Raw genomic sequence first — 283,160 nt, 5'->3', positions numbered from 1 at the left:
CAAAAAGCAACTAGGGTGTTTATTTCTTTCATTTCTACTGCAGTAAATTTTGACACAGTATAATACAATTTTAAGAAAAACACATTCTAGCATTGTATGCAATGGTACGTACACAAATGAGTAGGCAAAGTACAGAAACTGACTGTTACTGTAGGTACACCTGCCGGGATATTAGAAGCGTGCATTATTTGAACTCGAGACGGGGCGAGATGCGCCTTGCTGTATATGCAACCACCATTGCACACGAGTGGAATGTGTAATCTAAAATGCCTGAATTTACTCCAGTTCTTTTGACAGGTAGGTGTACTTTTCTTATTAAAAGCCTTTATCTAACCACCTAATCAATACACAATTTTTCATTGAATAGTACTAGTTTTGGCGCCAGTCTGAGTGGCTCAGACGGTTGAGGAGTTGGCCTTCTGACCCCAACTTGGCAGGCTCAATCCTGGCTCAGCCCGGTGATATTTGAAGGTGCTCAAATACATCAGCCGCATGTCTGTATATTTACTGGCACATAAAAGAACTGCTGCGGGACAAAATTCTGGCACTTTGGCATCTCCGACAACCTTAAAAGTAGTTGGTGAGACGTAAAGTGAATAACATTATTATCATTACTAGTTTCAGCCGATATGACAGCCATCCTCAGATACTCACAACAATTAGATAAGGATATAGTAACATTACAAATGTCTTAACAAAAACAAGTCGAATGGGGTTAAGTCCCAAGAAGCTAGGCCCATAGGTGATCGCAAATCCACATATGCACATTCAAAATGTTCATTACAGTCTGTATCTAATACTTAACACTTGACGAGGTAAGTTAGGGACTATAATAATTTTAAAAAAATAAATACTTATATAAACAGTTCTTTTTTAATATTCCATGTAGTCTGTATCCAACACCTAAAGCTTAATCAGATAAAAGGTGACATTATGACATTAATACCATTATCTGTTGATACTACTCTAAAAGGAGTGAGTTGTGAGAGCATGCATATTAGGAACTACACTGCTTTTTTTTTTTTTAATACATTTCTCATGAACATTAAAATGTTTTTGTTAAAAAAAATCACAATATTGAACTTTGATAGGTATTCTGATCGTTAAAACGCATGAAAACATGCCTGTTATACTGTATATATGCTTGAAAAGGTGGATCGATCTTTAAGTTATAAATGCTGTCATATTGGTTGAGTGATATCTCGATGTTTAAGAAAAACAAGTTGCATCCATCCGTAAGGTTGATAGTGCAGGATAACTTCAAGAAGGGAAAAGAAAGGAGGACTTAGATGGATCACTATAAATTTGTTCATGAGGTTGAAAATAGAAAAACGGGAAAAGAATCTTACACCTTGAGGTTCCAGTGATGCACCTTATGTAGCTGTTGGTGATGTGACAGTAGTAGCTGGCTACGGCATGGTGGAGAGGGGAATAGGGGAAGAAGAGAGAGAAAGGAGGGGAACTGTTTGGAGGATCATTCGTGTGACATATGTTAAATTTTCTGTCATAATATTTGAATACTGTAGGAATTATTGACTACAAGAGCATTAGTGTTTCCAGAAATATAATTGATATTCAAAGCAGAATTAGTTAACTGATCGAGGGAGATAAAACACTACTAAGATGTTTAGAAGAGGACCGATGTGACTATAAAGAATATCTAAATCCTGTTGAATGTTAAACTAATGGTGATTGAACTCCTTAACGTGTGGTCTGATAGCATTCATAATCTCCAGATATCGTATATTGAAGCTTCTTCCGGTTTGACCTACAGGTGTTGAACACCAATCAGGGCATTTCAGTCTGTATACACCTGAACATGTACATATGTTAATGGGATTTAACAAGCCAGAGTTATAAAGTTGATGGGAATTGTTATTTGATCAATGAACATTCAAGATAAACTTAAATATTATTTATTTGAGGTTGTGAATGCTACTCAATTATTTTTTTGAAGGTATTAGTATTGTGATGAATGCTATTACTGTTGGAGGTGACTTGTGCTGTGGTTTTAGTTCTGTGGTTAAATTTGATTTACGTTTATACATGATCTTGTTTATAAGTCTGTTTATAAATTGAACGCTAAAAACATTTAATTCTTTATGATCAGTCTGAGACATAGGGATATTAAAAGCTCTATTTATCATACTGTGGTATGAAGCTTCTTTGTGGAAGTTTGGGTGTGCAGAGTCTGCCTCGATGGTGTTGAAAGTTTGAGTAGGTTCTCTGAAGATTTTAAATCAATCGCTACTGATCTGCATTTGGGACAGTCGCCCAAATGTCAGATTCCCTGTCGTTATTTTTCTAGCCTTTTCTTAAATGATTGCAAATAAATTGGAAATTTATTGAACATCTCCCTTGGTAAGTTATTCCAATCCCTAACTCCCCTGCCTATAAATGAATATTTGTCCACTTGAATTCCAACTTTATCATCATACTAGCTTATGTACCCGCGCTTCGCTACAGAATTCTAGGTTAGGTAGTGTACATGTTGTGAGCAAGATTGTATTAAATTACGTAGATGTTAACGTTACCCTAGAAACGCGATGGGGAAGTCGCCGTAGAATGTAACAAAGGTGAAGAGTAGAAAGCTTTTCTTAAGAAATGGCTCTTTTCAGGGTTCAATTTTGAGTTATTTAGTGAATTGTGCTGTAATTTGGAATAGGCCTAAATTGTAATTCTAGACCAGGTCATACTACCACTAATATTAAGTGAACCTCTGCCTTAAGTGTACACATTGCTCATTTAAAACCGCATCAGGGTAAGGATCGAATAGCTGGAATACTATGTTGAACCAGTATGTTACGTATCAGCAGTATCAGAAAATGTATGAACCAGAGGAATGGCGTGCTAAAGAAGAAAGTTTTCTAACTCCCCAGCTATTTCACGCCAATATTCGGTCAGGCTGTTATACCCAGTACGCAGCAGTAATCCCATCTATCGGAGTTGATACAAGAGCGTAATCTGTACCCTCTTACTAAAGTTCACATAGAAATGAAACATTCTGGAGAAAAAAATGACTTATTCCGTACTTCTAAGGAAACTAAGTTTCCAAATAATACTGTGAAGTGCACTGATACATTAATCTCTTAAGAAACAAAGAGTTCCTTTTCGTATGCCGGACTTGCGGCGAAATTCAACATACAGTATACTACGTAACTTCTATCGTTGATATATCGATCGCTAGTCCATTAAAGGTTTTTTCATTAGTGATGGGCAACGCTCTCGCCCGAGACTGACGTCGCAGATCTCGAGACCGATTCTCATGTAGTACAAGCTGTGCGACGTACCAGTAACTAAGACTGTAAACTTGATAGTATATCATTGGCAGTTATTGCGTGAAATAACGTTCCCATATGAAAACGTGTGAGCCAATAGATTTCGTCAAAAGCCTGGAAAAGTACTGCATGTTAAACTATGAACCCCTTAATATAACTAACGAAAGTGAAAACAGGCTGTCTGTATCTTTAACTATTCACGGCTTATTTGGGATGGACATCTTAGCTGAGTGACCATGCATAATTTGTGAATAACTGTAGATAGGATGTACACCTACTTGGATACTATACTGAGAGTCAACTCAAGACAATAGCGGTCCCTTCGATGTTAGTCATACTTCTGGCCGGGGAAAAGGCTTCCCTAGGTTTGTTACTTGTTCTGAAGTCAGGAGAGTTCTTCAGTTTGGTTAGATAATCTTCTGAACTGACTTGACGAATTAAAATTTGTTGTCCTGTATAAATATGGAAAATATACCGCAGGTTCTATGTTATTGGGGTTCGTTACCAACGTTTATATTTCATACGTTGATGGCTATGAATAGTTATTGTTTTCAGTGGTGTATGTAGCCAAATAATTATTTAATATGATATTGCTATCTTATTGCGCTATGTACTTAGTAAGCTTTGTTCGAGTTCATTCCATTGTTAGTTAGCATAATATGCGCGACTTTGAAGATGGATCCAAGAAAACTGTTGGCAATTCTGGTTGCAACAGCATGTTCAGTACTCATAATGGCTGCCAGCTGTGAGCAAGACGTGTGTGATGCTGTTACGCTTGAGTCCCTTGTAAAATACTTTAAAGCTAACAAAAGTGGAGAAAAATTATGTAGGAAATATAAACCAAATTGTTTTAAACGTTTACAGTACCTAGCCTACGAGATTAGAATTGCTGTGGACTGTAGAAGACGTGAAAAAGACCGCGCAGCTGAGCGGCGTTTCTGTGTACAGTGTTTACGCCGCTCGCTTGAATTTAAACTCCAGCGAAAGGTCGATGTGTCAGCTCAATTTAAACTATGCACTCGCCGTAAATAAAACAGGAAGGGCCGTAACACGGTATGGGAATATGATCCTTGGCGTATTCGATAATAATGATGATAATAATAATTTGTACTTTATATTCGTAACCGCCCTCTACCTGCAGAAATGTTGCCATGAGGGGATTATGAGTTCGTTTTTACCTTCCGAATGACAAGACTACAATATTTACAACATTCCTGGAAACGTATTTTGCAATCCCACTCACGGGTGGGTTTTTCAGCTTTTTGAACTGTGAGAAACTGCCACTGACAGTCGTTGCACGAGAGTGGAATGATATGCTTATGTTGTAAGTCTCCATGTGCCTCACACAAATTGCATTATGAAATAAAAATAAACCTTGCTTCTCTTGCCTCAGTATTCGTCAGTAATCTGTAGGTTTTACATGGTCAATAAAGGAATAAATAGCTATGCCACGTAATCAAAGTACATCTGTGTGAAAAGATGTGATTTCGTTTGATGCTTCGCTATTTCAGAATGAAGTATTATACGCACACTTTATCTTGGTGCATTTACACCCTAGTGCTGAATCGGTCGACCTCGGCGTTCTTCGAGATTCGTACTGGCAACCTTTGAAACACAAACTATGAATCGCTTAAGCATCGTTGTGCGACATCTGGCGTACACTTTACGCACTAGTACTGATGTTGTTTACACAACAAAGCCAAAGTATAGAATTCATGCTAGGAACAAGATGCGCATCGAGAAATGTTTTATAATGTTATATAATGTGTATGTGACATAGTTGTTGGCTTAAGATGATAACGGTTTAGAAATTTCATATCGATCGATAATATTCTCGATTCAATTCAGATTTCATTTTCATTCAGTTGGCAGCACTATCGATACCGGGACAGCTCCCTTCTTACTCCTCACAACCATTCACAAATGCACCAAGATAAAGTGTGCGGATAATACTTGCCAGATAGACGCAAGGCGTTAATGATAAGCTGGTTGTGGCGGAGACGGGAAGGAGGAACAGGGGACGTGCTCACATGCGAGCTGTGCGACGTGACGTCCCAGTAACTACGAATGTAAGCTTCATAGGTATCAGCAGTTCTCATATGGAAATGTGTGTAAAGATAAATTTTGTCAAAAGCCTAGGAAAGCACTGCATGTTGAACTAGATACCATTATCGAAAGTGAAGACAGAATGCCAGTATTTTCAACTGTTCACGAGTTATGTCAGGTAGACTTCTGATGTGAATAACCCGTATAATTTGTTAATAACATTTATTGGGTTTTAAACCTACCTAGATGCCTCACAATCATTATCGGCAGGGTAGCTTATTAAGATTTAATGTGTTTTTAAGTGTCGAATCATCCCAAAAGTATTTCTGCCGACGTATTTTACTTCTTTTGAATAAGCAACACAGCGAGCTGTGCTATGTGACATATCTTCAAAATAACCGACATCTACGACTTACGTTGCGTTTCGGACATCGTCTGCAACTTGTCGCGTACAACTAGATACAATTTCACATTGCACCGTCGTATATCGATGTACCTAATTATGACGTGAATACTCTATAACATTGTAAGGAATTATTTCCTTCGTCGCCAAAATATCGGTAAACACAAGCAGTGGTCATATATTATTGAATGTGGGGTCTAATAACGATATACACCTACCTGTTGATAAACTTAACCATGATAGGTTAATATGATTGTTTGATCCGTATTGACTAGTCTGATAAAGGGAATGAATGACTTCCCGAAACATGTATCGTATAATAAGGCGGATGCAAGTAAAACTATTTTAAATAGTTCTGTAATAGGTACACCTACCTGTCGAAAGAATTAGAACAAACTGAAGTATTTTAGATTACACATTCCACTCATGCGTAATGGTGGTTGCATATGTAGCAAGGCGCATATTGCCTCGTCTCGAGTTCGAATAATGCACGCCTGTAATATCCAGGTACGTGTGCCTACAGTAGCCGTCAGGTTACGTACTTAAACCGCTCATTCGTGTACCTACCAGTGCATACAATGCCAGAATGCGTATCCTTTATGTTATACTGCGTCAAAAAATACCTCGGTAGAAATGAACGCCCCTAGTCGCTTGTTGACACGTATTTACGAAATTCAGGAGGCCCGTGGTTGGTTATTCGCATACTCAGCACAAACGACGTTCAGCTCTGACAACCTGTAGGCCTACGACACGCTGCTCGCCGCACAATGCGGGGACAACGCTCTTGAGATCTCTCGAAATTTCTCGCGGGAAATAGTACCTGCGCTAGTCTCGAGGAATCTCGAGACCTCGTCTGAGACTTCCCATCACTAGTTTTCATTATCGTGGCAGACCAACTTGCGTACTCTACGTCACAATCGATTTGGGAAGTTTTCATTACAATGGCAGGCCCCCTTTACTACCTTCAGTCACATTCCAGTTGGGGAGTTTTCATTATAATAGCAGACCCCTTCCCTACTGCCAGTCAAAATTGAGTAGTGGTGTTTTCATTATAATGGCGAGCTCCCTTGCCTAACCAGTCACAATTGAGTTGGCGAATTTGTATTATAATGGCAGGCCTCCTTCTCAGTGCCAGTCACAGTTGAGATACGGAGTTCCGATTATAATAGCAGGTTACCTTGCGTACTGACAGTCACAATCAATTTAGGGGAAATTTCTTTACAATGACAGGCCCCCTTTCCTGCTTCGAATCACATTCCAGTTGGGGAGTTTTGATTATAATTGCAAGCTCCTTCCCAGCTGCCAGTCAAAATCGAGTTGGGGAGTTTTGATTATAATGGCAAGTCTCCTTTGATCAAATGCCACTCAGAGTTGAGTTGGAAGTTTTCATTATAATGGCAGGCCCCCTTGCTTACTGCCATTCAAATCGAGATGGGAAGTTTTGATTATAATGGCAAGCCACATTACCTACTGCCAGTCACAATCGAGTGGTGGTGTTCCCCTTGCGTACTGCAAGTTACAATCGAATTGGGATATCTCCATTATAATGAGTCAAAACAGAGTTCAGAGTTTTCATTATAAAGGAAGCCCCCTTTCCTACTGCCAATCACAGTCGAGTTAGAAAGTTTTTGTTATAATGGCTGGCCTCTGTTTGCTACTGCCAGTCCTAAAGTAGTTGGGAATTTTCACTATAATGGAAGACTCCCTTGCCTACTGCTGGTCTCAATTGCATTAGTGTTTTCATTATCATGGCAGGCCCCCTTGCCTAATTCCAGTCACAATCAACTTGGGGAGATTTTATTATAGTGCCAGTGACTGTTGAGTTGGTAACCTTTCATTAAAATGGCAGCCCCCCTTTTCTACTGCCAGTTAAGTCAAGTTGGGGATACTTCATTACATTCGTAGGCCTCCTTTCCTACTCCCAATCGCAGTTTAAGGATATTAATGAATGGAACTTGATGTGAAGCAATCTGTACAAAAGTATAAAAATGAAAAGAGACATGAATTACTGAGGCTCTACCAGGAATCCTACAAACTTCAAACTTGGTACCATTTTCATTATAATGGTTGCCGCCTTTCCCACCGCCTGGAAGTACCTCGTCAATTCATGTCTATTTTCATTTTGATACTTTTGCACAGATCGCTTGACACAACACTAACAGCTACATAAGGTGCAACTCGGGAACCTCGAGGGGTACGCTTCTATTTCCGTCCTCGTAACAAATTTATTATGATCCGTAGTACCAACAAACAGTGGTATTAATGTATCTTTATCTAATTAAGTGTTAAGTTTCGGATACATACTACACAGAATACTTTTAAATGTTTATATAAGTTATGATCATAAAAAACACACATCATTTATAGTCCCCAACTCCATTAGACTATCATTTTATTAAGATACAGCAAGACACCCGTGCTTCGCTACGGTATTATACTGAAATTTAGAATTGAATGCGTATTGTTTTATATATAATCCACCGAAATTCGCGATCTGACTCGTTTTCTGAGGGAATCCGCCAAAATTCGCGATATGACTCGGTTTCTAATAGATTACGGCACGTTTCCTCCCAGTTTTCAATCATTCTTTCCAGCAATCGATTTCGTACTTTCTGGGCTAAGTCCCTATATCTTTGCCAACTTTTCCTATAAGTATTTTTAATATGGATCAAATCCTTCAGGAGATCCAGCGTGGTGTCGTCTTGGGTGCCTTGGCGATACTAAACCCGCGGCCGGACTGCATTCTTAGTCATTACCCCGCGAGGACCAGTCTCCTGCGCGGTCCGCACATTAGACGACGGTCCAGAACGTTATTATTATTATTATTATTATTATTATTATTATTATTATTATTATTATTATTATTACTATAGATGTTCTGGACCCCACAGCAAGATGCAAGACCGCTACTTGGCAGTAAATGACATCTGCTGCCATTGTCATTGTAGAGAATGTGACCAGCACCATTGTCGCGCGTAGGCAACTGTGCGGGATTTTTGCGATACGAATGACATACTTCCGTGCATTATTGACCTTATTATAGAGGTGAGCAATTGGACGGTCAATCTCATTCCTATCGTTTATTTCAAATATGTTTAATTTTTTTATTTATATGCCAGGAGAATCTACTGTAATCTAAGAACGTTCTCCGAAGGAAAAGATGGCTCTTGAAAACGAACCCAGAAAAGATTAAACATGATCGGTTTATGATCAGAATAAGTACATCGAAAATCTACAGCCTGTTTCCAGTCATTCGACAGGGTCAGGAATGACATGAATAAATCCCCCATCTAGCGGCGACAATAGGAATTGTGCCGGCTGCCGAAACCTGTCGCACTCCTCTGGGCAATGATTAATGAATGGCAAATGAAATGAAATTATATTGGACAGTGTTGCTGGAATGAATGATGACAGGGAAAACCGGAGTATCCGGAGAAAAACCTGTCCCGCCTCCGTTTTGTCGAGCACGAATGTCACATGGGGAGACCGGGATTTGAACTACGGAACCCAGCTGTGAGAGGCTGGCGCGCTGCCGCCTGAGCAACAGAGGCTCCTTATAAATATATTATGAACAGTAAAATCAATTGATCTCACCTCCTTTTACACACCACCGCCGTTAAGTTTATTTACCCCCCCCCCCAAGAAAACTAAAAGAAGGCGTGTTTCTTTATGTTTAAAGGAGATTCCAAATACCAATGTTCACGTTTATTACCATCAGTTTTGAGATAAAAATAATTCTCTTTTTCACTTTCACACTCCTCCCACCCCCCCCCCCCCTCCTCTAAGTGAATATTCCAGCAAAAAATACTTGTTTCTTTAATAGTAAAGGATCTTCTAAATACCAATTACCACTACTCTAACTTCTTCAGTTTTTGATTTATGTGTCCTCATGAAAGGAATTCAACTCCTTTTCACTCCTGCCCCCCAAGATGATTTCCCCCGCCTAAACGGGTTTTTCTTTGTTTTTAAAGGAGATCCAAATACCAATTTTCACGTCTGTAGGCCCTAACAACTTTAGTTTTTATTAGATGTAAATATTATCATACAATTAAGTCAATTAATTTTTCAATTCTTCCACCTCCTCCCCCCCCCCCATTCATTGGATTTCCCGAGAATACGTATTTCTTTACTTTTAAAGCAGATTCTAAATATCAAATTTCACTTCTGTAATATTTTCATTTTTGAGATAACAGTAGCCTAATTTAAAGAATTCAACACCATTTTCAGTCACTTTAACCCCCCATCCCCCACCCAAGTGGTATTTCCGAGAACTAAAAATACATGTTTCTTTATTTTTAACCGAGATAAAAAATACCATTTTTCACTTCTGTAGCATGTTAAGTTTTTTTAGATATACTGTGTAAATTCTCATTGTAGAATTTCACCCCCTTTTTAGTTCCCCTTAAGAGGACTTTCCAAAAACAAATCACCTATGTTTCTTTACATTTACAGGAGATTCCAAATGCCACTTTTTACGTCTGTAACATTCTACGTTTCTCAGATATTCTGTAGATAGAGTCTTTCAAAAAATTCATCCCAATTTGTCACTACTGTTTAACCGCCATTAATTGGATTTTCCAAAAACAAAAAAAATCGTGTTTCTTTATTTCTAAAGGAGACACCATACACAAATTTTTAATTCTGTAATATCTTCTGTTTCTGAGATACATGTATCCTCATTAAAGGCATTCAACCCATTATTCACCTTTTTACATCCCTCCTATTGGGATTAACAGAAAAAAAATATGTGTTCCTTTATTTTTAAAGGATATTCTAAATATCAATTTTTACATGCTCAAACGTTTAAAGTTTGAGATATAGATGCATTCATTTTTAAAATCCACCCCCTTTTCACCCCCTCCCACTATTTGAATTTTCCAAAAGCAAAAAAAAACTTTATTTTTAAAGGAGATCCCAAATACCAATTTTCAGGTCTGTAATATCTTCAGTTTCTGAGATTTAAGTATCCTCATCAAAGGCATTCAACCCCTTTTTCATCCCTCCTATTGGGATTTTCCGAAAACAAAAAATACATGTTTCTTTATTTTTAAAGGAGATTCTAAGTACCAATTTTTACACCTGTAAACTTTTAAAGTTTTAAGATGTAGATACACTCACTTTAAAAATTCACCCCCTTTTCACCCTCACATTAATTGGATTTTCCAAAAACAAAAAAGTGCGTGTTTCTTTATTTTTAAAATAGATCAAAAGTGCAAATTTTCAGGTCTGTAATATCTTCATTTTCTGAGATAAAAGTACCGGTATCCTGATTAAAGGCATTCAACCCCTATTTCACCCCTTTTCACCCCTCCTATTGGGATTTTCTGAAAGCAAAAAAAAAAAAAAGATGCGTGTTTCCTTATTTTTAAAGAAGATTATAAATACCAATTTTTACATATGTAAACTTTTAAAGTTTTGAGATATAGATACACTCATTTTAAAATTTCACCCCCCTTAGCGACGGAATATCCAAAAATCCCCTCTTAGCGAGCACCTATATCTTAATATGAATGCATCCCCCCAAAATTTCATTTCTTTATGTCCAGTAGTTTTGGCTCGGCGATGTAGAATCAGTCAGTCAGTTAATCAGTCAGTCAGTCAGTCAGTCAGGACAAGTTATTTTATATATATATATAGATTACGGAGCAGAAACTTGGACTATGATAAAGAAGGAGGAGAGTCGGATACAGGCATCCGAAATTAAGTTCTTGAGGAGTATGATACAGAAGAGTAGGGCGTCTCCGAAGACCTTAAAAAGTAGTTGGTGGGACGTAAAACAAATAACATTATTATTATTATTACAGAAGAGTAGAAGAGAAAACAAGAAAATCCGGGAAGATATTGGAGTGGAGAAAATTAATGATAGAATAGAGAAGAGCCTACTAAGGTGGTTTGGGCACATAAAGCGAATGAGTGATGAAAGAATGCCAAAAAAAGGTGATGGAAATGCAAGGAGGGAGAGGCCGCAGACGACCACGATTGAGATGAAAGGACCCAATCCAACGAAGTATTAGAGAAAGAAACCTGGACTGCGACACAATGTTGGAGGAGTGGTGGAAAGAGGAACGAAAGTGGAGAGGAACCATATTTTCCCCTACCCGGCTTCAGCTTGATAATGGGAAATGATGATGATGATGATGATGATGATGATGATAATTTGGAATTTTACTATGCCCTTACTTAACAATGTTTTGTTGTAAATAGCTGAGTATGGCCGTCATATCAGGTAAAACTAGTACTATTCAATGAAAAATTGTGTACGGTATTGATTAGGTGGTTAAATAAAGGCTTTTAGTAAGAAATGTAAGTCATATCCATCAATTCGGGCTTGGTAATGAAGTTCATTGCTTTACATGTAGGTTTACATCTTTATCAGAGCCCACATTCAATATCATATGACCACTTCTTGTGTTTACCGATATTTCTCGGATCAACACTGTGGACACTTGGTCTGCTTTGAGACGGAAAAGGTAATTACATCCGGCCATCGAGCTGTAGAATTCACTCTATCCTTACCGCGAGTTATGGGCCCCGTACCGCAGAGGAAGTTTATGTTGGCATGGACTAAGGCCGATTTTCCTCAAATGAGAGATCTCCTTTCGTTGTGTCCCTGGAATTTAATCGAGGACTCCCCCTCCGTCGATGAGGCGTTAACCCTTTTCTACGACTTCCTTCGCGCTGTAATAAGACACTGTACCGTCCCGGATAGTTACCACGCGGAAGTACCCATGCTGGTACGACTCGGAGGTAATAAATAAATTAAAAGAAAAGGAGAGGGCAAGAAGGAAGTTTAAAAACGGGCCATAGGAGTGATTATGTGCAATTTTCGATCATACACGGTGAATTTAAGCGTCTTCAGCTCAAAAAATACAAAAATTATATCACTTCGATGGAATTGAAATTAGCTGCCAACCCGAAGTGTTTCTGGAATTTTGTAAACAACAAACTGAGGTCATCTCGCCTGCCATCTACTATGCTTCAGGACGGGAAAGAATTACAGGACAAGAGGAGCATCTTGGACAGTTTTGCATATACCTTTGAAAAGTATCACTCCTGCCGCACAGTGTAATCTATCTACTTCGCCCTGTGTGATATAGGCCTAACTTCAATAGTGACCTCTCCAGCAGAGGTCTTCAATTCTTGCATCTTTGGATACCTCCAAATCATGTGGTCCATATGACGTACCCGCAATAGTATTGAAAGAATGTGCATCTGAGCAAGGTAGGCCACTTAGGGTGGCGTGCACCATCTTGGAGTAAATGACTATGGAACTAGCGTTTACTAAAGAAGTCCATACTACAGAAGTAAATTACTACGGGAGTTATTTACTCCGGAAGTAACGCCGGAGAGTTGAAGTACAATTTACTCTTTTAGTTACTACTATAGAAGTAGCGTTCGTTACTCGCGGAGTAGTGTTGTGTTTGTGTATCTTCTTTAAAGAAATCTAAATGGATAAGGTTATGTGCGATAGGAAACGGGGAAAAAACGTAAGCGAAAAAGATAAATGCTTGTTAATAGAGATAATGACGATCTATGCAAAGGATATAGGGTGTAAGAAACACAACATAAAGATGCTGGATAAGAAAAGAAATTCATGGCAAGTCGTGACAGAAGAATTCAATGTTTCGAGTGACGGAAAACGCAGTGAAGAACAAGTTAAGATTCTGAAGGACTTAAAAGCGAAGGTGGAAGCAAAGCAGAAAGTCATGGACACGCGGGAAAAATTAAAACTGATGGTGGTTTCTTCATACAGATCGCCTGCATCCACAGCGAAATTTTCCCATTGTTGCCATAAGACCTATCTGTGCCGGTGCGACGTTAAGCAAATTGAAAAAAAGATAAATACCTCTTCCGATTTCTGAAAAGTTCACCGTTGTCACCGAGAGGGCCAAAAATGAGAATATGCGTGCAGTCACAGTCAATTGCACCCCACGATGTGTGGAAACCTGCCAATGTGAAGAATATCCTTTTATTTTACGAACAATCATCATCATTTGCAGGCGTACCTCCCTCTTAGCCTCAACTAGTGCTTTAACCACGCGATGAATGATACAGTAAACGTTAATTAGATCACCAGCAACTGTACTGAAATGCTCCGGTACGAAATACTCATAGGGCACACAGCAACTGTAATTTGAGATACACAACAAAATTAAGACAAGAATTCAGCTGTAAGTGATCTCCAAGTAGATTTAGAAGGAAAGTAAAGGATTTCTTCCTAAGCCCAAAAACGTTCCTGAAACTATCCGTGTGCACATTATACCGCTCTCGCCTTTCACGCACCGTAGGCCTACGCACTATTACATTTCCCATCGTTTTCTGCGTCGAGATTGTCAATATAATCTAAATAATCCATAAACACGTTTGAAACGTCTTTCCTCTCATATACGGCACGATATTATCATTAGTCAACAAGTCTAAACCTAGGTTACTCCATGCACGACGTGAGAGTAAATTCTAACCTATACTCGTACGTTATTTACTTCTTTAGTAATATACTACAACATGGTGCTCTTCAACATTTTACTCTTGTAGTACTTTAGTCCAGGAGTATCTGAAAGGACGAAAATACTTCGGAAGTAACTTACTCTCGTATGAAAGTCGCCGAATGCTGACTTCAAGAGTACTTTACTACGGAAGTAGAACTTACTCTTGGTTGGTGCACGCCACCCTTAGTATCATAATAAATATGTCATTCTCGTCAGGGTATTTTCCGTGTGAGTGGAAGAAAGTTTACGTCATACCAGTGTTCAAGAAAGGAGACAAAATAGCGTTTGATAACTATAGGCCTGTTGTGTTATTGTCCCTGATTTCAAAGGTGGCAGAGAAGATCATGCATAAGAGGTTGTACAGTTCGGTTTCATTGTATATTAATATAGCACAGCATGGTTTTGTACAGAAACGCTCTACCGTGTCCAATATGGCGGTGTATATCAATTTCATTTCAGAATCTTTGGACAGGAGGCAACAAAATGATGTTGTTTACACGGACTTCTCCAAAGCCTTTGATTCAGTTCAACATGATGCTCTACTCATCAAATTGTCAGCATATGGGATAGGAGGAAGTGCTTTGGAGTGGATCAGAAGCTATCTCACTAATAGGGTTTGCATAGTAAAAGCTGATGGTATTATATCATAGCCGTACCACCCTACTTCAGGTGTCCCCCAAGGCTCTTTACTGGGTCCTATTTTCTTTGTTATATTTATAAATGATATAACATCAGTTATACAACATAGTAATTGCCTTCTCTATGCTGACGATCTTTAAAGTGGTCAATAGTGAGTTGGACTGTAAGTTGCTACAGTCTGACTTAAACCTCCTAAGTAACTGGTGTAAAAAGTGGCACCTTGGTTTGAATACTACAAAATTCAACGGAATTATATTTTCACGTAAGCTGGAACCAGTAAATTAGCCTTACCATTTATGCAATTTCCAAATAGCTTGTGTGAATGAAACAAATGATCTTTGTGTGACACTTTCAAACTGCTATGGTCTTTCCTTCGAGAAACATTTAGACAAGATTTCTAGGAAAGGGTTTAAATTACTTGGCTTTCTGAAAAGAAACTGTGCCGAATTTGTTTCTCCTAGAACTCTAATATCTTTGTTTTGCACTCTAATCAGGCTATCGTTAGAATACTGTTGTGAGGTGTGGCTACCTTCTCAGCAGTGTTTAATACAAACCTTGGAAAGAGTCCAAATTAGGTTCATGAAATGGATCGGCTACAAGTGTTTGGGTATTTTTGTCTCTTCGTCCGATCACGAGTCTTTTTGTGAGACTATGAGCATGAGGACATTGCACTCACGCCGCAGATGTGCTAATGCCCTCTTTCTTTATAAGTGTCTGACGAATAGAGTGGATTGCTCAACATTATTGGAGCTGATGTTCCTCGTCGCAATACGAGGTAAAGGTATATTTTTCACCTGCCTAAAGTGAGAACTGTGGCTCGGGCTAACTCATGGCTTGTGAGGGCACTAACATCACTGAATGAGATGGGTGAATCAGTGGACCTTTTCCACTCACCCCCGTCTAAAATCAGACGTGCCCTAATGACCTCATGAATGTAAGGCCCTATCTGTAAGATATGTAAATGTTACTTGATGCAGTTTAATAATGTCAATTATTTTAGGAGATTTAGTTTTAATTTTTATTTAAGGTGTTGAAAATATGCATATAGAAAGGTCTCTAGATTTAGTTTTAACTTGGTTATTGTTTTAGGAAATTAGTGTTATTTATTTAAGATGTATTTGTTGTATTTTATGTTTTATTGAATCATCTTTAATTGGGAAAATAACCTGTTGATGATAAATAAATCTATGCTATTGTATCTATGAAGGAAATAACTCTTTACAATGTTACAGAGTATTCGCGTCATAATTAGTTACTTCAGTATATGACGGTGCAATGTGTGATTGGGTCTAATTGTACACGAAATCTTTAAGACTATGTCCGTAGCGCAGCGTTAAGTCATGGATGTACGTTATTTTGAAGAGATGCCATATAGCATAGTCCACTGTGTTGTTTATTCAAAAGGAGTAAATTACGTCAGCAGAAATGCTTCTGGGATGATCCGGCACTTAAAAACGCATAATATCGGGGAATTGTCACAGAAAACACCTCCGGCCTGGCCTGCATTGCAAGAAGCTATTCTGTCGACAACAACTGTAAGGTATCCAGGTAGGTATACATCCTATCTACAGTTACTCACAAATTATGCAGCGTTATTCAACTAAGATGTCTTCCTCAAATAAGTCTTGAACAGTTTAAGATACTGATATTCTGTTTTCACTTTTGTAAATGATATTAAGGGGTTCATAGTTGAACATGCAGTATTTTTCTGGCTTTTGACAACATTTATCAGCACACACATTTCCATATGAGAACATTATTTCATGCAATAACTGCTGGTATACTATCAAGCTTTCACTCGTAGTTACTAGAATCTCACACAGATAGCAGCAGAGGAGAATCGGTCTTCAGAGTCTCGAGATCTGTGGCGTCAGTCTCAAACAAGAGCGTTGCCCATCACTTTTTTCAAGTTATATGTAGGAAAACACAAACGCTACTAGTATAAACATAAGGACAGGTAGTGGGTGTGATTTCTGTTTTAAGAGGAAGTACTGTACAACTATGCTGTTGCTGGCGAGACCTAGTGTTCCCAGTGCACTGTGTCTTCTGGCATGGGCTAGAGCAATTTTGTTACTTTCATTATTCTTGGCTTTGGCAATATGATAGTGACTGAGGTATAAACGCTGCTAGGAATGCCATTCCTTATGCAGCCAGTCCCTGCTATGAATGGTGTGAAAATGTTGCTCATAGGGTCAGTTGGTGAGTGCATTTCAGTGGGCTTGGCAGACTGATGTGTATTAGCTACTTCTGGCTCAGTGGGAAAAGCAACGGGAAACTTCCTCATTTCCCTAGTACGCCTCTTCAGTGATGCCTAAGCCATCTATGACAGCTAATGGCAGGGTGATTTTTGATTCAGCCAGCCTTTGGTCTGAGGACTGAACATACATACTGTACAGCTAGTCAACCATCCTCTCTTAGCAAACTAAGTGTAACAAAACAGAAAATAAATTTAAAATGTTCATATAGTGAACAAATTATAAAATGAAGTAAAAACAACATTTTAAGCCGAAATGGACTTGAATTAATCCACTCTCACACATAAAACAAATAAGATCAACAGTGTTCTCGTCATCAGCTAGTTTGAGTGTTTCTTGAACACTGAGGTTCCATCTTAGGCCAGAGAGGTCAATGCAATCTGTGAGGATGTGCACCATGGTTAATGTGGCACCACTCGATCATACTGCATGGGGAAAGGGGAGTCTTCCCTCTTTAGGAGGTAAGATTGCTGAGATCGTCCATGACCCATCCTCAGCCTACGCAGAACTGTGGCCTCTCTCTGTGAAGGTTGATGTGAGTTCGGATAGCTAGCCATTCTGATGATTTACACGGCATAAGTTTGTTCGTTGTAGCTGAGAACAGGTATGTTTATAGGTCTACATGGTAGAAGTACCTCCTTTTTCGCAACTTGATCCATAAATTCAGTGCCCACAATTCTCAATTGGCATGGAAGCCACATGAAGGTGATTCTGGTGCCAGCATCACATAGCCTGGCTAGAAGGTCATGAATCTGTTGCACCAGCAGGTGTCATGGGAAACATGCATCAACAGACTGTAGAGAACGTTACAAATCAGTACACATGGGAAACTGGCCTTGTTTGTGCCTCAGCACAAACTGCAGAGTTTCTAAGGTGCCAAAGAGCTTTACAGTAGCCTATATACGTTGGACACCACTGTTGTGAAAAAAGAAGTATAGACACCCGAGTTTATACGTTAATAAAAAGTTTATCCTTTGTCCCACATAGTAACAAGCTCACACAAAAATGTATCTTATTTTGTTCTACGTTTAATTATGTGTAGTAGTAATTTTTATCATACCCAATTAATTTTAACGCCGGTTGAATAAAAAACTACCGGTACTTTTTCCATTTCCAACGGAGCGCTCACTTTGAAAATTCATAACTTTAAAATGCCGTGAAGCAACTTATTTTTTATCTGTATACCAAGTTTTTATTTCATCTGGTATTTGTGAAAAAAGTTGTAAATTTCGTGAAACAAAAGTTTCTCATTACTGGGTGATCATAGCGGTAAACAATTCAGCTTGTTGTGAAGCTCATGAGAATGTCAGGCTGAAACTGAAACTGTTTTTGCCTGCATGCAATTGTTGATTTTATACAGATTTATATTTAATTGGGTGGTTGCGTGAAAAGAAAGCAATCTACCGGCTGGCGAGAATAATGCACTTCCCCCTGGAATCCCTAGCGATGTTGCTGGTTTGAACATACTGGGAGTTCCCTGCTGTACAATAAGTAGATGTTTGTTGTTTCGTCAGTTCTTTAAAACTAGTCATGGGCAGTCTGAGACGAGGTCTCGAGATTTCCCGGGATTTCTCGAGACTAGCGCAGGTACTATTTCCCGCGAGAAATTTCGAGAGATCTCGAGAGCGTTGTCCCCGCATTGTGCGGCGAGCAGCGTGTCGTAGGCCTACAGGTTGTCAGAGCTGAACGTTGTTTGTGCCGAGTATGCGAATAACCAACCACGGGCCTCCTGAATTTCGTAAATACGTGTCAACAAGCGACTAGGGGCGTTCATTTCTACCGAGGTATTTTTGACGCAGTATAACATAATTATAAAGTATACGCATTCTGGCATTGTATGCACAGGTAGGTACACGAATGAGAGGTTTAAGTACGTAACCTGACGACTACTGTAGGCACACGTACCCGGATACTACAGGCGTGCATTATCGAACTCGAGACGAGGCAATATGCGCCTTGCTTCATATGCAACCACCATTACGCATGAGTGGAATGTGTAATCTAAAATACTTCAGTTTGCTTCAAGTCTTTCGACTGGTAGGTGCACCTATTACAGAACTACTTAAAATAGCTTTACTTGAATCCGCCTTATTTTACCATACATGTTTCGGGAAGTCATCCATTACCTTCATCAGACTAGTCAATACGGATCAAACAACCATATTAACCTATCATGGTTAAGTTTATCAACAGGTAGGTGTACATCGTTATTAGATCCCACATTCAATAATATATGACCACTGCTTGTGTTTACCGATGTTTTGGCAACAAAGGAAATAATTCCTTACAATGTTATAGAGTATTCGCGTCATAAGTATGTACTTCGATATATAACGGTGCAATGTGAAATTGTGTCTAGTTGTACGCGACAAGTTGCAGACGATGTCCGAAACGCAACGTAAGTCGTAGATGTCGGTTATTTTGAAGATATATCACATAGCACAGCCCGCTGTGTTGCTTATTCAGAAGAAGTAAAATACGTCAGCAGAAATACTTCTGGGATGATCCGACACTTCAAAACACATAATATAAATGCAGAGGAATAGTTACACTCACAGAACACCTTCGGCCCGGTCTAAATCTCAAGAAGCTACCCTGACGACAACGATTTTGAGGCATCCAGGTAGGTTTACAACCTAATAAATGTTATTAACAAATTATACGGGTTATTCAGCTCAGAAGTCCACGTGACATAACTTGTGAACAGTTGAAGATACTGGCATTTTGTCTTCACTTTCGTTAATGGTATCAAGGAGATCACAGTTCAACATGCAGTGCTTTCCTAGGCTTTTGACAAAATTTATCTTTACACACATTTCCATATGAGAACTGCTGATGATAACTATCAAGCATACACTCGTAGTTACTGGGACGTCGCGTCGCACAGCTCGCAGCACACGATAATCGGTCTCGAGAGCGTTGCTCATCACCCCTGCTGAAATTGGAGCAAAGACGGCCATTTTAGATTACACGTTCCACTCATGTGTAATGGGGGTTGCATATGTAGCAAAGCACATCTTCCCCCTCTCAGGTTCGAATAATGCACGCCTCTAGTATCCAAGTAGGTGTACATCCTATCTACAGTTATTCATAAATTATGCATGGTTATTCAGCTAAGATGTCCACCCCAAATAAGCCATGAATAGTTTAAGATACTGACAGTCTGTTTTCACTTTCGTTAATTATATTATGGGGTTCATAGTTGAACATGCAGTACTTTTCCAGGCTTTTTTTTTTTTTTGCTAGGGGGTTTACGTCGCACCGACACAGATAGGTCTTATGGCGACGATGGGACAGGAAAGGCCTAGGAGTTGGAAGGAAGCGGCCGTGGCCTTAATTAAGGTACAGCCCCAGCATTTGCCTAGTGTGAAAATGGGAAACCACGGAAAACCATTTTCAGGGCTGCCGATAGTGGGATTCGAACCTACTATCTCCCGAATGCAAGCTCACAGCCGCGTGCCTCTACGCGCACGGCCAACTCGCCCGGTTTTCCAGGCTTTTGAAAACATCTATTGGCTCACACGTTTTCATATGGGAACGTTATTTCACGCAATAACTGCCAATGATATACTATCAAGTTTACAGTCGTAGTTACTGGTACATCGCACGGCTTGCACTACAGGAGAATCGGGCTCGAGATTCTCGCGAGAGTCTCGAAATTTGCGAAGTCAGTCTCAAGCGAGAGCGTTGCCCATCACTATTGAAAAAACCTTTATTGGACTAGCGCTCGATATATCAATGATAGAATTACGTAGTATACTGTATGTTGAATTTCGCCGTAAGTTCCGGCCTATGAAAAGGACCTCTTCGTTTCATTAGTGATTAATGCATCAGTGCACTTCACAGTATTATTTGGAGACTTAGTTTCCTTAGAAGTGCCATGTGCCATGTCCTCGCAGAATGTTGGCGATCAGTAGCATGATCTGTTGTTTGTTCATAGCTGTTCTGAACAGAGTAAGCTTTGTCACCCCAAACCACTGGCTCAAGTTGCCGAGCCATGATGTCCTACTTCTCCCCGGATCACGTTTACCATTAAATTTCCCTTGGAGTATTACTTACAGAAGGTGGTATTTACAGTTCCGCATCATATGACCAAAGTATTTTAGCTTCCTTCTTTTGATGGTAGTGAGAATTTCTTGTTCCTTGTTCATACGGTGCAAAACGTCTATATTGGTCATTTTAGCTGTCCAAGGTATTTTCAGCATCCTTCGGTACGTCTACATTTCAAATGCTTGCAACTTCTTGCACGTGGTCTCAGTTAGTGTCCATGCCTCAACGCCGTATAACAGAGTGCTGAAAACGTAGCACCGGAGTAGTCGTATCCGTAGTGAAATGGAAATGTCACGGCTTGTAAAATGTTTTCTAAGTCTCTGAAAAGAAGTTCTGGCCTGCTCAACTCTGCATCGGATCTCGTGAGTAAGGTCCAAGTCATCACTGATGTGACATCCCACGTATTTAAATGTTGCCACTCTCGCGATCTGTTCCTTTGCTGTTGTGAGATTACCTCGAATGCCATCTTCTTTCCTACTTATAACCATTCACTTCGTCTTCTTTACATTAAGCTTCAAGCCCATTGGACATTTAATATTGCATAACATGACCTTTATTCTGACTCTGGCGCATATATAATATTAACTTGCATGAAAATGCCTTTTATGAATGTTGGTATGCAGAATTTGGGACGATTTTTCCACGTTATACCGTTGTCTATTAATGAGAGACGGAGACGATGTATTCCTGGCACCCTATGTTACAACCAAAGTCAGTACATACGGGGGCCCTATAATCCAACTAACGTAGCACTTTCTTATCTGTTGCTTGAGTAAACATTGACGTAAGCCGTAAGTCCCCACATCGATGTCCGTAACTCTTAGGAATAAGGGATCCCAATTATACATTGCTATAAATTGAACCTTAAATTGTGCATTGACGACTCATTTGTTCGTTTATGTTAGACGAACAAGTATCACACTTCTGCGACGCAGGCTTACAAACCTTGGTTTTGCACTGAACCCTCTTCCGTTGTTATCCTGGAATTTCCTACCCGGAACTCCCACTCGTCACGTCTTTGTTATCGCAGCAGGCAATCGTTACCAGTTATTGAGGACATTCAAAAGTGTCTACAATCATCCCACGGAAAAGTAGCTGCGGCAGCTAAAGATAGGTCGAATAAAGTGATCCGTTCACATCCTGACTATGAATTCGTCAAACTTATATAAGACGACATTTTGACCTCATTTTGTTCCAAATGTCTTCATTTAAGGATGCATCATCCACTTCTTGGGACGTAGAAAGATCATTTTCGTGTTTAAGAATATGCTGACAGTTAAACGGATAAACTTAAATCAAGACAATTTGGAGAAATTATGGTAGTCACTGTACAGTGTTTCAACAGGAACTGAATTTTGATAGTGCATATTTTCCAGTTTATTCTGCATGTTTTGCCATGCATATGAATGCATGCATATTTTGAGATTTGTATATCACTGTTGTTTAAAGATATAAATTTTGTATTGGAGTTACTTCCCAATAAACCCATAGGCTACAACAACGTTTCGTCCGTGGAATAGTGAAACATTACTTTTAAGGACGTAATATTTATTATGAAGTATGTCTGGAACGTACAAAATGGGAATTGCTTAATAGGTATTTCTGGCACAGAAGTCACCAAATCAAATGTCTGCTCTGCACTCGCTCGAACAGAATCACACTACGTCCAGTGTATTGAAATTATACATTTTACAGATTTATACATATATCTATATAGTGGGTAAGATTAACACTGAATCGTACAATTATGTTGGCTTGAACAAGCAGGCCATGTGATCTTGCTATTTTTTTTGCTATTGGCTTTACGTCGCACCGACCCAGTAGGTCTTATGGCGAAGATGGGACAGGAAAGGGCTAGGAGTGGGAAGGAAGCGGCCGAGGCCTTAATTAAGGTACAGCCCCAGCATTTGCCTGGTGTGAAAATGGGAAACCGCGGAAAACCATCTTCAGGGCAGCCGACAGTGAGGTTCGAACTCACTATCTCCCGAATACTAGATACTGGCCGCACTTAAGCGACTGCAGCTATCGAGCTTGGTGATCTTGCTATCACTGAATTCTGAGGTATCATGTAAATGACTACTGGACTCAAGTGTTTGTCCTTTTCCATAAACTTGTTAGATTGTTAATAATGTAATTCTAAATACATGATGTAATAAAAATATCATAAACTTACACTTTTTAAACACTTTGTCTTGAAAATATGAATTGCTTGATATACATACAAAATGTAAACACTTCCAATGTTGGCACTTCTTTTAACTAGCATGACTTTGACACTGGTCATTAACACGATACTACAGTTTTGCCAGAAAGTTTAGGGACACACTATAATTTGAACACAGGGGACCCTGTCACTATTGTTTGGTTAAATAACAATGTTTTAGCTGTTAACTAACAATGGGAGAAGTCTTGTTATGCCCAAACAAGGCATTTCCATGACGATGGGTACTACCTCTAGAAAATTTCATCGATTTTTAACCCACGAGGGGTCGCGTGCTCGGTGTAATGGCCGGAGTCGCGTACAGTCGCTTCGACCGGAAAAATCAATAAAACACCAAACGCTTACCTAATACACTATTTATTGTTACAATTGTTACCGTGTTTTTGTGGTAGTTATGCGTGAAAGAAGGTGCGGGGTGGTGAACAGGTCTCAAGCTATGAAAGTAAAATTAATTTAAAATTTAACAAGGTTATATTTTCTTTTCAAAATAAAGAAATAACAAACATGGCAGGTACAGAGTAGCAATTCAAAAGGGTAGTTACAATATTTACAGAATTTGGGCTTCGAGCCCTGACTTCACAATGCTTGGGCAATCAGCCCAACCTTACTTCAAAATAAGTATTAACAGAGGGGCAGAAAACCCCATTCATGCTCAGGAGCACTTGCTCCAAATTACACCGAAAAGCCTCCACGAGGCATACAACACTCAATTTTCGAAAAAGAGCCACTCGCTCTCAACTTTAAGCCTCTCAAAGGCCACACCAAACTCCACCTTCAAGTTGTCCTCACTGGACATAGACACAGGGGTAAAATACCCAACCTACTGAGGTCTATTAAAGAAAAGGGGTAATTACATGACCTCCAAAATAACAATTTGAGAGGAGGCGATCTGCACTCCTAATACACTTTGTTTTTAAAACCTAATCTGGCTCTAGGCCACTAATGCAAGGGCTAATCCCATACTACAGAGGTGACTTTAGAAAAGAACAATTTGTTTTACGTTAACTAAGAATAGGTTGAGAAAAATAAGTTCACCTCAAAACAATATGATTGGGAGCTCGAGAGGGTTAAGCACACTCTATCCCGATATGCAGTTTAAAAGATGGAATAGATACAAGTTCCTTTACATTTTAGGGAAGGTTACATAATGGAAAAACTTCGGACCCGCCCCGAGAGTTAAACTGCTGAGCAAGCAAGAAAAGAGGTAATTAATCGGCCATTACCTGGTTGTTGACTGTCGCCGAAGAAAGAGGCGCTTCCCGCCCCCTGCTATGTACTTTACACACTGAAAGATGGAAGAGAAGTGGCCCGGAGACCCTAAAATCAGCAGTTTATATCCTCTCGCGGAAGGTTCGAGGCGTTAGGGGAATGAAAACACCCTCCCACAAACTCTTTATTGGGTAGGATACAGCAACATATTCAAGTTGGGGGAAGATACCTCTGATTGGTCAGAAATTAATAAAAGAAATTCGGGATTGGCTAAATACAAAACAAGGGGAAAGAGAGGGGTATACAGCCAACTTAAACAATAACAGAAAGAAATTTAACAAGAAACAAACTTTTGAAATAAAAATTTCTCCAAAAAAAATAGTTCTTTCACTCCGCACTAGGGTGCACTATTGTTGATCTTCAGTAGTGTCCTCTAGAAGAGAAAGTTCACACTTCTTTCTACAAGCAAAACAAAAATATGTCGAAAATGACACAGTTCAAAAACTCTAAAATTTCCAGGTAGTGACATCTTCTGAGAAACTTGAAAATTAATACCGTCAATAAAGTTCAGACTTCCTCCAGCAGAGGAGTTTCAACTGGCGCACATTTTAAATTAGCGGCGTGGAGGTGTACCGCCCGGTACAGACCTCCCCCCCCCCCAAAAAGTTCCTCCAGGGGTGACACATGAAATCTGTTTGAGACAAGGTCCAAGTTATGATGTGGATATGAAGATTGATTGCAGAAGCCTTTATAAGATTTTCTTAATTTGGTTTGATTCAGTTTCAAAATTTTTTGTAGTAACAGCGGAAGTACTGTTTTAATGTTTGTAGAAGGTTGAATTGAGAAGGAAAACTTTAGTTTTAAAGTCGAGGAAAAATTTTCTAAGTCCACCAGATTTTGTTGTTGAATTCCCAAGTGTAGTCATTGCTTATAGTAACTGTCCATGTAGTTGATGTTGATTAAGTTGGATGGCCAGACCGGCCGTTGCAGCTTGCGTCCAAAGGAGGCCGCTCGGACCCCTCAAGTACCCTGAGATACCGCTCGCCCGCACTATGAGGGGAGCAGTGGTGTTGAAGCACGCCGCGCCCGCGGTGAAGATATACAGGCTGCGGGCAAGTAGCAGGTCGTGCGCCGCACATCAGCCTTGGCCGGGAGGAGAGCTCCGGCTCGCCGTGCACATGTCGTCCTCGCTGGTGTCGAGGGGGCCCTTCCTCTAGCCCAGTCGCGGCACGGCGCCACGCGGCTGCGGGGGCACTGAAACGGTGCGGGGAGGGTTTACAAAAATACTTACATATGAAACTAAATTTTATAGAAGGGGCAGAAAGCCTTAAAAGTGAAACTCAAAAAAAAATGTAACCTTCATATTCCTTTCAAATTATATGAAGCAAGTTGACACAAAATTTACACTGGTTTCACCTGTGACAGGTGAACCCTAAATATCCTCTCGGTGGCTGGATTACTTAATAACAACGTAACCGGCGTAAGAAAATCGAGAATGATACAAGGCCCATGAAATCTGGGGGCAAGCTTGCCCGCGGGAACAAAGTTCTTGACCATAACTTGGTCACCTACATTCAAAGGGGTGGGTCTCCGTCCACGATCGTACCTTTCCCTAACCTTTTCATGAGACACTTTAAGATTGGCTTTAGCCTTCTTCCAAAGATCTTTAATGTTGTCCGGATCTATTGTCTCGGGTAGAATGTCACTCAGAGACCAGAGGTTAGAGAGCGGCGTGTTGGGAACAAACTTGAACATCAAAGAGGCTGGAGTAAATTTATGTGATTCATGAACCGCCGAATTCAAAGCAAAAGCTAACCAATGCAGGGACGTATCCCACCTGGAATGATCTTCATGATGATAGGCAATAAGCGCGGACCTGAGATTACGGTTAACCCGTTCAGCCAGAGATGGTTGAGGGTAATAAGCAGAAGTAGTTACATGAGAGATGGACAAGTCGAAACAGAATTTACGAAAAAGATTTGATGTGAACGCCTTAGCATTATCAGACACAATATATTGGCACGGACCAAAAGAGGCAAAAATAGAATTTAAGCAAGTAATGGTAGACTGAGCGGTAGCCAGCTTAGTCGGAAATAACCAGGAAAATCTAGTAAAGCCATCTACGCATACAAAGATAAACTTGTTAGCATTTCCCTTAGACTGGGGGAAGGGTCCTACATAATCAATATACAGGCGTTCCATGGGGCGCGACGCTTGATGAGAAGACAAAAGGCCTACCTTGGTGGACATGGTTGGTTTACTAAGCAAACAGGGTTTGCAAGCCTTCACTAGTTCACGGATTTCACCGTCCATACCTTTCCAGATGAACATTTCACGAATCTTCTCACGAGTTTTAAAGATACCAAGATGCCCTCCTAATGGGGTCTCATGATAATACTTGAAGATCATAGGTACAAGAACAGCTGGAACGACATCTTTCATCATCTTATCATGCCTCGAAGGGCAACATAGAACACCATTCCTCAGAACATAAGGGACGACATGTTCCCCAGAAGAAAGGGTTTCCATTATCGGAGCCAGCGTCGGATCTTCACGTTGGTATTTCTCGATATCCCTAAAGAGCATGGGAGCATCTGTTAAGATGGCATTAACATCAGATAGTATGGACTCGGAAGGTGATGAACTGCCGACCGGTTCATGGGTCTCGATGTCGTTAGAAAACATACGGCTGAGTCCATCAGCAACAACATTTTCGGTACCTCTGATATGCCTGACATCGAATTGGAAGGCAGAAATACGGATGGCCCAACGGGCTATACGACCAGTACGACGCGGCCTACCTAAGACCCAGCTTAAGGCTTGATTATCTGTTTCCAGGTCGAATTTGACATGTTCCAGATAGAGACGGAACTTCTCTAAGGCAAATAAGACTGCCAACCCTTCGAGCTCATAGATAGAATACTTGGCTTCTTGAGCCGATAGAGTCCTAGATGCATAGGCGATGGGTCGCCTCCCTAGTTCAGTCTCTTGAAGAAGGACTGCAGCTACTGCTGACGACGACGCGTCGGTTTGGACGATGAATTTCTTCGAGAAATCAGGCATAGCAAGTACAGGGGCATTACATAGAGCTAATTTAAGATCTTCAAAAGCGGCTTGTTGAGAAGGTCCCCACTCGAATTTGATGCCTTTCCTACGAAGAAGGTTCAAGGGCGCCGCTCTATTAGCGAAGTTAGGAATAAACTTCCTGAAGAAATTCACCATACCAATGAACCTGGCGATACCTTTAATGTCATTGGGAGGTTTAAAATCACGGATGGCCTGTGTTCTAGAATGATCGACTGCTACACCATCAGGTGACACAATATGCCCTAGGAATGACATAGAGGGCTTAGCAAAGGCAACCTTGGACAACTTGACAGTTAACCCAGCCTTACGAAGGCGATCGAGGACTTCTCGCAGATGATCTAGATGTTCTTCAAAAGTCTCTGAAAATACGACGACATCATCCAAGTAGTGATATAAGTACTCAAATTTGATGTCGGAGAAGACCCTATCTAGCAGCCTAGTGAGTACAGCTGCTCCCGTGGGGAGCCCGAAAGGCACGCGGTTGTATTCGTATAAGTTCCAGTCCGTGGCAAACGCTGTGAGGTGTTTAGACTCTTCGGCAAGGGGAATTTGATTATAGGCCTGATTCAAGTCCAAGATAGTAAAGAACTTGGCCTTACGAAACCATGAAAAACAAGAATGAAGGTTAGAAAGGGGCACAGATTGTAACACCACCTTCCGATTGAGAGCCCTATAATCAATGACAGGCCTGAAGCCTCCTTGGTGTTTCGGGACTAGAAAAATAGGCGAAGAATACGCCGACTTAGAGGGCCTAATAATACCATCCTTCAACATTTGATCGATGATTTCTTTCAATGCCTTCATTTTAGGTGGAGATAGCCTATATGGTGGAAAACGGACAGGAATCGAATCCGTGACCTCAATTTTGTATTCAATAAGGTCAGTAACACCAAGAGTATCAGAGAACACCTCTGGAAATGACTGACATAATTTACGAATACTATCAGCCTGCTCCTCAGGTAGATGTCTAAGGTCTAACAACATCTCATCCTGGGTAGGCGAAATAGATGAACATGATACAGAATTACACTTTAACAAGGGAATTTTACAATTGGACGCAAACTTGAATGTGCCCGACTTACTCTGGAGATCGAGCACAAGACCAGTGTGAGAAATGAAGTCCGCTCCCAGTATGATGGGGCAAGACAAGTGCTTTAGCCACAAACAGTTTGATTTTCCATGTAAATTTAAAAATACGAATTTTGGCATTTACAGAACCTAGAATTTCTAATGGGGATGAATTAGCCGAAACATATTGAACAGGAGATGAATCATAGTCAGGTAATTTACAAACAGACTTCAATTTTGAATACCATTGGTCCGAAATAATTGAACAAACACTGCCTGAATCTAATAGAGCGGTTATAGGCTCGTTATTTAACTCAATCTTAAGAAAAGGAACAGGTGCGGGGGTATCCGCCGCAATTGTAAGACATTCTTTAGGGCATTCAAAAGATGAATTTGAAGACTGATCGTTCCCTGAATTCACGACCTTTTTGCCAGGGGCTGAGCCTTGGGAAGCAGAATTAGTCGACTCAGCCGAAGCCGCTAGTCACATTTTATTATTGGCATTGGTGGAATTTGCACCAGAAGTTGAGCAGGAGGGGGTGCTATTTGAGTTTGGGCAATTCTTGGCGATATGTGAGAAAGCCCCACATTTAAAACAGCCTTGTGATGAACCAGCCCCATTCCTTGTCCCGCTCGACTTGATCAGTGGACACTTATTGCGAAGATGGTCAGGCGACCCGCAAGCATAACATTTACGGGAATTGACAGGTCGGCGAGGTGGAGGCCGAGGATTACTAAAAGAAGGAGGGGGTTCTTTCGCGACACGCAAAGAATCGGCGTATCTAACTCCTTCCGCTCAGACGGCCAATGCTTCAAGTTCAGAGAAAGTTTGCGGGCACGCCGCGAAACACAAATATGACCTATAGGATGGTGAGATACCTTCCACAATGGCTTGTACAATCTGATCCTCAGGGAAGTGAGGAGCAAACACCCTAGTATAAAACTTAATGTCCTGTATGAAATCAGCCAAGTTTTCATCCAAGCGTTGTACACGGTAATAGTACTTCTGAATCAGAGATGACCTCGCGCGGGCGGGAATAAAATTTGCAAGCAAGTGTGCATGAAAATCTTCAATAGATGACTGTTCAGCTATGGCTCTTACTATTTTGTCAGAGAGAATACCAATTGCATAAGGATAGATAATTTGCAAAATTTGACATGGAGAAAGAGAAAACACAAGGGCATGATCCTGAAATTCAACTAGAAATCTTAAAAATGAAATTACGTCACTGGTGGTATTAACGGAAAACTTAGAGATACCTCTGAGCAACACTGCCAATGGATGAGGCAAGCTGCTAAACCCGGGTGACATAGTAGGTAAAGGTTTCAATGGCAAGGAAGTTAATTCAGAACGTACATTATTTAATGAGTTACGGCGTTCAGACTCGTCCAATGGGGCAGAGGTTGTTTGAGCAGCAATGGTTTTCCTATTTGCTTCTCCCTTAGGAGGCTCTTCCTCACTACCTACATTCACTGTGGTGGGTAGATCGCTTTTGGGAGGAACCTCCCCCGTTAACAATTGAGTGACCTTGCTAGACAATTCAGAAATATTTTCAAGCAGCGTACTAGCTTCCTTCCTCTGAACGTCATTCAACTTCAGAGACAATAGATCGTTAACTCTATTTGGAAAGTGATGTAGCCTGGCTTGCACAAGCTTAATTTGATTAGGAGAAGGATCATTTTCATCAAAAAACTAACTACAGAAGCTAGCCCAGTAATATTCTCGACGATCGTGGAAAGAGAGTCGTCAACTTCTTTCTCTCCCAAGGTGGGGATGGAAATGGGCAAATCAAGAGACTCTCTAAGCTTATTTGTGTCTACTGCAACCGTGCCTCCAGATTGCACATTTCTAATAGTTAATTCGTAGATTAACTCCTCCTTGCGCAAATAGTTAAGATGGAGAACATCGCGAGGGCCGGGCATGATGACAGAACAATTTTGAAAAAATCAAAAAATTCCAGCAACTGAGAAAATTGTTAGAGTTCGGAACAAAACAATGTTTAGCCGTCAAAAGGGGCTAAATTGAGACCCATTCAACCACGCTCTGCTACCACTTGTTACCGTGTTTTTGTGGTAGTTATGCGTGAAAGAAGGTGCGGGGTGGTGAACAGGTCTCAAGCTATGAAAGTAAAATTAATTTAAAATTTAACAAGGTTATATTTTCTTTTCAAAATAAAGAAATAACAAACATGGCAGGTACAGAGTAGCAATTCAAAAGGGTAGTTACAATATTTACAGAATTTGGGCTTCGAGCCCTGACTTCACAATGCTTGGGCAATCAGCCCAACCTTACTTCAAAATAAGTATTAACAGAGGGGCAGAAAACCCCATTCATGCTCAGGAGCACTTGCTCCAAATTACACCGAAAAGCCTCCACGAGGCATACAACACTCAATTTTCGAAAAAGAGCCACGCGCTCTCAACTTTAAGCCTCTCAAAGGCCACACCAAACTCCACCTTCAAGTTGTCCTCACTGGACATAGACACAGGGGTAAAATACCCAACCTACTGAGGTCTATTAAATGAAAAGGGGTAATTACATGACCTCCAAAATAACAATTTGAGAGGAGGCGATCTGCACTCCTAATACACTTTGTTTTTAAAACCTAATCTGGCTCTAGGCCACTAATGCAAGGGCTAATCCCATACTACAGAGGTGACTTTAGAAAAGAACAATTTGTTTTACGTTAACTAAGAATAGGTTGAGAAAAATAAGTTCACCTCAAAACAATATGATTGGGAGCTCGAGAGGGTTAAGCACACTCTATCCCGATATGCAGTTTAAAAGATGGAATAGATACAAGTTCCTTTACATTTTAGGGAAGGTTACATAATGGAAAAACTTCGGACCCGCACCGAGAGTTAAACTGCTGAGCAAGCAAGAAAAGAAGTAATTAATCGGCCATTACCTGGTTGTTGACTGTCGCCGAAGAAAGAGGCGCTTCCCGCCCCCTGCTATGTACTTTACACACTGAAAGATGGAAGAGAAGTGGCCCGGAGACCCTAAAATCAGCAGTTTATATCCTCTCGCGGAAGGTTCGAGGCGTTAGGGGAATGAAAACACCCTCCCACAAACTCTTTATTGGGTAGGATACAGCAACATATTCAAGTTGGGGGAAGATACCTCTGATTGGTCAGAAATTAATAAAAGAAATTCGGGATTGGCTAAATACAAAACAAGGGGAAAGAGAGGGGTATACAGCCAACTTAAACAATAACAGAAAGAAATTTAACAAGAAACAAACTTTTGAAATAAAAATTTCTCCAAAAAAATAGTTCTTTCACTCCGCACTAGGGTGCACTATTGTTGATCTTCAGTAGTGTCCTCTAGAAGAGAAAGTTCACACTTCTTTCTACAAGCAAAACAAAAATATGTCGAAAATGACACAGTTCAAAAACTCTAAAATTTCCAGGTAGTGACATCTTCTGAGAAACTTGAAAATTAATACCGTCAATAAAGTTCAGACTTCCTCCAGCAGAGGAGTTTCAACTGGCGCACATTTTAAATTAGCGGCGTGGAGGTGTACCGCCCGGTGCAACAATAATATATGATAATATTATTTTAACACAGACAACCATTTTATTTTATTATTTTTACAAATGAACCACTCAAGTAGATTTGGTAATTGATGATCTGACTACAGAATCAACATTTTCCAGTTCCTGTTTCACAACTGAAATTGAAATGATTAGCAGTGATGGAACTGACAATTCTATGAATATTAATGCAAGAAAGAGTCTGGATGATGAGCATACTCCAGATACTAAGAATTTAGAGCCTAATTTATTTTTTCAAATTTTACACATAGTTCATCCCAGATTTGAATGTCAATTGTGTATCTGTACATTTGTTTTTATGCCAATTGTGTGTTTGTACATTTTTTTAGTTATTAGATGTAATTCAATAAGGCTGAAGATGGGCAGTCAAGGCCAAAACTAGTCCTTAGTTTAGTAATGTAATTCAAAAATATTGCATATTATAGTATTGAAAAGGTGGACCATTACGACATTAATTTATTATTATTGTGATCACAATTCAATACGGATCAAAACCATGAAGTTTATATCCTATGAAGGATGCCTTGAAATTTTATTTCGCAAATGGCTGAGCATTTTCTGAGCTTTGTTTCTTCTAGACAAGGTTGGGGGAAATTATGGTATAAGTTGTTTGATATAACTTTCGAATAGAAGCACCTAGCACATGCAGAATATGTCTCTCCTACAGAGTGGATCCCAAGGAATGCTGCTGTGCAAATCACAGTGTGCTAGATGATTTCATTCAAATGTTATATCAAACAACATATACCATGATTTCCCTCACCCTTGTCTAGAAAAAAGAAAACTCAGAAAAGGATTGGCCATTTGCAAAATAATTTTTCAAGGCATATTTTATCCATTCAGCAATAAATCAAAATTACATCACAATTAGTTATTCAGTAATTTTGCATTTTACTGTTAAAGAAGGAGAAAATTTTTCGCTTGCTTACAATTCTATAAAATTTCCTAGAAGGAGTAACCATTGGCATGGAAACGTCTTGTTTGGGCGAAACAAATACTCATGTCCCATTGTTAGTTAACACCTAAAAACATTGTCATTTAATATAATATAGCTACAGGGTCCCCTATGTTCAAATTATAGTTTGTCCCTAAACTTTCCGGCAAAACCGTAAATATCGAGATGAGAAATGTAAGCGCATATCTTGAGAATTGCATGAACTTCTGAATGCTTGATGTATACAGTATTTAAAAAGTTCTTTCATCCCTGAAAAAGTGTATCCTACTGTTGTAAGTAGTCATGTCTGTACTAGCAGCCTGTTGGGACAAGGTAGAATAGCCACTATCCGATACCTGAGGTGGTGGTGATGGTGATTTTTGTTTTAAGAGGAAGTACAACGAGGTAATCATCATCTCTGAACAAATAAGTGGAAAAAAATTAAAAAATAAAAATTATTCATTCAACAAAGGAATTTGGAAACGCAGTACAAAATAAAACAAAAAACAATTACAGAATTAGGCCGAAAGGATTGCTAACGTATCAAAAGGGAACGTACGTTCCCTGAGTAATAGTACACTTGTAATTTATATACCCTTGATAAGTCAACTGCCGCACGTAAAGCGGATGACGAGATCAGCAGTAGTCGCGTCATCGGCTAGTATGCGTTCGAGTGTTTCCTGCAGGCCGAGGCTCCGTCTTAGGCCAGAGAGATCGGCGCAATCTGTGAGGATGTGGGTCACGGTGAAGTCGGCACCGCAAGGACACACTATAGGGTCTTCCCTCTTTAGGAGATAAGAGTGCGTGGATCGTAAATGACCTATCCTCAGCCTGCACAGTTCTATGGCCTCTCTCCGTGAAGGCGGAAAGAGGACCACCACACGGTAGTTGTCTTCTTAATTGCTCTCAGCTTGTTGGGAGTTCGGATATATAGCCACTCCGATTCCTAGGACGCCAAGATGGTTCGACGTAGCTAAGAACAAATATTCTTAGCAGGTACATAGACTTGTCTTGGAGGTAAAAGTACAGCTTCCCTTGCAGCTTCATCCGCAAGTTCGTTTCCCGCAATCCCAACGTGGCTTGGAAGCCACGCGAAAGTGATTCTGGTGCTAGCATCCCTTAACCTGACTAGAAGGTCATGTATCTGCTGCACCAGTGGGTGTTGCGAGAAATAGGTTTCAATAGACTGCAGAGAGCTTAACGAATCGGTACACATAAGAAAGTGGCTTCTTTCGTCACGCAGTGCAAACTGCAGAGCCTCAAAGATGGCGTAAAGCTCTGCAGTATACACGCTACATACTTTAGGGAGTGAGATCTTCGTGCTCATATCATCAATGACGAAAGAGCAACCAACATTATCTCCGATTTTAGAACCATCCGTGAAGATAACCTCGCAGCCGGATATTGGTGAAGTCCTGGAAATACCTCCGATAAACGGAGGAATCCGTGTTCACCTTGGGTCCATGGAGCAGATCTAGACGTATATCCGGTCGCGGAACCAACCACGGAGGTACCTCGCTAAGAGTTCGTTCAAGACAACCGCCGATATCAATATTGAAAACATGACACAAGCTATCAATCCGAAACCCGACCGGCCGTGTGGCATTCGGCCGGTCTTGGCACTGCTGGTGATATTGGGTACGATAGATGCATTGATAGCTTGGATGTAGCGGCATTTCACGTATTTAGGCAGCGTACGTGAGGAGTAACTGCTGCCTCCTTATCCGTAAAGGTGGAACTCCCGCTTCAGCGAGTAGGCTGGGAATGGGGCTAGTACGGAAAGCACCCGTTGCCAGCCTTACTCCACTATGGTGGATAATGTCTAAAAGGCTCAGCGTAGATTTTGATGCTGAGCCATAAGCCGCACTTCCATAGTCAATCCGGAAGAGGACTGTAGCCACGTAAAATCGTAGCAGCACAGCACGGTCAGCTCCCCACGAAGTGCCGCTGAGAAACTTAAGCAACTGACGGATGTGGGGCTGCCACGTAAGTCTCTTATCAAAATGGAGACCCAGGAATCTGCAGGTGTCAACCACTGGTAAGACACTGTTTCGCAAGCGGAGCTCTGGTTCGGGATGCACAGGCCGACGTCGACAGAAGTGTACAAAAGAGGTTTTTGCTGCTGAAAATCGAAAACCGTGTTGCAGGGCCCATCTGTCGACTCGGTTAATAGCTTGCTGTAGCTGTCTCTCAGTAAACGCCACCCTTTCGGAGCTGTAATATAGAGCTAAGTCGTCTACATACAGCGAAGGAACGACTGCGGGCCCAGCAGCGGCAACTATTCCGTTGGTGGCGATTGCGAACACCGTGACACTCAGTACCGATCCCTGAGTTACTCCATTTTCCTGAACGTAATATTGAGAAAATGCTTTCCCTACTCGGACTCGAAAGAGACGGAGGGACATGAAGTTCTCAATAAACGCTGGCAAATTTCCCCGAAATTCCCACTGGTGTAGTGTGGAGAGAATCCCATATCGCCAGATAGTGTCGTAATCTTTCTCCAGGTCAAAAACACGGCGACTAGGTGTTCCTTCCGGAGAAAGGCCTCCTGAATGGTGCTCTCCAGTCTGACCAGATGATCAGTGGCAGACCGATGAGAGCGAAAACCACACTGGTAGTTGGACAAGAGACCCTCCTTTTCCATGGCCCACACAAGACGCCGGTTAACCATCCTTTCAAATAGCTTATAGAGGCCATTTATACGGCATATTGGCCTATAACTATCCAGAAGTTTTGGATCTTTACCTGCCTTGGGAATTGGTATCACAATTCCCTCACGCCATTGAGATGGAAACACTCCCTCACTCCATATTCTGTTGAATAGGGTTAGGATATCCTTAAGACATCTGTCTCTCAAATGCTTAAGCACTCAAATGCTTAAGCATTTGATTATGGATTTTGTCCGGTCCAGGAGCCGTATCTCTGCATAGCGCGAGTGCACTCCGCAACTCCCACTCCGTGAAGGGCACGTTGTAGGGATGCGAAGCACCAGAGGCAAAAGAGAGATGGTGTGCCTCTGCTTCGCGCTTAATTGGAAGAAATGCAGGGTCGTATCTCCTAGAGCTGGACGTATCTGCGAAATGTGACGCGATGTGGTCTGCAATGGCTGAAGGAATAGTAACTATATCTCCATTAATGGAAATTCCGGGTACTGAGGGCACATTCTGTACTCCGATAATACGGCGGAGTTTTGTCCACACTTGTGATGACGGAGTATGTGCCGTGATGGATGACACATACTTTTCCCACGTAGATTTCTTACTTTCTCGAATCAAAAAACGGGCCTTCGCACGCAGACGCTTAAATGTGATATGATTCGCCATCGTAGGATTCCGACGATAATGCTTAAAAGCCCGTCGGCGATCATGTATGGCCGCTGCAATTTTGTCCGTCCACCATAGGACCTGTTTCCGGCGAGAAAGGAATTGTTTCCTCTGCAGCAGCCAAAATTGCAGTAGTAATGGAAGAAACGTGGTCGTCAACAGACACCAGCGTATCATCAGCCATCACTGCGTGTCTGGAAAATTCTGGCCAATTTGCCCGCCGAAGTAACCAGCGCTTGGGTACTTCGGACTGTCTTTGATTCAAGAGAGGCAGAATTATCGGGAAGTGGTCACTATCACAGAGGTGGTCGCGTACTTGCCACCGTAGCAGGGGAACTAGCGCACGGCTGCACAGAGTGACATCCAGGTGTGAGAATGTGCCATGTTCGCTGCTGAAATGTGTCGGTTCCCCTGTATTAAGCACGCAAAGATCAAACAGGTTGATCATTCGCTCGAGCACCCTCCCCACTGCAATAGTGCCATTGTGTGGATCGGCAAGACTTCGAATTACGATCAATTTCTTGCCCTTCGTTCGGTCCATTACCTGCCAGGTTCCGCCGTCTTTATCGGTATCATTTTTTTCACAATCACCATCCACGACAATGAGTGGTTCAGTCTCCATTGTCTCCTCAGAAGAAGGAGGCGCGGTGACTGGACCCTCCGCGGACGGTGATCTCATTGATCGGTTACAGTGGGCCTTCTTCCTGGGAGAACTAGGTTCTCCAGAAAGTGATCGGACAAGAGGGCGTCGGGGCCTCTCGCTCTTGCCCACCGTTTCTCTCTTTTTTGGAGGAGAGCCGGCAGATGGAGTACCGGATTGCTTCGGGGATCCTGTGACCCCCGATTGAGTTGGAGAAGGCTTCTTCTCCAATTTCTTAAGGGAGCTCTGTGGCTTCCCTTTCTCCTCCTTTGTAATCTGGGCATTGGAAGGAGGGCTGGACTTTCCAGCCCTATTTGGGGAAGTCTTTCCCCCCGCCCTGTTGGGGGAGGACTTCCCAACCGAGCGTTCCTGGAAACAGCCTTCCCAGGCAACGTCGGCAATAACGCACTTTTCAATTCTTGAGCTGTTAAAACTCCAGTTTCCTTAGCGATTATCTTTTGTTACTGGCTTTGACTTATTGATGAGTTTTCAATACTGCTGTTCTGTATAAAACTCTGTGGAGTGATCCGCACGTTTGCGACCTTTTCAGCAAAGGAGATGGAGAACTCCGGAGCAGCCATGGATTTGAACTTCCTCCGGGAGTCTTGATAGGATAGCTTATCCAGCGTTTTTATCTCCTAGATCTTCTCCTGCTTGAATGTGGGGCACTCCTTGGAGACTGGAGCATGCGCACGCGGGCAGTTGACGCACACAGGTGGTGGTGTGCAGTCAACCCCAGCACGCTCGCACTTCCCACACATTTTGCAGGTCGTCGTACCTGTACATCGCAGTGAGGTGTGGCCAAACTTTTGACCGTTATAACACCTCATTGGTGCAGGAATGTACGGACGAACAGTCAGATGATACATTGCTACCTTTATTCGTTCAGGTACGGTCTCAGCGTCGAAGGCAAGGATGAAAGCACCCGTATCGAGTAGCTTATCACCCACACGCCTCTTCAACCTCTTCACGTCGGTTACACCCCGACGTGCTAGGTACCGGATCATTGTATCATCGAAAGACTTAACCAAATCCCTGTGGAATATAACTCCCTTGCAGGACTTAAGGGTTTGGTGCTTCTCGATTTTCACCTCTTATTACCGAATAACTTGGCTTTAAGTAGCCGTCTGGACTGTTCGGCCGTAGATGTCTTGATAAATACGGATCCATCTCGGAGCTTGCGCATCTCGTCGACTTCACCAGCAACAATTTCTTCAATTGAATTGCTTATCATAAAAGGACATTCGTCAAGGAAACTTTTACCATCGACCCTGAAAGCAACCAGGAATCGAGGAAGACGTTCGTCACTTATGTAGTCTACAGGAACTGGAGTATACCGCTTACGCTTTTTACCAAATTTTTGAAGGGTGCCACCCTTTGAAAAAGAAGGAAGAGAAAGAGGTTCCGTCTTTGGTCCCACGAGTACTCAGGAAATATGAGGTCGACCTTCGGCAGAGCCAAGGAAATGTACCGAAAGCAAGGCTATATACTCCAGAGTGCGCCCGGTATCTGGAGAGGGTCGCTAGGAACTACTCTCCCAGTAGCCATGCATCACGTCGCCACGACCCGAAATTTGTGATTGGGGGAGGATTAAACCTCCGTATAACCTAATCTACCCGAGGCAGAGAGGGTGGCCAGACAGGAAGAGGAATGAAATTTAAGATAGTGAGAATAGAAGGGTAGAAATAGTGATGAAGAATAAAGAGCACAGACACCTCTCAAGCAACTCGGGGGACACCTTGTTCGTCTGGCCCTACACAGAGAGCAATCCAGAATGGGTAACCCTGAGCTGGCACAGCCCTTGGGATCAACAAGCACACAAGCACCCACACCAACGTCAAGGTCATGGTGTCCCTAGAGGGAGACCGATACCTGACTGCCTTCAAATATTTCATGGCTTCTCAAATGGTAAATCATGCCCATTGTAATAAAAGTACTGTATTGCATTTACGCCAGTCAAATGTTTAAGCTTAAATAAATTGACGGCTTTTTCCTCGTGGGTTGAGTGTGATGTTGCAAACCTTCTTCTGGCTTGTTTGTGTGTTATTCGCTGCGAACAGAAAGCCAAACTCCCGTTTATGACAGCCTGTTGTACCATAGGGCAAAAAGTCAAAGCCTGTTGTTCTTAGAGTGCTGCATCACCATGACGTAAGAAGCATGCTTATGTTCCTGAGAGTCTCATGAGGCATGCTTTTGTGAGAAAAGCATCGAGACGTTCTCATCATTCTCGAGACATGCGCTCTCATTTCCCATCCTTAACCCATACACAATGGACAGGTTTAGGATGACACTGATAGACCATCAGAAGGGAGAACTGTTTATCAGACTAGCATAGACAGATACAATGGCTTCCTTATCCACCATCCGGTGACAAGTCTCAACTTCACTAGGAAACCTTACCCATACCAGAAGTATATCACAACACCTAGGATAGGCAAACAACAATCTTGACTTCCTTTATATTTTCTTCCATTAACATCTCAACATAATCACCTTTATTTTGAGTAATCATCAGAGAGCAACATGAAAATGATATGGGACTTGTGATGTATTGTTTTTAGAAATGGATCACACTTTTCTTTGCGACTGGATGAGTTTCGTATGTTCGAGTTCCGTGAAGGGTTGCGAGTCAACTAAAAATCTTGATTCCTGTAGGGACAGCAATAATTATAGTGGCAGAAGTAAAATCGGCCCATGTGTCTACCTGGCTTCCTTTTTCCTGTTTTCTTGACTAACGAGTGAAACCATCCCAAATCCTGGGAGAATTAAAATATACACCTCTGGATGTCCAAAAAATCAGAAAAGGTGTTGGTAGAGAATAGGATCCCCACCTTCAGCAGGGTCAAAGAATTAGGTTATACATAGGGCTAGAGTAAACATTATTAATATACTGTAGAAGTAAATACAGTCTTTTTTTGTTTAGTTTAAAGGTAGATTTGAAAGGCAGAATTTTGAATATATGAAGGCTTGATAATAATAGTATGAAGCTTTGAAATTTAAATTATAAACTAGGGTTAGATACCCTATTATTTTAAATGTAAAATTTTTTACCTGATTAGTAATAGTTAAAATTCTCGAAACTCAAAGAATTTGGCAGGTGCATACGTTAGTGCAGTTCGTACACACAGCTTCATCCAATGAATTCCTGACTTCCTTTTACTGCCTCATAGCAGGTAACCCCTCTGATTATTTTGACTCGTCTGTAACAGCAATCATTCTCACTACCTCCAGCCAATCTACACAATTCCTTACATATACCACTCAACTACATTAACCTGCAAACACTGATGTATGGGTAATTTCACAGGTGAACGTTCTTCTTTCTTGCAGAATATCGGTCTCGATGGCAAGCTCACCACATTAGTTTTGCAAGCACCTAGATTTCTTTTCTTCCTCTGTACTATTATGCTGGCAGAATACCGTACCCTTCTTGAAAAACCTCAAATTATCCATGTATTCCAACTATGATTTCCTATCTCCATTAAGTCTACTTGCCAAGTCAGCTGGTAAGTGCCATGGCATCATATTTGTCTGTTGTTGAATAGAACAGTTACATCTGCTAGTTTCCTTGTTTTTATAACACCCTATTTTTTCTTAATTTTCAACTTCAAAAACAGAAAAAGGAACATTAGTGTTTTTTAAAATCCAGACACAAAGTAGTTATTTAGTTTATACTTCATTTATGCAAAAAGTAATACTGTATTTGCATATGTAAACAGTTTGAAACAAACTCTTCTTGTGCTAAATGAAGTGTGCATCAGGTTGGGTTGGAGGAAGTTCTCTTGTTCATTACAGAATGTGGACCTTGATAGTAGACAGAGCACTATGGATAGTCAACACAGAACTGGATGTATTGGATATCACTAGCAAAAGCTGTTTTAAACTTTGTATGTTTGATAAAGTATAGCTTTTCAAATAATGAACAATCACATTCTACACTCTGCTCTTCACTGCCCGTTAAGGGCACCTTGTAATCTCATAGTTCCTTATCTAGTGGGCCATTCAATCACATCACACTGACGTTCGAACTTACACTCTTATTAAATCGGAAGCAGGAAGATATTCCAAGACAGGCACGGCACATTATGTTTGGAACTCCTTTTAATTACCTAGCTTTTTCATCCTTTTACCCACTTAAATTGTTTAAAATGTGCCATGTTCTTAACATGACTAAATTTACCACATATTTGTAGTGTTTTAGTCTTTTGTGTATTGAAAAGGTGGACCCACAAACACATATTCTTTAAGAATTAATATTCAAGGAAAAAGGTAATATAAGGTTAGTGACCATGACGAAGTTCATCATCATCATCTGCAGTTTCCAGCTGTTGGCCGGGTCTGCTTGGAACATAAGCCTCTCCATCTCCTCTTGTCTTCCCACCACTTCTCCCTAGTCACTCTTGCCCAGTCCTCACCTCTTATCTGTACACACTCTTCCACTCCTTTTATCCACCTGTCTCTTGGTCTTCCTCTTGGCTGTTTACCTGTTATCTCCATTTCGTGCATCCTCCTCTGTATCCTTTCCTCCGTCATTCTCTTCATGTGTCCATACCACCTAAGTCTAGATGCCTCTATCTTATTCTGTAGTGGCTCTTCTTTTACTATATCTCGAACCTTCTCATTTTTCATCTTATCCCATCTTGTCACTCCTATCCTGCTTCTCAGAAGTTTCATTTCACTTGCCTGTATTCTATTCACGACTCTCTGCCTCATACGTCATAATAGGTATATAGTACGTCCTGTATATCGCCGTTTTGCTTCTCTGAGGGACATCCTTGCTCCAAACCAGGCTTCTGACACTTTTCAGGAATGCTCCTGCTTGTCTTCCATGCTCGATTATTTCCTTATCATTTCTTCCACTTTCCTTTATGATACTTCCTAAGTAAATGAAACTCTCTACCTTCCTAAGATGCTCCCCTCCTGCATTATCCCTCTCGTAGGTCTCTCTTTTCTAGTTATGATCACTATCTCGCTCTTTTGGGTATTAAATTTCATTCCATATTGTTCCACGACATCTACCCAAGCACCTAACTGTTCATGAATATCCTTTTCCTTTTCTTCCCAGACTAACAGGTCATCTGCAAACATCATCACTTTCATTTTTCCTTCTCCAATTTTCCTTGCCACTTTTGTCATTATCTCGTCCATTGTTACTACGAAGAGCAAAGGTGACAAAGCACTTCCTTGTTTTAATCCACCTTTTTGCTCAAACCAGCCTGTTCTCTCTCCTCCTATTTTCACACAACAGACACTCCCATTGTACATCTAATGGTTGCATTAGGGTTAAAGTATATTATATTTGAGTTGTAATTAGTCTGGTTGGAGGTGTATTAGTAAGATTAATATGTTTATTTCAAACGGATTTGAAGGCCTTAATTGCCTATTCTTCGGTTTCTTTCTTCTCTCTTTCTATGGTCTGTTCCTCGACACAGTTTCTCTGTAAGGCTTCCCCATACCTTGTTTCTACACACACGGTCATAAGCTTTCTCAAAGTCCATGAAGTATATCACAAGATCCTTACCCCATTCATAATGACTCTTGTAGTTGCCTTACTGCAAATATAAGGTCTACTGTGGACCTTCCTGATCTGAAACCATACTGCTCTTCTCTTAACTTTCCTTCCACCCTCTTTCTGATTCTATTCTCCATAATCTTTTCAAACACATTTGCACAGTGGCATATCAATGTGACTCCCCTACAGTTCTTAAACTCTTTTCTATTCCTCTTCTTGAAAATGGGTATGATTACCCCTTTCTTCCAATCTTCAGGGGTCTTCCTTTCATACTACTTTCAACACACGATAAAGCCACTGTTTCCCTATTTCTCCTGCTGCGTTCATCGTCTCAATACTCACTTCATCTAACCCTGGGGCTTTCCCTCCTTTCATCTTGTCCAGTGCTAGCTCCACTTCTGCCCATGTTAAGTCTTTTTCTTCTTACATATTCCTTACTTCCTCCCTGCTTCTACTTTCCTCCTCAGGGCATCCTTGTGGGTTTAGTAAATCTTCAAAATACTCCTTCCACATTCCTTTGAGTTTCTCCATTTCCTGCACTTCATTTTCATTTCTGTCTATCATTAAACCATCTTCCCTCTTACTCTTGTCCATTCCATACAGTATTTTTTTATTTCCTTTGCTATCCTCTTCCATCATGTTTGTCCACTTTTCCATCAATTCTTTCTTCTCTGTTACGTTTTTAGCTTCTTCCTTTTTCGTCTTATATTCTTGTCTTGCCTCCGTTGTCACCACACTCTGAAAGCTTTATTCTTCTCCCTGACTGCTGCTTTGACTCTGTTGTTCCACCATGGGGGGTCCTTGCATGTTTTCCTGGCACTAGTTCTCCCACAAACTTCCTCTGCAGTTTTTACTAGTGTTCTCTTGAAACTTTCCCATTCCTCCTCTCCTGTTTTTGTATCATCTGTTGGTACTTCAATCTTACTTTTTCCTGATATTCTTCCTTGGTTTCCTTTTCCTTCAGTTTCCATATTTTTATGCGTCTTTCTTGCTTCTCTGTTCTCTTCCTTTCCGTCATTGTTCTCAGTTTTATTACCAGTAGTCTGTGGTCAATATCTATAACATTTCTATTCATTTCCCAGTCGTAGATCATGTAATCTACAATGGATTTCCTAGACCAATCACTGCTATACCACGTTATCTTATGGCTTTCTCTCTTTTTGAACCACGAGTTCCTGATCATCATCCCATTTCTTTTGCACATTTCCTTATTCCCATTTCCCCATCCTTCCGCTCCAAGCATGTTCTCATAACCCTTCCTTTCCATGCCTACATGGGCATTCAAGTCCCCCATTACCACGTTATTTTGTCCATTCAATTGTCTCTCCAATTCTTCCTCAACGTCATCTTTATCTTGTTGCATGCATCCTGCTTGTGGAGCATACACTTGTACAATTTGCCATGACAAAGTTATTGTTCCTATTTTGCACTTCCCTTATTGTGGATGCTGAACCACTATTGGAGGTTCCCTATCCAAGATAAAGTTTGTGCGGAGTGCCTCCTTGTTGGTGATGTGATCTACCCATGGGATTTTCAACATTCTGTATTTCTCTCCTTCCTCCTACATCCCTTCCACACTTGTGTCCCAGAACTATAGCTTGATTAGCCCACAATGTCATTATCTATTAGCTTCATTTCCGTGTTGATTGCTACTACAACATAAAAAAAATTTAGAAGCCTCCACATTATCAATACAATATTTATTTACTATAATGCAGTAAATTCAGTACCGGTTTCGACCCCTATGGGGTCATCCTCAAATGACACACATTAAATTGGTTTCAAAAACATCACATGTAAGACATTACACCTTCATACAACTGACCCAATTAAACCAAACATTAAAAAGTTGCTTATTAAAATAGTAAATGGATCTTTTTCTTTGGCTTAAAAAGTACTTGTTATGTGAGGCATATCACCTCATTGTACATAATCTACTAAACATCAAATGAAGTTTACACTTGTTTACACTAGTGTTTGTAAAATTGTTACATATTTACAGCATTTATCGTCTTTAAGAATATGTATAACTAAGTTTTAGACCCGATGTAACAGGCTGGTTAAAAATGGATGAAATGGTAAAAACAAATAAATGGGTCCAATTTTTTGTTCTAATTTGTACTGTTTGTTGTTGCTGCACTGTACTTGTAAATTGGTAAGTACATCGTGTATATATGCTAAAGTTGAAGCTTATAATTGTTTTTCATTCGTTCCAATTTTCCTTGACTACTGCTAGTATGCAGGTGATGAAGTTATCTTGATATACAGATGTTATTGTGAAGAATTGCGTGTGCCATTATTAAGTTAAATAGTGCTTATTATGAACTGAATTTCATTTGATATGCCGTACATCTTGAAGTAAAGTTTAAATTATGTTGATGTTAGCCAATGTACATTTGTTCTGGTGATAAGGTGAGGGCTTCTTTTATGTTGTAGAATATGATATCTTTAAGTAGAAATAATTTGTATAAGAAAAGGCGTGTAATAGGCTGTGAAAATTGAGTTGTGTGTTAAAGTACTTACGTTGAGTGTTGGCACTGTGTGCGCTGCACGGCTGCACGTCGAGATCAGTTACGTGTTATTCTGGGGCTGTAGTTCGCGGCTGTGGAGGGCTGGGTGGAGCGCCTGTGGAGGGAGCGGGACTAGAGTAGGGAAAGTCTTTAGGCGGTTCATTTGTATGTGTGAGTTGTTGTTTCTTAATTCTTTTCAAATAATAATTTTTTAGAAGGGGAATGACTGTATAGAAAAGAATGTTGGTTTTTTCTGTGATTTCATTTAAGTTGAAATTTGGGTTGACGTACTGGTCTAAGTTTATGTAGAATTCTCCCAATATACTGAGCAAGGGGCTCTTAGGGTTCGTGTTCAGAATTTGCATGTCATTGTTAATATTTGTGAATCTATGTTTTTGGTCATTAATATGTTGTCCCATGGCTGAAAAATGTCTATGTTTAACTGCATTGTGTGTTCGTTATATCGTATCTGAAAGTTTCTCCCGGTATGCCTTATGTAGCTGGCCTCGCAGTCATTACATTTCAGGTGGTAGACACCTGAGTGGTTGTATTGATTTATGTTGTTGACTGATTTGGAATTGTGTAAGATGTTAGTATTGCTACGTGTGGTTTTGTAGGCTATTTTCAGGCCTTGTTTTTTAAAAAATGTTAGTTATGGAATGTAGTTCTAGTTAGCTTGGTTTTAGATTGGTTTTTTTATTTTGTTAATGATCTTGTTGATCATTTCTTTTTTATATCCGTTCTGTCTTCTGTCTTTCCCTACTCTAGTCCCGCTCCCTCCACAGGCGCTCCACCCAGCCCTCCACAGCCGCGAACTACAGCCCCAGAATAACACGTAACAGATCTCGACGTGCAGCCGTGCAGCGCACACAGTGCCAACACTCAACGTAAGTACTTTAACACACAACTCACTTTTCACAGCCTATTACACACCGTTTCTTATACAAATTATTTCTACTTACAGATATCATATTCTACAACATAAAAGAAGCCCTCAACTTATCACCAGAACAAATGTACATTGGCTAACATCAACATAATTTAAACTTTACTTCAAGATGTACGGCATATCAAATGAAATTCAGTTCATAATAGGCACTATTTAACTTAATAATGGCACACGCAATTCTTCACAATAACATCTGTATATCAAGATAACTTCATCACCTGCATACTAGCAGTAATCAAGGAAAATTGGAACGAATGAAAAACAATTATAAGCTTCAACTTTAGCATATATACACGATGTACTTACCAATTTACAAGTACAGTGCAGCAACAAAAAACAGTACAAATTAGAACAAAAAATTGGACCCATTTATTTGTTTTTACCATTTCATCCATTTTTAACCAGCCTGTTACATCGGGTCTAAAACTTAGTTATACATATTCTTAAAGACGATAAATGCTGTAAATATGTAACAATTTTACAAACACTAGTGTAAACAAGTGTAAACTTCATTTGATGTTTAGTAGATTATGTACAATGAGGTGATATGCCTCACATAACAAGTACTTTTTAAGCCAAAGAAAAAGATCCATTTACTATTTTAATAAGCATCTTTTTAATGTTTGGTTTAATTGGGTCAGTTGTATGAAGGTGTAATGTCTTACATGTGATGTTTTTGAAACCAATTTAATGTGTGTCAGCTGAGGATGACCCCATAGGGGTCGAAACTGGTACTGAATTTACTGCATTATAGTAAATAACTATTGTATTGATGAGGTGGAGGCTTCTAAATTATTTTTATGTAGCCCACAATGTTACGTTAGTCCTATTTACTTATGAAGTTCAGTGTGGCAAGACATCAAATTGATAACTACTTCAGATCTTCACTGTTAAGTATTACTTTCAGAACTTTCTTTCCCACAAAAAGTTCTGTTTTAAAAAAACTCAGCCCAGATATTTGAAATGATTAATATTAAGAAATATATATTGTATTAAATTTCAAGCTTTATTTGTACACTTACAAATATTTATAAGTACTAATGTGGTAACATTTAAATGTTTAAACTGTGAAACTTAACTTCTTCTTCAACAAAGTTATAATTAAGAAGTACACTCTGGAAAGGAAAGGTAAAAATCACAGTAGTACATTTTTACAAAAACATAAACCATTTATTTAAATCACTTTTAATTTAATATTAATGGGATCAACAGCCAGTATTACATGAGATATTAAAAATGGAAATAATTCAATTACATTATGATGCACTTACTGATTTACAAATGTAGTTTTGAGTAAGTACATGAACTGAAATGAAACACTCATTTCCAATTCATGATAAAACAAGCACTCTTATCTAGTAGATACGTGTACATCTTATCATGTCCTACAAATGCTGTTGTATTGGGATTTTAAAAGATAACGTGGTTCATTAGTACCACCAATTTGTATTTGTTTCCTGATGTGCAGCACTGTCAAATCTTTAAAAAATAATAATAATAATCGAATGACCTCAGTGTTTAATAACAACCGTGCCTAGTGTTGAAGACCATTTAACAGGTGCATATTCAATGATAAATGGCTATGTATTAAATTAGGGTATACATTGGAAGAATAATCTTATAGAAATATGAAACTTAAAACATTTGTTAATTACAATACATTAGCAACCTGCTGTTTGAGCTAAAATCAAAATATTCTAATAAATTTGTACAAGTGATAGTTGCATGTGTTGGGGAAAAAAGAATAGCAAGGAAGCTTAAGTAGGACAGTCTTTCATTTCTTTTTTCTTTCCACCTGATCCAACTGACATTCACAGATTTAAATGTTAAATCAAGGACAGGGAGGAAGAGGAAGACATACTTGTTTGAACCAATACATTATAATACTCTATAGATAATAAAATATTATAATAACATATCCAGCATAAACTTATTGTAAATTAAATGAACACTAAATTTGAAATTCAGTTCTAAACTTCATGAATAGGAACCACTGACCAAATTATGGAAAGAAAAAAAAAGTAATATTTTTGAAATCAGAGTTCATGAAGTACAATATGTTGCAGTTAACTTCTGATTTCCACTGTAAAATTTTACAGTATTATCACCATTCCATAGTCACATGGCCACAATAATCTGTATCTATTCTCACTGCCTGTTACACTTACAACAATATTAAATATTATTGTCAGCAAAACCATAGTATATAATAAAGGGACTGCAGATAGAATTATCTGAGAAAGCAAATTTTAATTAGAATTATGTCTACAATGCTAACAGATCCTCAATATTGGAACTTAAAAATACCTCTTACAACATTCCATACTAAGTTTTATCAAAGACTATAGATATATGAGGGAGAACTGTTTTTAAGAAGGCCATTTACAAATATTAAATAATGATATATAACAGGGGAATTTTGAAACATGACTAATCATGAGATCCAACAGTATCTAGATAACAGATACAATAGACTCCCAGGAAACACAGTTTTGAGGAATATTTCTGTTAAATGCACTAATACATTAAGTAATGTTCAAACAAAATAGTACAGAAAACACTGTGACTGAGCTCACAAACACTGATCTAAACATTGCTAATTAGCGCACAAAAAGATTATTTAATATAACATTAACATTACCACTAAAAAAAAAAAGAGACTAAATATTAAAATGTAGTTTGGCATGCATGGATAGAACACATGAATATGAAAACACAGGCAAGATAACATAAAACAAACTCTGCAGATTATATAAGCTTCAATATTTCAAGACATACCTTTCATTGGCATTTTTATATCTTGACGAATTTCAATTTCTTTTCATTAAGAAAACAAATCTGCCAACTTGTCTCAGTTACTTCTGAGCTTGCTGGTGTTACCCTGAGGCTTTAAGACCAGATTCCCTCTGTGATGTCTCACAATTTTTTACACTGCAGTAACCAAGGATTTGAGCTGCCGAGGCAGCCATTGAGTTATCATGCTTATTCCTAATTCATCAATATGAAAAAAATCAGGCAGAAATTCATACAAATCTTAGGAAGAGAGGACAGTAGGAAGAGAGAAAATATAGGAACTCACCTGACAGAACACAGCAATAAGAAAATCACAAGCACATTTCACCCTTCAAATGATTTACACCCACCTTTCAGGTGTATATTTTCTAAAATATATACTTCCTCCAACACTAATTCACACACTGCAATATATTCAGGAAATAAAAGCTAAAAGTACTACAGAATGTAATACTCTTCCTCATGCATTTCATATAGTTTTACAATTCAAAACTTCTTTACATTCTTAGCACTAATGGGTAAATAGATCTTTCAACAGCCAGTAACAGCTAGAGAATTATGAAATTGTTCCAGACAACTCCCTGCAGTTAAAGATTATTCCTCATCCATCAATGCTGAGCACAAATGTGCAGATTTTATTAGGTAATCTGAAGTGCTTCCTAATGATCCAATATCTCCTGAAGTGGAATCTTCCAGTGCTCTTATACTGAGAAAGCCATATCTACTGTATATAGAATTATAAATGAAAATTCAAATAAATTGTTGAATTTGTGGAAAGAGAGAGAGAGAGCTTTTTTCCCAAAATTACAGAATGGAAGTGCTTGACAGAAGAATGATATGCCCCATTCCAGGATACTTCATAAAGGAAATAAATCCAGGTTATCTTTAACTATATGCCCTATGATGATAAGTTCAATACAAGTTGTAAGTTTCCAGAAACTTAATAATGAAAATACCTTAAGGATTAGGGATCTAAAATGAGGTAACCAATAAACCTTGAAATAATACTACAGACATGTTTTCTCATCTCTTGAAAACTGATGTTCACAAATGAGGTGGATTGTTTGAAAGAAATTATATATATACACGAGTTAACTCTACAAAAGGTAACTCATTCTTATTTTTAAAAAAAAGGCTACTTGTTTTTTGAGAAGAAGAAATAGAAGCCTTTTGCAGAGCTAATGACAAAATGACCTCCCCGACAAGAAAGCCAATACTAATCAACAAATTCCAATGTTCAGTGGAGAAAACTGATCATTAAAACGCAATAATAAAGGCAAAAGTGAGTTGTTGCACAACTGATGCTTACCATGATCTATATGACAAGCAGTGTTCATAGAAAATACACCAAGCCAAGTGATGCAAGTAAGGTAACCAACAAAATATAATGGTCAAGCTTTTGAAGCTTTCAAAATAAATATATATATATATAATTATACATTATCATGTCAAAACATTTTAGTTACAAAGATATTACAGATAGAATATTGAAGTCCATGAAGGACTATTTTCATAAATTATTTTTATAAAGAGAAAAATGTTGTTTCTGTGTACAAAGAGAAATACAAGGAATATTGTGGAAGACTTCAACAGCCCCAAAACAATGCATGCACATGTTCTGATTCACTGAAAATCATTATAAGCACAACTTCTTGAGCATGAAATGTATCACAGGAAAGCTCTGTGACCAAAAATTGCACGGTCATTTTCTTGTGGATGTATTTGCTCTCAATAAATAGATTTCATTTCATTAATCACGTTTCCTCAAGATTATTATGTAATATTTTGTTCAAATTGAGAGTAATATACAAAAATACGATCAGAACATTTAGACTACATCATTAGAAGTGGAGAGCTGAGAAAGGTTGAAAACAAGCAGATTAATGAAAACCATTGATTTTCTTTTTTAAATGGGTGCTCTTCTAGGATACATCAGCAGGAAAAAGAGGGAGAGATAAACGAAAAGAATCTATCCAATCAATTGCTAGAAGTGATTCTATTCTTGTTCAGTACCAAGCAATCTTCAGTAGAGGGTTTGTCAAGATAAGCAATCTGTATAAAAGAGATGTTTTGTGCTGTATGGGAAAGTTCTCTCCTCACTATGGATCATTTTATCAACAATTAATGACTGATGAAGATAACTCACATACCCTAGTAAATATGCATCCTAGTATGAATGTGAATAAGGTATTGATTTATAAAAACAATAATATAACCTAATATTGATGTTGCAATGATCCAAGATATTTTCCACAAGAAAAGTTTATTAAAAAGCAATCTGATTTGTGATTAGGTGTGGACATTTTAAGATATTAGTTGGGGTTTTCCTTCCAAATATGTTAACTTTGTTATATTACCTTGTAATCCTTTATAGTTGGGATAAAAAGACTGACATTTTTTCTTGAATGTCGACATCATGGGAAATTTTACTCCCAAATCTTTCAATTTCATAGTATCTATTTAATTAAACACATTTCCAGTTATTTGGTAATATTATGAAACTTTAGTTCACTTCCTATTGTCTGGATGCGGTAATATTATACTGTGGAGTATATAAGAGCATTTTCTTGACTCTGTTAAAAAAATAACCGCTGTCTTGAATGCTCATCACTGGATTAGATTTAAAGGGGCGCAATGTATTCAATATTCTACAATCACTGAAGAGTAATAACATTTTAAATATATCCTTTTTCTTCTAAAAACCAAATGATTTAATCCTATTTCTCTCAAGGAAATGAAGTCATTAAAACATTTATGAACCAAATCCATCATAGACCGACATTCATTGATAATCTTGCAGCCAAACTCATGATTAAAGCTGACCAAAATATGAAGAGCTTTCCAAAATTTAAAAAGGTAACAGGGTCAGTAAAAATATCTGTAAAATTATACGGATACAAAATTACAACATAGATTTTCATACAATATTTCAGTTTGTTCATTCCTATCTTCCATCTGAAATTCCACCAAAACTGAACAGTTGCCTAGAAATAATTATGTAATGTGGATTTTTGCATCATGAAAAAGGTATTAAAAAAGATGGTATTAATGAGATTATTTTGCAATGAAGTGCGCTGGCACAGACATTCAAAATGTTATATTTTCATCTTTAACATATTTACTTTTCTCCCAGTCAAAAAATTACAATCTCACTTATTCGGAAAACTGTGTTGAGAAGATTAACTTGGTTGGCTTAAGATTCAAGAAAACCAACACAAGGATGTATGTACACATCAATCAGGCAAACAAAGCAATGTATGTTAGCTCAATCATACACCCAGCCACACACACCAGACCATTTGAGCATTACCTACTAACTACATTACATATAAAACTTACTCCATAGCAAATAATTTTTCAACAAAAGATTTCTGAGACAGCATCTGCTTAATGCCCAACAGTTTAAAAGGCAAATAAATCCATTTCCTTGTTGTGGACTACTAACAAAACCAGACGTGATGGTAAAATTATGTTGGATTTTGTTTTTGTAGCTGGCTATTCTTATACACGCACACACTTTCTCATTCATTATCAAAGAGTTCAAGTTTGTCTCACAGCTTCAAAAAAAATGTCTACTGTTGTTAACACATCATGTTGGCATCACCATCCTGAGTCTGCTGCACAGAATCCTGAGAACAAAACAAAATACATACCCTACATAAATAGAACCAATTTAATTTCTCAACAATGAAGACATTACATTCAGGGCTTGAGACATATAAGGTAGAAAAAATAATAATTCATCAATTATCAATCACATTTTACCAAAATTAGTGGCATTTGAGAGGTGCAGTTGTATTAATTGATTTTAGGAGCTAGGGAAATGTTTGGATATCAGTTTCAAGTAAGCAAAATGCATTGCGGTGGTGTCAATTATTTTGACCTAAAATCGAATTGTGGGCTTTGATATTTGAAATATATTAAGCTGAAAACATATTCAGTAATAATTATGCAATGTGGATTTGCATCACAAAAAATGTATTTAAAAATTGTATGAATGAGATTATTAAGCAATGAAGTGCTCTGGCACAGACATCAAAATGTTATATTTTCATCTTTAGCTTATTACGTATTTACATTTCTTCCAGTTGAAAATTTACAATCTCACTCATTCGAAAAATGTGTTGAGATGATTATCTTGGTTGATTTAAGATTGAAGAACACCAACACAAGGATACAAATACGCATCAATCAGGCAGTGAGGAAAACAGACCATCTGGTATATCGCCACTGAATGCCCAAGAAGATTATACTTGAGGCCACGGGAAGATTTTGTGTGGGGTACAAATCAGACTGTTCAGTCGTTAGAAAAATTAGATTAAAATTCAATCTCCAAGAGTTTATTTGATTGTTTAGTGTTAATGTTTTCTAATTTTTTTTTCAATTACTCCATTATTTCTTTCCTATTTGTATGTAACTTATAACACTGTGTACTAGTAACAAACAAACAAAACAAATAAATAAATAAATAAATAAATAAATAAATAAATAAATAAATAAAGAAGTGGGTTAAGTCAGCCAGCAGACAGATTAAAAACAAGATGAGAATAAAACAAATCCAGGAAGCAAATTTAGGTACTGTAACAAAGATAGCGTATTACTAAAAACAAGCTTGTAGTTTTAATGCGTTAAAAACTCCCACGTACACTGCACAAGATTTGAAACACAGTTGCCCATGTGATAAGGCAGAGATATCACTCAGCTATTGTTGTAAACAGGATAAGGTTTACAAGAACACAACTTATTTATTTGCTTCACATAGAAATTTACAGGAATAAACATAAAATTGTCTTGAAGCAAAGTAGATAATTAAGCTTGAGAGAGTTTCTGTTTCTATACACTATGTACACTTTGAATGTATTTACACTTGTGGCTATCTTGAAAAGACAGTTCGTAGGAATGTTAAAGTTCGTGATAGTTGAAAACTATCAGTTTCACTAGCATAGATTAGCTAAGAGAGTTCCTTCTAACTTGCAGTGTGAGTTCATGAGCTTGCACTGAATGACAGCTATGTTCACAATTAGAGAATCTAATGTGTGTGTCGGAGCCTGAGTGAGATTGGGGATGTGTAGAGTACAGCATCGGGGCTCGACTGGAATGAAGGAACGGAAAATTGGAGCAGTGACCTGAGGTGAAACCTCATACTACCAGAATTCCGTCCACCTGGTCGAGACACATTTTTAAGAGTAGCCGCCTCCGTGTTCGACGTACAGTGTATTCTGGAGCAGGACACTGGGGAGAATCCTGGTGAGTGACAGACAGGGAGCTCCTTTTATACTGCCTCGACGAAACAGACACGCGCACTGAAGACTGCGCGTCGAGTCTCGAACTATCCACGCTTGCGTGCGTGCGGCTGGCTGGCGCTGAGCGGAGGACATACAACAGCTATGACGTCCAGTGATAGTGTATTACTAATGTTGGTAGTTAGAAATTAAAAATTCATATAAAGATGTCAATGCTGCAATCCCAGAACAATACTATACTGCTTTTACTTGACATCGCATATTAATTCTGATTATCTATATATATAAAATATCTAAACACTGACTGACAGATTCATCATCGCCAAACCAAAACTACTGGCCAGAAAGAAATGAAATTTTGGAGATACATTTACATTAAAGTGTAGGTGCTCACTAAGGAAGGATTTTTAGATATTCCATCGCTAACGGGGTGAAAAGGGGTGAATTGTTTAAATGAGTATTCTATAACTGCCTACAACCCCAGAAACACTGACATGATTTGATAAACTTCCACGGGATCTGGTTTTCTCTTAAGTTTTCTCTCCAAGAATCCAAAGTTCTGCTTGGCATTAGCTAACAAATCTCCAAGTTCCTGAGGATCTCAATGTAGTGGTGCTTTTACTTTAAATCTACCTGTCTTGTCTCATGTAAAGGAATTCTTAAAATGTTCTCCACACAGATGTTTCTTCTTCGAATGGTGATTAGCTGTGATTTCTTCCTGGTGCTAGAAACATTCAACTTGTGTATGCAGACCGACTATGGCTGTGAACAATGAAGTCAGTGCCTGTCCTCGTTGAATAAAGTGAGAAGGTTACAGCATCCACCCCAAGTTCCATGATTTGGACAGTTCAATGTCTCTTTTTAGATAGTTGTTTCTGGTCTCAATACTTTGAAAAATACTGTTGCCCCTAGCAGCAAATCTATTCACCTAGGCTGATAGAAGTCGGGATCCGCTAGAGTATTGTAATGTCATTAGGAAGTTGCAAATCCTTCAGTCTATTCCTGATCATGAGATGCAATCTGAACTTGACAGAAGTGACAAGATACTGCTGCCTTTGTATTACTGACTCCATTAACTGGAATACAACGGCAATTTAATTTGATACCCAACTTGTTCTCTAAATCATGAGAGATGAAATTAATCTGCAACCCACTATCTACAAAATACATGAGACTAGTGTGCTTTGTCATTTACATTCTTGTCATTTACAATGGCCGTAGACAACAAAACTTCAGCTTAAAGAAATGTAGCCTTAACTGAACAGTATGAATGTACCGACAGACTAGGAGGTAGTGCAGTCAACAATTTGTTTTGTGTGTAACGGTATGATGCCTTTTACTACAATGTTTACTACTTAGTCAACTTAAAAATTGATGATGATGATGATGATGATGATAATGATGAAGTTTGTTGTTTAACTTGTTGACGAGTGCATGTAACGATAGTCAATGGGTGCGCACGACATTTTGTTGTTTGGTCCCACATGAGGGAGCACGGCATTTGTCGTCTTAGACTAGTACTAAGAACTGAATTGCTTACTGACGTAATACGACATCTGGCAGTGTTTTTTGGAAATTTTTCAGTTATTTGAATAGTGTCGCTGTACAAATCCTAGTTCTGTATGGTGGTGGTCTCTGACGGAAATGCGTATACTCCCTAAAGTGTAAGAGTTTGGCACGCTGTTAGCCTACAGGTTACAGCAGTGTTATGAATGCCGCCAATATGGATAACTGTTTGTGCTCTTCGTAGCTATAAATATTTTTTGTTCTCGTAAATATAACTCTGAATGTTTCTTCTTTTGTAAATTACAAGTGATGCTATGGAGTATCTGGACACAAATGATAATATTATAGATGAACTAAATAGAGATATTAGTGAAGGTGATATATTAAAAAAGTTTTGAAATGACAGTGTTTTCTCGATCCAAAGTGTCTTTTCATGTGTCTCAAAGTCTCAGAAAGTTGTAATAAATAAGTCTATTATAATTTTTTTAAACAAATTTCTTACTCCCCAGAGGTTGTTTACCGTCCAAAAACATACTCGGATGCGGCCGACATTATTGCACGGCATATGCCTTGCGCACTCGTCAAAAGGTTAACGGGGCCTAACAGATAGGTCATCGGCCCCAACTCAAGAAATTACATCTAATTTCTGAAATTGAGAACATCTGTGTAGGAGGTGGTGGGAGTTTCAAAGCAGGCAAGAAGTAGACATGGTGATGAAAAATCAATGTGTTCCCCTTGAAAATGAACCCGGTGTTATTAGTAGTTCTAGCAGATGCCACAATGTTAAGGGTTTGACAGTTACTCTCTTAGAACTGAATTAAATTTTTCAATTTGGGTTGCACTTCACTGGACATATTATTTTCCTATTGTTTTCTTAACCCTTACCACTCGTCTGTCGGGTGAGGCTCAACATTACGATATTCCCGTTCCGGTCGCATGTCAGGGGAGACCCGACATGACATTTTATCGCCCACTGCTCGTCTGCCGTCTCTTAGCCGTCAAAATACACGATGATACACTGTACTGCCATCTTTTAGTTCCGCGTGGAACTTTGTAGAATCCAGATACTATTTGACAGTCAGTCAAAAATCTATTATTTAGATGGCAGTGTAGCCGTCAGCTGTCCACTCACGCACACAAAAGCCCGAGCGATAGTAAAGGAACATTGTCGCCATGTGCTCTTCTAGTCATATATATATATATATATGTCAGGCAACACATGAAACCACAGTATTTTCGCACCTCTGCTCCTAATGAATATATCTAATAGCATTTCACAATGCCTAAAAGCGAACTGACGATGGTCAGTTTCTGTACTGTAACCCAACATGTACCCGATGCTGACGGCTGGCACAATTATAAATCAACAGATCCAGATTTCAAGAAATCACCATTTATAGTGGCTTCATTATTATTTATAAGTTTCATATTCCGTATTGATTGGATTCAATGTAATAGACAAGAAAGATGTTCCACTGATCAATACTATTTATTGTGAGTGAATTATTGCACTAGTACCGGTTTCGGCCCTTCTTGGCCATCATCAGCTAGCACACAACATTTACAGTCATTAGACAAAATTACAAAGATGTTACGTTAGAGCATCTGGATGTCTAATGAAAAATGGAAGTAAAATATATTGCAATATGTTGCGTTAAAATATCTCTGATCAAAAGTGGTGATGGTTATAATAAACTAAAACCTATTGAGTGAGCATGGACATGAGTACATAAACACATTAAAATATATAGGCCACATCATAAGACACTAAAAAATATAGCACATTAAACACATTAAAACAGGGTATATTTTAAAAACGTCTATTAAAATTTGAGTTCATGTTGCGTAGCATTCATTCTTCAATCCTCTTGTAGTTCTTATGTTGATTAAGTTGTATTAGGTGATCAACGAGAATGTTCTATGGCTGATATACTTTGTATTGTATGTTATAAGAATTCTTGTCATTAAAATTTGAAAACTGAGTGCTGTGCAATTCAACTGTTGATGTACTCCAGTAAGATTTATATATACAGCGAGACAGGGTTTGATTTTAGAGCAGTTGGTGGCGACACCTCTCTCGTCTATGCACGTTATATGGTTGTTATCTGTAAAGAAAAGCTAATATGAGTATAGCGCGTGTATGAAGGAATGCCTGGATGTATGTGTGAAATGAAAAGAGTACTTACTATTGTTGCTGTGGAGGTTGTGTACCGATATGTTTGGAGATTAGTTGTGTTCTGCTACGAGTACGTCTGGGGCTCATGTTAGCTGTGTGGAGGGATGTTGGTGGAGGGGAAGGAGGAGTGGCTATTGTGGAGGTAGGGGCGGGGTTAGGTTTGTGATTCGTCGGTTTGTTATGACGTGTGTTTACTAATTTGAGATAGTCATTCTTTATTGCAGGAATGGCTTTGTCAAAGATGATACTGGTTTTCTCTGTAATGTCGTTAATGTTATGATTGGGGTTAGCGTATTGATCCAGAGAAATATAGAAATCTTCGGTTATGTTGAGCAGGGGGCCCTTAGAGTTTATGTTTAATATCATCATGTCATTATTGATGTCTGTGAAACTGTACTTAGATTCTTATACATGTTGGCCTACTGATGAGAAATGGTTGTGCTTTACTGCATTTATGTGTTCATTATAACGGTGAAGTTTCTGCCTGTACGTCCAATGTAGCTTGTGTCACAGTTGTTACATTTGATACGGTAGACACCTGATTGGTTGTATTTGTTATTGTTATTGACTGTTTTGGTGTTGTGTATAGTATTGGTGCTGTTGTGTGTGGTTTTGAATGCTATTTTCAGGTTGTGCTTCTTAAAGATATTAGTTATAGTATATATATTGGTGTTGTTGAAGGTAAATAGGACATAATCTTTTTTGGGTTTGGCTGTTTTGATTAATTTAGTTTTAGGTTGGGATTTTATTATGTGAATGATTTTGTTGACCATTTCTTTGCTGTATCCATTGTATTTGGCTATATCGTGGATTAATTTTAATTATTTCGATCTTCTATTGTCATTGGGATATTGAAAGCTCTATGTATCATACTATAATAGGCTGCTCTTTTATGTGTGTTAGGATGAACGGAGTCATTTTTTATGGTATTTAAAGTGTGTGTGGGTTTCCTATAGATCTTGCAAGATAAGTGGGTGTTGTGCCTGGTTATTGTCAAGTCCAAGTAATTTAAGGTACGGTTATTTTCAGTTTCTTTAGTGAATTTAATTTGGGGGTCTAAACCGTTAAGTTTGTCTAGTATAGTATCTGCATCAGTGAATCTATTATCTATAATTACGAAGATATCGTCGACAAATCTACACCAAAAATATATATTATCTATTATATTAATTGACGTGTGTTCTAGGTAGTCGATATATATTTCTGCTAATATTCCGGAAGCAGGAGATCCCATAGGTAATCCTTGTTGCTGATATATGGTATCATGAAATCTGAAGTAGTTATTGTTTAAGGCGAATTTAAGCAGAATCACAAATTCTTCTATTTCTAAGGTGCTCAAGTTGCTATGGTTTTTTAGGTTAGATTCTATTATTTTGACTGTTTGTTTAATAGGAATGTTAGGATACATGTTTGTTATATCAAATGAAGTAAGGGTATGATGTTTCTCGATCCTTAGTTCTTTGGTTCTGTTGCAAAAATCTATTGAGTTTTGTATTGTTTTGTTTGCTAAAAATGAATAATGCTTTTTCAAAATTTTTTGAATGAATTGTGATAACTTATAAGTTGGACTGGCTTTATAGCTTATAATCGGTCTCATGGGTACATTTTCTTTGTGTATTTTAGGGTAGGCCCTTGCGGATGGTAATTGGGGGTTCATAGTTATAAGTTTAGCAGATTCTGTTTCGGTGAGAATAAAGTGTGTTCTTGAGTAGATTTTTTAAATTCCTTTGTATATTATTGCTTGGATCTTGGCGTTTAATTGAAAAAGTGTTGTCCTGGAAACATTCTTTAGTCTTTGTTATGTATTCATTCCTATCCATAATGACCGTAGTGTTGCCTTTGTCGGCTTTTGTTATTAGTAGATTGTTCTGTTTTATTTTGTTTTTGAGTTTGTTTAGGTTCGATTTATTAGTGATATTCATGTTTAGGTTATTATTGAGAACGTTATTGATATATTGCGGGATCTTTCTACTGATTTCGTGTCTAACTTCATCACGTATATCGTACGGAATTTTCTGTAAAGCGAATTCTGTTTCGGATTGAAGAATGAATGCTACGCAACATGAACTCAAATTTTAATAGACGTTTTTAAAATATACCATGTTTTAATGTGTTTAATGTGCTATATTTTTTAGTGTCTTATGATGTGGCCTAAATATTTTAATGTGTTTATGTACTTATGTCCATGCTCACTCAATAGGTTTTAGTTTATTATAACCATCACCACTTTTAATCAGAGATATTTTAACGCAATATATTGCAATATATTTTACTTCCATTTTTCATTAGACATCCAGATGCTCTAACGTAACATCTTTGTAATTTTGTCTAATGACTGTAAATATTGTGTGCTAGCTGATGATGGCCAAGAAGGGCCGAAACCGGTACTAGTGCAATAATTCACTCACAATAAATAGTATTGATCGGTGGAACATCTTTCTTGTCTATTACATAAAGTGGTTTCAGCCTACAAACTACCGCGAGGTATGAAACCAGAGACTGAATCGAGTTTTTCAATTGCTTTTTAGCGATAATTTGTACACTGAAATTATTAATGAAACCAATCGGTATGCGATAACAACAACAACAACAACAACAACAACAATAATAATAAAAATAATAATAAAAATGCAAAATAATTTGTCTTAAATTCCACATATTGCTTTTATTTGCTCCAGTATACCTTGCTGTAAATGTGTATAGCCTAACTACATCATTTAAAAGCAAGTGCTATCTCCAAAATCATGAAAGATGAATACAGCTCATATAAGATAAAAATTTACATTTAAAATACGAGTAGTAGAGACAACACAGAGAACTTTAATTTGAGGGGTAAGGGTTAAATTTAGGCTTATGTGCTCCAGTACTAAATGAGATATCATAAACTCATGCCAAGGGGTCTCAATTTTTTAAGCTTCAAGTGCATTTAAATTACCGCAAAAGCTGACCGACTAGCAATCACAGCTCCTTACGCAATTCACACTTCACAGTTGGTAACGTTAAAAACTCTCTGATGTGCAAATATGCAAATCGCAGATTGTGCCATTTCACTGTTCCCAAGCAGGTCTAATTGGAACAAAAATGGAGTTTGAGCCATGAGAATGTCATTGGTAAAGCATCAGAATATTCCAACGTGTCAAAGGAGTACAGTTTTCATCAAGTACTTGATGAGAAAGGAGCATAGAAGGCGGTGGTAAAGAAAGACGCAAGAAGATTGTTGAAATTTATTATTGGAATATAACATTCGATTCGCACTAAAGGTACAGAAGGAGAACCTCATCCAGAACTACTCAAGGGGAAGAACAATATCGTCTAGACAAAGTTTAAGACATTAGATAGATAAGGGTTACTGTCCACGAACTATTTTGCGAGATATCGGCGCTGAATAATATTTCACTTCAAAAATTGAAACTGTCCCTACAGAGTAAAAAGACTTCCGTACTACTACATCACGATATCTTTACAAAACAACATGTTAGCCGTATAATTGACTTTGAGAGGCCACATAGCAGTGATATCAGCATAGCGAAAGAGAAAAAAAAAAAGTTTACTACCAGAGCTCAATTGAGATATTCGTAGATACATTACAAGTCTTAGAATAACCCAAAGATCATTTTTAAGAAGTGGTATTCCCATATGATATATAGATTATAGGAGGCTATATGTGTAAGATGACAAAATTAACCATGCTGACGTATTGTTCTGTTTGGATTGCGCAAGAGACCAAGAACATCATGCACTAAGGAAGAGGAAGCGCAGCTATCTAGATTATGGCGGCACGAGATGACTGATCCAACCCATGATGACCGGTAACCGACTGAGACTGTTCCAGGAATTCCCAAATAGATGAGGGAAATGCCGTGAACCAAGCCTGCATGTCTAACCACCGAGACATGTGATGACAACGAGGGAATACAGAGAAAGATAAGTCATTGGAGTTATTGTAACTGAAATTCATTTTTTTGAAAGTGCTATCTTAATTAATATTGTAGGAGTAATAACATATGAGAAGACGACTTTTATAAATAGGTTACAGGTTGGTAGGTAATCATCTGACAAAGCCGTCAAATCCATATATAGGAGGCAGTTAACCAGTGATAATTAGGTATTCCATTCGTAATGCTGTCAATATTAAGTGAAAAGAGGTTAAGTTTCTCCTTTACGTGAATGATATGCAACGTTGTGGTAGTCACTAGGTTTGTAGAAGAACATGTGACATGAAACTGAGTGAAAATGAGATCGTATATAAGATTTTGAGGGCTTAATAGTAAAATGCAGTGATATTTATAAATTTATTTAAGACTGAGAATACAATGGAGTAATCAGGTGAATGGTCAATGATGGCATAATAATATACGTCAGGTTGAAATGAATTGACGTGTTTAAGGTAATGTAGAATGTTATACGAGATGAATAATGTGAAGTGATGGTTTTATATGGTAAGAGATTATGATGAATAATGTTGGTGATATTCATTGTTTTATCGCAAGTGAAGTTTTAGTTTATTTTAGCGATGATATTGTTTCAATTTGCGTATTTTTGAGATGATGGATGATTACAATTTGTTTTCAATCGACCGTTGATACTTGAATAAGCCACATATAGAGTAGAATACGATCTCAGTAACGTTCTTATGTTGGTATTCAGTCGGTAGATCATCGAATAATTCCTAATAAGAGGGATAACATAGAAATAGCCTATTTTCATGCGTTTCTTCTAACCACAAGAATTCTTACTCAGGTTAGCAAAGCTAGGAAGCTTATTTTTCTGCATTACCCAATATAACTGGTAATTTTTCTTCACAATTGAAGATTGTTAATAATCGATAGAATCTTCGTAGAAGCTAGATCAGTTAAGTAGATAAATTTCATAATTCATCCGTATTGAACCAAGATTACAATCTATTAAAATTCGTATCCACCTTATTCAATACATTAAAATGTTGTTAAGATGAAATCACAACATTTTATAAGAACTAGTTTCAACACCTTATTTCGTGTCATCATCAGCTGAAATACATTCTAGGAATATTTGGCAAACATATAAGTTTATCTACGTCACATAAAACAAATTTTAAAAACATGCTGTAATTAAACTATTTCCAAGTCCATATTATCTAAGACTTGCAAGTATTAAACTTTGAATTGATAAAATCCGATGTCAGATAGTTTATATTATCGTGGGTTTAACAAAAACAACCACTGAAAACACAATCTTCTTAAAAAACATTAGCTCTGTTTGACACTTTATAAATTTTTTTTGTAGAACCGTATTAAAACTAATTCAATAACATCTTCAAGCTGTTATATTGTAGCAATCGTAGTAATTTCATCTTAACAACATTTTAATGTATTGAATAAGGTGGATACGAATTTTAATAAATTTTAAGCTAGATCACATGAAAACAGCATGATCTGGTTGAATGACTGTCAGATATAGATAATAGTACCATATTATGACATAGATAAGCACTTAAATTAATTAAGACTTACAACTAAGAGAACAATGAGTAACTTTTAAGCATTATATCTGATCATATTTTTCTGAAGAATATAATAACTAAATGGATTATCTTTCTCTATAAAGAAGAAAGCGCTAAGAATCTTGAAAGAATGTTAGAAAAGTGTAATACATGTTCAATATTTTTATGGTTTCTGAAAACATTTTCTCATGAATAACCTGTTGTCCGTAATTGAACATGAACAGTTACAATCAAGCAAAATCGTTGCACTGTGAAGGAATTAGCAAGTGTTTGATGAAGACGAGATAGATTGTAGGAACATTTCGCACAAGAGTTAATAAGATGAAAGATGTGATTCTAATTTTTGTTTGTAATTCAGTCGTAAAAATCTGCGTCCAATGCATTTGATAACTCTCAATTGACGACGTTGTAAATAATGTAATCTGATATATTTCCTTTCATTCAATTAGATGCATCTAATATTTTCAATCTAATATTTCCAAGACATTTCTGAGATATTATATATGTTTTTTTGTTTAATTTATATGACATCAAGTCAGTTATTTCTTATCTACTTTCTCGAAGAAGAATTCAACATTTAATTATTCTGCTAAAGTTTTATTTTCATTTTCAAATAAATATTGTATTGTAAAACCTAAGCACTCTTTCAATGACTTCTTAGAATATGTATTAGATGTAAGTGATGATTATTTTATATTTTCATGAGCCAAATGTGGAAACTAATCAAATTACGGGTAGGAGACGTCCACTACATAGATTAGGTCTTTCCTGCAAGCATAAGCCGGCAATCTCTTCTCGAATGCGGAACCCATAGGTCATGAATTTTGAGAAACGAGAAATTAAGATATATTCGAGCTAGCCTGGATCTCATGCGACTCGACCTGGATGTGGGAACGGAGCAATATAAGCTTCGGATTATGATAATGACAGAATCAATTCCCAAGCAATTTTGAAGTTGTACTGTGAGACAAAATATTTCTATGGGGTGGTGTGGCTCACCTGAATTGGTAAGTGAATTTCTATTAATGATAAGAGCATCAAAAGTATTGTAATAATACATTAAATCACGCAGAGCACCACTTAATCTAGGCAATGAAATAGTTGGCAATTTCAATGCACCGTTGTTACTACTAGTAACATTATTTTATTAACGGACAAAGGTTACGAATGGCCTCCTCTACATAATAAGGTCCCTTTGGGCTTGATTTCTAAGCACAATTCTTCAAGAGCTTCTTGACCCAAATCATGGGAACTAGCTTCAAGATTATCTATTTCTAACATTGTTATAAATATCCATGCTGCTCGACAGTAATTTTTTCCTGACCTTTATATCATTAGAATTAGCACTGGACTGAAATGAATTTACAAATAAATGAATGAATACGAGTCACTCACGATTTGATGGTTGCTCGTTTCTTTATCAACGCACGTTTCTGTAATGTATCCATTTTACAATGGAATTTATGATTATGATGAGGTAGGAAAAAGTTTAATGAAACCAGACTGTCCTTACAAGTGCCCTAAGTAGGCTATACAAATCCACTGCCAACGCAGTCGATCAACTGCTATGATGCACGGAAGTACATAATGTCAAACTCTTGTGGTGATTATCTGAAATGCTTCGATACTTATCACTAAGCGATATGCTGATTGCGAACTGTAATCAGCCACATAGTTGGAAGGCTGTTTATTTTCACTATATCCAGCCCAAGAGGACAAAAAATGTTGTGTAGTGTACCTCTCTAGTAATCAGAAATAAAATCATATAAAGGTGACAATGCTATGATCCCAGAACAATATTATACTGCTTTAATATCTGATCATATCGAATGCTAGCGCTGTACCGCGTACAGTGAGCCACCTGGTGACGAATGAATGTACCACTTCCACTTCTATCATTAACGTCTAAATTCAAACTTCATTCTTGGAGAAGTCTTCCTTGTGAACAGTAGAGATTTTCTTCTGAAGACGCAGAGCAAATTTCTGTGCAAAACGTAAAGAATTTCACCTTATTTTCTTGACACGGCATAGGCCCAAAAGCCTATATTATGTCTGTAAGTACGAGCTATGAAAGCATCAAGAACATGTTTTTGTTGCTTGCTTGTTATTTAAAGGGGCTTAACATCTAAGGTCATTGGCCCCCATGTTTTTGTAACAAACACGTAAATAACATACTCAATAGCAGTTAACTCGTTAGAAATAAAGGCTAAGTAAACAACTGTTTAATTTTTAACTCTCTACACTGATATTAAGTAAAAATGTGATACACCTCAAGGTATGGCAGCTTGAGAAAAATTAGTAAAATTCATGTGCAACAAAATCTAACAAGTTTCGACTTACCCCGGCTTACATGAAAACTTCATGGTCTGTATTGCACTTTAACAGATTCACAACTAAGTATTTTTAATTTTCCACCTTGTTGATACATTTGTTGCTTATGGCAACTTACAGGTTAAAAGTGGTACATGTTTCGTATATTATTAACATCTTCAGCTAAATAACACTGTTTAGATGAAAAATTCATACATAGACAAAGTATCAGTGCTTTGAGAGAAAGTGTCCATAAGCTACAAATGTATCGACAAGGTGGAAAATAAAACAATACTTAGTTGTGAATACCCCGGCTTGACGAAAATAATAATTCTTCTGGGCTACAAATTACAATAATTCATATTTTAAATATGATACTTAAATGAAATCATATCTACTTACATCATAGGCCAATGATTTTTAGATGAACATAACAATCAAAAAGAAATCCATGTTAAACAGCAGCAGGCATGGTTAATATTAGTTTGGAGCATACATGACAGGATTTCCTTGATAAATTGAGTAGATATGCGATTGGGCTTTACACAATAAAACTTGTTTAACGTAACACAGGCTAGAAATAATATATACACACTGCAAATCACACGCTAGTTCGACTTTAAAATCACAGTTGTGACCTTTTTAGCTTCCTGCAAAAAGTCTTGAGAAAATGATTTGTCATCATAGGAACCAGAACTCCTGGTCTCAAAATAGAAATAGACTCCAGATATTCAGACATGCATGATCTGAACTCTGTTTTATTTTTCTTCACAAGGCTGAAAACATGTTCACATTCTGCATTGCTATGGGGTAAGGTGAGAATAGAGCATTACCCCAGAAATTCGGTTATACTTAAGAAGTCCATCAGCTCCACGAATTCTTGATATTTGTGCCCAACTGGAACCACTTGCAGCATCTTGATTTGCAGCTGAAGTGTCATCTACCTGAAGAGCTGTGGACTGCCTCTGAAGCTCATTCATCACCTCATCTGTAGTTTCATTCTCTTCTTTGCATAACATGATAGGAAACTTTTCCAAGAAAAAATTAATGGAAGAAAACTGTGCATCTTCAATGTTGTCTAACCTAGCAACTTGAGCATGCTTTAACATAATCATCCTTGAGTGGAAACTTGTTGTTGATGCAGTCACAGGTAGTGCAAAAGTAGTTTCTCACTGATGAAAAGAAAAGGGATTTATCCGTATCCTGGAGATCATTCACTATGTTCGAAGTCTGAATGCCAGTAACTAACTCATCACTTAAATCGTTTCTTCCACCATGTGCAATATTAACCCCTTAAGCGGGGAGCTCAGTACACACTGGCTCACTCCCAGATGGGGAACAATTTTGCTGATTGAAGAAAGTATTTAATTACTTGATTTAAAACAATCTTAGAATAAAATGAACTATTGAAGGACCCTAAGGGAAATATTTACTTGAATATAATGTATTGTTGAAAAATTCTTGTATTTTAATTTTTCAATACTTTGTGCAAAAACATACTAAGTGCTTTCACACTGTGATATCGAGATTGCTTCTTCCTAATAGCGAAGCTCTGGTTTTTGTTTATACAGTAACTTTTACCTGAATATTTTAGGCAGTTTACTATCAATCTATGCCTGGAAATAAATGTTTCCATATATGTAATTTGTAGATTTACAGAGTTTACATGTACATACAAGATTTACAATGGAATAAATTATAATACTCATGAAATTTTCTGTTATGTTGGTCAGTGCTTTTGAGGGATCAAGTTTATACAGCCTACCTACAATTCATAAGTGACACACACACACGGACTATATTACACTACAATACAGGTAATATTTACAGTCTTCACAGTGTTATGTCTTTTACAGATGTTCATTATGATACACATGGAGGCAGATCATGTTATATAACCTGTCTCAGCTTCGCATAATTTATGTGATTCCATTCCAAAACGCGATTGTTTTCTTGGTATGTAAACTTTCCACCCTAGCCACCCTTTCCATAGCAAGAGGTACTCATCAACTGACACTTGGCCATCAGAGGTATAAGCTTCCAAAAATTTTGCTAGCAGGTGGTCAAATACTGGGATTTATCTTTTATATTTCAGGAGGAAGTTGTCCATTCTTCACCTCATTGTCAGAGATATGCAAAAAGCTGTGGAGAAAAATCTAATAATAATAATAATAATAATAATAATAATAATAATAATAATAATAATAATAATAATAAAAAAGCTATTTTACAAGTAATAACTCTCATTATTGTTCCGTATTGAAGATGACGTTAGGCATAGATATCAAGGATAATTTAATAAAAAAACCACCTACCGTATTTACTCGCGTATTAGACCCCTTTTTTTTCCACTTTTACAGTCAAAAAATGCGAAGGGGGGTCCAATATGCGATAACGTCAAATTTCGTGCAGTGAACACATGACTTCTAGGCTATAAATTGTACACGTAAACATTCTACACTATTCTTTAATAAACTTATGAATGTATTCTGCGTTTTACTGGCTATTTTCGTTCGAAATTTATAAATTTAAAAAGACAATGGTGAACATGACTTTTAGGCCTACATATATTTTAAATATAATCAATCACTTTTATTTACCGTATTAAGCAATGTTAACACAAAATAATGAAAAAGAACTTAATGGCCAGTCATTTGTCACTGTCAGTTGTATTTGATAGTTCAGGAAACACGCGAGCATCGTCGTACCTACGTTACCAACGCTCAACTGATGCAATACGACCGCGGCGCACAGCCCGCATAAAATGTAATACTGTACTCCAAAAGATAATTATTCATGAGGTAAAATAAATTCACAAAATATACACTTACTAACAACATCCGGCACTAAAATGAGAATACAAGAATAAAAGAGAGTGAGGAAATAACAAATTATGGTACTTACAGTTAAGGGAGGTTATGGTGTACAAAAGAAACACTCCACTGATCCGAGACTCAAGTAACTTTCTTGCCACGTGTATTTCCCGGAATAAACGAGACATGGTACACACAGAACTAGATACACTAACCAACACACAAATATCAATAAAACTACAGCTACAATAAACTATTAAACGCATAAAAAACTACGTTATTGCACTAATGCTGTGAACTACGCTATCCTAGAGAGATGAAAACTAGAAGTAATATAACAATTTAAAAAACACAAATTACTGATGAAAATGTTCAAGATCGCAAACCGTATCGGCAGCTAATAGTGCTAAAGCTACGAAAATAGACATCTCTTAACTATAAGACAGACGTATCACACGATTTTGGTGAGAGCTTGAATCGGGCGGGTCGGACGGACGAACCTTGAGCTGCGGTGAGTGGAGAGTTTCACTTCCGCCTCCCTTCCTGCAGGGAGGCCAACCAGCCGGCAATGGAACCAACAGTAACAAAGTTCGTCATATTGACATATATAAGGTTAAGAATTCAAAACATATTTTCATAAACCGCCATTTGCGTCACAAGTACTGATTATATCAGCTTTTACGGGACATTTTAAGTCTCAATTCATTCACTGATGGCCGATTGCGAGTCTACGGAGGAATACTCGCCACCGTATTTTCTGACATGTTGGCAATTTTCCAAGACACAGACACACGTACTGTGATAGTCTGTAGTTGGAAAGTCGAGAATAAAAAAGTAGTAGGCCTATTTCTCCGTTTACGCTAATCCACCTACGAACTCGGACAATATTCTGTGATGCTTGTACCGTACTGCTGTAGTGGCTGTCGCAGATAAAGCTGTCAGCTCCGATTGTGCCGATCTGGCAAAAGGCAGCTGAGGGCTCAAGAAAATGTGCGCCAACTTGTACACACATTTGCACGACGTCATCAGAGCTGCAGTACAGCTTGTAGTACCCGCTACGAAGTGGAATCGTTTATTAGTCTCAGCTGAATTTCGTTACGGGGTCTAATATGCAAGATTTATTTTTTTCCATTCTCTTGGTCTCAAAAAGCCGGGGGGGTCTAATAGGCGAGAGGGTCTAATACACGAGTAAATACGGTATTCAATACTTTCAATACAGGCTGAAGATGCCCAAAATAATGGGTGAAACATGTATACTTATATCTGGAAAGTATTGAATAGGTGGTTTTTTATTAAATTATCCTTGATATCTATGCCTAATAATAAAGCTTCAGAAAATTTTGCTAACAGGTGGTCAAATACTGGATTTATCTTGTATATTTTGGAAGGAAGTTGTCCATTATTCACCTCATTGTCAGAGATATGTAAAAAGCTGTGGAGGAAAATATAATAATAATAATAATAATAATAATAATAATAATAATAATAATAATAATAATAATAATAATAATAATACCTGCCAACTTTTAGAAACCAAAAATAAGAAGACTTTTTAAATTCTTGTATTTCATCACATATATTCCACCATGGTCTAGGTGAAAAAAGGTCAGGATAAAAGGCATACATAATCCTATATTCTACAGTTGCAATGTGAACTGACCATTAAATTTAAAATCGTAAACTAAAAAACATAAAAATGGTTACAAGAAAATGTACCTAATCAATCTCATTCATGACACTTACATACGAATAATAATATTTGTCACACCGACACACACAACAAAATGCATAATACCGTATTTTCTTGCGTAATTAACGCACTTTTTGGACGAAAATACAGGCGAAAACTTCGAATGCGTAAATTATTCAAGGAATGCATATATTTACAAATTATTAATAATTTATTTATATTTAAAAAATACATAAAATATGGGCATCGAAGGATGGACCCTGCTACATTACCCCAAACCGTTCGTATACAATCTTGTACGAATGACGTGTCCATCCACCCTTTTTCTTGAATACGAACGTGGATCACTCGTGGAAATTTTGCTTTAGGCATTGTTTTTCGTTTTAGAACAATGTAAGGTGTAAGATTTCTGCCATCAGCTGTTACAGCAAGCATTGCAGTACATCATTGTTTTGCTTCCGGTAGCACGTACGATAACACTATGTTCCTTTCTTATCGATTGTTCGATTTTGTGGCACATGGAAACTGACTGGCGTCTGACCTGCGGTTCCTATACGGGAGATCAAATATTCCTTCACTTTACGCTTCTCAATCACAAAGCGATGAAAATGGTTAAAAACATTCGTCATTTTTTGGCACAATGTTGTTCTTCGTCGAAGAAAAATCCATTTCTCCTCATAAAATTAATCAAGCCTTGGCTAACCTTCATATCAGACACTGATTCCATGTGCAGCGGCTATCTCTCATTCTTTAAAATACAGCATTACGTGAGAAACGGCTTATCCAACGTCACGTAACAAAATCATTGCACTTCTGTTACTGCGGTAATGCACGTTTCATTTGGACACTGAATACTCGCTGCCCTATTCCCGTATGTTTTGGCTTAACTGATCACCGCGAGTTTGTATGATGCAGTATTACTCGAATACTGTGGACTGACAAACAATTTTGAGATCACAGAATGTCCCGTACCCGAAACACTCGTAAAACTAATGCAGTGGGATTCCCTGTTGGCTAATAACAGCACGTTGCCCTGTATTTGGAATGCCCGCTTTCACAATAGGAAGCCTGCTACTCAAGTAGTTGACATCTTTATTTCGAAAAGCATCCGTAGCTGCGTGATGGATGTCCGAAGTTGTGGGTGCGTCAAATAAATGACCATTTCTTTTTCCCCACTTTGGACACAAAAATATTGGTATAAGTAAATTATGCAAGGGCATTAATTACGTGAGAAAATATGGTAGTTTCCTTTATCAGACGTAACACAAACGGAAATTCATAGGTATTTCTGAATACTTGGAAATAACTTATATTTTTTACCAAAACGAGAAAAGAAAATAACAGAAACTGTCACCGACACAACCCCCTTAAAAAATTCAACTCATTAAAAGTATGCACTTAAATATGCTAAACTACCACATACAAAACAATTCAATATGTCCCATACAGTATTAACATACAACTTTGACAGGGGGGGAAAGCATAGAAATGCAAGAAAAAACACGTGGCCTACAACTCCGACGAAACTACGCACAGAAACGAAGTTAAGAGCGTGCGAACAACACAATAACATACTCTTTCTTTCGTCCTGATTAACCCTAGAATGGTAGACAATCACCCACCTATTATTACTAGACATACGTGAAAATGACGTGTCAAAGGAATTTTTGGTAAATGAGCAAGTAAATCCATGTGTAAGTTATCTATATTTACAAAAACAAATAATTTCACTTGTCACAGAACGGTGCCCAAAACGTACAGAAACTGTTAAATGTTCCGTTGAAAACGAATAACACATAAGAAATGAATTACAAAGTTCTTGTTTTGCCTCAACAATGGGGTAGCATGAACACACTTAAGACGTACAATATGCCAAACGATAGGGCATGGCTTGAAGAGTATCAGATACTTAGGTTGTCATCAAGTGGAACATTCAGGACATTTCTTCTTTTGATGTTCGCCGCATATGGGCCTGTTGCAGGAGCAGTTTGTAGTCGTCATTCTGTTGATGCTCGAGGGGCAAAAAGCACAGTACTTCCTCTGTCCCTTGTAATCTGAAGCTGACGTTGGATTTGGCCCATCTTCTTGTCCGAGCAAGTTCTTTATGAATGTCTTCACCTTCGTTTGCATGGTGGGGAGCTGCTAGCTGCTTGTGGAGTTCTTCATATAGTCCAACCTTGAAAGTGCCTTTTTTCTCCACGATGGAGCCTGCACAGATTGTGAGAATATATAATGAATTAATTTATCATATTAAAGAAAAAGCACAGTGGCCACCGTCCACAGTCCATGTTTGAACACATCTGGTCAAATACATCAACTCCACATTTGCTTTGGTTATAACAAGGGATCATTTCTGGCTTGTCATTCACACTGATTGATGCATCATCGTGCATTGTTGAGATGACTGTCACAGTTTGTTTTTCTTCAGCATATAGGACACTGCTGTCATTTCGTGAAAAATGAACAAACTGGATCCAACTTTCCTTTGCATAAACTTGGGGTCCTTTAACTCAGAAGGTAGTTCGGGTTTGTCCTTTCGAATAGTTCCAAGAGCAGTAACACCTTGTGCCAACAGGGATTCAATTAGGGGTACACTTGTGAACCATCTATCCATTGTAATATTCCGGTTAGTTCCTTGTATGTTAGCAGAGAGTTTCTCCACAAAATACTGAGCTGCCGGCACGTTTGCAGGTGTCGTACTTCTTCCTAGGTAAGGGATGGCATCCTGCATGTAATATGTTCCTGCATCACACATTATGATTATTTTAGCCCATATTTGCTAAGTTTTGTGGGCATGTACACACGAAATATGCATTTTCCACGAAACCGAAACAACCTCTCATCAACTGTCATGTAAGAACCTGGAGTGTAATTTCCTCGGCAATTCTTCAATAACATTTCCCAAATGTCAGAAATAGGAGCAAGTCTATTTGCATTTCTCCTCTCCTCAAGGGTACTTTTGTCGTCAAATCTCACGCAATTTGTGATGAAGTTGAATCTTCTTTCTGACATAGTAGCCCGATAACATTCACCACATAAAGTAGCATCAAACAATTTAGATGTCGCCAGATGGTTCTTCTTCAGAGCTGCAGCTATTATAACCAAAGAAAGATAACTGAGAAGTTCGTCCATAGTTATACTACTTATAGTAGGGTCCTTCCTTTGTTTTTCGTTATAGTTGCTTCTTTGGCGATCCAATTCCTCATTCGTATATTTGAGAATTGTTTAGAGTATATCCATAGTAAAGAAGGAACGGAAGCAAGCACTAGGTTCAGAATAGCTCGAAACATTCGGATTTACCCGTTGACAATTATGTACATTCCTTTGTGGAGTTTTCCCTTCATTTTTCCTTTTCTTTGTTCTCCACTGAAATCCATTTTGTCCAGTCATTATGAGTTTACCACTCTGAACTAGAGGGTTAGAAACACTTCCACTGGGAGCTCCACGTTGAGTAGATATTCTGGAGGTTTCCTTCTGCCGTTTCTTGCTGCTCTTTCCTCTATTCTGTAATATTTTCTTCCTTTTACCTTCACTTGAGACTAGATCCTTCTTTCCAGAGTTGCTATGTTCCTCCACCTCTACGTCACATATTACTTCACTCAATTCTTCATATATATATATCATTTTCAATTGGCACATAGTCTTCATCAGTGTCAGAATTATATTCCTTAGAATCAGAGCACACTTCCACATTGTCTTCTTCACCTTCCGACTCATCTGACAGCTCTCCTAAAAGCGCAACTATCGCCTCGTCATTATCCAGATACTTCGCCATTCTGCAATTAGAAATAGTTATTATTAATTACTTATTGTACATAAATGTGTGTGTGTGTGTACTGTTATATTAAATGTGTTAATTATATATATCATATACGTAGTGTAGGTGAAAATAAGATCCATTATTGGTAGACATACGTCAAACAGACGTGCAGAATTTTACGTGTATTGGTAGAGTACGTCATACTTACGTGTAGAGTTTCAATGGGCAAAAGCTATAGATAAACTTTTGGGAGCATGAGTGCCATTTGTGGCCATTTCTGTTTAACAACTGATTAGCGGATGCACTTCCGGCCGGACAAGTGAAAACGTTGAGTGAGGGAAAGGAGGGATGCGCCCGCTCATGACAGACGCATCGTTTTTACGTGGTCTACCATTCTAGGGTTAAATGAGTCGCCAGAGTGTGCTAGCCTCTCCTGCTTGCAGGATGATTGCCGCCCTGAATTCCCAGTTGTATTAAGTCCACACGCCGCTGTGGTGAGCGGGAAACATGATGCACGAAGGCGACGGAAGAAACACTCACATAATAAAGTATCAAATAAATACGCTTAAAAATGAGGTTTCGTAAATTAAACAAGCACATAAGAATTTATCTTTTATCCTAGGGGAAGAAAGAGTATTGGCAGTACTAGAGGTTATATTGGTCAAAAATAGGAAGAAGTGAAAATAAATCGGAAAATCGGAAGAAGAGTTAAAAACCGGAAAGTTTCCGGGTAAATCGGAAGGGTTGGCAGGTATGTAATAATGTTATTGGCTTTACGTTCCACTGACTACTTGTACGGTTTTCGGAGACACTGAGGTGCCGGAATTTAGTCCCACAGGAGTTCTTTTGTATGCCAATAAATCTGCTGAAAAGAGGCCGACGTATTTGACCACCTTCAAATACCACCGGTTGGAGCTAGAATTGAACCTGCCAAGTTGGGGTCAAAAGGCCGGCCAGCTCCTCAACCGTCTAGGCCACTCAGTCTTCTGTGTCATCAGCTCATAGAAAATAGGCGTAGTGAACAAGCGACTGCGAGAAATAGTGTGTCCTAATTTAGGTTTCTGCACAATCCCCTGCGGCAACAGTATGGCCATTAAAAGCTTTATTTCGTCCTTATTTGTTCGGACATGGTCTTGATCTGGATTCCTTCATTTCATCTTACTAAATGTGTTTTATGTGTGATTTCCTGCTCGGCATCTTTTGTCTGTTCAGCTATGTTCTGGCATATCTCGTCATAAAAAAGTAATTAAAATATTTTGTTCAGTTTTGTTTTCCCTAAAAACTCTCCCTTTACATCACCTTGGAATTTTGGATCAAAGCAGGACATTTTTTGTCCATTTTTCAGTATAAATTGACGAACCCGCAATGGTTGGATTGTAATCAGTATTATCGCCACAACTGCCACTGTCATGATCGATACTTGAACTGGAATTGAACAAGTGTTGTCTCTTTTGCTATTGCTGAACATTTGCATCAGCTACACCCGAACCCTGCATATTCGAGCCTGCAGTACTTACTCCAGGTAAGTTCCTGTCACTTACGAATTCATTTTGGCAGAACTTACTTCACTAATATCACTATTCTCTCCACTAAATTCCAACATTTTGTTTATCATGACCCGCAAATCACCTTCCTCTAATGGCGGGGGCCGGTAATTTGTTATAGATATTTTAGCGCAAAAAATTTAAGAAAAAGGATCGAATAGAACCCTGGTATCTGCAGTTTGGACGGAAATCATGAATTGAGCCTGTATTACGGATGCGTACGATAATAAATGTTGTGTAACACGCGGTAAGCACACACTCCAGCCATGAAGGAAGAACTCAAGACTGGGGATAATAAATCAGGTCACAGTTCTAAAATGTCATTAGAGAGGTCTGTTCAGTATCATAATCTCTAGAAATCCCTTTTACAGCAATATTATTACATACAAGGGACGATTAGGCAATGAGCTAAAGCTTCAGCACGATGCTATTAGGCCTAAGGTCGTTCTTGCCCGTAAGCTGCGTTCTTTATGATGCAACTCGTGGATGACACGGTGTTGGGAGAACATAGTAACATAAATTCACATCAGAGGGCAGACTCAACCAGAATACGCTGTTGAAAAGGAAATAAACCTCTGCAGGCAGGAAACTGAGAAAAAAAAAAAAAGAAATTGAATCGGCGGATATATCTGCGTTCCCCGCCGAGCAAGTGACTTGTAGCCGCGGATCTCTCTGCATCGGCCACCGAACGGGTTAATATCACACCCACATACCGTGTAAATGACAAATCTTTCTCCCTTTCTTGATTTTAGTATGCATGGAAAATCAACAGAATATGATTCTTTAAATGTCTGGAAGTACTGTACCTTATTGGATTTATTCATAATAATCTACAATAGGAATGTAGCGTATGAAAATGTCCAAGAACAAATGTCTCGACATGTACTGGAAATTGAAATGAACCTGGATCACTGAACGTCACATAAAATTATAACAAACACTAAAGGCAGTCAACCACTTTATTAAAATATGTCAAAGCACACAAAGTCTTAAACCACTAAATGAACACAACAAGAACCTCGTGAACAAAGAATATGCACATGGTAAAAAGCATGCACACATGTGGAACGAATCTAATTCTTCTTCTTATCCTTCTTTATAATTTAATGGGCTTCGCTAATAGCGGTATACCCAGTCACTGGAACGAATGTAATTAGTCCAACGAATACAGGAAAACTGCGAAGCATGAAGTTATAACACAAAAACTTGAACACTCCATTAAAATATGTCATAACCTTAAAAGGCCAGAATTTTCAAGGAACGCCAACTTCGTGAACAAAGAACAACACTCATATGGTCAAAGGATATAGGTTAAATCACAAGAGAACGGAGCGGAACAAATAATTTTCGGAGCAGAGCCTGTCGACACCTAAGATTCACACCAAAGAGGATTCACACAGAAGAACTGTTATCCCGGCTTTAAATTTAATTCCAATAATGACAAAAACATCACACGTTTAAAAATATCAATCATGTAAATGAGTTATCGACTATTGTGGACTTGCCTTCGATCAAGACCAAGCGTGTTTCGACCCACGCAAACAATCAATTGTACAGAAGTGGAGCGACTTTCGAATGTTAATGTTTCAAATTTTTATCTGCGAAGTCATAAAATAACACCGTCCATCCGTAAAACCGTTAAAAGTTGCAATTTCCATAAATTTTACGGATAAACCGTAAAATTTGACAGGTATGCATCACTGATTTCTGAGGTTAGATTATACTTTCTCATGTCTGGTTAAATTTTAGTACGGCTATTCCCATCTAAATTCATAGAGAGAAGGTTATTACTTTTCCACTGGTGCTTGATATATGTTTTCATGATACATACATGGTTAATGAATACTGAATTTTCACGACTGCATTACACGGTTAAGTTCGGTGACGCTGTCTGAATAAGAAAACTGAAACATTTGCTTTAAAATGTGACCGATCATCTTCGGTACCGTATCGTTTTCTCGCTATGTACACAAGTGAGCGCTCTCCTCGACATTCGAAGGCGATGTCGGAGTCTATTAGTAATGCCGTCGACTGCTGTTCTCTAAAAGAAACTTCAAAATGAAAGAGGATAACAAGTTTTCGTAATAAATGCGTAAATAACATGGACAATAGCAGTTGTTGACTCGTTAGAAATAAAAGCTGAATTAAGTGGTCGCTTAATTTTTAATGTTTTATATTGAAATTAAGTAAGAATGTGTTGCACCTCAAGATGTGGCAGAGTACATCACTGATTCAGAGGATAGTTTACATTTTCTCACATCTAGTTAAATTTTGGAAAGGCTGTTCCCATGTAAATTTGTAGTGAAGAGGTTATCATTTCTCTACGTGCGCTTCAAATACTTTTTCATGATACATATATGGTTAGGTTAGGTGACGCTGTTTGAAGAAGAAAACTGGAACGTTTGCCACAAAGGCCTCTGGAGTGATACTATAACTTTTTCAGAATGAAATTCACTTTCACTTAGTATCAGATTTCAAAAAATAACAAATGAGGAAGCCGTAGTGTAGATATCATCTGCGAAAATGCAAGTTTTGAACAAACCAATTGCCATTTCATACCAATTTTAATGTGTATAGGGTCTTTCCTGACTTTTACGAAAAACCGGATATAACGACAATCCGTTATAGCGAGTAAATTTTTTGCTGTTACGAATTAACGCTATAACAGACTTTTACTGTACGTAAACTCTCTTTCATGTAAACTAAATACATGTAATGCTTGGAAAGATCTTGGTCACTGGGTATTTTGGAAGGTCAGCAGCAACAGACTGAACCGAATGTTCCTCCTGACAAGCTTATTACATATTTTTCAGAAGACAGAATACCCAATTAACCAGCTAGACATAAATACGTACCAATCATCACCTAATCGCTCACGTTTTACTTCCCAAGCTGTCTTTGGCAACCAAATTAAGAAAGTACTTTATTTAATTAAACCTTATGGGTGGCATCCTCCCTATTGGAGACACATTTTCAGCAACTATCTTAAAACTGGTATCTTTCCATCTCTCTGGAAAAACGCATATGTTATTCCAGTACCGAAGAAACCTGATCTTTAACTACCTTCTGATTATCACCCCATCCCTATCCTCCTGGCTCTTTCAAAGGCTATGGAACGACTTGTGTACCAACACGTATTGCAATATTTATACGACCATTCTCTTCTTGACCGCTTAGTCAGGCTTTAGGAAGGGATACAGTACTGCAACTGCTCTCCTTAAAGTGACAGAAGAAATCAGATTCCCTATGGAACGTCAAAAGACTGCTCTAACACTGTTCAGTGGTGCTTTTAAAACAATAGACTTACAACAATTAGGGAAATGGAATCTTACTGGTTACACTCATTAACACTCAAGTTCTTTACATCTTATTTGAATGATTGCTGGCAGCGAGTAACAGCTCATAACTGCACTTCAGAATGGCGAGCTATGACAGCAGGCACCCTGCAGGGTAGCGTTTTGGTGCCACTATTTTTTTTTTTGGACGCAAATCAATGACATCTCATCTACACTAAAATCATGCAGTTACCACTTCTATGCAGATAACCTTCAAGTATATAGCCACTGCAAAATACGTGAATTATCAGATGCAGTGGAAACATATGTGCTGACTTTAAACAACTTTGCAAATACGCACGATCAAATAGGCTTCTCCTAAACCCTTCAAAAGCACAAGCAGTCATTATCAGTTCTTGAAAGCTACTAGACGTGATCAACAGTGCTCATACTCCACCTTTGCTAATAAATGATAAAATCATTCCTTACAGTACAACAGTGAGAAACCTTGGCATTACTATGACAAACTCTAAATTGGATGGAACATACCAAAAATGTATTTCAGAAGGTTTCTGCTTTGCTTCATCCAATGGAAAGAAACAAAGACGTCTTACCACCAGACACGCAACAAAGACTAGCGCAGACTTAATTCTTCCTATCTTCGATTACCATAACGCAATCCTTACTGACGCAACTAACGAACAAATTATGACACTGCAGCGGCTTTGAACTGCTGCCTCAGATTCAGTTTTACCTTGAGATATGATGTGCATGTAACTCCTTACTATCAAGAACTTCACTGGCTAAAACCCGACAAAAGACGTAAATATCACACACTTGTACTAATACATACTGTAAACTCCTACATAGCAACTTGCCTTAGTACATTTCCTCTAAATTTCACGTTCTCTCCTCATTTCATAATTGTAATACTCGCACTGATTGCAATTCCTCTTCACCATTCACCTATGTATAACAATTCTTTTACTGTGACCAGTCCAGACATTGGAATTCCTTACCAGTCAGTGTCAGGGACAGTGATTCAACAGATCAATTAAAGAGATGTTGCCGAGATTACCGGTCGAGAGCTACCGAATGATGTGTGCACTGTACAGCTGAGTGTGTGAATGGCAATAGACTGTGTTTCTCTGGTACAGTGGAATCCCATCAGTATGTTCCTTAGTAACACGTTTTCCTGGTAATCATGTCAAATTATAGAAGTCCTGGTGCCAAAGCACTAAATTTTAAGTAAAATATTGCTTTAGCATGTTTTTTGCATTCCCACTTGCTACGTTGAAATGTTCGACGTACTTCATTCAATATTTTGGCCAGTCCTTGCGCATTTGTCTGTCCAGCTGGACATGTAGCACTGACATGTGCGGATGTTAGTGATGCGATGTGTGTTAAGGTGAGAGAATGCTTAACACGCGAGAGGTCGCCTCCGTGGCAATTTGCCGCACTTTTTAAATATTTATTAATAATTTCGTTCCCTCTCTTCTGCCTGACGTTGATTATCGTCAGTGTATTGCCTGCTGCATTCCGGGGTAGTTTTAAGTTTTCTTTCACTCTCGTATCTGCCGCGGCAAATTGCCTTCAAGCGACCCCTCGTGTACTGTATTCTTATATGACTGCATTTCCAAGAAAGTTTCTTAAGTAAAGTTCATGAGGTTTATGGTGGCTTTCAATGAAGTGTGGTGCTGTAGTTTTATCTTGAAATGTGACCAAATCATTCATTGAATTGTACAAATGCAAACGTTGAGGCAATTTGCTCACGCGCGACCTCTTGTGCTCTTTAAGAACTCACGTAATTTTACCAGATTTTGCAAAAACATTTCATTAATTTTTTACACTGAGAAAATATTGTTACTGGGTAATTATGTTAGTACTAGTTGAAAGGCAGTTAAACAGGGTACATATTTATATTTTTATCAGAGCATTCACTGCAAAAAAAAAAAAAAAAAAAAAAAAAAAAAAAAAAAAAAAGCTGCAAAAGGAAAATAGCAGCTCATTAGAATATTAAGCGTGAGCAATTTGTCTTTGCGCGACCTCTCGCGTTCTAAAACGGGTGCGACCTCTCGCGTGTTAATTATCCTTACAGACAACTGGTGCCATGCACTTTGTTTTAAATATTTGAACATGCCCTGGAGCATTGACAGACTCCTTTCATGACGTCACACATGTTCAGTTTTCTCTGCTAAAATTTGGAAACGAGCCGAGAGGACAGTGACCTACTTTATAGATGTGTGCAAGGCGAAGCTGCTGCCCTGGAGAATGACACTACACTGCGAAAAACTATTGATACATGGAAAACTATGCTTCCTGCAATTTTGAAAGACTACACTCCTACACAATATTTTTAATGCAGATGAAATGGCTGTTCTTTCATCTTCTTCCAGATAAAACCCTGGATTTTAATGGCGCGAAATGTCATGTTGGCAAACTTAACAAGGAAAGGCATACAGTTCTCCTGTGCTGTAATGAACGCGGAACCGAGAAGTTTGTACCACTCGTTATTGAAAATGCACGCAATCTGCAATGTTTCAAGAATGCGCTATTTTTCCACGAAAGTACACTTCTAACACAAAAGCGTGGATAACTTCCGTAGTATTTGAACATTTCCTAGGGCATGGGATGCAAGGCTTGGTGTATGGAACAGGAAAATTGCACTCCTCACTGATCAGTGCCCTGCTCATCCCCCAAATATTTCTAATTTGAGAAACAAAGATCATTTTCCTTCCAGCAAACTGCATGAGTAAGCTACAACTGTTAGACCCAGGCATAATATGGTGCATGAAACAGAAGTATCGTAAGAAGCTGGTGCAGAGAAGATTGGCTGCAGTGGAATCGACGAAGAGAAAAATCACCGTCTTAGATGCTATCAATTTCATTTCACCCTTTGGGGTTAAATGTCGAACTCAGTCCGACATCATTAATTTTCAGTTCCGGTCCTATGTTAGACCTAGTCCAACACAACTTTAAGGTTATATATTTCATATGCTGGAGCAGAAATGGCACCTAGCTTTACGCAGTATACAGCCTTGGCATTTCTCTGTTACCTACTGCCATCAGTTGTTCATTCCTTTAAGCTGAATTGTGTTTTCTTTGGAGATAGTTTCTCACTGTCACTGCTGTGTTCACTTTTTTTATCAACCTGGTGTCCACCAGCCGCGGCATGTAGCCTGATGATATTTATGAACAGTTATGTGACAGTGGTGATATTGACGATGATTGTTGATGGCATTTGAAGGAGACATTAGTATTTCTGAATCTAAGAATGATATTCCCAGCCACAGGGGGAGGAATCCAGCTCAACTCTGTGCCGGACCCAAACCCGGGAAAATGGTGAGGGTGAATGGCTGGTTATTGAGTCCCAGTGGAGGTGCCTGTGTCAGGCAGGTGCCTCGGGAAAATACTGGGAAATGCTCCAGTTGGCAAGTTTACCTGCCTACGCAACCAGCAAATCCTAACCCGTATGGGGATGGGTGAAGGCGAATGCCCGGCACCTTAAAACGGGGCCTTTTTGGCTAAGGTATGGTAACACTAAGAGAAGGTTCCCTGGTCCTCCAGGTTGAGGGTTGGGCGTAGGGTTAACAGCCCCACCCCATAGAAAAGAAATTGTTACGAATCTTCAACAAAGAAAAGCCGGACGGATTGAATATAGATGACCCTACAAGGATAAATGGCTACGATTTGGAACATGGAATGTACGATCATTGTACAGAACTGGTGCCCTCCAAAATCTTGTATGGCACCAGAAGAGTGGGACGACCCCCACTAAGAATGCTAGATGAAGTGGAGAAGGATCTAAGAGGAGCTGGAGTCAGAGGATGGAGGACGAAAGCAGAGGATCGGGACACCTGGAGGCATGTTGTTGAGGTGGTCAAGGCTGGAGCCTGGCTGTAGAACCAAATAATAATAATAATAATAATAATAATAATAATAATAATAATAATAATAATAATAATAATAATAATAATAATAATAGTAGTAATAATAATAATAATAACAATAATAATAACAACAACAACAACAACATTTCAAGTGAGGAGGAAATTGAGGTGGAAGGTAGCGGTGAAAGTGGTGATGTAGGTGGGGGGGGATGAATGGAAAGTTTATGAAGAAGGTGACCGTGTTTTTTCCAAGTATTCTCACAACGGTGTTATATGGAATACGTGCCTCCTACTACAGGAAAGAAGCTGGTAACTCCTTTGGATATCCTTTTGTTGCTGTTCCCGGTTTCACTGTTCTCCGAAATATGTAAGGAGACTAACAGGTATGTAAGAGAATGTATTATCAAACGTATGCCGTTGCAGCAATATTCCATAGAGTGGGACTGGGTCAATGTTAATGTCGCTGAAATGATGGCATTTCACGGTGTTCTCCTGAATATGGCATGTACAAAAAGGAAAACTCTAGAACATTTTTCAGATTTCTAGCTCTATTAATCGACCTTCTGTAAAGACATTTTTTTTTTTCAGAAACGATTTTTCAGACATTCTGGGGCTTTCATGTTTCTCCCCCTCCACAATCAAGTGCATCAACAATGGTTACAAGAATGAGTAAGGTTCGAAGTGTCTTAGAATGTGTAGAAAAGTCATTCTTGGAATTTTATAGGCCAAGTCAGTATCTGTCAGTTGATGAATTGACTGTAAGCTTCAAGGGGCGTGTCCTTTCCAAATATACAATCCACAAAAGCCAACAAAGTGGGGGATTAGGATATATGATATTGCTGATGCATTGAATGGGTACGTTTTGTCCACGATTCCTTACTTTGGCTCGCTTACTACGCTAAATTTACTTTTCCCTGGTTTGACATTAGACAGTAGAATAGTTTTACAGCTGGTAACAGATGTACTTCAAGTTACTCAAGCTGTAGGTTATTTGTTTACTGACCGATTTTATACCAGTATGGAACTGGCAAGAGAACTGTTGAAAAGGAAAATTCACCTGACTACTGGGACTGTGCTATTGAATCGGAAGGGACTACCACCTCAGCTGAAAGATAGGAGGCTAAATATGAAGAAGCATGAAATCCGTGCTCTGTGGAAGGAAGAAAAGTTTGTGGTATTTTTTGGAAAGACAAGCACACTGTGTCAGTTCTTAGTACATGGCACAACCCAGCAATGGTTGGAGGTAGTCAGACACAACCAGAATGGGCAAGGAGAAGAAAGAATTTTGAAGCCTGATGCCACTGTAGATTACACAGCCAAAATAGGAGGGGTATATTGTGCTGATCAATACTGCTCATCTTACGGTTTTGTAGTGAAAAGCCTGAAGTGGTGGAGGGATTTGTACTTCTGGGTGTTGGAGGTAGCTTTGGTGAACAGTTTTCACCTATATAATTTGCAACAAAAGGCAGAAAATAAGCCCGAGGTAAATCACAAGACTTTCAGGGACAGAGTTATTATGGGGCTTGTTGGGGACGTTAGGAACAAAAATGACTGTAGCCTAAGTGTGGCCAACGGAACAGCTGTGATGAAGAATTTCGACTGAACGGGAAGCTACACATCATAGATGCTCATGAGGACAAAAAAAAAAAAAAAGGACTGTGCCGTGTGTTCTGACAGGAAAGCAAAAGGAGACATCATTTTTTTGTGTGACCTGTCCAGGTAATGCAGGACTACATCCAAACAAATGCTTCTGGAAGTACCATACTTTGAAAAAAATTTCCTGATAATGTGGTTAACTTGACTGATAACAAATAAATTTGCACTTTATATTATTAATGTAAAAATTCAGTTTTTTACTTATGTATTTCCTTCCCATAAGTGCCTAATGTCAAAATGGACCTGTGCAGGATGCAGGTAGGAAATCAATTGGACCCTAAAGGGTTAAGGCTGCCTGTGATTCTGTGGAGCAAAACATTATTCGGAACTGCTTCAATGCAGCCGGCTTTTGTCGTGTTAGTGCTGATGACATCACATTAGATGATTTTTCTAAGAGTGAAAACTGACACCGGGCCGATGACCTTCGTTGTTAGGCCCCTTAAAACAACAAGCAAGCAAAACTGACACCGAATAGCAGGAGAGGTCACTTTCAAAACGTACAGTAAGAAGTCTGCTATAGTGAGTACGGGATATAATGAGAGCCCCGTTATATCAGTGATATTTTTCTATCCCTTAAAAATTCCTAAACTGTGTATTATCCTTCGGTTACAGCGCAAGCCCAACCACTGATGCACCCATTATTACGAGCAATTAAGAGTGCACACAATTTTTTTCTGTTACCGATATTTATGCACCCAGCCATTATACTGCATGCGATCGATCAACTTCGGTATCATTTCCTCGCTATATCCACTAGCAAGCTCTCTCGTCGACATTCGAAGGCAATGTCGGAGTCGATTAGCAAAAACCCATCAAGTGCTGTTCCATTTAAAAAAAAAGGAATATGTTTTTGTAATAATTGTGTAAATACGTATCCGATAGCTGTTGTTAACTTGTTAAAGATAAAGGCTGAAGTAAATGATCGCTTCATTTTAATGTCAAATACTACAATTAAGTAAGAATGGGATACACCTCAAGATATGGCAGAGTGCATCATTTATTTCAGAGGTTAGTTTATATTTTCTTGTGTCAGGTTACAAGTTGGAAAGGCTATTATCATGTAAATTTATAGCAAAAAGGTTATCGTTTCTCTACTGGTGCTTGAAATATGTTTTTGTGATACATATACCTGTAGTACGCTTTACAAAGGAAAAATTAAAAGTATCCTCGTAATTCAATACAAAACATAATTCCAACATAAGATGGAGCAATAAAATTCAAACATGTTTTGTATTAAATTAGGAAGATACTTTTAATTTTCCCTTTGTAAAGTGAAAACCGTCAATAAGGAATGATTCTAATATCTTGTAACATATAGTATGGTTAAGTTAGGTTCAGTGCTGCTGTTTTGAATAAGAAAACTGAAACGATTGCCACAAAATGCGAAGAATCATCTACGGAACGGTATCATTTTCTCACTACGTGCACTTGTGAGCTCTCTCACCGATCTTCGAAGGCAATGTTGGAGTTGATTAGTAATACCTGTTAACTGCCATTCCATAAAGACAATAAAAAATGAAAGAGGAAAACATGTTTTCGTAATAAATACGTACATAATGTGGTAGATAGCAGTTGTTAACTCGTTAGAAATAAAGGCTAAGTAAAAGATCACATCATTTTAATACTCTACACTGAAAATAAGTAAGAATGCGATACACCTCAAGATATAGCAGAGCGCATCACCGATTTCTGAATTAGATTATATTTTCTCGCGTCCGGTTATATTTCAGTACGGTTATTTCTATGTAAATTTATTTCGAGAAGGTTATCACTTTTCTACTGGCGCTTGATATATGTTTTCATGGTACATTTGCAGTTAAGTTAGGGTAGGTGACACTGCTTGAATAAGAAAACTGAAGCGTTTGCCATAAAATGCGACCTTCAGCATAATTTTCTTGCTATGGGCACTTGCGATCTTTCTTAACAACATTCGAATACGATGTTGAAGGAGTCGATTAGTAATACGTTGACTGCTGTTCCATAAAGAAAATTGGAAATGAAGGAGGAGAACATGTTTTCGTAACAAATACGTAAATAACATGGTCAAAAGCAGTTTCTAACTCGTTAGAAATAAAGGCTAAGTAAGAGATTGCTTAATTTTAATACTCTACACTGAAATTAAGTAAGAATGCGATACACCTCAAGATATAGGGGAGCACATCACTAATTTCAGAGGTTAGTTTATATTTTCTCGTATCTGGTTAAATTTCGGAGAGGCTATTCCCATGTAAATTTACAGGGAGAATGTTATCATTTCTCTACATGCGCTTGAAATATGTTTTCATGATACATATACGGTTAGGTTAGGTGATGCTGTTTGAAGAAGAAAACTGAAATGTTTGCCACAGAGGCCTCTAGAGTGATAATATAAAATTTTTCAGAATTAAATTAAACCCAAACCTTCACGTAGTACCAGATTTCAAAAAATAACAAACGAGTAAGCTGCAGTGTGGATATTATCTGCAAAAACACAAGTTTTAAATAAAATGATTGCCGTATCATACTGATTTTAATGTGTATGGAGTTTTCCCTAACTGTTACGAAAAATCGGATATAACAACAATTCACTATAACAAATAACTTTTTCACCGTTATGAATTCCTGCTATAACGGACTTCTACCATACATTATCGATGATGATGATGTTCCAGTATGTGACTCTATGACAGCAGATGAAATACTTAAACAACAGAAGATGGACAAAGCGTCGGTGAAGGATGAAAGTGATGATGAGCCAGATCCTGAGCCAGTTTCCTCGGTGATATGTGTGTAGTTGCGAAGTTGTTTACGAAGTAATGATTTTATAAAACAGAATGTACAGTGCAATTTTAAAATTAAAACCCAGAAAGCAATCAATCATACAAATGTATGGTTTTTTTAGTGTTTGACTGTGGGGCAACATTTATTATTACAATTAAAGTTCATATACTGTCATTCATTTTTACGTTGTGATTTATTCCCCCAGTAAGTTACTAACAAACCTATGTTTATGTTATGACTTTAGTAGGGCATGTAACTAATACTTAAGGTCGGCAATTTCACACGTATGTCTATGACGTGCTTTTTAAAATTATTTTTACACGTTGTGAATACAGTACAGCGTTTTTGGTAGTACGTTTTCCCGCTTTTGATGTCCAATTTTTTCAGTCCCTTCGAAAACGTGCTAACGAAGTTCCACTATATATGTAGACTTATTTGATAGCTGTGTAATATGTGCAGTTATTTTGTATGTGTTTGAGCAATACTATTTCATATTGGTTAATGCACAGTATACTATTTCAGTTCCTTTATAAATGTGAGTCAGAGCGTGTATGTTAGTATAAAGTAACTCTCATAAATTTTAAGGTAATATATATGCAGAAAAGTATTGTAAATGTGGTTAAGTGTAAGAGAGGGTCAGGCACCCTAACTTTGCCACTTGAAAGAAGACATAATAAATTTTAAAAATTGCTTATCCCATAGAAATTTAGAAAATTCACATTTTTCACATTACAGTTAAATTTTGGACAAGATAAAACTCACCCAATACATTTTAAAAACTTCTAGTACCTAAACTGGCAATAAACCGCTTCTTTCCAAACCTGGAACTTCAATGGTGAAATTACTGAGAGGATAAATATTCAGTTAAATTTCTCACCAACATTAAGTACCCAAGCAAGCTGGCAGTTTTACGCGACTTTAAAGCCAGTACATCATAGTAATTGCAACAGCAGTACAGATCAGCACTTACCTGAAAAAGTGTTTGACTAGATGACCTGTGAGCAGGTCCAAAAGGGTTGATGCTAGTCTCGTCTGGTCGTGGAGGTGCACCCAATTCACTGAGGCGGGATAACTGTTGGGTAAGGGCCATTGTGCCACCTTCTGCGACGGTCAAAATAACCCAGATAACATCTGCAAATATTAAACATAAATTACCTGCATAAACCATTAATGAAAAATGGTTATGTTACAGCTGAAAAATCTTAAGACAGGCCAGTGAACTGTTACTGCATGTAGAATAAAACAAGTTCTGGAATTAATTTTACTGTTCACAGGTATCATATACCCTACAAAAATTTGACCTCAGTTCTTTATAAGAACTGAGGCATGAATGGGATACATTTCTCTTTTGATTTCAATTGGGCACTAACATAGCAAGTTTCTAATTATTATGTTCTTGAGAAGCTGTACTCAACATTACATATTAACACTACAAAGACGGAATGAGTCGCACTACCTAGAAAGACGGAAGGGTCAAAAATGACCCTCGAGTTGTGAATACAGATGTGGGGATATATTTTCTACAATGTAAATAAATATCAATGATCTTCTTGATTGAAAAGTATATTAAATATTATGTTCTAAACCATACAGTCATATCAAAATTTCAGTTATAAATGGATGTAAAATCAACTAAAAATCAAAATCAGATATTACATGGATACAAAATTTAAGTCTCTTGCCTGGTTAGTTTTCTATTTTCATGAACCTTTGTATCCATATTAAGCACATCCTTTGGGGGTCTGAAGGGCACGTGACGAAGTATGTCTGTGAATGAGTGTATCGTCAACCTCAAAACTGAGACACTCTACACAGGTGACTATTTTCTCTTTTCCAATACATATCTTGCAGACAACCTTTCTGCATGCTTTACAAACTTGCCCACCTTTCACGCCCTCCTTGCACTTGGCATTTTCTTTTTTTTGTGGCCAGATTAATGTTCTGTGTCACTATCATCATTGTCTGCAGTATCGGTCCTTTTATTTGTACTCTGGGTGTTTGCAGTAAGTTCCTCAGTGAGTTGTACGAGAAAGTTTCTTCGAGAGATCTTGATATTTGCAACCTATCTGTACAACACCCAATTGTTTATTCCTGCTAAGTTGGGAACATTAATGAATATGTGTAATGGCCACCTAGATGCAGCTAGGCTGATAGTATACTTTCTGGCCATTTGGTCCACAACGTCGACTCAATACCTAGCTTTGTTGTAACTTGTTATGGTGTCGGGTTTCTTCTTTCTGTCCATCCCCAGCTGGCTGTCTGGATGAAGCAATCCGAGCACATGTACATTCTTAGTGACCTTCCCTTGATAAATAATCAAAAGTTATGTTGTTCCTTTTTAGAACTTGTGCTCGGGAAGTTTTCACCCCCGGCGGAACCTCCCATCATATACAATTTATTGTACCACGAAGACTGGTTCCCTGGAATTTCAGCTTTTCAGCTAGCTCCAGTGATGCAACAAAACTGTCACAAGTGATACTCCTACCCTTGTTTATGAAAGGGGCCATTAACTTCTCGACAACGTAATCACCCAAAAGCACATTTTCAGGGTGCTGTTCATCCCTTCCTAGATAAGGAAAATACATTCAAGACGTATTCTGATTCTTTATCCATGGCCATCCAGAATTTCTGGCCGTATTTGTTGGGCTTAGATGCCATAAATTGTTACAGGATATAAACTTCATGATGATTGATCCATATTGAACTGTGTTTACATTAATAGTTAAATATTTTATTCACAAGGTCCAACTATTCAATACGATGTTGTACAATGTGCTACATTACATCTTTGATTTTAGTTTGGGACTAGTTTCGACCTAAAAACTAGGCCATCATCAGCCATAACACAAATTATACAATTACATCAAATAATCCAAAACAATGTACAAACACAATGGCATTAAAATGAACTGTCTGAAAAAAATATTGGAATTAAAATAAGACTGGAATTACAATAAGACAGGATTCTTAATGTGTTGCATTCCGTTAAAAAGTTTAAATGATCTGAAGATCACAATGACACAATACGTTGGCATTAAAGCAAGGCACTTGGATGCAATGTACTCCGTTAAAAAAAGTTGGTGCTTCCATTTAAATGTTCTTAAATGCCGATGAAGATTGTTGCACATGAAGGTCTAATTAAATTGGCAGTTTCTAAAGTGCAGATGGTAAGGTTTTGCAATTCAATGCGGAGCATGAATGAATAATAGCCAAAATTGGTGAGAGACATGCTGAAGGGAAAAGGACCAATTAAATGGCATAAGTTATATGTGACTCACCTTGCGCTGCGACGTGTGGAGCGTGGCTTTTTGTGTGCCTTACTGACACAGAGGAGTGGAGTGTGAGGTTCGGCGGAAGCATTGAAGGGGAAGTGCGGGGCAGGAAGGGAGAGGGAAAGGAAGGGGTTTTAAGGCGGAGCTGAGGGATGTGGAAATACATGTAGTTGCTGTGCTGTGAATAGAACGAAAAATCGAATTATGATTTTTTGATTTGACGTTTCTAAAAATATTAATAAGAAGGTAAAATAAAATATTTGGCTTTTCAGAAATGTCATTAAGATTGTAATTTGGATTAAAATATTGATCCAAATATATGAAGCATCTTTCTGTTCTATTCAAGAGGGGTTCTTTATTCATAACCTTGAGGATTTCCATATCCTGTTCTATGTCTGTAATTTTGTGATTACAATCATGCATACGTTGTCCTACTGCTGAAAATTTATTATATTTCAGGGCATTAACGTATTATGTATGTTAAAGCTCGTCCCAGTCTGTCCAACGTAAGAAAAATTACAACTGTTACATTTGATCCTGTATACTCCTGATTTTGAAAAACTATTAACCTTGTTTACTGATGTAGAATTATGAAAAATTTCTGCATTTCTATTATTAGTTTTGAAGGCTATTTTTACATTATGTTTTTTAAAGATGTTATGATTTTATAAATTTCTTTATTGAACGTGAAGGTAGAAAATAAGGGAGCATTGCATTTTTCTTTTTTTAACGTGGTTAAGGGGCGATGTTTGTATCTATTGATTAGTCTTTCAATGAAGAAACTGTTGTATCCATTTTGCGATCATGCAAATAGTGTTCAACTAATTTTGAGGTCTCTTTTTGACATTGAAACATTGAAGGCTCGGTATACCACGCTGTTGTATGCTGCTTGTTTATGAATTTGAGGATGTGAAGATTCTTGACGGATTGTAGAGGCTGTTTGAGTGGGTTTTCTAAAAATCTTATGTTTTAATGAGCCTGAGTGTCTGATGATAGTTAAGTCTAAAAACAATTTCTGTTCATTTTCAGACTCAAGTGTGAATTTTATGAGTAGATCAATGTTATTAAGATTAGAAAGAGTGGTAGCAATGCCTGTTATGTTCTCATACATAATTACTATGGTGTCATCTTCATATCTTGCCCAAAAAAGAATGCTGTCGAAGATATTATTATTATTAACAATTTTATTATGCTCTAAAAAATCTAAGTAAATCTCAGCTAAGATGCCCGAGGCCGGCGATCTCATACCCAAACCTTCTTGCTGATAAATGACGTTATCAAAAGTGAAAAAGTTATTGTTTATAACCAATATTAGGATAGACATAAATTTCTGTATTTCTAATATATTTAGACAACTGTATTTATTTAAATCGTTTCTTGATGACGGGGTATAATTTAGAATTAGAATTTAGAACACTGGCAACCCGGAATGAGTTAGCTGGAAAATTTATCATGGCCAATAACGGATCATTTATATTGGTATTATAAATTTACTCGCTCGGGACAAATATTTCTGGTTCCCTTGAGGACTTAACATCTTTATCATCTGGTGGCCAGGCAGGCATCAATTTTTGAACACGAGAAAAAGTCCCTCATAGTGCAAATTGGCACTGCTGGTGGCTCCAAGTAGCCTACGCGGTGGCCTCCACAGTATGCACTAGCCATGTGTCTTGGTAGGTGTGCTATTTACCAACTGGTAAGCCCAACTTAGCACACTGGGGCGAAACGCTGGCAACCAGGAATGAGTTAGCTGGAAAATTTATAATGTCCAATAATGGACCATTTATATTGGTGTTATAAATTTACTCATTCGGGACAAATATTTCTGGTTCCCTATGCGAATCAATATCTTTATCATCTGATGGCCAGGCAAGCAACAATTTTTGAAAATGAGACAATGTCTCTCATTGTGCATTGGCACTGCCGGTGGCTCCAAGTAGCCTACGCAGTGGCCTCCATGGTATGCACTAGCCATGTGTCTAGGTACGTGTGCCATTTACCAACTGATGAGCCCAACTTAGCACAATGGGGAGAAACGCTGGCAACCAGGAATGAGTTAGCTGGAAGATTTATAATGTCCAATAACAGACCATTTATATGGGTATTACAGATAGCTCCTACGGCGACGATGGAACAGAAAAGGGCTAGGAGTAGGATGGTTGTGACCGTGGCATTAAGTAAGGTATAGCCTGGAGTGAAAATGGGAAACCACGGAAAATGAGCTTCAGGACTGCCGACAGTGGGATTCAAACCCATTATCTCCTGAATACTGGCTGCACTTAAGTGACTGCAACCATCAACCTCGGTTGACAGACATAAAGCCTTGGCACTCGTCACAGGATTTACATCTTGGTTTTTTACATGAAAAGTTCAGGTTCTTGTTTCTTTCTACACAATGGACACTCTCCTTGTGTTTTTTTTTTTTTCCTTTTTCGTTTGCACATGTTTGAGTATATCACAAATCCCACCATGTGCAACTGAAAAATCACACCTACATATAGTACAGAATGTGAACATTGGTGCCTTCCTGGATTCACTGAAACATGGAAATTATTCCCTATAAGGGCTTTTAAACACTGCATATTATTTCTTTTTATAACATTTTGGCCAAAACAAATATAAAGACATGCAACCAAGAAGCACTACTACGTGACGTAACACAAGCACTTATGCAGGTCCTGCCCCGGGTAGACTTCTATGGCGTGCCACTTCTGAAGTTAGGTTATTCGCTTGCGACTTCCATTTCCTATGATTAAGCTATTTGAGTATTTGACTGTATTATAACCAAAGAGGAGCACATGGCTGGCCACCGTGCCCTGTACTGCCATGCAGATGTGATTATTAGAACTACTATTACAAGTTATAAATCTCATCGTGGGTCCGTATTAAGCAACATATATCTTTCTAAAAGAATGCTTTTTTCGAGAGTTCACCTTTTCAATACATTATGTTTTTTAATTGATTTACATAAACATTTTTACATTATTGTTATGCCTTAAGCGGGGCATATTTCGCCTATTTTGTAGGCATCTTCAGCTACTGTTGCTACTACCTAAGATCAAACTAGCCAGGATCCTGGGTTTTGTTTAATAATAAAATACTGAATGAATTATTCATGAATTATTTTAACTAAACGATATTTTTATGTGTTTTATATATTCTGTAGTAGAAACATCGGGCTGATGTGAATTGTTATGACTAGTGACTTGTGTTTACATCTCCTGTATAAAAAAACATTTAGCTTGCATACAATTGCTCTGTCTAAAAAAGGCTAAGTTTACAATTATTGTACATTTGATATAAACATAATTGATATGCTTTAAAAACTTGTGATGACATTGGTTGGTTTGGGTTACTTAGTAACCAATGTGCGTGCTCTCACAGAAATCTTCATGGATTTGAGTGTCACCTTGGGAATAAAACTGGAAAGCGTTTTCGTAAGATACTGTATGATCTGCTGTCTGAATGTTGCTTTATGGTGATTAAAACTATGTAAAAATCTTGCCGCCTGTCGCTGTGTGGGTTTGAAGAGGGGACTTCTCAAGGTCGTTTAACGTATCCACACAGACGCACACGAGATGCTGTCAGTTAGTACAATTAATTTTTTATTTACATATCCATATACACATAACCTTAATCACCTTATCACAAAACAAAAACATTCACATCACAAACTGCCATTTAATGACAATGGTTGCACATCGAGATGTAACACTGAAAAACAGTTGACTGCTTAAAAGCACATCCACGTGGTCACAAGTATATTCTTGCTACACCATAACTCGTCAACCAATCGTCCTCGGCTGCAACTCGATCCTCTCTCCGAAGACCGTAAAAGTAGTTAGTGGGACGTAAAGCAAATAACAGCAACTCGATCTGAGTATATATAACTTCTTCGTGCATACACTGAACAATTCAACTCAGTTTATGGATGTGTTTACAATGACTAAACAGATCAATCCTGGCATAAAACATACACCCACACAAATCACACTGAATGGATAGAGGAGGGCGGGATTGTAACTGACGGAGTTTTCTTGCTTGTCGCTTGGCCTCTTGATGTCTGCGGCGTTCTCTTTCAAACAAGTTGACAGCGGTGGATGTAGTGTTCTGCCACAGTGAGCGGTCCACAGCACATTCTTCCCATGTCTGTATAACTATACCAGTTGTCTTTATGATGTGTTTCAGCTGGTCCTTAAAACGCTTAAGAGGGGCTCCATAAGGTCTACTGCTGGAGCAAAGTTCACCATAAAGAATTTGGCGGGAAAGCCTGGTATCACCCATGCGGTGAACATGGCCTAACCATCTCAGCTGATGAGCAATGACTGTTGCCTCAATGCTATTGATTCCGTACCAAGATCTACTATGTGGAAAGTATTGAGACATTTTGGATGTCCTGAACATTAAGTGGAATTGGTTCAAGCACTTCATGATGGCATGCCTGGACAGGTTCTTCATAGTAACTCAGTATCAGATTCGTTCCCAATCACTCACGGATTGAAACAAGGCTGTGTGCTTGCTCCTACACTCTTTTCACTGTACATGGCTGCCATGTTGCATGAATCATCTGCAAACAACTTAGGCATGGAGATTACGAAAGGCTGACATTAGCGTTTCTTTCATCTAAGAATTTAAACACTCCTGCAGAGAATCTGAAAAAGGAGATGGATAGGCTAAAGTTAGATGTAGTTGGTATAAGTGAAGTACGTTGGCAGGAAGAACAAGATTTTTGGTCAGGCCACTACCGAATTATCAACAAAAAATCAAACAGGGGAAATGCAGGAGTTGGTTTAATAATGAATAAGAAAATAGGGCAGCGGGTAAGCTACTACGACCAGCATAGTGAAAGAATTATTGTCGTCAAGATAGACACCAAACCAATGCCCACCACAATAGTGCAGGTCTATATGCCTACTAGTTCAGCGGATGATGAAGAAATCAAAAGAATATATGAGAAGATAGAAGATTTAATACAATATGTAAAAGGTGACGAGAATCTAATTGTGATGGGAGACTGGAATGCAGTGGTAGGCCAAGGAAGACAAGGTAATACAGTAGGAGAATTTGGATTGGGACAAAGGAATGAAAGCGGAAGTCGGCTGGTTGAATTTTGCACTGATCATAATTTAGTCCTTGCCAATACTTGGTTCAAACACCACAAACAATGGCTGTATACGTGGACGAGACCTGGAGACACTGGAAGGTATCAAATAGACTTCATTATGATTAGGCAGAGATTCAGAAACCAGGTGTTGGATTGCAAAACTTTCCCAGGAGCAGCCGTGGACTCTGACCACAACTTGTTGGTCATGAAATGCCATCTGAAGCTGAAGAAATTGAAGAAAGGAAAGAATGCAAAAAGATGGGATCTAGACAAGTTGAAAGAAAAGATTGTGAGGGATTGTTTCAAGGAGCATGTTGCAAAAGGACTAAATGAAAAGGCTGAAGGAAACACAATAGAGGAACAGTGGACAGTAATGAAAAATGAAGTCAGTAGGGCTGCTGAAGAAATGTTAGGAAGGAAGAAAAGATCAACTAAGAATCAGTGGATAACTCAGGAGATACTAGACATGATTGATGAACGACGAAAATACAAGAATGCTAGAAATGAAGAGGGCAGAAAAGAATACAGGCGATTAAAAAATCAAGTGGATAGAAAGTGCAAGGTAGCTAAGGAAGAATGGCTGAAGGAGAAGTGCAAGGATGTCGAAGGCTGTATGGTCCTGAGAAAGGTAGATGCTGCTGCATACAGGAAAATCAATGAAACCTTTGGAGAAAGGAAATCTAGGTGTATGAATATGAAGATCTCAGATGGAAAGCCACTTCTAGGGAAAGAAGACAAAGCAGAAAGATGGCAGGAGCATATCCTACAGCAGTTGTATCAAGGTAAAGATGTAGATAATTTGGTTCTGGAACATGAAGAGGCTGCTGATGCTGATGAAATGGGAGACCCAATTTTGAGGTCAGAGTTTGACAGAGCTGTGAGTGACCTAAATAGGAACAAGGCACCTGGAATTGATGACATTCCCTCTGAATTACTGACTGCCTTAGGAGAAACCAGCATGGCAAGGTTATTTCATTTAGTGTGCAAGATGTATGAGACAGGAGAAGTCCCATCCGATTTTCGGCAGAATGTTGTTATACCTATTCCCAAGAAAGCTGGTGCTGACAGGTGTGAAAACTACCGCACCATTAGTTTAGTATCACATGCCTGCAAAATTTTAACACGTATTATTTACAGAAGAATGGAAAAACAAGTTGAAGCTGAGTTGGGAGAAGATCAATTTGGCTTCAGAAGAAATGTAGGGACACGTGAAGCAATCCTGACTTTACGTCTGATCTTAGAGGATCGAATCAAGAAGGACAAGCCCACGTACATGGCATTCGTAGATCTAGAAAAGGCATTCGGTAATGTTGATTGGACCAAGGTATTTATGATTCTGAAAATGATAGGGATCAGATACCGAGAACGAAGAATTATCTACAATCTGTATAAAAATCAGTCTGCAGTGATAAGAATCGAGGGCTTTGAAAAAGAAGCAGCAATCCAGAAAGGAGTGAGGCAAGGCTGCAGTTTGTCCCCCCTCTGTTTCAATGTTTACATAGAACAGGCAGTAAAGGAAATCAAAGAGAAATTTGAAAAGGGAATCACAGTCCAAAGAGAGGAAATCAAAACCTTGAGATTTGCCGATGATATTGTTATTTTATCTGAGACTGCAGAAGATCTCGAGAAGTTGCTGAATGGTATGGATGAAGTCTTGGGTAAGGAGTACCAGATGAAAATACATAAGTCCAAAACAAAAGTAATGGAGTGCAGTCGAACGAAGGCAGGTGATGTAGGAAACATTAGATTAGGAAATGAAGTCTTAAAGGAAGTAGATGAATATTGTTACTTGGATAGTAAAATAACTAACGATGGCAGAAGTAAGAAGGACATAAAATGCAGACTAGCACAAGCAAGGAAGAGCTTTCTTAAGAAAAGAAATTTGCTCACTTCAAACATTGATATCGGAATTAGAAAGATATTTTTGAGTGTGGCATTGTATGGGAGTGAAACATGGACGATAATTAGCTCAGAAAGAAAGAGAATAGAAGCTTTTGAAATGTGGTGTTACAGAAGAATGCTGAAGGTGAGATGGATAGATCGAATCACGAATGAAGAGATACTGAATCGAATTGGTGAGAGGAGATCGATTTGGCTAAATTTGACGAGAAGAAGAGATAGAATGATAGGACACATCTTAAGACACCCAGGACTTGTTCAGTTGGTTTTTGAAGGAAGTGTAGGTGGTAAGAACGGTAGGGGTAGACCAAGGTATGAATATGACAAGCAGATTAGAGCAGATGTAGGATGCAATAGTTACGTAGAAATGAAAAGGTTAGCACAGGGTAAAGTGGCATGGAGAGCTGCATCAAACCAGTCTATGGACTGATGACTCGAACACAACGTTTTTATAGCTTACAAATTTTTCTTTCACCAGACTGAACACTCCCCCTCCTAACATTCCTATCCTATCTCTATGATATACACTCCAGTTCCATGAGAAAATTTCTGCGTCCATTATAATATCATTTCTCAGCCATAATGCAACTCCTATTATAATATCTAGTAAGTATATATCTATTAAATTACTTACTTCTTTTCCTTTCTTTACAATACTTCTACATTTCAACACTAACATGTTTATGTCATCACTACTTTACTTCCAGATCCCTGTACCCTTATCATCACTCTCTAGACCACCGTTTCCATGAATGTACCTTCCTATAACCCTTCTAAACAAATTTCCTAACTTACACGTAACACAGTAGTTTACGTGAAGGCCATCTAAGCGCAGATCCCTATCTCCTACCCACCTATTAGGATCTAGAAATTTCACTCCCAGTTTCCCATATACCCACTCCATAGTCTCATTTAAATCCCCAATCACCTTCTAGTCAGCATCCCTCCAGTATTCCACTGATAATAATCTCCGCTTCCTTAAACTTCACCCGTGGTGCATTTACCAGATCCTACACATCCCCAACTATGCTGGTGCTTGCCTTAAGTTTGCTGGTACCAACGTGAAACACTACCACCTTCCTTCCTCTTCCACTTTCCTCAACATCTGCCTTAACCTAATTCCTGGATAACATTCTAATCCTGGTTCCCTTTCCTCCACACACTTTCCCCATATGTCTAACAATGGAATCTCCCATGACCAGAGCATTCTCTACCCACCTCATTTGATCCCCTCCCCGCCTGGTCAGCCCTATCATTCCTGACGGCTGCAGAAGCTACTTCCTCCTCCCTTTCCTCCCTGTCATGACCCTGTTCCACTTGCCTTTTCCAATCCTCTACTCTACATTTCCCTTTTCTACCTTTTCCTTTCCTTCTACTTCCACACTTCTCAGCAACAGTTCCCTGTTCATCTTTCCTCTGTTGTTCTACCTGCAGTGACTTGTGTCAATTTCTCACAGACAACTGTCCTGAATTCTGAACCTGAACGGAGCCGTTAGCCTGCAATTTCCTTCCCCTTAAAAATTTGGACGATCTGTCTTGTAAAATTTCCCTTTTCCTTCCATTCCTCTTTTTACACCTACTGTATCTTATACATTGATTGATGGAGGTCTACTTTCCTTCCTGTTCTCTAAGATAATCCTAATTATCTCCCTTAATCTCTCCAACTCCTCGTCCATACTCCTTAACCTTTTGCACTCCTATGTCGAGCGCGGTTCGACATTAAAATATTAGACTTGCGCTCAGATGTCAAGCTCCGCTCGACATGACAATTTATCGTACTTTCAGTGCTCGTATGACGACTGTGCCGTGTTCTGGTATTGTAGAGCTATCTAACGGTCTCTGAGAGAACAAGTTTTCCTATTGACAATAGTTTGCGGGAATTGTGGTAACATTTTTTAAGTTCTGTTATTCTCAAATGTTTATGTAAGCTCACAGATGTTGTCGTTTGAATGTAAACATGGCTTCTGCTTCGTCTTCACTCACGGAACTGGATATTTTAGAACAGTTAGTGGACAGTGATAGTGACAATGATGAACTAACAACTGACATGGATGATTTATTAGTGAATAATGTAAGTAAAAGTGAACAAAGTGATAGTGATACCAGAGGTGGTGATCCTCCTCCATAACCATGGCGCGAGTGGAAAACTGGCGATCCTGATTTACCTGCATTCTCATTCAATGAAACAATTTGTAGATACAAAGCATCAGGTAGGAACAACCCCTTAACACCTTACGGATTTTTTCAACTTATTTTTAGTGATGAGTTATTCAAGCAAATTGCCGACGAGACCAACAGATATGCTAAAGTCAAAATTCAGAAAGTGAGAAAGCCCGGTCTCCACCCAGAAAACTGTTTTGAAAAGTACCACACAGAGAAAACATACAAGGATTAATGTACTTTGTGTGCCTAATTGTAAATATATTCATGTAACACACTTATATTTTGTGTTAGATTCTTTTGCATTATTCACATCCTACAGCTGTTCATAGTGCACAAATTAATTAGGAGTGGAGCAGGAAGCATACGCTAAGGGAAATGGAGTTCAAAAGGTTAATGCCTGACCACACCCACAGTTCCAACACTTGCACTCCTTAACCATTATTTACAAAACAATGAAAATAAAATATTTAAAATAACTTATTCTGTGCACAAAAAAAAATGAAAGTAAAGAAATATTGTCTAGGTTAGGACAAGCATACACAAATGTAAACATAAAAGGATAATCTCTAAATCATCTTGCACTACTCATCTTTAAACAAATTGACTCTCTCTCCATCAAACTCAATACTTCTACATCAATTCCTTCTCAGAGTAGAACTACACAATACAGCAGCAGCAGACTCCCATGCTCAATGCTCCTTTGTTGCTAGTGGATTACTTAGTTGCTTACACTATTATCAGTCACGATACAAACTGCTGAAGAGATGTATCTCAATGACACACTACTGGTCTAGACCAACTTGACTAATAGTGACACACCACTGATCTAAATCCTCAGGGATGCATGGTAAAGAGCAACTAAGAGGGAGGTGGGTAAATGCAACTTCATTTTAAGAAGTACCTCCGCTAATATATTTCTTGCAGTTGGCTATCATCTAACTGTACTGAGGATGGAAACTATCACATGATTTATATTTGGTTATGTGAATGATGTTGATCCACGAAATATCACTGTAATATTTGTCACAAATGGAAGATAATCATTGATTTTACTCAAAGTCTCAAATCGGAGGTTGATTAAGAAATACCGTCGTAACTAGCAAGAAATATGTACAGTAAAACCTGTCTTAACAGACACCTCTCACCGGCGGACACCCCTCATTGGCGGACGATTTTCTAGGTCCGTAATTAAATGCCATGTTGTGTATGAGTAATTTACCCCTCTTATACGGACACCCTTTATTACGGATGCGGACACACCATAGCCACGAGAAACTCCAATTAAACCTCTCCTAACGGACACTTTCTTTTTTAAAAAATAGTGTATTTATGACCTGTACAGTATGAATTCGCTTACTTTTTGCACAGGCAGTACTTCCAAGAATCACAGACACCGTAACTTTTGATCCACACTGTACACATTCTTGGAAGGCAACAGTAAGCTACGCTATCACTTCCGGAAGTTGTGTGATGTGACATGCTCGACAGTGCTGGAATTAGTGCCTTCACTGTCAGGTTACTTTTCATTGACTCGTGGGCTTTTGATGTGTTCAGTTTTACGTTAGTAAGTTGGTGTAAACATAGCTCCGAGGAAGTTTTTAACTTTAAAAGAAAAGGTAGGCATAATAGACTATCATAAACGTGAAAAGTGTGGTGTGCGTAAACTGTCCAAAGGCAGCTGAAATTGTGAAAAAGCAAGGGGAACTAGTGAAAGAATGGCATTTAAATGGCAACGAACAGCGCATTAAACTGTTTCAAAGTAGTAGTGGAGTTCTCATTGATAAGGCAACGCTAGAGTGGTTTGCTAAAATAACAAGTCAGAATGTCTATGTGTCAGGACCAATGATACAAGCAAAGCGTTAGAATTCGCGACAGAATTAGGTATTGGAGATTTCAAAGCCTCGAATGGCTGGCTAGAAACATTCAGAAAGCGACATGGTATCAAGTTCAGAGTGATTTGCGGAGAATTATCCCGTGTTAACATGGAGATTGTTGAAACTGGCATGAAAAATACTTTCAATCATAGACGAGTATGCTCCGGAAAATATTTTGAATGCCGATGAAACTGGATTATTTTTCCGTGCTTTACCCAACAAAACTTTGTGTTTCAAAGGAAATTATTGTACTGGTGGAAAAGTTGCAAAAGAACATCTTGCGGTCTTGTTATGTGCAAGTGTGAGTGGAGAATGGGAGGAGCCCCTTGTAATAGGAACAGCTGCAAAACAAAGGTGTTTTAAGAATATGGACGTTACGAAGTTTGGCGTTGAATGGAAAGCGAATAGGAAAGCATGGATGACCAGAGAAATAATGACGGAGTGGCTAGGACAATTGGGCAGAAAAATGATACGCCAGAAGTGAAAAGTGTTATTATTCCTCAATAATGCAGCATCGCATCCGGATACAATTAAGTTGCAAAATGTGAAGATCGTCTTTTTCCCACCAAATGTAACATCAGTTTCTCAACCGCTTGACCAAGGAGTGATCCAGAACTTCAAGGTTATGTACAGACAGTTAGTGATGAAGCACATAGTATCAGAACTTAACGGGAATGAAGTAACCCTTCAAACACTGACAAAGGGACTGAATGTTCTCCAAGCAATTTCATGGATAACCAATGCATGGAAAAACGTTACAGCCTCAACAATTCGTAACTGCTTTCTGAAAGCTGGGTTTCCCGCTAGTGGTGGACACCCCAAAACAGAATCGGATAGCCTTCCTGTCAGCATGGAAACCACACAACAGTTGATTAATGCAGCAGGTTACAGTGTACAAGTGAACACCTATATCGAAATTGATCCAGATATTCCAACAGAGTGTGAGAGTGGAGACATGAAAACGATTCTTCAGTCAATCCAAGGGAGGAAGGACAAAAATGAAGATTCTGACGAAAGCGGGAGTGAAGGTGATGCTAATGACGACTTTGAAGAAAATATGGAAATGAATGTGCTGCCAATAACCTCGTACAGTGAGGCTCTCTGCGTTGTTAAGCGACTGGAAGAATTCTATTATAAACAAAGCGATGAAAAGGGTGTAAATTTGATCCAGGATTTAATTGCACATAGTGAAAACATCATTGCTAAACCGAAATGGATAAAACAAACGAACATTAAGGATTTTTTTCAAGAGCTAATGTTTTACTGTACTGTGCTAAAGACTGCTACATCTACATACTGATTTAAAGTTTCAAAAACTTATATGTTGTTCTTAATTTTAATGGTGAACGGTAATAGTGTACAGTGTGCTCAATAGAGGTTTCCATAGAAGTGTTTTTGTCTCTTTAATACAGTGCATCACAGCTGCAGCAGACCATCTACAACTTTCTCATGTGAGTACAGTGCAGTATATTGTACAATACTGTATACAGTATATAATTGAAGGTACATTTGCGAGAATTGTTAACACATACTATACATGGGTTATTGTGTTCCAACTTATGTTCAATGGTACCGGTTTCATAACCTCTCTCGGGAGGACACCCCTTCATAACGGACTTTTTTTTTTTTGGTCCCGAAGGTGTCTGCTATAGATAAGTTGTACTGTATGTGTGTTTACTGGCTGTAAACAGGACTCCATTATGATGCATTCCGCTGCTCGCGCCGTATTTTGTTTTTTTCTTGAGGCCCAGGGCTGGCACCGATGAATGGGAGTGCTATGTCTGTGAATTCTCATTATCTTTGTCCATATGTCTTGCATTCCGCTGCTCTTTTGTTTTTTCTTGAGGTTCAGGGCTGGCACCGATGAATGGGAGTGCGGGTATTTTGTTGAAAGAAAAATAGCATGATCCCTGGACCAATAAATCGTTTAATAAGAATTTTATTGCAGCCAATGGCCATATAAGAAATAAATAAGATATCTTTCGACTTATTGTTACCAAGTATGTTTGCACTTTTAATTGTCATGTCCATTATTCATTAGCAAGCTGGGTGATCGTTTGTTGCCTACGCTTGCACTGTAAAGCATGATACTCCTCACAGTGTTGGTCACAGAGTCTGCACACGCAATCCGGGCCTGCTTCATGGTAATTCAAGGTCTGGCATACTTTATAACGAAACCCATGTATGGCAAACCTCGTAACTGTATGCCATAAGTCATATCCTGTGTGTGTCCATTCACGGTTGATCATGGCGTCTGTCCTGTAGAAATCCATCCCAATATCTCCTCTTTTTTCTTTCATTCTTGTAAGAGTTCCCGATAACTTGTGGATAGTAGCAGTAGGTGAAGTCTTACATCCTCCATTAAAAACGTTTACCTCGCCAATACATAGACTAGTTCAGATGGAGTGTATTTCGAGACGCTTAGAACTCGCTTAAGGAACCTCGCTTTCAGACTTTCCAGTTCTTGCAGTTGTTTCTTCGAGAGGAACTCCCATATTAACTTCCAGACCATATGTGGCTACAGGCATAACGTTGATTACGAAAAGTCGCATGGCTGTCTCCAGGGACAGGCGTGGTAGTTGCTTGATGTCGATGTTCCCAATTGCTGCGGCTATTCTTTCCTTCAGGTGCATCGAGAAAGACGTTCCAATTACTTGAATTGTGATTCCGAGGTATTTGTAGGCGTTGCTATTCTTGAGCCTCTGTCCTTTGCACTGTATAAAGTCCTGTTTTGCTAATTTACCACCTTTCCTGAATACTACTAACCCAGTTTTGTTTATATTTAGCGCCATTTCATTCTCATCTACCCATTCTGTGATGAGATCCATCGTAGTCTGCAATTCATCTCTATTCTCTGAGGCCAATGCCATGTCATCGGCATATATGTATGCGTTTAAACTCTTAGTGCAGCGCTTGATCTTGGCTGTCACATCATGCGTTAGGACATTGAATAGTAATGGACTCAGTCAGATTTCTGGCCACAAGGGGTAACGGTCAGAAGATTCAATCTAAATTTTCGTCGCCAGAGGAACACGGACGTGGAACTCTAGGATCCCAATCACAAGAAACGCACTTGAAACCAAATTATCCGAACCAGGCAATAAACGACCCATAAATAACAAGGTTAGTGTACTCCTATGGAATGTGGAAGGTCTAAGAGGTGTGATAAATAATTCCCCAAAAGATTTATTTAGAGATTTTGATATATGCCTTTTGACAGACATTTAGTACTCCAGAAAACAGAACCGATGTCCCGGGATACTATAACATACATGCTTTAGGAAAGAAAGATATCAGAGGAAGACCATCTGAGGGGGGGGGGGGGCTGTCTGATTAAACCAAATCTGGCCCCATTCCAAGTATTGATGACAGAAGAAGACTTATTAGTGGTCCGTGCAAATATTGGTATAATCATATGTGTATATTCCCGCCCTGACTGCAGTCCAATAGACGTACTCGACAGCCTGCAAAGTGCCTTCAACATAACCTTGCAGGAGATCTAAACTGCCCAATTGATAGAGCGAGTAGGAAAACAGAATTAATACTGAACTACCTAAATGAAGATGGTATGACCCTTGTGAATGACCAAAATATGCAGGCATACCTATGTCACAATGGTGGAAGTGCAATTGATTTAGTGCTAATATGAGGATTTGAAGCAAAGGCACAAAACTTACTAATGTATACAGACGGCTCAGTAATGCAGAAACATATACCAGTGATTACAGAATTAAGATGTAAAAAAGACGATACAGAATGAACAAAAAGGGGCTAAGAGAACAATAGACACCAATATCTTGGAGGATAATATAGGAGTAATACAAGAAATACTGAGGGAAATCAGAGAAGGAGAAATAGATGCGGCATTATCCCTAATAGAGAACTACATCAAAGGAGCGAAAGTGAATGCAACAATCACAGGTAGTGCGAAAAAATGGTTTGACAGAGATTGCTACCAAACAAGACAGCTAACTTTGGAGAAACTAAGAAAAGCAAGGCAGACTAAGGAGATAACTGCTCTAGCAGACTATCAGAATGCTAGCAAGGAATATAAATTTCGAATAAAACAAAAAAAAGTTGAATATGAGGAAAGGCAAAATCTTGAACTAATAAAGCAAATTGAAGAAGATCCGTATAAAGCTCTCCGCACAAGACAATCGTGCTTTCCAACGGACATACCGATGGAGGTTTGGGAAGCACACTTGGAACAACGCAGCATTATAGAAACGAACCTGAACTGGGACACAGTGTTGGAGGAGGAGTGGTGGAAAGACCGAAGAAAGTGGAGAGGAACCATATTTGCCCCTACCCGGCTACAGCTGGATAAAGGGAAATGATGATGATGATGATGATGATGACTTGGAACAAACACTATGCTACAATAACACAACACCTACAACCATTACAGATGATGAAATAGAGCAATGCATGCCCTTCTCAACAGCTGAAGTAAAGAAGGTTATTGAGGCCATGAGGAACCATAGAGCTGCAGATCCGGATGGAATTTTTAATGAAAATCTGAAAGCCTCAGCACCATACCTATTGCTAGTATGGACAGAGCTGCTGAACATCCTGGAGGAAGTCAACCATAAAGATGTTCTATAAAGGAAAAGGAGAGGTGAATAGACCTGAGTCCTACAGAGGAATTGCACTAGAACAAGTAGGTTTCAAACTGCTTACAAGATTGCTGACCCAACGCATAGGCACAACAGTAGATCCGCTTTTACCGGAAGAACAGATAAGGCAGATCAACTTTGATGGCAGCTGGAAATCTACTTCAAGACATCCACCGAGCAATTGCTGAACAACGAGAGAAGATGTATGTAGTATTCATTGACTATACCAAGGCCTTTGACAGAGTAAACAGGACAAAGATGCTGAAGAAGCTGTAAGCTTTAATTGGAAGAACATGGCTGACAAGACTATCAATAAATCATTTAATGAATCAGTTAGGGTACATGAAGTGACACCCCAACAAATTACATTGAATGAGAAAAATCAATAAAACGACACCAAAGAACTTCAGTGAGCAAAGACATCACACACGACAAACAAAACACTTACGGAAGCGCTGCAACGTAGCAGAAATAGTAGTTGTAAAGCAGTAAAGTATGTATTCTCTAAAATAAAATATTTCGTATTATTTCTTAATCAACCTCCGATTTGAGACTTTATTTGAGTAAAAGCAATTACTATCTTCCATTTGTAACAAATGAAAAGAAAAAGATTTGTAACAAATATTACAGTGATATTTCATGGATCAACATCATTCACGTGACCTTTATATTTTCCTAAAACAGTAAATATATTTCTAAGGGTGAGTTGGTGGGTCCCTAAACCTTGCAATTAACACATCACTCACCTACAAGTAATACGAGGTAAGGTTTATATGATTCATCTATCAAAATAACGTAAACTATGCTGAGGTGCATATTGCATAGTTTTACCCTTCTCAGTCTCTGAAATTAATCAAATATCATTTTAATGTTTTATTTGTGCATTCACGTGTACAAGATGCCATCATAGTAGGATATATAGAATTTTGACCATGTAATTTAAACTTCAAATTAATTACATGACAGAGAAAAACATATGGCTTTGGAATCAGCTAACTGTGTGGATCAGTGGTGGAATGTTGGCCCCTAGATCATATGATCATGGCTTCAAACCCGGCAGAGGTAGTCAGATCTTTGAAGGACGGTAAAGAATTCGCTTAACACTCCACGTTATACAATTCTAGCATGTAAAGTATCTCTTGTGATATATTTGGTGTTTACCAAATAAAATTAATCAAAACTCTGGCATGGACCGCCCAAAAGAGACCTGGATTAAAATAATAATAATAATAATAATAATAATAATAATAATAATAATAATCTATGGCCTCAGCTACCATATGCAAGAATTTCAATTAGACGCCACCTGGCTGCTTGCTCGTCAATTTCTATGTTCTGATGTAGGCCTGCTAGATGCCAGAGTAAATCGAATCTCTCTTGGGTGTCTATGGTTCAGTTTGTAATTAATTTCATCGGGTAAACACCAAATGTGTCACCAGAGATCTTTTACATGCCGACGTCGAATGACATGGACAGCTGAATGGACTTTTTTCCGCCCTTCAAAATTCCGACTTCTTCTGCCGCGTTTGAACCCACTATCTTGGGATCTGGAGGCTGACACTCTACCACTGATCCACAGAGAGAGCTGGAATAAAATAACATCAAAATTAACACTAAGGCAGCCAAGACCATATATATATATATTTTTTTTTGCAAGTTGCTGTACGTCGCATCAACAGATAGCTCTTATGGCGACAATGGGACAGGAAAAGGCTAGGAATGGGAAGAAAGCGGTCGTGGCTTTAATTAACGTACACCCCCAGCATTTGCCTGGTGTGAAAATGGGAAACCACAGAACACCAACTTCAGGGCTGCTGACAGTGGGGTTCGAACTCACTATCTCCCGAATACTGGATACTGGCCACACTTAAGCGACTGCAGCTATCGAGCTCAATATTATTATTATTTCAAAACACCTCAAGATATAGAAAGGGATGCATAACAAGTTTGTCATTATCTTATTCCTTCTGCTCAGTATCTTATTCCTAGCTAAGGTATTTATTCTTTTACCCATGAGACTATCAGTATAATATGTATATAATATATATCTTTCCAACTACAAATATATGGGTCCAATACATTTCATTGTCTGAACTACAGACCTGCCAGCAATTTTGCAAATCAGTAAGTTAAATACTCAGCTCAAAATATTCTACATTCTTACTAATGTTTAAGAAGCTGGTTCGTCAAAATATCCTTTCAAATGACTAAAAGGGAATAGTAAATTATTGTTCTTAAGACGTAAGTGCAATAAACGCATGTAACTTGAAAACAATATTCGCTCACCCATGGGAAAATAATGCAAGTATCGAGCTCGAATTATTATTATTGTTATTATTTTACTATTATGGTTAATGTTATTATTATGACTTGTGATGTACATCCATTTAATATTATAATTATTTACGTAGTCGAATGACCGTATTGCGTGTGAGGTTATGTCATGAAACATGTACTGTATACAGACATTTATATGTTAGTTAATATAAGAACCTATAATTAATTTGTTCTTACCTGTATATATAATTTTGTAGTCCATTACCGAATTGTGTAACACACTGTAACAACCAGAATGGTAATAGGTAGACGAGAATGATGGAGAATATTCTGTACACATCTATGTATTAAGCACTCTAGAATTTACGAGAAGGCATTTTGTGACGAATCCTTCTGGAAGCCTGACCAAGCACCTATATAAACAGGTGGTCTTGACGGTAGGACGAGTTACTGCCTAGTTGGAGTTATTGTTAGCAGAGTTATTACTCAATAGAGTTATGAGTTAACAGGTTATACTTGTGACCACGTGCTGTGACATGCTTTTAAGCAGGCATCTGTTTCAACTGCGCTTTAAGGTTGCCATCTCCATGTGCAGTGATAGGCAATTGTCAAAATGGCAGTTTGTGATGCGTTTTGCTTGTGAAAGCAGTGATTAAGGTTATGTGTGTGTTTAATTTGTAAATAGATGTGAATAAATAACTGAACCAACTGACAGCATTTCGCATGCGTCTTTGTGGATATGTTACTTATACTCATTGTTTACTTAAAAATGGCAAGGGCGAGCTGGCCTTGCAATTACGGGCGCGCAGCTGTGAGCTTACATCCAGGGTTCGAACCCCATTGTTGACAGCCCTGAAAATGGTTTTCTGTGGTTTCCCCATTTTCACACCAGGCAAATGGTACCTTAATTAAGGCCACAACCATTTCCTTCCCACTCCTAGACCTTTCCTATCACATCGCTCCCATATCAGTGCGACGTAAAGCAAATTTAAAAATAGGTAGCTTGATTAATGCACTGGTTTAGCTGCCCTCCCTCACCAATGACTGAGGTTTGAATCCTGACAAGACCCAGGTTGGATTTTCACCTGAAAAATCATGTAGTATTATAGTATTTTTCTACTCTGATGGCGGGCAGCCTACATGCTGTCAGGGGGAAGTGGGGTGTGGGCAGTATGTCACTGCCCAATCAGACAAAAGATCGCCTAGCATTGGCGCTGAGAACTATTCAGTCGCCCGGAGACTTTGCCGCGTTCACTTCGCTCCACGAACTGCTGTGTTGCCGAGTAGTCTTACAGTGTGCGTTGGGTATTACAAAGAGCTTGTTTGACGATTTTGTTTTATGAGTAATTCTTGCCGCGTCCTTTACTGCATTCTTCGATTAACGTTTTCATGGCATGTGATGTGACGTTAGTTTTTTCTATTGTTTCTATTTGTGTTGCTCTGTGTTGTTTTTTTTAGATATATATACATATATCGTACAATGGCGAGGAGGAAGGAGATAAGGAGCCAGGGTAGAAAACTGATCAGCAATGTTCATGAATATTTTCAAAAGGAAGCAGAAAATAATGGCCCTTTAGTGAGTGTGTATAAAGTGCAGCAGAGAGTGTCGGAAGCTTGTCAAGTTAGTACGCGAACCGTTCAGCGTATAGTAAAGGAAGGTAAAGACAGTACCCAGTCATCTGGTTCCATCTCATTTCAATCACCGCGCAAACGAATCAAAAGGAACTGCATAACAAAGGCAATCGACAGATTCAATAAAGATGTAATTAGAAGAACTCTCCTCAGTTATTACGTAAAGGGTGAATATCTGACACTGAACAAATTACGTGGTGATTTAGAAAGAGATATAAAATTTAAATGGGGAGTTACTTCATTGTGGAGGATACTGAAGTCTATGGGGTTCAAGTATAAAAAAAGCAATGACGGGAGAAGAGTTTTAATGGAGAGAGTTGATATAGTAACAGCCAGAGTAACGTTTTTGAGAAAAATGCATCTCCTGAGGAATAAGGACCCATCGCGCCATATATTTTATTTATATGAGACTTACATTCATCAGAATTACGCTCCAACGAAAATGTGGCAAGATAAAGAGGGTACAGGGGGTTTAAAAGTTCCTGTAGGGAAAGGTGGACGAATTATTATTTGTCACGCAGGTTCCAGTCGCACTGGTTTTCTACAGGAATGTAAATTGGTTTTCAGGCCAAAGGTGAAATCGACCAGTGATGACTACCACACTGATATGAACGCTATGGTTTCTAAAGAGTGGTTTTTGAAGTCTTTAGACGCTCTTGACGAAAGGAACATCAAAGACGCAGTGATTGTAATGGACAATGCCAGCTACCATTCAGTACAGCTAGAACGAATTCCTACAACGAACACACGAAAAGCTGATATTATATCGTGGTTATCTGCTAGGAATATTCCTCATGACAGCAATCACACCAGACTCGAACTGTTGTCTCTTGTGAAACAATTCAAGCCAAAGGCAAAAATGTACGAAATTGATACACTTGCTGACAGAAAGGGTCATACCGTTGTTCGCCTGCCACCCTATCACTGTCAATATAACCCCATAGAGCTGGTTTGGGGAAACGTTAAAAATGCTGTAGGGAAAAGGAACAAAACGTTCAAACTAACTGACGTCCAATCTTTAATGGAAGAGGAGCTGGATAAAGTAACCGAACAGGAGTGGAAGGCTTGTGTGTCACATGCTGAAAAAATTTCAAGAGGACGATTACAAAAGGGACGTGGTATTGGACACAGTCATGGACGATATCATCATAAATCTGTAAGACGACAGCCACAGTGAGGAGTCGAGTGACGAGGATATTTCCGGTGACAGCTCTGGTGATGATGGCGAGTGTCGGGGTGCTGTAACACGGATCCTTCAGCTGGAATAAGGTAAGACAAAGTAAGAAAATGTGTTGTGTAACTCTGTACTTTTGAACGAATTGTTTTTCGGTCTGTTGTCGATGCACTTGTTATATGCATTACTAACTTAACTCGTATCATACTACATCGAAGATATAAGAAAATAATAGAAATAAATACATAAATAAAAATAATAAAACTCATCCACGGACCATAATCGAACTGCAACATACGAAGCTCTGTATTTCATTGTTATGTGGATTTCAACACAATTTTAACGCGCGCGGGCGCTCCTGGCAACGTTGTAGTAGTGGCCTCTGTCTTTCTCCCTTAACGGCCTCTCGCGTCGTGCTGGATTGGTCGGCCCCATGCTCCCCGCTTCCCCCGACAGCATGTAGGCCGCCCGCCATCAGAGTAGAAAAATACTTTAGCAAGAGCATCCAGCCTTGAACACCTAGCCAGAATCAGAATGGGCTAGGGTGTCTCTAGCAATTCCAGAAATTACTGGAATAAGCTGACGAAAGTTATGGTGTAGATACTTAAGAATACAAACTAGTTAATTACTCAAATTATAATTTTCATCAAGTTCCAAATGAACAGGATTAGGTCTAAATTCATACTGCTAAATATATATATTTAAAAAAAAAAATCAATACCACAGTCCGCATTCACCAATTATTAGTACCTCGACTCTGCGCAGAGTGACTGCCTTTAGAGCTTACTTCTTGCTGCTTTCTCACAGAGGATGTGGTTGGGGCAGTGTACAAGGTTAACAACCTCTCTAGTTAAGAACTAAAACAAAGGGGGACTGAAGGCATAAGCCCCCAGGTTAGAGCTACCGCAAAGTGGCATTAGGCCTCTATTTCCTGTATAAATCATTGGTGTGGATTGGTTAGAGTAGAGGAGGACAAGACCAGTTAATAGGCAACAAGCAAAGGGGATCTGGGGGCATAGGCCTCTACTTCCCTGGTCAAGAGCTCCTTCTGCCTGGAACACAGAGTGCATGAAATCCTTATCGCTGCTGCAGCGCTGTACCCTCCTCTGCATTAAGGTAACTTTGATTTTAAATCATTCCCATCCTGTATATCCTGTATTCTGCATTGTTTCCTTTATATATACTGTTTCTTTGTTTTTATTTTACCGGGATTGATAATACAGTCTAGATATTATGATTGATGTTAATGACGTCACATGAGACTTTACACTGGCCAATAGGAATGCAAGTTTGTAGTTTAGCAATGGACAATAGCAATTGTTTCTCTTCTTTAGGTTATTATAACCTAAAGTAAATGTAATTTTTGGGGCAGGATAGTGGGTTCCCGGACATCGTAATGAACACATCTCTCCTCTGAAAGGAATTCCAAGTACGATTTGCTTAAATTCTACTTCCCAATAATGCTACTAAGATCAGTGAGGTTGGGCAGTATTTCTACCTACAGGTTATGTAGACGAAAGGTACCCATGAAATGTCACTGTGATATTTGAACCAAATGGAATATAATAATTCATATTACTCAAATAAAGTGTAAAATCTGAAGTAAATTAAGAAATAGTACAAAATAATAATATAGAATAATATGGATACATACTTTACTACCTTTCAACTATTTTTTCTGCTAAGTATGTGTTTTGTTTGTCTAACACTTTTGTGTGTGATGTCTTTGCTCACTGAATTTGTTTGAATTAATTAGGTGTCGTTTTCTTCATGTCGCTCATTCGTTTTGTGCCCTAACTCATTCATTGTCCGGCTCCATGGCTAAATGGTTAGCGTGCTGGCCTTTGGTCACAGGGGTCCTGGGTTCGATTCCTGGCAGGGTCGGGAATTGTAACCATAATTAGTTAATTTCCCTGGCACGGGGACTGGGTGTCGTCTTCATCATCATTTCATCCTCATCAAGACACGCAGGTCGCCTACAGGAGTCAAATCGAAAGACCTGCACCTGGCGAGCCGAACATGTCCTCGGACACTCCCAGCACTAAAAGCCATACGTCGTCATCATCATCATCATTCATTAAATTATATATTTATTGGTCCAGGGATCGTGCTATTCTCTCTTCTTTTTTTTTTTTTTGCTAGTGGCTTTACGTCGCACCGACACAGATAGGTCTTATGGCGACGATCGACGATGGGATAGGAAAGGGCTAGGAGTTGGAAGGAAGCGTCCATGGCCTTAATTAAGGTACAGCCCCAGCATCTGCCTAGTGTGAAAATGGGAAACCACAGAAAACCATCTTCAGGGCTGCTGACAGTGGGATTCGAACCCACTATCTCCCGGATGCAAGCTTACAGCTGCGCGCCCCTAACCACATGGCTAACTCGGCTGGTGCTATTTCCCTTTCAACAAACAAGTAATATATTTATTGGTCCAGGGATCATGCTATTTTGCTGTTTGAACTGCCCACGGTAGTCATATGTACAAAGACAATGACAATTCTCAGACATAGCACTCCCATTCGTCGGTGCAAGCCCTGGACCTCAAGAAAGAAACAAAAGACGGCACAAGCAGCGGAATACAACATAAAGGAGTCCTGTCTACGGCCCGTAAGTACATATACATATTTCTCTAGTAACGGCGGTATTTCTTAATTTACCGCGGATTTTTCACTTTATTGGTGTAAAAGCAATTATTATGTTCCATTTGGGACAAATTTTACAGTGACTCTTCACGGATACCTTTGGCCTACATAACCCTACCTATAAAAAGGTTCCTGAGAAAGCTCCACTTAAGAAAATACAAAACACAACCAAAACAAATTGCTCCTTAGCACCCATATCAATTATCTTGCATATCATACTGTGTTCAAAAGGCTACACACCAGTCAATATGTCCCTACTGAATGGCCACTTATCAGTCCTAACCCATTAGATTTGTCCTTTACAACAATTAACACTACCATTAACATCAAGTTTGTCATATGATACAAAAGAAATGAAGAAGATTAGAATGACCAAATGATTCACATAGCCTATATTGATTTTTAAATAATTTTCTAATCCTTTTACACCAACCTCCGAAGTAGGAACCAGATGATGTCGACATCCGCCATTTACTCTCATAGATGCCTGGTTGTTGAGGACTAACCATTTCAACGGTTAGATCTGTCGTACAACCGGGTCCAACAGGCAATACAGGCAGTCTTTCAGCTGCACACAATCTGTCTCCTCCACTGAAGCGTAAGCAACAACCAGGAGGCCACACCTCATCTCCCACATTTTGAACTCTCCATGTCTTTGTAAACCTTTCAATAGACATAATAAAATAAACTGCAAGGTAATTTAAATTTTCTCATCATACTCAATAACAAGAAGTATGAATGCATACAAGGAACACTTACTTGGTAGATGGAGGTATACTCTCACCTTCTCCAACTGTTACATCTCTCAGTAAAGACATAGAAGGCAATTTGTACGGAGATTCGAAGTCGAAATATGAGCACACAGCACCCTGAAGATTCCTGGAACAAAATATGTACCTGGTATCGTAGCTGAAATGTCAAACTTACGAAACTTCGTTATCAAATATACTCGAACTGTCATAATACACAATTCAGATTCATATAGGCCTATAAATACTGTTTGAAAGAGAGTATTACGGGTGTAGGTAATATGAAGGAACTAAGTGATAGTAATAACTGCTACCTACTGCAGATGTGTACACTGTATACAAACACTGCATCACGGAGCAATTAAAAACCTAAACAAACATAACCTTATATTTGACAGTTACCTAACAGGCATATTATTTACGTACCAATTATTCATGTCCAAAAAGAAAGATGCAGCTGCTTCATTCAAATTATTTCCAACCAATATTTGTAATTGCTTTACTAACTCGTCCCTATCAGTGGTCCCCATACAGCTGAACTGCTGTAGAAGCGTTTGATCTACCTCATTGTCGACGTCCATGGTTATGCTTCATGAATTACAAATGCGACTGCGAGGTACTAATCAAGTATTGTACTTGATTTCTAACAAAATACAACTAATTTCAATACTTTGTATGTATGCATTTGTTGCACAATGAATTTGCAACTTCACCTTCACTTATTCCCTGCGCAGTCTCGAAACCAAAATGCGCTTGTTGACGTCACGTCACGTGATACGAGCCGTCGACGAGTTGCATTTCATACACGATCGCAGAATGTCATCTGCCACTAATCGAAGCGGGTTGGTATGAAAGTTCAGGGAGACGAGTCCGCATTACGTAGGTACGAAAATTTTTTTGCGGGGATTATAGATATTCGTAGCATAGATAATCCAAAATTTAGGAGTAGTGTAATAAATTTCGAGCGTTTATAGAGCGTATTCATTTTGTAGTACAAACTGTGTTACCGATATCTTGATTTAATTCTTCATGTGTTGTTTTAAATAGCACCAAATATTACTTTTTTGTGATATATTGCCATTGTTAATAAGATTTCCATGTATAATTTCAGGATAATGAAATATGATAGGCCCGACGACGGATAACACCAGTACCGATGAGAAGTTGTGCAACAATAAAACTGGCCCTCGGAATACGACTGTGCAAACTAGAGCTAGGGCAGTAAAGCGAAAACTTCTAGCTGATACAAAGAACAGAGAACGAAAGTGCTACTTGCGTGGAAATAAGAGTGTTAATAGTAATCATTCGTCAAATCTAGAGGTAGTAGTAGTAAATGGGAAATGGAATATTAATAACCATAGTCTATCTGAGTGTGGAGAAATGCACAATACCAGTCTGCATATTTCTGAAAATGCGAATAACAGTGCAACTTGGAGTGATACTAGTGGATCAAACTTTAATGATGGGGAAAAAAATGGGAATAGGCAATTTTTTTCTGACTATTCGGAAATCGACAGTGGAGTGGGGGCTGCAAATGTGAACGTTTCGTCCTCACCAGTCCTTGAAAATTCTGGACATCAGCAAGTTAGTGACTATGATAACGAAGCTTCGAATTTGTCATGGCTATTAAATTTCAAAGTGGATTCCTTGTTTAATTCGAATGGTTTTGTCCATGACCATAACTATCAAGGTAGCGAAGAAGAAGATGAGAGTAGAGATGGTAAGTTTTTAAGCACTGAATTGCCGACAATGATCGTACATTACATATGGAAGTTTGTACGGTACTTAGTGTGTTGTTATTATCTTTGATCGCAGGTACAACAGAAGCTAGAATTAAGTCCGCAGTGAACAGAAGCTACCTCTCAGACTCCAACGACAATGTGGAGAAGTTTCAAGCACAAATGAAAATTTATAAAGCATCACCTTACACTTCAAAGAAACCGCCCTTCACGTACACAGAGCTTATAGAGCAGGCACTCCATGAAAGAGGAGAACTGACCGTCTCGGGCATCTACAGCTGGATTTCGTAAGTAGTATTGTTTATGCACTTCCTTAGCCTTATCTTCAACTCTTCATTGATTGAATACCTTTGTAGATATGCACGTGGCTGATGCATGCTGTAGTTTTGGGATTGGGTGTACGTAAACCAAATATAAATTTGGCAGTCCCTTGGGATTGGCACGGTTAGAGTTGCTTCCAGCGACCCTGGTCACTTTGTTCTTTGCTCGCACACGGCTGACAAGGCAGGCCTACATTTCTGTTATGTCAACTGTCATGCTTAATAGACTGTCCATATGAAGCACATTCTAGTGTCTTAAACTACAAGACAAATGTTAGTAATTTCTATTGCTATATTATAACACCACTGTGTCGTTCTTTCGTGGACGTCATTCGTTATGGTATTAATCAAGACCAAGCTCTTTTTTTTTTTTTTTTTGCTACTTGTTTTACGTCGCACCGACACAGATATGTCTTATGGCGACGATGGGATAGGAAAGGCCTAGGAAGTGGAAGAAAGCGGCCGTGGCCTTAATTAAGGTACAGCCCCAGCATTTGCCTGGTGTGAAAATGGGAAACAACGGAAAACCATCTTCAGGGCTGCCGACAGTGGGGCTCGAACCCACTATCTCCCGATTACTGGATACTGGTCGCACTTAAGCGACTGCAGCTATCGAGCTCGGTACCAAGCTCTTTGTCTTGGTTAAAAAGGCTGCCTCTATATCAGGATGAAATTTATCAGAGAAAAAAAAAAAATCATTCAAAAATTCACCAGTCCAAACTGACCTTTATTGTACGAGTCACGTAATTGAAGCATATATGGGACGTAATGGTAGTACCTGCATTTATTTAGGCCTTAACTTACTGTGTAGAATAAAGCTATTTTTTTAAGTACCGGTACCGGCATTCTATTTACCTTAGGCGAGGAAAATAAAGTTGTAAATTATGTATATAATTCAGACTGTAGGTGATACTTTATTACTGTTCCAGGTCAATGATTACAATGTAAGACCCCATAAAACAGAAATTGAAATAATCACAACCACCATCATCAATGCCACTCCTACCACCATCTTTATTTGATAGCTCTGTTGACTTCGTTGCTAGTGTTTTAAGGGTCAATGGCTGCGGCACTGTTAAACAGTTAACATCAATAGTCCTATGATTTGCATCACCCATGAAACACTTCAACGGATAGGGGCTAGTCCCCACCGTCGGCTGTTCTGGTAATGGTTTTCCGAGGTTTTCCATTCTCCTCCACTAAGGCGAATCCCGGGACAGTTCCTAGTATAGGCCACGGCCGCCAACCCTTTCACCTCCGCACATCACCTCCAATACAAGTCTCCTGGCCTGAGAGACGTCACCGTCTAGGAGGCTCGCCTCCCCCTTCAGGTAGAAATGAAAACATTTACCGTAGTAGGCCTAGTAGTAGTAGTAGTAGTAGTAGTAGTAGTAGTAGTCAGTAGCGGCGATTAGTGTAGGGTGAAGGTGGGGGGGGGGGGCACTTTGTGGAGAAAACATTACCGTACATTTGTATTCCATTTCAGCTGGCTGAAACAACGAATAATAGGAATTATTAAAACAAGCAATTTGTACAAACCTTGTTGTCTTATCAGCTAATTATTTCGTTTATAATATTTAATTATTAACACAATTATTTGAGGAAATACGCATAAAAATGTCGTTCGTCGTGGTTAACCTATTTGTATAACGCCACAGCAAGTATATAGTGGACACAGCATCTTCTGTGAGGAAGGTTAACAGGGTATATTTTTTGCCAAGGTCATGGGACACTGAGGTACAATCCCCTTGTCGCGCGCATTCGTCAGTCTGGCAGTTTCTTCAAGTATCTGTTAGTTTCATGGTGTGTAGTCAAATACTAAATAATTTTCATTGTAGAATCACGGCGGACTTCTATTTAATTGTAATACACGTGTAATATCGCTCCTTTGGCGAAAATTTTATTGTATAGCATTGAATCTAAATCTTTAAAAAAATTAAAAAATACTATTAGCACAGTTAAGTTGATAGGCTGTCAACCTTTACCTTTCCGTCGAAATTCGCTCAGAAAGCATAGTTTACAAATTTGCAGCTTCCCTTTCAATTTTGATGTATATAACACGCCCCCCCCCCCTCTCCCTCCCGCCGCCGCCATCCCACATACCCGGGTGCTTTGTTGTCTGTAATTTTTTGCTTCCCTCCCTACTTTTAACTCCCAATCGCCGCTACTGGTAGTAGTAGTAGTAGTAGCAGAAACACTTTAAATCGTGTGGCTCGTACCTGTTTGATTTATAGTGACTTAAATGACGTACTACCTGGACCGCATGCGAGTTTCATTCCACACCTGGATGTCAGTGTATTTCTTATATACGAAGTCGTAATAGTGCTATTGTTTTTAGATTTTTAATAATGAGTGAAAATTAACATATTTTGGTGTCAAATAGCCTAATTACTGTCTTCAGATTAAAAAAAAAACAAAGTTAATTCCAATGTACCCGTACTGTAAGTACAAATTCGAACTTATGCCACTATACCACTAGGAAAATAAATTATGCAGATAAGCTGAGAAATCGTACGAGATCATTAATCCCGAATTCATTACCATGAAACAGACGAAATACTGTAGATTCTAGCATTGGAGACTAGTATAAACTTGCTGCATAAAATGCTTCTTTATGTGTTACTTTTATCCAAACCGGGCGAGTTGGTCGTGCGGTTAGGGGTGAGTTGGCCCGTGCGGTTAGGGACGCGCAGCTGTGAGCTTGCATCCGGGAGATAGTGGGTTCGAACCCCACTGTCGGCAGCCCTGAAGATGGTTTTTCATTTTCACACCAAGCAAATGCGGGGCTGTACCTTAATTAAGGCCACGGCCGCTTCCTTCCCATTTCCAAGCCTTTCCTATCTGTGTCGGTGTGACGTAAAGCAAATAGCAATCAAAACTTTTATCCAAAGTACGGCGTGTGGAAATGGATTATAGGGAGTGTTTTTTTTTTTTCAAGACTATCAAAGTTTGCTTACGTCTTTTCCAACTTCCAAGCACAAAGATCAATTTCACGGACGTTGAGCGCTTTAATGAAAACTGTGTGGTTGAGGTGACTGATTAAAATGCAAATGTAAAATATAAATCGATTTTTGGACGATAGGAAACACGTTCATGGACCAAAAATGTATCTTGCCGTTAGTCCCATGGTACCGGTACTCGGTGGACAGAAATGATGAGTATGGAGTGCCTGTAAAGAAACGAGAGACTGATTTTGGGAGAGGTGAGTGATTTTGGGGTTCAGTCGGCCTACAGCAGAAACACCTTCACTTCCTGCTCTTTCAGAGACCTCTATAACCTGTAAGAAATGAATTTTCTTCTCAAAAATTAACTTATAGACGTGATTGAGTGTGTCGTTTTCTCTATCTCTCTCTCAAAACTAAGTTTCAGCTGATCGCATGGAACGAAAATTAATATCGAAGGGTCTGTTAATAAAAAACCCAGCTCTTTTGTTGGTGATGGAGATATAAAACAATCTATGGAGTGTTCCTCTGTCAGTTCTTGGGTTATGAAGTAACTTAATGTTGGTCATACGGTTGATAGACTCTACCTATCTATGGACTCTATTAGGATCTTCTGTCTCGTTACACCATGTTGCTGGATGCCGCACAAGTTAACCTCCTCACTCATTCATCCCAAGGTTAGCTACTTGTCGCCTTAAGATAATGGAAAACAACAGATGTCCTTTCCATATTTAATTTCAACGTTATGTAACAAGTGGTTTGTTTTCTGTTTAAATTAGAATAACTTGGTTTTGTCGCCCGGTAGTCGTGATCATTAAGGCTTCAAGTCCAAATGAAAAAATAACAATAATGTTATTGGCTTTACGTCCCACTAATTACTTTTACAGTTTTCGGAGACGCCGGGGTGTCGGAATATAGTCCCTCGAGTGTTCTTTTACGTGCCAGTAAATCTACCATGGGGCTGACGTATTTGAGCACCTTCAAATACCACCGGACTGAGCCAGGATTGAATCTACCAAGTTGGAGTCAGAAGGCCGTCGCTCAACCGTCTGAGCCTCTTAGCATGGCAAAAGTCCAAATGGTCTGACATCGTGGTTAGCCGGTTCGAGTCCCGTTCGTGGTAAAAAAAAAATATCAGAATGTTGGCCGGCATGGTAGTAGAGGTGGTGGTATACAATTTCTAGTCATTAGATTGCGTGCCAAAAGTCTGGATTCAATACCAAACCTTTCTGCAGTGCTCATAAGGAGTGAGGGCATATGACGCTGGTGATGGTGTTTCGTCCGTCGGTTGGGGACGTTAAGCCTTGAGCAGACCCCCTTGGTGCTATCCAACAGGAGTAGACTACGTGCCGGCACTGCGCTTTACCATCTCCCTTCCTACTTCAATATAATGCCAATCATTTCATCTCGTTAACTCCTGTGATGAGGTTGGCGTCAGGAAGGGTATCCGGTCGTAAATACTCGCTACAAAGATTCATCTCACTTCATACCCGACCCCGGAGAAACGAACAAGGGTTGTACATACATACAATAATTTGGAGGGCCGATGACCTAGATGTTAGGGCCCTTTAAACAACAAGCATTATTATCGATAACTTAGCAATGTGAAATCGAGTGAAACTTGAGTGTTAAAGATCGACCAGTCGGATTTTCTAAAATGAACCATCTTTTACTGCTCCTCCTAATTTAAAATAACAGAGTACTCCTTCGATCTTGGTGTGCTTAACACAGGGGAACCGACTCATTTCAGCAGCGCATATGGCACATTCTCACACATGGATGTCAGTATGTGCAGCCATGCGCTAGTTCCCCTGTTATGGTGGCAAGTACACGATACTTCTAACTCTCATAGATTAAAAAAAAAAATTCTAAGTATCCAAGCGCTGGTTACTTCGGCGGGCAAATTGGCCAGAATTTTCCAGACACGCAGTGATGGCCGATGACATGCTGGAGTCTGTTAACGGCCACGTTTCTTCCATTACTACTGGAATTCTAGCTGCTGCAGAGGAAACAATTCCTTCCTCGTCCGGTATTCTTCGCCGGAAACAGGTCCCGTGGTGGACCAACGAAATTGCAGCAGCCATACGTGATCGCCGACGGGCTTTTAAGCATTGTCGTCGGAATCCTACGATAGCCAATCATATAACATTTAAGCGTCTGCGCGCCAAGGCCCGTTGTTTGATTCGAGAAAGTAAGAAAGCTACGTGGGAAAAGTATGTGTCTTCCATGACGGCACATGCTCCGTCATCACAAGTGTGGACAAAACTCCGCCGTACTGTCGGAGTACAGTATGTGCCCTCATTCCCCGGAATCTCCATTAACGGAGATATAGTTACGATTCCTTCAGTCATTGCAGACCACATCGCGTCACTTTCCGCAGATACTTCCAATTTTGGGAGATACGACTCTGCACTTATACCAATTAAGCGCGAAGCAGAGGCACACAATCTCTCTTTCGCCTCTAGTGATTCGCATCCCTATAACCTGCCTTTCATGGAATGCAAGTTGCGGAGTGCACTCGCGCTATGCAGAGACACGGCTCCTGGACCGGACAAAATCCGCACGTCTCAAGGATATCGTCACCCTATTCAACAGAATATGGAGTGAGGGAGTGTTTCCATCTCATTGGCGTGAGGGAATTTTGATATCAATTCCCAAGCAAGGCAACGATCCAAAACTCCTGGATAGTTATAGGTAAATGTGCCTTACAAAATAATGGCCTTTGTAAGCTATTTGAAAGGATGGTTAACTGGCGTCTTGTGTGGGCCATGGAATAGGAAGATCTCTTGTCTAACTACCAGCGTAGTTTCCGCTCTCATCGATCTGCCACTGATCATCTGGTCAGACTGGAGAGCGCCATTCAGCAGGCCTTTCTCCTGAAGGAACATCTAGTCGCCGCTTGCGGTATTACCTGGCGATATGGAATTCGCTCCACACTACACCATTGGGGATTTCGGGGAAAGTTGCCAACGTTTATTGAGAACTTCATGTCTTTCAGGCTCTTTCAAGTCCGAGTAGGGAATGCATTTTCTCAATATTACATTCAGGAAAATGGGGTACCTCAGGGATCAGTACTGAGTGTCACCCTGTTCGCAATCGCCATCAACGGCATAGTTGCCGCAGCTGGGCCTGCAGTCGTTCCATCGCTGTATGTAGACGATTTAGCTCTGCATTACAGCTCCGGAAAGGTGGCGTTTGCTGAGAGACAGCTACAGCAAGCTATTAACCGAGTCGACAGATGGGCCCTGCAACATAGTTTTCGATTTTCAGCAACGGAAACCTCAGCTGTACACTTCTGTCGACGTCGGCTTGTGCATCATGAACCAGAGCTCCGCTTGCGAAACAGCGTCTTACCAGTGGTAGACACTTGCTGATTCCTGGGTCTCCATTTTGATAAGAGACTAACGTGGCGGTCCCACATCCGTGAAGTGACTTAACATGCTTAAGTTTCTCAGCGGCACTTCGTGGGGGCTGGCCGTGCGGTGCTGCTACTTTTTTACTCGGCAACGGTCCTCTCCCGAATTGACTACGGAAGCGTGGTTTATGGCCCAGCATCAAAATCTACGCCTTTTAGACAGTATTCACCATAGTAGAGTTAGGCTGGCAATAACGGGAGTTTTCCGTACTAGCCCCATTTCCAGCCTACTCGTTGAAGCGGGAGTTCCACCTTTACGGAAAAGGAGGCAGCAGTTACTCCACGTACGCTGCCAAAATTCGTGAAATGCCGCTCCTTTAGTACCCAATACCACCAGAGGTACTAAGACAGGCCGATTGTCACACGGCCGGTTGGGTTTCGAATTGATAGTCTGTGTCGTGATTTAAATATAGATATCGGTGATTGTCTTGAACATACTTTTAGCGAGGTACCTCCGCGGTTAGTTCCGCGACCGGAAATACGCCTAGATCTACTCCGTGGACCCAAAGTGAACAGGTGAACACGGATTCCTCCGTTTATCGGAGGTATTTCCAGGACTTCGTTCACCAATATCCGGCCGCGAGACATATTCTCACGGATGGTTCTAAAATCTGTGAAAATGTTGGTTGTTATTTCGTCACCGATAATATGAGCACGAAGATATCGCTTCCTAGTGTATGTAGCGTGTATACTGCGGAGCTTTACGCCATCTTAGAAGCTCTGAAGTTTGTACTGGGTGACGAAAGAAGCCACATTCTTATGTGTACTGACTCGTTAAGCTCTCTACAGTCTATTGAAACCTGTTTCTCGCAACACCCACTGGTGCAGCAGATTCATGACCTTCTAGCCAGGTTAAGTGATGCTGGCACTAGAATCACTTTCACATGGCTTCGAAGCCACGTTGGGATTGCGAGAAACGAACTTGTGGATAAAGCTGCAAAGGAAGCGGTACTTTTACCTCCAAGATCTATTGATGTACCTGCTAATGTTACTTGTTCTCATCTACGTCGAACCATCTTGGCGCCCTGAGAATCGGAGTGGATAGCTATCCGAACTCCCAACAAGCTGAGAGCAATTAAGAAGACAATCTCCGTGTGACGGTCCTCTTTACGGCCTTCACGGAGAGAGGTCATAATATTTTGTAGGCTGAGGATAGGTCGTGGACTATCTAGGCACTCTTATCTCCTTAAGAGGGAAGGTCGCTCAGTGTGTTCTTGTGGTGCCGACTTCACTGTGGCCCACATCCTCACAGAGTGCGCCGATCTCTCTGGCCTAGGATGGAACTCGGCCTGCAGAAAACACTCGAACCCATGCTGATCTCGTCATCTGCTTTATGTGCGACGGTGGATTAATGAAGGTTATGTAAATTACAAGTGTACTGTTACTCAGGGAGTGCACGTTCCCATTTGATTCGTTAGTAATTTTTCGGCCTAATTCAATAATTTTTTTAATTTGTACTGCGTTTCCAAATTCCTTCGTTAAATAAATGTTATTTTATTTTAAAGTTATTTTCCACTAATTTGTTCAGAGTGGATGATTACATTCTTGTACTTCCTCTTAAAACAAAAATCACCACCACAACTTCTACTTTTCGTGTACATTTTCCGTACACTGCTTTGAGACACCTGCTGCAGGCATCGCTAGATTTGTTGTCTTTACACAGACCAACTTGGCACTTCTTCCGCTTTTTAGATGGACACAGTCCTACAGCCTCCTCCCTGTTCTTGTTGTTGTTGTTGTTGTTGTTGTTGTTGTCGTTTGCTCATCCCGCCTTGTTATTTCAGTTAAGGATGAACTTCTTCCGCTTTATCTTCCTACCCATTACTTGTTTTTAAAAGACCCAAGCATTGACAGCTGGTAGGTCTAGGATATTGTAAAAGACATGCATTGGCTATCTCCTGCATGCAGCCTTGATGGTATATTCACGAGACATTTGGTCGACCACATCTCCTCGGTCCAGTCCGTGTTCTTGAGTTCTTTCTGAGAGTTTGATTCTGTGTCGTTTCGTTAGACGAAGCATCGATTCATCAAAGAGGAGATGAAAGGCAATAATGACAGAGTCGTCAACTCTGCGGTGAGCATATGTGGTAGGACCTCTCCGCTCTTTCAGGACGTTCATTGCAGCCCGCCTTCCAGATGAAGAGTTCGAACCCATGACCTCCAACTCGGATCCGTCTCGGGCGACCATCTTTGCTGATGAAACGCCTAACTGAGACAGACATTCGCGGCGAATTCGGAGGCAGATTAGCACTTTCGATTCCTCCGGCGGATAATTCGCCCTCTGCCTCGTTATGACCTTCGTTCTCACTAATCGCGCTTGTGTCAAGCAAGAAATCACCAACTAAATTGGATAGTTCACTTTCAGACTCAACATCTGAATATTCTATCATACGAGGTACTTCGTCAGTAGAAAGAAGATCGTAGCCCGATATGTCTGTAAGAAGAACACTTTCTAAATGTTGAGATGAATACAATAATCCGGCTAAATGGAACACTCATCTGACAATAAGAGCTCAACAATACTAATACTCCAGACTGGGTACACACTGTTGTTGTTGTTGTCTGACAGTGCAAAGTGCTGCGTTGTAATAAGGAATTGTACAGGTGTAAAAATGACCCCTACCGCTGTCTAGGGTAAGTATAATCAAAAATCTATGAAAATGCAAACATTTTTCTGGGTGCGATAACATTATCGTAAACGGGACGAAAAACGATTAAAATTCAAAGTGTTTGAAGAGAAATGATACAAGAATGCGCACATTATTAAAGAGAAATTGAAGGTGAGTGTCATTTCGACCCCTTCTGCTGTTTTAGTGTTAAACGTTTTAACCGCAAGAAAACCGACCTTTCAGTCATCAATGATCTGCATTATTTAGTACGACTGCCCAGGTGGTAGATTCCCTATCAATTGTTTACCTCATATTACATTTTTTACCTAGCTTTATTTCGGTTTGATTTATATTGCGCTCGATGTAAACAGTCAACTTTATTTTCTTACATTTATACATTCAAAGAAAACTGACTCGTAATAATTTTTGTTACAATTTACAAAGGTACAAGGTTTAAGCGTGCAAGCTATTTACAATTCCTTTTTTGAAAAAGAAAACTTCCTTTTATTCATTCAGCAAAAAGTAATATCTATATAAATAAAGTTGTAGGGGGTCCGCTGTCTGTAATTTTGTATTTTTCTCCAATTTATGGATATTTATCCGTTTCAGGTCAGCTGAAGATCACATCAATTTTTTATTTTTCGTGTCTCTTTATTCCACCATCACGGCAGAACGGCTGGATAGGTTTCCACCAAACTTCATATTTAGAGTATACTCAGCCCGGGGAAGGTTTTGATGTGCATGTGATTTAAAAATCTTTAAATAGACGGGATGTTTATAGGAAAACCATATAATTTTTCTTCCATTTCCTCTTATACTATTGATTTTCTTTAATATCCGTGGACTATATGTGAAACGTCCCTTCATTATAAACAACTTTTGTTATGCACGTACTTTCGCTTACTCTTCAAATGACGGGGGAAAAAGTACTCAATCTATCAATCAATACTGATCTGCATTTAGGGCAGTCGCCCAGGTGGCAGATTCCCTATCTGTTGCTTTCCTAGCCTTTTCCGAAATGATTTCAAAGAAATTGGAAATTTATTGAACATCTCCCTTGGTAAGTTATTCCAATCCCTAACTCCCCTTCCTATAAATGAATATTTGCCCCAGTTTGTCCTCTTGAATTCCAACTTTATCTTCATATTGTGATCTTTCCTACTTTTATAGACGCCATTCAAACCTATTCGTCTACTAATGTCATTCCACGCCATCTCTCCGCTGACAGCTCGGAACATACCACTTAGTCGAGCAGCTCTTCTTCTTTCAATTCTTCCCAACCCAAACATTGCAACATTTTTGTAACGCTACTCTTTTGTCGGAAATCACCCAGAACAAATCGAGCTGCTTTTCTTTGGATTTTTTCCAGTTCTTGAATCAGGTAATCCTGGTGAGGGTCCCATACACTGGAACCATACTCTAGTTGGGGGTCTTACCAGAGACTTATATGCACTCTCCTTTACATCCTTTCTACAACCCCTAAACACCCTCATAACCATGTGCAGAGATCGGTACCCTTTATTTACAATCCCATTTATGTGATTACCCCAGTGAAGATCTTTCCTTATATTAACACCTAGATACTTACAATGATCCCCAAAAGGAACTTTCACCCCATCAACGCAGTAATTAAAACTGAGAGGACTTTTCCTATTTGTAAAACACACAACCTGACTTTTAGCCCCGTTTATCAACATACCATTGCCTGCTGTCCATCTCACAATATTTTCGAGGTCACGTTACAGTTGCTCACAATCTTGTAACTTATTTATCACTCTATAGAGAATAACATCATCCGCAAAAAGCCTTACCTCCGATTCCACTCCTTTACTCATATCATTTATATATATAAGAAAACATAAAGGTCCGATAACACTGCCCTGAGGAACTCCCCTCTCAACTATTACAGGGTCAGACAAAGCTTCACCTACTCTAACTCTCTGAGATCTATTTTCTAGAAATATAGCAACCCATTCAGTCACTCTTTTGTCTAGTCCAATTGCACTCATTTTTGCCAGTAGTCTCCCATGATCCACCCTATCAAATGCTTTAGACATGCCAATCGCGATACAGTCCATTTGACCTCCAGAATCCAAGATATCTGCTATATCTTGCTGGAATCCTACAAGTTGAGCTTCAGTGGAATAACCTTTCCTAAAACCGAATTGCCTTCTATCGAACCAGTTATTAATTTCACAAACATGTCTAATATAATCAGAAAGAATGCCTTCCCAAAGCTTACATACAATGCATGTCAAACTTACTGGCCTGTAATTTTCAGCTTTATGTCTATCACCCTTTCCTTTATACACAGGGGCTACTATAGCAACTCTCCATTCATCTGGTATAGCTCCTCCGACCAAACAATAATCAGATAAGTACTTCAGATATGGTACTATATCCCAACCCATTGTCTTTAGTATATCCCCAGAAATCTGATCAATTCCAGCCGCTTTTCTAGTTTTCAACTTTTGTATCTTATTGTAAATGTCATTGTTATCATACGTAAATTTTATTACTTCTTTGGCCTTAGTCTCTTCCTCTATCTCGACATTATCCTTGTAACCAACAATCTTTACATACTGCTGACTGAATACTTCTGCCTTTTGAAGATCCTCACATACACACTCCCCTTGTTCATTAATTATTCCTGGAATGTCCTTCTTGGAACCTGTTTCTGCCTTAAAATACCTATACATACCCTTCCATTTTTCACTAAAATTTGTATGACTGCCAATTATGCATGCCATCATGTTATCCTTAGCTGCCTTCTTTGCTAGATTCAATTTTCTAGTAAGTTCCTTCAATTTCTCCTTACTTCCACAGCCATTTCTAACTCTATTTCTTTCCAGTCTGCACCTCCTTCTTAGTCTCTTTATTTCTCTATTATAATAAGGTGGGTCTTTACCATTCCTTATCACCCTTAAAGGTACAAACCTGTTTTCGCATTCCTCAACAATTTCTCTAAACCCATCCCAGAGTCTGTTTACATTTTTATTTACCGTTTTCCACCGATCATAGTTACTTTTTAGAAACTGCCTCATACCTGCTTTATCAGCCATATGGTACTGCCTAACAGTCCTACTTTTAAGACCTTCCTTTCAATCACATTTATTTTTAACTACCACAAAAACAGCTTCATGATCACTAATACCATCTATTACTTCAGTTTCCCTATAGAGCTGCTCGGGACTCATTCTCTGCATTGAGTGACCGACAATCCGACAACGAACCTACCGGTTGCCATGACAACGTCTCTGACCGCTTGCCAGCAGGGAAGTAACGGTTTTCCATTTTCCTCATCATTCCTGTCAACTCGTGGTTGTTTCTTGGGTAGAAAGCAAGAGAGACGTCCGTCGGACATTCTGCGGGATATTGGCGGAATGCCGTTGGAGGTTACAATCGTCCTCAAATAGCATTAAGGGGTGTTGTTAATATTTGAACAGTCCCACGGACTGTAGCCCACTATTTCACACCGTAGGCTTTTTTTTTTTTTTTTTTTTTTTTTTTTTTTTTTTTTTTGCCATAATTTTCACTGTATTTCTATTCTATACTTACGTTTTCCGCTTTAATTTCTTTCTTCTGTCTTGCCTCTTTAGGCTTAAGTAATAACACCATAAATCATCAACTTATCGGTTTACCTAAGAATCTCTGCGCTTAAATTTCTCGCCTGTTACCGCCTTCTTATATCCGTAAGTCATATTAGGTATCACAAGTTATTCAAGGACATTTTATTTTCAAATACATCCGTACTTGACGGGTGTTAGAAAGGGAAGGGCAGAGTCTGGGGTAGGGCTCTTTATCAGGAATACCATTGCACGCAACATAGTTTCTGTTAGGCACGTAAATGAGCGAATGATGTGGGTAGATTTGTCAGTGGGAGGAATTAGGACAAGAATTGTGTCCGTGTATTCACCATGTGAGGGTGCAGATGAGGATGAAGTTGACAAGTTTTATGAAGTATTGAGTGACATCTTGGTCAGGGTCAACAGCAAGGATAGAATAGTGCTAATGGGCGATTTCAATGCGAGAGTTGGGAATAGAACTGAAGGATACGAAAGGGTGATTGGTAAATGTGGGTAAGATATGGAAGCTAATGGGAATGGGAAGCGTTTGCTGGACTTCTGTGCTAGTAAGGGTTTAGCTGTTACGAATACATTCTTCAAGCATAAGGCTGTTCACCGCTACACATGGGAGGCTAGGGGTACCAGATCCATAATAGACTATATCTTAACAGACTTTGAATTCAGGAAATCTGTTAGGAATGTACGAGTTTTTCGCGGTTTTTTCGATGATACAGACCACTATCTGATCTGTAGTGAACTAAGTATCTCTAGGCCTAGGGTAGAGAAAGTGAAATCTGTCTGCAAACGAATAAGGGTAGAAAGTCTCCAGGACGAGGAAATTAGACAGAAGTACATGGATATGATTAGTGAGAAGTTTCAAACAGTAGACAGTAAGCAGCTTCAGGATATAGAAAGTGAATGGGTGGCATACAGGGATGCTGTAATAGAAACAGCAAGGGAATGCCTAGGAACAACTGTGTGTAAAGATGGGAAAAGGCGAACATCTTGGTGGAATGATGAAGTGAGAGCAGCCTGTAAACGTAAAAAGAAGGCTTATCAGAAATGGCTCCAAACAAGGGCCAAGGCAGACAGGGATTGGTACGTAGATGAAAGAAACAGAGCGAAACAAATAGTTGTTGAATCCAAAAAGAAGTCATGGGAAGAGTTTGGTAATAACCTGGAAAGGCTACGTCAAGCAGCAGGGAAACCTTTCTGGACAGTAATAAAGAATCTTAGGAAGGGAGGGAAAAAAGAAATGAACAGTGTTTTGAGTAATTCAGGTGAACTCATAATAGATCCCAGGGAATCACTGGAGAGGTGGAGGGACTATTTTGAACATCTTCTCAATGTAAAAGGAAATAATCCTGGTGGTGTTGCGAACAACCAAGCTCATGGGGAGGAGGAAAATGATGTTGGTGAAATTACGCTTGAGGAAGTGGAAAGGATGGTAAATATATAGATTAAAATAGATAGATTAAATTAGACCTGAAATGGTGAAGTATAGTGGGAAGGCAGGGATGAAATGGCTTCATAGAGTAGTAAAATTAGCGTGGAGTGTTGGTAAGGTACCTTCAGATTGGACAAAAGCAGTAATTGCACCTATCTATAAGCAAGGGAACAGGAAGGATTGCAACAACTATCGAGGTATCTCATTGATTAGTATACCAGGCAAAATATTCACTGGCATCCTGGAAGGGAGAGTGCGATCAGTCGTTGAGAGGAAGTTGGATGAAAACCAGTGTGGTTTCAGACCACAGAGAGGCTGTCAGGATCAGATTTTCAGTATGCCCCAGGTAATTGAAAAATGCTACGAGAGGAATAGGCAGTTGTGTTTATGTTTCGTAGATCTAGAGAAAGCATATGACAGGGTACCGAGGGAAAAGATGTTCGCCATACTGGGGGACTATGGAATTAAAGGTAGATTATTAAAATCAGTCAAAGGCATTTATGTTGACAATTGGGCTTCTGTGAGAATTGATGGTGGAATGAGTTCTTGGTTCAGGGTACTTACAGGAGTTAGACAAGGTTGTAATCTTTCACCTTTGCTATTTGTAGTTTACATGGATCATCTGCTGAAAGGTATAAAATGGCAGGGAGGGATTCAGTTAGGTGGATATGTAGTAAGCAGTTTGGCCCATGCCGAAAGCCTGCAGTCTAATATCTTGGAACTTGAAAATAGGTGCAATGAGTATGGTATGAAAATTAGCCTCTCGAAGACTAAATTGATGTCAGTAGGTAAGAAATCCAACAGAATTGAATGTCAGATTGGTGATACAAAGCTAGAACAGGTGGATAATTTCAAGTATTTAGGTTGTGTGTCTTCCCAGGATGGTAATATAGTAAGTGAGATTGAATCAAGGTGTAGTAAAGCTAATGCAGTGAGCTCGCAGTTGCGATCAGCAGTATTCTGTAAGAAGGAAGTCAGCTCCCAGACGAAACTATCTTTACATCGGTCTGTTTTCAGACCAACTTTGCTTTACGGGAGTGAAAGCTGGGTGGACTCAGGATATCTTATTCATAAGTTAGAAGTAACAGACATGAAAGTAGTGAGAATGATTGCTGGTACAAACAGGTGGGAACAATGGCAGGAGGGTACTCGGAATGAGGAGATAAAGGCTAATTTAGGAATGAACTCGATGGATGAAGCTGTACGCATAAACCGGCTTCGGTGGTGGGGTCATGTGAGGCGAATGGAGGAGGATAGGTTACCTAGGAGAATAATGGACTCTGTTATGGAGGGTAAGAGAAGTAGAGGGAGACCAAGACGACGATGGTTAGATTCGGTTTCTAACGATTTAAAGATAAGAGGTATAGAACTAAATGAGGCCACAACACTAGTTGCAAATCGAGGATTATGGCGACGTTTAGTAAATTCTCAGAGGCTTGCAGACTGAACGCTGAAAGGCATAACAGTCTATAATGATAATGTATGTATGTATGTATGTATGTATGTATGTATGTATGTATGTATGTATGTATACATCCGTATTTGTCCTATCCGGCTGTCCTCAGTTATAATCCTATTTTCTATTTATTTCAACTTCCTTAACTGTATTACTTTCTCCCTTAATTACTCCGTATGTATGCGAGTGCCAATCCCCAAACATGGACACTTTTCTTTGATAAAAAATTTCAAGCTCTTCAAATGTATAACTTTTGACCCCGGAAAGTATCGAAATATGGGTGCATTTTAATGACGGTGTAGACCTTCGTTTCGGGGTAGTTTGTGTCTAATCGGTGAGTGGTATTACAAGACAGATAGCACAATCGCTGTTCAATTTGGGGTTCGAACCCCACTGTCGGCAGCCCTGAAGATGGTTTTCCGTGGTTTCCCATTTTCACACCAGGCAAGTGCTGGGGCTGTACCTTAAGTAAGGCCACGGCCGCTTCCTTCCAACTCCCAGCCCTTTCCTATTCCATCGTCGCCACAAGACCTACCTGTGTTGGTGCGACGTAAAACAACTTGAAAAAAAAAAAAGTTCAATTTGGAGAGATCTACAACTTTGGTCCTATGACTTATTGTCGTGTCTCGATTGTTGATACGTTAGATAGCGCTGCATTTCTCGATTTTAATGAAATCCCTCCAGCTCAGTTTTGACTGGCTCTAGGAGAAGGGGGCTGTTTTTATAATGAAAACTCTCCATCTCTACTGTGAATGGCAGTTGCCAAGTGAGCCTGCCGTTAAACTAGAAACTTTGGAACTTGATTTTTTTTTGGGCAGCAGGAAATGTGGTCCGTCATTAGCAACAAAACTTTCCCAATGTCTACCTTAGTCTACATCGGAATCAACGTATTGTGTCCTCCGTTTCGTTTCTCGGTTGGCGCTAAAAGATGCAATCTATATATATAAAACTAGCTGATGTACCCGTGCTTCGCTACGGAATTCTACATTGTATACAGAATTCTAGGCTAGGTAGTGTACATGTTGTGAGCAAGATTGTATTAAATTGCATAGCTCTTAACGTTACCCTAGAAACGCGATGGAGAAGACACCAAACGTCTTTTCTCATATGAAGACTGTGTTAGGGAATTTTCATTGTAATGATAGGCCCGCTTGCCTACCATCAGTCACAACCAGGTTTGGGAGTTTTTATTATAATGGCAGACACTCACTCTCCACCAGCCATTTTACATCCTCAGAAAGACTGTCTTAGTGGTTTCCCCAACTGAAATGAACATAGGACATTGCAATGACGTCAGTAGGAATGGCGCGATTAAAAGCAATGCTTTTATATGAAATACTCCATCAAATAAAAGACCACAAACTTTCTCACTTTTAACGAACAGTACTATGCTGGAATTCTAGAGCTGAAAAGACCAAGCTGCAGACAGCTGTGATCCGTGAACACTTTTCGTCTTTTTTCGGCGGCGGGGGGGATGCGAATAGTGGAGAGTCCCAGGTCAAAAACTATGCCCTTTTATTAATCTGTTTCCTAGGAGTACCCGATGAGTTGGAAAGTCTGAATTCACTACACTGGCAACGGAAAAATCTATCTGACTTGGAGGCAATTTTTTCCTCCAAGCCAGAGGAGAAACCCCCTCTTCACTGCTGATTTGGAATTAAATGAATGCACAATTTAATAAAAGTGAAGAGGAAGAAGCTTTTCTTAAGAAACGGCTCTTTTCAGGGCCGGCTTTTGAGTTATTTAGTGAATTGTGACGCTATATTTTGAAATAGACTTAAATTGTAATTCTGGACCAGGTCATACTACTACTACTACTACTACTACTACTGCTATTACTACTAAGTGAACCTCTGCCGTAAGTGTCCATACAGCTCATTCAAAACAGAGCGTCAGAGTAGGGATCGAATAGCTGGAATACTATGATGAACCAGTGTGTTACGTACCTGCAGTATCAGAAAATGTAAGAACCAGAGGAAGGGCATGCTAAAGAAGAAAGTTTTCCAACTCCCCAGCTGTTTCCCGCCAATGTTCAGTCAGGCTGTTATACTCGGTACGCAGTAGTAATCCCATCTATCAGAGTTGAGCAGCACCATAAGAAACGAAGAACATAACAAACAATGGTCAAAGTAAAGTTATTGTTGATCAGTGTTATGCGCTTTCGATATTGTAGGCCTTCTGAAATACCACTCTTATCGTAGTCGGTACAGTAAAACTGAATGAAACATAAATGATCGGAAATTGTATTGTCTATTACTTTTGTTATGTAGAACGTTCGATAGCACCAATAACATTGGTACCGGTATTTAAAATTTAAATTTTAGGTGCCTTCCCCTAAACTACCATTTCAACTCGGGTGAATAAAATTATTTATAGCCTAGACTGTTGTTTCTTATTCGCTGACTCTATATAGCGGCTATTATTAAATTCTGTTAACTCATTTCCTCATGGCTCGGCGTTGATATGGACTTAGCAACAAAAATACAAATTCATTAATATGTGTTATCAGAGCCGGTACGGTAAAAATATGTAAGACATAATTGATTGGAAATTTAATTATATACAACTTTAGTAAAATAGTATTTATCGATAGGACCGCTAATAACATAAATATTCGAAAATTAAATTTAAAGCCTTCCCCTAAACTACCATTTCACTCAGCGTGAATAAAATTATTTATAGCCTAGATTGTAGCGGCTCATCCCCCGCCTTTACATATCGATTTTCATTAAATTCTCTTCAGCCGTTTTCTCGTGATGCGTGTACAGACAGACAGACAGAAATTACGGAAAAGTAAAAAGTATATTTTCTTGTTACTATGGACATGACCGATACAGAAATACCATTCTTTTCAAATTCTGAGCAATGTACAGACAAAACTCTTATTTTATAGATAACTTGTCCTGACTGACTGACTGACTGACTCATCATCGCCGAGCCAAAACTACTGGACATAACTAAATGAAATTTTGAGAATACATTCATATTAACATGTAGGTGCTCACTAAGAGAGGATTTTTGGATATTCCTTCGCTAAGGGGGTGAAAAGGGGGGTGAATTCTTAAAATGAGGATATCTCTATCTCAAAAACTTAAAAGTTTACAGACGTAAAAATTGGTATTTGGAATCTACTTTAAAAATAAACACTTTTTTTGTTTTCGGAAATTCCCATTAAGGGGGATGAAAAAAAGAGCGGAATAAGGTTTGAACGCCTTTTATGAGGAGACTTGTATCTCAAAAACTGAAGACGTTACAGACATGAACATTGAAATTTGGAATCTCCTTTGAAATTAAAGGAACACGTATTTTTGTGTTTTTGGATAATCCGATGAATAAGGGGTGAACAGGAGTGACAAACGGGGTGAATTTTTAAAAAGACTATATCTGCAAATTATCTCAGACACGTAACATATTACAGATTTGAAAACTGGTATTTGGAATTTCCTGTAAACGTAAAGAAACATAAAAATTTTATTCGGAAAATCCACTTACGGAGAACTGAAAATGGGGGTGAATTTTTAAAATTAGCGTATCAACAGTATATCTCAAAAACTTAACATGTTGCAGACGTGAAAATTGGTATTTGGAACCTCCTTTAAAAATAAGGAATCACGCATTCTTTGGTTATCGGAAACAACCTTTAACGGGGGGGGGGGGAGGGGGGAGGATTAAAAAGTTAGTTGAATTATTTGTAAGAGATTGTACATATATACCAAAAAATCTAAATATGTTACAAACGTGAAAACTGTATATGGAATCTCCTTTAAAGATAAAGAAACACGCATTTGGTGAGAGAATCAACATGGAATGGGGTGGAGTGGGGCGGATGAAAATGGAGATGAATTCCTTTTACGAGGATACATATATCTCAAACTGAAGATGTTACAGAAGTGATAATTGGTATTTGGAAGCTCTTTTAAAGAAACGAGTACTGTTTGGTTTTGGAAAATTCACTTGAGTGGGGAGTGTGAAAGGAAGTAAAAATATTTAATACCTTTTCTGGAGAAACTTATATCTCAAAACTGAAGGTTACAGGCGTGGAAATAGGAATTTAGAACCTCCTTTAAAAATAAAGAAACACGCGTTTTTTTGGGTGGGGGAAACCAACCTAACGGGCGTAGTGGAATGATAAAGGAGTTGAATTCTTTTCATGAGGATACTTATATCTCAAAATCTGAAGATGTTACAGACATGAAAATTTGCATCTGAAACTTTCTTTCAAAGTAAAGAAACACCGTAATCTTTTGTCTTTGGGAAATGGGGGGGGGGGGGAGGGGAATCAACTTGGGGCGGGGGCGGTGAAAAGGAGTTTTATTCATTTTATGAGGGTACATATATCTCAAAACTGAAGATGTTACAGTCGTGATAATTGGCATTTGGAAGCTCCTTTACAAACAAAGAAACACGTTTTTTGGTTTGCGGAAAATTCACTTAAGGGTGAAGGTGAAAGGAAGTGAGAAAAAATTAATTCTTTCTATGGAGAAACTTACATCTCAAAAACTTAAGGTTGCACACGTGAAATGTTTTACTTTGAATTACCTTAAAAAAAAAATTAACACGCCTTTTTTTGTGGGGAGGTGGGAATCAACTTAACGGGCTGGGGTGAAAAAGGAGTTTAATTATTTTTATGTGGATACTTATATCTTAAAAACTGAAGGTATTAAAGGCATGAACATTCATATTTGGAATCTTCTTTCAAAGTAAAGAAACACGTGTCCTTTTGTCTATGGAAAATCCACTTAAGGGGGTGGATGAATTGAAAAATTAGTTGAATTCTTTGTGTGAGGATACTTAAATCACAAAAAATTAAAAATGTTGTCCAGCTCCATGGATAAATGGTTAGCGTGCTGGCCTTTAGTCACAGGGGTCCAGGGTTCGATTCCCGGCAGGGTCGGGAATTTTAACCATCATTGGTTAATTTTCATGGAACGCGGGCTGGATGTATGTGTTGTCTTCATCATCATTTTATCCTCATCACGACGCTCAGGTCGCCTACGGGAGTCAAATCAAAAGACCTGCACCTGGCGAGCCGAACCCGTCCTGGGATCTCCCGGTACTAAAAGCCATACGCCATTTCATTTCATCTAAAAATGTTAATGACGTGAACATTAGTATTTGGAATCTCATTTTAAAATAATGAAACACGCACTTTTGGGGAGGGGGAATCAACTTAACGGGTAAGAAGGGGGGTGAAAAAGGAGTTGAATTACTTTCATAAGTATAGGCCTAATTATATCTCAAAAACTGAAGATGTTACAGACGTGAAAATTAGTACTTTGGAATTTTCTTAAAAAATAAAGAAACGCGAATTTTTAGGAAAATCGACGTAAGGGGTGTGGGGTTGAAAATACGTAAATAAAGAGTTGATATACGTTTATTAGGATACTTTATCTTAAAGACTGAATCTGTTACATACGTGAAAGTTGGTATTTTGAATTTCCTTTCAAAATAAAGAAACGCGTATTTTTTGTTTTCGGAAAGTCGACTTAAGGCGGGAGAGGGTTGGAAAGAAGTGAGGAAGAAGTTGAATAATTGTTATGATTATACATTTATCTCAAAAACTGCAGGTGTTACAGACGTACAGACATGAAAACTGATATTTGTATATTCCTTGCAAATAAGGAAACACGTATTGTTTTTGCTTTCGGGATATCCAATTGAGGGGCTGAAAAGAATTGGAAAAGCGGGTGAATTTTTAAAACGAGCACCGGAATGTCTACATTATATGTCGTCCGGCTCCATGGCTAAATGGTTAGCGTGCTGGCCTTTGGTTACAGGGGTCCCGGGTTCGATTCACGGCAGGGTCAGAATTTTAACCATCATTAGTTAATTTCCCTGGCACGGAGGCTGGGTGTATATGTTGCCTTCATCATAATTTCATCCTCACGACGACGCGCAGGTCAGCACGCTAACCATTTAGCCATGGAGCTGGACAAAATTTTTACTTTTTGAGATTTAAGTATCCTCACACAAAGAATTCAACTAATTTTTCAACTCATTCACCCCCTTAAGTGGATTTTCCATAGACAAAAGGACACGTGTTTCTTTACTTTGAAAGAAGATTCCAAATATGAATGTTCATGCCTTTAACACCTTCAGTTTTTAAGATATAAGTATCTTCATAAAAATAATTCAACTCCTTTTTCACCCCAGCCCGTTAAGTTGATTCCCACCTCCCCACAAAAATGCCTGTTGATTTATTTTTTAAGGTGATTCCAAGTAAAACATTTCATGTGTGCAACCTTAAGTTTTTGAGATATAAGTTTCTCCATAGAAAGAATTAATTTTTTCTCACTTCCTTTCACCTTCACCCTTAAGTGAATTTTCCGCAAACCAAAAAACTTGTTTCTTTGTTTGTAAAGGAGTTTCCAAATGCCAATTATCACGACTGTAACATCTTCAGTTTTGAGATATATGTACCCTCATAAAATAAATAAAACTCCTTTTTCACCGCCCCCGCCCCAAGTTGATTCCCCTCCCCCCCCATTCTCCAAAGACAAAAGATTACGTGTTTCTTTACTTTGAAAGAAAGTTCCAGGTGCAAATTTTCATGTCTGTAACATCTTCAGGTTTTGAGATACAAGTATTATCATGAAAAGAATTCAACTCCTTTATCATTCCACCACGCCCGTTAAGTTGGTTTCCCCCACCAAAAAACGCGTGTTTCTTTATTTTTAAAGGAGATTCCAAATTCCTATTTCCACGTCTGTAACCTTCAGTTTTGAGATATAAGTTTCTCCAGAAAAAGTATTCAATATTTTACTTCCTTTCACACTCCCCACTCAAGTGAATTCCAAAACCAAACAGTACTCGTTTCTTTAAAAGGGCTTCCAAATACCAATTATCACTTCTGTAACATCTTCAGTTTTTGAGATATATGTAACCTCGTAAAAGGAATTCATCACCGTTTTAATCCGCACCCCCCACCCTTCCATGTTTCCATGTTGATTCTCTCACCAAATGCGTGTTTCTTTATCTTTAAAGGATATTCCATATACAGTGTTCACGTTTGTAATATCTTTAGATTCCCCCTCCGTTAAAGGTTGTTTCCGAAAACCAAAGAATGCGTGTTTCCTTATTTTTAAAGGAGGTTCCATATACCAATTTTCACGTCTGCAACCTATTAAGTTTTTGAGATATACTGTAGATACGCTAATTTTAAAAATTCACCCCCATTTTCAGTTCTCCTTAAGTGGATTTTCCGAGTAAAATGTTTGTTTCTTTACGTTTACAGGAAATTCCAAATACCAGTTTTCAAATCTGTAATATGTTACGTGTCTGAGATAATTTGCAGATATAGTCTTTTTAAAAATTCACCCCGTTTGTCACTCCTGTTCACCCCTTATTCATCGGATTATCCAAAAACACAAAAATACGTGTTTCTTTAATTTCAAAGGAGATTCCAAATTTCAATGTTCATGTCTGTAACGTCTTCAGTTTTTGAGATATAAGTCTCCTCATAAAAGGCGTTCAAACCTTATTCCGCTCTTTTCTCATCCCCCTTAATGGGAATTTCCGAAAACAAAAAATGTGTGTTTCTTTATTTTTAAAGTAGATTCCAAATACCAATTTTTACGTCTGTAAACTTTTAAGTTTTTGAGATAGAGATATCCTCATTTTAAGAATTCACCCCCCGTTACACTCCCTTAGCGACGGAATATCCAAAAATCGAGCACCTACATGTTAATATGAATGTATTCCCAAAATTTCATTTCGTTATGTCCAGTAGTTTTGGCTCGGCGATGATGAATCAGTCAGTCGGTCAGTCAGTCAGGATAAGTTATCTATCTATATCTATATATATAAAGTAGCTTGTCCTGACTGACTGACTTGTCCTGACTGACTGACTGACTGACTGACTGACTGACTGATTCATCATCGCCGAGCCAAAACTACTGGACATAAAGAAATGAAATTTTGGGGATATAATCATATTAAGATGTAGGTGCTCGCTAAGAGAGGATTTTTGGATATTCCGTCGCTAAGGGGGTGAAAAGGGGGGCGAAATTTTAAAATTAGTGTGTTTATATCTCAAAACTTTAAAAGTTTACAGATGTGAAAATTGGTATTTAGAATCTTCTTTAAAAATAAGGAAACACGTATTTTTTTGTTTTCAGACAATCCCAATAGGAGGGGTGGAAAAGGGTGAAAAAGGGGTTGAATGCCTAATCAGGATACCGGTGCTTATATCTCAGAAACTGAAGATATTACAGACCTGAAAATTGGTACTTTTGATCTCTCTTAAAAATAAAGAAACACGTTTTTTTTTTTTTTTTTGGAAAATCCAATTAATGGGAGGGTGAAAAGGGGGTGAATTTTTAAAATGAGTGAATCTATATCTCCAAACTTTTAAACTTTGCAGATGTAAAAATTGGTACTTAGAATCTTCATTAAAAATAAAGAAACACGCATTTTTTTGTTTTCCGAAAATCACAATAGGAATCGTGAAAAGGGGTGAAAAATTGGTTGAATGCCTTTAATGAGGCTACTTATATCTCAGAACCTGAAGATATTACAGACCTGAAAATTGGTGTTTGGGATCTCTTTTAAAAATAAAGAAACATGTATTTTTTGTTTTTGGAAAATACAATTAATGGGGAGTGGTGGAAAGGGGGTGATTTTTTAAAATGAGTGTATCTATATCTCAAAACTTTTAAAGTGTGTGGATATAAAAATTGGTATTTAGAATCTCCTTTAAAAATAAAGAAACACGTATTCTTTTGTTTTCGGAAAATCCCAATAGGAATGGTGTAAAAGGGTGAATAATGGGTTGAATGCCTTTAATGAGGCTACTTATATATCAGAACCTGAAGATATTACAGACCTGAAAATTGGTATTTGGGATCTACTTTAAAAGTAAAGAAACACGTATTCTTTAGTTTTTGGAAAATCCAAATATTGGGGGGTGAAAAGGGGGGTGAATTTTTTAAAATGAGTGTGTCTACATCTTAAAACTTTAAAATTTACAGATGTAAAAATTGGTAGTTAGAATCTGCTCTAAAAATAAAGGAACACGTATTTTTTGTTTCCTGTAAATCCCAATAGGAGGGGTGTAAAAGGGTGAAAAATGGGTTGAATGCCTTTAATGAGGATACTTATATTTCAGAACCTGAAGATATTACAGAACTAAAAATTTGTATATGGGACCTCCTTTAAAAATAAAGAAACACGTATCTTTTAGTTTTTGGAAAATCCAATTAATGGCGGTTAAACAGGAGTGACAAATTGGGGTGAATTTTTTGAAAGACTATATCTACAGAATATCTTGGAAACGTAAAATGTTACAGACGTAAAAAGTGGGTGTTTGGAATCTCCTGTAAATGTAAAGAAACATAGGTGATTTGTTTTTGGAAACTCCACTTAAGGGGAACTCAAAAGGGGTAAAATTTTAAAATGAGAATTTTTACAGTATATCTAAAAAAACTTAACATATTACAGAAGTGAAAAATGGTTTTTTAATCTCTATTAAACATAACGAATCGTGTATTTTTAGTTTTCAGAAATACCACTTTGCTGGTGGGGGGTGGGTAAAAGTGACTGAAAATGGTGTTGACTTCTTTGAATTAGGCTACTGATATCTCAAAAATGAAGATGTTACAGACGTGAAATTTGATATTTGCAATCTGCTTTAAAAGTAAAGAAAGACGTATTCTCGGAAAATCCAATGAAGGGGGGGGGGGGTGCAAGAATTGAAAATTTAATTGACTTGATTGTATGAGAATGCATGCATCTAATAAAAACTAAAGTTGTTACAGACGTGAAAATTCGTATTTAGATCTCCTTTAAAAACAAAGAAAAACGCGTTTTGGTGGGGAAACCATCTTGGAGGGTGGGAGTGTAAAGGAGTTGAATTCCCTTCATGGGGACACATAAATCAAAACTGAAGAAGTTAGTCATGATAATTGGTATTTAGAAGATCTTTTACTATTAAAGAAACAAGTATTTTTTGCGGGAAAATTCACTTAGGGGGGGGGGGGGGTAGTGTGAAATGAAGTGAAAAATGTAAATAATTTTTATGGGGATACTTATATCTCAAAACTGAAGGCAATAGACGTGAACACTGGTGTTTGGAATCTCCTTTAAACATAAAGAAACAAGCCTTCTTTTAATTTTTTTTTGGGGGGGGGGTGCGGGGGTGGCGGTAAATAAACTTAACGGCGGTGGGGTGTAGGAGGTGAGACCAATTGATTTTACTGTTCTTAATGTACTTATAAGTATCCTCCGTTGCTCAGGCGGCAGCGCGCCGGCCTCTCACAGCTGGGTTCCGTGGTTCAAATCCCGGTCACTCCATGTGACATTCGTGCTGGAAAAACCGGAGGCGGGACCGGTTTTTCTCCGGATACTCCGGTTTTCCCTGTCATCAGCCACTCCAGCAACACATAATAATAATAATAATAATAATAATAATAATAATAATAATAATGTTCCGGACCGTCGTCAAATGTGCGGACCGCGCTGCAACGGCTCCTGGACGAGTAATGACTAAGAATGCAGTCCGGCCGCGGGTTCAGTGCCGCCAAAGCACCCAATATGACACCGCGCCGGATCTCCTGAAGGATTTTATACATATTACAATTATTATAGGAAAAGATGGCAAAGATTTACGGACTCAGCTGACCGGGAGGAATACCTGAGCCTAGCCCGGGAAGTACGAAATCGATTGCTGGAAAGGCAGATTGAAAAATGGGAGGAAACGTGCCGTAATCTAATAGAAAACGAGTCAGATCGGGAATTTTGGTGGATTCTCGCAGAAAACGAGGCAGATCGCGAATTTCGGTGGATTATATATCTAAAACAATAAGCATTCAATTATAAATTTCAGTATAATACCGTAGCGAAGCACGGGTATCTTGCTAGTATATATATAAAATAGCTTGTCCTGACTGACTGACTGATTCATCATCGCCGAGCCAAAACTACTGGACATAATGAAATGAAATTTTGGGGATACATTCATATTAAGATGTAGGTGCTCGCTAAGAGAGGATTTTTGGATATTCCGTCGCTAAGGGGGTGAAAAGGGGGATGAAATTTTAAAATGAGTGCACCTATATCTCAAAACTTTAAAAGTTTACAAATGTAAAAATTGGTATTTAAAATCTTCTTTGAAAATAAGGAAACACGTATTTTTTTGTTTTCAGAAAATCCCAATAGGACGGGTGAAAAAGGGTGAAAAAAGGGTCGAATGCCTTTAATAAGGATACCGGTACTTATATCTCAGAAACTGAAGATATTACAGACCTGAAAATTGGTACTTTTGATCTCTTTTAAAAATAAAGAAACACGTATTTTTTGTTTTTGGAAAATCCAATTAGTGGGAGGGGGAAAAGGGGGGGTGAATTTTTAAACTATATCACAGAACTTTGAAAGTTTACAGATGTAAAAATTGGTATTTAGAATCTTCATTAAAAATAAAGAAACACGTATTTTTTTGTTTTCGGAAAATCCCAATAGGAGGGTGTGGAAAGGGGTGAAAAAGTGTTGAACGCATTTAATGAGGATACTTATATCTCAGAAACTGAAGATATTACAGACCTGAAAATTGGTGCTTTGGATCTCCTTTTAAAATAAATAAACACGTATTTTTTGTTTTTGGAAATTCCAATTAATAGCGGTTAAACAGGAGTGACATATTGGGGTGAATTTTTTGAAAGACTATATCTACAGAATATCAGAGAAACGTAGAATGTTACAGACGTAAAAAGTGGTATTTGGAATCTCCTGTAAATGTAACGAAACATAGGTGATTTGTTTTTGGAAACTCCTCTTAAGGAGAACTAAAAAGTGGGTGAAATATTAAAATGAGAATTTATACAGTACTAGCAAGATACCCGTGCTTCGCTACGGTATTATACTGAAATTTAGAATTGAATGCTTATTTTTTTATATATATACTAGCAAGATACCCGTGCTTCGCTACGGTATTATACTGAAATTTATAATTGAATGCTTATTGTTTTAGATATATAATCCACCGAAATTCGCGATCTGCCTCGTTTTCTGCGAGAATCCACCAAAATTCCCGATCTGACTCGTTTTCTATTAGATTACGGCACGTTTCCTCCCATTTTTCAATCTGCCTTTCCAGCAATCGATTTCGTACTTCCCGGGCTAGGCTCAGGTATTCCTCCCGGTCAATTGAGTCCGTAAATCTTTGCCATCTTTTCCTATAATAATTGTAATATGTATAAAATCCTTCAGGAGATCCGGCGCGGTGTCCTATTGGGAGCTTTGGCGGCACTGAACCCGCGGCCGGACTGCATTCTTAGTCATTATTCGTCCAGGAGCCGGTTGCCAGCGCGGTCGGCACATTTGACGACGGTCCGGAACATTATTATTATTATTATTATTATTATTATTATTATTACTATTATGTGTTGCTGGAGTGGCTGATGACAGGGAAAACCGGAGTATCCGGAGAAAAACCGGTCCCGCCTCCGGTTTTTCCAGCACGAATGTCACATGGAGTGACCGGGATTTGAACCACGGAACCCAGCTGTGAGAGGCCGGCGCGCTGCCGCCTGAGCAACGGAGGATACTTATAAGTACATTAAGAACAGTAAAATCAATTGGTCTCACCTCCTTCTACACCCCACCGCCGTTAAGTTTATTTACCGCCACCCCCGCACCCCCCCCCCAAAAAAAATTAAAAGAAGGCTTGTTTCTTTATGTTTATATGTTTAAAGGAGATTCCAAACACCAGTGTTCACGTCTATTGCCTTCAGTTTTGAGATATAAGTATCCCCATAAAAATTATTTACATTTTTCACTTCATTTCACACTACTCCCCCCCCCCCCTAAGTGAATTTTCCCGCCAAAAATACTTGTTTCTTTAATAGTAAAAGATCTTCTAAATACCAATTATCATGACTCTAACTTCTTCAGTTTTGATTTATGTGTCCCCATGAAAGGAATTCAACTCCTTTACACTCCCACCCTCCAAGATGGTTTCCCCACCAAAACGCGTTTTTCTTTGTTTTTAAGGAGATCTAAATACGAATTTTCACGTCTGTAACAACTTTAGTTTTTATTAGATGCATGCATTCTCATACAATCAAGTCAATTAAATTTTCAATTCTTGCACCCCCCCCCCCCCTTCATTGGATTTTCCGAGAATACGTCTTTCTTTGCAGATTGCAAATATCAAATTTCACGTCTGTAACATCTTCATTTTTGAGATATCAGTAGCCTAATTCAAAGAAGTCAACACCATTTTCAGCCACTTTTACCCACCCCCCACCAGCCAAGTGGTATTTCTGAAAACTAAAAATACACGATTCGTTATGTTTAATAGAGATTAAAAAACCATTTTTCACTTCTGTAATATGTTAAGTTTTTTAGATATACTGTAAAAATTCTCATTTTAAAATTTTACCCCTTTTGAGTTCCCCTTAAGTGGAGTTTCCAAAAACAAATCACCTATGTTTCTTTACATTTACAGGAGATTCCAAACACCCACTTTTTACGTCTGTAACATTTTACGTTTCCAAGATATTCTGTAGATATAGTCTTTCAAAAAATTCACCCCAATTTGTCACTCCTGTTTAACCGCCATTAATTGGATTTTCCAAAAACTAAAAAATACGTGTTTCTTTATTTTTAAAGGAGGTCCCATATACAAATTTTTAGTTCTGTAATATCTTCAGGTTCTGAAATATAAGTATCCTCATTAAAGGCATTCAACCCATTTTTCACCCTTTTACACCCCTCCTATTGGGATTTACAGGAAACAAAAAATACGTGTTCCTTTATTTTTAGAGCAGATTCTAACTACCAATTTTTACATCTGTAAATTTTAAAGTTTTAAGATGTAGACACACTCATTTTAAAAAATTCACCCCCCTTTTCACCCCCCAATATTTGGATTTTCCAAAAACTAAAGAATACGTGTTTCTTTACTTTTAAAGTAGATCCCAAATACCAATTTTCAGGTCTGTAATATCTTCAGGTTCTGATATATAAGTAGCCTCATTAAAGGCATTCAACCCATTATTCACCCTTTTACACCATTCCTATTGGGATTTTCCGAAAACAAAAGAATACGTGTTTCTTTATTTTTAAAGGAGATTCTAAATACCAATTTTTATATCCACACACTTTAAAAGTTTTGAGATATAGATACACTCATTTTAAAAACCACCCCCTTTTCACCCCTCCCCATTAATTGTATTTTCCAAAAACAAAAAATACATGTTTCTTTATTTTTAAAAGAGATCCCAAACACCAATTTTCAGGTCTGTAATATCTTCAGGTTCTGAGATATAAGTAGCCTCAAAAGGCATTCAACCAATTTTTCACCCCTTTTCACGATTCCTATTGTGATTTTCGGAAAACAAAAAAAAATGCGTGTTTCTTTATTTTTAATGAAGATTCTAAATACCAATTTTTACATCTGCAAACTTTAAAAGTTTGGAGATATAGATTCACTCATTTTAAAAATTCACCCCCTTTTCACCCTCCCATTAATTGGATTTTCCAAAAAAAAATATACGTGTTTCTTTATTTTTAAGAGAGATCAAAAGTACCAATTTTCAGGTCTGTAATATCTTCAGTTTCTGAGATATAAGCACCGGTATCCTGATTAGGCATTCAACCCCTTTTTCACCCTTTTCCACCCCTCCTATTGGGATTGTCTGAAAACAAAAAAAATACGTGTTTCCTTATTTTTAAAGAAGATTCTAAATACTAATTTTCACATCTGTAAACTTTTAAAGTTTTGAGATATAAACACACTAATTTTAAAATTTCGCCCCCCTTTTAACCCCCTTAGCGACGGAATATCCAAAAATCCTCTCTTAGCGAGCACCTACATCTTAATATGATTATATCCCCAAAATTTCATTTCTTTATGTCCAGTAGTTTTGGCTCGGCGATGATGAATCAGTCAGTCAGTCAGTCAGTCAGTCAGTCAGTCAGTCAGTCAGTCAGTCAGTCAGTCAGTCAGTCAGTCAGGACAAGCTACTTTATATATATAGATAATCCGCCGAAATTCGCGATCTGACTCGTTTTCTGAGAGAATCCGCCAAAATTCGTGATCTGACTCGTTTTCTAATAGATTATGGCAAGTATCCTCCCATTTTTCATTCTTTCATTCCAGCAATCGATTTCGTACATCCCGAGCTAAGTAGAGGTATTCCACCCGGTCAGTTGGGTCCCTAAATCTTTGCCATCTTTTCCTATAAGGATTTTTAATATGGATCACATCCTTCAGGAGATCAAGCGTGGTGTCGTCTTGGGTGCCTTGGCGATACTGAACCCGCGGCCGGATTGCAATCGTAGTCATTACCCGTCCAGGACCCGTTTCCAGCGCGGTCCGCACATTTGACGACGGTCCAGAACATTATTATTATTATTATTATTATTATTATTATTATTATTATTATTATTATTATTATTATTATTATTATTATTATTATTATTATTATTATTATAGATTTCAGGACCCCACAGCAAGATGCAAGACCGCTACTTGCCGGTAAATTACATCTGCTGCCATTGTCATTGTTGAGAATGTGACCAGCACCATTGTCGCGCATAGGCAAGTGTGCGGGATTTCTGGCCATACGAATGACATACTTCCGTGCATTATTGACCTTATTATGGAGGCGAAAAATTGGACGGTCAATCTCATTCCTATCATTTATTTCAAATGTGTTTACATTTTTATTTATATGCCAGGAGAATCTACTGTAATCTAAGAACGTTCTCCGAAGGAAAAGATGGCTCTTGAAAACGAACCCAGGAAAGATTAAAAATGATCGGTTTATGATCAGAATAAGTACACCGAAAATCTACAGCCTGTTTCCAGTCATTCGACAGGATCAGGAATGGAATGAATAAAGCCCCTGTCGCACTCCTCTGCGGCAATGATTAGTGGATGACAAATGAAATGAAATGATATTGGACAGTGTTGCTGGAATGAATGATGACAGGGAAAACCGGAGTATCCCGAGAAAAACCTGTCCCGCCTCCGTTTTGTCTAGCACGAATGTCACATGGAGAGACCGGGATTTGAACCACGGAACCCAGCTGTGAGAGGCCGGCGCGCTGCGGCCTGAGCAACGGAGACTCCTTATAAATACATTATGAACAGTAAAATCAATTGGTCACACCTCCTTTTACACCCCCATCGCCGTAAAGTTTATTTACCCCCCCCCCAAAAAAAATTAAAGGAGGCGTGTTTCTTTATGTTTAAAGGAGATTCCAAACACCATGGTTTACGTCTATTACCTTCAGTTTTGAGATTAAAATAATTAACTTTTTTTCACTTTCACACCCCCCCCCCCCCCCCGGCAGGTGAATTTTCCGGCAAAAAATACTTGTTCCTTTAATAGTAAAGGATCTTCTAAATACCAATCATCACGACTATAACTCTGTAACTTCTTCAGTTTTTGATTTATGTGTCCTCATAAAAGGAATTCAACTCCTTTTCATTCCCGCTCCCCAAGATGATTTGCCCCCAAAAAGACGTTTTTCTTTGTTTGTAAAGGTGATCCAAATACCAATTTTCCCGTCTGTAGTCCCTAACAACTTTAATTTTTAATAGGTGTAAGTGTTCTCATACAATTAAGTCAATGAATTTTTTAAATTCTTTCACCTCCCCCCACCCCTTCCTTCACTGGATTTTGCAAGAATACGTGTTTTTTACTTTTAAAGCAGATTCCAAGTATCATATTTCACGTTGTAACTTCTTCATTTTTGAGATAACTGTAGCCTAATTAAAAGAATTCAACACCATTTTCAGTCACTATTACCCCCCCCCCTTCCAACCAAGTGGTATTTCCGAAAACTAAAAATACACGTTTCTTTATTTTTAACAGAGATAAAAAATACCATTTTTTCACTTCTGTAACATGTTCAGTTTTTTATATATCTATATATATATAAAATAGCTTGTCCTGACTGACTGACTGATTCACCATCGCCGAGCCAAAACTACTGGACATTATGAAATGAAATTTTGGGAATACATTCATATTAAGATGTAGGTGCTCGCTAAGAGAGGATTTTTGGATATTCCGTCGCTAAGGGGGTGAAAAGGGGGGTGAAATTTTAAAATGAGTGCACCTATATCTCAAAACTTTAAAAGTTTACAAATGTAAAAATTGGTATTTAAAATCTTCTTTGAAAATAAGGAAACACGTATTTTTTTTTGTTTTCAGAAAATCCCAATAGGACGGGTGAAAAAGGGTGAAAAAAGGGTCGAATGCCTATAATAAGGATACCGGTAATTATATCTCAGAAACTGTAGAAATTACACACCTGAAAATTGGTACTTTTGATCTCTTTTAAAAATAAAGAAACACGTATTTTTTTGTTTTCGGAAAATCCCAATAGGAGGGGTGGAAAGGGGTGAAAAACTGTTGAACGCATTTAATGAGGATACTTATATCTCAGAAACTGAAGATATTACAGACCTGAAAATTGGTGCTTTGGATATCCTTTTAAAATAAAGAAGCCCAAATTTTTTTGTTTTTGGAAAATCCAATTAATCGGGGGGTGAAAAGGGGGTGAATTTTTTGAAATGAGTGTACCTATATCTCCAAACTTTTAAAGTTTACAGATGTAAAATTTGCTATTTAGAATCATCATTAAAAATAAAGAAACAGGTATTTTTTCAGAAAATCCCAATAGGACGGGTGAAAAAGGGTGAAAAAAGGGGTTGAATGCCTTTAATCAGGATACCGGTAATTATATCTCAGAAACTGTAGAAATTATACACCTGAAAATTGGTACTTTTGATCTCTTTTAAAAATAAAGAAACACGTATTTTTTTGTTTTTGGAAAATCCAATTAGTGGGAGGGGGAAAACGGGGGTGAATTTAAAAAAAGAGTGTATCTATATCACATAACTTTGAAAGTTTTACAGATGTAAAAATTGGTATTTAGAATCTTCATTAAAAATAAAGAAACACGTATTTTTTGTTTTCGGAAAATCCCAATAGGAGGGTGTGGAAAGGGGTGAAAAAGTGTTGAACGCATTTAATGAGGATACTTATATCTCAGAAACTGAAGATATTACAGACCTGAAAATTGGTGCTTTGGATCTCCTTTTAAAATAAATAAACACGTATTTTTTTGTTTTTGGAAATTCCAATTAATGGCGGTTAAACAGGAGTGACATATTGGGGTGAATTTTTTGAAAGACTATATCTACAGAATATCAGAGAAACGTAGAATGTTACAGACGTAAAAAGTGGTATTTTGAATCTCCTGTAAATGTAACGAAACATAGGTGATATGTTTTTGGAAACTCCTCTTAAGAAGAACTAAAATTGGGTGAAATATTAAAATGAGAATTTATACAGTATATCTAAAAAAAAACTGAACATGTTACAGAAGTGAATAATGGTATTTTTTATCTCTGTTAAAAATAAAGAAACGTGTATTTTTAGTTTTCGGAAATACCACTTGGTTGGAAAAGGGGGGGGGGGGTAATAGTGACTGAAAATGGTGTTGAATTCTTTTAATTAGGCTACAGTTATCTCAAAAATGAAGAAGTTACAGACGTGAAATTTGATACTTGGAATCTGCTTTAAAAGTAAAGAAACACGTATTCTTGCAAAATCCAGTGAAGGAAGGGGTGGGGAGAGGTGAAAGAATTGAAAAATTAATTGACTTAATTGTATGAGAATACTTACACCTATTAAAAATTAAAGTTGTTAGGGCCTACAGACGGGAAAATTGGTATTTGGATCACCTTTACAAACAAAGAAAAACGTCTTTTTGGGGGCAAATCATCTTGGGGGGCGGGAATGAAAAGGAGTTGAATTCCTTTTATAAGGACACATAAATCAAAAACTGAAGAAGTTACAGAGTTATAGTCGTGATGATTGGTATTTAGAAGATCCTTTACTATTAAAGGAACAAGTATTTTTTGCCGGAAAATTCACCTGCGGGGGGGGGGGGGGGGGAGTGTGAAAGTGAAAAAAAGTTAATTATTTTAATCTCAAAACTGAAGGTAATAGACGTAAACCATGGTGTTTGGAATCTCCTTTAAACATAAAGAAACACGCCTCCTTTAATTTTTTTTTTGGGGGGGGGGAGGTAAATAAACTTTACGGCGATGGGGGTGTAAAAGGAGGTGTGACCAATTGATTTTACTGTTCATAATGTATTTATAAGGAGTCTCCGTTGCTCAGGCCGCAGCGCGCCGGCCTCTCACAGCTGGGTTCCGTGGTTCAAATCCCGGTCTCTCCATGTGACATTCGTGCTAGACAAAACGGAGGCGGGACAGGTTTTTCTCGGGATACTCCGGTTTTCCCTGTCATCATTCATTCCAGCAACACTGTCCAATATCATTTCATTTCATTTGTCATCCACTAATCATTGCCGCAGAGGAGTGCGACAGGGGCTTTATTCATTCCATTCCTGATCCTGTCGAATGACTGGAAACAGGCTGTAGATTTTCGATGTACTTATTCTGATCATGAACCGATCATTTTTAATCTTTCCTGGGTTCGTTTTCAAGAGCCATCTTTTCCTTCGGAGAACGTTCTTAGATTACAGTAGATTCTCCTGGCATATAAATAAAAATTTAAACACATTTGAAATAAATGATAGGAATGAGATTGACCGTCCAATTTTTCGCCTCCATAATAAGGTCAATAATGCACGGAAGTATGTCATTCGTATGGCCAGAAATCCCGCACACTTGCCTATGCGCGACAATGGTGCTGGTCACATTCTCAACAATGACAATGGCAGCAGATGTAATTTACCGGCAAGTAGCGGTCTTGCATCTTGCTGTGGGGTCCTGAAATCTATAATAATAATAATAATAATAATAATAATAATAATAATAATAATAATAATAATAATAATAATGTTCTGGACCGTCGTCAAATGTGCGGACCGCGCTGGAAACGGGTCCTGGACGGGTAATGACTACGATTGCAATCCGGCCGCGGGTTCAGTATCGCCAAGGCACCCAAGACGACACCACGCTTGATCTCCTGAAGGATGTGATCCATATTAAAAATGCTTATAGGAAAAGATGGCAAAGATTTAGGGACCCAACTGACCGGGTGGAATACCTCTACTTAGCTCGGGATGTACGAAATCGATTGCTGGAATGAAAGATTGAAAAATGGGAGGATACTTGCCATAATCTATTAGAAAACGAGTCAGATCACGAATTTTGGCGGATTCTCTCAGAAAACGAGTCAGATCGCGAATTTCGGCGGATTATATATATATATAAAAATAAGCATTCAATTCTAAATTTCAGTATAATACCGTAGCGAAGCACGGGTATCTTGCTAGTTTTATATATATAGATAAGAGTTTTGTCTGTACATTGCTCAGAATTTGAAAAGAATGATATTTATGTATCGGTCATGTCCATAGTGACAAGGAAATGCAATTTTTACTTTTCCGTAATTTCTCTCTCTCTCTCTGTCTGTCTGTCTGTCTGTCTGTCTGTTTGTACACGCATCACGAGAAAACGGCTGTAGAGAATTTAATGAAAATCGGTTTGTAAAGTCCGAAAATAAGTCGCTAAAATTTAGGCTATAAATAATCATTTTCACGCTGAGAGAAATGGTAGATTACGGGGAGGCCTCAAATTTAATTCTCAAAATTTTTCTTAATGAAAATCTTAATGAAAATCGGTATGTAAAGTCCGAATAAGTCGCTACAATCTAGGACGTAAATAATATTCACGCAGTTTAGGGGAAGGCCTAAAATGTAATTCTCAAATATTTGTATCATTAGTGGTCCTATCGATAAATACTACATAACTAAAGATACAGAGTTAAATTTCCGATCATTTATGTCTTATACATTTTTACCGTATCGGCTATGATAACACAGATATTCATGAATTTGTATTTTTTGTTCGTAATCCGTTTTCCCTCGGACTCAACGAGGGATCCCACTTCTACCGCCTCAAGGGAGGTGTTCTGGAGCTTCAGACTCTGGGGATACAACTGGGGAGGATGACCAGTACCTCGCCCAGGCTGCCTCACCTGCTATGCTGAACAGGGGCCTTGTGGGGGATGGGAAGTGTGGAAGGAAAAAACAAGGAAGGGGGAAGGAAGTGGCCGTGGACTTAAGTTAGGTTCCATCCCGGCATTTGCCTGGAGGAGAAGTGGGAAACCACGGAAAACCACTTCCAGGATGGCTGAGGAGGGAATTGAACCCCTCTCTACTCAGTTGACCTCCCGAGGCTGAGTGAACCTCGTTCCAGCCCTCGTACTACTTTTCAAATTTCGTGGCAGAGCCGGGAATCAAACCCGGGCCTCTGGGGTTGGCAGCTAATCACACTGACCACTACACCACAGAGGCGGACTGTATTTTTACTGCTAAGTCCATATGAACGCCGAGCCACGAGAAAATGGGTAAACAGAATTTAATGAAAATCGGTATATAGAGTCGGGGAATAAGAAACTACACTCTAAGCTATAAACAATTTTATTCATCCGTGATGAAATTGTAGTTGAGGGGAAGGCGCCTAAAATTTAATTTTTATATTGGTCCGATCGAAAAGTACTACCTAACAAAAGTTATAGATAATACAATTTCTGATCGTTTATGTTTCATTCAGATTTACCGTACCGACGTTGATAACAGTGGTATTTCAAAGTCGGAAGCAAACTAAATGTGAAGGCCTACAATGTCGAAAGCGCATAACATTGATCAACAATAATATCACATTGACCGTTGTTCCTTGTCATGTTCTCTGTCTCGTATGCTGCCACTCGACTCCGTTAGATGGGATTACTGCTGCTTACCAAGTATAACAGCTTGACTGAATATTGGCGGGAAATGGCTGGGGAGTTAGAAAACTTTCTTCTTTAGCATGCCATTCCTCTGGTTCATAAATTTTCTGATATTGCTGGTACATACCACACTGGTTCATCATAGTATTCCAGCTATTCGATCCCTACTCTGACGCGCTGTTTTGAATGAGCAGTGTGCTCAATTAAGACAGAGGCTCACTTAGTAGTAGTAGTAGTAGTAGTAGTAGTAGTAGTAGTATGACCTGGTCTAGAATTACAATTTAAGCCTATTGCAAACTATAGCACCACAATTCACTCCCACGTGGCGCGTCCCAGGTGGCGGATAGGGGGGTCCTAACCGGCTTGCCGGCGGACTTGACGGAAATAAAATACCTCTCGCGGACCAAACACACTACCCCCTGCGGGTGGGGGACGCACATGTAGAATACGCCCGCGGTATCCCCTGCCTGTCGTGAGAGGCGACTAAAAGGGGCGACCAAGGGATGACGGAATTAGAACCATGAAACTACTTTTGATTCGTACCAACACGTGGGGAACACCATGGGTTGCCTCTACTTGCGAGTAGTACCACTCTATTAGGTATGAAATAAGTTTGTGTTAGTAGCAGCTGGAGGGGGTTCTCCTGTGGGTTTCCAGTACCCGTGCGTCGTACCCATGTGAGCAACACCGCGGGTCTGGGCGTTGCCTGTGAGTTGTACCACTACATGAGCGACACCGTGGGTCTGCGTTGGCTGTGATTGGTACCCACTCTGTGAGGAACACCACGGGATGTGTGATTAGTACACCTAGGTGAGGAACCTTATCGGTTTGCGTTGGCTGTGAGTGGCGCCATTGTGTGAGAAACACCATAGGTCTGCGTTCCCTGTACGAAGTGCAAAACTTGTGAGTAGTACCTTCTTGTGTGGAACACCGTTAGTCTTCGCTACTTTTGATTAGTACCCCGACATGACAAATACCATGGTTCCACTTTTACCCGCGACATGTACCATTCTGAGGGGCCTTAGATCTGGATTTTGGACCCCTATCGACATCAAGCAGTCTCGATTCAAGATTGTGCTTTATGAGTGGTCCCTTGGCCAATCATACATTAATTATGATCTTTTTTGAGTTGGATCCACTGTTTTTTTGTTTGCTCGTTTTTTGTTGTTGTTGTTTTGTTTTTGGTTCATGTCCATCCATTCTTTTTTCACGACATTTTTATTTTAATTTGGTCAGTGGATGAATTTGATTTATTTTGTTAATTCATTTCGTACCGTTAGGGGCCGATGACCTCGATGTTAGGCCCCTTTAAACAACAAGCATCATCATCATCATCATCACAATTCACTAAATAACTCGAAATTTAGCTCTGAAAAGAGCTGTTTCTTAAGAAAAGCTTCTTCCCCTTCACTTTTATTAAATTCTACATTCATTTTATTCCAAATTAGGAGTGAAGAGAGGGTTCGCCTCTGACTTGGAGTAAATTTTTCCCTGGGACTCTCCATTATTCGACCCCCCCCAACCCCCCACCGCAGATACAGGACGAAGAGTGTTCACGAATCAGATGTCTGCGGCCTGGACGTTCAAGCTCTGGAACTTTGGACTGTTATATCGGCAGCGTAGTACTGTTCGTTAAAAGCGAGAAAATGTGAAGTTTTCATTGGATCGAGTATTTCATACGAAAGCATTTCTTTTAATTGCGCCATACCTACTAATGTCATGTAATGACCTATGTTCATTTCTGTTCGGAAAACCAGTATGGCAGTCTTTCCGAGGATGTAAAAAGGCAGGTGGAGAGTGAGTGTCTGCGATTATAATGAAAACTCCCCAACCTGATTGTGACTGATGGCAAGGCAAGCGGGCCTACCATTACAATGAAAATTCTCTAACCTAGTCTTCATATGAGAAAAGACGTATTTTGACTTCCCCGTCGCGTTTCTGGGGTAAAGTTAGAAGCTATGCAATTGAATACAAACAACGTGTACACTACCTAACATAGAATTCTGTCGAAGCACGGGTACATCAGCTAATATATATGAGTTATGACTTCCAGAGAACTGTGGAAAACCATTAGATAGTGTATAAAATTTGAGTTATGTCAGTTATTATTATTATTATTATTATTATTATTATTATTATTATTATTATTATTATTATTATTAATATTAATTTTAACTACGTAAGTTTTGTGCTGTAATATAATAAGCAAGTATAGTACTGAATCTGAAAGTTAGATTACGCATAGGAAAGGAGTTCATAGAATGATGACCAGATGGCAGCAGCAAGCATTGAATGTTGTTGCTGCTGTCTTAGCAGTACACGCTACACAGATTAAATAGAATCGATGACTCTAATGAGCCGTGAATTGGCTCACTGTATCGATTCAGTAACGTGAACGGAAACAAATGAATCGAATATCCCATTACTACTTTACATTAGATGCTCTAATAACGAAGAGTCGGAAGAAAACTAATTATGGAGGCCTACAGTATGGAAAGTTCATAAAATTGATCAACAATAACATTACATTAACAATTGTTGTGGTGCTATTTGTCTCTTCTGCTGGCACTCATCTCCGATGGATGATATTACTGCTGCGTCCCGACTAAAATAGCATGCCTGAATATTGGCGGAAAGTATCAAGGGAGTTAGATAACTTTGCACATTATATGTGATTGTGTCACCCGGCGGCCCCGGGTTCGATTCCCGGCCGGGACAGGGGTTTTTATTTGTAAGTGATGAATATCGCTGGCCTGGGGACTGGGTGCTTGTGTCGTCCTTAACGTTCCTTTCCTCACATTCAACACTCTACACTTCCGCAATTCCACTTACACGCAGGTTCCTATCATATGGTGAAAGTAGTGGCAAAAGATCTACAGAGGTCGACGCCACGAACAAATATCATAAAATAAAATAGAAAAAATAGGTGATTGTCCCGTCAGCGGCGGGTACTACAGCTAGTAATTACTAAATTCACCATGAGTATCTATGTCATCAGGTATATTTTCTAGGTCATATGCTGTATTAGTTACTTTGAGGCTGTTACTGCAGATTTCGTTAGAATTGTAATATATATGCAGTATGAACCATCACCTGCTGAACTAAACCGAAATAATAATTTGCTGTTGGCACTGATGCTATTTACCATGAATAGGCTATCCAATAACCCATGAATACTAATGCAGTTAGCAACTTCCCAACATAACATCAACCACTCTGCGTCATAGCTGGTACTTGACGGGATTTTGAAGTCCCCAGTACTTTATAACACCAGAATTCCACAAAGTTATTTAATGAAGAAGTTCATACAGAATTTGACATTTTAGAAATTCATTTAGGGGAGAAATATTTGCTTATTATTTGAGCAGTAGAAATGCTATTACAAATCCGTCTTTTTTGGTGCGCCATCATTTACCTTAATGGCTTCATCACTACTGCGTAGTTTTGCTTTATGTCGTACCCAGATAGGTCTTATGGCGACGATGGGATAGGAAAGGGCTAGGAGTGGGAAGGAAGAGGCCGTGACCATCATTAAGGTACAGCCCCAACATTTGCCTGGTGTGAAAATGGGGAACCACGGAAAACCATCTCCATGGCTGTCGACAGTGGAGTTCGAACCCACTGTCTCCCGAATGCAAGCTCATAGCTTCGCGCCCCTAACCGCACGGCCAACTCGCTCGGTCTACTGCGTAGAACCACGCGTATTAGACAGATAGCTGCTGTAGGTCTATATCGTGCGTAATTGATACTGCCATCTCTCACTAGATTCAGAAACTATTTCTAAAGAAGACTAAGACGTCCCGTCAGGTTTCCAGGTAACGTGTAAATTATGCAGTGATTCTGTAAACCAAGGATTAAACAAATTCAATGATTTGTTTACTGAAGAAGTTAAGATCTGTAAAAATTATTTCAAACATGTCTATGTAAATGGTTTGATTTTAATGATTATATTGTTTTTGCATTGATGAATTGTATCTCTAGAAAATTCACCTCAGTTCAGCAAGTTTTTTCAAGTTAATAGAGAGAGACATTAGGTTTAGAGAAAAAGCTGAATATATATGACAGATGTTCAGAAGTTGTTGAAATACCGTAGTCAGTTTGTTTTCTGGGGAGGGTGGTGCTGGTAAAACAATACCAGATAGGTATAACAGGTTTAATTGGCCCAGAAAAAACCTGAAGAACATTTTGATGGTATTTGAGTTTGTTTTAATTATATTTCCATCGAATGCATTTACTGAAAGAGTATTCTCAATAATGGCAATAATATTGAGAGATTACTGAAACAGAAACTATGTAAATTTAATAAAAATGAACTATTTGTATACGCCAGTTATGATGAGAAAGTTTTGTTAAATGAGAAATTGTTGCAAATTGCATCTTCAAATGATAACTACTTGTGAAATGTACACTCAGTCTAAAAGAGTAACGATTATTAAACGATTATTAGTTTACAATAAATACACTGACTGAGCAAATCTCATCGGATAGCGGAGCACTGATGCGCAGGTGTGTTGTCTGCGCACCAGACGCCCCCTGTGCCAGCGGCAGTTGTATAGGAGACCTTGTGAGCAGTGGCTGTGTATGTGACAGGTGTAACATGGGACGTCGTCGTGAGCTGACACCAACTGTCTGGGGGTGTATGTCAGCTAGTGGACCACGAGAGTTGACTTTTATTGATGGGACCCTGGATCAACATGTGTATCTAAATATACTAAAAGAACATTTACGACATAGTGCTCAGAAGCTTGGAATACTTGATCGATTTAAGTATTACCAAGATAACGACCCGAAGCACATAGCTCATAAAGTAAGGATGTGGCTGCTGTATAATTGCCCAAAAGTATTCGAGACACCTCCACAGTCACCAGACTTAAATGTGATAGAAAATCTATGGCATTTCTTGGAAATAGCGATAAGAAAATACCAGATTTCGAACAAAAATGATCTGAAAATGGCTTTAAGTGAAGAATGGAAGAAAATAGATCCATCTTATTGCGAAAAGTTGGCAGAATTTATGCCTAACCGTTTAAGAGCACTGAAAAGTGCTAAAGGGTGCCCTACAAAGTATTGACTGTTAAAAATATTGTGTTATTAGAGATTGCTCAGGAACTACTTGAAGGTGTATGAGTTTTACTTTGACCTGTTTCATGCATGTTGAAGAATAATATATTAATTTTCTTTGTAAGTATAAGAAATAGGAGTTGATTTACTCTGTACCTTAGTAGGGAAATTTGAATTCTTTAAATCAGAGTCAAGACCAAAATAAAGAAATGGTTATATTTTTTGTTAAATCCAAATAAACAAGTTTCTCTCTAGTGTATGAGTTTCATTTTGACTCACTGTACGTACATGCCGGGTGGATTACTCCTCACTCAGCGTTCATAGCAGTGCTCTCCACACATTACTCATCATTCAAAGGCGCACATACCGGGTTGGAGACACTCGCTCTTTCTTCATTAAAGAGGAAACGTTTTCCATCCAGTTTTGATTGTGCAGCATTCACGAGAAAATCGCGTTGTGTTCTTTAGATTTAATTTTGTTTTCATACAAATATTCGTAGTTATTCGTGTACATAATGCTTAAATACGGTAGCATTAGTGATGATGAACTTACGGTAGCAAGCGAATTGCTATTTGTTTTACGTCGCACCGACACAGATAGGTTTTATGGCGACAATGGGATAGGAAAGGCCTAGGAGTGGGAAGAAAGCGGCCGCGGCCTTAATTAAGACAGTCCCAGCATTTGCCTGGTGTGAAAATGGGAAGCAACGGAAAACCATCTTCAGGGCTGCCGACAGTGGTGATCGAACCCGCTATCTCCCGGATGCAAGCTCACAGCTGCGCCCCGCTAAGCGCACGGCCAACTTCTTCGGTAGCAAGCAAACTGTACTTGATTTCAAGTTCTGACAAGGTACAGCTCACATCCAGTTAATAAGAGAAGGCATAAATTCGGCGAATCCCACTATTTACACCAGGAAGTGAAGAAGGACCCACAGAAATTCCACGACTATTTAAGAATGTTATTGCAGACATTTCAGTGTCCGACTCCTTGGTTGAATGGCGAGCGTTGAGCCCTTCGGTTCAGAGGGTCCTGGGCTCGATTCCCGACCGGGTCGGGGATTTTAATCGTGTGTGATTAATTCTTCTGGGTCGGGAACTGGTTGTTTGTGTTTGTCCCAACACTCTCCTCTTCATATTCTGACAACACACTACACTACCAACCAACACAGAAACACGCAATAGTGATTACATCCCACATAGGGTTGGCGTCGGGAAGGACATACGGCCGTAAAATAGGGTGAAATCCACATGTGCGATAGAGTTTGCACCCGTCACCCCACAAGGTGTGAGAAAAAGTGGTAGAAAAAAAAGAATGCTGACATTTCAATATTTGCTAAAAGGGGGTGGTGGTGGTTATTGTTTAAAGAGAAAGTACAACTGGGCAACCATCCTCTATGTAATACTAATCAAAGAGAAAAACGGAAGGGATCATAACGTCGAAAAATGAAGGTATCGGCCAAAGAAAGGGCCACGAAGGGCGTGAAAATGAAAGACTCTCTAGGCCTCGAATGCTCTAATACCGTCGGGGTCGACAAAGAACAAGAGTTGACCAATGGAGGTCGGATAGGATAGATGAAAGTGAGAAACCTGTACAAGTAAGTGGAAGCAATGTCAGGACTCAACTGAGGGCCCCGTGATCGCCAACCCACACTCCCGAGTTAAGAGCCTCTGGGGCCCCTTTTAGTCGCCTCTTACGACAGGCAGGGGATACCGTGGGCGTTATGCATATTTCTTAAAAGGAATTGAAGATAATATCAAACCACCGAAGTACAGCAACTATCATGTCAACCCTATTTCCATTGAAGAAAAACTGGTCATTACAATCACGTAAGCAGTGGAGACGTAATATTATTCTCGATTTCAATAAAGTAATCCGTACGTTATAGAAAGTAAACTTGCAGATTACCTATAAAGATATAATTAAACAAGTAACCCACTAATTTAATATTGACCGAGCTGGATAGCTGCAGTCGCTTAAGTGCGGCCAGTATCCAATATTCGGGAGATAGTGCGTTCGAACACTACTGTCGACAGCCCTGAAGATGGTTTTCCGTGGTTCCCCATTTTCACTCCAGGCAAATGCTGGGGCTGTACCTTAATTAAGGCCAAGGACGCTTCCTTCCCATTCCTAGCCCTTTCCTGTCCCATCGTCGCCATAAGACCTATCTGTGTCGGTGCGACATAAAACAACTTGCAAAAGAAAAATTGGTTATTTATTTATTTAATCGTATGGTGATTATAACTACAAATATATATATAAGTCCAGCTCCAAGTGTTTCAGCCGCTCTACAGCACTTTCTAAAAGATGAAACAGGTCGCTGGGGGCTTCCGGAGTAGGCATGAAGAGGGGAGCGCAGGATGACATGGTCTATGGTCTGCTCCTTTTCACTGCATTCACACATAGGAGAATCCATCCATCCCCACTTATGGTGTAAGAAAATTGCAGCGTCCATGCCCCCAGTTCTCAGTCTGTTGAGGCGACTCCATAGTTTTTCTTGGGAGGTCAAATCCCTTCATTTTCTCGGTTGGATTTAGGTCATGAGCATTAGTTCCAGATGTTGAATTTGACCACTCACCCCACCGGCTCTGGTTTAGATTAAAATTATCCCTCAAGAGTCGGCCGGCGAGTATACTTGCTGGTCTCCTAGATCGAAGTCGTCGTGGCGATGGGTAACAACACTCCTGGTGAACTGGTAATGAGGGAGATGACCAGATCTTCTTTGCTTCTCTCAGCAGAGTTTCCTTTCTCCTCAGGTGGGGTGGTGGGATATGACTAAGTACGGGTAACCAGTGGCGAGGTGCTGACTTTACAGTACCAGTTATGCAGCGCATGGTATCATTGAGTTTAGTATCCACTTTATGCACATGTGCACTTTCCAGTCTTCCCGGGGCACAGTATTCCGCTGCAGAGTAGACAAGACTGATACCCGTTAATCGTAAGCAGTCAGACGAGGCTCCCCAGGAACTGCCACAAAGCTTGTGCAGGATGTTATTCCCTGTAGCGATTTTGTGAGAGAGCTTGGTGAGATGTTCTTTGTAGCTCAGAGTTCTGTCCAGTGTGACTCCTAGACATTGCGGGAACGGGTTGTACTTTAGTTTTTCACCAAGGAATAAAACAGATGGCTCGTAGTTTGCGAGTCGGTTGCTGAGATGAAAACATGAAACCTCGGTCTTAGAAGCACTTGGGATCAAACGCCAAGACTTAGAGAATGTTGCCATTTTGACCAAGTCTGCTGAAAGAATGCCTTCTACATCCTCAAAATTTCTGCTTTGAGCTACCAGTGCAATGTCGTCTGCGTAGAAGAACTTCGTAGCTGTGGTTGATTGTAAGTCATGGATGTAGAGGTTGAAGAGAACTGGGGCCACTACAGATGCCTGTGGCGGACCGTTATTTAATTTTCTTTTGCGACTTTTAGAATCACCCAGGAATACTACAAACTCTCTCACAGAGCATGTTGGAAATTAGGCTTGCAATTTCCAAGCAGGGAATTATTTCCAGCACTTTATAAGAATTAGTCCATGTCGCCAGACAGTATCATATGCACTTGTCAGATCAATAAAGACAGCTGTTGATTTTAACTTCTTTTGGAAGCCTGGCTTGATGTGAGTGGTAAGAGACAAAACTTGATCAGTGCAGCTGCGATTTCTTCTGAAACCAGCTTGCTCTGGGGGATTACAGCTTCAATGAGTGGTGGTATCCTAGTGAGGAGGACTCGTTCCAAGAGTTTATAATTGCAACTGAGAAGTGCTATTGAGCGGTAGTTTTCAGGTCTCTGCTCCGACTTTCCAGGTTTAAGAAGGGCGATCACCTTTGACCGTTTGAACTGCTTTGGCAGGTTGTTAGTCTGAAGGATGGTAAGTAAAAAGAGAAGTGATCCACTTTATGCTATGTGGACCCATATTTCGAAGAAATTCGTTGTAGATATTATCAGAGCCAGCAGCCTTGCCAGTTTTCAACATTTTGAGAGCAACTTCAACTTCCTGAATAGAGAGTGGCCTAGAGAGTTCCTCATTATTCTTGGTTCCATGTTTGAGCTCGGTGAGCTTACGTTTCACAGTTTTCGTATGGCATTTATATCTTTTGGCTCGGGTGACTTCAACCATTCTATTTGCAATGTCATCTGGGCTCAAGTTGGTGCACTGCTTTTTAGAATAATGTTTTCCAGTAAGTCGATTTAAGACTCTCCAAGCTTTTCTGCTCGATTTTGCAAAGTCCATGTCTTTCACTGTTGCTTCCCACTTTTCTCTCCTATTCTTGTCTAATGACCGTAGAAGCTGTGAACCTACTTCATGGCTGCCTGTTGTTTGATATTCTTCATACAGGGCCTCACTTTCTGGATTCCAACCGGGCACATAATATTTTCTGAAACCTCTCGGAATGTTTGATTTGGCAGCTGAAATGACTAAGCTGACGAAGTCATCATAGTTACTAGCAGTTGGTTCTAGATTTGTATCACACAGCTTCTGATCAAAATCTTTAGAGAATTTATCCCAGTTTGCACGATTAAAATTCCACCTGGGTAAAGGTACTGAGGTCACCAGGGGTATCTTCATACCTGCTTCCAACAGGACTGGGAAACTCGACAATATTGTACGTGTAATACTGAGAGGTTGATCAAAGCAATCCGTGGGCACAAATGTTAGGTCGGGGTTGTAGTCTATTCTCGTGCGAGTAGAATTGAAAGTGCCCTTGTCTTTCACATCAAAAAACTAGGTGCAAATCGAATATTTCAGCCCACTGAATTAATGCCTCACCATCTTCATCAACTGTGTCATATCGCCAGTTAGTATGATGGCTGTTAAAATCGCCGGTGTAATTGCAGGGATGGCTGAAGGTTAGCAAAAAGCTAGGAGGCTTATACACGTTAACAACTGTTACGTTATTAACCTGTACTACTATAGAGAAAATGAGATCCTTAACACTTGACCCAACAACCCGAACTCCTGTAAGACTGGATTTGGCATAGGTGGCAATTCCATACTGCTGATGGTAGATAGCGTCGACTAGGGTATAGCCCAATATTCGTCCTCTTCTATCCAAGTCCTGTTCATCTGTTGTGTGCGTCTCCTGAATGTTGACGATATCAGTTAATATTGGTATTTTACCTTCAATGAACATAGGCCGATAATATTATTAGTAGGCGGCCATTGTCTTGAGCCAACCAATCACAGAACATCACTCAAGAAGCACATAGCTCCCAAAAAAAAAAAAAAAAAAAAAAAAGAACCGATTTGATTCTTGAGGGAGGAGCGAAGAGAAGAGGGATGAGTGAAGTGCCGGTAAGAACGCCACTATTGAAATATATGGGTTTGTTTTGCATCTCTCAGCTTCCTACAGTGATGATCGCTGAGTGAGGAGTAATCCACCCGGCATGTCCGTATCCTTACTCACTCGGCCAGTGCGAGGTCTGACAACATCGCAGTCATGTGCCACGCCGAACTGTTACATTCGCCGTGCTGACCATAGTGCCAGTTTGTCAAAACGGCAGCTATCTCTAATTCAGTTGTTCACAGTGTACATGGAGTTCATTCCTAACTTAGCTTGTATCACCTTATCGCGAGTATCCTCTTGCCATTGTTCCCGCCTGTTTGTACCAGCAATGATTCTCGCTACTTCATGAGTAAGATATCCTGAGTCTACCCGGTTTTCACTCCCATATAGCAAAGCCGACTAAACAGAACAATATCTGGATATTTTCCCCTGGCAGCTCACTTCTTTCCCACAGAATATCAACTGGACTTAACTACGAGCTCTGTTCATTGATTCGATTACCGATACACTTATTATTATTTACTATGATCCTGGGAAAATACATAAGTATCTTCTTCTACTACTTCTGCTGTTCTTCCCACACCTGCTGGGGTTCCGAGTGCAAACTGTGTTGCACATCATGACTTGGCCCTGTTTTACGGCCGGATCCCCTTTCTGACGCCAAACCTATGTGGTGGAGGGATGTATTCTGTGGTGATTGATAGTGAGATGTGTTGTGTTGTAGAACCCGAGAGTTAGGCAAAATGCTTTTTCTTATCTGGGTGGATATATCAAAGTGTCACATTGAGGTAAACATATTTCCATATACTTGGGAACGTTAGGGCCAGTTATTATTTTGCCTTTTTGTGCCTATTTTAGATTTCAGTGCCTATTTGAAAGTTGAATGCATTTTTGTGTCTTTGAGTTGTTATGGATATTTTCTGCTATTATTTACATATTAAAATGAATCAGTGTAATGAAAATTAAATAACAGTTCAGCGTATCGTAATAATTTTAAAGAGAACAATTTAAATTCAATTTAATAGATAAAAACTAACATTTACACAAATGATATTATACAAATCTCTACCAACAACCTCACTCTGCAAGCCAACTGGTAAAGAGCGTTGATGGGTCCGTTTGTACTTCAGGACTCTAGTTGTGTTTATATGAAGAACTGAGTTTTGGGGCAAGCACAAAATCCCTGTCCTCGAAGCATAGGCTAAAATCCTTCATCCGGTCTGGATTCGAACCCGATACCTTTAGGATCGAAGGCCTTAAAGCTGACCATTCAGCCAAGAAGCCGAACATGCGTCTTCAGTACCCCCGCGACCCTCATCAGTATTTCCCTATCGATTGAATCATAGACTTTCTTTAAATCTACGAACACTAAATACACAATCTTTGTTCTGGGGTAATTCTGTTCCTGATGTTCCTCAAGTTCAGGTTAGCCGGTTCGAGACCCGTTGGTGGAAAAAATTACACCATCAGAATGTTGGCTGCCAGTGTAGGAGAGGTGGTGGTTACCAAGCGAGTTGGCCGTGTGGTTAGGATTGTATAGCTATGAGCTTGCATTCGGGAGATAGCGGGTTTGAATCCCACCATCGGCAGCCTTGAAGATGGTTTACAGTCGTTTCCCATTTTCATATCGGGCAAATTCTGGAGCTATGCCTTAATTAAGGCCACGGCCGCTACCTTCCCTATCCTAGTCCTTTCCCATCCTTTCGTCGCCGAAAATCTTGATATGCTAGTGCGACGTTCAATCACTAGAAAAAGAAAAGAGGTGGGGTATACAATTGAATCATTGAAATCAAACACCACCTAACTCCACTTTTTTTCCTTTTTCAAGCTTATGATTGAAAAATATTGCAAGCGTAGCTTACCATCCCTGTGTAGCACAAAACACCCAAATCCGAAGGTAAATAGCCAGCTACAAGTTGTTTATTATTTCGTGGAATTCACACTTATTCCACGGAGTTAGCGAGTTTCTGCTTTCCATAAATATTCCACTGTACCTCTAGCTATCGTTATTTTGATATTCATTGCTTGTTTATACTAAGGTAGTACTGTAACTTAAAAAATATCAAGATGTTTTAATGGGAAACATGGCCACAAAATAGCCTTTTGTCCCTCCTGTAAAATTTGATTTACTGGAGTTAGTGGGTTTTTAATTTCCATTATTCAATATCTAATCACTAAATTGCTTGCCAAAAGTCTGGATTCAATTCCAGCCCTCCCCACAGTGTTCACATGTAGTGATGTTGGTGATTCGTCCGTCGGATGGGGACGTTGACACTTGAGCAGAAACTTTGGTGTTATTCGACAAGAGTAAGGTTTTTGCCGACGCCAGGTTTCACTCTCCCTGCCTCATAATCATCTTATACCCAAATACGGGGTTTCCCCATGGGCGTGAAATAGAGAGACATGCACCAGGCAAACCAAACGTGTCCCTGGACAGTCAAAACTCTGAAAGCCATATGTTCAATAAATAAATACATAAATACAATTACTTCCTTCTTGAACTAGTACCTCAGAGGCATCGGTTATATCCTCCTTCATTGCATTTGCCTGCGGAGTGGCACATTTCCAAGTAAAGAATAATAATCTATGGCTGATTTGTTACAGCGATTTTGTGAAAACGGCTGAACCGATTGACATCGTGAAGCATTCTGACGAAAACTCTTGGTCTGTAGATTTTCAGAGTGTCGTTAAAAGTATAAACATTTCCTGCCATGTTTTTTTTTTAATTATTAAAGAAAAATGTAGCATTCTGATTCGCCAAAGCGCTCGCTAGAACTTCAAGGCCATATCTTATATATATAAAACCTTCACTAAATATTTACCCCATTGACCATCATGTTTTGACGGGTTTCGGCTAATAATAATAATAATAATAATAATAATAATAATAATAATAATAATGGCAATGACGTGTGGCCCCCGAAGAGGCCTGTTGCAGGTCTTTCGAGCTGACGACGTATAGGTGACCTGCGCGTCTATGAAGATGGAGCTCTAGCTATGATGAATTATAATGATGAAAACGGCACACACACCGAGTCCCCGACCCATTGGAATCAACCATTGAAGGTTAAAATCACCGAGCGGGCCGGAAATCGAACCCGGGACCTTTTGGACCAAAGGCCAGCACGCTAACCATTTAGTCTTGGAGCCGGAATAAATAATAATAATAATAATAATAATAATAATAATAATAATAATAATAATAATAATGGTTCATGTTTGTGGGTTACTGTAGTCACGTCCTAGTTCGTGAACCATGGGCAACGGCTGAGTGGCCTAGTAAGTGGTCCTGAGAGTCGGGATACCAGTTGCTATGGAATGGGAGTGGGCATTTCGGACATATTCTGAGTCGTGGCCCTCCTTGTGCTCAGGCGGCTAGGACTACACAATTCACCGGTGGTCCATAACCCGTTAGAGGAGAGATCCTCACTTGGACTATGTGCAAGTAGGGCAGCATCCTGCTTCATGAATTTACCGATATCAGAACACTTTAAGCAAGCCTCGGACCTATGGGAGTAATGGAGTCCCACTCCCATTTGACAGGCGAGGGACTCCTTGGAAACAACTTGGCGAACGAAATGGAATTCGATGGGGAGCTATCAATATTAATGGGGCTTATGGAAGAAAGAAGGTAGAACTTGCTGAGTCAGCAAAGAGGATGCATCTGGATGTGCTAGGAGTAAGTGATATTCGGGTAAGGGGAGATAAGGAGGAAGAGATAGGAGATTATAAAGTGTACTTGGCGGGTGTTAGAAAGGGAAGGGCAGAGTCTGGGGTAGGGCTCTTTATCAGGAATACCATTGCACGCAACATAGTTTCTGTTAGGCACGTAAGTGAGCGAATGATGTGGGTAGATTTGTCAGTGGGAGGAATTAGGACAAGAATTGTGTCCGTGTATTCACCATGTGAGGGTGCAGATGAGGATGAAGTTGACAAGTTTTATGAAGCATTGAGTGACATCGTGGTCAGGGTCAACAGCAAGGATAGAATAGTGCTAATTGGCGATTTCAATGCGAGAGTTGGGAATAGAACTGAAGGATACGAAAGGGTGATTGGTAAATGTGGGGAAGATATGGAAGCTAATGGGAATGGGAATGGGAAGCGTTTGCTGGACTTCTGTGCTAGTATGGGTTTAGCTGTTACGAATACATTCTTCAAGCATAAGGCTATTCACCGCTACACATGGGAGGCTAGGGGTACCAGATCCATAATAGACTATATCTTAACAGACTTTGAATTCAGGAAATCTTTTAGGAATGTACGAGTTTTTCGGGGATTTTTCGATGATACAGACCATTATCTGATCTGTAGTGAACTAAGTATCTCTAGGCCTAGGGTAGAGAAAGTGAAATCTGTCTGCAAACGAATAAGGGTAGAAAATCTCCAGGACGAGGAAATTAGACAGAAGTACATGGATATGATTAGTGAGAAGTATCGAACAGTAGACAGTATGCAGGTTCAGGATATAGAAAGTGAATGGGTGGCATACAGGGATGCTGTAGTAGAAACAGCAAGGGAATGCCTAGGAACAACTGTGTGTAAAGATGGGAAAAGGCGAACATCTTGGTGGAATGATGAAGTGAGAGCAGCCTGTAAACGTAAAAAGAAGGCTTATCAGAAATGGCTCCAAACAAGGGCCGAGGCAGACAGGGATTTGTACGTAGATGAAAAAAACAGAGCGAAACAAATAGTTGTTGAATCCAAAAAGAAGTCATGGGAAGATTTTGGTAATAACCTGGAAAGGCTAGGTCAAGCAGCAGGGAAACTTTTCTGGACAGTAATAAAGAATCTTAGGAAGGGAGGGAAAAAAGAAATGAACAGTGTTTTGAGTAATTCAGGTGAACTCATAACAGATCCCAGGGAATCACTGGAGAGGTGGAGGGAATATTTTGAACATCATCTCAATGTAAAAGGAAATCATCATGGTGGTGTTGCAAACAGTCAAGCTCATGGGGAGGAGGAAAATGATGTTGGTGAAATTATGCTTGAGGAAGTGGAAAGGATAGTAAATAAACTCCATTGTCATAAGGCAGCAGGAATAGATGAAATTAGACCTGAAATGGTGAAGTATAGTGGGAAGGCAGGGATGAAATGGCTTCATAGAGTAGTAAAATTAGCGTGGAGTGTTGGTAAGGTACCTTCAGATTGGACAAAAGCAGTAATTGCACCTATCTATAAGCAAGGGAACAGGAAGGATTGCAACAACTATCGAGGTATCTCATTGATTAGTATACCAGGCAAAATATTCACTGGCATCCTGGAAGGGAGAGTGCGATCAGTCGTTGAGAGGAAGTTGGATGAAAACCAGTGTGGTTTCAGACCACAGAGAGGCTGTCAGGATCAGATTTTCAGTATGCGCCAGGTAATTGAAAAATGCTACGAGAGGAATAGGCAGTTGTGTTTATGTTTCGTAGATCTAGAGAAAGCATATGACAGGGTACCGAGGGAAAAGATGTTCGCCATACTGGGGGACTATGGAATTAAAGGTAGATTATTAAAATCAGTCAAAGGCATTTATGTTGATAATTGGGCTTCTGTGAGAATTGATGGTGGAATGAGTTCTTGGTTCAGGGTACTTACAGGAGTTAGACAAGGTTGTAATCTTTCACCTTTGCTATTTGTAGTTTACATGGATCATCTGCTGAAAGGTATAAAATGGCAGGGAGGGATTCAGTTAGGTGGATATGTAGTAAGCAGTTTGGCCCATGCCGAAAGCCTGCAGTCTAATATCTTGGAACTTGAAAATAGGTGCAATGAGTATGGTATGAAAATTAGCCTCTCGAAGACTAAATTGATGTCAGTAGGTAAGAAATCCAACAGAATTGAATGTCAGATTGGTGATACAAAGCTAGAACAGGTGGATAATTTCAAGTATTTAGGTTGTGTGTTTTCCCAGGATGGTAATATAGTAAGTGAGATTGAATCAAGGTGTAGTAAAGCTAATGCAGTGAGCTCGCAGTTGCGATCAGCAGTATTCTGTAAGAAGGAAGTCAGCTCCCAGACGAAACTATCTTTACATCGGTCTGTTTTCAGACCAACTTTGCTTTATGGGAGCGAAAGCTGGGTGGACTCAGGATATCTTATTCATAAGTTAGAAGTAACAGACATGAAAGTAGCAAGAATGATTGCTGGTACAAACAGGTGGGAACAATGGCAGGAGGGAACTCGTAATGAGGAGATACAGGCTTATTTAGGAATGAACTCGATGGATGAAGCTGTACGCATAAACCGGCTTCGGTGGTGGGGTCATGTGAGGCGAATGGAGGAGGATAGGTTACCTAGGAGAATAATGGACTCTGTTATGGAGGGTAAGAGAAGTAGAGGGAGACCAAGACGACGATGGTTAGACTCTGTTTCTAACGATTTAAAGATAAGAGGTATAGAACTAAATGAGGCCACAACACTAGTTGCAAATCGAGGATTGTGGCGACGTTTAGTAAATTCTCAGAGGCTTGCAGACTGAACGCTGAAAGGCATAACAGTCTATAATGATAATGCATGTATGTATGTATGTATGTATGTATAATAATAATAATAATAATAATAATAATAATAATAATAATAATAATAATAATAATAATAATAATAATAATAATAATAATAATAGACTGATACGCTATACGGAGGACTTAGTGAGCTGAATGTTGTGTACAAAGCATTTTTTGAACAAAATAAGGAAGACTGAAGAGGAATGGATATATTCGGAAGGGAATGCTATGCTTAAAATTTGGGACGCCACCCTGAGCAATGAATATTCCACCTTGTTTAACGTATAGTATAGAAACCGAATAACCGTGCAGAAACTGGACTTGGGAATAGTATATGCATCCGCTGCGTGTTGTCGGGTTTGGCCGTCAAAATTCAAAATAGCACAATAAAGCGCCTCCTATTTCTAGAATATTTGTTATTTGCTCACGAACATGATCTCGTTTTTACTTTTTCTTCTAGTTTTCTCCGTCGATTTTTTAAAAGATTTCATGGGCAATTATAGTCAAGACAGACACGATGACCACCTCGAAAGTTCCTGCTTTGAATTGTATTATATTGCTTTCGTCTGACAAATCTACTCAATCCTACTCCTTGTGCATCTGGAGTAAGGTATCTAATTTTAAAAATTGGGGCTGAGTGGCGCTCAGTTGCATGTCCGCTAGCCCAGTCAATAGGTGGTGCCAGGCACCGCTGGGAGGGACTTAACTGCCTGTACCAAGCTGTATCTACCATTCAGAAAGCATGCTCCCCCAGTATCAAATGGTGTTTTCCAAGTCCAGGAGTCTCCCCTGAAGGAAATGATTCATGACAGCAATTCTACCAGGATATCTTTTTAGACGCTTCTTGAAAAGCGATCCAATATACATCTACGTAGTGAAGGGGGTTGCTGCTGTTTCAGTTTCTTGTCCGAATAGCTCGTATTCGATTCTCGTTGCGAACATGATAGCTGAATGATTTCGTGGATAATTTATCTCTAAAGCGACCGTGATTCAAATTCTGGTCAATGCAAGCAAGTTTGTCGAAATGGAAAGTCATGATCCAATTGTTGAGATTCAACGTCAACATATTGCTCCTGTAGCTTTTTAAATTCCCACAAACGAATTCGCCCTATGCAAATCTACTGGAACCTTTAAAAAATCCACATGTAGTTAACAATTGATTACATTAAAATAATAACAATGGCAATAATTGCAATCATAATAATCAGTATTCTAATTATCACTGTTATGCTGTTCTTTCTTGTCCTATGCCTCGTAAAATGTACAGGCTTCTTCTTCTTATTGAGTGTGTCATATCATAGGTTAGGCAAATAGATCGTTGCTGCGCCTCGAATCATAGCTACATGTTTAACTTCCTTGTGTCCGCCTCCTTACTTTCTGCTAGTACCATATTAATTTCGTGAGGCGTAGGACGTCTTTCAATTGTATGCCCTACGTGACCTTTCCTTTCTTTTTCCGATACATTCATTCTTCTACTTTTCTTCTTATTAGCGATAAGAGCGGATGGTTGCACAGCTATACTTCATATTAAACCAACAATAACAGCACAACATTATAGGATTCGTATGCCAAGATTGACCCATTCGGAGGTCCTGCCTGTTCTGCTTATATGTTATTTTCAATCCTGTTTATTTTTCTTAAATTTCTCCCCGCCTTGTAAAATATTTATTGACACAAGTCTGTAAAAGAGTTTCATGCTTGAATGGATAGAAAACTCTTCTCTACCAGGCACGGATAACCACTAACTGGGGAGAGAGTATTCATTATTGATTGAATGAGAGCATGAATGAATGCTCAGCCTACAGTTACGGAACTCCAGTAGCTGAGGAGAGACCATTTCATCTATTGGAACCTTAAAAAAATTCACGTGCAGTTAACAAATAATTACATTAAAATAATAACAATAACAATAATAATCATCAGTATTCTATATATATATTTTGTTGAACGAATCAACGACTTTCCGCAATTACGGATTGCCACTATAGACAAAGTAAAGCGTATCAGGATACATGATGTTTTATCATAAAGAAATATAGCAGTAATATGGATTTATTTAAATTATGGAGGTCCGAACAAATGAGATCTCAGGATGTGTACAGATCCACGTATGTTATCCAGTTCTTTCTTGCCTCATCTATCTTTTTATCTATATAAAGCAGAATGTATGTATGTATGTATGTATGTATGTATGTATGCATGCATGTTCCTTATACAAATCCATACCGTCCCACCAATCTGAACCAAATTTTGTATACTTACCTTGTGGGACCCTGCGGGTAACCCTATCTATAAGAAATTTTAACATCCCTCTCCATTCCCTAGATTTAGGCCCTTTGGCACATTAGCAATTTGTCGTAGAAGGACAAGACAATGCTCACTTTAAGCCTCACAACGCGTAGAACAAAACTCGGCGAGGCCCTACAGGCCCCGAAAACCATGCTTTAAGGGCCTAAAACCAGCCGTTTTGGAGATATTGGCATCACACTACCCTGCTCTAGGAAGTGGATGAAGAAATGACCAGCAATAACCATGGCAACGTCAGCTCAAGAATTCTGCAGTAGAATACAGGCCAGGTGTTCGAAGTAGGCACGTGAGTAAATGTAGGCTAGGCCAAGGAGAGATTTTACTACACTTATGACTGTCTCGACTGCCCTGAGGAACTCCCCTCTCAACTATTACAGCGTCAGGGGGGGGGGGGTGGCATATATAAAAATAATCGAAAATAGGTTTCAATCAATCAATCAATCAATAAATCAATCAATCAATCAATCAATCAATAAACAATCAATACTGATCTGCATTTAGGGCAGTCGCCCAGGTGGCAGATTCCCTATCTGTTGCTTTCCTAGCCTATTCCGAAATGATTTCAAAGAAATTGGAAATTTATTGAACATCTCCCTTGGTAAGTTATTCCAATCCCTAACTCCCCTTCCTATAAATGAATATTTGCCCCAATATGTCCTCTTGAATTCCAACTTTATCTTCATATTGTGATCTTTCCTACTTTTATAAACGCCATTCAAACCTATTCGTCTACTAATGTCATTCCACGCCATCTCTCCGCTGACAACTCGGAACATACCTCTTAGTCGAGCAGCTCTTCTTCTTTCTCTCAATTCTTCCCAACCCAAACATTGCAACATTTTTGTAACGCTACTCTTTTGTCGGAAATCACTCAGAACAAATCGAGCTGCTTTTCTTTGGATTTTTTCCAGTTCTCGAATCAGGTAATCCTGGTGAGGGTCCCATAAACTGGAACCATACTCTAGTTGGGGTCTTACCAGAGACTTATATGCACTCTCCTTTACATCCTTACTACAACCCCTAAACACCCTCATAACCATGTACAGAGATCGGTACCCTTTATTTACAACCCCATTTATGTGATTACCCCAGTGGAGATCTTTCCTTATATTAACACCTAGATACTTACAATGATCCCCAAAAGGAACTTTCACCCCATCAACGCAGTAATTAAAACTGAGAGGACTTTTCCTATTTGTGAAACTCACAACCTGACTTTTAGCCCCGTTTATCAACATACCATTGCCTGCTGTCCATCTCACAACATTTTCGAGGTCACGTTGCAGTTGCTCACAATCTTGTAACTTATTTATCACTCTATAGAGAATAACATCATCCGCAAAAAGCCTTACCTCCGATTCCACTCCTTTACTCATATCATGTATATATATATAAGAAAACATAAAGGTCCGATAACACTGCCCTGAGGAACTCCCCTCTCAACTATTACAGCGTCAGACAAAGCTTCACCTACTCTAACTCTCTGAGATCTATTTTCTAGATGAACAGTGACACTCCGCATGTTGTTTAAGTCCAAGATCAGTTCCATCGGCATGAGGGTGATAAGGGCTGAAAAAAGTCCAAAATGGCTCAGTTTATGGATTTATGTGTGTTCACCCCTCTGAGAGGGAGTGGAAAGGGGATGAGGTATAAAAGTAATAGGAAACGGCCAATATTAACCCTTTCCCTGCCAATCTAAAATGCTGGAGTACTGCTAAAATTGCCAACATAAATTAAGGTAAAACTTACTGAAAATTGTGTACTCGCCTCAGTTTTGAAGCTATATAGATGATTTTTTTGATGATTCATGATATATCCATGTATATGTCCTGTGATTTACTTTGTTGGCGCTTCTGTCGTTATGTTTAAACAAATAATGAATTATTCATTTCTACTTTATGTAATTAATTTTGAAAATTTGAATTAGTATTTGACATAGTAATCATTATTTCACATACATGTTAATGTCACTCTTAGAATCACTAAACTGTGTTGTCTTTTAATGTCAAAAGTTTTAAATCTCTGTGTTTAAAATTTTTCCATAGGATTTTAGTTTTTGAAATTAAAATTGAGGTTAGGTTCGTCGCCATGGTGACTTGCATTTCGCTGGTTACATTAACATCGTCATCTTCACTTTCAACGTTCTTCTTATTCTTCTTAGTAGTAGTAGTAGTAGTAGTAGTAGTAATCTGAAAAGGGATAACACCATTAGGCCTAACATCAGTCACATGAACTGTTATTGCATGTCTCACTCTTTTCATCACTTTCCTAACAACATAGCCTGAATGTGTTTTTAACACAAGCGTTCTGAATAATATTTTGTAATCTTGCCCTACACAAATTCGCAGTATAATACGCAAAAATACGATAAAAGCAATACCTCGCGTCAAACAAACTTGCCGCGCAAAGTCCGTGGCGCACATTACTTGGCAGGGAGTGTATTCTTTACTCCCTGTAACATGGCTAGCGCGTGCCAACCTCTCAAAGAAATAAAAAATAAAAATGTTATATTCTCTTTGTCAGAGAGAAAATGGTATTTACTTGTAGTTAGATACCGTGGATCAGCCAACATACATAGGCGAGTCATCTGTTGCGTTAAACCTTAACGAACGGTATTTGAAAACCGGCCTTTACGGCATCGGAGCTTATCGGATCACGGCAGTTTTACGATTCACAGAGCATCGGCTTACATCGGATCTTGGCAGCCATTGGGTTAAAGTCGAATCCATAGTTTCCGGCATCGCTGAGATGAATATTAACACTACAGATGTCGTTTAAGACCGAGTTCACCCACATCGGCACGGGGGTGAGAAGGGTTGGAAAGAAAATATCCAAAATAACCGAGATTATGGATGAATGTATGTTCCAGCATTGTTTTCAAACAAACAAAGAAACAAACAAAAAAGACTGTGGGGGCAGGACTCCCCTAACTCCGTGACTCTTTGGATGCCATTTAACTCATACTTCAGGCCCAGTCGGAGTGGAGGTTGAGAAGGGGTGAATAAAGAATGTCCAATATGACCGAGATTATGGATGCATGTGTTATATTCCAGCACAGCTTTCAACTAAAACTGGTGCACACATGACTTACTGTACTATCTGGAAAAAAAAAATTTCGTGCGGTAAGACACCCCTAGCACCCCTGGCGGAAGGGATGATACTAAAAAAATAATCGAAAACGACGAATATTACTGTCAATTATTTATTAGTGGTCCTACCGATAAATACTACATAACTAAAGTTATATAGAATTAAATTTCCGATCATTTATTTCTTATACATTTTTACCGTACCGGCTATGATAACAGGGATATGCATGCATTTGTATTTTTGGTGCAAAGTCCATATCAGCGCCGAGCCACGAGAAAATGGGTTAACAGAATTGAATGAAAATCGGTATATAGAGTAGGGGAATGTTCTTCATCTCTTATGCTGCCACTCAACTTCGATAGATGGGATTACTGTTGCGTACCGCGTATAACAGCCTGACTGAATATTTTCGGGAAATGGCTAGGGAGTTAGAAAACTTTCTTCTTTTTTCTATTTGCTTTGCGTCGCAACGACACAGATGTCTTATGGCGACGATGGGATAGGAAAGGCCTAGGAATGGGAAGGAAGCGGCCGTGGCCTTAATTAAGGTACAGCCCCACCATTCACTTGGTGTGAAAATGGGAAACAAAGGAAAACCATCTTCAGGGCTGCCGACAGTGGGGTTTGAACCCACTATCTCCCGATTACTGGATATTGGCCGCACTTAAGCGACTGCAGCTATCGAACTCGGTAACTTTTTTATTTGGCAAGCCATTCCTCTGGTTCATAAATTTTCTGATACTGCTGGTACGTAACGCACTGGTTCATCATAGTATTCCAGTTATTTGATCCCTACTCTGACGCGCTGTTTTAAATAAGCAGTGTGCACACTTAAGGCAGAGGCTCACTTAGTAGTAGTAGTAGTAGTAGTAGTACCTCGTCTAGAATTACAATTTAGGCCTATTCCAAATTATAGCACCACACTTCACTAAATAACTCAAAATTCAACACTGAAAAGAGCCGTTTCTTAAGAAAAGCTTCCTCCTCTTCACTTTTATTAAATTCTACATTCATTTTATTCGGAATTTTGCAGTGAAGAGAGTATTTCTCCTCTAGCTTGGAGGAAAAATTTGCCTCCAAGTCAGATAATTTTTCCACCGCCAGTGTAGTGAATTGAGATTTTCTGACTCATCGGGTACTCCTATGAAACAGATTAGTAAAAGGTCATAGTTTTTGTCCCGGGACTCTCCACTATTCGACACCCTTCCCTGCCCGAAAAAAGACGTAGTGTTCATGGATCACGGCTGTCTGCGGCTTGGTCATTCCAGCTCTGGAACTTTGGACTGTTAGATCGGCAGCGTATTAATGTTCGGTAAAAGTGAGAAAATGTTTTTATTTTATTTGATCGAGTATTTCATATGAAAGCATTGCTTTTAATCGCGCCATTCCTATTGACGTCATTGTAATGACCTATGTTCATTTCAGTTGGGAAAACCACTAAGACGGTCTTTCTGAGAATGTAAATAGGCAGGTGGAGAGTGAGTGTGTGCCATTATAATGAAAACTTCCCAATCTGATTGTGACTGATGGTAGGCAAGCGGGCCTGCCATTACAATAAAAATTCCCTAGCCCAGTCTTCATATGATAAAAGACGTTCGGTGACTTCCCCGTCGCGTTTCTAGGGTAACGTTAAGAGCTATGCAATTTAATACAATCTGGCTCACAACGTGTACACTACCTAACCTAGAATTCTGTACTCGTACACAATGTAGAATTCGGTAGCGAAGCACGGGTACATCAGCTAGTCGCATGTATAATGCGACGCGTAAATACATTACGTTATAACCTATTTTTATTATTGTTTGTGTTACTTCCCACACAATCTGGGCTGCCTCAAGGAAATACTTTAAAGAAAAACAAAATCATTTCAAGCTAAAACGTATAATTATACTCGTAACAATATTTCAATTAAAAAATTTACAAAAGAGTTCATAAACAATCAATTAACGTCACAATTAAGAATACTTAAAAAAAACCACTTGAAATAAGTAATACAAATCCTAAAAGTGAAATGTGTGAAGGAGAAAATTACCAAAATTGTAGATGTAGGATATATATCAACCAAACTTCGTACAAATACGAATCACTGTCTCGAAAATATACTGGAGGAGTAAAACACCCTCTAGCAAAACTAAGGGAGGGAATGGCGTACAACAATAATCGAAAACGACCAATATTAGCGTCGAATCCATAGTTTCCGCGGTCGCTGCGTTGTATTGGGGCATTCTGGATGCCGTTTAAGTACCAGTTCAGCTACGTAGGCATGGCGAAAAGTGGTGATGAAGAAAATGTCCAAACTTACCGAGATTAATTTGATTAACGAGAAAGAAAATAATCTATAAGACTTGAAATTAAACACAGCAATAACTTCTAAACTACAAAGCAATTCTTAATCAGTCAACATCACAATAACGAAATCTATAAAAATTCTCTTCATACATAATTAACAGGTAATAAAATACCTAAAGGAAACAATAAAATGCCCGGGCGGCGCCGAGTAATATAGCTAGTACAATATATAGGATTCTTCTTCCTGAATGTTCTATCAAATCCCACTGTCATTGGCAATCAATTAGGCATATTCATCTCTGTTTCCTCAAGGCGGAGTAGCTTCTGAGGGTTTCGTATACCCGTCCAATCTTCTATGTTTCCCAGCCAGGATGCTCGTTTTCCTCCATTGCCGTAAGTGAAATTCAGTCGGATGAAGAAATGGAAGAGTTTTAATACACTCGAAAAATAACAGAATCTATTAGAGAAAGTGAAGGGCCGCGAAAGGCAGGAAATTGAAAGACTTCTTAAGACTAGCGAAACTAACACCGTAACGAGCGGACGAGAAAAATGTAATAAGTAGAAAGAATGCCAGACTCAGCTGCGATCCCAGGATTTCCACGCTTGCATCAAAGTTGTGGCACTGAGGAAAGAGAATTTTACTCGTAACTGACGTTCAGAGATCTTTTGTGCTTCTCAATGGAACTATCGACAATGGAATTGAAGACATTGAACCATTGATATATTTCTTTTGAACAATCAGTTTACTTAATGCCATTATAATCGATATATATATAAAACTAGCTGATGTACCCGTGCTTCGCTACGGAATTCTACACTGTATACAGAATTATACGTTAGGTAGTGTACACGTTGTGAGCAAGATTGTCTGAAATTGTATAGCTCTTAACGTTACCCAAATGCAACGGGAGGTCACCAAACATCTTTTGTCATACAGTATGAAGACTGACGGAATTTTCAATGTAATAGTAGACCCAATTTCATACCATCAGTCAAAATCAGGTTGGGATGTTTTCATTATAATACCTTTTTACGTTCTCAGAAAGGCTGTCTTAGTGGTTTTCCCAACTGAAATTAACATACAATGACGTCAATAGGAATGGCGCGATTAAAAGCAATGTTTTCATATTACGAAATACTCGTTCAAATGAAACACCACACATTTTCTCACTTTTAACGAACAAGACTACATTGCCTATCTAACAGTCCAAAGTTCCAGACCTGGAATGACCAAACCGCAGACAGCCGTGATCCGTGAACACTCTTCGGCGGGGAGAGGGTCGAACAGTAGAGGCTCCCAGGGCAAAAACTATGCCCAATTACTATTATGTTTCCTAGGAGTACCCGATGAGTCGGAAAATATCAATTCACTACACTGGCGGCGGAAAAATCTATCTGACTTGAAGGCAAATTTTTTCTCCAAGCCAGAAGAGAAACCCCCTCTTCAAAAGTGAAGAGAAAGAAGCTTTTCTTAAGAAACGGCTCTTTTCAGAGTTGAATTTTGAGTTATTTAATGAATATTGTGGTGCTATAATTTGGAAAAGACCTAAATTGTTCTTTTTTTTTTTTTTTGCTATTTGCTTTACGTCGCACCGACACAGATAGGTCTTATGGTGATGATGGGATGGGAAAGGCCTAGGAAGTGGAAGGAAGCGGCCGTGGCCTTAATTAAGGTACAGCTCCGGCATTTGCCTGGTATGAAAATGGGAAACCATGAAAAACCATCTTCAGGGCTGCCGACAGTCGGGCTCGAACCCACGATCTCCCGATTACTGCATACTGGCCGCACTTAAGCGACTGCAGCTATCGAGCTCGGTAAATTGTTCTTCTAGAACCAGGCCATACTACTACTGCTACTACTACTACTACTACTACTACTACTACTACTACTACTACTACTACTACTAAGTGAGGCTCTACCTTAAGTATGCACACTGCTTATTCAAAACAGCTCGTCAGAGTAGGGATCGAATAGCTGAAATACTATGATGAACCAGCTTGTTACGTACCAACTGTATAAGAAAATGTATGAACAAGGGAAATGGCATGCTAAAGAAGAAAGTTTTCTAACTCCCCGGCTATTTCCCGCCAATATTCTGTCAGGCTGTTGTACTCGGTACGCAACAGTAATCGCATCTATCGGAGTTGAGAGGCAGCATAAGAGACAAAGAACATCACAATAAACAATGGTCAATATAATGTCATTGTTCGATATTATAGGCCTTCCCATTTGGTTTTCTTCCGACTCTGAAATACCACTCTTATCATAGTCGGTACAGTAAAACTGAATAAGACATAAATGATCGGAAATTGTATTCTCTATAACTTTTTATATAGTACTTTTCGATAGGACCAATAACATTTGTATTTAAAAATTACATTTTAGGCACCTTCCCCTAAACTACAATTTCATCCAGGATGAATAAAGTTGTTTCTAGCTTAGACTGTAGCTTCTTTTTCCCCGACTCTATATACCGATTTTCATTAAATTCTGTTAACCCATTTTCTCGTGGCTCGGCGTTGATATCGACTTACCAACAAAAATACAAATTCATGAATATCTGTGTTATCCTAGCCGGTACGGTAAAAATGTATAAGACATAAATGGTCGGAAATTTAATTCTCTATAACTTTGGTTATGTAGTATTTATCGATAAGACAACTAATAATATAAATATTTGAGAATTACATTTAGGCCTTCCCCTAAACTACCATTTGACTCTGCGTGAATAAAAGTATTTATAGCCTAGATTGTAGCGACTTATTCCCCGACTTAGTATACCGATTTTCATTAAATTCTCATTGGCCGTTTTCTAGTGATGCGTAGACAGACAGACAGACAGACAGACAGACAGACAGACAGACAGACAGACAGACAGACAGACAGACAGACAGACAGACAGACAGACAGACAGACAGACAGACAGACAAGTAAAAGGTGCATTTCCTGGTTACTATGGACATGACCGATACAGAAATTTCAAATTCTGAGCAATGTACAGACAAAACTCTTATCTATCTATCTATCTATCTATCTATCTATATAGTTTTGTCTGTACATTGCTCAGAATTCGAAAAGAATGGTATTTCTGTATCGGTCATGTCCACAGTAACAAGGAAATGCACTTTTTACTTTTCCGTAATTTCTGTCTGTCTCTCTGTCTGTATGTACACGCATCGCTAGAAAACGGCTGAAGAGAATTCAATGAAAATCGATATGAAAAGTCGGGGGATAAGTCGCTACAGTCTAGGCCATAAATAATTTTATTCACGCTGATTGAAATGGTAGTTTAGGGGAAGGCGTAAAATTTAATTTTCAAATATTTATGTTATTAGTGGTCCTATATTAACAAAAATGGTATGCGAAATCGGGAAATAAATCGCTACAATATAGGTTATAAATAATTTTATTCACGCTGAGTGAAATGGTAGTTTAGGGGAAGGCCTAAAACTTAATTCTTAAATATTTATATCATTAGTGGTCGTAAAGATAAATATTACATAATCAAAGTTATATAGAATTAAATTTCCGACCATTTATGTCTTATACATTTTTACCGTACCGGCTATGATAACACAGATATTCATGAATTTGTATTTTTGTTACGAAGTTCAAATCAACGCCGAGCCACGAGAAAATGGATTAACAGAATTTAATGAAAATCGGTATATAGAGTCGGGTAATAAGAAACTACAGTCTAAGCTATAAACAACTTTATTTACCCTGGCGCAAATTGTAGTTTAGGGGCAGGCGCCTAAAATGTAATTTTTAAATACCTATGCTATTGGTCCTATCGAAAAGTACTGCATAACAAAAGTTATAGAGAATGCAATTTCCGGTCCTATAGGATTTGTTCAGTTTTAACGTACCGACTATGGTAAGAGTGGTTTCAGAGTCGGAAGACAATTAAATGTGAACGCCTACAATATCGAAAGCGCATAACATTGATCAACAATAACATTACATTGACCCGACATTGACCATTGTTTGTTGTGATGTTCTTTGTCTCTTATGCTGCCTCTTAACTCCGATAGATGGGATTACTGCTGCGTACCAAGTATAATAGCCACTGAATATTGGCGGGAAATAGGCGGGGAGTTAGAAAACTTTCTTCTTTAGCATGCTATTCCTCTGGTTCATACATTTTCTTATACAGCTGGTACGTAACACACTGGTTCATCATAGTATTCCAGCTATTCGATCCCTACTCTGACACGCTGTTTTGAATGAGCAGTGGGCATACTTAAAGCAGAGGTTCACTTAGAGAGTAGTAGTAGTAGTAGTAGTAGTAGTAGTAGTAGTAGTAGTAGTAGTAGTAGCTAAGTATGGCCTGGTCTAGAATAACAATTAGGGCTATTCCAAATGATAGCACCACAATTCACTAAATAACAAAAATTCAACCCTGAAAAGAGCCGTTTCTTAAGAAAAGCTTCCTCTTCATTTTTATTAAATTCTACATTCATTTTATTCCAAATTAGCAGTGAAGATGGGGTTTCTCCTCTGGCTTGGAGGAAAGATTTGCCTCCAAGTCAGATGGAGTTTTCCGCCGCCAGTGTAGTGAACTGATACTTTCCGACTCATCGGGTACTCCTAGAAAACAGATTAGTAAAAGGGCATAGTTTTTGCCCTGGGAGTCGCCTTTATTCGACCCCCTTCCCGCCGAAAAGGGACGAAGGGTGTTCACGGCTCAAGGCAGTCTGCAGCTTGGTCATTCCAGCTCTTGAACTTTGGACAGTTAGATCGGCAACTTAGTCCTGTTCGTTAAAAGTGAGAAAATGTGTGGTTTTTCATTTGATCGAGTACTTCATATTAAAGGATTTCTTTTAATCGTGCCATTCCTACTGACGTCATTGTAATGTATGTTCATTTCAGCTGGGTAAACCACTGACAGTCTTTTTGAGGATGTAAAAAAGCAGATGGAGGGTGAAGTCTACCATGAAAGCTCCACAACCTGATTGTGACTGATGGTATGCAAGCGGATCTACCATTATAGTGAAAATTCCCTAACTCGGTCTTCATATGAGAAAAGATGTTTGGTGACTTCCCCGTCGCGTTTCTAGGGTAACGTTAAGAGCTATGCAATTTCATACAATCTTGCTCACAGCGTGTAGACTACCTAACCTAGAATTCCGTAACGAAGCACGGCTACACAGCTAGTTTGATTTATAAATCAGGCTTTTCTCGCAGATTTATCAGTTTTACACCTCCAGAGAGGAGGGATAGGTTTCCATACCCCGTGCACGAAATGCTGTTATTGTGGCTTACGAAGTAAGGTTTCTTGTGGAATACTATGTATAGTATGTAACATCTGTCGCCATAGCATCATGAGTATCACTACTGATCTGCATTTAGGGCAGTCGCCCAGGTGGCAGATTTCCTATCTGTTGTTTTTATAGCCTTTTCTGCCCGACTCGTTGGCTGAACGGTCAGCATCCTGGCCTTCGGTTCAGAGGGTCCCGGGTTCGATTCCCAGCCGGGTCGGGGATTTTAACCTTAATTGGTTAATTCCAAAGACACGGGGGCTGGGTGTATGTGTTGTCTTCATCATCATTTCATCCTCATCACGACGCGCAGGTCACCTACGGGAGTCAAATAGAAAGACCTGCATCTGGCGAGCCGAACCCGTCCTGGGATATCCCGGCACTAAAAGCCATACGACATTTCATTTCATAGCCTTTTCTTAAATCATTTCAGAGAATAATACTGGGGCACAATCAGGGTGCGAAATCGCGGGGGGGGGGGATGGGAGGGATTTCTCCCCGCCGACGATTTTATCTCAAAGGTTTCGCCCCACTAAAATTGTCCGGGGGGAATTCTTTCATTATAAAATAATGAGGAGAATGTAGATATAATTTATTACTGAAATTAGTGATTTTAACTGTGCATATTTTCATAAAAACCTCAGTAATAATTCAAATGACTGCCAGACTTTGAGCAATAAAACAACGCAGCAGTGGCAATTTGGAACTGCAGCCTATTATGCATGTTTCATTCTGACAAGTCCATCTGAAACCCGGGCAAAAATGTAAATTACTTGAAGCTCTCCTCCTTTGTCATTGCTCTCGAGCTTACACCAGTCCTGTACTTCAAGAAGAGGGTGTGATTCTGATAGGTATCAATAGGACAATATTCACTAAGCAGTGTACAAATCGACAATTTTTTTTCAGTCAACACTTAGCCCTGGTAGAGGAAGGTTCCACTAAGAAAGCAATAAATCAGGACAAATCGCGCCTCGTCTGGCCTTTCTTAAGAAAGCGACAGTCTCTTATAAACTTCTCAGCTGATTGGAATAACGTTCTAATATTTATCATTTTGGTTATAACAACAAAATTCAAATAAAAATATCTAAAATTTAAATTTTTCTGAGGAGAGGGGGTTATTAAATTATAGGGAAATTTTATACCCCTCCCCCCGCCGGATACTGCCTGAAATAAACACTAGTAGCTAAGCCCTATATTCGTTCTCCCCCCGCCCTCCACAACCACTTCTTTCTGATTTCGCACCCTGGACACGATGTCCTGACAGTACTGAAACAGTGGAGGCAGGCTATTTGCAGTTATTTAGGAGTTAAAATGTTCGAAAATTTAAATTTTGAGGGTCAGGCTTAAAGCTCTAACATGTTTCTATCATTTTGGTACTCTCTCCCAGTACTTGTGCAGACTATTTTTAGTGAGAGGCAGACACTTCCATTGTTCCCTTGTAAGAGACTGAGTGGTCACCAGTCCATAGAGTGACCACAGTAACTGTCGACATGGTTGGTACTCGTTGTGCTAGTGCTGTTGTGGTGTGGAAACTCTCTCGATGATAGTGGTGAAGGTGATTTTGCAGGGAAATAATACTACTATATCCTATCTCCGTTCAGACACTCACTGCGTATGTTATGAAGGTCATCATTAGAGAAACTCATAGCTTTGTAATTGTCTTTATGTTGAACATTGTGCAAATATTAGATTGTAGTTCAAAACTTCTCTTCAACTCCTAAAATCTATGGGGCTATAGAATTTAACTTGAAAGTATACTTTATGTTGCCTGCTCTGCTTACTGATAGTAAAACCCACCCGAAATATGTTATATTTCTCGTGACTGTCTATAAACCATTGGACCATCCATTTTGGTTTCCAATCACTTTTTGGTCCAGTCTGTAACTATTTAGCTAATCTGACTTCTTTCTTTCCAGGTTCCATGTTGATAAACAGAATATTCAGATATGTCATTTTCAGATCCCTTAAACGTTAGTCGTATCGTCTTGAATAAAACTGTCCATCTAACTTATTTTATATTTCGAAACAAGTGGTTTCCCGGGTTGATTTATCAGTTTACAGTTATTGTAGTTAGGTTTGCCTTCCATAGCTGATCGTCCTCATTTTCAGGCAATCGGATCACACCTTTCTGCCACTGCATGACATGACCCAGTAGACATTGCCATATACCATATTGTAGAAAGAATTATTGCAGGAACGAATAATTTTTCCGTATTATACTGTATTAGCACGTTTCTTTCGCAGTCGATATACTTATAACTAGTCTCTTAACTTCATGAATAAAATAAGAAAGCTAAAGACACAAAATAATGGTATCTTCGTGTTTTTATGAATAATATGCCCGATAGAGGTCAAGTAGACTCTTATGCTCGATTGGCTAAGTTGATGGTAATACAGATACTGAGTATCTAAAATTTGTTGTAATTGTGCTTACAGTAGCTATCCTGCATTTCATATCTTCGGTGTAGTTTCCGGAAATGTTTGAGTAATACTAATTAAAAAAAAAAAACAATCTTCATATAGCGCAAATCCATATGTGCGACGCAGTTAGAACTCGAAACCCCACAAGGCCATGGTACAAGCGGTTGAAGAAGAAAAATAATTTTACAATTTGACAATATTTTACAATAAGTCCACGAGGGATGGAGATACGTCACAGCGCTACTACCCTGTTCATGAGCATACGATACACACACATCTTCCTTACTTTTCCCCCATCTAAAAAATAAACTCGTGTCCTCATCCCGAGGTGGTGCAGCTCTTTTCATGCACACCCCCAGTGGAGGTGAGCTTGGTTTTAGTTTATCTTATAGGCCTACACTTAAAAGTCACACAGTAATAGTAAGCCATCCAAAACCAAACCAAACCCCATGGCACTGCAGCCCTTGAAGGGCCTTGGCCTACCAAGCGACCGCTGCTCAGCCCGAAGGCCTGCAGATTACGAGGTGTCGTGTGGTCAGCACGACGAATCCTCTCGGCCGTTATTCTTGGCTTTCTAGACCGGGGTCGCTACCTCAGTCAGATAGCTCCTCAATTCTAATCACGTAGGCTGAGTGGACCTCGAACCAGACCTCAGGTCCAGGTAAAAATCCCTGACCTGGCCGGGAATCGAACCCGGGGCCTCCGGGTAAGAGGCAGGCACGCTACCCCTACACCACGGGGCCGGCCAAAAGTAAGCCATCACCCGTTATTATTCTGTAAATATTTACTGTTTTACTGTTACCTTTAGGCTCATAAAGAAAATAATCATCTGTATTATGCAAAAATATCAACAGAATGCTGTACGAAAAAAAGTCAGCTCCCGAACGAAATTGCCTTAGCATTGGTCCGTTTTCAGATAGACTTTACTGTACGAAAGTTAACGCTGGGTGGACGCAGGATATTTTATGAATAGTTTTTAAGTAACGGACATGAATGTAGCTAAAATTGTTGCTAGTACAAACAGGTGGGAACAATGGCAGGAGGGTACTCGAAATGAGAATATAAGAGCCAACTTTGGAATAAACTCGATGGATGAAATTGTGCGCATAAACAGACTTCGGTTGTGGTGTCATGTGAGGCGAATGGAGGATACCTTACCTAGGATAATAATGGATTCGGCGATGGAAGTTAAGATAAGTTGAGGGAGACCAAGGTGACTATAGTGTGGAACTAAATGAGACCACAGAGCTAGTTGCAAATAGAGGATTGTGGAGGAGCTTAGTTAATTAGCAGGGGCTTGCAGACTGAACGCTGAAAGGCATGTCTATAATGGGCCTGTATGTATATATGTAGCCCTATGTATGCATGCAGTGATGGGAAGAGTACAAGAAAAAAGTAACTGGACTGAATTACAGTTACCTGGGAAATAATTTAATAATAATGTAATACAGAGAACTATTACTCATTATTGTGGACCTTATCTGCATTTTATAATTTAGGACCGAATTATAATACGGCATAGGCCCTATATCATGTCTAAGTACGGGCCGTGAAAGCATCAATGGTAACATTACTCAAAGAGTATTTACTACAAGTAACTCGATTGCTTTTACGCAATTAATTCTTAGCTATGTATGTATGTATGTATGTATGTATGTATGTATGTATGTATGTATGTATAATTACACGAAGTTTATTAAAACATTCTCTCGATTGAAAATGTTAAACACGTGGTCGTTTGAAATAATTTTTAAATACATGGCGGGTTGAAAGGATATGGAAGCCAGTCAACCGAGCAAGTGGTTGTGCGATTTGCGTCACGTAGCTATCAGCTTGCGTTCGGGAGATAGGGGTTCGAACCCTACTGTCGGTAGCCCTGAAGATGGCTTTCCTTACTTTCCGATTTTCACATCAGGCAAATGCTGGAGATGTGCCTTAATTAAGGCCATGGCTTCTTTCCCACTCCTAGCCCTATCCTATCCCATCGTCGTCATAAAACTTATCGTGTCGGTGCGACGTAAAGCAGATTGTAATAATTGTTGTCAGCCAGTGAATATAAATCTCATCTGGGTATGACCTTCATCAGACAGTTGTCAATTGACTGCCCAGATGCCGGTAGGTGTATGATTAGGGCCAAGGTGTGCGACCGTGGGTGGAAATGCGAGGATGGGGTCTTTTCTTGGTTCGAGTCCAATGGGTGTTCGTTCAAGTTCGTTTTGTCAGGTTCTGCACCAATATTATAAGGAATTAATATTGCATATCGTAGTAAAGAAAATATAATTAAAATGAGTTTCTTCTACAGGAAAAGGATTTTCATTTTCTTCTACAGCAGAAAAAAATCGAATTTGGAACTGGTTGTAGGCCTAGATCCAATAAGAGTCAAATTGCAGGGTTTACTTACTATACAAAAGTATGTGGGTTTATTTGTCGTCATTTACACTGTAGATCATCGATAGAAATTTGAACGGCACAGTTTCGCAAATTACGAGCCAAAGAAGATCACATTGTTATTATTATTATTATTATTATTATTATTATTATTATTATTATTATTATTATTATTATTATTATTATTATTATTATTGGAAGGATGAATTCTTTTCACTTTGTGTCATATTTTGACAAAGTTTTATGTAAAGGAACTTTTTTCTTTCATTCATTTCTTGGTGGTTGATCTCAAGCACACGAATGCTAAATAAGTAGGCTAGTTACGTACATGAAAAGTTCAACGTTAGGCGGCATGTAGTATTAGGAAATAGAATATTATGATGACTATGGTAGACTATTGTGTTGCTTATTTAGACTTCGAGAGAAAATGACTTTGCCATCGCTTGGTTGCAACGAACTTCAAAGCTACTGTACACGATAACCACAATTCGAGCTCGCCCCTTCAAGAACACCCTTACTCCTGTGAATCATAGATTGGCATCGTTCTGCATACTTTTTAGATTTCGAGAGTTCAGTGCCTCCAAATGGCAATGTTAATTGCACCTGCCCTTCAACTATTATTTAATCATATGCAGGGGGGGTCAATATACCTGGTGAGTGTCGCAGCTGAACGCTTAGAGATACAGCGCCCCTATGCATGACGAACGGCTTCTATCAGCTGGTACCAAGCACTACTTGGTACGGGTAGGTCTTAAAGGCCCATCCAACCGTGTCTGACTTTAGCGAGGGGATTGCGTGCGTTGTGCGGGCTACAAATTACTGTCCACGTGCGCCACGCATCATCCCTGTGCCAAGCACCGGCTCTCACCATTGTTGCGACCCGATAGAACGGTCGCGATGCCGGAAGCGTCCGAAATAATTTGCACGCCGCTTATTCACCATGAAGTAACCACCACCAACCTCGGGGGGCTGATGATGAACATACGGCGAGAAAGATGTAATACAGAAAACTATTATTCAATTAACGTTGTACTGTGCATTATTGTGGACAGCAGCATGACCTCATTTTCATTTTATCATTTAGGATCGAATTAAAATAGGCATGGCTATAGGAAACATTTTTCCAGACTGACGTTTTTGAGGAGGAAGGGAGCTTTACTTCAATAACGCCCCAATCCTTCCTATTTAAATGGTTAGGATATCCCAAAAACTCTATAAACACTTTTGATTTATAGGTCAGGCTAGAATTTTGAAAATACTCTTCCATTTAAACCTGTGCTTTCTGCCGTTAGCAAATATGTTTATTTTTGCCGCGAGATTATTATGGAGGCGAATTGAGGAGGATAGGTTTTCTAGTAGAATAATTGACTCAGATATGAAGGTTAAGGGAAGCGGATGGAGGTCAGCGTGACGTTGGTTAGACTAGGTTTTAATAATTAAATGATAAGAGGCGTGGAACTAAACGAGGCACAGAGTCACACAGTTGCAAATATAGGATTGTGGAGACGCTTCGATAATTCACAAAGACCTGCAGACTGAACGTTGGAAGGAATAACAGTCTAGTGAAGATGTACTGGTATGTACGATTAGGCCTATTATGAATGTCAAACATTTACTCATTCGCTGTGTTACTGTTCCATTTGAATAGATGTTCGGCTCCATGGCTAAATGGTTAGCGAGCTGGCCTTTGGTCATAGGGGTCCCGGGTTCGATTCCCGGCAGGGTCGGGAATTTAAACCATCATAGGGTAACACGAGGACTGGGTGTATGTGTCGACTTCATCATCATTTCAACCTCATCACGACGCGCAGGTCGCCTACGGGTGTCAAATCAAAAGACCTGCTCTTGGCCAGCCGAACATGTCCTCGGACACTCCCAGCACTAAAAGCCATACGCCATTTCATTTTTCATTTGAATAGATTGTAAAATTATGACATTGCCGAAAACTTCATAATTCCATGCTTTATTTGTGTACTGAGCATGGACAAAAAGCTAATGTCTGCCTCTCCAGAAAGAGAATATTCAGAATAAAGTGAGCCTGTTACATCCGGGAAATGCAGTGTTACACAGCTTACTGGTCAGTCAAGAATCTAACAATAAAGAGAAAACTAAAATTAAATTTACATTTGCTATAGTTTATGTATGTATGTATGTATGTTTAGTCCTCAGCCCGAAGGCTGGTTGGATCCTCAACAGTTCCGCCATCAGCTGTCATAGATGGCCTAGGCATCACTGAAGAGGCGTACTAGGGAAATGAGGAGTGAGGTAGTTTCCCGTTGCTTTCCTCACCGAGCCAGAAGTTGCTATTACACATCAGTCTGCCAAGCCCACTGAAATGCATGCACCAACTGACCCTATGAGCAATATTTTCACACCATTCATAGCAGGGACTGGCTGCAGAAGGAATGGCATTACTAGCATCACTCATACCTCAGTCACTTTCATTTTGTCAAAGCCAAGGATAAAGCTGAGACAGATCAATGAAAGTAACAAAATTGCTCTAGCCCGTACCAGAAGACATAGTGCCCTGTAAACACTAGATCCCGCCAGCAAAGGCACGTATAGTTTATAACTACAAAAAATAGGTTTATATTATTTTGATCTCTAGAAATGACTTTTTTAAAGTTACATATAAACTGCATGGTGATTGATGATTTTTATATAATCTATTAAGATGGTTTCACAGATGCCTATCGATTCCTTTTCATCAAATTTAAACGTTTTAAAGAGAGTGAGAACAGCACCTGAGACTGTTCCTCTTGCTCCGAAAAGAGACCCTAATTTTAAACCTTACAGTTCCACAAAAGTGAGAGAATTGTTTGGTGTAGTAATCACATTTTCCGTTCATTACTAGTTTCTCTCTTTCAACTATTCAGGGTCATTGTTTTCGAAATGGATAGTAGGGACCACCATGAGGGCTTCCTTCAGTTTATGTTGGACTCGGTAGCCCTAAATTAAGGCCACAGCCGCTTCCTTCCCACTCCTAGCCCTTTCCTTTCCCATCGTCGCCATAAGTCCTATCTATGTCGGTTCGACGTAAAGAAAATTGTAAAAAGTTAATGCGGTAGCTGCCGATTACGTGATAAAAGGGTTTCTATATCGCCGCTGCATCTGCGGGAGGGATCGACTCGCTGCTCACACCAGATAGCCTACTCCATGGAGGTTGGCATAGTTGACATGAAGTTTTATTGCTGCAGTCCATTCTGAATTTGAAAGTCCATCTTTCGGTCAAATAATTCTGGTGGTCTTTGGGAACACTTGAAACTTTGTAATACCTATTAGGCCTGCCTTCCATTTGGATCACTCCATCCTTGAATTATTTAATTCTAAGATCCTGGCGCATCCGGAAGATAGTGGGTTCGAACCTCACTGTCGGCAGACCTGAAGGTGCTTTTCCGTGGTTTCGTATTCTCACACCAGGCAAATGCTGACACTGTACATTAATTAAGGCCATGGCCGCTTCCTCCCCTCTCGTAGGCCTTTCCTATCCCATCGTCGCAATAAGACACATCTGTCATCCGGGAGATAGTAGGTTCGAATCCCACTATCGGCAGCCCTGAAAATGGTTTTCCGTGGTTTCCCATTTTCACACCAGGCAAATGCTGGGGCTGTACCTTAATTAAGGCCACGGCCGCTTCCTTCCAACTCCTAGGCCTTTCCTATCCCATCGTCGCCATAAGACCTATCTGTGTCGGTGCGACGTAAAGCCCATAGCAAAAAAAGAAAAAAGACACATCTGTGTCGGTGCGACGTAAAAGAAATTGTAAAATAGAAAATGGAAGCCCAATTATGCTTTTGACGCAGCTTCTAATCATGAGATGTATACTATTAGGTACCAAAAGTGCAGTGGCGGCTCGTGACAAAATTTTCAGGGGGTTCACAATAACATTTGTTGTTCTCAGAAGTACCAACGTATAACGCAAATAAGTTATTCGTAATATGGTAGAACCCCTATAGAGTCCGTGTGCGTGAACTGTGCTGCAATCAATCAAGCAATCAATCACTACTGATCTGCATTTAGGGTAGCCGCCCTGGTGGCAGATACCCTATCTGTTGTTTTCCTAGCCTTTTCTTAAATGATTTCAAAGAAATTGGAACTTTAATGAACATTTCCCTTGGTAAGTTATTCCAATCCCTAACTCCCCTTCCTATAAACGAATATGTGCCCCAATTTGTCCTCTTGAATTTTAACTATATATTCATATTGTGATCTTCTCTACTTTTACAGACACTACTCAAACTTACTCGCCTACTGATGTCATTCCACGCCATCTCTTCACTTTTTTTCCAGTTCTGATTCAAGAACTGGAAAAAATCCAAAGAAAAGCAGCTCGATTTGTTCTGGGTGATTTCCGACAAAAGAGTAGCGTTACAAAAATGTTGCAATGTTTGGGTTGGGAAGAATTGAAAGAAGAAGAGCTGCTCGACTAAGTGGTATGTTCCGAGCTGTCAGCGGAGAGATGGCGTGGAATGACATTAGTAGACGAATAGGCTTGAATGGCGTCTATAAAAGTAGGAAAGATCACAATATGAAGATAAAGTTGGAATTCAAGAGGACAAACTGGGGCAAATATTCATTTATAGGAAGGGGAGTTAGGGATTGGAATAACTTACCAAGGGAGATGTTCAATAAATTTCCAATTTCTTTGAAATCATTTCGGAAAAGGCTAGGAAAGCAACAGATAGGGAATCTGCCACCTGGGCGACTGCCCTAAATGCAGATCAGTATTGATTGATTGATTGATTGATTGATTGATTGATTGATTGATTGATTGGCAACTCAGAACATACCACTTAGTCGAGCAGCTCGTCTTCTTTCTCCCAAGTCTTCCCAGCCCAAACTTTGCAACATTTTTGTAAAGCTAATCTTTTGTCGGAAATCACCCAGAACAAACCGAACTGTTTTTCTTTGGATTTTTCCAGTTCTTGAATCGAGTAATCCTGGTGAGGGTCCCATGCAGTGGAACCATGCTCTATTAGGGGTATTACTAGAGACTAATATGCCCTCTCCTTTACATCCTTACTACAACTCCTAAATACCCTCATAACCATGTGCAGAGATCTGTACTCTTTATTTACAGTCCCATTTATATGATTACCCCAATGAAGATCTTTCTGTATATTAACACCTAGGCACTTACAGTGCTCCCCATAAACAACTTTCACCCCATCAACGCAGTAATTAAAACTGAGAGGACTTTTCGTATTTGTGAAATTCTTAACCTGACTTTTAACCCCGTTTATCATACCATTGCCATATAGAGATATAAACGTTTATCATTTATTGCAGCAAGGTAAAAATTTGTGACACTTTGAGTTGCAAAGCACACTTTTCTTCTTACACAAACACTTCTTGTAAGTTATTTATTACTCTATACGGAATAACATCATCCGCAAAAAGCCTTATCTCTGATTCCATTTCCATACTCATATCATTTATATGTTACAGGGAAAGTCGATTGTCCAGTAACAGTCGGACTTTACCTAGGGAGAGTCAACTCTTACTGGTCTAGTGGAAACAGAACAAGGATGGCCGAGGCCACCATAGCTCAATTGGTAGTGCAACCGACGCGAAATCGGGAGGTTGTGGGTTCGGATCCCACTGGTGTCCGGTTGGCCGTTTTTGTTCTGTACTTAACATCTCTTCAACACGTACTGTATGTACGTAACACGACCTAATACGTTGAAAGTCTGTTTCTATTACAATGCGGTCGTGAAAATTCAATATTCATCTTACTGGTCTTTTCAGTAAAAGTTTATTAAAAGCGGTAAGTGTTCAATTTCGATCAACATTTACTAGTCAGAGTTGACTATACCTAGGGAAAATATACTCTCACTGACTTGAGGTAGTAACAGTTGATTATTTGCAAGGAAGTGGTACTAGCTAATAAAAAACAAATAAAAAGGGCAAAACCAATGCATAAAGGGATAGAAATCTTTAAGAAAAACTAATAAAAATGCAAAACTATAATACACATAGAGACGTAAATGTTTATCATTTATTTCAGCAAGGTAAAGATTTGTGACACTGAGTTGCAAAGCACACTTTTCTTCTTACACATACACTTCATGGATTCGCATTTAGTGCTGCAAGAGCATTAAAAAACCTTGTCCACTTCCAAGTGATTGTAAAGTTGCAAGAGTCCTCACAGCTATTGTTTTATCCATAGGAACTTCCTTTTCTTGGGTTATGTTCGTAGGACATTTACTAAATTGAGACATGAAAAAATATAATCATTGAAATCTGAACAATTTCGTACTACGGGCAGCGAGAGAGATATATCTTTTATTTTAGCCTTAAAAACTTACCTTCAGCAATGCTGCTTTAGAATTCCAATTATCTCGTTCCAATTGGATAAAATCCATCATCGACAACCTCCAGTACCACGCCAAGGATAGATCGAGCATCTCCTCTACCGCGGTCAACATCGGGGACAGGAATTCGAACTGTTCTTTTTCTACTGGCGGATGAATGTGATCTGAGGTTTTCTTCATACGTTTAACTTGTTCTAGACAGTAGAAAGCTTCTTTTCTCTGTTTCTTGATGTCCTGAGTAGACTTGTCCAGGTCAGTGAGGACATAATCACTATCATCTCTTGATAAATTATGGTTTGTTTCATTTTCATCAGGATTTCCATTCTCGTTACTTTGAATTTCGGTTTTTTTGTGTGTGTGCTGAAGTTGATAAATTGGGCATTGAAGATCATCTCCTGTTTCTAAATTTGCCAGTTGGTAGTTGGTAGTTTTGAAGTAGATAAGCCGTGTTTCGGGGGGCAGCCGAACATTGCCTCATACGGGGATCTTTTTACCCCACTATGCAGTGCACTGTTTTTCATAAGTTGAATAAACTTTAATCCTTCACTGCATTTTGATGTTTTGTAGTCTTGCATCCAGGCGGTTATCATATTCTCTATGGCCTGGTTGGCTCTTTCGACGCTACCTTGACTCTGTGTCGCGGTTTGCCGTGCACCATTTTGAAGTTTGACCATGTATTAACCAGAATGTCAATAATTTTATTAACATATTCTCTGCCATTGTCCGACTGTAAAATACAAGGAGCGCCTAACAAAGTAAAAAAAAAATATCAATGATATTATTACACACTTCGTCTGCAGTCTTTGATTTCAGTGGTCTTAGTACAACAAACTTTGTCAAATGGTCCTGGTACACCATTATAAATTTGAAGTCATCAGGTTGCGACTGAAAGTCAATCAAATCCACTTGACATCGAGAATGTATTTCCTTGAATAACAAAGTCTTTACAACTAGTCCTTTCTTTTTATGTTTCAATTTTTGAACACAAGGTTTGCGCAAGCTTAAACATAGTAAAATGTCCTATGTAGTAACATTTTGAAATTTTCCTTTAAATTGCTGAATCATACGATATATTCCTCCATGTCCAGTGGATATGTGCGCTTCATTAAGAACTCCAAACAACTCTTAATCAAAAATATAATACCTTATGCTGTCTTGGTCTGTGACAGGGTATATTAGTTTTTTAATACCATTTCAATGCCATATCGTCTTAAAAACCTGATATCGTTACTTTTTTAGTTGTAGTTTTTTAGATTTTCACTTTTTGAATGTAGCTATCATATTTCAATTTGGTCAATGTCAGTGAATTTACCTTGGAATCGAACGTTCCTGCTTCAGTTTTTCACGAAACAGTTCTGCCGTGGGATCTGACATAATTATTACACACGTAAATTAATTATTTAAAGGTAAATGAATCTTTTGTCACTATTACACAACAACAAAGAGCCGAGTAATGATGACCGGCGACTGCCTGTTGTGTGCTGGAGTAATCAAAACAAAGAAAAGTTCCAATAATAGAAGTACGAATCCAAACAATTGGAATGTTTTAATAGTCATAACAAAGGTTTAGCGTGCGCGGTTACATTTTCTGAGCAACATCTGCGAATCAAGTTTTACCAAACCACAGCAGGCATAGTTAACTCTTCCTAGGAAAAATTGATCTGTTTGTTTTCAATCAACTTTTACTGATACTTTTAGTAAGAGTTGAATCTGCCTAGGGAGAGTAAACTCTTACTAAGAATCGACTTTCCCTGTAACATGTACTGTATATACCGGGTGGTTCACCAGCCCCTTATTTTTCACGGAGGTAGGTAACCCAACTAACGCGTATATCATAGTCATCCACAAAACAATAGTACCTGCTTCTTTATGGCCTTGGTACAGCCATGCAGTTTATATAATGCTCGCGAATATGGTAGATATCATTAACGGCAGTGTTATTTCTATTACTTAAACTATAATGAATGTGTAAAACGATCACAGCTGCGAATAACACTATCTTACGTTTGGACAGGAAGTGTCTATAAGGACTAGAACTTGCTAGCAGTGCAGTGAGATTCGTGGTAACTAAGGTAGGTAAATCATGTGTCATTGTTGCTGCATCAGCCAAGATGTGTGGTAGTGGGTTCGATTCACAGGCTGGTACACTTTTTTCTTTCTCGATTAACGCCGTTTACAGTGTCTGTAATATCGTCACATGTCATCCTGTTTCAAAGAGTGAATTTTTATTTGGTCCTGGAAAGGACCGTTTTTATTCGATGTTACATAGCTAGGTTGGACTGCAACATGACGGTCTGTAGGCAGGAAGTAGGGTGCCCTGCATATTCAGCAACAATGCAACGTACTCTTCACAGGAATACATCGTGAGAAAATTAATAAGTTCTGTGATGTGACGTGGTAGGTACGGATTATTATTTGCGTGCGTTGAACTCGGGAGATTGTAGATTCGAATCCCATGCTGGCCGTCCTGAAAATAGTTTTCCTCGGTTTCCCATTTCCACCACCAGGAAAATGCCGGGACGGTACCTTAATAAAAGACTAAGGCCGATTTCCTTCCCAATCCTTCCCTTACCCATACTTAGGAGAAAGATGCCAAGTCAGAGCGTAACCAGTAGCAAAAAATATATTGATTATTATTGTATCCCCGCTGAAATGAAGCACCTATATCGTTCAAAAAACTTAACAGATGCTGGATTCGAACCACTACGCTGCCGATACTCACACACCTTCTGATCCAGCCCTTAACCGATTCAGCCACGAAGTCGACATACATGATGCCTGCTAGAGATTTAGTACTTAAGTATGACCGTTTCACCTCGAAAGTTAATATCCATGTGCAAGTCTTCAGTGATGGTTTAGTGTTCATTTAACTTCTTTACCCAGGCAAATGTAGATTGTAGATTGTAGATTCGAATCCCATGCTGGCCGTCCTGAAAATAGTTTTCCTCGGTTTCCCATTTCCACCACCAGGAAAATGCCGGGACGGTACCTTAATAAAAGACTAAGGCCGATTTCCTTCCCAATCCTTCCCTTACCCATACTTAGGAGAAAGATGCCAAGTCAGAGCTGTACCTTAATTAAGGCCACGACCGCTTCCTTCCAATTCCTAATCCTTTCCTATCCCATCGCCGCCATAAGACCTATCTGTGTCGGTGCGACGTAAAGCCCCTAGCAAAAAAAAAAAAAAACAACAACTTCTTTACATTATAGAGCATGTGGCATAACCTATTAATTCCATCGTATTAAGGGTACCTGTGTTATTTCTTTCTTTCTTAATCTGTGTTTCCCTCAGACTCAGCGAGGGATCCCACCTCTACCGCCTCAAGGGCAGTGTCCTGGAGTTTTTTCTCAGACTCTGGGTCGGGGATACAACTGGGGAGGATGACCAGTACCTAGCCCAGGCTGCCTCACCTGCTATCCTGAACAGGGGCCTTGCGGGGATGGGAAGATTGGAAGGGATAGACAAGGAAAAGGGAAGAAAGCGGCCGTGGCCTTAAGCTAAGTACCATCCCGGCATTTGCCTGGAGGAGAAGTGGGAAACCACAGAAAACCACTTGCAGGATGGCTGAGGAGGGAATCGAACTCACCTCTACTCAGTTGACTTCCCGAGGCTGAGTGGACCCGTTCCAGCCGTCGTACCACTTTTCAAATTTTGTGGCAGAGCCGGGAATCGAACCCGGGCATCCGGGGGTGGCAGCTAATAAATCACCTGTGTTATTTCAAGGTGCAATAAATTACATGTTTGCAGAATGGTCCTTAGTATTTGGCGCGGAGTTATGCTTAGTAATTTTTCCTTTGCTTGGTCCATAGATCAATTTACAGTAATGAAACACATGTAGAGGAGAGCCTTATTGACCATAAGAAGAAATTTCAAGTTATTTGGGGTTCATAAAACCAAATTACAAGAATCTTCAGGTTATACGCGTTATTTGGGTTGCCTATCTCCGAAGAAATAAGGGGCTGGTTAACCACCCGGTATATAAGAAAATATAAAGGTCCAATAATACTGCCTTGAGAAATTCCACTCTTCATTACTACAGGGACAGACTCCGCCTACTCTAATTCTCTGAGATCTATTTTCTAGAAATACAGCAAACGGTAGCGGCGCTAAGAAGCTCCCCGCCCCCCACAATAATTGAAAATGGGCCTGTCGTATCCTGATAAGGAAAGTTAGAAGTTTATTTCGTAGTACAAGTTTGTATATTATTACAATTGACAGCAATAATAATAATAATAATAATAATAATAATAATAATAATAATAATAATAATAATAATGTTACACAATTTAGTTTTTCAAATTCGAAGGAATGAAAATAATACACTTATATGGTATGAACACACACATATATGAAATGCATATTCCAATTATAGCAATCAAAACACGCTGACCATCACAATATTAAGAAATAATCTCGTTCCGAGGACCAAATAATTTACTACTATTTATAACTCAACCGTTCGTCGTAGGCCTGCTTAGGCACACTGACTGCTGAGAGTTATAAAGAGGCTCGAAACTCCAGCATTTAGAGTTTAGATAAGGTGGATGTCTTTGTTATCGCATCTTCGCTGACTACTGGGTTCTCATAACTGGCTAATTACTTCAAAAGCCTTGTTGATTGTTGTGAGTGACAGCAAGGGATGGTTATTATTGGAACAGGTTAGGAAACCCACATTCTTTCAGAAATAACTACCGTACTCCTATTGGCCAAAGAAATTCTGCACTACGACGGCCTGTTTAGAGTAACTCTCTGTAATACAAATGATAATGTGTTGGGTGCTGTACCTTTATCAATATGTAAAATCACTCTGCAGCTGCCGGGCTGAGTGGCTCAGACGGTTAAGGCGCTGGCCTTCTGACCCCAACTTGGCAGGTTCGATCCTGGCTCAGTCCGGTGGTATTTGAAGGTGCTCAAATACGACGGCCTCGTGTCGGTAGATTTACTGGCACGTAAAAGAACTCCTGCGGGACTAAATTCCGGCACCTCGGCGTCTCCGAAGACCGTAAAAGTAGTTAACGGGACGTAAAGCAAATAACATTATTATTATTATTATTATTATTATTATTATTATTATTATTATTATTATTATTATTATTATTATTATTATTATTATTATTACTCTGCAGCTACTGAATTAAGAAACAGTCATGGGCTCGTCACGAACCATGGGCCTCCCGCCCTGCGGGGTCTGCGGGGTCCTTATCGCTTAATGAAATATACCGTACTGTATATAAGGATATGACCTATTTCAATGATAGTGACGCGTCTTCAAAAAGTCGTAGAAATTGTGCTGTGGTAGGGTTTAATGTACATACCAACATTGTCCTATTGGACCCACATTTTCCAGATTTCCAAACGAAAAGCAACATACGATTAGAAAGAAAACTTGGTTTATAGCGCTGAAGCGGAAAACAACCGACAGAAAACCTGAGTGGAGGTCGTAATACTCGTGTTAATAGTTGGCATTTTGTTCATGGTTTACCTATAAGTAGGGTTGCCATAAGGTTCGGGATGAAATTCAGGACACCAACATCGACAAGTTCCAAACATAGACGCCGACTCCACGGGAACACTTGCCCCCATGCATTTAGTGGTACGGGGACGCAATCGTGTTTTTGCTACCGTAAAAATATGTATTTTATATATCGTCGCTGCCGGGAAAAGACCTATGTGAAATAGTTTAGCTTAGAACTTTGACCGGTAAGCTTCTGTCATATAAGCTGCAATATTGTTGTGAATATTGTCAAGGCATTCTCGCTCTTCATAATGTATGTGCTGCGGGTCAGTATATCTCCAAAAAATATTATCACATAACAGGTTTTGTCCCGGCAACGACGATATTCATCTTTGGCCCCGTGCGCAAGATCAAAATTTGGCGCCTATGGTTCCAATAAGTGTATTTGGGTGATTCCATGTGAACTGTCTCATCCATTACCAAAAGACACCCTTATTATATGATGTTAATGTTAAAAATCAAATAGAGAAAGAATAAGAAATCATACTTTAAGTAAAATACCTACTTTACAAACCACTACAAAATGATATAATATTCAATGTTATTTGCAAAGATTTTTAAGTAACAGATGAGACACTCCCTTTCAAAAGCATCTGAGCAAAATTTTAAATAATTTGCTCTGATTTTTTAAATTCAGAACATTTAGAGATTTTTAAAAATTCAGTCAGGACGTAGGGACACATGCTCGAATTCAGGACAATCCCGCTTTTACAGGACGTATGGCAACCCTACCTATAAGAGGTCCTGCTAGTCCAGGATAAGTACGAGCCCCATAGCCTCTGTTCGCGTACGGCAGGACGCAGCTGAGAGAACTGTGGCCAGATATAAAAGAAGAGAACTAAGACATGTTGTTATCGAAGCTACTTGCTTATCCTGTGATATAAGTACACGAGTCTCGATGGAGTGTTTTTGAAATAGTGCTTTCTTCAGAAATTTGGCCTTCACTTTTTGCAATGTCTCTATGTCTCGTACGATTAAGACACACGCCACGCTAGACGCAATTTACGCTGCGTAATTTACGCGACGTAATTTTAGTTCCGTTCAATTCGCGCCACATAGCAGCTCATTCTGCGTTCATTCGGTTCGGTTCTCAGCTGTGGGGTGGTCTGTTTCCAGTAAAGAGGGGTCCCACACAAAAAATTGTATACATTTACGAAGCTCCTGGAGATGATAAAAGAATATTGGATTCATCCTCTCCATACGAAAAGGTTAACCAGTGGCCAGTTCCATACGTTGTACGAAGATCTCAATAAACCTTCGATCATAATGCTCTAAGCAATAAATAACCAGACATTTTTTGCGTATTATTGTATGACACAAATTTAATTTAAAGAACTACTACAAATGTTAAAAGGATATATGTATTACTAAATTAGATTTTTAATTTCGTGTGGCTATTTCTAGCCGAGTGCAGCCCTTGTATGGCAGACCCTCCGATGAGGGTGGGCGGCATCTGCCATGTGTAGGTTACTGCGTGTTATTGTGGTGGAGGATAGTGTTATGTGTGGTGTGCGAGTTGCAGGGATGTTGGGGACAGCACAAACACACATCCCCCGGGCCATTGGAATGAACTAATTAATGTTAAAATCCCCGGCCCGGCCGGGAATCGAACCCGGGACCCTCTGAACTGAAGGCCGGTGCGCTGACCATTCAGCCAACGAGTCGGACACTAAATTAGATACAGTGCTTAGAAATGCAATTAGTCCGGAGGAAAGGCTCACAATAACAATAAGGTACTTGCTGTTTCAATATTTATTTATTGTTACAAGATTATTACTGTTTTTTCAGCAATCGTGTAAGAATTCCATTCGTTATGAAAACATTTCCCAAACTCCTCCCATGCTCTCTGTTTTGAATCTCATAATTAACTTTTCTTGTACATAATAAGCTGGTCGTAAAGTCAGCTGCATTCTGGCGTGTTCCCACTTGAATGCACGCATAGCAAAGCTAACGATAAACACCGACTCATAAAATGCCCGACGCATTACGCCGTTACCTACGAGATATATAAGGTCGAGACATAGCTACTAATTTGTCGCTGAAAAGGCGGCCCGATCGTGTTCACGGTTTGGCCGCGAGATGTCAGGTTTCCGTTCTGTTCTTGGCGGACTTTAACACTGTGATATGCGGCTTTAACACTGTGATATGAGGAGTAATTGTGATGCTGTGTTGATTTTGTGCAATTTATTATGAATATGGTTTCTGTCGGTGAGTGTCTGTGAGGCTGAGAAGAAGGTGCACTGTTGTGTACCTCTCTGTATTTCGGATGACACTAAAAAAACATGAAAGTTGACGTCCCATAGTTTCCCTTGCGGTTTAAGGGAGAAATGGAAGCAAACTATTTCTAGGCAAGGTGATATAGTCGTATCATTTTAGGTACCTAGCAATTCTTCTCATAAAACAGATTTCAGTGTAAGCACATCCATCAACCTTCTGTTTTCATTGTGTATCCTGTTTACAAACAGGAAAATGTCAAACGCAGGAAGCGTTCAGCTCCCAAAAATGATGTATTGCCATCACAATTTAGTAAAAGTTCCGATTCAGATAACGATGAACATACCCTATCTGCATAACTTACGTCAGCCACAAACGAAAAACGAGTCTCGTTTCTATATCAAGGGAAGTCTACGAGTATCTCTGTTAAATCTAAAAAAATATACGGATGAGAAAATTAAATACCAGATTACAGAAAAAAATCTGTAAATTGAGAAGTAGGATACGGGTAATGAAATCAGAAAAAAAGTTTTACGGTATCTGAATTTGACTAAAAATCAAACCAAGTTGAAAAGCATGCTAAAATTGGTCATTTAGGAGCTTTATTCCTGTTAGAACGAATTTCATTTTCTTCTTCTTTCTTCATCAGTTTACCCTCTAGGGTCGGATTTTCCCTCGGACTCTGTGAGGGATCCCACCCTTACCGCCTCAAGGGTAGTGTCCTGGAGCGCCAGACTTTGGGATGAGGGATACAGCTGGGGAGGATAACCAGCACCTCGCCCAGGCAGCCTTACCTGCTATGCTGAACAGGAGCCTTGTGGAGGGATGGGAAGATTGGAAAGGACAGGCAGGGAAGAGGGAAGGAAGCGGCCGTGGCCTTAAGTTAGGTACTATCCCGGCATTTGCCTGGAGGAGAAGTGGGAAACCACGGGAAACCACTTCGAGGATAGCTGAGGTGGGAATCGAACCCACCTCTACTCAGTTGACCTGCCGAGGCTGAGTGGACCCCGTTCCAGCCCTCGTACCACTTTTCAAATTTCATGGCAGGGCCGGGAATCTAACCCGGACCTCCGCGGGTGACAGCTAATCACACTAACCAGTACAACACAGAGGCAAATACGAATTTAATTTTACGGGAAGAAAAAAAGAGAATTACGGTGAAACGACGCTAAATATTTGCGTCCTCTGGCATAGGAAAGCACTTACCAGTTACAGATTTATGTGGTCCTTGTACTGCCTAACTCTACCGTATCAGAAGACGCTAAAAAATTACATAGGATTTTCTAATGGCGAAACGGGCATAACATCGCTCACCAAACAGCGGCCTCAATACGAGTCAAAACATCAGATGTGCGGAGGAAAAGATTGGATCTGTAATAATTGGTGAAAGGGCGATTAAACCCAAAGTCATTTAGGACCGCAATCTCGATCCGCTTATCGGATACTCTGAGGCACAATTAAAGGAATCGATAAGAAGTGACAAACTCGCTATCAGATTTCTCTGCTTCTTTCGTGAATTACTTATTTCGTTTAAGCATATTGTAAATAAGTTGTAGAAAATAAGTCAAACAATTGCTCTTGGTCTATCTTTTATCTCATATCTGTTTGCTGCCTTCTGAAATTACTAGTTTTAATGAATTTTTATAGTTTTTCATATTCGAACGTGTTGCAATGAGCGGGCGAGACATATCAGTAAAGAGAACTCTAGCGGCACTTGTCGGAAGTAGATAGATAGATAGATAGATAGATAACTCTTTATTGCCACCCTAGTTTGCACCATCGGTTACAGACAATAAAGAGCATAAAATACACATGAACCCAAAAAAACCAAACAAAACAATATAAACCAAACAAAACAATATAAACTAACATACTATTATATATAATATAAAGCTCTAACTATCTACACTAAAACTATTAACTAAGAACCCCAAAAAAACCGCACAAAATAATATAAACCAAACAATACAATTACTATCTACTCTACTTATTTAGTGGTGTCAATGTCGGCGGAATCCAGCCTAACACTGCACCAACTTGTCTAAAACTATTGAGATGCCTCTGGTATGCGAGGAACTCCTCCGCATGTAAGGGCATCCCCTATCTACTCTCTACAGCTAACTATACATAAAAAAATAAAATAAAAAACCTCGGCTGCATGCGGCATTCCCTGTGAGGAGAGAACCATCCCACCCTGGCCGCTTCAGCCACTCCTCCCGGGTTAGATATTACCCCCACCTGTAACTCGTACTTCTCTCCTCATCTTACGTGGCGAATCGTAGAGGCGGTTTCCGGTCCATCATACGATCCGTCACGCATTTATCTACTGCTCCGCCTATAATCGTGTCGTCTTACTGCCACCATCTTGATTCACTTGTTATTCTGTGAGCGGACATGTTTCCTCTTTCACCTAGGGATGGGACTGTACCATCCCACCCGTCTGTCTCTTATACCCCTCCCCCCTTGCATCCCCCATCTTCCCCTCTTACTCTTCCTAGCCTCTGTCCATCTCTCTTATAATACTTATTCGCTAATTACTAACTACTTTCCACTATACCGTATAGTTAATATTTATACACTATATACAAACGCACTTGTTGACAATTTCCAGTTCCTTGCTCATCGCTTTTCTTTCTTATTCATGCGTCTCTTAAACTAAAGCTACTTCCTAATTGCATTTTTTTAAAATAGTTTAACTTGCATATTAAACCACGGAATTGTCACAGAACAAATCTGTCTTTTCCTTGTTTCCTCACATCACTTATCAATCCTTTCCATCTCTAAACAGTCCAACAGTTCCTCTTCCTTACGCCACTCATTACTTCTTAAAATTTTTAAGCCAGAGTTTAAAATTATCTACTATTATGTTATCCAAACACCTTTTCTTGTCCACTAACCCTATCATTCATATTCTAACACTGTTTACAAATGTATTTGTTGACAATTCTATAGCTCCTACGAGTCTTAGACTAAAACTAAAAAACTACTCTCTATTTTTTTTTTGAACTTAAATCTTAAACCATCGAATTGCCAACAATCAAACCTGGCTTTCCCTTATTCCTTCTCTTTCTTCCGCTTATTTCCATTTCTAAACAGTCCAACAGTTCCTTTGTCGGAAATATCTCGAGGACGAGTCTAGTGTGCTGTATTTCCCAGCCTTGTGTATCTCGTAGGCAAAGGTTTCGCTGACACTACGCTAGCAGCACTGTGAGTCGGGCGCACACAGACGTACCAACGTAATTTCAGCGTGGCGCGCGAGTATTTTATACATGGAAGCGTAGGACCGCACGTACGTCACGTAAATTACGCAACGTAAATTGCGTCTAGTGTGGCGAGAGCATAAGTGTTCCCAAATTATTTCATGTTACGAAATTTTGGTAACGTTTATTTGTTCCTGGCCTCAAAAAGTGGATGCTGGCAGGAGAAAAATATTTACTTGGACTCTGTGGTGTATGATGCCTGATGGGACAATGAAGACAAAAGAGTGATTTGTAACGGCGGTAGCCATGTAAGATTTCTTTTGTCAGTGAAAAATAGCGGCACACGACCATGGAAAGGTTAGTGAAACAACGTAAATCAATTCGAGCGTCGTTTACAAAGGTGTATAACGAACTAGTGCGAAGTTTAACTAGCGAAGTAGTTGAGCTGGAATCGGCACAGAAGATGTTGATGAAATTGGAGAGGTTAAGTGCCGACCTTATGATTATCAACTAACATTCTCCTGCAGAATAGAAGATTCCAAGTCTCTCTACATGGTAAAAAGAACAGATGGCGCGTACAAAAGAACGGTTTACCTCAAGATAGTGTGCTAGCCCCTGTGCTCTTTAACATTTACACTAATGATCAGCCCATAACGGAACATACCAGGCTTTTCATCTATGCCGACGATACTGCAGTTGCTGCCCAAGGAAGGACATTTGAAGAGGTGGAGGGAAAGTTGATTTCTGCACTAGATACTCTTGGCTCTTACTATGAAGGCAATCCTCTAAAGCCAAATCCCAACAAGACTCAGGCGTGCGCATTTCACTTAAGGAATAGAGAAGCTCGGCGGGAACTGGACATTACATGGCAAGGCAAACGACTAGAACATTGTCCAACACCTGTGTATCTAGGTGTTACTCTTGACCGAACACTGTCCTTCAAGAAACATTGCCACAACACCAGGCTGAAAGTTAGTTCACGGAACAATATTTTGAGAAATCTCACAGCCACCACCTGGGGAGCAAGCCCTCACGTCCTGAGAACCTTTGTTCTTGCTTTGTGTGTGTCCGCTGCAGAGTATGCTTCACCTGTGTGGAGTGCATCCACTCACACCAAGCAGGTTAACATTGCAATCAACCAGACCGTACGAATCTTGTCGGGATGTCTGAGCCAACTCCAGTTGACAAACTGTACCCGATTGTTGGAATAGCTCCCCCCACTATCCGAAGGGCTGTTGCTGCTAACGCAGAGAGGACGAAGCAGGCTAATGATTCTCGCCACCCACTGCATGATCACCAGGCTGTAGTATGTCGACTGAAGTCGAGAAAGAGCTTCATCACCAGGACTCAGCCACTGGTAGGAACATCGGAGCCTAACTGCATCACCAGATGGAAGAGCATGCTGCCGTCTGATACTCCTGCAAAGGAAGAGCTAGCTCCAGGAAATGACCTGCCCTACCCTATTTGGAGATCACTTAATCGTCTTAGGGTGGGCGTACCTCTTTGCAAGACCAACATGCAAAAATGGGCCATACTTTCAGCTAATTGAGATGCATCCTGCGAGTGTGGTGTAACACAAGATCCGGACCACCTGCTCATCTGTCCTCTACTAGAACATCCCTGCACTACACAGAACCTGATCGAGGCGAACAACAAGGCCATTGGAGTTGCTACATTTTGGAAATACTGACCGGACACGGGATGATGATGATGATGATGATGATGATGATGATGAGTACCGACCTTTCCCCACTTGATAAAAATATTAGAACTAACATTGGAACAAGAGGACGATGTTCGTAACCGTGAGTACGAGGCAATTGAAACATATAGAGACAATTTGGACGATGTAAAAGATGGCGAATTTAGTACTGAAAATATAGGCATAGTTAGAGATCACAGATCGGATATTTCATCTACAGCTAAAAAGAATTTAGAACTACCTAAGTTTGGACTAGCCAAGTTTGGGAGGGGGAGGGGGGAATAAAGGATTGGCTCGGATTCTGGAGCGCGTTTTAAAAGAATCCATGGCGATTGTGATACCGTATAGAATATGAAAATAAATGTCAGTATCTGATTCAGGGCATCAAACCTGATAGTCGAGCCATAGAACAGGTAAATAGCTTCCCTGCCACGGCCGAAAACTATCCAAAGGTTATACAATGTTGAAGGAACGGTTTGGACAAGATCTTTTGACTGAGTATTACGTTAGGGTGCTTATTGGGTTAGTTATCCAGAATGTATCCCATAAGAAAGATAAATCAGGGATAGCTGCCTTGTATGATACACTAGAAAGCAAGTTAAGAGCTTTTGAATCCATAGGTGTAACCAGGGATAAGTATGGGACAGTGTTGTTCTCCCTCGTAGAATCGTGCTTACCTGAAGATGTTTGAAGGGCATGCCTCAGAAATCAATCATCAGCGAATGAAGATTTTAACAGTCCACATAAAGAAAAACTGGAGACTCTTCTTAATTTCCTCAAACGTGAAGTCGAGGGAGAAAAAAGGATTACCTTTGCGCAGGCAGGTTTAGGTTTAGCCAATAGGAAAAAACAAGAGAAGGGAAGAGGGAAAATTTCTGAAGACACATCGCTACCAATTGCGAGTTCACTGTTCTCTGCGAAATTTGATGGCAAGAAGCGAAAGTGTGTGTTTTGCAGCAAACAACATGAGAGTAAGGTATGTCACCTTGCTCAACGAATGAGCTTGGAAGAAAAGTGTAACAAGCTAGTCGAAGAAAACTGTTGGTTTGCATGTCTGAAGTTAGGGCACAGAGCCAAGAATTGCAAGGCACACATTCGATGCCCCTTGTGCACTAACCCTCATGTTGCTATTATGTGCCATAAACTAAACGTGCAAAGGGCTGAAGAGAAACCTGAACCTAGAACTCGGGAAGGTGGGAAAAACCAGAGCAACATCTCCATGAACATTCAGTGTCACAAAAGAGGTGTTTCTTCAAACATTATGTATCAAACTGACACATAAGGGGAAGCAGAAGAAGGTCCGAGCATTGATAGACAGTGGGTCCCCCAGACCCTACATCTTGCAGAAGACAGCTGAGGAAATGGGATACAAACCTTTGAAACGAGACGATGATTCATACGTTGTTTGGAGGCGCTGAGACCTGTGAAGAAGGCCACCATTTGTACAAGGTAGAGATGAGCAACTGTGATGGTTCATATAGTACAACGTTGCAGTTAATTGACCAGAAGGTAATTTGTGGAGAAATTCCAAAGTTGAAGTTCGTGTCCTGGATAGAAGAGATGAGGGTGAGAAAAATATGGCTCTCAGATGTGGGAACTGATCCGGCTGACGTGGAAGTTCTTCTAGGAGCTGATGTTGCTATAAGTATTTTGATGGATGAAAAGCATAACCTTGAATCAGGATTGGTACCCGTTAAGACTGCGCTGGGCTGGGCTGTGATTGGCAGACTGAAGGAAGGGGAGAATGACACTCTAGCACTACAACCTCATTGTTCATTCAATCTGCCCCGATAGCTGACTTACGGAACTTGGATATCATACGCATATCTGATCCAGTGGAAAACATATCAAGAGAAGAAATGGAAGAAGTTGAACGTAACTACTTTCAAAATACAGTAAAAGTAATGGCGATGGCCGATATGAAGTTGTGTTACCTTGGCTGGAGCAGTCAGTATCTACGGGACAAGGAGATAGCAGAAAAGAGATTGATCTCTGTTTCGAACAGGCTGACCAAGGAAGGAAAGTTTGAGGAATACGGAAAGGTGTTTCAGGAGTGAATAAATGAGGGCATCCTTGAAGAGGTTCCAGAGGAAGAAAACAGAGATCAGTGTTATTATTTACCACACCGGGGAATATTTAAAGATAACTCTACCACGAAGGTGAGACCAGTTTTTGATGGTTCCTGCAAGTCAAAGGACATGCCTTCATTGTACGAGTGCCTCGAGAAAGGACCTAATTTACTATTACAAATCCCCACGCTTCTTTTGATGTTTCGAAAGAATAGGATAGGGGTGATTTCGGATATTATAAAGGCTATTTTTGATATATCTCTCCGAGAAACTGACCGTGATTGGTTACGCTTCTTATGGTGGAAGGATTTAGAGAGAAGAGAATTAAAGGTATTTTGTCACTGTCGAGTAGTATTTGGACTGAACTGCAGCCCATTTCTGCTGGAAGCAGTGTTAGATCTACATTTGAAACATAGTACAGACTATCGAGAGACAGCTGAAAGGTTGAGAAACTCCTTTTATGTTGATAATTATATCACTTCTGTGGACGAGGATAAATTATGTATGTTTATGGAAGATTCTACTGCATTGCTGAGCAGAGCACAGTTCGATCTTCGTAACTGGGAGTACACATGGCTACATTCTTCTGAAAGAGATTCATCTGCTTCTGAGTTAACTGCGGTATTAGGTCTTTGATGGAATAAAGCGAGAGATGTTCTTTCTTGTCAACAAATTGAAATATCAAAGATGGGTGAGATCACTAGAAGAAATGTACTGGCTGCTGCCCAGAGCATCTTTGACCTTTTAGGTTTCACCTGTCCTGTCTCTCTAGTACCTAAGTTGCTGTTACAGGAAAGTTGGCAGAAGAAAATGAGCTGGGATGAAAAAAAGGGGGACGAAATGAGGAAACAGTTTGAAAATGGGCTTCAAGAACTAAACGTATTGTCTGATATCAAAATTCCTAGACAAATAGCTTCTTGTGAAACACAGTAATCTTGGAGCCTTCCTACATTTCGCGATGGCGCAGTTGTATTTCTTCGATCACAAGATGGTCAAAACTCATATGTAACACTTTTGCAGGCAAAATCTCGTGTAGCACCTCTGTAGAAAACTACTATTTCTCGGTTGGAACTCTTAGCTTGTTCAATTGGAGCTCGTCTTGCTTCCTCCGTAAAGGCAAGTTTGGAATTGGAGATCTTTCAACTTATTATTGGAAGGATTTGACAACAGCACTCTGCTGGATCAAGAGGAAGGAAGTCTGGGGAACTTTCATGGCCAACCTGGTAAAGGAAATTAAACAGTTGTTGAGTCCTGATAGTTGGAATCATGTGCGTGGAGTGAAACATCCGGCTGACCTACCCTCTAGGTGCTGCTCTGCTACCAAACTCCTGATGTCGAAATGTTGGGAGGGCCCTCAGAGGCTGAGATGCCCCAGTTCTGAGTGGCCTGTTGACGATGTCATACCTGATAAAGAAAAGCTCAATGAAGAGAAGGAAGGAATTTCTACTGTTTTAGTTTCAAACGAATTTGAAGTACAAGAATTGCGAATGACGGAAAGGAGGCTATTGATGATTGTGACGCAAGAGATGCTTGGAGGAAAGGAGCAGCCGTCCCTCAAATCTCTCAAAGTGTTTGAAGATGAAAGTGGGTTACTTCGAGTCAAGACGATGTTAATTCTGATACCTGCAAATCACAAGCTAGTTCACATGATGATCATGGAGAAACATCTGGAATTGTCCCATGGAGTACAAGTTCTGCTCTCTACTTTGCGAGAGAGGTTTTGGATCGTCAATGGTAGAAAAACCATAAGAAAGGCGATTTCTGGCTGTGTCAAGTGTAGAAGATACCAAGGGAAAATAATTACTACAGAGGTTGCACCTTTGCCAAAGGATGGAATTCGAGACGCTTCTGTTTTTGAGATTGTAGGGGTGGTTTTGGCTGGACCATTACATCTCCGAGGGGGTGAAAAGGCGTGGATAGTGATATTCACCACTATACTTGAAGATATGTTGTTGCTATTTTGCTTTATGTCGCACCGACACAGATAGGTCTTATGGCGACGATGGGAGAGGAAAGGCCTAGGAATGGGAAGGAAGCGGCCGTGGCCTTAATTAAGGTACAGCCTCAGCATTCGCCTGGTGTGAAAATGGGAAACCACGGAAAACCATCTTTAGGGCTGCCGACAGTGGGATTCGAGCCCACTATCTCCCGGATGCGAGCTCACAGCTGTACGACCCTAACCGCACTGTCAACTCGCCCGGTAATGACAATTCTAGAATTCATCAAACACCCTGGTAAAACTGGAGCAACCGAGCTCGATAGCTGCAGTCGCTTAAGTGCGGCCAGTATCCAGTATTCGGGAGATAGTAGGTTCGAACCCCACTGTCGGCAGCCCTGAAAATGGTTTTTCGTGGTTTCCCATTTTCTCTGCAGGCAAATGCTGGGGCTGTACCTTAATTAAGGCCACGGCTGCTTCTTTTCCACTCCTAGCCCTTCCCTGTCCCATCGTCGCCATAAGACCTATCTGTGTCGGTGCGACGTAAAGCAACTAGCAAAAGAAAAAACGCCTGGAGCAAAACCATGTTGATTTGAATTTAAATAAACTTGCCTTGTGAGTTGTGATTCAAGAACTTTCTCAATGATTCAACTGACTGTGGAATAAATATTGTTATTGGTCTCAAGTTAGTTACATCCTTTTCATTACCACCTTTATTCACCAAAACTGTTTTACCTTGTCTAAGTTTAAGGGGTACATAGGAATGAGCATGATGCCATTAATTAATTTAAACACAGGTGCAATGTGTAGATCCTTGATGTTCCTAATTAGGATACAGTTAGATCCAGGAACTGTGTCAAAGGAAATATTTTTAATTGCCGTAGAAACATCCTCAATTTCAACAGATATGTTGTACACTTCAAATAACTATAAAAGTGGATTGTAGGTGAGGTCATTGGAATTTCATAATTGTTATGTTTTTTGGAAGCAAATGGAGCAGTGGAACCATTATTATTGTATGGTTCATCTGCTTATCGTAGTGTATTGAAAAGGAGGTGGGTTCAAGCCAAACTAGCTCAAATTCAAAGAGGTTTTGTATTCAGAATTATTCGTGCGTACCGCACAATATCCACAGAAGCAGCCCTTGTTGTGGCGGGAATCCCACCTCTGTATTTAACAGCCATTGCCAAAGCTGAGCTCACATTAACAAAAAAAAAAAAAAAAAAAAGTGTTTTGTATCCTGATAGGATATTAACGGTCACTCCTGAACTGCAAGCTAATGCATTGACAGCAGGTCACCCAAGTCAATTTGCCAATAATATTTTGCAAGAAGTGTGCAACACACAACATCATTACAATATTTGTACGGATGGATCCCGGATTAGCAAAGAAAAAGATGGCTGGCTTGTAGGATGTGCTTTTGTAGTGCTACAGAATAACAGTGAGGTGCTTGCTGAAAAATTTAGACTATCTCCCTCATGTTCAGTCTTTCAAGCCGAATTGTGCGCTATACAACAGGCAGTTATGTGGATTAAAAAACACAATTGTGCTGCACAAATATTGAGTGACTCTCAGGCAGCTTTGAGAGCAATCCAAGAAAAATATAACTTTCATCCGGTAGCTGTTAATATAAGATCACACATATTAGGATACAGTGAGCATATCTTCATGAAATGGGTCCGAGGTCATGGCGGAGTAGAAGGAAATGAGAGAGTTGATGAACTTGCCAAAGCAGCTACTACTTCTTCTGACGCCTTGTTGATATATGAAAAGTCTCCTTTGTCTCATGTAAAAAAGGAACTGAGGGAGTATACACAAGATATGTGGAACAACCAATGGATCACCAGCAATAATGGCCGGCTAACAAGAGAGTTGTTCTTTCCAAATATCCAAGACAGATTACAAAGTAGGTTTTTGCAACATGAACATATTACAACTCAGTTTTTGACAGGACATGGCAAGTTTGGATCATACTTCGAGAGGTTTGGAATCAGTGATCAGAAGCCCTACACTTGTACCTGTGAAATGCAACAAACTGTTCCTCATTTCTTATTTGAGTGTCCGATTTTTAACAGGAGTAGATGTGAATTATTAATGCATTTAAACATGTGTAATATAGAATACCAAGCACCTCTCAGTATGGTATTTCAGAGATGATGTTGTTATAAAGTGTTTGTTAAATTTCTCCATCTAATTTCTGCCATCTCTATTTTAATTGAATTGTCATGTATTAACTTAGTCTCACTATCTATAACCCTAATATACTACTTGTAAAATAGGGTTTGTAATGGGAAATTCAATAATAATAATAATAATAATAATAATAATAATAATAATAATAATAGTAATAATAATAGTAATAATAATAATAATCATAATAATAATATATCATTTAGCAGCCTTCTTCCTTCTATTGTTATAATTGCATTTAGTCATTTTGTAATTAGTATATTGTACACACCTTTTTTTTCAAATAAGCCTGTTTATTTCTTCATTGAGAGTTTAAGCTTTTAGATTGCTTAGCTACACAATTTCGTAAAGCCTGCATTTGCTTTCTCAATCTGTAGTATTTGAGTTCAGGATTCTTTGAACCTGGGAATTCTTGGCTAGCTTCATATTAAAAAGTAACAAATCATTAATTCTTTTTTCAAACAGCTCCAGATTAAACTCCTTATTAAGTGTTTCACTGAAGTCCCAAAAACTCTGACAACAAGATTGAATCTCAGTAACAAGTCCAAAATCTAGGTGTAAGACTCATCTCTGAAGACAATAGGCAATTTGATGTTTCTGGGGTGTTCAGACCTGGCAAAGCTGGTGCTGATACTGATGCAGAATTATTTGATACGATAATCAGCTATGAGGGGAACGATACATAGAGGAACGTTATTGTAGCAGGTGATATGAACTTGCCAAATGTTAACTGGGAAGGAAATGCGAATGACAGAAAGCATGACCAATGAATGGTGAATAATTTATTATGGGAAGGAGAGATGAATCAGAAAGTGATGGAACCGACTAGAGGGAAAATATTCTAGACGTGGTGCTGATAAAACCAGATGAGCTCTTTAGGGAAACTGAAGTGATAAATGGTATAAGTGATCATGAAGCTGTCTTTGTCAGAGTTAAAAATAAATGTGTTAGAAAGGAATGTTGTAAAAGTAGGACTATTAGGTAATACCATATGGCTGATAAGAGTGGAATGGGGAAATTAAAAAAAAAGCAATTATGATCAATGGAAAATGGTAAATAAAAACATAGTGTATGGGGATAGGTTTAAAGCAATTGTTGAGGAGTGTAAAAACAGATATATACCTTTAAAAGTGGTAAGGAATAGTAAGGACCTATTATATTCTAACAGGGAAATAAAGAGATTAAGAAGGACGTGCAGATTAGAAAGAAATATAGTTAGGAATGGTTGCGGGAGTAAGGTGAGATTGAAGAAGCTCACTAGGAAATTGAATTCAGTGAAAAAATCAGCTAAGGATAACATGATGGCAAACATAATTGGGAGCCATATGAATTTTAGGGAGCAATGGAAGGACATGTATAGATACTTTAAGGCAGAAACAGGTTTGTGGAACGACATTCCTGGGATCATTAATGAACAAGGGGAGTGTGTATGCGAGGACTTATAGAAGGCAGAAGTATTCAGTCAGCAATATGCAGGGGTAGTGGACATAAAGATAATGTCCTGATAGAGGAGGTGACTAATAATGGCAAAATACTGATATTTACCTATGATAATAAAGGCATTTATAAAATGATACAAAATTTGAAAGCTAGAAAGGCAGCTGAAGTTGATAAGATTTCTGGGGATATATTAAAGGCTATGAGTTAGGATATAGTGCCATGTCTCAAATACTTACTTGATTACTGTTTGCATGAAGGAGCTATACTGGATGGATGGAGAGCTGCAATAGTAATGTACAAGGGAAATGGCGAGAAACATAAAGCGGAAAATTACAGGCCAGTCAGCTTGACGTGTAGCTTGTAAACTCTGGGAAAGCATTCTTTCTGCTTATATTAGACACGTTTGCAAAATTACAAACTGGTTTGATAGAAGGCAATTCGGGTTTAGGAAAGGTTATTCCACTGAAGCTCAACTTGTAAGATTCCAGCAAGATATTTTAGATTCGCGAGGTCAAATTGGCCTATCCAAGGCTTTTGATAGGCTAGATCATGGGAGATTACTGACAAAAATGAGGGCAACTGGACTAGACAAAAGAGTGGTTAAATGGATGGCTACATTTCTAGAAAATAGATGTCAGAAAATTAGAATAGGTGAAGCAGTATCTGATCCGTAATGATTAAGAAGAGGTCCCGTAGGGCAGTATTATTGGACCTTTATGTTTTCTTATAATATAAATGATATGAGTAAAGATCTGGAATCAGAGATAAGGATATTTGCGGATGATGTTACACTGTATAGAGTAGCACACGAGTTGCAGGATTGTGACCTAGGAAAAGTCCTCTCAGTTTTAATTATTGTGTTGATGGGATGATAGTACTTCATGGGAAACAATGTAAGTACCTAAGTGTTAATATAAAGAATGATCTTCATTGGGGTAACCATGTTAACGAGGTAGTTAAGAAAGGTTACAGATCTCTTCGCATGGTTATGAGAGTTTTTAGGGGTTGTAGTAAGGATGTAAAGGAGAGGGCAAATAAGTCTCTGGTAAGACCGTAGTTAGAGTATGGTTCCACTGTCTGGGACACTCACCACGACTACTTGATATGAGAATTGGAAACATTCAAAGGGAAGCAGCACAATTTGTTCTGGGAGATTTCTGACAAAGGAGCAGTGATACTAAAATGTTGGAAACTTTGGGGTGGGAAGACTTGGGAGTAAGGAGACGAGATGCTTGACTATGTGGTATGTTTCGAGCTGTCAGTGATGAGTTGGCGTGGAATGATATAAGCAGGAGAATAAACTTGGGAGCTTTTAAAAGTTGGAATTCAGGAGGACAGATTGGGGCAACTATTTATTTATAGGACGAGGTGTAAGGGATTGGAATAAATGATCAAGGGACAGAAAATATTTAAGAAAAGGCTAGGTAAACAACTATAAATAAATGTAAATATAAGACAAACAATTGATAGGGAATCTGTCACATGTATTGTATGTCTTTTAGCAAATTGTAATTATTATGTATTTCAGAGATAACAACAGCAAGTGCATTAAGTGTGCCTGTCTGTGAAATTTCATCACATACTTTATCACATTCTTGTTACAAAGATTTATCATCAAAATCTGAAGAGTCACCAGAAAAAGTTATGCTTCCTGATGAGAATAGTGTAATTTGGTGCTGGTGACGGTTAGCAGGCATTGTTATTGGTTGAGAATTAGGTTTGGATGGGCTTGGAATGAAAGCTCCTCTTGTCCATTCAGGACCATTGTCAATTGCCTAATCATCTCGCCGCTCTCTTTTTGAGAGCACAAGCGATGAGTTGATACATGTATAAAACTCTTTTTACAGAAGGGTCAAATGTTTTTTAGGATTGTTCTCATTTAAAGTAGTATTTGCATGCATTTCATCAGCGATAAGGAAAAACCAACTTACTACAATCTCAGTAAATCCTGTTAATCCTGACAATCACTAGAACATATCGTCACTGTGCCTGTGAAAACCGCTATGTAGTAATGTTGTGGAATAAATATTGACCTGCAGCACATATTATATCATCCGGAGCAAGAATTCTTTGAAATTACTTACACAATACTGAACCTTAGTTGACAGACCCTTACCAGTCAAATTTCTAAGCTGAAATATTTCACATTGTGGTTTTCGGAGGTGCAGGAACAATATGTTAATTCGGCTTCACCGTAACCTAGTAAACTTCCAGAGTTGGGAAGTAAGTGAATTACTTGTATCAAATACTTTCTTAGTAATATTTACTTGTAATACACAGTCTTACCATTAATAATAATACTTTATTAACGGAAATACCATTTTACATAATAGTAGAGAAGTATAGACAAAACACAGTAAAAAGAAAGTTCAATGGAGTATAAGTAGAAAAAATATGTACAGATATATACACAGGATATATTACAAGTAATCACAGGAAAGTAATACAAAAGTAATACAAAACACAGTAAAAAGAAAGTTCAATGGAGTATAAGTAGAACATATGTACAAATATATACACAGGTTATATTACAAGTAAGCACAGGAAAGTAACAGTCAATTCTGGAGATTATGTAAATGAGTTCTAAATTTTGACAATGAGCAGTTAAATATATCAATATCCACTTTGTTTAGAGATCTTGACATTCGTTCAATTGGCCCATTGAATGCATAGTTAGTTCTATGCCAATTTGTAGACAATGTATTCTTGAACCTTGTGCGTCTGTCTGGTACATGTACGTTAATTTTTGCAAGGAGTTGTGGACAATTCACCAAGGAATGAAGCAATTTAAAAATGAAGAGTGTATCCAATAATTCACGGCGTTGTGACAGGCTATGCAGATTTAAGGACTGTTGTAGGGATGTATAATCAACATTATCATATGAGAATCCTGCTCTAAAATAATATAGACGAAGAAATTTATGTTGTACTGAATATAATCTATGGATAGAGGTCTGATGAGAAGGGTTCCAAACAGGTGTACAGTATTCTAGTATAGGGCGTACCATAGATACATACAGCAATCGATAGGTAGCTAAGTTTGAAAATTCCCTAGAATATCCAGTAATGCAACCCAATCTTTGAAATGCTTTCTTACAAATATTTTCAATATTTTCATTAAATGATGGGTTATAAGTGAATAAAATACCAAGGTCATTAACTTGTGAAACAGGAGTTAGAATGTTGTTATTACTAAATTTGTACGGAAATGCTATTTTCTTCTTGTTTTTAAAATACGATATTATTTTATATTTCTCATGATTAAGTTTCAACCCATTTTGAATACAGTACTTTTCCAGATGATGTAAATCTTCTTGAAGTTTTAAACAATCAAGTGGACAATTAATTTGCATAAAATTTTTTGCATCGTCGGCAAACAAAAGCAATTTAGAATTCTTAAGTATATTTTAATGTCATTTATGTAGAGAGTAAAAAGTAAGGGCGCAAGGTGAGACCCTTGAGGAACTCCACTGGTAACAATAATAGGCGCAGAAAAAGGATTCCTTATTTTAACAATCTGCAGGCGATTTTTAAGATATGATTCAAACCATGAGAGGAGAGACCCATTAATTCCGTAGCCCGTTAGTTTTTGCAGCAAGATATCGTGATCGACAGTGTCAAAAGCTTTTGAGAAGTCTGTATAAATGCAGTCCACTTGGGAGTGGTTCTCTATTGCATCCAAGAGAAACTGATAGAATAAAAGAAGATTGCTACAGGTTGACTGTCCTGAAAAGAATCCATGCTGCTCATCAATGGTGTTTCTAAAGAGAGGTTTGATTTTGTCAAGAATTATTGAGTCAAATATTTTGGAAATATGAGAAGAAATTATAACTGGTCTATATTGTTTTATGTCAGTTTTATCACCATTTTTGAAAACTGGACTAACAAATCCTTTCTTCCATTCCACTGGAAAAACACCTTGGTTTAATGATAAGTTGAACAGATAAAAGAGTGCTTCACATAAAATAAATGAGCAGTACTTGAGCAGGTAAGTTGAAACACCATCAGGTCCTACAGTTTTCTTTAATTCCAGAGATATCAGTTTGTTGTAAATTTCTGCCTTACTAATGTTTATAACTGATAGATTGACAGAGAAAGGATAATCATATGACATACTACTACTATTCTGATAAGAAGAATAAACAGATGAAAAGTGGTTAGCAAAAAGATTGACAATATTTTCTCCAGTATCTGCTGTAACTTCATTAAGATGCATTGTTGAAGGAATATTATTACATGACCTTTTAGAACTTAGATATTGCCAGAATTTCTGTGGATTGGAAGTAATACTTCGTTCACAGTTGGAAACATACATTGTATAGCAAGATTTAGATTCACACTTGCATTCATTTCTTAATTTCGAGAAATGCTTATAATCACTATTGAGGCCTGATATTTTGTATTGCTTGTGTGCTTTCTTCTTTTCAATAATCAGTGACTTCAATTTATGATTAAACCACTTTGGGAATTTGGGAGTCTTAAAATTCCGTATAGGGATGTAAAGTTCCATGCCATAATGTAGTACTGAATAGAAGGTTTCTACTGCTTTATCAATTGATACATTTTGAAACATTACCTTCCAGCTGAACTGTGACAGATAATAATTTAGTCCATTATAGTCACCATTTAAAAAGTCAAAATAAAAACTATCAGCAGGCAAGGAATTGTATAGCTCATTTATAGATAAAGAAATCTCTAAAGCTGGGTGGTGTCTATCGAGGGGGACAATGCTTTCATTACTAGATTTTACTTCAATGGAGCTGGAGTTACTGAAAACCAAGTCAAGAAAGTGATTCAGAAAATTTGGGATAGCATTAAACTGATTTAAACAGAGATAAGAAAAAGTGTCTATAACTAAACTGGACTGCATAATGTGGTTACCTACTGACATAAGGCCAGGAGATGTTTCTTCATTTACTATCCAATTAAGATGTGGTAGATTGTAGTCACCAACAATGAGCAATAAATGGTTGTCGAGATTTGACATAATTTTTTCAACAGCACTGCAATGTTCGAAATATTTTTGGACAGGAGACTTTGGTGGAATGTATACATCACCAATGATTAATTTTGTGGTGTTAAAAGTCAGGGACACAAACAACTGTTCAACTGTGTTACCGCACGGTATCAGAGTAGGTTTAAACCTCTTGTTAATGCAGATCATTACCCCCCCCCCCTATGGGATGCCTTCATACTCGTTAAAGAAGACCTATCACATCTGAAAATTGAATACGTTTCGAGTCCGAGTTCCACATCACTAATTTCATCATTTAAGTTTGTTTCGGTTAATACCATGAAGTCATAGTCAGCTAAACATGAAGAAATTTTAAGTTCAGTTAGTTTACTTCGAAGTCCATTTACATTTTGATAGTATCCTGTAAAGTGTTCAACTAACCTTTTTATTGAAGTCTTTGGTGCTTTCTTAGTATTGTGTATCTGACTTCTGTGAAATGATTCCCTCTCTATATTTTGCATTATATTCCTGTTATAAGTTATACTTTCTAAATCATTTTCTGTATCACTTAAGTTTTTGCCACTAGGATTAGCATCCCCCCTCATTGTTTAAATTAGTTTCCCGAGAGCATTCTACTAGATATTCTATTGAGAAGTTTACCAAACTTAGAGGTTCCTTTTCTATTAAGGTGTAGCCCATCTTTTCTAAATCACTACCTCTAAGCCAGCTATTTGCATCGACAAAAAGGACATCTCCATTACGGCATAACCAGTCAAGAGTGGAGTTTACAGCATCTATATAGCGATAATCAACATCATGCCGATATAAAACGCCACTGAGACAAAGCTTTGCCGCTGGAAACCTCCTTTTTATCGCAGTAATAAGCCTATCAGTTTCGGCCATTATGTCACTAGGTGTTGAGAAATTATGAAAGTCATTTGTGCCAATGTGAACTATCAGGGCTTCAGGATTTTCTTTAATACCGTCACTGTTTATATGTTCTGTAAGTTGACCCACTCGTATGCCTGGATAGCAATACGCAATTCCCTCTTCAACTTCGGGTCCAACATTCCTTATCATCGAGTCCCCAACTATTACTGTACGGGCTTGTTTATGTACCGGTCGCCGACGGGATTTTTTTTGTCTTATACTGTCCCAAACGTTTAAGTAAATTGACATAAAATGGTTAGATATATTTTAATATCCTAATAACAAGTGTTACATAGATGCCTTATGAACCATAACCACAAATAATTATTCAAAATGGCCACCATTTGCACGCACAGAGGCCTTAAGTCTTTGTGGCCACTCATCAACGGGATTACGCAACACATCAGCTGGAAGTTCTGCAACCGCCTTCCGAAGAGACTGCAAGCCATCTCCTGAAGCTTGGACCACAATTTGTAGTCCAAAGGGTTTAAATATGGACTTGCAGACGGCCAATCTGAAGTGGAAATGGAATCAGGAACATTTGCTTCCAACCACTGCTGGGTTGCCCGTGCCTTGTGCGCTGGGGCTGAGTCCTGCTGGAAGCTCCATTTCCATCCATAGAAGAGGGTGTTGTTGAGATTCTTGACCAGTCCCTCAAGCACTGTCTCCTGGTACACTTTAGCTGAAGTTTTGGCTCCCTTTTCAAAGAAATGGAGCTCCGTTGTGCTCTCGAAGCTCACACTCCACCACACCATAACTGATGAGGGATGATGATGCCTCTGGATCCTTTTTCACCAGCTTCTCTAGAGGAATGGGCATATACCTTGTCGTTTTGGGCGTAAACAGGATTCGACGATGATCATTAGCTGCGTAACGCTTAAGTAAGCGCTTTGATTTTAGGAGCCTTTGGCGCTTCAGTTCATTTGTCAGGAGATGTCCTTTGCGTCGTTGGTAAGCATGGAGTCCCAGGTCAATGCTTAACGTGCGAGACAAAGACATTTTTGATATCTGTAACTCACGAGCCATCACTGACTGTCTCCTTACAGGATTTCGTCGCACACGGGCCGCCACTGCTTTTATGAGTTCTGGCGTTCGTACTGTGCGTGGTCTTCCTTGCTGCGGGCGATCTCTCACAGTTCCAACTTCAACAAATCGATTTATATTGTGGTAAACAAATTTCTTACTAATTTTCAGCTTCTGGAGGGTTTTGAAAATCTTCCCTGGTGATTGCCCTACCTTGTGTAACACTATCACGGCCAAACGATTCTCATACTCCCCCCATTCCATCTTGAAAACTTCAAACTGACAACTGTACACTTCTGCAGCTCAACCAATAATAACTCACGCCTCACGATACCGGTTTTGTAGCCGCTCCCTCGTTCGGCGGAAGTACAGCCACCCTCAAATGTTGGGACAGTATTTATGGTAAGACTGGGTAGTTACCTTTTAAAAAATTGTAATAACGTTTTGAAAGAAAATAGGGATGTATCACGCAAAACTTGTCCGCTAGGCAGCGTAATGGTATTACCCGGTATGCGCTTTCCGCTGCTCGATTGTTTTACATGAGACTTATATGGAGTATTCCTACATTTGCGATCATCGAAAGGAAACTTTTGCTTTAAATACATTAAAATGGAGTTACCATATTCTGCTAATGTTTTCAACAAGACGGGAAATGGTATAGGTGCAATGACGATTGCGGATTTGGAAGCAGAAATGAAGAAAAGGGGCGAAAAAATATCCGGAAAAATGCAAGAGATTGATTGAAAGGTACCAGTAAGGAATAAATGCAGCAACTCCTTATTTTAGCGTTTTTGTTAAGATTGAATTCTGAAAGTACAAATAGCATTTTGAAAACATTCCTAATACGGTATTTTTTCTTTTCTTTGCCGGATATAGGCGTACATAAGGCACGACATTGGTGTGACAGCAGTACCTGGGGCTACATCCAGTACGACTGAACTTCATTTCCGTGTAGCGCACGAGTTTCAGGATATTGTTTCGGGTCATAAGACAAATACCGGTATAAAAATGTCAAATTTGGAAGTAATGTTCAGGAAGTCTGAAAATGATGGTGCTCCAGTGTCAAATTATAGATCACTGTATGGTTCAGGGTACCGTACCGCACACGGTGTTATGGCTGTTTTTCTACTTCTATATCTTCTTGCTCTCGGAGTTATTTCCAAGGTACCGTACCGGTGCCATACCATGACAATATCGAAGGTACAGCGTTCTCCTTAAGTCTTCGTCTTTCGCCTAACATTATTGAAATAGGTCATATTAACTTTTCAGAATGTACTACCTTATTATAAAATTATTTCTTAATTAGTACTAATTAGCTTACTCACCAGTTTCAGTAATGACGTAATCTTCAACTGTAAAATGTTTCGTGCAGACTTTGATATTAGGAGTCATATTTTGAATTCGTAGGTCCTGCCTACGAATCGCATGCAACCACTTTTTACGGAAAGCATCTTGCTTAGGAAATTGATGGTATGAATACGGTCGACCTTGATTTTGGGACATTGGGACACAGCAGTAGTCAGACATCACAATTTTCTTGTCATCTTTGTTGTCGTAACCATATATTAAATATTTAATTTCAGCATTTAACTAGGTAACTTCCATTAAAAACACATACAAACAAATGACGATCGACAAGCGCATACCGGGTACTACACGTGAGACATCTATCGGTAGTGTTTCAGTACATCCCTATTGTAATAGATACATTTTAGTAATCGATATGCATCATATAGAAGCAGAAACGAGAAGAAAAAAGTTATGAATATAACTTTTTTAGTTATGCTACAGCTTTACCAAGTGCTGGGTGAGATACTTTCTTACTTCTCTGGTGTTTCCAAAGAATCAAACTTATCCTACTGCTGGCGACGTTCTTAAAATTAAACCTTAAGAGTCACATGTTAATGTAATTTTTAATGTCTTTGTAGAAATTCTCTAGGCTGATGATGGCAATCACTTTGCCGAAACCAATACCATGAGAATAAATAAATGAATATGTGATGACATAATAATCTCTCACATAATTTAGTATTGAATAGGTGGATCCTAATATCTTGTTTCATTACTTTGTTAACCATGAGCTGTCTCACTCTTAAATTTAAGGTGTTATCACACAGTGAATGCCTTCATTTTCTTAATGCTAATCATGCAATTTCTATACGGGTCTTAATCTTGAGATCTGGGTTTAAATCATTTAATATCCAACAATCAAGGTATTTAAATTTGTCAACTTGTTGGATTTTATGACCTTTCAGTTTCAGGATAGCTTCATCTCTTCTTCGACTGCACACCATTAGTTTTGTTTTCTTTGTATTCATTGTGAAACCCATTTCTTCCCCAACTGTAGTAAGCTTGTCTATGTATAGTTGTACGCTTTCAATACTACTAGCAAGAAGTACTGTATCATCTGCATATCTAAGCGTTGCGTATTAGTTCTCTGTTGACCTTGATTCCCACTTTTGTATATGCTACTGCCATAAACACAGCTCCCGACTAGATGTTGAATAATAATAGGGATAAAACACAGCCTTGTCGAACCCCTTGCTTAATTTCCATAGAGCCTGATGTATCAATCTTCACCACAGCTTTCTGATGCCAGTAGAACTGAGCTCGATAGCTGCAGTCGCTTAAGTGCGGCCAATATCCAGTATTATTATTTATAAGTTTCATTTTCGTATTGATTGGATTCACTGTACAGACAAGAAATGTGTTCCACTTATCAATACTTATTTATTGTAAATGGATTTACATTAGTACCGGTTTCGGCTTCCATGGCCATCATTAGCTAGTACATAATTGTATTACAGCCATTAGACAATATCACAAAAATGTTATTATGTTAGATCATCCGGGTGTCTAATGGGGATGAAAAAATAAAATATATTGTAGTAGTATTTTGTCTATGTGGGGTTAAAATATCTGTGATCAAAGTGGTAATGAAGGCTACAGTAAACTAAAACCTATTGAGTGTACATTGGACATATTGAGTACATTAAACATATTAAAATACATAAGGCACAATATAAAACAATAAGTTAAAAACACTAAAATATGGTGTATATATATGTGTGTTAAACAGTTTGTTAAAATTTGAGCGTTCGTGTTGCGTGGAGTTCTTTTTTCAATCATTTATGGTTCTGTATCTATGTTAATTTTGTTGCATCAAGCGATCTTCGAGAATATTCTATGGCTGATATGTCATATTGATGCGTGGTAAAAACCCTTGTCGTGAATTTGGTTTTTTTTAGTAATATGTAATTCAACCGTTGATGTACTTCAGTAAGTTTATGACAGACTTGAGTTTAAATTTTGATTAGGAGCTGTTGGTGGCGACCCTCTCTCGTCTGTATTCGTGTTGTAGTTATTACCGGTATCTGTAAAGATAAGCTAATATAAGTATAGTGTGCGTATGACGGAATGCCCGGTGTGTGTATGGAAATCGAAAGAGTACTTATTATTGTTGTTGTGGAGGTCGTGTAGCGATATGATGGAAGCTTGCTGTGTTCCGCTACGAGTGCGTCTGAGGTAGCGCTGTGAAGAGGAGGCGGACCCCCTGTTGATTGAATCGGATAATACGATTACAGCGCTCCTCCGGAGACCTCCGGTAGTCCTCCGATTGAATTCACTGGCGGAAAATTCAAATGCTTAGATGTGGGCAATGTTGCAACGGTGATCTTAGGAGGAATTACAATTTAGATTTTAGTACTAATTCCACAGATGCATGTGTTCCCCTACGTTTGTCATTCAAATGATGTAGTCGTTTCAAGATCGCCGCATTATTTGTTACGTTATGAATAACAGATTTTGATCTGCTGACGTTCAGTTTGCAATAGGTGCAGGTGGATAGAATACTGTAGATTGAATATTGGCATATATTATACTGTTGCAAATGCGTTAACAATATTATTAATACTGGTAGTAAAATAGTTTAAGTGGTAATTATATTCCATTGCATGTAAACATGTATTATATACGATGTTCTTACATTAATTATACTCGTAGCTCATTTATTACGGAACAGTACATCCGGCTCCATGGCTAAATGGTTAGCGTGCTGGCCTTTGGTCACAGGGGTCCCGGGTTCGATTCCCGGCAGGTTCGGGAATTTTGACCTTAATTGGCTAATTTCGCTGGCGCTGGAACTGGGTGTATGTGTCGTCTTCATCATCATTTCATCCACATCACAACGCGCAGATCGCCTAAAGACGTCAAATCAAAGGACCTGCATCTAATGAGCCGAACTTGTCCTCAGACACTCTCGGCACTAAAAGTCATACGCCATTTCAGTTTTTACTGAAGAGTACGAACTGATTGAAACTGGTTATATGCTGTACCGGGCTGAGCAGTTCAGACGGTAAAGCGCTGGCCTTCTGAGCTCAAGCTTGCGGTTTCAATTCCGACTTTGCTCGGCGGTACCTGAAGGTGGTCAGGTGTACCGGCAGTAGCGGCGATTGGGAATTAGAAGTAGAGGGGAAAAATGTAAAGACAACAAAGTACCCCAGTTTGTGGGATATAGCGGGGGGGGGGGGGGGTATATACGTTATACATTAAAACTGAAAAAAAAAAAAGCTACTAAATGGAATTTCGACAGAGAGGTAAAGATTCTCAGCCTACCAACTTACCTGTGTTGATAATATTTATTTGATATTTTGATTCAATACTATACAATAAAACTTTCACGAGGGGAACAATATTACACATGTATTACAATTAAATAGACGTACGGCGTGATTATATAATTAAAATCATTTAGTATTTGACTACAAACTAAAAAAAAAACTAACACTAAATAGACTGCCAGACTAACGAATGCACGCGTACCCTTCCTCACAGCACATACAAAGTCTCCACTACAGTACTCGCTGTGGCGCTATACAAATCGGTTAACCGCATGAACGACTTTGTTGCGTATTTCCGCTAATAATTTCGTTATTAATTAAAGCAAATAATTAGCTGATAAGACAACAGGGCTTATACAAATTGCTTGTTTTAATAATTCCTATAATACCTTGTTTCATCCAGCTAAAATGGAATACAAATGCAAAGTTTTCTCCGCAAAGTAGGGGGGCGACTGTCCCCTCTCGCCCCCCCCCTAATCGCCGCTATTGTACCGGCACATGAAAGAACTCCTGTGGGACAAAATGTCGGCACCTTAACGTCACAGAAAACCACAGAAGTGGTTATGGGAGTACAATAATAATAATAATAATAATAATAATAATAATAATAATAATAATAATAATAATCCTTCCATCAATTTACCCTCCCGGGTTGGGTGTTCCCTCGTACCTATACCGCCTCAAGGACAGTGTCCTGGAGCGTGAGACTTTGGGTTTTGTTTCATGTCGCACCGACACAGATAAGTCTTATGGCGACGATGGGATAGGGAAGGTTTGGGAGTGGGAACGAAGCGGCCGTGGCCTTCAGTTAGGTACCATCCCGGCATTTTCCTGGAGGGGAAGTGGGAAACCACGGAAAACCATCTTCAAGGCTGCCGACAGTGGGATTCGATCCCACTATCTTCCGGATGAAAATGGGTTCGAACCCCACTGTCGGCAGCTCTGAAGATAGTTTTACGTCGTTTTCCATTTTCACGCCTAGAAATTACTCTCCTTAGCCGTTCCTATCACATCGTCGTCATAAGACGGCATGACGTAAAGGAAATTTTTACAAAAGTAATCGACAAATGAAACACGAACGATAAATGAGAATGTATATATTTCCTATATTCTCCTTCGTCATACTTATAAAGCAGTATTTACTATGTCGCCAGCACATCCGTTGCGCACCACGGATGGAACGGCAAGCGAGGCACACATTCAGTACTGTTGCTCCGTCCTCCGCTCGCCCTCCGCTCGCGTGCCGAAGCACCGATTGGTTTCCCAGCAACAGTTTACTACCGGAGAATACCGGAGGGAGCGCTCACTCGCACTACCGATTGCAATCATAGGAGCAACTGCTCCGTTCCCAGCTCTATTCGCAACAGTAGCTCCGAGTGTAAGGACTTAGTGGGCTGTAATTTCAAACTTACGTCCATGAATGTAGGCGCCCTATAAAAATCGTTACCTACATAAACAAAAATTGATCTATATCACCGATATTTCATACAATACCCCTTAACAAAGAACGTATAGTCATTCAGAATAATTAATGCATCCTCTCATTTGTTATCAAGAAAATGCAATTATATCGACATATAATACATACCCCATATACCTGTAGGTATAAACCCTGTAGATACAACAAACAATATATCTTAATAGGTTCAGTTGTTCCTCAGAAAAGTACAGGCCCTACCTGTGCAGAACTTACACAGTGGTTCGTTCATTATTATTATCATTATTATGGAAATATTCCCATTATATTGGCGCTAGAATACAGTAATTTCAAGTTAAATTTGAATTCGTTTTTAATTTCTGGACATATGTAAAACACGTGAAAGACGTGGCAGAAGTAAGGAATGATTATTTACGAGCGGAGGGAGGAGTTCAAGTGGTTCAAATCTGTAAATCCTGCTGTGTAAAACATGGCACAAACGACTCCTAACCATTGGTCTTGCGGTGTAGGTGGCAACGCGTCCGCCTGTCACCCTGCGGCCCCGGGTTCGATTCCCGGCCAGGTCAGTTTTTTAATTGTAAATTATTAATATCCCTGGCCTGGGGACTGGGTGTTCGTGTCATCCTTAACGTTCCTTTCCTCGCATTCAACACTTTACCCTACCGCCATTTACATAATACACGCAGGTTTCCTCATATATGGTGCAAATAGGGGCAAAGGATCTTCATGGGTCGACGCCCCGAACAAATAGCATTAAAAAAAGTTAAAGAAGGAGTGTAGTTTCGCGCAAAAACAGCGACGTCATGAATTCCTGTGAAAATGCTCGTTCATTCCTCCCGTATGAAGTTCACACTACGCGCTTGTCATTCAATGTTTTTTTTTCTTTGCTAGTTGTTTTACGTCGCACCGACACAGATAGGTCTTATGCGACGATGGGATAGGAAAGGTCTAGGAAGTGGAAGGAAGCGGCCGTGGCTTTAATTAAGGTACAGTCGCGGCATTTGCCTGGAGTGAAAATGTGAAACCACGGAGAACCATCGTCAGGGCTGCCGACAGTGGGGCTCGAACCCATCATCTCCCGAATACCATCTTCAGGGTTGCCGGCAGTGGGGTTCGAATCCACTATCTCCCGGATGCAATCTCACAGCTGCGCGCCCCTAACCACACGGCCAACTCGCTTGGTCGTACCGACTGTAACAGCCTGCCTGTATAGGCCTATTGGTGGGAAGTAGCTGGGGTGCAAGATAACTTTCTTCTTTAGCATGCCATTCCTCTGGTTCATACATTTTCTGATATATCTGGTACGTAACACACTGGTTCATCATTGTATTCGAGCTATAAAATCCCTACTCTGAGCCACTGATTGGAATGAGTAGTGTGCATATTTAACGAAATAATGACAGAGGAGTGGTCACGGCAGTCTGCGACCTGGTTATTCCAGTTCTGGAACTTTGGACTCTTAGATCGGCACCGTAGTACTGTTCGTTGAAAGTGAGAAAGTGTGCGGTTTTTCATTTGATCGAGTATTTTATATGATAAAATTGCTTTCAATCGCTACATTCCTACTGACGTTTTTGTAATAACCTATGTTGAATTCAGTTAGGAAAACCACCAAGTCAGTCTTTCTGAGAATCCCGTAGCGAAGCACGGGTACATCAGCTAGTAATAATAATAATAATAATAATAATAATAATAATATTGGCTTTACGTCCCACTAACTACTTATAAGGTTTTCGGGGACGCCGTGATGCCAGAATTTGGTTACGCAGGAGTTCTTTTACGTGTAATTAAATCTACCAACACGAGGCAGACGAATTTGAGCATCTTCAAATATCACCGGACTGAGCCAGAATCGAACCTGCGAAGTTGGGGTCAGAAAGCCAATGCCTCAAACGTCCGAGCCACTCAGCCCGGCATGCAATGATAATAGTATTAATTATTTCATAACGAAGTAATTTACAGTCACGGACAAGGCCTAAATTATAATATGTTTATATTTAAGAAAATACATAATTATGTTTGTACGTAAGAATGCTATGTGTAATATCGATAAATAGTTAAGGTATTAACTGAGGGGCCTAGTTTCGCACAATAGTAGCGACAAGTTTTAAATTCCTGAGAAAATGCTCTTCCATTTCTCCCGTACCAAGTTCACACTACGCGCTTGTCATTCAATCAGAGGTTCTGTTACATAATTATTATGTCTGTACGTAAGAATGCTAGGCCTATTTGTAATATCGCCAAATAACTGAAGTATTAACGGAGGGGCGTAGTTTTTCACATTAATAGCGACAAGTTATAAATTCCTGTACAAATGCTCGTTCATTGCTCCCGTACCAAGTTCAAACTACGCGCTTGCAATTCAATCGGAGGTTCTCCGGAGGCAAACGATTGAAAGCGCCCGGAGCCTCCGCTCCGTAAACAACCGCTCCGTTAACAGCGCTAGTCTGAGGCTTATGTTAGCTGTGGAGAGTGATGTAGGTGGAGGGGTAGGAGGAGTGGCTATTGTGAAGGCAGGGGTGGGGTTAAGCTTGTGATTCGTCGGTTTATTAGGGAGTGCTGTATTATGTTTGTTTACTATTTTGAGATAGTCATTTTTTTAATGCAGGGATGGCTTTATCAAAGATGATGCTGGTTTTCTCTGTAATAATGTTATGTTTGGGATTAGCGTATTGGTCCAGAGAAATATAGAAATCTTCGGTTATGTTGAGCACGTAGCCCTTAGAGTTTATGTTTAATATCGTCATATCATAATTGATGTCTTGTGAACCGTCATATCAATATCATATCTTCCATCTTCCACAAAATATTTAACTGTAAATATCACCGGACCCTTAGCATTATTCACACAAATGAATATACACAAAAAAACTGCATGATTTGCTGCACAAAATGGCGTCAACACCCAAAAATTCGACCTTCATCGTTATTCCCCCCAGGTCTTCATATGTATACCATACATATATACCATTTTATTTGCACAGAATAAGTTATTTTATTTTTCCTTTTCTTCCCATTATTCCGAAAATAATGGCTATGCAGTGCAAGTGTGGGAACTGTGCGTGTGGCCAGGCATTAAGGAGTATGGGGGAGGAGTTGGAGAGTTTGAGGGAGATAATTAGGATTCTCTCAGAGGACAAGAAGGAAAGTAGGCCTCTCTCAAATAATGTACAGGATACAGTAGGTGTAAAGGAGGGATGGTAAGGAAATGGGGGAATTGTAGAAGACAGGTGGTCTATGTTTTAAGGGGAAGGAGATTGCAGGCTAAGGGCCTTTGTTCAGGATCAGAATTCAGGACAGGTGTCTGTGAGAAATTGGCACGAGTCACTGCAGGTAGAACAACCGAGGGAAGATGAGGAACAGGGAACTGTTGCTGATATGTGTGGAAGTAGGAGGAAGGGAAAAGGTAGGAAAGGGAAATGTAGTGTAGTGGAAAGGAAAATACAGGTGGAACAGGGTCATGGGAGGGAGAAAAGGGAGGAGGAAGTAGCTTCTGCAGCAGTGAGAGAAGATAGGGCTGACCAGGAGGGGAGGGGTTCAAATGAGATGGGTAGGGTTGAGGCTCTGGTCATGGGGGATTCCATCTCGTTAGACATGTGGGGAAAGTATGTGGAAAGGGAACTGTTATCCAAGAATCAGGTTGAGGCAGATGTTGAGGAAAGTAGAAGAGAAGGAAGAGGGAAAGAAGAAGGTGGTAGTGTTTCATGTTGGTACTAACAACATAAGACAAGCGGGTATAAGTACCATCATAGTTGGGATGTGTGGGATCTGGTAAATGCAGCACGGATGAAGTTTAAGGAAGCGGAGATTGTTATCAGTGGAATACTGTGTAGGAGGGATACTGACTGGAAGGTGATTGGGGATTTAAATGAGACTATGGAGTGGGTATGTGGAAAACTGGGAATGAGATTTCTAGATCCTAATGGGTGGGTAGGAGACAGGATCTACGCTCAGATGGCCTTCACTTAAACCGCATTTAGGAAACTTGTTTAGAAGGGTTATACGCAGGTGCATTCAGGGAAACGGGGTGACCTACAGAGCGGTGTTAAGCGAACATGGAACTGGAAATCAAGTAGGGATGACATAAAAATGTTAGTGCTCAATTGTAGAAGCATTGTAAACAAAGGAATCAAATTAATTTAATAGATATATACTTACCAGATATTGTAATAGGAGTTGAATCATGGCTCAGAAATGATATAATGGATGCAGAAATATTCTCACGGAACTGAAGGGTGTATCATAGAGATAGGATAGGAATGGTAGGAGGGGAAGTATTCATTCTGGTGAAAGAAGAATTTGTAAGCTACGAAAAAGTTAAGAATGAAAAACATGAAATTCTGGGAGTAAGGCTCATCTCTAAAGATAATAGGCAACTTGATGTTTTTGGAGTTACAGACCGGGAAAGGGTAGCGCTGATACTGTTTCAGAATTATTTCATAAGATAATCAGCCATGTGGGAAACGATAAGGAAAGGTACATGATTGTAGCGGGTGATCTCAATTTACCAAATGTCAATTGGGAAGGTAATGCAAACGACAGAAAGCATGAACAACAAATGACATATAAGTTAATATGGGAAGGGCACCTGATTCAGAAAGTGATGGAACCAACTAGAGAGAAGAATATTTTGGATGTGGTGCTGATAAAACCAGATGAGCTCTATAGATAAACCAAAGTAATAGATGGTATTAGTGATCGCGAAGCTGTTTTTTGTCGTAGTTAAAAATAAATGTGAAAGGAAGGTATTAAAATTAGGACTATTAGGCAGTACCATATGGCTGATAAAAAAGGCATGAGGGAGTTTTTAAAAAGTAACTATGATCGCTGGAAAATGGTAAATAAAAATGTAAACAGACTCTGGGATGGGTTTAAAGCAATTGTTGAGGAAGGTGAAAATAGGTTTGTACCTTTAAAGGTGGTAAGGAATGGTAAAGACCCACTATATTATAACAGAGAAGTAAAGAGTCTCAGAAGGAGGTGCAGGTTGGAACAAAATAGAGTTAGAAATGGGTATGGAAGTAAGGAGAAATTGAAGGAACTTACTAGGAAATTGAATCTAGCAAAGAAGTCAGCTAAGGATAACATGATGGCAAGCATAATTGATGGTCATACAAATTTTAGTGAAAAATGGAAGGGTATGTATAGGTACTTTAAAGCAGAAACAGGTTCAAAGAAGGATATTCCAGGAATCATCAATGAACAAGGGGAGTGTGTATGCGAGGATCTTCAAAAGGCAGAAGTATTCAGTCAGCAGTATGTAAAGATTGTTGGTTACAAGGGTAATGTCCAGATAGGGGATGTGACTAATACTAAAGAAGTATTAAAATTTACCTATGATAACAATGACATTTACAGTAAGATACAAAAGTTGAAAACTAGAAAAGTAGCTGGAATTGATAAGATTTCTGGGGATATACTAAAGACAATGGGTTGGGATATAGTACCATATCTGAAATACTTATTTGATTATTGTTTGGTTGAAGGAGCTATACCAAATGAATGGAGAGTTGCTATAGTAGCCCCTGTGTATAAAGGAGACCTACGATCGAAGAAGGCTGACATCTGGGAAGATTTCTACTCTACCGATGCCATGCTAAATCGCGAGTGGGTTCAAGGTGGATATGAACTGCGACACCTGCTGACAAGGTTCTCCGTTCATGGGTTCCATTGTAAACTGTGTAATATAAAGCGTTATCATGAACCAGGTTTGAACTGTGTATGTTTAAGATGTGGAGCACACTGTACTAGGTACCATGTTTTAAATTGTAAACAGCGATCAGAATCACTGGTGAAATTTTGCAACGAAGACTAATGTTTTATACAGTAATTCTTTGCACATTGTGCGCGTTAAATAAATTATAAAGGGAGATAGACATAAAGCTGAAAATTACAGGCCAGTCAGTTTGACATGCATTGCATGTAACCTTTGGGAAAGCATTCTTTCTGATTATATTAGACATGTTTGCAAAATTAATAATTGGTTTGATAAAAGGCAGTTTGGGTTTAGGAAAGATTAATCCACTGAAGTTCAGCTTGTAGGATTTCAGCAAGATATAGCAGATATCCTGGATTCAGGAGGCCAAATGGACTGTATTGCGATTGACCTATCTAAGGCACTTGATAGGGTAGATCATGGAAGACTACTGGCAAAAATGAGTGCTATTGGACTAGAAAAAAGAGTGACTGAAAGGGTGGCTATATTTCTAGAAAATAGAACTCGGAGAATTAGACTAGGCAAAGCTTTATCTGACCCTGTAATAATTAAGAGGGGAATTCCTCAAGGCAATATTATTGGACGTTTATGTTTTCTTATACCCAATGATATGTGTAAAGAAGTGGAATCAGAGAAAAAGCTGTTTGCAGATGATGTTATTTTGTACAGAGTAATAAATAAGTTACAAGATTGTGAGCAGCTGCAGGGTGACCTCGATAGTGTTTCGAGATGGACAGTGGGCAATGGTATGATGATAAACGGGGTTAAAAGTCAGGTTGTGAGTTTCACAAATAGGAAAAATCCTCTGAGTTTTAATTACTGTGTTGAGGGGGTGAAAGTTCCTTTTGGGGATCATTGTAAGTACCTAGGTGTTAATATAAGGAAAGATCTTCATTGGAGTAATCACATAAATATAATTGTTAATAAAGGGTACAGATCTCTGCACATAGTTATGAGGGTATTTAGGGGTTGTAGTAAGGATATAAAGGAGAGGGATATAAGTCTCTGGTAAGACCCCAACTAGAGTATGGTTCCAGTGTATGGGACCCTCACCAGGATTACTTGATTCAAGAACTGGAAAAAATCCAAAGAAAAGCAGCTCGATTTGTTGTGGGTGATTTCTGACAAAAGAGTAGCGTTACAAAAATGTTGCAAAGTTTGGGCTGGGGAGACTTTGGAGAAAGGAGACGAGCTGCTAGATTAAGTGGTATGTTCCGAGCTGTCAGTGGAGAGATGGCGTGGGAGGACATCAATAGACGAATAAGTTTGAGTGGTGTCTTTAAAAGTAGGGAAGATCACAATATGAAGATAAAGTTGGAATTCAAGAGGACAAATTGGGGCAAAAATTCGTTTATAGGAAGGGGAGTTAGGGATTGGAATAACTTACCAAGGGAAATGTTCAATAATTTTCCAATTTCTTTGCGATCATTTAAGAAAAGGCTAGGAAAACAACAGATAGGAAATCTGCCACCTGGGCGACTGCCCTAAATGCAGATCAGTAGTGATTGATTGATTGATTGATTGATTGATTGATTGATTGATTGATTGATTGACCATATTTTAGTGTTTTTAACTTATTAAATGTTTTATATTGTGCCTTATATATTTTAATATGTTTAATGTACACAGTATGTCCAATGTACACTCAATAGGTTTTAGTTTACTGTAGTCTTTATTTTCACTTTGATCACAGATATTTTAACCCCACATAGACAAAATACTACTACAATATATTTTATTTTTTTCATCCCCATTAGATATCCGGATGATCTAACATAATAACATCTTTGTGATATTTTCTAATGGCTGTAATATAATTATATACTAGCTGATGATCGCCATGGAAGGCCAAAACCGGTACTAATGTAAAGCCATTTACAATAAATAAGTATTGATAGGTGGAACACATTTCTTGTCAGTACAGTATCCAGTATTCGGGAGGTAGTGGGTTCGAACCCCACTGTCGGCAGTCCTGAAGATGGTTTTCCGTGGTTTCCCATTTTCACACCAGGGGCTATACCTTAATTAAGGTCACGGATGCTTCCTCCCCACTCGTAGCCCTCTCCTGTCCCATCGTTGCCATAAGACCTATCTGTGTCGGTGCGACATAAAGCAACTAGCAAAAAAATAAATGCCAGTAGAGGTTTTCGATGATTATTATGATTATTATGTCTTCACTGTCAATGCCAGTTTGCTGAAGTATTCTGATGGGCTTGTCGTGTTTTATTCTATCAAATGTTTCTTTCATAATCTATGAAACAGGCAAATATATCTTTCTGTTGGTCCCAGCATTCTTAGAGAAGATTTGTTAATCCAAAGAGGACCTCACAGTACCATGAGAATTTCAAGAACCAAAAAGTAAATGGCAAGTTATTTGAAATGCTAAAAGTTATGGGGAAGATCGTTTTGAAAATTCCTAAGTACTAATATAATGTTCATTATCGCCTAGTGATATAGCCATGTAACATCTCTAAGAAAAAAGAAAATCGACACAAAATAATATTTTTTGTGTGTGTCATATAATTTATTTCAGGAACCTACGTTGAATAGGATGTGTTGCTTAAAGTGTATAATTATGTTCCTTATATTTTCCATCGAGGCTTTGAGTGAATGAGAGTTGCATGAATGCCACATGCTTTCTTGGTGAGCCCTGGAAAATGACATGTTTTGTGTCTTTGATTGTGTATATTTTCCATTTATGTGGTTTTATTTTGTGTGGTTCCAATCCACAGTGTTTTGTTGTGCTCATGAGATTGCTCAAGATTCAAGGTGTATATATTGTGGTAGGATGTTTTAACACTCAGGGTGTTAATTATTGTACAGTTAGGTTAGTTTTTATTTCCCCTTGGCGCATTAAATCACGTCTTTTTTTTTTTTTTTAAGGTTAGGGACCCTCACTGCAATGTAAAGTGTGCAGGAAAGGGGAATATATACTCATCTACAGTTCAAAGTATTAACAAAAAGTAAAGCCAGGTGCGTGATGCGAGCACGCAAGCCAATGTGTTAAAATTAATGAAACTTCAAGATTTTATTTGATATGTTAAGTATGTGTGAAGGTATACTTACATTGTATATTTGTAATATATTTTTGATTCTCAAGATGGACTTTATCAAGCTGAAAAAAAATTCTGAGTCATGTAAACATTTGGATCATTTGATACATTTTGCTAATTTTTTTTCCTATTTTTTCTTGTTTATTTTAATAAAGTTTTTTCTCCCAAACTGACGCCATGCTTTGCCTTGCTTTATTTGTAGCTTTTAGTTGATCTCACTGTGTCCATATTAGTTATATGTTCCCCATCAAGTATAGGATGTATGTAATTTTAGGAGCAATTTTTTTTATCATAGTTCAAACTGAGCACCCCTGGGAGTGGCTGACTAGTCTGGGGCAAATTACCTTGACGGTAGAAATGGGGACACTGATAACATCACTGTTTTAAGTATAACTGGAGCTTGATAACTCAACTCACACAAACTGAACACAATATGCTATAAGCACACAGATATTGTTCCTTACCTCACCTCCCATAACATAATCATTAACAAATGATCAAATGAGAATAAAACTCATCATGGCATGGGTTCAGTGATATGGTGGTACAGGTTAAAGGGCTGGGACTTGGACAAATTAGGTCTTGTTCTGCATGACTATTACATAAATAGTGTAAACAAGTACCATAGTACAAGCAAATCCAATTTTATATATATATATATATTAACTACCCTGATCTTTAATTAATTCAATTTTCTTAAAAATAAAAACAGAGCTTGAATATATTGATGTTTTATGCTCCAAGGCCTTCTGTAAATGTAAATATTATCCTTTTAGACAATTAAAGTCACTAAAGAAATTTTATTGGTGGGCTGGGGTTTTTGTGTTTGTAATATGTTACTTGCAAAATTCAGGAAAGCAGCCTGTTTCGGTCACATCTTGCAAAATGACAAATAGAACCCGATACAACTTATCAAAGATGATAAGGGAGAAGGGAAACGTGGACGTGGATGTGGATGGAGAAAATTATCCTGGGCGCAAAACCTCCAACATATCCTTGATATGGCAACTCTGATACGAGACACAAAATAGGAGAAAAGACTCTAAGATGGTCACCAACCTTGTGTGAGAAGACAGCACCAGAATAAGAACAACCTATTCTAAAATGTAGCTTTGTGCAGCATTCACGGGACTCAGCTGAGTCTGACACTGCTTCCATTTACTTTGGGCAGACATCATTATTGTTCTTGTCCAGTCCCCTTGGTCAGTTCTTGATTGACCACAACCCTGTTAGACTTGCAATGTCTAGGAAGTCTTTCATTGTTTCCTTTATATCTTATTAGTGCCCGAAACTAGTATGACATACAGGTGCATTAATGGATGTTTAGAGACAAAACTCAGCTCTTGCACCTTTGCAATCAAACTTGCCAATTTACGTTCCGCAACAGAACTGGGACAGGGACAAGCGGGCATGATTAACTCAGTGGCTTAACTTCTTGCTTCCTACATGGAAGGCTGAGGGTTAAGTCCCAGTTAATCTGGGTTGAGATTTTCATTTTTAAAGTTTGCAAGGCATCTGCCTTTAACTCCCGACCAAGACAAAAATGAGCCTCGGTGGCTCCAGCGAGCCCAGAAATTACTTGGATAAGCTTAAGAGAGATTTTAAAATATAGAACTGGGATGCTGCATGATTCAGAGATGGGAGAACAGTGGCCATCCCTGGATGTGGGTTTTCTCCATTTCCTTCACACTAATATGAGAGTATTATCTTGAAATTGTCTAGAATAAGTGCCTTGAATACATATTCCTCCTGCTACAAATTCAAAAAGGACAGTGGTTATCAATGTCTATGGAACAAAGGGACATCACCAATATTGCATGACGCGACTGAACCATCAGTTGGCTTGACCTGTAGACTGAAATATGTCTGTGAGATCCCAACTGAGTTTGGCATTGTTTCCACTTACTACTTGCACCAGGCTTCTTTCATTTTTTCCTATCTGATCAGCCAGGCTAATTCTTGTATTGTTCTGACAGCGACGGTGGTAGGTTTGTGAAGCCTGTGGGGTCTTCCATTTTCACGCCTTTCATGGGGCATCACTTCCTTTATTTTGTTGAAAGATCTGACTCTGACTAGGCCGATGACCTAGATGTTAAGCTCCTTTAACACGTTGACTGCCAGGACATATAGCAAGAAATGTCCCGGTGGCCAAAGCATTTTTTCTACTATGCATGTAGTAAATAAGCAGTAAAGCAAAATTCGAAGTGATATTTCACTTAAGTGTTCAATGTACATACGAAATACAATAAAAATTCTCAGCACCCCGAGGTACCGCCGTGGCCCCACAGGAAAGTTCACTGCATGGTTTTGCCTAGACGGCCAGAGCGGTACAGTCTAGCGGTACCAGAAGCTTGCATCGCTTGATAGTACACATTGTAGATAACAGAGCGTGCCACGATTTGTTTACTAGCGCTTAGGACTACAATCGCAAGGCACTCATTATTTTACAGTAGGGTGTGTGTGAAATACTTGCGAGATATTTCTACGTTATTTTACCAGTGAACGGAGAGGTTAGTTTTAAAAATGAAACCGTTTTCTTCTCGAACTCGGAAGATAATGACGCTAGCCCTTCAGTATGAGATCTCTGGTAAGTAGTGTCCATGTCAAACTGATCTATTGCGTTTTGCAACACAAAAACTCTTCACCAAATTACATTTGAAATATATTTATTTCCTGTTTACTCCTCGCCAAATGCTCAACGGTAATGTAAAATTTTGCTATGTTATCAATGAATGTTGTCAATTTAGAAAATACAACTACGCTCATTTTTACGCTATATTTATTGCGATAACCGTAGAAATCAGCTCAGGTATGGGTGCAACAATTTGTAAGGAATCAGTGTGGCCTATTGATTAGGTAAGCGTAAGCTTTGGGTGAAAATGGGAAATCACAGAAATCCATAACCAGGTTTCCCGACAGTAGTATTCACTACCACGATCTCCAAAATCTTGAGCTTGCGAGTTAGCTAATCCGGCATACCTAAGCGCATGGCTAAACTGATTGGACAAATACTCAAATATTGCCAATAAAAGGAAGTTGGATTAATAAAAAAATAAAGACTATATTTTGGAAACCAAGCACGCCAGGATTTGCTCCGAGGCCATAGCGGTACGCTAGCATAGACAATTCAACGGCTCAGCGGTTCGCCGGCCCGGCAGGGAAAGTCAAATAGCAACACCTGTCAGCGGTACTTTGTACCGCCGTGGCCTTGTGAGACTCTCACTCAGCGGTACAATGTACCGCTCTGGCAGCCAACGTGTTAAACAACAAGCAGCATCATCATCAGCACTGAAAGATTTGACCAAGGTATACCAGTACAGAACAGGACCGACTGCTCCCTCTTTCTACTATGATTAGTGTTCAAGAGGGCTGATAATTTGGTATTTTGTTCCATAAAGGCACAACCTTTAAGAAATATATAGAAATCCCATAAACCACCTGAGTCACATTGCTTTCTCTAACTCCCAGGAGCTCACAACTTTTGAGTTATAGTGTAACAGCCTTCTTATCCAGCATCTCTTTATAAGCTCTTCATCTCATGTGAATTTAGTGGTTTTGCATTCACAAGGGTTATAGTGTCTTTCATTTTCTCTCATTTCATGGTCCTACCCTTTATTTTGCCAATTCTCATTGTTTGAGAGGTTTTACCTCTTCCTGTTTCTCCCTCCATCAGTGTTATAAGAGCTCATAATATTATTTTACTTTGTAAAACCACTATCACTGCTCAAGTTGGCTATGCAATTTGGGTCACATTGCTGTCAACTTGCATTCAAGAGATGGTGGGTTTGAACTCCACTTTTGGCAAATGTTGGGGCTGTACCTTCATTATGGCCACGGCCGCTTCATTCCCATTCCTAGGCCTTTCCTATCTCATCATCACCATAAGACCTATCTGTGTCAGTGCAACGTAAAGCAAAAAAAAAATAACTTCCTTCCTAATACTAGCCCTGCCCTATCTATTATTGCCACAAGACCTGTCTTTGTTGCTGTAACATAAAAGAAATATAAAAAATAAAACAAAGTAAAACTACTACCATGTTAAATACCTTTACTAACTTATTCAGGTTTCTCTCTTTCACCAAACATCACAGTGTTAGGTCTGTGAGGCTTAGGAAACATTTCTCTTTTCTAGCTTTCATGCTGCTTTCTTTTCTTAACATGGTACTTTCATTCTCCAAAGGTCAGAACAGTAATTCTTCCACTAAGGATCCCAATATTAAAGCTTCATTACTCACTCTTCTGGTGCACATGAAATTTATATCAGTCCTAACCGTATACATCACTACATGAACAGTATTGAAAGAGTCCCATGTTAGAAGTATACTTTCGTGAATAATGAGGAATATTATATTCTTTTTTACAGGGAGCGCTTTCCTTTCTACAAGGCAAATGATGATCGCTGGAAGAACTCTGTGCGACATAACTTGTCTATCAATCCTCACTTCCGGAAGGGCAGCAAAGCTCATCAGGGTGCTGGTCACTTATGGAGAGTAGCAAATAAGGATGCCCAGTCACGATACAGTGTGGTAAGATGCTCATAATTATGGTACTATCAGCAGTAGGCGAGGAGCATTAGTCTATGAACTATTCCATTAGATCATGAGATCAATTTCTATACATAGTGTCATGTTGCTACTGAAATTTTTAGTTTATATTGCTTTAGTACTCATGTTGATTTGATTGCTTTCATTTCACTGATTTAATATATTGCATTATTATTATTAAAATTATAATGTTATGAAAATAACCAATACCAGTAATAGAAAATACCAAGTATTATACCACTTTAGCCTTGTGGGTGGTATATTACATACACTGAAACAATGTACATCTGCAGTATGTGTCATTTCAAAAGTTGCTGCAATTATAGCTGATAATACAATTTTTTCAGATAATTATTTTAGAATTTCTAAACATTTGACTGGCTTATTTCATTCTCTGTTGTTCTTCTTCTGCTTTCAATTTTATGACTGCATAGAATCACCTTAGTCAGTCCATTGTCTAAGTCTCTTCGAAGGGACTGTTCAAGCCTTGTGGTCCTCCCAGTACTTTCTCATGCGTTCCAATCTTTGTGCTTTTTCTGGTGTTGAAAATATTTGTGTACGAGTGTCTTTTGTTTGAGTGTGAAGTGGATGTTTGTGTCCTGGATTTTTTTGTTTAATTTTATTATCTGTTGTGTCTTTGGTATAAGGCCAATTTCCTTCATGTCCTCTCTAATTTCTCTGATAAATTTGCATTCTGTTGTATTTTTTGAGTCGTGTTTATATTGTACCAGTTGTTTCAGAAGTTTTGAATCCTGCATTCTCATTATGCGTCCAAAGAACTCGGTCTCCTCTTATGCATAGTATCAATTCTCTGTTATTATTACAGGGCGGATTTTGGCATAATTACATGTTTTGTTTGTTTCAAGAAATAATATGTCCACAATAAGTAAAGGCGATTCATACCATTTCAAACTGAATGGGTAAGTTTTATAGCACCAATAAATGCATATATACATAATATGCGCATATTCTTGACATGATGATGTTTTCCGTTCAGTCGAATCTGACCATCGGTGAATTCGTAAGACTGTTCGCCCACATCTTAGCTCAAAAGCGTCAATCTTCCTCTTGTCTGCCTGTTTCAGCATCCAGCTCTCACATCCATACATTAACAGTGGGAATATAATCACACTGTCTAATCCGTGCTTGGTAGCCAAACCGATATCTCTGCTCTTCCAGATCAGGGACATAGTCATCATAGTGATTCATCCAAGTGAAATCCATCTTTTAATTTCAGGACCACAATCTCCACTTTGAATGATTTTGGCTTCCAAGAAGATGAAATCCTCCACACTCTCTATCTCCTCCCCATTTAGCTTTAGATAAACTGTACCACACACATCCGTTGTCACAACTTTGGTCTTTTTAATGTTGAGATAGAGGCCCCGTTTTTCACTTTCATCTTTGAGGTGGGACTTATAATAAATGCATAATTGCAGTTATTATTTTGTATAAAACAACATATAATATTGTATATTGATATTCAAACGGTACAACAATGCAAAGAAATGAATATGTAAACATTCACCGCCGGAAGCCTGTACGATTCATTGTTGTTGACAGTCAACAGTATTAACAAGAGATTGACAGTGTGTCATTTTTTCGGTGGCGTTTTGGTATTCTGTTCAGATTTTGGAATCAGAAAAGCAATGTTTTTCGAGACCTGAAGTAGCAGAGAGGAGAGATCCTTCTTCAATGCATGGCAGGGACCAACCTACCCAATATCAAAATAGTAACTCAGTTTAAATATCTTGGAGAAGTAATAACACATAACTTAAATGAAAAAATCTCAATCCAAGTAAGAACAAATAGATTAGCTAAAGCACAAAAATTAACATGGGATATCTACAAAAAGAAATGTCTATCAATAAATACAAAAATAAAACACTACAACACAGTTATAAAACCGGAAGCTACATATGCAGCAGAAACACTCTTTTATCTGAATAAACAATCAAAGACTGACAGACTTCAGAAAATTGAAAGGAGGATTGGAAGAACCTGTATCAACAAAAAATATCAGAAAGATGGACAGTGGCGGTTAATACCTAACAAAGTCGTGTACAAAGAGCTAGAACCCATTACAGATACTATGCGTAATAGGAGACTGGGATTCTTTGGACATATCATGAGGATGCAGGACTCGAGACTTCTGAAACAACTAGTACAACACAATCTCGTCTCAAAAAATACCACAACAGGATGTAAATGGATCAGAGAAGTAAGAGAGGATCTGAAGGAAATAGGCCTTACAACAGAAGACACCAAAAATAAGATAAAATTGAATGCAAAACTCAAGAATACAAACCTCCGCTTTACCCTTACACAAAACAAACCAACAACACGCACATTTTCAACTGAGGAAAGGGCACGAAGATCGGAGCGTCTGAAGAAGTACTGGGAGGACCGCAAAGCCCGAACAATCCCTTCAAAGAGACCTGAACGACGGACTGACTAAAGTGAGCCTATGTGGTCATAAAAGCAGAAGAAGAAGAAGAAGAAGAGAAGAATTTAAAAAAAATAGCCTGAAACTAAATAATGCCACCATTTTTGTTGTTCCTGTGGTCTTGTAACTAGCAGGACCTAACCAGTCCAGACAAATATTTTGTAGCTCTAACCTGTCTTTTCTGTTCATCTTTTATGTTATTCAGTATTTGTAGATAATGCACCGACATTGGCAAGGCTCAACTACAGTTAGGTTGAATGGAGAATCCCACCTTCAGCTAAAAAAATATATAAATTGGCATAAACAAAATAAAAAATACTTATGATGATGATGATGATGATGATGATGATGATCAATATCCCACAAATAAAATGTTCCTTCATATTGGGTTAAAACTTCAACAAGTCAATGTTCGAGTTTGATGATGATGATGATGATGATGATGATGCTTGTTGTTTAAAGGGGCCTAACATCTAAGGTCCTCGCCCCCAATGTTAGAGTTTGAGATAAAATCTGATGTAAGGGATCTGTATCTTTTTTAGCTGAAGATGTTCCTCATTAGCAATGAAATATGTACTTTTTAATATTGTAATTAGATTTTAAGCTGGATTATGTTACATAAATACATAGACTAGCAACAAAAAAAACAAAAAAACAAGTATTGGAAGGTAGGATGGGACAAAAAATGAGATTTATAAATTGGCACTGCTGTTTAGCGCATTACAAGCTCGCCGGAGCTGCCGCTATGTTGGATCTATAACCTGTACTTTAATTTTTTCATTGTATGCAGACTAATAATCACTAGAAATATCATGTCAAAAGAAAAAGCAGCTAAAAGTATTCTGCTTCAGCAGTTGATATTTGGGGAACCTTTTTTTATTTTTGCTCGTTGTTTTACATCGCACCGACACAGATAGGTCTTACGGCGATGATGGGACAGGAAAGGACTAGGAGTGGGAAGGAAGCGGCCGTGGCCTTAATTAAGGTACAGCCTCAGCATTTGCCTGGTGTGAAAATGGGATACCACGGAAAACCATTTTCAGGGCTGCTGACAGTGGGGTTAGAACCTACTATCTCCCGAATACTGGATACTGGCCGCACTTAAGCGACTGCAGCTATTGAGCTTGGTATTTGGGGAACCAACATTATACGAGTACATAGAGGAAAAACAAGTATTTTGCGGAGTATGCAACAGTGCATATTTTACCGTTTTTAGTGCATATGAATCCACCCTCTAGTTATTATATATTTATAGAAATATAATAAAATTAATAAAAGTAACATCGTTAAAAATGTAATTACAGTATGTGACACAGAGTAAGAAAAACTATCGAATGTGCTCGAGGGTGTTAGAAATGAGTTTAATTACTTCCATTTTTATTCTGAAAAATATATTTCTAAAGCATAGAGTTATTTAACATCAAGGATGTTTGCTTCAATATACAACCTAATATTTGAGTACAAATAAGTCATGCATTCCACCTGAAATTAAAAGGAAAGTTCCTTACTGCTAGTCATGGCATATATAGAAACGCCTAAATTTCTTGTGATCTATATTGCATATTTCAGAGCTTAGTTGATTATTTAATCAATTTTTATGTTCTGTTCAACAAGAAAAACAAATGTTTCTTGTGGTTTCTCCTCATTTCTTAAATTTGTCTGCAAGAATATTGAAAACTTTCAGTGTAAAATACAGGAAATTACACTTGCCTATGCCTAAATTTGGTTTATATAATGCAAAGTGCTTCCTTACCACTTTTCTGGTCCCACACAAGTGGTTAATTACTTCAGTATTCTATTTTTATTCTTAAAATATATATTTATCTACTTCTAAAGCATAGAGATATTATGGTTTATAAAATGCTAAATGTTCAGTACTGGTATACCTTTTCTCTAAAGTGTATTTTCTTTTTTACTTCATCAGAGAAAGCAACAACGCATAACACAGTTTATCTCGGACATGGTGACACTGGATGAACTGCAAGCTGCCACAGCTAGTATAGAAGAGAACAAAGAAAATCGAGCAATACTTGAGGACATGGACACATGTGAAAGTCCACAGAGTATTCACGAAGTTGAAGGCAGCCAACACCTACAGGAAGAAAGTGTTCAACCCTCTGAGACCTACATTCCTGAGGTTTTCAGCCCCAATGATGGTGTAAGTCTTGAGCAGTCTGCTGAGGAAATTCTCAGTGGTGTCAAGAAGGAAGTGGAAGTGCAGTACCTTATTCCAATCCAACAAAAGACCACAATCAGAACTGGTAAGCATTCATCCTAAAATGAAATGGATACAACTCTGTAGATAAATACCAAACTTTAATTAACTGCTGATACCAATTTCTGATGATACATTTGGTGTTTACCTATCATTAACATATGATTGAATAGGCCATCCAACACCTTGAGTGAATGGTCAGCATGGAGGCATTTGGTTCAGAGGGTCCTGGGGGATTTTAGTCACATCTGGTTAATTCCTCTGATTTGGGATAGGATGCTATTGTTTTTCCCAACAAATTCCTTGTCATATTCACACAACACATCACCCTACCATCCACAACAGAAACACACAATGGTGAATACATCCCTCCACGTAGGGCTGGCATCAATCATAAAAGTAATCTAATAAGGTGGATAAAATCTTTTCTGTCAAATCAAAATCGGTATGTTTCCTTGGAAGGAACATCTTCATGGAAGTAGGTTCTATAATTTCTCCTCTTCTCTTTGCATTATCATTATCACCACCATCATCTGTTTCCCTTGTCCATCTCCCTCCGGGTTGGGATATTTATGACACCTTTCCATCTTCCTCTGTACACCCACCATTGTTCCTTCTTAACTGTGTTCCAATTCAGGTTTCTTCTAATTATACTATTCTTGATCATTTTGATCCATCTTAGTCTGGGTCTCCCTCTTGCCCTCCGTCATCTGTTTCAGCATCCTTCCCTCTTCCCTCCTCTTAATATGTCTACATCATCTACATTTATCCCTCTCCATTTGGTCGTAAAGCTTTACCACTCTGATTTCTTTCTGGATACCGTCATTTCTTCCTCTGTCCTTTCTTGTCTTTCCTATCACACTTCTTAGAAATTTAATTTCACTGTCCTGGATTTTATTCCCCTCTTAAAAAAAAAAAAAAATCAATTTCCAGGTCTCCACTGCATATGTCATTATCGGACTGTAGTACAACTTATACATCACACCTCTTTACACTTCATTGGTACTCCCTTCCTCTTCTGTGTTTCCCATTTTCACACCAGGAAAATATTGGGATTATACCTTTATTAAGACCAAGGCCACTTCCTTCCCACTCCTAGCCCTTTCCTATCCTGTTGTCACCATAAGATCTCTTTGTATCAGTGTGATTTAAAACAGATTGTAAAAAAATAAAATGAAAAAAGAAACCACTTTCCCTTCCTCCACACCAGATTCCTTGTTGAATCCTTTTACTGATCTCCATGTCCAGCCCTGAATCCTGCATCTGTTTGCTTCCCAAGTACTTGAAGCTCTCCACAATTTCTAGGTTTTTCCTTTTATTTGTATAATTTCTTTAATTTCCCTTTCTTCTCTACTCAACACCATTGTCTTACTCTTTTCCATGCTGATTTTCAGTCCATAATTTTCAATAATCTCACTGAGCATGTTGAGTTGCCCTTGTACTTCCTCTCTCTTTGCTCCCTCATACCACACTATCCTCTGCAAATGACATTATCTTCAGCTCCCTGTCCCTATACTTCACCTTTTTCTCCATCACAATTTTGTCTGTAATCATTATAAATGACAGTGGTGACAGCACACTCGCTTGTTATAGTCCACTTTCATTCCAAAACCACTCTGTCCAAAATTGCTGCAACAATTTCTGTACATTAACGAATTGATGCACTAATTGGAATTAAATACTAATCTGTGAGATTTAGGAAATGGAGAAACTTTTGATTTCAGCTCTGATAGACCCTTTAAATGAATGAATGAATGAATGAATGAATGAATGAATAAAAGGTGATAAAACAGATGTGAATAACTACTGAGGCATCTCACTCTCTCGATTATGTACTAGATCTTCTTGAAAGCCCTTCAAATCAGGACAGAGAAATAATTGGATCTGCAACTGGGAGACTACAAGAGAGAGTTTAGGGAAGGAGGCTCATGTGATGAACAGATAATTATCATCGTGGATCATTTGCAGTTGCCCAGGTCTGGTTTGTGAACCTCCTTCATCCCTGCCAGTTTATGTAGATCACCTCATCTTCAGCATTCCTCTGTTTATCTTCATTCAACAATCTTTGCCTAGGTCCTCCCTTTGGTCTGATGCCTCCATGTCTCTTATCCAGCCATTCTCTTGCTATTCAGTCAGGTGCCATTCACTTAACATGGCCAAACCTTTGTAGTCTTGGTCTTTCAGTATGTTTTTTTTATTTATTCATTCTGAGTATTGTCCTAATGAGCTATTAGCTTGAAGGAGGGACTGCCCTTTTGCAATTTTGGCTTTACAATTCATGGTAAAAATGTTTATTTTTCTTGCTACAATATATGTTGATCACAACAATGTTGGCAGTACACTGGAGATAATTAGCAATTATATTTAACTGTGGAAAATATAATTAATACATTTCTATATATTTTGTAAAAAATAATTAAAAACAGATTTCTTAAATAGCAAAAATTTATTAACATTCCTTAACTCAATTGGCAATTTGTTACATGATGCTGCAGCAGAATATGCTGTACTTTTTATTCCATACCTAGAAGAAGATACATGGCCAGTGTATATCTGATCTACTGACCTAGGTACTTTGGTTGTTTTGAATGTCTTTCGTGTACTTAATTTCTGTGTTTAAGGAAATCATACCATTTTTAAATTCAGAGTATGTCTTATGCATTCTGACAGGTAAGATGTTCTCGTCCCTGTATATCTATATGTTTGCATCATTACAAATTTAATCATTTCTAATCCTATCCTGTCTTGTTTTCTGAACTGTTGTCCTCAGAAATATCATTTCTGCACATATACTACTATCCTTTCCTGAAATACTATAGGCCTCTAGCCCATACAAGATTAAAGGGAATGAAGTAATTATTGTACAGGATATGTTTAGCTTCAGATGGTACTGTACTGTTCCTTATTTGGTGGTGTAACTGAGTCCTCTTTTGTATTTTATTTGTTATTTCTCTTTCAAAAGTACCATTCTCAGAGAGCACACTGCCAAGGTACTTGAAGCTTTCCACTTGTTCAGCTTGTTGCCTTCCAGAAGTAATATTAACTGAGTAATTATGCCCGGCAGTGATATAACTACTGTTTTTGATATACTTATTTTGAGACCAAATTCTTTAACTTTGACTGTTCCACTCATCCAACCTCTATGTTACTTCTACTTTTATATTTCTCCACAGTACTACATTATCAGCAAAGGCTGCAGCATTGAATGACTTTTTTTGAATTAATTTTGGCCAACTGCAGACCATGTAAATAACTCTTTTATGATTTCAGTTTTCTTTGGTGCCAGTATTCCTTCATTCCATTGCTTGTGGCTTCTTTCTTTTCATCTGTCAATGTTGTTTCGTCTTGGTCACTGTTTCTGTTTCCTGGAACTCCTCAAATGTCTGTATCTTCTTTCTGAATGTAGTTCTCTCATGGATGTCTTTTTTCATGATGTTCATTTCTTGCAGGTCCTTCTTTACAGATTTTACTTTTTCCATGATCTGATCCATTATTGTTATGATGAGTAACAGTGACATTGTGCTACCTTGTCATATCTCTTTCCTTGTTTAAAAAAAAAGTATGGAAAAAGAATATTTGCAAACTGCCTGACTGATAATGGTATAAAGTCAAATACGATGGGAGTTCAGCTTTAATCAGTGCTCTTTGAACCAATTTTTACTGCCCATAGTAGTAATTATACATAGGTACTTATGAGTCTAGATAGATATTGGTATACTAATGAATACAACAGGGAACTCAGTTGTAAATAATGATTTTCTTCTTCTTCCTGATACGTTTCTGCTTATGCAGGTCATTCGTGTAAATGATTATTCTACTAAATTTAACTGTCCTTACATCTACTTAAACATGTTTGTGGGTCTTGATGTAGAAATCTGTTCAGCACAAATGTAAACAACAATAAGCACATTGTATGAATGATGCATTAGTGTAGTTTAGAATTGAGTAATTTGAATCTTCAGTGTCTCAGATAACACTGTCAGGAGCATCAAAGATATTGCATTCAACTGGAAATATTGCTTTACGTTGCACGAACACAGATAGATCTTATGGCAACTGGAAGTGTAGCTTTCTTCCAGGCATGCTTAGTCATGTTACTGTATATGGGGGCACTGAACTGATTATGCATAGGCACATAAAGGTTGATGATAGTGTTATAGCTCTAGGGACGTCAATATCAATGTTGTCAAGTAAAACACACTTACAGAATTGTTTGGCAAACTTCTTTCATTGACCAAAAAAGTGTACATCTAAAGGGCTGAACAAGGGAAGTTACACTGAGTGGAATGGTTGTTACCAGTATGTGCTTTCCCAGAATTACAAGCAGATTTTATTGATGAAGTGAAAATGAATCTAGAACCAGGCAACATTTTGTTTTTTCATTGATATTGAAAAGGCATATGACAGTGTCCGTAGGACGAAAGTTTGGGACAGTCTGGTGCAAAAAGGAATTGGACAGGGATTAATAAAAATGATCATGGCATTGTATAAGGAATGTTGTAGTTGCGTGCAAACACAAGTTGGCAGGACAAGTTGGTTCAAAATAACTAGTGGGCTGAGACAGGGAGATGTTCTATCACCAATCCTGTTTACAATAGTAATGGATGACATCATGAGAACAGCAAAAGCAGCATATGGAGGAAGAGAAATGAACATGATGTTATTTGCAGATGATATTGTGATTTGGGGAGAAGACGACAGGAAAGTTCAAGAACAGTTGAATGTGGTGAATGGGAAGATTGAAGAATGTGGATTGAAAATAAGTGTAGAAAAGAGTAAAACTCTTGTTATGACTAGAGGGGAGAAAGAAGGGAAAGGTCTGATTAGACTTGCAGACAAGCCCCTGGAAGTAGTGGAAACGTTTAAATATCTGGGGAGTGAATTAATGGAGAATGCTCGACTGGATGCTGAGATTAGTAAAAGGATTCAAGCTGGAAGTTGTTTCTATCATAGTGTAAGAAATATGTTATGGGACAAAGATGTGCCAATGGAAGCAAAGGATACTATGTAGAAGATGTATTACGTACCCATAACAACTTACGGAGCAGAAACTTGGACAATGACAAAGAAGGATGAGAGTCGAATACAGGCAGCCGAAATGAAATTCTTGAGGAGTATGATACAGAAGAGTAGAAGAGACAAAATAAGGAATGAGAAAATCCAGGAAGAAATTGGAGTGGAAAAAATGAATGATAGAATAGAGAAGAGCCGACTAAGATGGTTTGGGCACATAAAGCGAATGAGCGACGAAAGAATGCCAAAAAAGGTGATGGAAATGCAAATGCAAGGAAGGAGAGGCCGTGGACGACCACGATTGAGATGGAAGGATACCATCCAACGCAGCATTATAGAAAGAAACCTGGACTGGGACACAGTGTTGGAGGAGGAGTGGTGGAAAGACCGAAGAAAGTGGAGAGGAACCATATTTGCCCCTACCCGGCTACAGCTGGATAAAGGGAAATGATGATAATGATGATGATGATGATTGGGTGAGAGACAGTTATTCCACTATTGTTTAAGAATACTCTTGTCTACCTTGCCTGATTTTGAACAAGTTATATCTATGTTAGGGCTGATCATGTTCTATTGCACTAGGGAACCAAATGTGCCACTTAGTTCATGTAAGACAATAAGAAGTGTATAGAGAAGTTTACGTTCCATGGATAGAATGGGCTGAATTTTATAAGAATGTGATATTCCACTCGCTGATTTCATTCCGACAATTGTATCTCTTTTACCTATGCTAGATAGTGTGCAGTCTTTGTGAATTCCATAATTTAATCCAGATTGGTCGGTATTCCGAATTTCAGCTAATGAATAATCAGGAACAATCTTTCCAGTGAATTCAATACCAAATGCAGTCGCACAATTATCAATCCCTTCTTGTGATTGAGCATGTGTGTAACTTACAAAGTACATAACTTTGCGACTAACAATCTTGTGAAGTGTGTTGAAATTCCAAACCCAGGTTGATCCAGCTTTGAAATCAGTCAGTCCACAGTTTAGCTTTCATGCACATTGTGCATAGCCATTAGATTAGCCCTTGCCCCTTGAAAATTAGACCACACGTACTCCGATATGATTTTGAGTTTCTCATGTTTTGTTCTTTGTTGTTCATAATATCTCTCATATTGAGATAAGATAGCTGCTGTCCTTGACCCTGCTGAAGTGATACTCAATTGTGTTCAATGACTATCCTTTGTTTTTAGCTTCAATTATCTTCTTGACATAATCCAAAGGAGCATAGTTTTATCTACATCATCATTCAAAAGCTCATAAACAGGGTCGACATTGGCAGTTTCCTCAGAAGGCATTTGTACCAGTTCTTCATCCTCCAGGATTTCGATGATAGTGGAGTCTTCAAGTTTCTTGATCAAACTTAAAATAATATTTGCAGTTCCTCTTCCCTCCTCATGTACTTCACATGATGAAAATGATAATTCAATCTGGTGTAAAACCTTTAACACCTTCTTTGCATCAATTCTCATTGTGCAAGATACAAACAAAACTGCATAATCTTAAGAATTCACTAATTACAGATCACAGTATACACTAAACAACTACTTTGGAGTCAGACAAAATCACGTTCTAGTGCACTACTACAATAGTATGCTGCTGCAGGCACAGATCACCTCTAACTGCTTATCTGTAATGAATGAATCATTATGAGAATCAGAAATTTGTGTTAATGCCATCAAGTGGATTTTTATGCCTACATACAGAAGATGGGACAAATATTTGCCAGGCACTTTGCAAATGTTCCTTGCGAGTATCCATCTCCAATCTGAACACAGCTTTGGAGGTCCTCATACAGCATCTTGACCTTCTTGACCAATGATGTCCATACATTCTTGTTGACTAACACTTCCAAATTTTTTCTCTGGACACTATTGTAAGCTTTTTCTATATTAAGGAATACAATATATATATTAGGTCTTTTCCTCTCCCCCAGACGTTTCCATTGTCGTTTGGACAGCAAAGACCAGGTCAAATGTAGATATGCCATTCCTAAATCCATATTGTTCCTCACCTAGTAGTGGCTCAATAAATGTTCTCAGCTTCCTTCATATTATTTTCTCCATTATTTTTAACCCATGGAACAAAAGCATTATTCATCAGTAATTCTCATATTTGCTTTTGTTCCCTTTCTTAAATAATGGGACAATTGCACTTTTTGTTAAATCTGTTAGGATTTTCTCATCTCTCTGTATACTGTAGCTACTGGAATCCACAGATTTCTGCTGCTTTAATCATATGAGCACTGAGTTCATCTATGCTTGTGGACTTTCCCTTACTCAAACTTCTTAAAAAACACATTCACAACCTTATTCCTTGTGAGTGGTGGTTCCTCTTCCCCTCTGAGTCATATTTTTCTCTATTATAGAGATGGTCAAAACATGGTTTAATTTTCTATTTGATTTCTTTCTGTTTTCATTTATTACTACCACCTAGTTTCTATTTAGCTTTTATTGAATCCTTGGGTCTTCTCTTGTTTCTTATGATCCTGTACAATAGCTTTTTGTTACATTTGCTATCCTCATCTAGTTTACATGTAAAATCTTCATAGGTTTTTCTTTCTCCTCTCTGATCATTTTCTTTGTGTGAAGCTTTAGTTCTTGGTATGTCTAATCAAATTCTGTAATTTTGTTTTCATCTCTTCAGTTTCCTTTTTGTTTCACTTTGTCTCTGAGTTTCTTTGTAACATTCCATTTTTGATGATTCCCTTAATTTCAACATTTCACCATGGGTCTCCTTATCTTTTATTTTATTTTATTAGTCCAGCAACATGTTTAGCTGTACTGACAATACTATCATTCTCCTTCACTCACTTCTGTTTTTGTTAGGTTCTTGGTAACTAACGTTTGGCATTTAATTTTCTTGTCAAGTTTATCCAGCTCGCACACTTTGATTTTTGGTTTACATCATATAGTTCCTTTTCTCACTTTGAAGTTTGCAAGAGTAGCTACCTACAAATAGCCTGTGGTTACTATCAAAATTCTCTTCTCGGATTACTTTCACATCTTCGATGTTTCTGCCTATTTCCAAGTCAGGCATTATAAAATCTAATGATTGTATATTGATCATCCCAGCTCTACCTATTGCATTTGTGGCTAGTACTCTTCTTTTACACAAAGTGCTTTTAATAGATGATGTTCCACAAAGAGAAGTTAAGGAGAGATTCTCCTTCTTCATACCTGTTACCACATCCATGGGGACCTATTACCTCTTTCCAACCTTTTCTCTTTATGCCAACTTGAGCATTAAGGTCTCCCATCAAAAAAAAAAAAAAAAAAAAAAAAAAAAAACCCACAATATATATCTATATGGTTTTCAAGTTCTTCAAGGAATATTTCTTTATCTTCTTTTCTGCTTTCAGTCTGCAGTGCAAATACTTGGACAATCATTACTCTTCTATTATTTAGTAGAACATGAAGTCTCATAAACCTATCACTGACAAATTCAATGTTGGGTATGGCATCCACATTCTTGTACAGTGCAAAACCTAACCCATTCTTAGTTTTTTTTTTTTTTTTTTTAACTGCCCTGCCAGTACAGTTTCTATCCTTTCTGAAGGAATTTACTACCTTTCCATTTCATTTCACTTAAACCAAATGTTGAACAGATCATGAACCTTAAATCCATTTTTTAATATCTGAAACTTATATTCATGGTTACCTTAGTTGATTTTTAGAGGATCTGCGACTCGATTGATCGAACTGTCTTAATCAAAATTCTGAAAGAACAGGACTTGGGCAATAAAACAAGTGAATATTCAGCAGACCCTGATGGATACCACATCCAAAGTGAAATTTAAAGGAGACATTTCACACACCTCTGAAATTAGGACTGGTGTTAGGCAGGGAAATGAGCCCATTCTTGTTGCCTTGAACTATTTACTTGAGAAAATTATCTGCGAGAGGCACAAATAACTGAGTAAAGAAGGTATTGAAAATGGGGTTAGACTGGGCTGTAAGAATAAGAATGTGACAGTCACCTGTATAACATTTGAAGACTCCAAAAACTGCAGAAGTAGTTAGTGGAACATAAAACAAACAACATTATTATTACATTTGAAGATGATCTTGCGATTGATTTTTTTTCCAGTTCCATTGGCACAGGTGCAAAGGATATCAACCAAATCAAAAGAGAAGTGGCAAAGGCCGGTCTCCAGATCTTCATTGAAAAAATGAAATTCATATTGAACATCATGCCAGTGCCCAGAAAGTTTATGCTGGAGCATGGAGAATAAAGCAGGAAAAGAAGTTCAAATACCTAGGCGAGTAGATAGAGCCCAACACATCTGAAAAAGAATCAACAAGGTGGGAATGGTATACCGACTAACCAACGACCATTATAATAAACATTACAGGTTATGAACTTCATTCCATATTGACAATTGTTATGTCAACTAAACTAACATCAAGATGGACTCTTTTAGATAATAGATTAAGAAGAATGGGTTTTATCAGTGTCGTTTTAATCATAGCACACATATTAACATATGTTTGTGTAATTTTATATTAATCACTGAAGATGACTCAATAGAGTTGAAACATGTTTGGATAATAACTTCATCTTATTAGATGATAATCTGTATTGAATAGGATTGTAATAAATTATCTTGTTGCAAGAGTTACAATAAATAACACCATGCTCAGATACTACTGAAGAATCAATTTGATCAGAGAAACTGTATGCAGCAGAATGCCTTGCAATGAATAATAAAGGTTTGGTAGAAAAATTCAAAGCTAAGGAAAGGAAGATCCTGACGAATGTCTTGGGCTGGGCCAGAGAAAATGGTGAGTACAGAAAAAGACACAACTATGAGCTATAATCACATGTGGGACAGATAACTGATACCATTCGGAGAAAGGAGGATCATTTTCTATTGTTACCTGACATGAGTGAGTTCACAGACTGTTCCAATCGGATCTTTTCCTACTCTTTTGATCAGAAGAACAAAGGATCCTGATTCACCGAGGTGTAAAAGGACTTACAAGAAGTGGACTGAAGAGAGAAAAGAAGTGCACCAAAAGAGAATGCAGGAATACTGAGCAAAGCTTAAAGACCATGGAAGAAAATGGTTGAAATGATGTTATCAATGACCAGCTAAATCAAAATAAAATAAAAATAATAGCAACTTAAGAGTCTTCAATTGCTAACTCTCATAGCCAGCCTGGTGGCCATGATCGTTAAGGCATTGTGGCACCGTGGTTAGCCAGTTCGACTCCTGTTGGTCGAAACAATTTCACCAATAGGATATTGGTTGGCATGGTAGTAGAGGTGATGGTATACAATTTCCAATCACTAGATTGCGGCCAAAAGCCTGATTTCAATTTCAAACCTCTTCAATGAGGGCATATGATGCTGTTGATAGCAATTTGTCTGTTGGATGGGTATGTTAAGCCTTGAGCAGACCCCTTGGTGCTATTCGACAGGAATAATCCACGTGGCGGTACTGGGTTTCACTTTCTTCCTTCCTACCATATATCACGTTATTCATTTCATCAACGTCAGTGATGAGGTTGACGTCAGGAAAGGCATCCAGTCGTGGAAAAAAAGAAAAGAAAAAAAAACACTCTCCACATAGATTCATCTTACTTCATACCCAATCCGTAGAGAAAAGGGGCAAGGGCTGGACATACATAATGTACAATTTATTGTGAACTCATACAAGTTTTACAAAAATTCCCATAATTTTAACAAAACTTTTAACAATTTTATTAGTAGTTAACTGGAAAGTAAAAATGGACAGTTATGCCATCAGAATGCTCAGTTTGTAATTTGAGGAGTGCCCAAAAAAATTTTAATAAAGAAACTGGAATTTTTTGAATCACTTTGCAACTACTAAAATGAATTTATTTTAATGTTTCTTCCACATAACTATATAGCATTTTTGGGTCACAGAGCCTTTCATACACAGGCTTTATTGCATCTAGGACTTCTAGTGGTATTTCTGCTTTACGTTTATAATTGTCTAGTTGATTGTTAGCTTTGGCTTGTTGGTATGAACACCAACACTCTGTTCTTACAGGGCACCTGTGATGGAAAGGGGTGTCTTTATTGGCAGTCAAATGATACAATGTTGCCCATATTGCATAGGTTTTATATACCAGATACCACGAAAACTACATTTGACTTAAATATGTTTTTTGGCTGGGTGGTCATCAAAAAATTTTCGTCACAAAATTAGCAGTACAAAATGTGTGATGCGATATTACCTAGCAACCATGCAGGCTGTTATGTGATATAATGATTGATGGCCATGAGTGAGAGACATATTATCAAAGAGGGTACAGATAGTTGATCTGATCTTGCAGGCTGTGATGTGAAGTATTGATAGATGGCCATGACTACACTTGTTGACTCCAAATTCCATTCAGATGTTTCTCCAAAACAGTTTAACAGATGCAAATAAATTAAGCATTACTAATTTGAGTTTCATTTATTGAATGAAATATTTATGGTCATTTAATTTTCCCAAAGGAAAATTTGACACCATTTTTCTTTCTTTCCTTTTTTTTTTAATATTAAGAATCTGTGATCATAAATTTACACCCAAAAGCACACAAGCAAACAGGAAACTCACAATATTTTCTCTCCAAATGTGCAGTTATGGTAACCATGGAACTGCTTTTACCACTACATACAAATTATGCATACATGGAGCCATCTGTAGGGAGCTATTCTGCAACAATGAGCACCAATCTTGAATTTTAAAATATCTAAAGGAACCATGACGTTCTCTGTTCAGCATGCCATGCCCACCTCAGACTGAGACATAGGTGCACTGATCCATTTAACTGAGCATATTTATGCAGGAAACATGTGAAAACCATAAATTTTCTTAAAAGAGAAGAATTAAGCTTTCATCGGGAATCAAAAATTCCATCAAAATACATCATTTCAAACATATACGAATACCTTCAGGTATTGCTATCTTCAATGTGGTAAATATGTTTATTGGGATCACTCATAAAGGGGGCTGCCTCCGCCTGGTGACCATGATCGTTAAGGCGCTGAAATCTAAATGATCTGACACCGAGGTTAGCTGATTCGAGTCCCGTTGGTCGAAAAAATTTTCACCATCAGAATGTTGGTCGAAAAAATTTTCACCATCAGAATGTTGGCCCACAGGGTAGGGGAGGTGGTGGTATACAATTTCTAATCACTAGATTGTGTGTCAAAAGCCTGGATTAAATTCTAAACCTCTCCGCAGTGCTCATATAGAGTGAGGGCATATCCCGCTGTTGATGGTGATTCGTCCGTCGGATGGCGACGTTAAGCCTTGTGCAGACCCCTTGGTGCTATTCGACAGGAGTAGGCTAAATGGAAATTCTAAGTTCCCATGGAGGGAATTAGATTCTTTTCCACCAATAGAGCATATAAAAAATCAGATCAAAAATTAGATGGAAGGCTTTTCCGTCATTCATTTCATCTCATTAACTCCTCTGATGAGGTTGACATCAGGAAGGGCATCCGGTCGTAAAAATCTGCCACGACAGATTCATCTCACCTCATACCCGACCCCGTAGGGAAACGGGACAAGGGTTGGACAAACAACAACTCATAAAGGGGGCTGCCTAACCAGAAGGATGAAGTTCAATTTCTCGTCAGGAAGTCAGAAAATATAGAAACAAGACTTCCACTTGTGGAGAGGCTTAGAGCTAACCACTCTTAGTGCTGCTGTTATGAGTGTGGTAAGTTTTTATCTACCGCTCATGAAGGAAGCTTCACAGTGCACATTGAGATTTATTTGCTTTGTTTCTTGGTATGTTTTTAACTGCAAATGCATAGGATAAAAAGCATAAAATAATAAGATAAACAAGCAATGTATGTATGTTTGTAATTAACATTTTCTGGACTCATGTGCACTCATTTAACATAAAATCTGTGTAATACTGAATATTTACAAGATATACAACAACTTATGATTGGTATGCTCCCTATGTTTATTATGAGGCACATACAGTTTTTGAAATTAGACTTCACTGATGTAAGATACAGAATAAAATCTGGAACTAAGTTCAGCTTGCACATTGCACTATTTAATAAGTTCCTGTGGATCTGTAACAATTCTTTAGCTCATCTTTCAAAAATAGTATTAATCGAATGAATAGTAAGTCATATATGAGCTCAAGGCAACAATATGTTGTTCTTAAAAGTTTTTCCACTCAAACCAAAGGGTCTACTTTTCTTATATGCACTCTGTCCTTCTATCTGCCATTCATGTCGGAGGATGACAGGCCCGTTGCCCTTGTGTCACTGAATAGTGTTCATCCATTGCTGCTTTGTCTTTCCACTAGGTCTTAGCTCATTCATTTCCAGATTGGAAGCCATGGCTGCCAGAGAGTTTGGCTGTGCTCTTTTAACATGTCCATACCAGCAAAGTCTGATTTGTAGTAGTTTTTCTTCAATATGAGTCACTTCCATCATCTCTCTGATCTTTTTGTTTGGTACTTTATCCAGTTGGCTGATTCCCAAGGATCATCTCAGCATATTCATTTCTATTGCTTGCAATTTCTTCAGTTTTGTCTTCTTTCTCTGCTTCTTTCATATTATCAGAGGCAAGGATGTGATCAAGATGAGTTCATACCAAAAGACATTGTGCACTCTGGATCAGGTATAGATTTTTCAAAATGAAGTGTACAAGGAATACTTACAGAAACTGTCTTTCAAATGCTTTGGGATGTAGCTATTATTTAAAAGAGCCAATGACTTGACCAAAATAAATGAACTAAAACATCATCTTATTATTTGATGTTCTTTGTTAGCAAAAATTACAATGAATCAAAAGGGATGGGTGTGACCTTACATAGATTGTACAAAAAAGAGTTTGGCCCCTGGTCTAGGAGTAGTGAGCCTGCCTCTCATGCGGAGGCTCTGGATTTGATTCCCAGTCAGGTGAGGGATTTTTATCTGAATCTAAGGGCTGGTTTGTAGTCCACTCAGCTTACGTGAAAACAATTGAGGAGCTATCTGACAGATAACAGTCCCTGTCAACAAGGTCAAGAGCAGTCATCATGCTGAACGTGCCGCCTTGTAATCTGCAGGCCTTCGGACAGAGCAGTGGTTGCTAGATAAGCCAAGGCCCATCAGGGCTGTAGCGCCATAGGGTTTGCTTTTTAGTATATGAAGAACAACAACATTCTTTGTCTGGTATAAAATCAATTGCAGCATTCAATGAACCAAAACATCATTTAAAAAAAAAAAAAATAGGGTAAAGAATTTCCAAATTGTGTCTAGGTGATTATCTTACATGAAAATATCATCGCCAAGTTTCTTGCAAGTGCATATGGATTTAGGTTAAACTTAGGCAAAAGTTTATTCAAGGTTCCTGGGTGAAGTCAGGTTATTAATAAAAACTAAATGAAACCCTATTTCAGTTTTTATATTCACATATTTCCAATTAAAAGGATTAAAAATCAATCTCTTGAGAATAAATGTATGGTTTTCTAACTACAGGGACAAGACTTGGAATGAAAAACAATTAAAAGTAAATATGGAATGTATAGGTAATATCAGGAAGGAAACATGGGAAGTACAGTGCAAGGATGAATTACAGATGTCTGCAAAGCCAATACCAGGAAAGATATCACAGCTTACAGACTTCAAAGTTGGATTTTATAAAGGTACCAATAGCCTAAATTTCTAGTCAAATGTGCAATTCAAAATTTAAAAAATCACTCCCTTTGTGGCAGGGTGTGATGATTTAAATCAGAGTGATTTAAATGTTGATTTTTATAATCTATGATTGTCCTTTGTTCAAAATTAATATGAAATCAACTACTTAAAATCAATTTTCTCTCTTATTGTTGTCTCATTGCTTGTGGTCTATTGGGTGGCGCTTTGGTACCCATCCCGCATATTAGCAATTGGAGAAAAATGAGTTTTACGATACCTGAAGTAGCAGAGAGGAGAGATCCTTACTTTATGCTTGCCAAGGATTCAGCAGCCCATCCCAAGAAGTTTTCTTACTTACTATATAGAAGAATCAAAAGTGAGACAGCATACTACATTGCCCATATGAGTAGTGCTTCCTCTTCCCCGAAGGACTCTTGAATATTCTCAAATATTCTGTGTGATAATAAGACTGAACTAGCATGGATATAAATTGAGGTTAAGTGCAAGAAGTGGTTAAGTTGAAAACAATGACACTAGCTTGGAAGGCCACTCTGATAAACATATTATGCGTGGTAATAATATTGAATAAATAGTGAATGAAAATTGAGCTTGTGCAGTATAAGCAGTGATCACAACTCAAGATATAAACTGAAGACAGTAGTTGTAGGCGTAATTATGTACATGTTATCATTTAAACCATGCGGAAATCTTTTCTATGATAATAAGATTGAGCAAACTGTTAATCAAAGTTGAGATTATGTAGTTTAAAAAAAAACCAAGTAGCAAGTGTAGTAAATATCAGTTTTGCACTGGTTGATTATGAGACATAAACTTGAAATTTAAAAGCATATGAAATGTTTCACTTACAACAGTTAACTACATCCTGAACTTAAAAACAAAGACTGACTACCAACTTAATTAATAATGCTAAATTACTAAATACTAACAAGAAAGAAACGTTTTTTTTGCTAGTTGATTTACGTTGCACCGACATAGATAGGTCTTATGGCAATGATGGGACAATGGGAAACCACAGAAAACCATCTTCAGGGCTGCTAACAGTGGGGTTCGAACCCACTATCTCCCGGATGCGAGTTCACAGCAGCGCGCCCCTAACCACATGGCCAACTCGCCCAGTTAAGAAACTCTTAATAATATGCAAATTCACTGGCATGGCAAGAACACCGTCACACATAAATAAACAGAGAGGTCTTCCTGAATGTGGGTCGGATGTTAGGTACATGAATGTAGGCGATGGTTGTTCCTGCGGTTGACTTTAATGCACGAGTACTGATTAAGAATTGAAACTTGACTGCTTTTTGAAGTAAAAAGTGAAGCTAAATGGCATTAGATGACAAACATGTAATGTTTATATGGAAATAACATTAATTTACACATATGAAGTATTTGTAATACTGGAAAGGTAGGCTGTTCCACCTCTTTTCCCAAGTTTTTTTTTTTTTTTTGTTTGCTTTGTCCCCCAGTTCATTTGAGACATAGTTAAGTAATAATTTTCTAATAGAAGTGTATATTGAGTGTGTTGTACTCTACTTGTAAAAGTGTTGCAAAAAATTTGCTTTTAACTTTAAATGAGTAATCCAGACCTAACTGGATCCAGTATGGCAAGGATTTAAAAAACTTCCCACTTCAAGTGGAAAGGGCATAAAAGCTAAATGCAAATCCCATGGTTTAGAAATGCAGGGATAAGTTGCTAGAATGAAGTTACATATTCAGAAATGTAACAGCACAAAAGATAATAAAGAAAAAAATGTTGCTACTGCAATATCTGGCAATGAAGATCAAAATTCAGATACAGATTCAGTAGTTTTACCTTCAGCATCGAAACGTAAGAGATCATTAGTTACAAATCAGCTATCCACTGAGGGACCATCTCTAAAAATTAAACAAAGTCATATTAGTCACTTTGTTGTCCAAATTAGTGAAACAAGAAAGGAAAAAATGATTTTGATAAACAGGTAGCAAAATTCTGTTATGTCACAAACAGTTCCTTCCACTCCATTAATCATTCAGAATTCAAAAGACTTGTAAGTATGTCGCAACCTGGCTATACTGCTCTATCATCTGCTTGAATTAGCAGGACCATTTCTTGAAGAAATTCATCAAAATGAGAGAGAGAAGTCTTTCAAGTATTTATTTGAGAATACAGTTCGAAGCTTAGATAGATGATCAAATGTGCATTGAGCCCATTGTGTGCGATACAGTGACCAGTGAAAATGGAGACGTATATCTGTTCAACACAGTTGATACGTCTGGGCATCTGCAATAAATTCAGTGAAAAGTTGTGAGAATGAATTAAAGTATAAGCGAGAAGCTTCATTACAGACAATGCAAGCAATGTGGCAAAAATGAGGAGTGGTCTGAAAGAAAGGGAAGATAGTGATGTAATTACATTTGGCTGCTCTACTCATATTTTGAATCTTCTCTCCCAGGATCTTACCAAGGACACCTCAAACATAAAAGAACATGTAGTAGAAATTGTGAAATACTTCTGCAATAATCATTTTGCCAATGCAAAATTTAGGAGTGAAGGAGGACAATCATTAATCCTGCTTCAGGAAGTTTGATGGAATACAATTGTCTGACTGCCTTCAGTCTTACATTAAAAACTGGCTACTACTTGAGAAGGTTATCTTGTATTAAAAATTGGCTAATACTTGTGAAGATTTGTGAAGAAAATAGATACAAGATTCAATTAAGAGAAAGGTTAGTGACCTTCAAATAAAGCAAAATGCTGAAGTAGTTTTAAATGTGTTAAAACCAATACCACTGGTTCTATATGTAACCCAGAGAGTACCATTGGACAGCAGTGAAAGTGTGGAAAAATATTCAAGTAGGACTGGGAGGAATTACAAATGTTAAGGAAATGTGGAATTAATGACATAAAAACTAAGATGTTTGAAAAATGTTATTATCAAGCATTGGCTGCACCATATTTTCTAGCTTTCATTGTTCATTCAGTATTAATCAACTCAGAGTATGTTTTACAACCATCCAAGCATGAATGTCCATTTGAGTTTGCCCAGGAAAAATATGATGGAACTTCATTTCTATCAATACTTGTGAAATATCAAGCAAAATTCAACCTTTCATTCCAATGATGTTCACCGATTAAGTGGTGCAAGGTGTATCTGCTTTGCAGTGGTGAAAATCAAGTTGGTAATAGAAAAAGTTATGCAACTCTTAACAGCCAGAGCATCATGTGCAGGTGTAGAACGTGTGTTCTCTACGTTTGCTGTTATTCATTCACAGTTAAACAGATTGTTGTAGACAAAGGTTCCAAGCATGTGTTTTTGTATAAGCAACTAAAAGAATGAAGTTATAAATGTGACAAGATGAAGAACTAGTTTAGAAATGGGCTTGGTGTAAAGAATAGTCCCAGTTTGTGTTTTTTATTTAAAAGAATAAGTCAAGAGACAGAAAAAATGGTTTAAAACATATTCTTTAATAATTTAATTCAAAATATTGTTAAAACACAGAATATAGATTGATCCTTCATTATTCATCCTAGCTGCTTAAAAAACAATGAAGCATACACAAATCTGAAAATAATATAAAGAGAGAAAATCCACAAGGGATAGCTGCCCTAGAACAAGGGGGAACTGTATGGTAACAGCATCAAAGAGAGAGGAATTTTTGCACTGTTTATTTTAGGATAAAATGAGGTTATTTTTAAATTTTAAAATTCCCCTATTGTACAGCTATCCCCGATCAGGAAAACTTTATTTTTCTTTACATGTACCGTAAAAATGTAAAACTGAAAAATCTGATTTTAATCAAATAAATCTGATGTAAATAAAAATATCACTGATTTTGATTTTTTAAATACAAATCATGATTTTTTTTACACCCTTCTTTGTGGTTTAGATTCCAAATACAATTGTCCATGATAGCAAAATTATGCCACTTAAAATGGCAAATCACCGGTCTTCTTTTAGAAGCTGAAATAGTATGTAATGTAGAGGCAGATTTAATACACGTTTGTGTTAGGAATGTTATATGTTCTAATACTAACAATCTGGTGGTTTTAAAGATAAAATGAATCTCTTTTTGGATATGCTGCACAGGGAAAAGAAAGAGTGAGGCTATGCTGGAAAAGAAAACTGTTAATGTCATAAAAAAGATGAACAATTAAAAATTGGTCTGATAAGACACTACAGAATCTGTATAGGAACAGGTAGTAACAATAAAGAATCTCAATATCATAGCATATTGTAAAGTACATTTGTTCATGATTTGCCTAATGTAACCACTTTATTCACATTAGCTACATGTGTACTTCATTTCCCCTCTATATCCATATGTATCTTAACCCTTTCCCTCATATCCATATATACAAAGGTTTTTTTAAGTAAGGTCCGTTTTTTTTTCAATAAGAATAAAACTGGTAAAGATATTGTCAGAAACTTTTTTTATTTCACTCCTTACACCTTAAGTTATTTCTCTACATAGTTTCCTCCTTTGTTTAAACATTTATTACAACGTTCTACTAATTTGTTTATGCCCACACCGTGGATCTCGGCTGCCTGTGAAGACAACCAATCTTCAACTGTTGTTTTCACTTCTTAACACGTTGAGCGCCACAGTGGACACGGGTGTCCGCTGGCTCAAAATTGATAAAGTATGCACTTTTCCGACTTTATACAGAATTTGACCATATAGAATATCTGTCAGATCCCATTCAGTTATAATTCACGCAGCAGGATTCAAAATTATACATTCAGGTACAATAAATTTTATTTTATTTTATTTTCAAGGACACGGGTGTCCGCTAGCTCAAAATTGATAACGTAAAGCAAAATTTTCTCTGTGAGCCAAAACTGTATTTTTGCTCTCTGGTATTACAGTAGCAACTTTCTACCATGCTTTTAACGCAAAAGTAAAAATTAACATAAAAAAACTAGAATAAATTAAGATGGACACCGGTGTCCGCTGTGGCCTGTTGGGAAACTTATGTCGGCTGAGGCCAAGGTGGTCATGCTAGTGGACTCAGTAATGTGCTGAATGTGTACAACACAACACTTAAAGTAGCGCCATACACATTCGGCACATTACTGGACACGCGCGCTAGTGTCCAATAGCGTGACCACCTTGTCCCCAGTCGACGTAAGTTTCCCAACAGGTCACAGTAGACACCGGTGTCCACCTTAATTTATTCTAGTTTTTGATGTTAATTTTTAGTTTTGCGTTAAAAGCATGCTGGAATGTTGCTACTGCAACACCAGAGAGTAAAAATACAGTTTTGGCCCACAGAGCAAAATATCAAAATTTTGCTTGGCACTCAACATGTTAATTGGTGTCAATTTGCCGACCTATGAGAAACCTTTTCAGGAAGTGGAACAAGTAGTAACCGCTCGGTGCAAGGTTGTATGGTGAGTGGTCCATTTGCTCCCAACTAAAGGATATGATTCACTCTTGAGTTTGAGCAGCAGAATTAGGTCTTGCATTATCATGCATCAACAAAACCCAGATGACAGTAAGCTACATCACTTCTTCTGTACGGCACGCTGAGGTTCCCTAGGTCACGCAATACGCAGCTGTATTTATTGTCCTTTGTCGCATAAATTCAACTAACAGAACACCACACCTACCCCAAAACACAGTTGCGATAATCTTGTGTGTTGAAATTATTTGGCTTTCACTTTGGTTGGAGAATTTGTATGTTGCCATTCCATTGACTGCCGCATTGCTCCTGGAGTCATGTGAGACACCCATGTCTCGTCCCATGTGGCAATGTGGTCGAAAAATTCATCTCCTTCTTCACTCTATTAGGTCAGAAATTGCAAAGCACTGGGCATTTTCTCTAGAGTTCTAGAGCTGAGTTCTAGAAGATTCCTCTAGTGCTGATAATTTAGTGTTTCACCTGGTCTTCTGTGAGTTGCAGTCTTCCAATTGGAGGAAAGCTGAGAGCTTGCTCAGGACATGTGATTGTGATGAGTGTTTTAAAAATCTTTACTTGTTTTGAATTTCATGCTTGCTTCATACTTATATATATATTTAAATTCAAGTCTTGCCTTTACTTTGATTTTGACTGATGATGGTCTCTGGTAAGACTGAAACTAGTTCCAACAAATATATGTAACTTTTTTAAGGTTACAACAAACAGTACTGAAGAGGTGGAAACCTTTAGCTTTTGTTTTACACCTCAGAAAGCAACCTGGGAACCCATCATGAACACAATTTTCTAAACTGCAAGTCTTCAGAAACGATGTTGTACAGCACTGACCTTGAAATTTGTGGAAATTCAGGTGATCGAGTGGAAATTGTGAACCACTGATCTTCATGAATTTTCATGTCAACTGCACGTACCAAATTATCTGTGATTACAGAAAGCTATACATATCGGGCCACTATGTCGTGGTTCATCATGTACATTGTCCCGCCCATATTCCAATCATATTCCAAAGAAAATGTACTGCTATATTATAGAAAAGATATGCACCTTGCTGTCACTCAATGCACTGGGGTTGTACACTTCACATATCTGGCGGTAAATGTCCGCTGCTGACACGTTCCTTGCTGTCAAAAATCAAATCACAGACCGTATTTCATAGTTGGCAGGCCGCACAATGTGATGCCATGACTACAAATGGAGTCTGCTTGAGTACAAGGCATGATGGGAGCCAGCGTAAATGGGTGTGAAATTTACATAGCTGCAGCCAGTCAGACCTTACTTTAAAAAAATTAACCCTCATATCTTGACCCCTATTAGCCAACTAAGTTTGGCTGGTTCCATAACTCCATGTGTATCTATATTTCTGCAAAAGTATGAGTGGATTGCTATCTAGTCCTAAAGCTAGGAAGTTTTTATACTAATTTCAAAGTGAAATCAAATATTTTATTTGATTACATACATGCTGGTAATTCAGAATTTGTAGGAATGCTATTATTCACTTGTACTTTCAGTACAGGATGTCTCAAACTAAACAACTTGATGAAGACCTACTTTCATTGTAAAGATTTTGGAGAAGAACTGGATTGGTTTCTCTTTGTCTTTTTTCGTTGTGTCTGTTACTTATCTCACTACAGTCCATTGTTATCTTCTGAGTGTGTGACTAGATGAAATGGGGTTTCTGCTCAGTGCCTCATTATCTTGGGAAAAAATCATATTCCAAAGAAAATGTACTGCTACATTACAGAAAAGATATTGGCCAAGAGTTGCTGAAAGCTTATATGCTGCAGTTATCATGCACTATTCTTCTGACATATAAGTACAAGGGATTGTGATATGAGGGACATATCTGACATGTAAGCACAAATGCTAAAGCAAAATTTAAGATGGCATCGCAAGGAGATGAAAAATAAACACTCTTGGCTGCACATTATTTATGTAAACAGCCCATTTGAAAGATCTATGTTTGTAGTGTACTAGGTACATTCATATTTTTTAAATTTTTTTTCTAGAAATAAAACCTTTTTGTCCTTAGAATGAAAAACTAATAATAATAATAACAATAATAATAATAATAATAATAATAATAATAATTTTTATTATTTTACATCCTACAAACTACTTTTACGGTTTTTGAAGACAATGAGGTGCCAGAACTTTGTCCTGCAGGTGTTATTTAACTTGCCAGTAAATCTACTGACATGAGGCTGACATATTTAAGTACCTTCAAATACCAGCTAAGCTGGGATCAAACCTGCCAACTTGGGCTTAGAAGACCAACGCTCTAACATCCGAGCTATTCAGCCTGACATGAAAAACTTAAAAGTTAAGAGAAGCCAGACAAAATTTGTGGTAAGCCTGGCACTACAGTAGCTGGGATAAAATTTAAAGAGATGTTAAAACTCCTTGGGTTGCACAGGGTTACTCTTTTACAAAAAGTATTGGAAAGGAATAAACAAGTGTCAAACCAAGCCATGAATAGAGAGAGAGAGGAACAAGAAAAAGAACACATAATATGGTGGGTCAGTGTGGGAAGAGGGAGCAACAGAATGAGGAGACGACAAATATGAAAACACAAAAGGGCAAGTATCTTTGGCCGTATTTCAGATACAGCCCTGGCATTAGCCTGGTGCCATAATATGAAAACCATGGAAAGACAATCTAATCTGCTAATAGTGGGTTTCGGACCCACTATCTCCTGAATGCAAGCTAACGACTGAATGGGTCAAACCATGCAACGACTCGCTTATAATTTTTATCTTTATCCATTCCACTGCTTTTCTGTTTGCCCCATTAACATATTAACATTTACGCTGAAATTAAGATTTTAAAAATTTATAGAAATTCAAACTGATAACTTTAAAAGCACAACTCAGTACTGTGGGTTGGGTAACCCACTCGGTTAATCCATGAGCAGATTTATTTTCTATCTGTATTGATTTTTTAAAGCCTAGTTAATTATAATTGTTCACTCATTGACAGCCTTTGTAATTCTGCAATAGATAAACTCTTAACCTCCAATAACTCTTTCTACCAAGGAAACATTTATTTTTCTGTTCCTTGTTGCCTTCAAATCACTTTTATCTTCACTTTTGCTTTCATATAAAATATCTTCTTCAGTAATTGCTTTTCAACAATGCTTTTCCCTGTATTTGTTTCATACCTTTTCCAAAGATTATGCAACTTGTGACTTGCTGAGAAGAGCAGGATACTCCTTCAACAATATTATGAAATACAGGGTATCTATAAAAAAAACTCCAGGGTACTGAAGTAAAATACTTTAAGAAAATTCAAGAATTAAGGATAATGTGTTATACATGGTTTGAAAGGTAATATTGTCAAGTCTTTTCAAAAATTTAGTGCAGTTCAGTATGTGCCCAATTTGTGGAACAGCACACATCCAAACAGCAAACTCAGATCACTTATTCTTTTTTTTTTTTTTTTTTTTTTGCTAGTTGCTTTACGTCACGCCGGTCCTCTTATTCTTGTGTGCTGGTTTACTTACATGCAAAAGTTGTAACTTGTATGCAGTTAGAAGAAGCCTTTTGTGACCACCTTATGAACAGTCGATTTCGGTATCCCCAACTGCATTGTGGCAATGAGTTTTCAGGGCTTCGTAGATATGAAGTGCAGATTCTTTCCATATTCACTCTAGACACGTGGCCTACCTGGCGACTTTTGTTTCAAAACATTTCAAAGCACAAAGCCATTGATGAATGGTTTTGTCCGTAGGCGCATCACCACCATACTCACATCGAGGAAGTTCCGCTGTACAGTAACAACTGAGCTTTCTGTTGTGGTGTCGCCATTGTAGTGGACAGGAACAGGCCGCTGCTCAGTCACTTCAAGGTCAATGCTCTGCAGCGCTCATGGCGTGCATAAAACTTTGAGATACGGATTGAATTGTTATGTTCTAATCTGAGTTAACTAATGCTATGATCATCCCTTGTGTGGCAACCATCACTCCAGACATGCTGGCTAGGACGTGGCAAGAGGTACATTACCATTTGGATGTCTGCCATGTTTTTTTTTGAACCATGTATAACACATTATCCAGGTCAGTCCATGTGAGATTTGTGCTGGACAAAGTGGAGGGACAGGTTTTTCTCTGGGTACTCCGGTTTTCCCTCCCATATTTCATTCCATCAACACTCTTCAATATCATTTCATTCCATCTATCATTCATTAATCATTGCCCCAGAGGAGTGCGACAGGCTTTGGCAGCCGCCAGTATTCCTGTCCTTGCTGCTAGGTGGGGGCTTCATTCATTCTATTCCTGACCCGGTTGAATGACAGGAAACAGGCTGTGGATTTTCATTTTTCATAATACATTATCCTTTTTATTTTATTTCATTAAAATATTTAACTTCAAAACCCCAGAGTTCTTTTATGGATACCTGTATATATGGCTGTCCTCTTACCAGTTATGAATTATCAGTGTCTGACATGTTTGTTTTTTAAAGTTAAGATTATGAAGACTCACACAGTAGGCTACAACATGTTCTGCATGCCAGCAGTAAGGCAACTAGTCCACGAGCTAGCTGGTATGCATGCAAGCATGTGTACAGATAAGAGTGCCTGGCTCCACCCTTGGCAGAGCCAAAGTTTAGTCCAACAAGGAATTTCTTCATAGTAAAAGCACAAGATTTACGCATACAAAGAATAGCATTTATTTTTACTATTACTATTTAGTACAGAAGAAGTAATAGGAAGTGCAACATTTTATGCATACCACCCAGCACTTGCAGAATTACAGATAATGGCTAATATAAAATTCTTTATCTGAAAGCAACGGAGTTCATTGCTTATAATATAAAATTCACCAAAGCTTTATGAAGGTAGTTGCCACCTCATCTGCAAACAAGTATGAATTTCTAGCAAGTACTCGGTAATCATACATTTCAATTTAAAATTTTCAGGGATCTTTACTCACGATAGTTGCATCTTGAAGTGGAAATCCATAGATAGCAATCTCTTGCTCATAAGATATACTTAAGATTATTAAAATAAAGAATGCATTATTTCTTCTCTTTGTGTCGGCTACTGACCTTGTTCTTGTTTCCTGCTTCTTGATAAGTTTTCTTGAATTGTATCATTCTGCACTTCATTAGCTTCCTTACTTCAAGCATTAGAAACAATGGATAATGAATATAAAATGTTCCAGTACATACCTATTAATGGGTGACAGATCAGAATGTATACCTCTAGCCTTGTTAAATTCTCATTAGTGTATATTAATTTGGCCAATTTATTACTGGGCTTCACAATTGTAAAGAATATGAAGGCAAGCTTCGCATCAGCTTCAAATTTTTACAATTTGGGAATTGATAAAGCTTGACCTTCTCGGAACTCAAATTAGACTGGGTACTGAATGGATTCAAATACAGAGTATGTCAGCTCTTGAATCTGTCCGTACTTTGTTCGAGGCATCCTATAGATTTATTGAAGAACACAATATTAGTATTTAAAATAATTTCTGGGAAGTTATGTTAATTATTAGAAGAATATTTATACAGTGTTAGTTCTCTTTCTCCCAAAACATCAATCTGATATTCTATTTTTTTCTAAACACAGACATTGATTATCCTATCTTTTGAGGCTGATGTGAAGTTACATATTTATATCTGAAAATTTTGATACTTTCAAGATATTTGTCTTACATGAATTTACTGCTGTTTTCAAACATAAGATTATTTTATCATGCATTTTCTTCAGCTGGAAGCTTATGTTATACCTCACAATCCTTCTTACTATGTAATTTTGTGGATTATGATGCATGTGTATGAATATGTAAAATATCTTGTGTAATATAATGAAAGTATAAAGATACAATGATTTTCTTGAAGATCTTTTCTATTAAAATTCCTTCTATCTGTTCTTCCTCTAATCTTAACTGAAGTATCCTCACATTGTCGAGCAAAAATATTTAGGTGAGTAATTTACCGAGGCAAGGACTTAAATAAAGACATACGCTGTAGAGTAATACGTGATTACACGTTAATATTTTAGAATAGTTGGATAAAGGAAGAAATTGAAATTACTTCAAAACTTCACTAAATAATTATGGTATACCTTCCAGAATGAATTATCTGTAACAACAGTTCTATAAACCAGACAGCTGGACATTGCAGCATGAAAACCACTGTCACACTTTTAAACTTGTGCTAGATACTTTGATCTACATACTTAAATGTATTCTATATTGACCAAATTTTGCTCAGTACATTTTGTTTTGTTACCTAGACTGAAGTCACTGAAAAGAAGCAATTTTAAGATTGCACACTTTGAAGGTTATACCAGTCTGTATAAGTACTGACCTATACTGATCCATTACACCATGGCTATGATCACGATATCAACAGTCACGTAAAACTATAAACTAGCTTGCTTCTTGATCCACTTGTCATCTACTCACACTTGTGAAACCTAAAAGTTAAAAAAACATCTAACTCTAGGATGTGTGTTTCTACTGCACCCTTACCTTGTCTAGTAGATTTTTTTTCTCAGCTTGATGGTGTTGCCTGTATTTTGTCTTTGATAACTCTTCTTGTTAAATTTCTATTCTCTCTACTGTGATAGGTAAGACACTTTCTTTATCACTAGATACATTTGAAGTTCCTTCCTTCTTGTTCTCATTTTCTTATAGTAAGTTTAAAAATAAGCATGTATATATTTTTGTACTATTACTCACAAATGTATAGTAAATAAAATGTTTTTTGAACAGATTTCCTGAATCCTGTCTCAAAAGATATAGTAGTGCAAGAATCCGGGCTTCTCGACAAAGGTGGAGACTTGGAAGGCTCTTTCCTTATCACCGACTTGCATCCAACTGGGCTGAGTCTTAATATAAATGACACAGAGATTGTCACACCAGAAAACTTATTTCCAGATGAAATAAGCTTCCAATACTATGAGTTTACTTCCCAGTCAGCCCAAGTGCAAGTATGAGCTAGCCGCAATAAAAAGTGCAGAGTGCCACGAGCTTCCAGTCAGCATGAGAGAATACATCACATTGAATATTGTCAATAACCAACATTAATTTATCCAATTAAATCTGTAGCTACAACTTGTTAAAAGTCTAGTCGTTGTTTGTGGTATTATGTATATATATATATGTGTGTGTGTGTGTGCAATATTTTTCATCCTATGTATGCAACAGATTTAAATTTTTGTGGATTAGTATTTTCCCGCTAATTTTATTCTGTCTCTTTATAAATGGTTTCTTATTGTATATATTAAAATATTTTGCTAAATTCTTATTTATAATGTAAAATGCATTACTATGCATTCTAGTCATATTTTAAGCAGGGATAAGTTGTATGATAAGTCAGTGATATCTTACGTGCATGACAGAAATGAAATGATGAAAAGTGAGCTAGTCCTACATGAATTCTCAACTTCCTTCTACAGTGTACAATATAATGTGGCATGATAAGTATGAGTGAAGATGACATTGTAAACGTGCAAATGAAATACTGGATATGGAATTTATATTAATTGCTTAAATATCCAGACCTTTCCAATGGACTTCGAAATGTAGATAGGCCTTAGATTTTATAATACAATGTGTACAAGATATAAGTATATCTGCACACTAATTAACTTGTGTTTTCAGAGCTGAATGGTTGTGTGTGATTTGTACAATAAATATTTTATCTCATACTTTCAAGCTTTTAATTTCAGTATCATTCCTTTATGATCATGTACCACATTCTAAGACTATTTGGTTCCAGAAATGCAGAAATATATATCAACTGGGTTGGTAAGAGAATACTTCTGTCCAATTCAAACACATTGTCACTGAATGCCTGCTAATGTCTTGAATTGCATGTGGCATTCTTGTGGATAATTTAGAATGAGATCTGAAGCACCTAAAACTTTAGATTATGCAATACTCCATCCTAGGGCATCATGAGCATTTACTGGTTCACAAACCACAAATGGTTCTTGACCCTCACATAAACTACAAGAGATGGCACTGAGGGAGGTCAGTGTTCATTGTTTTGTTTCTCATTCTTTTGTATTGTAAACCTGAACAGTCAACCTTCAAATGTAAGAAAAGATTTACTACTGGAATTAATGTTAGTGCAAAATGATGCAATTTTTTATAACATGCATGTCATGATAAAGTGGTGTAGATGTATTCAAAACTTAATTTGAAATTAAGATTATTTGTAGGTAAAATGTTGTGTATGTTTTCTTCTACAGTATGTATGCGAGAGCAGCTGTTCTCATAACTGAACAATGCCAAGATGATCCCATTTGATGAACATCTGTCAGTGCAGCTGAAAATAGCTTAAAGTGAAATAATCCCAGATTTTAAAAAAATAATTGCACATCGTCGCTGCCAGAACAAAACCTCCTATGTGAAATATTTTAGCTTAGAACTTTGGCCGGTAAGGTTCTGTCATCTAAGGTGCAATATTGTGTGAATATAGTCAAGGCATTCTCGCTCTTCGTAATGTATGTGCTGCGGGTCAGCATATCTCCAAAAATACGAGGGTCGAGTCATATGTCATGATAATGCAACTTTTTTTTTCTCTCGTGAACAGGAAACAACATGGAAAATCTAAGATATCTAGTGGCATCATATGCAAGTACATACCATACGTTTCCAAATGCATATCTTAGATTTTCCTGTTCGCGAGGAGAAAAAAAAAAAGTTGCCATGACTTATGACTCGACCTATGTATTATCACATAGGAGGTTTTGTCCCGGCAACGACGATATGAAAAAGAAATGTAATACATACAGTACATACATACATACCGTACACCTTCTTTACTGACTTATGTCTTTCAGCGTTCAGTCTGCAAGCCTCCGTGAATTTACTAACCACTGTCACAATCCTCTATTTGTAACTAGTTCTGTGGCCTTGTTTAGTTCTATACCTCCACCTCTAAATCGCTAGAAACTGGGTCTTAACCATTGCCATCTTGGTCTCCCTCTACTTATCTTACCCTCCATAACAGAGGCTACTATATATCTTAGGTAACCTATCCTCCTCCATCTCATATGACCCCACCATCGAAGGCAATTTATGCGTAGAGCTTCATCCATAGAGTTCATTCCTAACTTATCCTTTATCTCTTCATTCCAAATACCCTTCTGCTATTGTTTCCACCTGATTATACCAGCAATCATTCTTGCTACTTTCATGTCTATTACTTCTAAGTTATGATTAAGATATCCTCAGTCCATCCAGCTTTCACTGCCGAGTCTGAAAACAGACCGATGTAAAGATAGTCTCAACCGGGAGCAGACTTCCTTCTTACAAAATACTGTTGATTGAAACTGCTAGCTCACTGCATTAGCTTTGCTGCACCTTGATTCAATCTCACTTACTATACTACCATCCTGGGAGAACACACATCCTAAATACTTGAAACTTATCTAACTGTTCCAGTTTTGCATCCCCAATCTGATATTGAATTCTTTTTGATTTCTTACCTACTGACATCAATTTAGTCTTGGAAAGGCTAATTTTCATACCATACACATCGGACCTATTTTCAAATTCCAAGATATTAGACTGCAGGCTATTGACACTATCTGCCATTATAAGTAAAATGTTGCAATTTATTATTTTGTTATTCTGTAGTCTGATGAACTGGAAACCGTATTTGTCTAAGAATTAGCAACAGCCAGTCCACTTGTTGCTGATTTGCACCTCCATCAACTGGTTTGTCCTAAAGTACTCGAGTGTTTACTGGCTTTGTGGGTTGCTTGTCAAGTGGTTTAAAGTTTGCCCATACATAATGCAGAAGATGGGAAACAAGAGCACATGTCTTGAGAAGTCTGAGAACTTCTTGATGTCTTGCAGAAGAGATATTATTTCATCAGCCTCTCAAGAAGACTAAGCATACTGTGATATCTGTCAACTGCACAAGTTAAGAAGCACTTTGATCTTCCATTCACATCAAATAACACAGGTGAATGTGCAAGTAGGAAGAAAGCAGGTACAAGGTTAGATTTACTGATGATGATGATGCTTGTTGTTTAAAGGGGCCTAACATCGAGGTCATCGGCCCCTAATGGTACGAAATGAAATAACAAAAAATTCAAATTCATCCAATGACTAAAATAAAATAAAAAATGTCGTGAAGAATGAATGGATGGACATGAACCCTACAAAAAAAAAAAAAAAACAAACAAACAAACAAAAACAGTGGATCAGACTCAAAAAGAAGGTAGTTAATTAGAGTATTACTGACCAAGGGACCATTTATAAAGCACAATGATGCTTGATGTCTTAAGGGGTGCTAAATTCACGTCTAAGGCTCCACATAATGGTACATGTTGCGAGTAAAGTAGAACCATGGTATTTGTCATGTTGGGGCACTAATCAAAAGTAGCGAAGACTCACGGTGGTCCACACAAGATGGTACTACTCACAAGTATTGCAATTAGTACAGGGAACGCAGACCTATGGTGTTTCTCACACAATGGCGCCACTCATAGCCAACGCAAACCGGTAAGGTTCCTCACCTAGGTGTACTAGTCACGGGCGCCGGTATTCCCGTGGTGTTCCTCACATAGTGGGTACCAATGACAGGCAACGCTGACCCACAGTGCCGCTCATATAGCGGTACAAGTCACAGGCTACGCCCAGACCCGCGGTGTTGCTCACATGGGTACAATGCACGGGTACTGGAATCCACCAGGCCAGGCTTTTTACTGCAACTAATCACAAACCTATTTCGTACCAATTTAGTGATACTACTCGCAAGTACATGCAACCCATGGTGTTCCCCGCATGATGGTACGAATCAAGAGTAGTTTCATGGTTCTAATTCAATCATCCCTTGGTCGCCCCTTGTAGTCGCCTCTTACAGGCAGGGGATACCGCAGGTGTATTCTGCATGTGCAGCCCCCACCCGCAGGGGGTAGTGTGTTTGGTCCGCGAGAGGTACTTTATTTCTCTCAAGTCCACCGGCAAGCCGGTTAGGACTCCCCTATCCGACACCTGGGACGCGCCACATGGGAGTATCACCTCTCCCCCTGCTACGCCTGCGTAGCAGGTTCGTGGGTTAGATTTACTCCCACCAACCCAATAGGCAGATAGAATTTGTCTATGCATTTGAGCCTGAGCCTTCGATTTATGGTGGATAGGAAAGTTCTGCACCCTTCTGCTCATAATTTACTGAATGAATATATTTTAATGCATATTTATAGCTACCGCATCAAGAGAAAATCATAGACTTGGGAATATTTCATGGAAGTCCCACACAACAGAGTGCAATTTAATACAGTTGAACCTGGGTTAAACGTATATCAAGGTGAAGAGCAGATTTTGCGTGTAACTAAACATTACTTACAAATCAGGTTTAGACATTGTCATATAGCTAATTATTACAATCACTTTTCTGTTTTCAGGAATAAGATTAACAACATAACTTCTACGTATGATTTTAAAATATCAGGTTTGCAACATTACTGATTTTGCACCTAATTTTCTAAAATTATCTAAAATAGCATTCCATTTACTAATGACTGGAAAGTGAGGTATAAGCAATTCCTAAATCTCCAGCTATTTCAAATTTTGTTTTTATGTGGATTATTGCCCACTTCTCATATAAATTTTACTTTCTTGTCCAGCATGTAACATTTCTCTTTCCATTCTCCATGGCTGACTGACAGCAGCTACAATAAATTTGTACCAAGAGAGCCACAGTTTTTATAACTGAAGTAGCTAATGTACTGTACCTGTGCTTCACTATGGATTTCTAGGTAAAGTACTGTACACATGAGTAAGATTTTATTAAATTGGTTGTCTCTTACCATTACCTGAGAAACACCACGGCAAGGTCTCCATACATTGTTTCTCATGTAAAGTCCGGGTTGTGGAGTTTTGATCATAATAGCAGACCCCCTTTCCTACTGTCAGTGACAGTCGAGTTTGGGAGTTTTGATTATAGTGCCAGGCCCCCTTGTCTACTGCCATTCACAATTAAGTTGGGGAGTTTTCATTAGTGATGGACAACGCTCTCGCTCGAGACTCTCGAGACCGATCCTCCTGTAGTGCAAGCTGTGCGACGTACCGATACCAGTAACTATGACTGTAAACTTGATAGTATATCATTGGCAATTATTGCGTGAAATAACGTTCTCATATGAAAACGTGTGAGCCAATACATTTTGTCAGAAGTCTGGAAAAGTAATGCATGTTCAACTATGAACCCCTTAATACCATTAACGAACGTGAAAAGTTTCTGTACTTACCCTATTCATTTGTGTACTTACCACTGCATACAAAGCCAGAATACGTATCCTTTATAATTGTTATGCTGCGTCAAAATAGATCTGGGTAGAAATGAATGCTCTAGTCGCTTGTTGACACGTATTAACGAAATGGAAAAGGTGCGTGGTTTGCTAATTATGATGCGAATACTCTATAACATTGTAAGGAATTATTTCCTTCGCCACCAAAATATCGGTAAACACAAGCGGTGGTCATATGTTATTGAATGTGGGGTCTGATAACGATGTAGATCTATCTGTCGAAAGAATTGCACCAAACTGAAGCAGTTTAGATTACACATTCCATTCATGCGTAATGGTGGTTGCATATGCAGCAGGCCGCATCTTGCCTCGTCTCGAGTTCGAACAATGCACGCCTCTAGTATCCAGGTAGGTGTACCTAATTAATGTAGCCGTCAGTTTCTGTACTTAGGCCTACCCTATTCATTCGTGTACTTACCACTGCACGCGGCGTCAAAATAGACCTGGGTAGAAATGAACGCTCTAGTCGCTTGTTGACACGTCTTAACGAAATGGAGAAGGTCCGTGGCTTGCTATTCGCATACTCGGCGAAAACAACATTCAGCTCCGACTACCCGTAGGCCTACGACACGCTGCTCGCCACACAATGCAGGGACAACGCTCTCGAGATCTCTCGAAATATCTCGCGAGAAATAGTGTCTGCGCCAGTCTCGGGAAATCTCGAGATCTCGTCTCAGACTGCCCATCACTAGTCGACAGGGTGGCTACAGTACTTGTGATGCAGAGCGGGCCGGAGGTGTTCCGTGACGATTCCTCTTAATTGATATTATGCGTTTGTAAGTGCCGGATCATCCCAGAAGTATTTCTGCGACATATTTTTCTTCTTTTGAATAAGCAACACAGCGGGCTTTGCTATGTGACATCTCTTCAAAATAACAGACATCCACGACTTACGTTGCGTTTCGGACATCGTCTTCAAGTTTCCGCATACAACTAGACAATTTCACATTGCACCGTCATATATCGAAGTACCTAATTATGACGCGAATACTCTATGTTATTGAATGTGGGGTCTGATAACGATGTACACCTACCTGTCGAAAGAAGTGGAGCAAACTGAAGCATTTTAGATTGCACATTCCACTCATGCGTAATGGTGGTTGCATATGCAGCAAGGCGCATCTTGCCTCGTCTCGAGTTCGAAAAAAGGGGTACGTGCCAGAAGCGACCGTGCCGGATGCGACCCGGCCATTATCGTGCCACTAGCGACCGAGTGGTTAAGCATCGGGCGGCTGTCACCAAGTGGCAGATTGCTTATCAGTTATACTATCTTTTGTAAAATAAAGGTCTGACGCCGTGGTTAGCCGGTTCGAGTGTCGTTCGATGAAAAAGTAATTATGATAATGTTGCTAGCTTTACGTCCCAGTAACTATGTTTCTATTTTAAGGAGATGCAGAGGTGCCGGAATTTAGTCTCGCAGGAGTTATTTTACGTGCCAGTGAATCCACCGACACGAAGCTGACGTATCTGGGCACCTTCAATCATCGACCGGACTGAACCAGGATCGAACCTGTCAAGTTGGAGTCGGAAGACCAACACCTCAACCGTCTAAGTCACTTAGCCTGGATGAAAAAAAATTCACCATCAGAATGTAGGCCGGCAGGGTAGGAAAGTTGGTGGTATACAATTTGTAATCACTAGATTGCGTGCCAAAAGCCTGGATTCAAATCCAAACCTCTTCGCATTGTTCAAATGGAGTGAGCGAATATGATGCTGTTGATGGTGATTCGTCCGTCGGATGACGACGTAACACTTTGAACAGACCCCTTGGTGTTATTCGAGAGGAGTAGGCTACGTGCCGACACTGGGTTTCATCCTCTTCGTGCCTCATTATCATAATCTCACACCCAGAAGCGCAGGCCGCCCATGGGTGTCAGGTAGAAAGACCTCGGACACTCCCGGCACTAATAGGACACGATAAGTAAGTAGGCGTAAGTCATAAATAATTTCAGAGAATTAGGAAATTTATTGAACATCTCCCTTGGTAAAGTATGCCAATCCCTAACTGCTCGTCCTATAAACGAGTATTTGCCCCAATTTGTCGTCTTGAATTCTAACTTTATCTTTATATTGCAATCTTTCCTACTTTTAAAAACACCATTCAAATTTATTCGTCTTCTAATGCCATTCTATGCCATCTCTCCACTGACAGCTCGGAACATCCCGCTTAGTCGAGCAGCTCGTCTTCTTACTTCTAAGTCTTCCCAGCCCAAGGAAGGGGAGTTAGGGATTGGAATAACTTACCAAGGGAGATGTTCAATACATTTCCAATTTCTTGGAAATCATTTCGGAAAAGGCTAGGAAAGCAACAGATAGGGAATCTGCCACCTGGGCGACTGCCCTAAATGCAGATCAGTATTGATTGATTGATACATTTTCGTAACGCTACTCGTGTGTTTTGTTACCAAACATGGTCTAGTGGCTAGGATACCTGGCTCTCACCCAGGAGGCTCGGGTTCGATTCCCGGTACCGGAAATTTTATTCAGCCAGGTCATTGCCACCAGTGAACTCGTTATGTACACAAATAGATGTAGCCTTCCTTAGGAAATCCCTGACAGATAACACGCACCTCTCCCCTTTCCATCGCCTGCAGCTCAATTACCGCTCTGTTAAAAGAGGCCAAGGAGTTACTCTTGTCCCTCCCTTCGCTAGAACAACCTCATATTTAAATGGGTTTTACTCAAGGGCTGCTCGTACCTGGAACCTTATACCATCTGAGGTAAAGCTACTTCCTCTTCCTCACTTCCTCCACGAAGTAAAGAAAATGTATATGTAAATAGAAACCCATATGCGATGTATATGACTTGTATAAATTAGAATTGTAAGAAGGATGGGTGCAAGTACCGTGTGTATGTTGGCGAATGTGTATGCGTGCGCGTGTGGGAGTGGTTGTGAGTGAGTGTGTATACAGGGGTCTGAGTGAGAGTATAAATGGCTGGGTGTTCTTATTCTAATGTTTTCAGGATAAATCAAGATAATTATTATTCTAATGGTACAGTGTTTGTAGTGTAAATATCTAAATTTAAAATTGTCTACACAAGTTTGTATGTAAATATTCAGTAGAGTTTATGTACACATGTGGAGATGGAGGCACTTCCGTGTATGTGGGGCTTGCCCTTTCTCCATCTACCACCCCCAAATTGTACATGTACAATTTAAGGAAAATAAATAATAATAATAATAATAATAATAATAATAATAATAATAATAATAATAATAATAATAAACATTATCGATTGTTTTCTGAAAGGGTTTCAACCTTAATTTCGGAGTCCCCGGTACAGCGTAATGAGATTATGAAACAAATTTAGATATGGCTGGCTGATGTGCCCGTGCTTCGCTACGGAATCCTACATTGTATTCAGAATTCTAGAATAAGTACTCTATACGTTGTGAGTAAGATTATATTAAATTGCATAGTTCTTAAAGTTACCCAGAAAAGTGACGGGAATGTCACCATACGTCTTTTTTAATGTGAATACTGGGTTAGGGAATTTTAATGGTAGGTCCTTTTGCCTACTATCAGTCACAATGAACTTCGGGAGTTTTCATTATGATGGAAGGCCCACTTCCTACTGCCAGTCGAGTTGGACAGTTTGATGATAATGGCACTCACTCTCTACCTGCCTTTTTACATCATCAGAAAGGCTGCCTTTGTGGTTTTCCCAACTGAAATAATCATAGGTCATTACAATGAAGTCAGTAGGAATGTCGCGATTACAAGCAATATTATCATATGAAATAATCAAATAGAAAACCGCACATTTTCTCATTTTTAACGAACAGTGTTATGTTGCCGATGTAACAATCCAAAGTTCCCGATCTGGAATGACCAAGCCGCAGACGGCCATGAACACTCCTCTGCCATTATTCCTTTAAGTGTGCACACTGCTCATTCCAATCAGCGCCTCAGAGTAGGGATGAAATTCGTGGAATACTATGATAAACCAGTGCAATACGTGCCAGTAATATCAGACAATCGATGAACCAGAGGAATGTCATGCTAAGGAAGAAACTTAACTCCACATCCCTCTGTGGGTGGGGCAGCAGAACAATATCCAGGGTATTCCCTGCCTGTCGTAAGAGGCTCTCAACTTGGGAGCGTGGGGTAGCGACCACGGGGCACTGAGTTGAATCCTCGCACTGCTCCCACTTACTTGTACTAGGCTCCTCACTTTCATCTATCCTATCCCATCTCCTTGGTTAACTCTTGTTCTTTTCCGACCCCGATGGTATCACAACTTTCTAGGCCTAGGGAGTCTATCATTTTCACGCCCTTCGTGGCCCTTGTCTTTATTTGGCTGATATCTTCATTTTTTGCAGTATCGGATGCCTTCCATTTTTCTCTCTGATAATCACCACCACCACATTAACACATAGAATTTCTCCTCTAATGGTTGGCGTCAAGAAAAACATCCAGCCGTAAAAGTCTACCAAATCTGCTACAAACCCTGACCCGCAGTAAAAACCGGATAAATTGGGGAGTAATAGAAACGAGCCCAGTGGCATCACTGCTCGCTTCCCACCAAGGCAATCCGGGTCTGATTCCTGGCCAATACGTGTGGGATTTACGAAATGAAATGCCACGTCCTATGGGTCGGATCCCACATAAAAATGGAGGTCCTGTGGCTTATGTGTAGGTTTTCCTGACTTACTTACTTAAAAAACACAATATCTGAATTAAAATTAAAAATTTGAAAATTAATATTAATAAAATAAAATATTCATTCGTCGGACCTTGTACTCACACTTAGTTCTTACCTGATTACTTACACATACAATATTTGATGGGCGCCAGCTACAACTCAGTGCAGCAATAATAGAATGACAGTATTGAATATCTCTGGGGTGTGGGGTAATAAGCTTACTTTTGACAACATACCATATAGATTCTGGTAAAAAGAGATTGCCGTTTTATTTCCTCATTAAATTTGAGATTATCTAATTCTACCATTGAAATAAAACGATAAATTAATTTTATAGAACAAAATATATTCTTTAAATTATTTCAATGAAAATAGTAAGACTGGCTGCGATAAAACAGATGAGAATATAAAA

General features: G+C 38.8%; 2 protein-coding genes across 2 annotated transcripts; one reads left to right on the top strand and one right to left on the bottom strand.

The window, feature by feature from the left end:
* Positions 1–47,319: 47,319 nt before the first annotated feature.
* LOC136866061 (protein ILRUN) lies at positions 47,320–115,196 on the bottom strand. Its single transcript, XM_067142700.2, has 5 exons — positions 114,898–115,196; positions 114,482–114,601; positions 114,156–114,385; positions 88,040–88,200; positions 47,320–52,593 (listed from the first exon to the last, which is right to left on the bottom strand). The coding sequence occupies exons 1-5, from the start codon at positions 115,050–115,052 to the stop codon at positions 52,546–52,548; spliced, it is 714 nt and encodes a 237-aa protein (XP_066998801.2). The 5' UTR covers positions 115,053–115,196; the 3' UTR covers positions 47,320–52,545.
* Positions 115,197–115,295: 99 nt separating this feature from the next.
* LOC136866059 (uncharacterized) lies at positions 115,296–273,857 on the top strand. Its single transcript, XM_067142695.2, has 6 exons — positions 115,296–115,354; positions 115,583–116,191; positions 116,287–116,497; positions 240,943–241,105; positions 245,494–245,830; positions 272,544–273,857. Exons 2-6 carry the CDS (start codon positions 115,594–115,596, stop codon positions 272,765–272,767), a joined length of 1,533 nt encoding a protein of 510 aa, XP_066998796.1. The 5' UTR covers positions 115,296–115,354; positions 115,583–115,593; the 3' UTR covers positions 272,768–273,857.
* Positions 273,858–283,160: the final 9,303 nt, after the last annotated feature.

Source organism: Anabrus simplex, chromosome 3 (assembly GCF_040414725.1).
Source record: "Anabrus simplex isolate iqAnaSimp1 chromosome 3, ASM4041472v1, whole genome shotgun sequence".
NCBI classification, from domain to species: domain Eukaryota; kingdom Metazoa; phylum Arthropoda; class Insecta; order Orthoptera; family Tettigoniidae; genus Anabrus; species Anabrus simplex.
This window is presented reverse-complemented; position numbering and strand designations above follow the sequence as displayed.

Excerpts from the sequence above, each read along its gene's own strand:
- LOC136866061 (XM_067142700.2), bottom strand. The coding sequence starts at position 115,052 with ATGGACGTCGACAATGAGGTAGATCAAACGCTTCTACAGCAGTTCAGC. Across the intron at positions 114,602-114,897 it reads TTTTTGGACATGAATAATTG|GAATCTTCAGGGTGCTGTGT; the intron begins GTACGTAAATAA and ends ATTTTGTTCCAG. Across the intron at positions 114,386-114,481 it reads AGTATACCTCCATCTACCAA|GTTTACAAAGACATGGAGAG; the intron begins GTAAGTGTTCCT and ends GTCTATTGAAAG.
- LOC136866059 (XM_067142695.2), top strand. The coding sequence starts at position 115,594 with ATGATAGGCCCGACGACGGATAACACCAGTACCGATGAGAAGTTGTGC. Across the intron at positions 116,498-240,942 it reads GGCATCTACAGCTGGATTTC|GGAGCGCTTTCCTTTCTACA; the intron begins GTAAGTAGTATT and ends TCTTTTTTACAG. Across the intron at positions 241,106-245,493 it reads CCCAGTCACGATACAGTGTG|AGAAAGCAACAACGCATAAC; the intron begins GTAAGATGCTCA and ends TTACTTCATCAG.